We start from the raw sequence: 288,358 nt of genomic DNA, 5'->3' as shown, positions 1-288,358 counted from the left end.
ATCATAGCCAAGAGGATGGAAAGGACTTGAGGCAGTGCCTAGCTCTGCTACTTACCAGCGATGAGTGGAAAAGTTTGGGGAAAGTGATTATCCTTCTCTGTGCCTCAGTTTCCTTATATGAAAAATGAGAAAAATTAGGCTAGATGATTGCTAAGCTCCCTTTCAACTTGGATATATAAGTCTAGCAGGTTTTGTTAGAGAGTTGGAGAATCTTTGTGTCGTGGGGGACTGAGCACTGGATCTGAAGTCAAAAGTACAGAATCTGAGTGGAAAGGGGCCTCAGAAGCCATCCAGCCCAGCCCAGATCCAAATGCTTTGCCCAACAACTCACTTGAAGACTTCCTTCCAGTGAGAGGATACTCACTCCATCCTGAGAAAGATTGTTCCGCTTTGAGACAGCTCAAATATCTCACCTCTTTCTTGGTTTTCCTCCAATCATTTTGGGCTGCTTCATCTACTCCCAGCAGCCTTCTCACCCTGGACACCATCTCTGTCCTTATGGGCTCCTCCTCTTACTGAGGAATTCTTCCCTTGGAATCTCCTTTTGAGGAAATGTCCAAGCCAGCCATGCTCCCTCCTCTCTTGGCTCTGCTCCTGACTCTCTGAACTCCTTCACCTTTCCCCCCTCTTCTTTATCTTTTCTTCCCCCATTACAATGTAAACTCCTTGAAGCAGGGATGGTCTTTCCTTTTGCTTGTATTTGTATTATAACTACAATGCATACAGAATTATCTGGCACATAGTCAGCACTTAACAAATGCTCTATCTATCTATCTATCTATCTACCTACTATCTATCCATATCTATCCATTTCATCTTCCATCCATTTATCCATCTCCACCCATCTGTCTTTCATCTTCTATCTAGCCATCCATCCATCCATCCATCCATCCATCCATCCATCCATCCATCCATCTATCTCTAATGTTAGAAAGTTTTTCCTGATATGAACATAACATAACAACATAACATCTGGAAAGAAAGAGAAGAATTGATAGTGATGCTTTCAAAAATGGAAAAAGTATCAATAAAACTTTTTTTTTTTCAAAAAGAAAGACAAACCCAGAAGAAATAGGGAGCTGCTGGAGTTTCTTGAGGAGAGGAGTGACACCATCAGGCTTGGGCTTTTTAGGCATCTCTTTGGCAGCTATAAGACATCCACCTCCAAGACTCCTACTAGTGGGGAAGTGACCCTGGGTTCTTTAAGGCTTTAAAAAAAGGATATGATCTGCTGGAAGGGCTTCGAGTAAGGTCTTATAAGCAGACTGTCTGATTTCTGAGGATTTGCTTAGGGATACATAGAGAATCTCATTCCCATTAATTTTGGTGATGAATTCTTTGGCCACAGCAACCCATGAACCAAAAAATGCAGTCCTATGTGACCCCTTCTGCTTCTACAATAATGGGAAAGGGGTCAAAAAGTGCTAAGAATAAACAGCTTTTAGAGCATCTATAAATATTGCTTTAGACAGGAGACAGTGTAGCACAAGCGAGAGAGGACTGGCGCTGGAGTCAGAGGGCTTGGGTTCAAATCCTGCCTCTGCTCCTTAGTACCTATGTGACCTTAGACAAGTCATTTGACTTCCTGGAACCTCAGTTTCCCCATCTGGATATGAGGGAGTTGGCTTAGATGGCCTCTAAAGTCCTTTCCAATTCTATATCTATGATCCTAAATCATTTAATCTTTCAGGGACTCAGTTTCCTCATTTGTAAAACCATGGAGTTGGACTCTATAGCCTTGGAGAGCCCTCCCAATTCTCATTCTATGATTCGATGTGAAGTCTCTGTTCGATGACCAACAAGTAGACCTACTAATGGAGGAATCAAATTGGAATTGTTTTGACATTTTCACTATAAACCAAAGCAGGAGACGAAAGGAAGTGGTAGCTGAGTAGTTCAGTGCTTTGCCTCCTTGGACAGGCACAGCTGGTTTTATTGTCCATTGAAACAAGAACAAAAAAAGACAAAACCTGGCAACTTGGTCTTCTCTGTTGCGTTATTTGGCACAAAGTAGGTACTTGACAAGTGCTCTTTTATCCAGTCATTCATACTCATTTTAAGTATTTCCAAAAAAAGTCCTTTGAAAATAATTGCAGCTTTGTGCCAACTGGTTTCACAACTTATTCAGCTGTCCACCCAGCACCCATATTGATGCTGACTTTGCTGCTGCGTATTGACATTTTGTCACTAACTTTGCTGCTACTCACTTTCCATATCTTGCTCTCAGAAGCCCAATCACATCACTACTACCATTGCCTCTGGAAAGAGTGTGACAATGGACTGCTCTATGTCAATTCCAATCAATAAGCATTTATTGACCACTTACTATATGACAGGTACTGTGCTAAGCATCGGGGATACAAACAATGACAAAAGACAGTCCCTGCTCTCAAGGAGCTCAGAGTATAATGGGGGAGACAACATGAAAAAAAAACCTATGTATAAACTATGCACACACACATCTATACATATAATAAATTTAAGATAATCAACAGAGGGAAGGTACAAAGATTGAGGAGAATGGGAAGGGCTTCCTATAAAAGATGAGACTTTAGTTTAGACATGAAGGAAACTGGGGAAACCAGGATGTAGAGATGAGAAGGGAGACAGGTCTAGGCATGGGAAACAGCTGGTGAAAATGCCTGGAGCTGGGAGATGGGCCACCCGCCATTCCTGTGACTTCATCATCCCCTGACCATCACTCCCTTTTATGTGTTTTCTCCTTTTATGTGAATATAAGCTCTTCAAAGGCAGGGACTACTCATTTTTATATGTGTGCCCCACAATGGCTCACACAAAGTAAGAGCTAATGTATTCATTTAACGTCTATTACAGAGGATGAAGATGTAGAGAATCCTATAAAATAAAGATTCATCGTCTCATGTGTCATCCTCTCCTGATATACATATTGTTTGTCCTTCATTTTCAAAGAGAACCAATGAGGTGATGTCTTGACTTGAGAGTGAATTGAATTTAAGGGAGGCAGGATTAAGAGAGAGACTCACTCTCTTCCAGAGTCACCAAAGTCCAGTGGCAGGACAAAAGTCAGGACAACTGTGAAGGGCTTAGGACTCAATGGATGACCTTGGCATCTTTGATGCCTGACCAAGTTCTAAGCGCTTCACACCATCTACTTCATCTGCCCTCAGGACATTGGAACAAATTGTTTTCATTTGCCCATTCTTCGGGGAGAAGCCTTCACATGCTTGGGGTAGATACCCTCTAAATCACGGCCCTTGTTTTAAGGCCTTTAGGTTTCCCTCAGCATGGGTTAGGCCATCCGCTGGGACAGTTTTACTGGGGGTGGCTGCCATACATGCCACAGCTTCTTAGAGCCACAGGTAAGAGTTGAGTGCCAGGTAGAAACCAAAGGTGGATGAGCAGCCCTGAAAAAGGCTCAGCAAGTCTTTTTTGTCTAGTGTGTGATGAGTTCACAACAACAACAAAATAATAAAATGGACAAGAAAAAAGGCAAAAAAGAGAATTCTCTGGACAATTCCACGTAATACATCAGATTAACTCAACATGTACTTTGATACTCAGTATTTTCACTACAAAAATGAGCATAAATAAAGGTGGTGAAAAATATGTTGGAAATATGGTTCAGAACTAAGAACCCTGGAAGGCCAAAGACTCACGGACTCCACAAAAGCCTCATGCCTTAATATCACAGATACTTTGTCCAGAATTGGAAGATGTTAAGGAAAGCATCCAATAATATTACAAAAAATGAAGTTAACTGTATTTTAATAGCTAGGATGTGATTCGACTGGGGTGGAGCTGTTTTTGAATCCATGTTTGTGTCTAGTTATATCACTAACTTGTTAGAGCGTAGGGATAAATCAATAAGCAGGGGAAAGGAATAGAAATGAGAAAATAAATGCTACCTGAATTTAAAAAAAAACAATTTAATCAACTTGGTCAATCAATTAATCAACATGTCCCTAATAAGTCCCTATTTGGTGCCAGGTACTGTGCTGAGTGCTGAGGACAGAAAGAAATGAAATGCTTCTTGCCTTCAAAGAACTTACATTCTATTAGAGAAATATACACATATCCAAGTATGCACAAAATAAGTTACCATGCAACTTTACCAGTAGGAGGGTGAGACATTTGTACCTGGGGAGACAAGAAGAGGCTTCATTAGAAAGTAGAGCTCTGAAAGAAACTGGGGATTCTGGGAAGTAGAAGGGAGCAGAGAGTCCATTCTAGACATCTGGGGCAGCCTGTGCAGTGGAAGGCAAGGAGAGAGGGAGTGTCCCATTGGAGGAACAGTAAGGATGCCACCTCTTTTTACCCTTACAACCCTGGGTGGAAGGTGCTATATTAGTATGCCCATTTTACAGAGGAGGAAACTGAGGCAGACAGAGATTAAGTGACTTGACTAGTCATGTAGCTAGTATGTTTCTGAAGCTGGATTTGAATTTGGATCTTCCTGACTTCAGATTCAACACTATCCGCTGTGTGCCCCAGCTAGAGATGTGATGCATGTCAAGGAAGTAAAATCAATAAGGCTTGGCAACCAATTGCACATGTAGTGTGAGAGAGAATGAGGATTCAAGATTCAATTGGGAATCTTGGTGACTGGAAGAATGGGAGGAACATTTCGACAATAATAAGGAAGTTTGGAAGAGGGCTGGGTTTGTGGGGAAAGATAATGAGTTCTATTTTGGAAATGTTGAGTTTGAGATGCCAATGGGATGTCTGGTTTGAAGTGAACCATATGCAACTGGTGTTGTGGGACTGGATCTCAGGGGAGAGACTGAGGCTAGATAAATGGCTCTGATAGTCATTTGCATAGAGATGATAATAAAACCCATGGGAGCGAATACATTCACCCAGAAAAAGTGTAGAGAGAGAAAAATGGGGATACAGGACAGAGCCTTGGAGCACACCCTATCAGAAATATTTGATTCATAATCCCAAATGGGATATGGATGGAGAAAAGCCCATGTGCACTGACTATAACGATTTTATATCGAAGTTTAATTGATGTACATTAATTGCCATAAAGAGCTAAACAAAGGTAGGCATCTGAGTCTTTGTCAGAAAACACCTGATTGCTTTGCCAAGTGGAGAGATCTCAGTCAAAGGCAACACTGGTTTGAATTACAGATTTGTTTATAGAATCATATGGATACAGACAGTAGAAGATTTCAAACCAAGTCCTCTAATAAATTTGCAGGAAACAGTGAAAGGAAAAACCAATTTAAAGAGAGCTTGGTGAGAGAACCAACTAAGCAAAGTCATCCCAATAGCATTTAAGAGATGAACCTGGAAGGAGGAAAACAAACGGATGGAAGATGAAAAAGATATATAAAGAATTTAACAATGAACTCTTTTTGTCTTCAAGGACAGACTCTAGAATCTTGGATGTGCTTCTAGAGCAGTGGTCCGCAGACCCCTAGAGGTAAATTTTAGGCGGTCCATGAGTTTAGATGGAAAAAATTGACACCATCATTTCAATATAATCAGTTTCCTTTGTAATGTCTATTATTTTATTTTATGCACTTAATGTATGATTCTGAGAAAGGGTACCTACCTTCACCACATTGCCCAAGAGGTTCGCCACACAAAGACGGTTAAGAGCCCTTGTTCTAGAGGACACAAAAGTGGTACTAAGAAAATAAACATGGCTAATGTTCCTAGATAGAAGAGTTCCATGTTGGAAGCAACACAATGTTGAAGGTTCGGGGATCCATGCTAACGGTATCTTAAGGAAAGGAAACTACCAATGGCCCGAAAGAAATCTTAAACCTTATCTTACAAATAAAAGTAACTGAGGAAACGTTAATAACTAAAGATTCATATTTCTATTTTTGAGCATTATAAAATTTTTATAAGAATAATCAGCACCAACATTTATTAGGGCTTTAAAAAGTAATCAGTTCTCCTCAGTTTCCCTTGCCCGTGGGGCTTTTTTGTCGCTCTGATTGGAGAGAGTGGAAGGTGGGCAGTGAACAGTTCCTCCAAGATCCCCTAATTAAGAAGGGTGCCCAGGGAAGTCACCTCATTATTTCCCACCAAACTGCCCTCCTCTGAACTTCATCATGCACTCAAGCTGTGGACTCTTACCCTCCTGCCTCTTTTCAGCTTCCTTTTATGTGCTGGCCCCCTTGAGCTTGTCAATTAGACCAAACCAGCCTCTAGCCTGTGGGTGGCTAGAGCCAAGCAGAGCAAGCTACAGGAGAGTCAGGAATCAAAAGGCACTTTAATTTCAAAGTGAGGGAAATGGCTTGCAAGCCAGGAGGCAGATTCAGTAAGTGCTGGGGTCTGGCCGCTAGTGGGGGGACCTGAGGCAGTGTAGGGAGATCTCAAGACTGATACCAATGGTTGAACAGTGAGCTAGAGCCCTGACAATGAGCATAACAGGGCTTCATACCTGGAATGTGGGTACTTGTCCAAGCTTGATCAGTGCTTGTCCCAGCTCAGAGAACCTCTGGTGTTGGTCAAAGTAATACCATAATTGTGGGATTTTGCCAGAGGGTGAGATCATCCAGACGATGAGTACAAAGGATTGTTGTTATGCCAAGCTCAGGGAACAGCCTGCTTGCTAGGCCTTTGCTCTAGAAAACAGGGGGTCTCAATATCTTGACAAGCTCTTTGAGGGCAGGGAAGGTCTTTTGCCTTTTTATGTATCCCCAATACATGGCATATAGTAGGTGCTTAATAGCTGTTTATTGATTAACTGACCAGTGGAATTGGCGGGCCACATTCCATAGTAGCCACACCTTTACCTTCATACAACTTACTGAAAGGTACAGACAACACAAGATCTCGTTACACTTATTTGTTGACTAAAAAAAGCGTACGATTGAACGGAAGAAAACGAAACCTTAAATTTCTTCCCCTAACAAGGTTTCTCCCATTCAGATGTCAAAATGATGCTGCATTCTTTGAGATACATTGGTAGAGATAACTCTTTTTAACGACCTTCTGCTCATTAATGCCCAAAGATGCATAAGTGGGGGAGATGTCTACTTGCTGAAGGTGTTTGCCTCTGACAGGGAGGAGATCTAATGCCCACAGAGAGGATGGCCTCTGTGGGCCCCTTCCTGCTCTAAATCCATCATCCCATGAGGTCAAAGGAAGATTCTCCACTGATGAGGCTCCTGTGTGTAGATAATATTATGTGGATTACATTAAGCCCCAGGACATGGCAAGAGATTTTTAGAAGAGATCCAAGATGTAGGGCTGGACGGGATCACAGAGACCATCTAGTCTAACCCTCTCACTTTACAGAAGGGGAAACCAAGACCCAGTGAGGTTAAGTGACTTGCCTAAGGTCACACAGATAGTACTCATCAGAGGTGGGATTTGACCTGGAATCCAATTCAATCCAAGAAACATTTATTAAGCGCCTACTATCAGCCAGGCACTGTGCTAAATGCTGGTGATGCAATTAATTAAAAGTCAAGACAGCCTCTGCACTCAAGGAGCTTACAATATAAAGAGTTGTACTCTTTTTCTTGAACCATGAATTCTACCTAACTATCCACATGGGAGAAAGCAAGTGGATGAAGGACACCTTTTGTCCAAATTATGATCTGTGTTTGTATGAACAACCTATCGAACTCATCCATCTATACATACCTAGAGCAGTTGGGGGCAGATAAAGTGCCATTCTTGGAATCAGTTCAAATCTGGACTCAGACTCTTACTAGTTGTGTGACGCTAGGCAAATCACTTCACTCAGTTTGCCTCAGTTTCCTCATATGTAAAATGAGCTGGAGAAGGAAACACAAACCACTCCAATATTTTTGCCAAGAAAAACCCAAATGGGGTCACAAAGAGTTGGGCACCACTGAAACAACTGAACAACAAGATATCTTGGACTGATATAACAAATAACTAATGAGTTGGACCCAGAATTAAGCTGGAGAAGGACAGTGAGTTGGAATGCTTTTCTTTTCATGACCCCAAGTCTTTCCTTGAAACAATGACACATCATTTTTCATATCAATGTTTTTTATGGTGATATTGTATGGTTTTAAGTGGTAGAATTCTGCAGTCTCCAAAGAGTTGAAGTCACCCAAAGGGCATTTAGAGTAACACAGGAGACAAGGACAAGACTGCAAAACCCCTGAAACAAGGAATTACAAAGAAAAAGAAGTGTAAAGGATATCTGTCATCCAAGGAAATGGATAAAGATGCACTGGCTACATGGCACTAGGTTCTACTGGTATCTTCTCAATGTGATGAGAAAGCAGGGAAGGTCCCTAGCACATTCCTTCCTATATGAACTTATGGAAAGAGACAGACATGGATAAAGGTTGCAGATGATGGGCAGGCTGGGAAAGAAAGGTCAAGATATACATCATGGGAGGGAAGACTCACTTAGATGAGATAATGGATCCATTGGTTTAGATTGGACTGAAGAGGGGAAAGACCAGAAGCCAGGAGGAGTTCATTTAGGAAGCTATTGCAGTGGTCCAGGTAAGAGGGGAGGAGTGCCTGAAATAAAGAGGCAACTCTGGGAGTGGACTGGTAAAAAATAGATACGGTGCGAAGGTAGAATTGTCAAGACTTGATAACTGATTGGATAGGAATTGTGTGTGTGTGTGTGTGTGTGTGTGTGTGTGTGTGTGTGTGTGTGTGTGTGTGTGTGTGTGTGTGTGAGAGAGAGAGAGAGAGAGAGAGAGAGAGAGAATGAAGGGGAGACGAGAGTCAGGAATGATTCATAATGTAAACCTGGGTGACTGGAAAGGTAGCAGTGCCGCTAAAAAAAGCAGGAAAGTTTGGAGAAAGAGTAGGTTTAAGGGGAAAGAGTTCCATTTTGTGCTGAGGTGAAGATGCTTCTGGCATATCGGGCCCTTGAAAGACAAACGCATACCTTTCTTATTCTTATTTCCATCTCAGAACATAGGATCAGCAGTCCAAAGCTGGGAGGAATCACATAGTCCAACCCCCTCATTTTCAGATGAGGAAACTAAGGCCCAATGACAAGTAACTTGTCCCAGGTCCCCCAATACTAAGTCATAGAATTATAGGCAGCATCACGGATCTAGAATTAGAAGTTCATGAATCCATGAAGTTGTCCACTCATTCTACAAAGGAAAACACTGAGGCTAAGTGGGTCCAACCCTCTCATTTTTTTTTTGGCTGTTGCTGAGTCTTTTCAGTTGTGTCTGACTCTTCATGACCGTATTTGGGGTTTCTTTGGCAAAGATACCAGAGTGGTTTGCCTTTTCCTTCTCCAGCTCATTCTACAGATGAGAAACTGAAACAAACAGGGTGGAATGACTTGCCCAGAGTCACACAGCTAGTTAGTATCTGAGGCTGGATTTAGACTCATGAAGATGAGTTGTTCTGACTCCTGGTCTGGTGCACTATCCACTGAACCTCCTAGCTGGCTCTCATTTTATGAATGAGTTAACAAAGCCCAGGGAGAACTAGTTACTTGCCCAAGACCACACAGATACTAAGTGTCAAAAGTAGGATTTGAACTCACATTCTCTGACTCCAGAACCAATGCACTTTCCACTATATATAGTGGTTACTCAATAAACATTTGTTGAAAAAAAAAAAAAATGAAACTTAACCTGTTCTTACCTGTATAAGAAATATTGGGGGGGAAGACACAAGGGCAAACCTTGTGATTTTCTCCCTTCAAATTCTTTATTTACAAAGATAATAAAACATCCCATTTCTACAGTAATTCGCTGCCACATCTGTCATTTTCACAGTTAAGATCTCACTTCATCTTATCCGAGCACTGGCAGGGATTGAATAGCACGTATTTACATCCAGTGTTCAACACGGTGCCTGGCATATAGTGATTGTTGACTGACTGACCAACTGACTAGTGCACCCCTAAACTACCTGAGTTTTAGAGAGGTGAAATTATTTGCTCAAGATAGGGGATCCAGCTTCTAATTGGGCTCCATCCACGATGCCACCTCACCTCTCTGGGGTGGGTCTTAGCATTTTTTTGTTTCCTCTGCGGTTCAGATGACTTCTCTCTGTCTTCTGAGAATCCCACATGTGCCTGTCAGGTTAGTTGGCCCTGTGGGCAGGGATTTTGTGATCAGAAGGGCATGCGGGTACATAATAGCACTGCTATAGTGGGAGGGGGGAACACCTGATTTAGAGTCATAGGTACTGGGTTCAAATCCTGCCTCTACTACCTGGGTGACCTTGGGTAAATCGCTAACATTCTTTGAGCATCATAATGCCAACATTACCTAACTTACAGGGTTGCTGTAGGGATCAAGTGAGATTGTGTGTATGAAAATGGCACATAGGTGTGTGTGTGTGTGTGTGTATGTATATATGCCATAATGGGCAGCTAGGTGGCTCAGTGGATAGAGTGCAGGGCTTGGAGTCAGGAAAACCCTAGTTCAAATCTGACATGAGATACTTACCAGCTGTATAATTCAGGTCAAGTTACTTCATGCTGTCTGCCTCAGTTTCCTCATCTGTAAAAATGACCTAGAAGAACCCCTCCAGTATCTCTGCCAAGGAAACCCCAAAAGGAGTCAAGAAGAGTAAGACATGATTGAACAACAAAAACTATATGTATGTATACGTATGTATATATGTATATATATACGTATATATGTATGTATATATATACGTATATATATGTATATATATACGTATATATATGTGAAAATGGTGTGTGTACATACAAAATATATAATGTTTTCACGTACATGATCTCATTTTATAGATTTAAGTATGAAGCTATCAAGGCCACTATTATGAGAGCACCCAGGATAAAGAGAGCTGAAGGCACGAGAATGCTGCCCTCCAGCGACTGACTGGAATATTGTCAACCCAGACAATTCAGTGAATTTTTTTTCTTTTTCAGTTGCAACCAACTCTTGGTGACCTCATCTGGGGTTTTCTTGGTGGTGATACTGGAGTGGTTTGCCGTTTCCTTCTCCAGCTTATTTTACAGATATGGAAACTGAGGCAAATGGGATTAAGAGACTTGACCAGGAAGTGTCTGGGGTCAAATTTGAATTCATATCCTCCTGACTCCAGGTTGGCATGCTATCCACTGTGCCACCTAGCTGCCCCTATGAAAAGCATGGCTCTGGAAAGGGGTTCACCAGACTGCTAGTGGGGTCATGACACAAAAAAGTGAATAATTCTTGGTTTCATCCAACCTTATTTTACAGAGGAAGAAACTGAGGTCCAGAAAGGGTAGTCAGGTTGCCCAAGCCTTCACAGGTAGTCAGAAGCAATGCAGGGATTCAGGACCCAAACCTCTCGCTCTCAATCCATCACCTTGGACTCCAGGCACCATGCTTTACTTTTTACTTTCCCCATGTAACCTAAGATCTAGGGGATGCAGTCTACAGAGTACTGGACTTGGAGTCAGGAAGACCTAAGTCCAAATCCTGTCTCAGGAATTAACTACCTGTCTCATCCTGGGAAAGTCATTTAACTTCTCTCAACCTCAGTTTCCTCATCTGAAAAATGGGAATAATTATAGCACTTATCTCACAGAATTGTTGTGAGGATCACATGAGATGATGTTTGTAAAGTGCTTTGTAGACCTTAAAGTGCTATATAAATACGAGCTATTATTATTGGGGGTGAGGCGGTGCCATAGGGCATAGAGCATGGGTCTGGAATCAGGAAGACTCATTTTCATGAGTTCAAATTCAGCCTCAGACGCTCGCTGTGAGACCCTGGGCAAGTCACTTAACCTTGTTTGACACAGCTTTGCCATCTGTTAGTGAGCTAGAGAAGGAAATGGCAAACCACTCTAGTATCTCTGCCAAGAAAACCTCACAAGGGGTCATGAAGAGTCAGACATGACTAAATGACTAAAACTATTATTATTATTAATTATTTTGTGTCAGTTTTCTTTCCACTCCAAAATTCAAAGCCAACTTAATTTAATCCACATTTCTTAAGCACCTATAACATCCAAGGCACTGGGGACACAAATAAAAATGAAACAATTCTTCAAGAAACTTACATTCTATTGGGAGATGAAACAAGTAAATAAATATGAAATTATATATATTACATTTATATACAATTATATACAATATATAATTATATACAATGTTATGCAAAATATTTTCAAAAGAGAGAGAGTGTTTATAACTGAAAAGTCTTGGAGGAGCTTTGGAGGAAACCAAGGTGGTGAGCAAGAGAATTCTAGACATGATAAAGCACGTGTAGAAAATCAAGGAAGCTGGTGATAGAGGGGTGCTGATGGGGAAGAGGTAGCAGGCTTGCTTGACTGGAATAAAGAATATGAGAAGGGATTTAATTATGCTGGAAGGGCAAGTGGGAAAGCCATCGTGGTGGACAGCTTTAACTGTAAGGCTGAGGAGTTTTTCATCCTGGGGTAATAGGGAGCCATTGATGATTTTTGAGTTGGGGGGATGCCATGGTCAGATTCAAGTTTTAAGAATAGCAGCTTGGGTTCAGAAGCCAAGATGTCAGAGTAAGAAGTAAGTAGTTCTCACTCTTCTTTACCAACCTCTGAAAGCCCAGAAAATATTGCCCCAGGAAAAACCTTGGAACAGCTGAGCCAGCAGAAAAATGGAATGCAGAAATCTTGTAGCTCAGGGGGATTAACAGGAAAGGCCCCTCTTGCTCTGGGGGAGAGGGAGTAACACAAGATGGGAGGCATCCCAGCAAGCCCTACCTCAGCAAACCAGGGGGAGTTCCTGAGTTCCAGGGTGATGAAGCAGGCAGGCACCAATACTAGGACTCCTCCCCAGTGCCTTTGCACAGTCAGGGGAACCTGTAGACACCACCTCAGAAAAGCATCATACAAGATGGTGGGTAGATGTCCTCTAGCAGACAGACCTCCCAGTGCTTAAAAGAAGCCCTGGTGAGCAGGCATCCTCCAGGAGCCACGCTCCCTACCCGTACCTCAAGAGCTCCAGTATTGCTGACTCCAGTTCAGCACCAGGTAAGCTAATAGACCCCCTACAACCTCTAGCTCCCAGCACTTGTTTCTACCACAAGAAGCTTCAATCAGTGCCCCATGTACTCCAGGAGAGCTTAAAAGTCAGAAAACAGGCAAACACCATGAGGAAAAAGCAGAAAAGGACAATGACTCTAGATTCTTATTACGGGGAGAGGTAAGATTAAGGCACAAATTCAGAAGAGGACAACATTGTCAATATATCCACATCTGAAACCTCAAAGGGAAATATGAACTGGTCTCAAGGCCAAAAACCCTTCTTGGAAGACCTCAAAAAGGATTTTAAAAGTCAAATAAGAGAAGTAGAAGAAAAATTCAGAAAAGAAATGAGAGGTATGTAAGAGACAGCCAATAGCTTGGAAAAGGAAGGACAAAAATTGACTGTAGAAAACAAGTCCTTAAAAACTACAATTGGCCAAGTGGGGCAAAAATGTACACTGAAGAAAATGATTCCTTAAAAAATAGAATTGACCAAATGCAAAAGGAAGCACAAAATCTAACTGAAGAAAACAATATGTTAAAAATTAAAACTGGGCAAGTAGAAACTAATGAGATCCATGAGGAATCAAGAACCAGTCAAACAAAAACAAAAGAATGAAAAAATAGAAGAAACATAAAATACCTCTTTGGTAAAACAACTGACCTGGAAAATAGATCTAGGAGGGACAATTTAAAAATTACTGGTCTACATGAAAGCTATAGTGAAAAAAAAAAAAAGAACCTGAACTGCATCTTTCAAGAAATCATCAAAGAAAACTGCCCTGAGGTCCTAGAACCAGAGGTAGAAGGGTCATCAAAAGAATCTACCAATCACCTCCTGAAAGAGATCCCAACTGAAAGTGCCAAGGAATATTCCAAAATTATTAGATCAAAGAGAAAATACTGCAAGCAGCCAGAAAGAAACAATTCAAAAATCATGGAACCATAATTAGGATTATGCAGGACCTTGCAGCTTCTACATTAAAAGATTGGAAGGTATGGAATATGACATTCCACTAGGCAAAGGAGATTGGAGTACAACCAAGGATCAACTACCCAGCGAAACTGAGCATAATCTTTTGGGGAGGAGATGGAAATTCAATGAAGTATAAGACTTCCAAACCTTCCTGATGAAAAGACCAGAGCTCAACAGAAAATTTGATCTTCAAATACAAGACTCAAGAGAGGAATAAAAAGGTAAACAGGAAAAAAAGCAACATGTTATTAATAAGGGCAAACTGTTTACATCTCTACAAGGGAAGATGACACTTGTAACTCTTGAGAACTTTATTGTTATTATAATAATTTTAAAGAGATATACATAAACAGAGGGCATGGGTATAAGTTGACTCTGATGTGATGATAAAAAATCTAATTAAGTGGTGAAAAGGGATTGTACTAGTAGAAGAGGAAGGGAGGAGGCAAACAAGGGTAAATGAAAAGGCACAAAGACGTATTGTGGTAGAGGGAAAGAAGAGAGGGAGATGAGCATTGCTTGAACCTTACTCTCATCAGATTTGACTCAAAGAGGGAATACCATAATCAGATAGGTATAGAAATCTAACTTACCCTATAGGAAGTAGGAGGGGAAAGGGGAAAGAAAAAGGTAGGAGTGGATAGAAGGGAGGGAAGGAGTAGTAAGAGAAAAGGGGAAGAAAAGGGAAAGGGCTGATACAAGTGGGACCAGACTGAGGGAGGTGGTGGTGGTGGTCAGAAGGAAAACTCTAGTGAGGAGGGAAAGGGGAAAAGGAGAGAGAAAAGCATAAATGGGGGGAGGATTAGGATGGACAGAAAGACACAGATAATAATCATAACTGTGAATGTGACTGGGATGAACTCTCCCATAAAATGGAAACAGATAGCAGAGTGGATTAAAAACTTATAATCCTACAATATGTTGTTTACAAGAAACACATTGGATACACAAAGAGTAAAGGTGAAAGGCTGAAGCAGAATATAGTATGCTTCAGTTGAAGTAAAAAAAAAACAAAACAGGGGTAGCAACCTTGATCTCAGACAAAGAAAAAGCAAAAATAGATTTAATTAAAAGAGATAAGGAAAGAAACCATATCCTGGTAAAAGGAACCACAGACAATGAAGTAATATCATTACTAAATATATATGCACCAAGTGGTATACCATCCAAATTCTTAGAGAAGAAATTAAGGGAGTTACATGAAGAAATAGACAACAAAACTATACTAGTGGGGGACCTCAAATTTCCCTGCTCAGAACTTGATAAATCTAACCACAGGATAAACAAGAAAGAAGTTAAGAAGATTAATAGAATTTTAGAAAAGTTAGATATGGTTGACCTCTGGAGAAAATTGAATGGGGATAGAAAGGAATATGCCTTTTTCTCATTGGTACATGGCACTCACACAAAAATTAACCATATAGTAGAGTACAAAAACCTCACAATCCAACGCAAAAAGGCAAAAACATTAAGTGCATTCTTTTCAGATCATGATGCAATAAAAATGACATGTAATAAAGGGCCATGGAAAGACAGACTAAAAGATTAATTAGAAACTAAATTATCTAATCCTAAAGAATGAGTGGTGAAACAACAAATAGAAAGAATCAATAATTTCATCCAAGAGAATGACAATAACGAGACAACATGCCAAAACTTATGGGATGCAGCAAAAGCGGTTCTTAAGGGCAATTTCATGTCTTTTAGTGCTTACATTAATAAAATAGAGAAAGGGGAGATCAATGAATTGGGCATGCAACTAAAAATGCTAGAAAACAACAAATTAAAAATCCCCAATTAAATATCAAATTAGAAATTCTGAAAACTAAAGGAGAGATTAATAAAATTGAAATTAAGAAAACCATTGAACTAGTAAAGAATATTAGCTTGGTAGCTGTCTATAGGACATATGGGAGATAGAGAGAAGTTTGAGATGTAAGGTCAGTGAGGAGGATATTATAATATTCCAGGTAAGAATTTATGAGAACCTCAACTAGAGTGACAATCATATGAGCATAGAAGAATTAATTAGAGGCAAGAGATGTTGTGGAGCACTAACAAGGACCAACAAGATTGAACAATTCATTGAATTTGGGATTGAGGGAGAGGTCAGTCAAGGATGATTCTGAGCTTAAGAACCTGCATGACTAGAAGAAATAAAAAAAGTTTAGAGAATAGATGGGTTTTAAAGAAACTGCCATGAGTCCTATTTGGAGCAATATTTCAATGTTCAAGTACACAGAAATAGTTACTGAGGGAAAGAAGGAAGAATGAGACAGCCCACGCCCCCAGATGCTTGTGTATGGTCCAACTGGGGAGACAGGAAACCATTAATTCAACACTTCAAGGTCAGTGCTTTCTTGATTTGGACACTCACTCTACTGTTCCAGATTTCAGTGATGCACAGTTTAGTGCAGTTGTTTGTCCTTCATTTTCAGAGGACCAATGACATTACAGGGTGTCATCTTGGTTTGTGTGTGAATTGTATTTAAGTGAGGCAGAGTTTCACAAAGGGTCAGCTCCACTTTCTCTTCCAGAGTCAATGAAGTCCCATGGCAGGACAAAAGTTAGTATGACTGGTGATGGCCCAGGATGCAGTGGATGATCTTGGCATCTTTGATGTCTGACCAGCTTGGTAGATAGCTTTCAGAAGTGGTTGTGATTAAACTACTCATTGCCCTCCCATTTCCCTAGTGATGAGCCGCTTCACACTTAGTAAGGCTTGAGGGTAAAGCAAGGATGTCCACTATCATCATTTCTGTTCAGTATCATTCTAGAAATGCTAGGTATAGCGATAGATAACAAACTCAACAAGGCTGGGCCATCCATCACCAAACTTGTACTAGAAGCTGTTCTAGCTGAGAAGGATTGGACAGGGCTTGGGGTCTACTAGCCTGGCCTTTGAGGGCCACAGGGTCCTCTCCATTCCATGACAAAATACATGAAGAGGTCATGAGTGGAAGAAGACAAGTCCATATCATATGGGGATGGGTTTATGTAATTGGGTATTATTAGCCTGGCAAAGAGAAAACTCAGGGGGGACTTGATAGCATTTTTAAAGTATCTGAAAGTCTATTACATGGGAGCTTGGGTTTGTTACGTTTGTATCCAGAAGAAAGACCTGGGGCCATGGGCAGAAGTTACAGAGACAAATTGAGACTTGATTTCGGAAAAAACTTCCTAATACTTAAAGCTGTCCCAAAGTGAAATGAGCTGCTTGTGGGGTGGGGTGGTTGGGTGATGGGTTCCCCCTCCTTGGAGGTCTTCAAACAAAGACTAAATGCCACTAATCAAAGTAGGTGGGTCATACCTGGGATTCCTTCATGTATAGGTTAGTCTAGATCAGGCATCAGTCAAAGGGCCTCACCTGAGGACCTAGAGGGTCATATGTGGCTTCAAGGTCACAGGTTCCCCACCCTGGCCTAGATAATCACAGAGATCCCTCCCAAGTCTCAGATTCTATGATTCTGTGATTCCAAGGCAGGTACTATTAGTCCAATACCAGAAACAAAGAAAGCAAGTCTTCCAGAGAAGATCCTTAACGACCCAAGATGTGGGGGCTTTGGTTCAAAGCTTGACTATTAGAATTACACAACATCCAGTTTCCATTTTGTTGCTCTTGCTGGATCAGTAAGCACCCCAACAGATACAGGGGGACCTGCTAACACAGGTTCTTAGTTCTGTATTCATAAAAGGAAAGCAACTTTCAAGAGGTTAACAATTACTTTAATCAAGCACAGGTATCAGAGAAAATCAAAATCAAAATTGCAGAAAAATAAAAAATCAACAGACATGCTTCCAAAATGTCTGACCATTACATACATACAGTTACCAGAAAGAGAAGTATCAACTTCTGGGTTTTAGCCAAGGGACTCCTTAATGGCTTCCCAGAGTCTCTCTGGCCAAAGAAAAGCTTCCAGTCAGTAAGCCCCAAAGTAAAACCTCACCCTCAGACTATTTATACACTTTTTAAGAGTCAGAGGGCATGACCCTCTGACCCAGTGCCTCAATAGAAAAAAAACAAAAAGGTACTTAGGACCCTCCTATAAAACAACTCCCCTAATCAAGCTTCCCACGATGGGCAGGCCCATCAATGATTGGGAAAGATCTTCCTTAATCACATTATTCAGTCAGAGGCACTTTTAGTAAAACAAAAACAGCAAACATCCTAACTTGATTAACTTTACAATGGCTGTTCTTGTGCTTTCCATTTATGTTGCTGTGTTCCTCCTTCATTGCTGAAGACCATGCCATCAGAGAAATGATGACATGATTTGCACTTGACTTTGCTTTTCCATTTATGTTGCTATGGAACTGGAGAAGGAAGGAATGTGGCTACTTATAGTCAGAGCAAGGATTAATTCCCATGGTCTTGGATTTCAAGGCCAGCCCTCTTCATTCCACCATGTTCTGCTGACCTTCACGTGTGTGTCCATCACTGGACTGGGCCCTGTGGAAGGTATAAGGATAGTCTAAACATGGCTTAAACCCTCAACGAGCTTACCATTGATAATGTTTAATATAAAATTTTGGAATAATCTCTTTGTTCTCTCTGAAGTAAACTCAGAGAATGCCTCTTCCTACATCAGCAAAAGCCAGCCAAAGCTGACTTTGCATTCCTTGGAGACCTTTAACCTATGACATATCTTGAATAATGGGACTTTCCTTTGTATCTTATTATCTATAGACACATACTATGTTATGGCATATTAATGATAAAGAGAATATAGACATCTTGGGTCATAATTTCTATTGAACATTGTTTGCCCCTTCCTGTGTCAGTTATCTGTTTAGGGCAGGAAGCCTGCCACTCACTAGTGGTGGGATTTCCTTCTTTCCTTGTCACCGAGACATATGTTTACCCAGCTTGGAATCCCAACATTTGATTGACATTGCTTTGTTAATTGTCTTGTCTTACTGAATTTATGATTTGCTTAGTTAAGAGAGTTTCCTACTCATGGCAAAATGTATATAAGCCAGAAGATTTCTGCACTGGGTAGCCAGAACATTTCTGGCTCCATAATGCATTATGTTACCGTTTTCTTTAATAGGGAATTGATTAATTAATTAAATCATAAAATGTATGCATTCAGCCTGTTGCCTCTTCTCTAACCAAGTTTTCAAGTCAACACCATCTAGTGAAACAACACAAATAATGAATGACAGAGGAAAGGGAGAAGAAAACAGTCTGAAATGCAACCTTCATTTTGGGACAGCAAATTTCAGTGTTCCGAGAAGGGATAGCAGAATGATTTGGGCTAAAACTCTATAGAGGAAATCAGCTCATGAGGGATGGAAGACTTTCAGGAATGACCACCCCATGAATGAGGAGAAGGAACTGAGAGTGATTAGGGCTGTTCTCCTAAGTGCTAACCCAAGATGTGCTTTCCACCATCATCCAGCTCATGCAGAGCTTGGGCCTCACCACACTCTCTGCCTTCTTGTCAAACAGATGATCCACTGTATTAGCAAGCACCCTAGCACACCCAGGATGGCCTGCTAGCACAGGTTCTTTTACGTACTTTATAAAGGAAAGACAGCTGCAAAGGGGCTAACAAGCCTTCTTTAAATAAACATATACAAGTCATTCACTAGTTCAGGGGAAAGTTAACACCCTGAAGTGGAGAAAATACAACAAACAAACAAACAAAAGCAGAGAAATTAGTACAAAGATCAACAGACAGGGCTCCAACTGTCTGACAAACTAATACAACCACCTACGTACACCATCGGATTGGGAAGCACCAACAATGTCTGAGTAGGGGTGATGGGGCCCTTAACAAACAGCTGCTAGAGTCCCATCCAGGGAATCAAAGTTTCTTCTCATAAGCAAGCCCCCAAAGCAAAATACTAACTCCCTATAGTTTTCAACTAATAGACTCAGAGCCAGAAGACATTACAACCCATGTGACTCAGCGCGGCTGTGAATCATCCTTTAGATATTTTCAGTTTAGCCTGAGCCTAGGAAACTGAAGTCCAAAAAGAAAACAACAAAATCCTACTCTGCTTGCATCACCTGGTCCAGAGACCTGAGGTATGTGGAGACCAGGATCAGTGGAAGTGTGTGTGTGTGTGTGTGTGTGTGTGTGTGTGTAGGTGTGATCTGTATGCCAGTAGAGAGACATATAACCCAGGAAGGTCAAAAACGGAAAGAAATGTCCCACATACACTGAAATATTTGTAACTTTGATTTTTATAGTAGCAAAGGATTAGAAATAAGTAGATAAATAATGGATTTATTAAGTACTTTGTGTTAAGCACATAGAGGCAGCTAGGTGGTGCACTGGGTAGAGTGCTGGGCACTAGATTACAGTCAGGAAAATCTCCACTCAAATCCAGCCTCAGACACTTACTAGATGTGTGACCCTTGGCAAGTCACTTTACCTCTGTTCACCTTGATCCACTAGTGGAAGGAAATGGCAAACTATTCCAGTGTCTTTGCCAAGAAAATCCCATGGCTAAGTATGGTTCATGGGGTCATGGAGAGCTGGACATGGATGAATGACTAAACTACAACATGTGTGCCAGGTGCCCTGACAAGAGCTTGGGATAAAAATGCTAGAAGACAAGTTTATCCCTACCCTCAAAGGGCCAGTGTTCTAATAGGGGAAGGGGAAGCTGTCTAAAGAGATCCGCTGAGATTTGGAAAAGGCACATAGGTAACACAGATGGCAGGACAAACAAGAGAAGACGAACAGAATCTGAGCACAACTGTGTCAAGAGTGTTGAAGCTCAAAATAAGCTGAACCTAGTGAGAAAAACTAAGGGCAACAGAAAGGGGTGATTTGGTTTATATACACACACACATACACACATATATACACGTATATGTATATATACACGTATATTCATGTGTGTTAGTGTGTGCGTGTATATGTGTGTGTGTATATATATATATGTATGTATATATAAATGAAGACCGAAGAAAGATTGGGACCATTGCTCTGGGCGGATGGGACACTGTTGTTAGTCCTTCATTCTCTACGAGGACAAAGACAATGGACAACAGGGGGAAGGTAGAGGTGTGTAACTTTTATTTTGCTTCTCTTTTTTCTATCAAAGAAAATGACCTTTGGACTAGAGAAGGCAGAACAAACATGGCTAATTGGCAGTTGATGCCAAAGATAAGTAGGGAGATAATAAAAGAACAAGAAGCCTAAGTCATGAGGTTTAGATGAACCTCATCCCAGGGTACAAGATGAACTGGCAGATGCGGCTGTTGGTCTTTGAAAGATCTTTGACAGTCATGGGAGATAGACCACATAGGACACATGTGGCCATCATTTTTTTTAAAGAGAAAATAAAGGAGCCTGAAAACTATAGGTCAGTGAGTTTTGATTTTGATTTTTGACAAAATTCTATAATGTCTTGTTCAAGGGATATTTCATGGATGTCTAGAAAAGGAAACAAAGATTCTAACTGACTCTTCTGGTTCCTTCAAGAGCACATCATGGCAGACTATCTTGATTTCCTTTTTAGATAGGGTTACCAGAATCAGAGAGACAACATAGATATAGTTTACTTAGATTTTAGTAAGCATTTGCCAAAATATCTCATGCTATTCTTATGGACAAGATGGAGAAATGGAGGCAAGACAGTAGCTCAGATAGATGCATCAGTTGGAAAGAATAGTCATTGATGGTTTGCTGTCAGATTGAAAGGAGATCTCTGCTGGAGTGCCCCAAGGATCTATGCTCAGTCCGGTGATGTTTAACATTTTTTTATCAGGGACTTTGTTACTAGCATAGATGGTAATGGTATACTCAAATTTTTAGGTGACACAAAGCTGGGAGGGTTAGTTAGCATGTTGGATGTCTGATTTGAAAGGCTAGCACATCAGATTAAATCTAATAAGATGAAATGTAGTAGAGATATACACTACCAGATGTAAGGGCAGCTAGGTGGTGCAGTGGACAAATTACAGAGCTTGACAAGATTCATCTTCCCGAGTTCAATTTCAGCCTCAGACACTTACTGGCTGTGTGTGACCCTAGGCAAATCACTTCACCCTGTTTGCCTCAGTTTCCTCATCTGTAAAATGAGCTGGAGAAGGAAATGGCAAACCATTCCAGTATCTCTTCTAAGAAGACTCCAAATGAAGTCTTGTCCAAATGGACAAAGAGTCAGATACAAGTGAAAAGGACTGAACAACAACACTTCCAGATAGAGAGGGAGACTAGAGGAGCAGATTAGGATGGGCATTTTTGGATATGACAAATTTGTGGGTTTGTTTTCCTTAACTAGCTTTATTTGTTACAAGGGAGGGGTTTTTTTTGGAGGGAGGATTTGGGAGGAAGTGGGAGATAAGTTGTACTGCAGAATGTACTGCATTCTGCCTGTTTGCCCACCTTTGGACCCTCCCCAGCTTATCAATGTTTGTTTAAATTCTCTTGGTTAGAACTGAACACAATAGCCCAGATGTTGGACCCTCCCCAACTTATCAATGTTTGTTTAAATTCTCCTGGTTAGAACTGAACACAATAGCCCAGATGTGGCCTGAACCAAGCAAGGAACCTGCACACCCAGCCTTTCTTAAGGCAACCTAATATTCAGATAAAAGGAATACAGATAAAAAAGAAAAGAAAGTAATTGTAGCAGTTTGAAAAGATGCACTAAAGAGAACCAGAGACATAAACAGGACAGCTTTGAAACCAACATGTTGAATTTATTACATTCTTTAAAAAGAATGTTCTATGTAAGAGAGGTTTGGGGTTTCAGGCATAATTCTCTTTTTCTGTTTTATTTATATGTTTGTCAACTACAGAGCAACAAAGACATTTCAAAAAATAACAAGAATGTAGAGATTTTAATTCCTACTCATGCATTTAATAGGGATAAAACCTTACACCTGCATTCCAGAAATTAGCTTCGTAAGAACAAGACGGATTGGAGCCCTGATATCTGCAGGCTTTAGGCTAGATGCCCATTCTTTTTTTTTTTATTTATTTTTTATTATTATTATTTTTTTTTATTTTGTAATGTTTAACAACCACTGCCATACAATTGTGATTTTATCCCCTCCACCTACCCCCCACACCCCCCCTCCCTCCCCACGACTGCATACAATTCTGTATAGATTCTACATATACTTTCCTATTGAGTATATTTTCACTATAGTCATGCTACGTAGTCAGACTAAGATAAATGAAAGAAATCGTATAACAAATCAGAACATGATACACAAACACATACACATACACAAACATGATCTGCTACAATATGTGAGTGACTTCCATATTTCTCTCTCTGAGTGTGGCAGGCATTTTGCCTTGAGTAGATGCCCATTCTTTTGAGAGACATCTAGGGTTTTAGTGGTTTGCTGGTTCATTACCTGTCAATAGTTGGATGGGGTAGCCAAGCAAACTAATGAGATTTTAGGTTAAGAGGGGCTCAAGCATCTAGGTGGCAAAGTGGATGGAATCAGGGAGACTCATCTTCCTGAATTCAAATCCAGCATTAGACACTTATGAGCTGTGTGACCCTGAACAAGTCACTTAACCCTGTTTGCCTCAGTAGCCTCATCTGTAAAATAAGCTGGAGAAAGCAATGCCAAACCACTCCGGTATCTCTGCCAAGAAAACCCCAAATGGGGTCACAAAGAGTCAGACAGGACTGAAACAACTGAACAAAGTGGTGTACAAGCCCCTGCCCTATTCAGACCACAGCTAGGGAACTGTATGCAGTTCTAACCACGATAGTTTAAGAGGATATTGATAAGTTAGGGAGGGTCCAAAGGTAGCAAACAGGGGTGAAAGACCTTGAGATTACACAGTATGAGGATCAGTTTAAAAGATTGCCTTAGTAAGGCCAGAAGAGTTCCAAGGTTGGAGTCCAAGATTCCTTTGGTGAAGAAGTGGGAGTGATGGTTGACATGCGAGTGGCATGATTTGGAGCTGGTAACCAAGGAGTTTGTAAGAGTTACATCATCCCCTTTCTTGGGGAACCAGCTCTCTGAAATGACATTTAATGAGAATTTAGCATTGATTCAGGTGGGTGTAGCTTTCCTGGGTGTCACTGTTGGTCATACTGCAGGTTGTTCCTTAGAGCAGTGGGATAATAGGCCCAGTCTGTCACCATTGTCGTTGTCATCGTCATCATCATTTTCTCCTCCTCCTTCTCTCCTTTTCTTCTCCTCCCTCTTTCCCCCTTCTTCTCCTCCCTCTTTCCCCCTTCTCCTTCTTCTACCTTCCTCTATCCCAAACTCAACTGGGGATAAAATTCTTCAGATTCTTCATTAAGATGCCATCCTGATTTGCCTGTTATGTTCTAACCTGGATCTGTTAGGTTCATCCCTCCCCAGGTGCTCGGCAATTTTTTCTGACTTTTACTAAATGCCAGCTAGAAAAAGAGGCCCGGGGTAATTCTCCACAGATCTTCCTATTTACAACACAAACTTGTCATCATCAATTACCATCTCTTAGCTGTCCCCTGGGTGTGCACGTGGAACTATACCAACGTCCCCCATACCAAAGAGGAGCTGCTGTCTTGCTCCTATTGGCCTTGTAGCAGAGGAGAGCCCAGTTCAATGAAGAAGTGACGTGGGGACTGATGGTCAAGCCTGGGGGGATCTGTATCCCCCATATTCTCAAAGGGTGGATATTCTCTGGAGGGGAGTGGAGGTGAAAGAGAACTAACGAGTAGCACAATGGAACCCTGAGAACAAGGATGTGCATTTATGGAACAAAAGACTCCCCACATCAATCTTTATTCTGGTAATTTGTCAGGCTCAATCTCTTCCAAATCTAAGGCTCTGATAGCCCCTCCATCCTTCCCTAAAAAGTGACAAGACTGAGGAATGGAGGTTGGTTTTTTGTTACAACTCAACCATATAGACACCATGTTATAGTAGGAGAGGCATTGACCTTGGAATTAGATAGCCCTGGGTTCAAATACTGCTCTGATATTTAGTTTTATAAGTGGGGACAAGTCACAACCTCATTGAGCCTCTGCTTCTCCACCTATAAAATGAGAATAGTACCTACTAAAGTATGGATTAATACTCACACAATGAGACTTATTGCAAGGATCCCTAAAGGTCATATATATGCCAAGTAAATAGATTATCAAGCTTGGGGACAGGAAGACCTGAGTTCCAATCCTGCCTTAGATGCTAGATGTGTGATCCTGAGCAAGTCACTTGACCTTTCTCAGACTTAGTCTCCTTATCTGTAAAATGGGCACCTCCCAGGTTTATGGTGAGGATCAATTGAAAATAGGTATGTATTTTGTAACCCTTAACGTGGTCTATGAATATTGGCTACTATTATCAATATCATTATTACTTAAAGCATTATCATATCAAGGTCTCTTATTTGGAGGAAGTACAGCAAAATGTAAAGAATGATCTACTCTTTGACATTTGCCTATGTGACTGTGGGTCACTCACTGGAGATCCTTGGGTCTCACTTCCCTCCTCTGTAAAAAGAAGGGTGTATAGGTATCCAGGGAAGAGTAGTACCTCTGGGGTGAAGGCTGCTGAGTCTTTTTCAGGGCTGCTCATGAATCTTTGGTGTTCACCTGTCGCTCAATTCTCACCTGTGGCTCCAAGAAGCTGTAGCATGTGCAGCAGCCACACCCCAGCAAACCATCTTGGCAAACAGGCTCAACCAGGTAATCAACAATGCTGAAACCTGTTGGTGAGTTATGGAGAAATCTACCCCTAGCACACAAAAACTTCCCCTGGTAGAATGGGCAGATGAGAATGATTTGTTCCAATGGCCATGAAGGTGGCTGAAGCAGACACTGTGAAGTGCTTAGAACTTGGTTAGACATGGGAGACACCAAGACCATCCATTGAATCCTGGGTCATCACCAATTGTCTTAACTTTGGTCTTGCCACTAGACTTTGGTGACTCTAGAAGAGAGAGTGAGGCCAATGGCTTTGTGCAACTCTGTTTCACTTAAATCCAATATGTGCTCAAGTTCAAAGACATCACCCACACCATTTTATATACCTCAACGTCTTGTGGCAAATGGATGAAGCAACATGTATGGATACATTGAGAGCTGTAGACACATTCTGCCTAGGCCATAGGGTCATCTTCTCACTGAACTGAAGCAGCAGTGGGATTTGGCAGCCCCTTGGGTATCTGAGCAGTCTTTTTAAAGACACTAGAAAAGTTGCCCTAAAAATTGTCTGCTTCACCCAATCCTGTCCTGTTTGCTGCAGCAGGCAGGGGATTCCACCCTACAGGTGAAACAAAGAAATGTCCAAATGCTTGTGGTGTTCAGAGACAGAAAGGTCCCATCCTTTAGTGGACCATGGGTTAGACTCGATGGCTCTTGACATTCAACTCAAGACATATGATGACTCAGCATGATTCTGTAATATACACCAAATTATTCATAGCAGCACTTTTTGTGGGGGCAATAATAATCACAACAAAACAGGAAGAAAGTGGGAACTCAGAGATTGGGAGGTAGTTCCTCAAATATGTGGGATATGAAGGAATAGTGTTTTCACTTTCCCCTGCTCCTCCTTCAATTAGAGCTAGAGGCTCTCAGCCAGGCTCCATCCCTTGAGAACACAAGGGACTATGTGGTTCCATCCATTCCTCATCCCCATCCCACTCTAGTCTGCCAAAGGAGAGCACGTAGCCCAATTGGTAGGGTTGGTTTCCTGGTTACCTGACTCTTACTGATCTGCCGAAGAGATAACCCATTTATTTTCTTCTTTTCCTGATCAGTTTTTCCCTGGGATTAGGATAGCTACCACATAATATACCCAACAAATTCACTGCAAACTGTGGGTGTATGTGGTTGGTTGTTGTCCTTCATGCTCAAAGAAGACCAAAATGACATCACTGTGTCCAGGTCAAGGTACAGTGTGTCCACTTGTGGCTGATCAGACCAAGAGGAGCTCAGAAGGTCCTACTGCAGGTCAGGCACAAGTAGATCACATGAACATTTGGAATGGAGCTATGACTCTAAATTTGCATATCCATAAGCATGCTCACATTCCGTGTACCATTGGGAGGAGGGGACATGGAGATACAATAAACACCAGGCCTTGGGGTTGCCTGATCTCTTCATTAAAAAGGGTTGATCCAAGGAAACATGGGAGGGCCTTAGGTGATGTGGCAAAGGTCCTGACTTGGGAATCTGGAGCCCTAGTTGGCCTAGTCCTGGTCCCGTCCCAGCTGGCTGTTTCCCATGCCTGGTATACCCTTCTATATCTCCTTGGCTTCAGTTTCCCTCAAAGCTCATCTCAGAAACCACTTCCCAATCCCCAGAGATGTTGATTCTTTCTTCCCTCTCAAATTACCTTCATTTAGGTTTGGATGTAAGGGTGGTATTTCCCCAGTAGAAAGTTGACTCCCTCTTTGTGGGAGACCATTTCCAGTCCAAAGTCTTTCACTTTTTTTTTGGTGGGGGGAGCCACACTTAGGATTTCATTGGTGTGGGGAACTGCTGATGAGCAAACCCCTTCTTCCAATGGAGTCTGAGATGGTGTCACTTGGACTCTGTCTATATCTTCTATGTCCACAGCTATTTGCCTACCATCTCTCCCATTATGATGGCAGCTCCTGGAGGTCAGGAGTCCTACTTTTGCCTTTCTTTGTGATCCTGGCCTTAGCATAGTGCTTGGTACATAGTAAGAGCTTAATAAATGCTTGTTGACTATTTGAGTGACTGTGGTTCTCTGTCCACTGCACCCACTGCCTCCCTTCCTCCTGGCCCTACACATAATAGACACTTAACACATAACAGTTAAATTGATCTTGGGGGCAGTTAGGTTGCTCAGTGGTCAGTGCCTTGGGCCTGGAGTTGAGAAGACCTGAGTTTAAATCTGGCCACTGACACTTACTAGCTGTGTGACCTTGGGCAAGTCACTTTACCTGTTTGCCTCAGTTTCTTCATCTGTAAAATGAACTGGAGAAGGAAATGACATTCTAAAAATCTCTACCAAGAAAACCCCAAATGGGATCATGAAGAGTCAGACATGATTGAACAAAAAAGTTGAACTAGGTCTAGGCAATCAATCAGGCAACCAATGAGCATTTATTAAGCACCTATTCTATATGAGGCATTGTGCTATGGATCAGAGATACAAGGAAAATTTAAAAAAACCAATGGTCCCATCATCAAGGAGCTCCCATTCTGGGTGAGATAACGCATACATGCAAAATATATTCAGGGTAATACCTTTTCCTTTTGAGTTTCAGTTTCCTCATCTGTAAAATATATGTAAGTTAGACTACATGATTATTTAGAGTCCTCTGAATTCACTCCAGGCCAACGATCTTTTATTATGGTCTTACTATGTGCAAGGCCCCAGGAATTTAAAGACAAAAATGAACCAGTGCTTGCCCTCTTTTTTTTAGGGGGAACAACATGTTTCACAGAGAAGTAAAAATACTTGCATATATTATATATATACATATATACACATACACATATGTATATGTATATATGTGTGTTTATATACATACATGTGTATATACATACACATGATACATTGATTTTGGGCTGGAGGAGAGCTCTAACAAGGGATGGGAAAGGTGGAATTAGGACTGGCTTCATGAGGGCCCCAGAATGAGTTCTGAAGGGAGATAGAAATCCCCAGAGCCAGGGAAATCAAAGTAAGCACTGTAAGCACAGTTGGTCATTTTGTTTGAAACTTGGCATGGGAGAGAGGGAGCCAATGTGAAATCTAGAAAAATTCTGGAGTCAGATGGCAAAGAGCTTTAGATACCAAGCTGAGAAGTTGGTATTTTATTCTACTGGCAATAGGGAGACAAGGTAGACTTTTGAGCAGAGGAATGACTGTGGTAGAACATGTGGAGGAAGGAGACTGCGAGTTTAGGGAAAAAAAATCTCTGCTCTCCAGAAAAAAAAAATAAGCTTAGAGGTCAAAGAACTACAGAGGTTGTGTAAACAGAACTAGAACTTGGGCTGGTAGCGACAGGATGAGCCTCACTGATTCTGTCTAGAAGGAGACCTCCATTAGCTTAAGAGATTTCCTGCCAGTGTATCTGATAAGATTAACTGGGTGGTCGGGGGAGGGGGGAGGGAAGAGGAACAAAAATTGATCTTTAGCAACTTCAAGACCCCAAGGTTAACAATTCATTCCCAAAGCACCTGACTTCCGGTCCTTATCACCCAACTTTCCAAACCGAGAAAGCCTCCCTCTCTGGGCTCCTTCTGTTTTGGGTAATGTTGCCCTAAGGCTGTGTAAAACCCGTTAAAAGAACTTTGATGAAGCCTTACTTTCTACCTGGCATTTGCCCATCAGCTGTAGCTACTTAAAGCTTTTATTTCCTAGCCAGGCCTCTTTATTTACCGACCTCCAGTCAAAGGGAACAAGGTGGGAGGGAGGATCTTCTGACTTCCGAGTGTACAACAGGCGTATTTAACTTCAATTTTATTTTTTAGGACTACAAATTATAGGAATTGTTTAGGATTTTGAATTAGCAGCTGCTTGGAACGGAGAGGAGAGAGGCTGGAGGCACAGAGATCAGTTTGGAGAGTATTCAGGTGACGGTTAAGGACCTGAACCAAGGCGTGTGATGGACATGAACTTGACCAGATTTGGTAACTGAGTGGATGGGAGAGGTGACCGAGTGTAAAGCCCCCAGGAAGACTCCAGGGCTGTGAAGTTGGCTGTCAGAATCCTCAGTAGGAACAAGGAAGTTTGGGAGATGGGGTGGGTTTTGATGGGAGGCTGAGTTCCTTTTTGGATTGGAAAGTCCTGGCTGACCTTCTCCATTCTAAGGGCCCTTCCTGCTCTTATGGCCGAGGCCAGTTCTGACATTCTGTTGTTTATGACTCTGAAAAGGTTCCTGAGGCAGCTGGCAGGCGAGCAGGTCGGGGTGGAGGAGCAAACAAGGAGCGCATTTAGGAGGAGGAGGAGCCAGATTGGAAACTTCAAGGGCAGGTCTTCGGGGGGACCACGAATCCTCATTCCCCACTCTGGGGTGCCCCTCCCCCACTACTCCTACCCCAGCAGGGAGATGAAGACGATAACTGCTTTTGGTCACATGTAAGGCTTAGAGAGAACTTTCCTCTTAATTGTTCTGGGAACATTATCCGTATTTTATAAAAGAGGAAAGAAACTGATTCTCAGACTTGTCAAAGATCACTTATGACTGAGTAAGTGCCAATTAAGCATACCACGTACTATGGACTATTCTAAACAGTGGGACCAAAAATACAAAAGCAGACAGTTCCTGCCCTCCAGGAGATTATAAAAAAACAGTCCGTCTCTCTCTTCTATAGAAATACACGGGAATATATCTATACTGAGTGAATGTCTGTGTACAGAGATAGACAGGGTGCGATTCTCCTTCCCTCTTTCTTTCCCTCTGTTTCTCTCTCTCCGTCTCCCTCTCTCCTGTCTCTCCCTCTGTCTCTTTCTGTCCTTTCTTTTCTCTCTCTCCCTCCCACCCCCACCCCCCATCTCTCCAGGGTGTTGTACAAGTCTTAATACAGTTTTAAGCTATTAAAATCACTTAATGGGATCAGTGACACCTTAGCTTGGGGATTTCCTTCTATCCACTCGGATCTATGATTTAGCAGCTAAGTCCCAAGGAGCTGCTAAAAGTTTAAGAAGCCCAGGAGTTACAAAGATAGCAGGTGTCAGAGGTGGGATTCAAACCCGGTTTTTCCTAACCCCAAGTCTGATATTAGTCACCACTAAGCCAGGGGTTACTGTTCCATTGTGTCTAACTCTTCATGGCCCCATGGGCCACACTGTCAATGGAGTTTTCTTGACAGAGATACAGAAGTGATTTGCCATTTTCTTCTCTAGTGGATTAGGGCAAACAGAGGTCAAGTGACTTGTCCAAGGTCACATAGCTATTATTAAATGTCTCAGGCCGGATTTGAACTTAGGTTTTTCTGACTGCAGGCTCAGTGTTCTATTTGGTGAGTCATCTAGATGTACCTACAAAGACAGGAAGCCTGTCTTAACATCATAAAAATGTGAGAAGTTCCTGTTATCCCAGTGCATTTGAGGGTGAAGGATGAGTAGCAGTGGAGTGGGGGCTAGCCAAGTGAGGTGAGGAGAAGCGTGTGGAGTGTTGCTGGCCAGTATGGCTAGAACCAGATGGGGCCACAGAGGCAGAGGGAAACAATGAAGAGTCCAGAATTTGGAGCTAGAGGACTGGGTTTGAATCCCAACCACTTCCTTGCTGTGTGACCTTGGACAAGTAATTTCAACTTTCTCTGACTCAGTTTCCATATCTGTACAAGGGGTAATATGCATTGTAAAGGTTCCTCACAGCTCTAAACCTATGGTTCTGAGTTCTTCCAGCATTCTACAATAAAGTGAGAAGCACCACAGAATACTGGTGTGGAAAGAAAGAACCTTTAGGACTGGCTGTCAAGAACTGTTCTGTTGGCCAATGATTACCAGCATGACTGTTTCTGCCTCCCTGGGCAGCCTGATTCCGAACTACTCCCTCTCTGCAGCCAAATACACCTACTTGGGCTCCCCATTCAGGATGTTCCATCTCAAGAACTCAGGCCTTTAAAAAGAATGTTCTCCCTTCTTCCATTTACCTTGACTGGTTGAAGCCTCCCAGCTCCCTTCAAAGCAAGGCTCATTTAAGAAAAAATTTTTTTTGATAACTATTTCAACAAAATTGGCCTCCTCTGTAATCCTATGCATTTTGTCAGTCGGTTAGCTACCATATATTAAGCACCTACTGCATGCCAACTGGGGATACAAAGAAAGGCAAACAAGGAAAACCTTAGTCATTTAAAAAACATCAAGCTGAGAGAGGGTCCGTGGGCTTCACTAGAGTGCCAGAGGGGTCCAGGACACAGGCAAGGTAAAGAAGCTTCACCTTAAGACTTAGTTCAAATGCTGGCTCTTTCTGGAGGCCTTTCCTGGTGCCCCCCACTCCCCCGGGGCTAGTGAACTCCCCCTTCAAAAAAATCACTCTGCATTTATTTGAGATATTCCTGTGTTTCCTGATCTGTGAACACAGTGTATCCCTTGGGGACAGTCTTTCACGTAAGGAGGCACTGAACTCAACCATGAAAACCTGGCTTCTATTTTTGCTTCAGCGGATTACTAGCTTCGTCACCCTAGGCAAGTCACTTAACCACAACTTCTTCATCTTATAAAATGGGGATAATAGTAGTTTCTTCCTCACTGGATTGTTGTGAGAGCAAATGAGATAATTCACAAGTGCCCTGCAAACCATGGGTGTCCTGGTGGAGTCTGGTCTGACTCTTCTTGATCCCACTGGGGGTTTTCGTGGCAGAGATACTGGGGAGGTTTGTCATGTCCTTCTCCAGCTCATCTGACAGATGAGGAAACTGAGGCAAACACGGTTGTGTGACTTGCCCAGGGTCGCAGAGCTAGTGTCTGAAGGTAAACGGTAAGGTAAAATTTGAACTTGGGTCTCCCTGACTCCAGGCCCAGAATTCTATTTACTGCCTAGATGTTAATAACTCTGTGCATCCCTAGGGGCTAGTACAGCGTCTGGAAGGTAGCAGACACTTAGATTCTTAAGGACTGATTTAAAGTGTCTTTAGAACAAGAAATGTCAGAGTTAAGACTTCCAGGTGGAGACGAATCTTAGAATGTGGAATGTCAGAGCTGAGAGGGTAACCTAGAACAGGGAATGTCAGAGCTGGGAGGGGGCTGAGAACAAGGATCATCTGAGCTGGGAGGCGTCTTAAAAACAAGAGATTATTTGAGGCAGGAGGGAGCTTAGCACGTGGAATGTCTGAGCTAGAAGGTGACCTAGACAGAGAAGTCAGAACTGGGAGGTGACCTAGAACAGGGCATGCCAGGGCTGGGAGGTGACCTAGAACAGGACATGCCAGGGCACCACCTCCAGTCTCAGGCCTGCACACAGCTGCCAGGGCTGGGAGGTGACCTAGAACAGGGCCACCGGGTGACCTAGAACAGGACATGCCAGGGCACCACCTCCAGTCTCAGGCCTGCACACAGCTGCCAGGGCTGAGAGGTGACCTAGAACAGGGCCCCCAGGGCTGGGGGGAGGTGACCTAGAACACACAGCGGCCTGGGCGTTCTCTCCCCATCCGACCAGGAGCTGGACGTACTTATCCCCTCTTTGTAACCGCAGCGCACAAGGGCAGTGGCGCACACAGGCGGCGCTTAATAAATGCGCGCGGCCTTGACCTTGACCTCAGCCCGGAGCGTGCGCCCAGGCTGGGAGCCCCCACCTTCACTTGGCCCAGGGAGGTGCAGCCGCTTGCCCAAGGTCACACAAGCCCAGGGAGCTTCGCTCACGTGACTTCGGCCCCATCCGCGGCCTCCCGGGAGCAGGAGCGGCGAAGGGGGGGGAGGAGCGAGGTCGGCTCCGGAAGGCGCCCGGAGCCTCTGATCCTTCTACCCCCAGCAGCCTCCTTTGGGGAAACTGACTCCGCCCCGCCCCGCCCCTCGGGAGGAAGGAGGGGGGAGTGGCGCGGGGAGGTGGGACCTGTTACCAGGGCGACGAAGTGGCCGGGCCGCCCTCTCTCCCTCCTTCGCCCAGCCACGCGTTTCCGCCGCGCTGGACCTCTCTGATTGGGCGGCTGTCAGCCGGTACCAATCCACGCTCCCGCCCTCGAGAGGACCGGATGCTCCGAGCGCCCTCGTGCCCGCCCCCTTTCATTCATTCCCGCCACCTGCGCTTAATCGGCTCCCACTACGCGCCGGGCCGTGGGCGGGAACTGGGAGCCCCGGCTCCCCCTCCCCAGCCGGGCTCCTGGCCCTCAGGGGGTGCGGGGAAAGATGCCACCTGAGGTAGTTTCTTCGAGGAGAGGAACGGTGGCCCGTTTGGCCCATGCCGGGAAACTCCCGCGTCGGCCGGGCCCCCAGTCACGTCCCCTTGGGAGGCTGACGTCCCTGGAGGTGGGAGGCCCGGAGCGTTGTCGTCGGCATCCGGGGTGAGGGGGTTATGGAAGGGGGGGAAAAGGAAGGCAACCGGAAGTGCCGGCGACGTGTCCGCGTGCCCCCCCCCTCTCCCTTTCTTCCATTGGGCGGCGGGGCTCTCCGCGGAGGGCGCCCCGGCCGCCACTTCCGCATCCCCTCCCCAACCGCTCCAACCGAACTCCCCTCCCTGTGCGTTCCTTCTCGCGCCTCGCGGTTGGGCTGGCGCCCGGAGCCGGCCACGCCCCCTGCCCGCGCGGCGACCAATGGGACGGCCGCTCCCGCCGGGGGCCGTGGGTAATTAATGAGCGTCGGGCGCTGATTGGCTGCCGCCGGCGGCTGGGGCCGGGTTCGGTTGTGCCCGAGGTGGAGGTAGGAGCCCGAGCCCCAGACGGAGGCGGCGGCGGTGAGCTGGGGAGCGAGCGAGCGAGCGAGCGAGCGCGACATGTCCCGGGCGGCCGCGGCCCTGGCGGCGGGCGGAGCCGGGCGCTGCTGAGAGCCGAGCCCCTTGCGGCGGGAGGAGCCGGGCCGGGGCCGCCCGCGATGCCGCTGGGCGCCGGGGCCGGGGCGGGGGCGGCACTGCTGCTGCTGCGGCTGCTGACGACGGCGCTGCCCCCGCTGCCCCTGCTGCCCCTGCTGCTGCTGGGCCTCGGCGGCGCCGTCCCCGGGGCGTCCGCGGCCGCGGGGCTCGGGCTGCCCGAGAGCGTCATCTGGGCCATCAACGCGGGCGGCGAGGCGCATGTGGACGTGCACGGGATCCACTTCCGCAAGGACCCTCTGGAGGGCCGGGTGGGCCGAGGTGAGGCTGCCCGCCGGGCCCGCCACGTGCGCCCCGCCCCCGTGCCCGGCCCCGGCCGCCGGGGATCTCGGGCCGCCGGGCCTCAGTTTCTCCGTCTGTAAGAGGAGGGGGCCTCAAGATCCCTTCCTTGGGTGACATTGCCCCTTCCGGACCCGAGCCCGTTCCTGCTCCGGGGACCTGGGGGGGCGGGCCGCCAGGCTGGCGGTGCCAGGAGGGGAGCCCCAGGTCCCCATTTCACAGTTGGGAGAAACTGAGGCCGGCAGAGAAGAGGGCCGGGGGCCCGCGCGGGGCTCCACCGCAGGCAGCGCTTGCATTTCCGGCCCCTAATAACCGATGCCGGGGGTGGGGGCGGGGGCCCTCTCCCGCCTGCAGTCTGGGGTCCCAGCCGAGGGCTCGGGCCCCTTGGAGGTGAGGAGGTTGTTGGGTAAATGCAGAATAAAATGTGAGCGACCCTGAGCGGGACGGCAGCCTCCCTGGGGGCCCTTTGTGTGGGCTGGGGGCAAGTTGCATGAGAAGCGAGCCCCCCCTTGGGACCTCCGAGTGAGGGGCCCGCGGGGCCCGCAGCTCCTCGGTGCTGGCACCCGCCTGCCACCCGAAGTGGACTGCAGGGCCCAGGGCCACCTTCTTCCTCTCCTGGGGGTAGCGGGAAGCCATTGTAGACTCAGATCAGACCATGTTTGAGGTTGCATGGCTCTTCCTGCTAGCAGATGTTGAAGCTTGAGTGGTTTGGTTCGTTCAGCCTAGAGAAACTAAAGACATGGCCCATTAATGGAAAAGCTAATTGGCAGGGACCACACAGACCAGGCCCCCCAGGTGTCCCTCCACTTAATTGTTACTGGCTGTCCTGCCTCTGATTCGCAGGTGCTCCACCAGCTGGCCTTTTATTCAAGCTAGTAGCAGATGCACTTGGACTATCTGACACCCCCTACCCCCCAGTTCCAAGTTAGGAATCTGGAGTTCTCAATCCTTATCTTTTGGGAACCAGAATTGCTAATGGAAGAGGAAGCCTGGCACTGAGCTATTGGCTCATGTTGGAAGTCCCTTACAGGAAGTTGGTTATTGTGGATGCCATTAGACAAGGCCTGCTGAGGTCCATGTCGAATGAATTGCCACTCCAGACTTTGGTCCCACCATGGCAACTCCTGGCTGTGGGGCCACCCCTTTTGGCTGCTTTCCCAGCCTCCTCCATAAACTGTAGAGTCTTCAGTAGGAGAGAGTTTTGTTGGGAGCCACATTCCTTAACCTGTCTCTTCAGAGAAAGCATCTACCCACTGGATCAGGAAAACAGTATTTTTAGCTCTTTTCTTGGCCGCTGGGTTTGGAGCGGAGGCCAGTTCAGGCCTCCATGGGGGAGGATGTCCAGTCGGGCCATTGTTTACCCTTTGTTCCTTTTCTCCCTCCCAAATGTGTTGGCCCTTCTTGGAAGTAGAGGGAAGGGCCAGGTGCTGAGAGAGTTAGTGTGCTGAAGCAGAAAGAAAAGGGCCTGTGTACCGGAGATCTGGGCAAGTCCAAAGCTTCTCCTTGACCTTCCATCTATGCCGGCTGAATCAGAACGTGTCTGTTGTCTCCCCCACTAGACATGAGGGCAAGAACTAGGTTTGCCTTGCTTTGTATTCTCAGCCCTGGGCGCATTGTCTGACACATAGTAGGTGCTTCATAAATGGCTTGTTGATGGATGAGTTTCCCTATCTGTAAAATTTTTTTGGTCCTTTAGTCATGTCTGACTTTTGGTGACCCCAAGTATTTGGGGTTTTCTTGGCAAAGATGCTGAAGTGGTTCACCATTTCCTTCTCCTGCTCATTTTACTGATGAGGTAACTGAAGCAAACAGAGTTCAGTGCCTTGCCCAGGGTCACACAGCTACTAAAGTGTCTGAGGCTGGATTTGAATTCAGATCTTTCTGACCCCAGACGTAGTTGCCCCGTCTGTAAAATTAGCAAAATAAAGCCTTTGCCTTAGCTTCACTGAGAGACTCATTTGAAAGAAATTCTGTGTGAAAGAACTTTTTAAACAGTAAAAGGGAGACCCTTGCCTTACCCAGGTGTCACCCCAGATCATCAGGCTTTGGTAGAAGCTGTTGAATAAAAGCTGTGTTACTTCTTTCCCATTTGATATCATTTCTGACTCCCTCTAATGAAAATAGCAGCTCCCCTTTACATAAAACCTTGAGGTTTTTGAAGCGCTTTCTCCCCAACAGCCCTATGAGGTAGGTTGCGTGGCGATTATCGTCCCCAGTTTAGAGAAGAGGAAATCCGAGACTTGGATTTGGCCCACAGTCACACAGCTGGCAGTTGTCAGAGGTGGAATTCAGACCTGGGTATCTGACCTTCAGGTCTGTAGGGCACCATCCCTTCACCCAGGCTGCCTCTTTCTTCAATAGTTTGTTTCTGTAGCGGTCCAAGCAGCGTTTGGCTTCCACAGAACTAGCAGGATTTTATTAATTTTCTATAGTCCTAGTAAAATAGAAGTGTTCCTTCACTCCTTAACACTGGATCTTGCAAGTGTCCATATTTAATGACTATTTCATTGAGTTCCTAGTTCCTCATAGAGAGATCTGCATCCCCCGATGCTCCAAGCAGAAGTGTTTTTGGCTGTGACAGTGACTGATTGGCCCTAAGCACCATTGCTCTGGAAATTGCCCTGGAAAAGCATTCTTCCTGATCATTTGCCCTCTCCCTCTGGCAGCCCCTCCTTCGTATACCCCAGCAAACCCAACGTTCACCTTGGGATTCTATCTCAGGGCTCCTTGATTTTGACTGTGAGGTTTATTTAGGAAAGTGTTGGTTATTTAGACTGAGGGCCAAAGGTGGCTGCTCCTAATTAGCTGTATGACCCCGGACCAAGGCCCTTTCCCGTTCTGAGTCTCAGTTTCATCTGTTCTATTTTCATATGACAGCTTTTGATCACTTAAAGACATGCATCTTTTTCAGTAGACTGTCACCTTAATGATTGTAACTCCTAATTGATCTGAGCCTGCTACCAGCTAGTACTGGGTTACTCAGTGGTAACAGCAGATAGATGGTTAGGCCTTCCCAAGCTGCTAGTTTGTACATATTAGCCAAGTTAATAAAATAATCTTTCATTAAAATCTCCAGAGTGCTGCACCTCACTAGTGTGTTAGGAATCCTGGAGATTAGCTGGACTGTTCTAATTCTGAGGTTCTGTGAAGTTTGCTAAGAGGTTCCCTCTCTTCTACCCCTCCAGTCCAAAAGAGATGAAAACATATCTCTTTGCCTGGTGACCTTTTAACTTGAACTTCAGTGATGTGCCAGATGCCCATGGAGATGCCAGTTACTTAGCAGTCCAGGCCTGTGATAAGATCATGGCCCCTTGAGTCAATGAGCAGTCACTAAGTCTCTTCTATGTTCCAGGCATTGTGCTAAGCATTGGAGATACAAAGAAAGGAGAGAGACCCTGCCCCCAAGCCCATGGTCTAATGAGGGGAACATGCAGAGAACCAGGGCCTACAAGATGGAGGTGGAATAAAATGGAGGTAGTCCTGGAAAGATGGCACAAAGATGGGAAAGCCCCGGCATGGCTGGCCAAGGGATCCCTGGTACCTGGAAGGGAGGAACTGGTGACACTCTGGTTTGCTTAAACAGATTTGGTACCGAACGTTCACCTGTGGCTAACCCAAGGCAGAATCTGGGGTTCTGCATGTGACTTCACAGGATGACTTTGACCTCTATCTGTGCTGGGCACTGGGTGCTTATCCCCACTGATCTGGTCTGGTTGAGGAGATCCCCCACAAAGAGCTTTGCTTATCTGGCCTAGTCACTAGGTTTAAAAAGATTCCCTAACTATCTCCCTTTAGAAACTTCCTTCAGTGTTGATAGAGAAATGTGAGGAGTTTGATGGAAGGCAGTCTGAAGTTAGGTGGAGAAGAGGGAGGGGGTGTTTGGAGTCCCAGAAAGAGCTTCCAAGGATCCTGATTGGAGTCAGAGAATCTGCCTTTGAAGTCTAGCTCTGCTGCCATGCCACCAGCCCGAACCTTGGTTTCTGACTCTGTAAAGCGTTTTTTAAGGTCCCTTTTAACAGGGTTGTGTTCACCACTGATCCTGGCTGCCTTTGGTCTTTGGGTGTTTGACAGTACCTAAAGGGTGTGATCCCCTATAGTTATATATAGCACCCACTTTCTATAGGACCCATTCTCAGCCCTAAGAGTAAGAGAGAGACTTAAAATGTAACCTGGGAACCACTCGCCCCTGTCTAAGAACCCTAGAAGGTGTAGACCCATAAGTGGAGTCCTTCTGGCCCCCTTCTTTTCCCTTAGCTGTATTCTAGCCATATCAACAGCATGCTGACCACACCACTCACTGTACTTGGGGGTGGGGCGGCAGGGGAAGTTCTTCTTGCTGCTCTACCTTTCCGGGCTTTATACAGATTAAACCCTACATGTGGCCAATCCCTTGAGACAGTCACTTGGGTTATTTTTGGGGGGAAATGTTCTGAAAGGCAATTCCAGGATTGGGTTTGGGTGTGTGGGTGGGTGTGTATCTAAGTCTGACTGTTCTCTGTGGCCAGGCAGCTTTGCCACAGATTACATTTCTTTTTCCACTCTTAATATGAAAAAGATCACCAGCGACCAATCCTTTTCTGTACATGCTAATAAATGAAAGCTGGTTCAAACTCTGAATTTGGAGGGGCTGTTCTAGAGAGGGAGGAAGACAGCTGGCAGAATCTTGGTTTCTTCGTTTTATGCATCAGGGCATGGGGTCGCTCCCCTTGGACTCTTGGTATTGGAGCACATTAACTTAGCCATCTTTGTGGAGGTGGATTTTGTTTTTTTTGAGGAGAACTGGGGGAGAAGTAGGTAATGTTTACCGATTTGCCTGAATGCTCTTAACTTCCTGTTGCTGGTGCTTTGGGTGGGCTGTCTGGCAGGAACCATTAGTAATGACAAGTCCTGATTTCAGAGAACTTCCATTCTTTCCCCACTTGTCTTTCCTAACTCCCTCCTATTCTTATGTCCCCCATGAGGGAGTTGACTAGAAGGAAAATCCCAAGGAGCTGGATACCTTGAAGGGTCTGAATTCTTGTGTTTCCTGTCGAAACTTTGGAAGGCAGACACCAGATTTTACAGGGAGGCAGGGAATAAGAATGGTCCTCTGTATCTGAAGTAAAGTGTATGTGTGTGTGTGTGTGTGTGTGTGTATGTGTATGTGTTTGTCTGTGTCTTAAAAAGTGGGGTGGAGGCATCTAATCAAAGAAGTCAGCACTGTGTTCGGAGTTTGGGTCATTTATGAGGTTATAGGGTATGCCCAGAAACAGATATTGCTTAGATGTCCAGCACTGCTGCAGGTACGGAGGAGGTCCCATCCTCAGATGTGACTTGTGCTAGTCTGTGTTCTAGCTAATGTTCCCTTGGGGGTGGAGTGGGGGAATGTAACATTTTACAAACAAGTAAATAGGCAGTGATTTGGGTGCACTAATGTCCAGAGTAACCAGGAAAGACTTCCTGGGGGAGTGGGATTGGCATCTCAGAAAACTGGAGTAGCTGATTCTAGGAGATGACTGGAAGCCTCCTCTAGGGAAAGGGAATCTTGGAAGAAGGTTGACATTTTGGTGTCTGGGGTTGATGTGTAGACATACATTAGCCTCTAAATATGAGATAAGAAGGACAGATCACCCCCTGGGGCCTTGGCCATGGTGATGCCCCTTCCCCCTTGGTTGGTGAAACCATTGTGTGACTTGTTTTCTCTGTCTATTGCCAACTGATCCCTCTCTGTGTTTTGCCTAGGCCTTGGTTTTGGCTTTTTGACTGAGTCCAAGTTTTACAGAACGAATCCTTTTTTTGAAGGGATTAGTTCTGTGAAGTTTGGATTCAGGCAAAGGGCTGCACTTGAGGACTTAGAGGGCCATGTGTGGCTTCAAGGCTGCAGGTTCCCTCACTCCTGGCCTAGACCCTAGGCAATTCACAGGAAGTAGGTGAAGTGATCTGGGAGTACTTTATCAATTGAAGTATCTGAAATAGGTGTGTGTGTCTGTCTGTATGTCGATATGTCTGTATATGTCTGTCTTGAATTAAAGAGTTTAGTGACAGTTTTGGCCTCTCTTATAAACTTTTATAAAAAAGCAGTAATTACAACTATTTCTTAGGGCCCTAACTTAATTTACTCACATTGAAATCTTTTGATGGAAATTGAGGAAACCAGCTAGCATTTTATCTATATATCTAGCCTTCCAGCTGACTCTCCCAACCTGTTTGTTTTAGACTGGCCCTTTTTTGGGTGCTACAAAACATTCTCTTTTCAGTCATCTTTTTCTGTCTGCTGTAGAATTCCCTGCTGTCTCTCTTGTTTTGTGAGGTTTCTCTGAAGCTGGCCCTCCCAGGGAGATGGGCAGCTGCAGGCAGGGCAGCGCCCTCTTTTAATAATGAGTTTGTATTTGTTCAGAAACTTCTGTTTGTTGGCCTGGAGCAATGGGAAGAGGTGCTTTTGTGAACCTTCTTGTAATACCCGAATTTTTGCCCAGGCTCTGATGTGGCTGTAGGGCTTGGTGGAATGGATGGTGTCAGGTTTCCAGAATGCTGTTTTCCTGGTAGACGGAGAACTGGTAGCAGCTGCCTTCTTTCCAGCCTGAACCAGGTGTAGCTGGGGTGACCATCTCTACCACCACCACCATCATGAGGCTTCTTTGGCCCCCTGGCCCTGTTCTGGTCCTGTGGCTCTTGAAGAGCCTTATGTCTTTAGCCCTGGTTTAACAGAGCCCCGGTCCTGTGCTTCCTTCCTTAGCCTCAGACTATGGGATGAAGCTACCCATCCTTCGTGCCAACCCTGAAGACCAGATCCTCTATCAGACAGAGCGCTACAATGAGGAGACCTTTGGCTATGAGGTGCCCATCAAAGAGGAGGGAGACTATGTGCTGGTGTTGAAGTTTGCCGAGGTCTATTTTGCACAATCCCAGCAGAAGGTGAGGTGGAGCCAGGCTTTCTGAGCTATCCCTCTCACTTGGCCTGTGGGTCATGGGGTCTCAGGTCGAAAAGGCAAACTTTCTTGGGGGGCGGGTAGGGTAGATGAACATTGGAGAAGCAGGTCATTCTCATCCCCTGCCTCCTTAAGGTATGTCTCTGGGGTGCTGGGATGTAGGCACTTAATTATAAGACCTTCGCTGAAGAGCCAGTGGCCAAGACTCTCCTAACCCTTTGGCTGCCAACAAAATGGCATGTACTTCCTTTATGTGGGTTACGTTTCTAAATCTCATTTTTTCTGTCTCTGCTGGTATATTTTGCCTTCTCTGGTATTGATACTGTATTGGCTTAAATGGCCTGTCTCATGAGTGTGGTGGGACCTCTTGCCTGCCGTGTTGACGAGGCCTCCTCAATTTTTCTGAGCCCGAGCCTCGAGCCATCTGGAGGTTTTATTTGTCTCTTCGCTGAACTGGTTTTACAGCTGAAACTCTATCTGGTCTTCTCCAACCTGTGGTCTTCTACCAGGTTCCCCACCCCTGGCTTCTACTCTTTGGTTCCCATGAACCTTTATAAAAATTCCCCTACAAAATGCACCTACAATGTTCCTGCAACTCCTCTGTCTCCTGACTCACTGCAGGCTACTCCCCCATGCCTGAAATGGTCTTACTGCCCAATAACTTCTGCCTTTGAGAATCTGTAGCTTGGATGCTCCCTGTCAAGGGAAGCCCTTCCTCATCTTCTCAGCTGTTAGAGTTCCTCTTCTCCTCAAATTATCTTTATTTATACAGCTGCATTTGCATTGAATCTCCTTAGTAGGATATATGGTCCTTGAGGGCAGGAGCTCTTTTAAAAATAATTTTGCTTTTCTCTCCCAAACACCTAGTTGTGCCTTGTCCAGATTGGGAAGCTGACTGACGCTTACTGAATTGAATTTTCCCTTTCTGACCCTGAAGGTGTTTGATGTCCGCTTGAATGGTCATGTGGTTGTGAAAGATCTGGACATCTTTGACCGAGTTGGTCATAGCACAGCTCATGATGAAATCATCCCCATTAGTATCAAAAAGGGAAAGCTGAGTGTCCAGGGGGAAGTTTCTACCTTCACTGGGAAACTGCACATCGAGTTTGTCAAGGTAAGCCCTTCTGTCATCTGGCAGGGGTGGGGGCTGGGGAGTGCCTTGTTCCTGTGTGGGCTTGACAGGTTTTTTCCCATCTTGTAGGGGTACTATGACAATCCCAAAGTCTGTGCACTATATATCATGGCTGGGACCATAGATGGTGAGTAATATTTTTGTTGGCATTTAATGGCATTTTGGGCATGGGTACTAGCACTTGGTGATTGCTGGGGGTAAGGATGGGGCCAGTCACTTGGCACAGTCTGACAGGAAGCAAAATTCATAAAACCAGGACCTGAATTAGTTAGTGGGATTGTACACTTGGAATTGGAAGAGACTTTGAAGATAAGTGCAGACCCCTCCTTTTGTAGCTGAGGGAAGTAAGCTTCCTCCAGGAATGTAGAATCTGATGGCCACAGTCTCTGGAGGAGCTAGTGGCAGATTCCCAAGGTGCTGCTTTCCTCAACTGTACCAAACCCCAAGGCAAAGGATCCCCATGGTAGAGGATGGGCTGGGTCAGCCCCAGCCAGCTCAGACCTGTCCTTTGAGTTGCTTGGCCTTCTAAGTGGAAGGCAAAGTATTTCCTTCCCTTACCGTTCGTTAAGCTCATTGTCAGATCCCAGAAAATCTACTCTTGGGAAAACTATAGTGCTTCCTTCCTGACTATCTTATACACAACCCTCTTCCTTGGCTGATCTCCTCAGAGCCTGAGGTACCAACACATAAAAGGGCTCTGAATTGGAGAGTCACATGATATCACCCTCTGAGTATCATGCGCCATGGTGTTTCCTTCCCCATTTATTAGTCTTTTCCAGGGGACAATAGAGTGGGAGGCCTGCCGAACCAACTTGCATCTATCAGAACATCTATCAGAGCCTTCTGGTAGATAGAACTTGCTGACATGGCTAAGCTGAGCTGGGAAGGAAGGTCTTGGCACCTTTTAAACCTTCTCAGTGTCCTTGGCATCCGGCTGTGGGCATATTTTCCCTCTTGGGGCTCTGAGGTTATCACAGCTGCCAGTTTCCCAGGCTGCCTTCACAGAGCGGCTTGTGTCTCTATGGCTGGCACCAGTCAATCACTCTCCCCCTGTCCTTACCCCATTCTGCTTCAATACACCATCCAACGTGTTCCTGTCTTTTATGTTAATATTGAGGTGCCTGAAAGTTCAGAAAGGAATCTCTTCTGTTCCCCAAAGTCTTGGCATGACTATACCTCTTCTAAGAGAGTGAATTGAATTTCTTGCAAGGGGAAGAAGTCAGGCCTAATGCAGAGTTGTGTAGACACTGAACCTGTAAGGAGAGACGGTGCTCAGAATACAGGACTCAGCTGTTTGTTAAAGTCGTCCTGTGAAGGGCAGTAAGGCTGCTGCTGAGCCAGTGTGACCCACGTAAGGAGAAGGCCTTTGGATCCAGTCCTGGCCTTAAACCTGGCTCCTTGTTGCCTAGGCCTCAGTTTGTGTGTAAAATGAGGAGGTCTAGGTGCTCCTTAAAGGACTCTTCCAAGTGAAAAGGGATTTGGGACCATGGGAGGCAGGAAAGAACTGAGAACACTGAGGAATATATGTCAGGTTATTGTCCCTACCTCGGCTTATGAGCATTCTCAAGGCTTGGTGGGAGAAGTGAGGAGGGAAAGAGGATATTGGAGACTTCTGTGAAGGATGTTACCTTTATCACCTCCTTCCCTTACTCAGGATGGTCAGGAACCAGCCAAGATTTCTGTGCTTTGGGGTGTCCGACCAGCCAGCTTCAAAGAATCCTGACCCTGCTGGTCACAGAAGGTTGGGCCATAAGGAGTGGGGCTTCTGGTGCCCTGTGTTCCAGCTGGCGTTGGGGGCACATTCTTTACTGTGCATATCAGTCATACTTCTCTCTGTCCTCAGAGGTGCCAAAGCTGCAGCCTCACCCAGGCCTGGAGAAAAAGGAGGAGGAGGAAGAGGAGGAAGAATATGAAGACGGTTCCAACCCCAAAAGGCAGCCCAATAAGAACCGGGTCCAGTCGGGCCCCCGGACTCCCAACCCCTACGCCTCCGACAACAGCAGCCTCATGTTTCCCATCCTGGTGGCCTTTGGGGTCTTCATCCCGACCCTCTTCTGCCTCTGTCGGCTGTGAGGACACAGGGCCATCCTGAGGGTCAGGGAGGAGGGAGGAGGAACAAGACCAAACATGGTTGGTTTGGGTTTCTTCATGTTTTTCACAATTTATTAACAAAAAAATTTTTTAAAGAGGCAGAATGAGGAGAGAGTGGACTTGCCCAGCCCAGGCGTGGCCTCATTTCACTCCCCTCGCTTTCTTCATGGCTGGCATCCAGTGGCTGCCTTCCTCTCCAGGGTACTTGGGGTGAAATTGGACCCTTCCTGTCTAAGGATCTAGAGGCTGATCCCTGGGGACTCGGATCTGTGTCCCTTGGGGAAAGGGCTTGGGCCCAGAGCACAAATACTGTTCCCTTTTAAGATGGAATATTAGGAGAACCAGGGATAGGAAATGGATTACCTGAAAGAGATTATGGTTGGGAATGAGGTGTGGGGCTGAAGCCTCATTCAGAGGGCCAGGGCTCCAGCGGGGAGGGCTGGCCTCCAAAGGAAAGTTCTGTCTTAAAGTGTGTGAACAAGGTGGGACTCCTGGACCAGGGAGGGGAGCTGGTCTAGGAAGCTCCTGTCCTGAAACTGCCTTTGTCACCACAAAATACATTTTGCTTTTAGTGCCTGTTGGGGATTTGATTTTGCTTTTCCTTTTCTCCCCCCTTTATGCTACTCACTTGAAATTTTGTGCCCTGTTAACCTCCTTGGTGAGTGGGCTCCTTTAGGGGATGGGAGCCCAGGGACTTTTCTTTTGGTATTCAGTGAAATGAATGGCCGTTTTGAAGACTCTTAGCTTGTCTAAAAGCCCATCTGGACTTGGAATTGAAGAAGGTTGATGTTGTCCAGTAAAATGAGTGTTGAGGGTGAGACCTTGGCCCTGCCCAAGGACTCCTCCTTGGGTCCAGCCAGGTCTCCCTGGTTTTGGAGTCATACTCCTCTTCCCTAGGAGCAGTGGCCCCTTGGTCTCTCTGGGTTTTCCTCCCTAGATTATGAGGGCTATTTGGCACTCGCTACTGACTGCAGGGGTATGTGTCATGTGGTTTTGTACCCAAGGGCTAGGACTGTTCAACCAATTACTTCCTGATAATTGACCTAGAACTGCCCCCAAGATACTTAACTGCCTGCCTGTACCTTTGATCTGACCCGGTCTTGGCTTCTGACATCTGCTGGCTCTCCCCTCTGTACTCAGTCTCATCTGCTCCTGCCCTGCCTGACAGCAATAATTTGGCCATCCTAGGGGGCAGGGGCTGGAAGCGTTCCAATGCACCAGAGCCCTGGCAACCACCTAGTCCACCTTCTGTTCACGTTTGACTTCCTTTGCAGTGTTCCGATCTCTGGGAATTAAAATACCTTTGTTGGATTTCCCTCACTAACAATCGTCCTCACCCCCTTAGTGAAGGTAGCCTGAGACAGGGCTCGGCCAGGCTTGGGGGAGGGATACAGGATCTGTTGGCACCTTAGAGCACCAGGCCTTGTCCCTCAGCCTTATGGAAATCCCAGCTTGGCTTCTTCAGGCTTTTCATTCTCATTTTAGAGCTAAAGAGCAAGTTTGTGACCCATTCTCCCTTAGGACTCTTTGCCAGCCAGAGTCGCCTGCTGGGCTTCTGGAGCTCAGATGGTGTCCCTGGCTGATAGCATTCAGGAAGCAGAGCTGAGAGTGGTCAGAGCCTCTTCTGGCAAGACCCTTGTGGGCCTTTGTCTTCTAACAGAACCTTTGGCTCTGGTCACCTGAATTGCCCTTCAGAGCCCTCCAGGAGTGGACCAGACTCCAACTGCCCTGTGCTGTCAGCTCTTCCCCCTGGGTCTGAGCCACTGCCAACCTTGAGCTGTTTCTAATCAGGAGAGGAGACCTGTGGACTTGCACTTGGCTTTGTTTGGCTCATCAGTCAGCAAGATTTTCTTTCCTCCCCTCCAAGTGAGGGGAGCCCTGACTCTGCCTTTTTTGCCACGACCAGTCCCGGGTCCTGTGGCCCTTTTGTAACGGTACCCCCCGAAGAAGGTGTCCTCCAGTCGTGGTTCCCAGGCTGGTCCTTTCTCCTTGAGCTGGGCAGGAGGACATTTTCCTTTCTAGCTGTGCTCAGAGGAAGGAACACCTTTCCATGATCTAAAAAATCTGAAGGGGAAGGAAGGGAACAGGAAACAATGTGGGTGGGGGTGGGGGTAAGGAATCCCCTTGGGCCTAAGCTGTTCCACAGTCAGGAGTTCCCCCCTTTGCCCAGGCCTGGCTATAGCTGGTCTAGAAAGCTGTGTCCTCCTCCAAGGCCAGTGGCCTGCTATACCTTGCTAGACATAGGTACATGACATTTTTGCTTAGGGGATGGGGACTCTTTATTATTATTTTTTATTTTTGTATTGTGTATATTAGAAATTACTCTAGGCTCTTGCCTCTCACCCTTGATTCCCATCTTAAGCATGGAGCCAGTGTTGGAACTGAGAGACAGCTCCCAGCTGTCTTGAGGTGCCTGAGTCCAGCCATCTCTTGAGGCCACATTTTATCCCTAACCTCCCCCCTTCTGCTAACATTGCCTCAGCTCACCCAAGGCAGGAGAACCTCCAGCTAGGGTTTGGCTCCTTGGGGTGGGCACGTCTGCTTGCCCTCTCCTAGTCACCTGGCTCTAATGAGATGGGTGGGACATGGATGGATGGATGGCCCTGAGTGGGAGGGAGAGCAGGAGGAAGAGAAATCAGCTTCTGCTCTGGGCTTCAGGCAGGCTAAACTCCAGCCCCATGCCAGAGGAATGTACCTGGATGTTTCCTTGAGCCAGTCAGGACAGCTTCTTTTTTAAAAAAGTCTATGCTTTTTTTCATGGTCCTGATGTCAGGGGGAAAGCTGCATTGTGGGGGTCCTGATTTGACCTCCTGGTGGCTTGAAAGACAGTTGTCTGTTTGTTTTTCCCTAAATTGCTATTGGCTAGCGTCACTGGGATTGGTGTTGAACGTTCATAAGTAGTAAGTACCCCTCAGTTGAAGAGCTTCCATCTTGTTCTCTGGTCTCCATCACTTGTCCAAGGGGCTGCCAGGAGCTTGGCTTGGGTTTCAGTTCTGTGATGCCATGCCGAGCCTGCCCTGCATTACCTTGCGCATCCCCCTCCCTCTGGCGGCACCTGGAGCTCTTGTTACATCTGGATTTTTTTTCAGTTTCAGTTTGATAGCCAATGTTTTTGGAGAAGCTTCTGTTTTAAGGAATTTCTCCTTTCCTTCTCCCTTCATTCCATCGCCTGAGAAGTCCTGGTGTCTCAGAATCTCAGCCAGACTTCAGAAGCACTGGCAGTATTTTCGATTGCCCAGCTCTTATATACATTTTCCTCAAAACCTACTCACCTTGGGGAGTCCAGGGAAGGAATTAGCAGGTTTTCTGTCCGTCCTCCTTAGGAAAGAGGCAGAGGCAGTCCCTGGGGGACTGGGGAGGGCCCCAGTCAGCACAGTGCCTTTCTTACTCTCTTTTCTCTCTAACTGTCTCTCTTGGACCTTTTTTTGGTTTTGTTTTTAAACCAGTTTTGAGCCTTGGTATATGCTTTCTCTCTAGATTCAGGTCTGGGCCAGGGGCTGTCCCTTCCTGCATGCCCCTACCACACCCTATGCCCCTGCATAAGCCTGTTTGATGTAAAAAAGGTGCCCACTTGAGTCGTGGTGCCTTGGTGACTTAAGTAGCCATGCTCCATCCTCTGCTTTCCTTTGCCAAGACCCAGAAAGATGCAGGAAGGAAAACTTTAAAGTGTGAAAAGACACCCCAGTTCTTTGGTGAAAATCCAGTAGGAGTAGCTTTCCCCTTTTTGGAATGCCGGCTAAAGGGGAAGTGAGGCCCAGTTGGCCTACTGAGGCCACATTGACCCTGCCTGGGAGCCGGCTGGAATATGAAAAATGGAGGTGTTTCCATCCTCCCATGGAAGGATGTGAATAAGGATCAAAGATCCCAGGCCTTGGGAAGAGAGGAGTCATTTATCCTTCCTTGTCAACCCCAGGCAGGCATCTCCTTAGGTGGGTTTTTAGATCCAGTCAGTCTTCTCTGGGACGGAGGCTGCACAAGAAGGTCTCCTTTGTAATGGGCAGACAACAGCTAGAAAGTTTTTTCAATTGGGCCAAGGATGTGATTCTACCCCCTTCTGTGAGTTGGCTAACTTCCCATGGTCTCCCAGTTGCCCTTTAGCCAGGATTAATGGCCAAGCTGGATTGGAGCTAGGGAACCTGAGGGTAGTTGAGTTGGCAAAAACACAGCACTTGGTGTTGGGACAAGGAATTCTGGTCCTCCACTTGGCAGAGGTGATGGTGGTGGGGCTGTCTGTCCTCTGGGTCCATCTCCTCCTAAGCATCTTGTGAGAGAGGGAGGCGTTCCAGCGTCCTTAAAAGACAACACCATCTTTACAAGATGTAGGGGGGCTGGTTTCTCTTCTCTGGGGTTTCAAGCTCAAACATTTCCCTTCCAGGAAAGACAAGCTGCTCAGACATTAGCAGGCTGGAGTGGGGAGACCATGCATGTGAATAGACTGGGTTGGCTGGTGGGGGTCTGTGATCCCAAGGGGAAATCAGTGTGGAGGGAGCCTTGGGTCCCTCTTCCTGCCCACTCCTGCATTTCCTTGGTGTGCTTGTGATCTGGGGAATGAAAAGAGATTGGACCCTGGATCCATTGCTCCCTCCTTAGGCTTCGGGCTTTTGTCACTCTTGCCCCTTCCTGTGAGTTTGTCCTGAAGCTAGCCACGAGTGGCTTTTCCCCAGCTTGAGCTAAGGGCCAACTTCATCTGTAGTTCTTGGCCTGGCCTGTTTAGGAAATGGAGCTGGCTCTAGCTCCCCTATTCTGGACATACAAATTCCCATAGAATTGTCAAGGTCTTAGCGGCCTTTGTCGTTCCCTTTGGACCTCCAGGCCTACCCCAGCCCCCCAACTGGCCCCCGCCACCTCGGGGTTTGCAGCCCCAACTTGGGCATCGGTAGCGAGCAGCACAATGGGATGGGATAGAGGGTTCAAACCCTGCTGGTTTGACTGGGGGTAAGGGTTCTTTTCCTTCTGAGTTATTTCCATCTGTCCTAACTTTCTTTCCCCTGCCCCCAAATCAGGATGTTTTTCACTGTCCATTGCTTTGTGTTTTAATAAACAATTTGCAGTGATACTTTGTGTTGGGACTGAATTTGGGTCTGACCAGGGATGGGGGGAGGGTGGCTCAAAGGCTGACCTAGCTAGTGCTTTAGGTTGGCAAATCAGGCTTTTAGCTTTGGAGGCACTTAGGCGTTTGGAAGGGGCTAGGGATCTTCATGTAGCTGTCTCTCTCTCTCTCTCAAATTTATAATTCCAGGATGTTAGGTTGAGGAAATATTCTGTAATACTCTGGCAGTTTTAACCAGCAACGTGTTCAAGAAAAATAAAATTATATTGTCACCAGAGTCCAGCTTTACTTTTTAAGGTATATACAGTCTTGTGACAGCAACAGCTCATGAGGTGTAGGGCCTGCAAGTATGAATCCCATTTTACAGTGTCAGAGACAGACTTAAGTCCAGCGATCACACTTACAGGTCAACCCCAGATGGGAAGTTGGGCCTCCCCTGCCCTAATGGCCAGGGCTCTTCTCATCCCCAGTGAGCTTTGGAGTTTGAGCTGGGGGACTTTGTATCCCTGGTCTGTGGCAAGTAGTAGGTGCTTAGGTTTCTAAAACTGAGCCTCTGGCTCAGTATTTTGTCAACAGAATTAAAAGGTGGGGCTTGGACTATATGACTCTTCCACTTTAAATTTGATATTCCTGAGAAACCTCTGCTAGGCCATTTCTAACCTCTTCAGCTAGCACAGTTTTTCTGTTTCTGATGGGCTGGCAGTATTGGGACTCTACCTTTATGAGTCTCAAACCAGGCTCTGTCCATTTTGTCCCTCTGCAGGCCCACCTCTGACAGCAACTTCAGAAAGCTGAGTTTTTTCTCTGTGTAACTTGGAGGTTCAAAGGGGACAAAGTTTTTCTAGGGAAGGCAGACTGAGACTCCTCTCAGGTATGGGGAGCTTACCCTGCTCCTTTGTCCCAGGGATTGGGGGAGGAAGAAGAGTGCCCGGAGAGGAGCTTTCTCAGCTACGGGAATTGTCGCCTACCCTAGGATCAGATGGGACTGAAACCAGAACTGCAAAAAAGGAAAAATCTGAAGGCGTGTTCTGGTCGAAATGGCTAGAGAGAGCTTTTGGGCCAAGTGCCTGCCTAGGGCTGGGCCCACACAAGGCTGGATGTAGATCCTAATCTTGTTGCAAAGGAAATTGGGCTCCCGGTTTGGGTAAGACTGCTTATCTTGAGTGGGGACAGTTTTCAAAGCCGCATTACCTCACCCCACTTGGGCTGCATTGAAGGAAGCTGGCCAGCCTTTGCAATGTTAGGTCTCTGGGGATGGAGGAGGAAAAAACCAAGGCACTGTGGGGGGTGGGGGTGGGTTAGTGGGAAAAGCCATGGATTTATGTCGAAGGGCCTGGGTTCAAATCCTCAAAACATTTCATGTGGCCTATGGTAAGTCATTTCCCTTTTCGGGGCCTTCATTTCCTGTCTGTGAAATGAGGGGGTGGGTCTAGAGACTGGAACACAAAGGCGGGCTAGCCAAAGAAAAAGAAACAGGCCAGGCCAGAATTGGGCTAAGTCCTTGAGTGGGGATTAGAACTCAGCTCCTCTGACTTGAGAGCCAGCACAGGAAGGGGCTGGAGGCATCTTGTTACTTTATGTACTTACGACTAGACTCCTCTCTTGCTCTGTGTCCATCCAAGGTCATGAGAACCGGCATCAAGTTGCAGGGGCCTTGTTTTTTATTTTTGGCTTTTTGTGAAGTCACTTTTAAAAAGTTTCCAAACTGCCTTGCCTCCTCTCTATCCTGCTCAAGGCCTGGGCTAGCCAGCTCTCTCCTGGGACCCTTACTGATTCCACATGAGTGTAGCTGTTGCTTCCTCAGAGCTGGTGCAGAGACAGTCTGTATTTCCTGTTCACATCAACCTAGGTCCTTTCCCCTGTTTCCCTTTTCTATTCTCAAGGCACGAAAATGCCTGACTTCAGCTCACCCTTTCACCAGTCCTTGAGACCATTACCACCTCAGGGGAGTACCCAGGGAGGTCTAGACCCTCCTTACATGCAGGGCTGTTTTCTCTGGCTTCAAGTCAGTCTCAGCTAAGATTCAGCTTTCCCAGGCCTTCCTCTGAGAATAAGATCTCTAGTTCTTTGCACATTCCCCCTGTGAGTTCCTTGAGAGCAGGGGCTACCTTTTGCCTTTCTTTGATTCCCAGGACTTAGCACAGTGCTCAACACATAGGTAGATACTCACTAAATGCTTGTAGACTGCTTTGATTGGTGCTGGTGTTGATTCTGGAGCTGTGAGAATGACCAGCCCTTTGACCTACGCCTTTCCAAGGAAGTGAAACAGGCAAGTTTCTACTGGGCTGTGTTGGTGGCAGCCTGAACAAAGCTAGCCCCTGAGGGCAATCTCCTTCTGAACCTCTTCCCACTCTACACTCCTGGGACTTGGTCACTGTTCTTCCCTCTGCAAAAAGATCACAGAACTTAATAGCGTACGTTTATATAATGGTGGTGGTGGTGGTGGATGATGAAATTAGCAGTGTCCCCAAAACGAGGAAACTGAAATGTGGGGAGGGGAAATGCTTGCCCAGTTAATCAGAATACATGTGTTGTGTCTAATGTATGCCAGGCACTGTGCTGGGGATTCCCCAAAAGATGCAACTCTTAAGGGGCTTACATTCTATTAAGGGAGACAGTATGTACCTAATTACATCTATACAGAGTGTATGGAAGGTAATTTTAATCAATGGGTATTAAGCACCTACTGTGCACCAGCGGAGTGATGACTTGAGCCAGGATTCTGAGTGTTTTCAGGCCCAGCCCTTGGTCCACCTCACCATCGTTTCTCTCATGTTAAGAGCCTGACTAGACCTTAGAAACCATTTAGTTCAAAGAGAAGGCTGGCTTTCTGAGGTGACATCACAATTGAATGTGATTGGCAAAGTGATTTTAGCATGGGTAATTAAAAAGTTAAAATTGTTGGGAAGGGGAGAGAGGATCTTCTGCAACTGAGGACAACTGGAGAGTTCCCTTGGCTCTTGGGTCTTGTAGGATGATACCAGACCTAGGGATTACAAGTTATGAATTGCCTCTTGTGTGCTGGGCACCCTGGTAGGCACTGGGGGATGGGTGGTATTTTTTTTAAGTTAATTTATTTTCAGTTTTCAACATTCACTTCTGTAAGTTTAAAATTTTCTCCCCCTCCTTCCCCTCCTCTTTCCCCAAGACAGTGTGCAATCTGATGTAGACTCTACATATACATTCCTATTGAACATATTTTCACATTAGTCATGTTCTATAGAGGAATTAGAACAAAAGGGAGGAACCATGAGAAAGAAAAACAAAAACAGAAAACAGTCTCTGTATTCAGACTCCACAGTTCTTTTTCTGGATGTGGACAGCATTTTCCATCATGAGTCTTGGATTTGTTTTATAGGTCCTTGCATTGCTGAGAAGAGCTAAGTCTATCAAAGTCAATCATTACAATCTGTGGCTCTTACTGTGTACAAAGTTCTCCTGGTTCTGCTCCTTTCACTTAGCATCAGTTCAGATAGGTCCTTCCAGGCCTCTCTGAAGTCTTCCTGTTCCTCATTTCTTAGGGTATAGTATTCCATTACATTCATAGACCACAACTCTTTCAGCCATTCCCCAATTATGGGCTCTTCAAATTCCTCAATTTCCAGTTCTTGACCACCACAGAAAGGGCTGCTAGAAATATTTTTGTACATGTGGGTCCTTTTCCATTTCCATAATCTCTCAGAGGTACAGCCCAGAAATCAGTATTGCTGGGTCAAAGGGTAAGCACATTTTTATAGCCCTTGGGGCATAGTTCCAGATTGCTCTCCAGAAAGGTTGGATCAGCTCACCACTGGTGGGTGGTATTTTTAAAGGGCCATCTAGCAGGGCCGAGATTTGTACATCAATAACTGACAGGGAGAAGTCCACGAGTCCAGGTCATCGGGTCTCCTTGAACTCTACCTTGAATCATGGGACCCTCTATTCAACCCTGAAAGGGGTCTTTGGGACCATCTGGTCCAGCCAGTTCCATATGACAGATGAAGCAGAGGCCCAGGGGAGCTAAGCTACTTACCCAGTGTCACATAACATACTGAGTGAGAAGCAGAGCCCATATTTGAACCCAAGAACTGACCCCAATTTTCTTTGTGGTTGTTCAGTTATGTCAGTCATGCCTGGACCCATTTGGGGTTTCTTCACCAAAATACCGGGGTGGCTTGGCCATCTTGGTAGCTCATTTTACAGATGAGGAAACTGAGGTAAATAGGGTTCAGTGACTTGCCCAGGATCACAAGGGTAGCAAGTGTCTGAGGTCCCATCGGAGCCCTGCTCTTCATCCACTGTGCTCCCCATGATAGTAGCAGGAGCACAGGACTTGGAGGAAGAAAGAATTAAATTTGAATTGGACTTCAGACATGAGTTGAGTGACTCTGGACCAGAAGCTTTAACCTCTGCCTGCCTGTTTCCTCAACTGTAAAGAAACCTGCCCAGAAGTGTTGGGGTTTGGGGTGCTGGGAACCCCACAATGCAAGGGTCCAGGGAAACAGACTGGGAAGGTCTGCACAGGATTAAGGAGTGGCTCTAAGTAGGCTGGGGTGGTCCGGAGGTCACAGAGGGCGTCTTGTGGGACCACACGGAGAGGTCAGGGTCATGGAGCATCTGGGCAGGTTGGGACGGGCACTGCCTCTGGTGGACGCCGGGGGCTGGGTTTGAGGTCCGGGGCTCGTGGCCCCACCAGGAGCACACGCGCGTGTCGGCAGTGCCTGCCAGGCACGCCGCGGTGGCATCGATGCCCCTTGACCCAATTGTGTCACCTAAGCCTCAGGAGCACCTGGAGCTAGGGACCCCGATTCCGGTAAAATGGGGAATGTAAATTTTGTATGTAAACGTAAAAAATGTCAATCTGTAAGATGGGGAAAGGGAGGCTCGGAGGTGCAGACTTCGTGGTGCCTCCCACGGCTAAGGAGGCTCAGGACCCCCAGGGGGTCTGCTTCTCCCAGCCGCTGCCCGGTGCCTGACGTCCAGAGCCACTCCCGCGGGGCGGGGCGGGGCGGGGCCAGAGGCGGGGGCGGGGCAGGGGAGGGGCTGTGGTTGGGCAGCTCCAGGTCACGCCTCGGCCTCGGCCCTCCCCCTGAGAGCGCCGGGCTCCCTGGACCGGAGGCACGTGGGGCGGGCCGAGACCGAGCTCCTGGCTCCCTGGCTCCGCCCCCGAGCTAGGCCCCGCCCCGATCCAGGCCCCGCCCCACGCCGGCCCCGCCCCCTGGCGCTCTCCATAGTTACGGCGCTGTGGGGGCGGCGGCGGCGCGGCGGCCATCTTGGCGGCGGAGCGATGAGCGGTTCGAACCCTAAGGCGGCGGCGGCGGCGGCGGCGGGGCCGGGGCCCGGCGCTCTGGGGGGGACCAAGGACGAGAAGAAGAAGCCAGGCGGCGGCGTCCTGAACCGCCTCAAGGCCCGGCGCCAGCCGCCGTCCGCCGCCCATCACCACCCCGCGGACGGCGGCGGCGGCAGCGGCTCGGGGAGGCCCGAGGCCCGCCGGGTCCCGCCGGTCACCGAGCAGGAGCTGCTGGCCCTGGAGACCATCCGGCCGGAGCACGTCCTGCGCCTCAGCCGCGTCACGGAGAGTGAGTGCACGGCCCTGCCGGGGGGCGCCGCGGGGCTCGGACCCCTCCCCCGCCGAACGGCCGCCCCTCCCCCGCCGAACGGCCGCCCCTCCCCCACGGGCTCCGCCGCTGCCCCGCCCGGTGCCCCTTTGCCCCCCTGCCCCCCCAGAGCAGAATCCGCCCCGGACCTCTCGGACCGCCCCTCTCCCGGTCCGTCCCTTCCTCCGCCGCGGCCGAGGCCGAGGACGGAGACCTGGCCCCTCCCCCTCCCCGCGTGGGGCCGGGGGTCCCGGGGGTCCCAAGGCCAGGCCTTGCCTTTCCCTTTCCCACCGCCGCTCCCTTGGATTCTGCCCCCGACGGCGGAGTCGCCCCCCGTGCGCCCCCAGGACCGAGGCCTGGCCGGGGAGGCCCCCGGGAAGGCCGGCCGGGTGGGACGGGGCTCTGAGTGCACGTCCTGGTGACAGCTTCCCCTAGGGCTGGGCACGGCGGTGTCCGCGTGCCCGTGCCCCTTTCCACCGGGCTGGGAGCCGTGCTCACACTGGCAGTCTGCCCCTCCATTGTGCGAACGAGGGGGCCGGGGTGCCCCTCGGGGGTGCCGGCGCTCCTGCCTCCGGCCCTTTGCCCAGGGCAGGGGAGGGGCTGCCTTTCTTGGGTAGTTAAGGGGGTAGCGCTGGGGCAGGTGAGCGGGCTGCGCATCCTTTTGGGTAGTTCCGTCCCCAGAGGCCCGTCCTCCGGGTCAGGTGAGGGCACTGCCCGCTTTGAGGCACTGTGGTCTTGTTCTTAGCGCCCTTGCAAGGCCCCTCCTGGACATGTGCAGGGCTGCCCTTGGCTCTGGGGGGAGGTACAAAGGAGATTGTGAGCTCATGGACGCAGCCCGGATGAAGTGCTGAAGGAAGCCCAGGAGGAGGTCCCAGGACAAGTTGCCCAGGGGACCAGCCCCGGTGACCAGCCCAGGCTGTGGAACTTCTCCACGCGGGCGGAGAGGACTTCACCCTGGACCATTTCTGAGCCATTTGTAAGAGCCTTTACTTTAAAAGAGGAAAAGCGGCTCTTTAGGGAGTAAGTACTGCATTAATCCTGAAAATCAACGCAGACTTTTAAATGCCAGCATGGGTTTTTCAAATTGCCTCTGGTTGGTCAGGACATTCCAGTTGAGAGCTGCTGTTTGGAGCAAAGATTGTGAGAAGTCTGTGTTCCGGTGAGATCTTTACAGTAGCCAGTTTTGGTGAGACCGGCATTTATGGCCAGTCCAGGCTTTCTGGTCCTCTCTGTCTTTCAGTGCTACTTCTATTTCTGATTACATTTGATATGTGTCTTAGAGGCTGAATCAGAGCTTTAGGAGGCTGAGTGATGTAAGGAGAGCTCTGGGTTGGTAGTGCAGACACAGGCTCAGCTGAGGAAGTTTCTGTGTGACCTTGGGGCAAGTCACTTGACCTTAACCAGGGTTTCATTTCCTGCTCTATAAAATATGGGGGTTGGATTCCATGGTTTCGAATCCTACTCTGGAGCCTGTAAATGTTATCAATAGGATAGTTGGAAGGAGAAGGGAGGGGAGGATTTAGGAACCTAGAAATTCTCCTTTTCAGATTATCTTTGCAAACCTGAGGACAACATCTACAGTATTGATTTTACCCGATTTAAAATTCGTGATCTGGAAACAGGGACGGTGCTCTTTGAGATTGCCAAACCTTCTGCTTCAGGTAAGTCACTTCATCCTTGGAGGCAGTTGCTTCTCTGTCCTTTGGGGAAAGTTGGGCTGTTAGGGCCATGAATGCTGGTAGAATCTGCTGTTGTTGTCTCCTGTTTAATTCCTCACCATTTGGGAATATCTGGTGGTTCCTGATAAGGTGACCAGAGTCGCACAGTGTTGGGATGCTTGTCATATGCTGGACATGACAGCATCAAGTCCCCAGGCCCCTATTGTCACATGGTAGTCAGGGTAGTGTTTGAAATTAGGCTGTGCTTCTCAAAATGATATTTCTGGAAAGGCTTTCCTTTGCTCTCTTCCCCCAAGATGTTTGCAGGGTTTGTTTTTCACCCCAGGAATCCAAGTTTATATCCCAGCTCTCCAGCCTCCCAGTGAAGCCCCAGGAAGCTCCTGGGATCATCTTAGGGTACCCTTGGTTCTTCAGGATTAGCCCAACATGGGAACTCCCTAGGCTTAAGGACATAGCCTGGGTACCCCTCTTTTTCACGGTGTGCTTGGGTTAAGGCATTTGCAGGTTTCATCCCCCCTGCAGCTGTTAAGACTCCCCCAGCCTGGGGTCCTGCCAAGGTACTTCCTCACTTGTGTTGGTCCTCCCTGGGACCTTGTGAGGTAGGGTCTAGCTGTCTAGGAGCTTCATGTTTTTCAATGAGGCTTCTGTAATCTGATAGCTAATGGGGTGGGTGAAGGCCCCCTTAGAGCCCTGCTCCATGCCTTGTGTCAGCCTGGGCCTGGAGGAACTTTTCCTGGAAGTTGAGTGCCAGTTTACTCCTTGGTCTCTTACCTTTATGGCGGGTTTCCTGCTGGGTAGGTGCTTGCCCAGCACCTAACACTTTGCCTCACCGTTACTTCCTGGTGATGCTTTCTGGTCATGAGAGGACCAGCTATTCTCTGTGAAATTGATGCCACAGTGGAGCTTTGATTTGTCTCACCTGCTCTTCCTTTCCACTCGTGACTCTGGCTGCCAAATCATGGGTCACCAGTGGAGGGCAGTCTGTGGCCAAGGGACAAAATCAGACCTATGACTCACCTGAGAGTCAAGCCCGTGACCCTAGCCACTTTTGCGTTGTCCCTGACTGAGCTAACTTTGCCCCGGACACAGTCATCTTTTACCTTCACTTATCAACTGGTCCTCACTCATTTTGTCTCCTTTTTCTCTTGCCTTTTTGTGCTCTTTCAGACCAAGAGGAGGAGGAGGAGGAGGAAGGCGGAGAGATAGACACCAGTGCAGGACGTTTTGTTCGGTATCAGTTCACGCCCGCATTTCTCCGACTCCGAACGGTTGGTGCTACGTGAGTAACGGGTCCCTAGTGGGAGGGCCTCACTGCACTCTGCACCCTCTTTCCTGCAGTCTTAGGCTGGGGCTTGAGTAGAAAGGAGCCCTAAGGGAGGAGAGGGGGTTGCTTACAGAGGTTTCTCTTTCAGGGTGGAGTTCACTGTAGGAGACAAACCAGTGTCCAACTTCCGAATGATTGAACGGCACTATTTCCGGGAGCGTTTGCTGAAAAACTTTGACTTTGATTTTGGCTTCTGCATCCCCAGTAGCAGGAACACATGTGAACATATCTATGAGTTTCCTCAGCTCTCCGAGGATGTCAGTATGTATTTCCTTCCTTCTTGTAAATCCAAGTTCTTCATTTTACATGTGAGGGAAGTGAGGCCTGGAGTGAAGTCACTTGCTGTAATAAGCCCGAGTGGACATGCCCTTTCCTCTTTGCCATCCTCCTCCCAGTGCAGGTTTTTCTCGTCCCCACCTTTCCAAGGCTCAGCTTCCATGAAGTCTTCATTGACCTACCTCCCACCCTCTGCCATGCTCTTCTCCTGTATTCCTGGAGCACCTTCTCTTCTAACTTGTGTTCACCATATCTGCACGTATGCTGGGCTCCTTGGCGGTCAGGTCTCTTGTGGGTTTGTCTTGGTCTCCCAAGCACTTGACCCAATGCCTGGCGCCTGTTGTTGTTCAGTCATGTACAGCTCTTCCTGACCCCATGGACCATACTGTCCATGGGGTTTTCTTGGCCAAGGTATTGCAGTGGCTTGTTGCCATTTTCTTCTTGAGTGGATTAAGGCAGAGAGAGGCCAAGTGATTTGACCAAGCTCACCCAGCTAGTCAGCATCTGAGGCTGTCTTTGAATTTGGTCTTCCTGACTCCAGGCCCAACCCTGTACCCACCCAGCCATCTAGCTACCTCTGCCTTACACCTGGTAGGTGCTTAATTAATGTTGGCTGGATTAGATTGAATTGCCTCCAGCCACACAGCAGGTGCCTTGTCTGTCCTAAGGATCTTCCTTCTCTGTTGGGTCTGTTCCTTGTTTGTCATTGGACAAATGGGAGGAATGTTAGGGTTTGACCACAAAGATTCCCTTGGCTGTTCCCTGTGTTGAGGGGTAGAATGAAGATGAGGAAAAGCCACATTTCCAGAGTTCCTCTTTCTGTCTGACAGTTGCTCATAAGTAGCTATGACGGCACCTTCCCTGAGCTTACCTGCCCCTCCCCAGTTCCCTGCTTTGCTCTTCTCCCCTTGTTGGTCCTCAGCTCCATGTTCAGAACTCCAGGCAAAGATGAACCACTTAGGCCTGACCACCAATAAGGAAGGGAGGGGGGCCAGAGCATGGTCAACCAGGGGTTGTGGAGACTGGGCTGAGTAGGAGATAAGGAGCCATTGCGGGTCCTGGAGGATGCAGGGATGTGCAGAAGTGTTACGCTGGGCACCACACTGGGAAAGTGACCAAGAGTAGATGTCCTCATGGAGCTTCCAGTCTAGTAACAGAATTGTAACGCATAGTAATACCTGAGTGTGTTAGAGATGCAGGACAAAATGCTCAGGGTGGTGAAGGAGGTAAGGTTTTTGTGCGAGAATTCACACACTTCCAGGAAGACATAGTATCTGAATTGGGCTACATAGGATGACCAGGAGCTCAGAGGAAAAGGGAGGAGAGTTCAGGCAGAGGAAGGGCAATGAGTATGCTATGTGCAGTGTGAACTGTACAGTGTGCGCCGTATGAACGTGGATGGGGAGAGGTTGGATTAGGCTGGAGAGATGTGGCGGGCCCAGACTGTGGAGAGCTTGGGAGAGCAGCCAGGAGGTTGGGCCTTTGCCTGGCCGAGGGCCCTACAGCTCACTACAGGGCCTGACCGGGCCCTTTCAGCCACCTCTTCCTAGCAGACCCAAGTCTACTCTGAATACTTCATCTTTAGTAGCTGTAAAGTCACAAATATCCAAAATCAGAGTTGAGGCCTTGGTGTGGTCTCCCCCTAGAAGTTTGGCTCTTGAGGTGACATCCCAGGTTTTAGTCACAAGTATCTGACCCAGGTCCCCTTTGCCCCTGGGATGGGGCATTCTGTTGATAATCAGGGTCTGTCTTAGGCTCTTAGAAGTGGAACTGAGCTGGGCATTGAAGGCCCAGTCATGGCAGAGTGTGCAGAGGCATCTACTGATAAGATGGGCTTCGTTTTGTTAAATGTGCTCTAAACATAGTTGATTGTCATTTTGGAGAGAACAGGATATGGTATTGAGAGTCCTTGGAGTAAGGGAAGTTCTGTGTTCAAATCCTTCCAAATAATGCCTGAAAACTGGGCTGAATCTGGTTGTGAAAGGACCTTAGACCCAAACAAAGCAGTGTGTATTGTATCTGGGAACAATCAGTAGCTACTGATTCTTCCTGAGCAGGGGAGTAACTGGTCAGACCACTGTTATGGGAATGTCACCTTGGCATTATAGAGGACCAAAAGGGGAAAGAGAGAAACTGGAGTCAGGGAGATGGGGGGGGAGGGGGGTAGAGTGGGGGGAGGCTAACAATTATATAGCACTTTATATACATTATCCCCTTTGATCTTCACATCCTACCCTTGGTGTTGGTGTTATCCCCATTTTACAGATGAGGAAACTAAGGCTGAAATGCTAATGACTTCTGGGGTCACATAGCTCATAAGTGTCTGAGACAGGATTTAAACTGGGTTTCCCAGACTCCCAAGATGAGCGTTCCATTCACTGTATGTAGGAGGTTGAATAACTATAGATCCATCAGCCGCAGGCTCAGTAGTCTACAAGATTCCTCAGTTCTCAGCGATGACGTCCACGGCTCTGCATTCACTGCTCCCACGCTGATCGCCTTGGTTTTTCTTTGTAGATAGCAGAGTGTTCTGGAGATAGCTGGTTAATGGGGTGAGGACAGGAGGGAAAGTGAAGGCTTCGGGAGGATTCCTGGGATATGCAGCTGAGGGACTGGGAGGATCCTGGTGCCCTTGGGAAGACAGGAGTGGGTGGCTCTAGGGGGTAAGGTAATGAGCCTCAGTCCTCATTTCTGTAAAATGGGTGGTTGTATTCTGTACTTGTAACACCTCACAGAGTGGTTTTGAGAATCAAATGAGAAGATATAGGTGAGATAGTGTGCAGACCTCCTAAACCTAAGATCTGCTAATAAAAACAAGAGTTCACTGTCCTGAGTGTGTTCTAAGAACTTCTGCCTAGTGAGTTTTTATCTTTTAAAAATTAGCCCAAATTAGCCCAAACTATAGCATCTCTATGTGGGCCTCTCAAAATATCGGTAAACATTAACTCCCTGGTCACTGACGTGGTCACTCTTAATTCCCCTCATCCTCTGGCATGAGGAAGGAAGGGGCTTGTGAGCAGCCTGGTGGCTGAGGCTTCATGCTGAGCCAACAGATGACTTAGGCCAGACTCTCTGAGCAGACAAGCTCCCTGCAGGAGTAGGAGGCTGTGGCCTTGGAGGCTTCTGACCTTTGTCTTCTCCACTGCTTCACATCCCTGGGAGCTCTGAGCTGGCCAGGGCACTGGGCGGAGGGATGGCTTCCAATATTGGACCGAATACAGGGCCTTGGGTCAGCTTGAGAGCCCATGTTGGGAGAGGGTCCTAGACAGGCTACCCTCGTGAACAGGACCAGCTCAGAGAACACTGGGTAGAGTCAGAAGAGCCAGGCTCAGATCTTGCACCTAACTGCTGCTAACTCACTCCTGGGTTCTGAACAGACCTTTCTGAGCCCAAGTTTGCCTCTGTAAATTGTGCTGTTATGCTATCTCCCTCACAGGGCTACCACTGGTGCCTTGTAGACCTAATGCAGTGTTACTGAGACTTCCTACCATTATCTAACTCACTGAGGCTTTGTGGAGGTGCTTTGTCCATTGTGTGAGATGCTGTCATTCATTCATAAATGTTTAGGTGCCAGGCACCTATCTAAACATGGGGGTGCAAGAAGAGACCGCCCTGGCCACGGGCCCCCAGCAGTAGACTAATTGGTGAATGTCTGTGGCAGTGGGAATGAAGGAGTGTTTGCTGTGGCCTGTGGGCACCTCTCATGCTTCTGCCCCCTTTTCGTTCACAGTTCGCCTCATGGTGGAGCACCCTTACGAGACTCGATCGGACAGCTTCTATTTTGTGGACGACAAGCTGATCATGCACAACAAGGCCGACTATGCCTACAATGGGGGGCAGTAGCCACACTAGGTGTGCGGAAGGGACCAAGCGCCACGACCACGACCACAGCCCGGGGGAGTGGTGCAGGCCGGCGGCTTCCCCTCCACTGCGGGAAACGCCGAGCAGGCCGCTCTTTCCTTCCCCCAGCTTCCTTTCCTTCCTTTCTTCTTGCTGCCCCTTAGATCTCGAAGGTTCTCTTGTTGAATATCGGGTTAGGATAAGGCCTTTTTAAGCCACTTAAAGAAGAAAGTTTATTTCCACTTGGTTTTAGCTGTGTCCACTTGTTTCTGCTTTTCAGCTGAGCCCTCTCCTGGAGAGCTGTGGTCAAGTGGGAGGCCTGGGGGCTTCCCAGACATCCAGCAGCTGCCTTTCATTGAGCAGACGTCCCCTTGCTGTGGAAGTCGTCATGTGGGGCCTCTGCCTCCCTTATTCCTCCTCTCCCAGTCTCAGTGCTTTGACTGGCATAGGCTTTTCTGACTACTTGCCCTCATACCAGCCCAAAGGAGCTTGTGAGGACCAGGAGGACAGGGCAAGGCAAGGGCTTTTGCCTAGGGAAGGGAGGGTCATGAGGCCAGGTACTAGAGTTAGTTTCCTGGAGAAACCTGCTTTCTGTTTGGTTCCCAGGAGCCTTGGTTGGGCTTCGTGTCTTTTCGTGGAGTCAGATTGCGGTCTTAGCCTCTCCAAAGGGAAAATTCCCAGGCAGGACTCCTCTCTTCAAACTGGCAGTGCCTTCCTGTCCTCATTTTGGGGGAGCTTTAAAACCATGGCCAGTTTGGCTTCTGCCGCCTTATGTGCTCATTTCATCTCATCAGATAGAATATGTTGATTTTTTTTGTGGGGTAATAGTTTACTCTGAGGCTGGAGCAGCCTCTTGCTACTCAGTCTTTCCCCCACTGTATTATTTTGGAAAATTCTGACCACCTCAAAGAGGTTTTATACTTTGACAATGGTGTTTCCAGTTTATCTGATCTGAGTCTAGACTTAAAATAGTATTAATCCAGGTTCCCAGAACCCGTTGTGGTCAAGTGAACTATGCTTAGATGCCAGCACCATCTTAAAAGAAGGATTTAGTCTGTATAGTGTGACTTGGAACATTGGAGGAGAGAGAGTGGACATTCACTGTCCATATGGAGTGTCCTCTGAACTTAAGAAACTTCTCAACTTGATTTTCCAATGAAGTTATCGGAGCCTTTCCTAGCAGTCAGACCAAAGTAAAGGTTGTGGCCCTAACTGTTGGACAAGAGAGTGTGAGGTTTGGGGTTGGGGGGGAGGGGACAGGTCAGATCAGCCTCTCAGAGATTGCCTTAACATATCTCACTGGGAAAAACCCCTGTCTCACTCAGACTTTTTCCATTGATCAGTTCTTCTCTTTAGCTGCAAATAATTAGATGGTTGTTTGGGTAGTTTTATGGTGCTCGACCAAAACATCATGGATTTTTAACAAGCAGGTTGTCAGTGCTGGTCACCATTAGCACTAGTGTAAAGCTATCTGGTGGAAGTGCCCAGAGAAAGCCCTGAGAGAGCCACTCTAACTCTGGGGCCCCCTGATACTGGTCAGAGGTCCTTCCTGGAAAGGTAGGGTTGCTCTTTTGCTTGGATGTCCCTGCCTCTATTTACCAGAGCCCTAAAACTTGGGTGATGGGGATGGGTCAAGATTGTCTTTCCTGGGGTTGCCCATGCCCATTTCCTGTGCCTTGACTCTATCCCCTGCCACAAAGGCTCCCTTGCCTGGAGGCTGGGCTTTTGAGAGCTGATTGAGGGAAGTGGCCATCTGCCTGCTGGGGAGACAGATCCTGAGATGAAAGCTGAGCAGAAATCCTGGTGCCTTACCTGTGGCTTTGCCCCAGTGCTGCTGGGGCAGTATCCTTGCTGTGGTTTCCTCTCCTTTTCTCATGGGCAGATGTTACTTCTGCCTTACAAGCTTTGGTTTTCCATTTTAGCTGTGCCGATGGGCTGCAGACCCAGACTGGTCTCTTCTCCCTCCAGCAGAGTGCTCATAGGGGTGACTTTGGGAGCTATACATATCACTACTCGTGGCACTTGCTTTTAGCCATACAGTGTGTCCCTGGGACTGTGCTCCATCACACTTGCCTGGATAAATGGATCAGAACAGACTGGGTTTTTGTTTTAGAATGGACTTCCTTTCTCATTGATCTCTCCATTTGCAGTGTTCACTTTTCCCTGGGAACAGGAAGTGGGAGAGGACAGGTGTTTGAGGCTGTGGGCTGGTTTGACTGGTACTCTCCCCTGTCCCCAGAAACCTTCGTTTGACTTACTAGAGACTCTGGGAACCCCTGTAAGTGAAGTAGGAAGTCATGCCCCATTGATAAGGAGCCTGCTGTTGATGTCCACTCTCTGGCTTATGTCCTTAGGGAGTCCAGAGATGCTAGGAAACTTGGCCACTGTGAGATCTGATGTGAGAGTCAGTTTAGAATCTCTAGCTAGAGTGAGCTGAGATGAGGACATCCCAATTCTTTATTAAGTAGTAAAGCCAGACACCAAGTTCCTAAGGTTTTGAGACTAGCCCTTGGCTTGATGATAAGAATGGAAAAGCAGAGATGTGCCAGGGGAAGCCCATGGCCTGTGATGGCTAGTTCCTGAGATGTGTTGCCTTCCAGGAGACATGCTGGGACCACTTGGCATCATGTGGATTCTGTCATCTGAGTCTCTTGTTTGTCCTTTGCCTCCTTTCCATTGTATTTTGCCTTAGAGCATTCCACCAGCCAGTTCTTTCCCACAGAGCCTCAGGCCTAAGATACCCTTCTCCAAAGAAGATCCTCCTTTGTTAAGTGAAACATGCTGAAGGGTAAGTTGAGAACAGATGAAGACAGATTTGGGCCAAAGTTGGGTGACTTACCCTCACCTCATAGCTTGAAAAGGTAGCGATCTTTGTTATCAAATGACAGTGTTGGTGTTTTAGGACTTCTCAAGCAACCCCTGGTTGGGTCTTCATGTGCGGGAAGGGGGGCACATTTGTGTTTACTGCAGTGAGCATTTGAACAGTTTTCAGTTGCTGAAGAACACATACAAGATATGTTACTTTTTCATATAACTGTAACTGGCACACCGGGGAGGTTGGACACTTAAAAGCCTGGTAGGTGTTATCCACCCTCTTTGGGGGTCAGCCGGCCCAGGGATTGGGGCAGAGTGCTCAGAAGGCAGTCCAGCATCTGTTCTTATCTTATACTGGGCACCAATGTTCCCAAATGCAGAAATTACCTCCCAGGAGTGTGAGCCCAGTGACCTAAGGCACTCCATTGCTGCCATCTCCATGTAACTCATTTCTTTTGTACAAGAAGGATTTGGTGGTTAGTAGAGTTTCCCTCTTGTTTAACAAAGGATCATGTAAATTCATTGAAGTTGTAAAATTCTATTTTTTCCATGTAAATCTATTTTCACAGAATGTAAGATGCATCAGTGACCTGGTCTATACCTCTCCCTTTCTTCCCTGCTCTCTCCACCTGAGACCTTTCTTTCTTCCATTGTAATGTCTCTATGTCCAAAGTGAACTAGGTGACTTATTTGTATAAAATGTTATTTTGTCACAATTGATAGGAATAAAAGGACATTTTCACAGCATGTGTCCGGAGTACTGTTTCTCACCTTCCTGTGATCTCTTGACTAGTGATGATTTAACAGCACAGAGAGAAGCATGGTTTGTCATGGCTTTATTTGTGATGTTTCTGGAAAGAGGCTTCTGGAAAAAGTTGTACAAGTGAACATAATTACAATTTGATTCTGCATGACTCACAATTCTTATTCAAAATGGGTGGTAAAGCCGTCTTTGGAAGTTTCTCTGCCACTCTGTACATTCTCCATGGGGAAAACTCTGTTCTTAAGGTAAGAGTACTGGGGTTCCAGTCCTAGCTCTGCCTCTAATATTAGGGCGCTTCCTGGTCAGACCATGTTTGTGCTGGATCTGGTTTTTGTACCACGTCTGAAGGGAGAACATTGAACACTGCCCTAGGGGTCAGCAGGATGGCAGGCGTGCCAAATGCAGATCAGTTCAAGAAGAGTCTGGAGAAGAGAAGAAGGGGGGCCATGATTGCTGTTGTACCTGTCAGGAGGGCAGACCTAAGAGCAGTGCATGGAGACAGCTACATGGCAAGTTTTGGCTCAGCCTGAGGGAGAATTTGCTAATAGCCCCCTTGATGGAGATTTCCAAATAGGACGACTGCTTGTGTGCATGTAGTAGAAGCCATCCTGTTCAGGGCCTGGCAGAACCAGAGCTTCCAATCTTAAGATTCTCTGGGATTAATAACATCCACTGGTACCATGAGGCTCTAACAAGGCTAATGCCTGGGAGAGCATCTTCTGCCGATGCCCCAAGCCAAGAGTTGACATCTGGAAGCTTTGATCACAGGCTCTCCTACTATTGAGTCACTACCACCATCACACACTTAACCTCAATTCCAGTCCTGGGAGCCTCTTTTAAAATTCACAAATACTAGAAGTTACCCATTCAGTTATGAACACCTGGTTAATGGTGGAGGGAGACCTTTGCAATTCCAGATTCCAAGCTGTAGTACCATAAGTGGGCTCAGCACTGGCAAGGCTTTTGTATAGTGTGTAGCACTCAAGTGCCCTGGCTCACTGGCTGCTCAAAGAATCCTGCTGGGCCATCTCACCCAATCTGTCTCCTGCTCCACAACTGTCCTTCCCTTCACCAAGTCCCTATTCCACATAATCACTGGAGGGAAAATGAACTTAAAATGTACACCTGTTACAGAATTGGGGAGTTTGTAAAGGGCCTCGGAAGCCTCTGATCCATCCTCTATAACACAAAGGGTTCCCTTTAAATAACTCCAGGAAGGCAGAACCTACTACTTTGGGGGACTTCCCATTATGATTTGAGGTGGCTTGATTTATGCAGATTTTCTTTAGGATAGATGTAAATTTGCCTCTTTTTTTTACCCACTGCCCCCAGTTCTACCCACTTTGGTCACTAAGATTTAGCACTGGGGGTATAGAGAAAAAGAAATATAGATCTTGCTCTCCAAAAGTCTGACATACTGTGATCAATAACATAGAAGTATTTGAAGATCTCCATAGATATATCTAGATATAGATACATATGTATCTCAATATGTATGTACACATCTTTTGAGGGGGAGGGAAGTTTGAGAACACTGACAGGTCCATCTAGAAAGGCTTGAATTGTGTTTGTCTTGAAGGAAGCAGAGGTGGGGAAGAAGAGCGTTCTGGGCATTCCTTTGTCTAGACAGGAAGGCAGGAGATGGGCTGTGTACACGTACTGAGTCAGTTTGAGTCAGTTTGGCTAAATGTGGTGTGTATGGGGGAGAAGAATGTGAAATTAGTCCTAAAAGATTAGAGCCATATTTTCAAGGGCTTTTAAATGTCTATTTTTCCCTAGGAGCAATAGGAACCCTGAAGCTTCTTGGGCAGATGAGAGGCATGGTCACATCCGTGCTTCAGGAGATGTCAGCTTGAAAAGTGAAGGAAGAATTGGATAGGGGAGATAGGAAGCAATGAGAAGAGAAGTGAGTCCAAGTGAGGGGAGACGAGTGCCTGAGATGAGCCTCAAGAAGGAAACAGCTGCTAAAGGTGATGTCAATGGACACAACTTGGCAACACCCTGAATGTGGGGGATAAATGAGAGAGAGAAGGGCCAAGGATGACTGGGATTTTGAACATGGATGTGCTTGTCAGCATTTAGAAAGTTAGGAAAAGGAATTTTATTTGGGGAGAGGGGGAAAAGATGAGTTCTGTTCCGGACATAATGAATTTGAGATGTCTTCAGGGCATACAGGTGGAGACACCCATTATGCAGCTAACCATGTAGGACTGGAGTCGAGAGAGGTAAAGACTGGAAATTTAGGAGGCATCTAAATAATTAGTTGAAATGGTTTTTTGTAAAGTAGCAAGATATAAAATAAGCCCACATAAATCAGCATTCCTATATATCAAATAGATATATAGGATCTGCAAGAAGAGATAGTAACAGATACCCCATTCAAAATTAACCCTAGACAGTATAAAATACCTGGGAATACACCTGCCAAAACACAGGAATTATATGAACAAAATTATGAGAAACTTTTTATACAAATAAAATCAGATTTAAACAATTGGTGAATATTAATTGGTAATGGGTAGACCCAGCCAATACAGTAAAAATGACAATTTTACCTATATTAATCTATATATTCAATACCATTCCAATTACAAAAAAATTTTTTACTGAGTTGGAAAAAGTAATAGAATTCATTTGGAAGAACCAAAGACAATAATGAAAAAGAGTGTAAAGAAAGAATGTTTAGCAGTACCAAATCTTAAAACTATGTTATAAGATAGTAATTATAAAAACTATCTGGTACTGGCTAAGAAATAGAAAGGTAGTGGAATGGAGTAGACATACAATTTACAGCAGCAAATGACTGTAGTAACCTTGTGCTTGACAAGCATAAAGATTTAAGTTTTGGGAATAAGACTTATTTGGTAAAAACTGTTGAAAAAGCTGGAAAGCCTGTTTAGCAGAAATTGAATATCTTACACTTATTTACCAAAATGACATAAAAATTGATACATGATCTAGATATAAAGAGATATTACAAAGAAAATTTGAAGAAAGTGGACCATATTATTACATATTATAAGACTTAATTTGTGGATACACTAAAAAGCTTTGGGAGATTGAAAAATGGATAATTTAATTTACATTAAGATTTTGTATAAATAAAACCAATCTAGCTAAGATTAGAAGGAAAACAGAAAATGGGAGGGATTTATAGACAGTTTCTCGGATAAAAGTCTCATATCTTAAGTATATAAAGAACTTTGTCAGATCTGTAAGAATATGAGTCATTTCAACTGATAAATGGTCAAAGGATAGGAACAAGCAGTTTTCCAGTGAAGAAATCAAGACAATTTATAGTCATGGAAAAATAATGCTCTAAATCATTATTGGTTAGGGAAATGGCAAATTACAACAACTTTGGGATATCAGTTTACACCTATCAGATTGGCTAAAATCATAGAAGAGGAAAGTGACAAATACTGGAGGGGATGTGTAAAAATTGGAACACTAATTCAGGGACAGCAATTTGGAATTCTACCTAAAGAGTTATAAAACTGCCTATATATCCTTTGACTCAGAAACCACTTCCAGGCCAGTTTCCTAAGATGAATAGAGAAAAAGGAAAAGAACCTATATGTTCTTAAATATCTACAGCAGCTCAGTTTGTGGTTGCAAAGAACTGGAAAGTGAGGGGATGCCCAATCGGGGAATTGTGGGAATTGTTGCAAGCTGTGGTATGTGCTTGTGATGGAATATTACTGTGCTATAAGAAATTATGAGCTTGGTGATTTTAGAAAAACCTGGAAAGACTTGCATGAAATAATGAGCAAAATTAGCAGAACCAAGGGAATATTGTATACAGTAACAGCAATATTGTTTTAAGAACAACTTTAGTGACCAAATAATTTTGATTAATATAAATACCCAGATTAACTATGTGTGTTCATCCTTCATTGCTGAAGAAGACCATGGCATAAGAGAAATGATGACATGACTTGCACTTGACTTTGAGTGAGTGAGGGCTGTGCAGATCACCAGCCTCACGGATGAGGCAGTTGGGGTTAAGTGACTTGCCCAAGGTCACACAGCTAGTGAGTGTAAAGTTTCTGAGGTGAGATTTGGACTCAGGTCCTCCTGACTCCTGCACTAGTGCTCTATCCATTGCACCACCTAGCTGCCCCCCAGATTAACTATAAAGGACCTATGAAGGAAGATGCTATCTACATCCAGAGAAATAATGGAAAATAGAAATATGTGTAGTATGGTTTTACACATGTACATATTTGTGTATAATGGTACTCAAGATGTCTATGGAAGGGAATGGAAAGGGGGGAAAAGAAAGTTATAACTTTATTATAAATTTAAAAGTAAAGGCAAGTTGTATAGAAAAGAATTGCAGTTTCATGCGTAATGGGGGAAACCCTGTTGTACTTTGATATGGAAGTGCTTGTTTCATTAAGTTTAGAATAAAAAAAAATTTAAACTGGGGAAAAAAAAAATTTGGGAGGCATCTGGCATCCCACGGGAACTAAAATCTTTTCTATCAAGTTTGGGGGTTGGAATCTAGATTGCCCAGTTATGGTCTTGTTTCCAACATAAAGGTCCTCTTTGAAAACGAAAGGAGGAAAGGCGATATCTCCTAGGTAGCTTTCCACTCCTCATCTGAGACGTTTCAGGAGGAGACAGGGTTTGCTAGCCATGAGAGCAGACTCACCAGCCTCTGGAAGGATAACCTCTGCCCCTCCCTCTCACCCCGACTCTGGGTAGGATGTTGATTTCCCAAAAACCCTTTCAATTACTGACAGGTTATACTTTCCTCTAAGTAGTTGGGTTTCCCTCCAGGTTACACATTACCAGTCAAATCAACAAACATTTCTTAGGTGTATTGAAGGTGTCAGGCAGTGTGTTGAGCCCTTGGGGCTACAAGTAGAAAAAGAAAGTTCCTGCCCTTGTCTAGCGGGTGAAGACAGCACCAAAACCCAAAAGCGAACTTGGGGTTTGAGGAGGAACATTTGGGGGCGTGATGGAGAAGTCAAAGAAACCCTAAATGGGCGCTGCCAGGTGGAAGGTGAGACATCTGAATACACTTCTAGTTCCTTCAACCAATCCTCGTATCCAAGCAGAGGCTGGATGACATGAAGCAAGGGAGATGGGAGCAAGGCTTGGGTTTGAATCTCACCTCATACTGGTAGGGGGCAATTTAATTTCACGGAATAGTAGCTTTCAGTCGTGCGCAGACTCTGACCCTGTTTGGGGTTTTCTTGGCAAAGATACTGGAGGGTTTGCCATCTCCTTGTCCAGCTCTTTTTACAGCTGAGGGAACTGAGTCCGACAGGGTGAAGTGACTTGCCCAGGGTCACACAGCTAGGCAGCGTCTGAGCCAGATTGGGACTCAGGAACAGGAGTCTTCCTGGGGCCCGGTACTCACCCGCTGCCCAGGACTTGCCCAAGCCTTTAGTGAGTGCCTGCTGCGTAAGAGCTTCGACCGGAATCTCCGAACGAGCTCGGAACGTAAATATCCCCGTCTTGCTGTTGCCGAAACCGAGGCCGACCAGTTAAGGGAGTCCCGGGGTCCCAGAGCTAGCCAGTGCTGGAGGTGGACTGGGGAGGGGTGGCTGGAGATGGCCAGCTCCCCGGAGGCTCTCTGCACACAAGATGCTCCGCGGCCCTCGAAGCCCGTGGTGACCGCGGCTATCGCTTCGTTCAGGGAGGGCGCGCTGCTAATCCCGAGGCACCGGGAGAACAAGAAGGGGGCTGTGGTCTGGGGGCTCCCGGGCCCCGCTCCCCGCCTCCCGCTGCCGGAGCGCCGCCCAGCCTTCGCCACCTTTGGATTGGGTGTGGGAGAGCGCGGGTAAGGCTCGGCCTCCGGGGGAGCACCGCTCTCTGCTGCGGGGCGGGGCCTCCGCGAGGGGGCGGGGCAGGACTCTTGGAGGGCGTGGCCTGCCGCGTGGGGCGGGGCCTGTTACTTAGGCCTCGTCGTGTCCGGCGCGGGGGCGGGGCCTGGAGGTCACTACCATCTTCCCTGTGGCGGGGGAGAGCCACGCTGCTGACTGACCGACGGACGGACTGACGGACGGCCATGGCTGTCTCCCTGCTGGTCCGGGGCTGCGGCCCGGTCCGCCGAGGTGAGTGCGGGTCAGGCCGCGTCCGGGCGGGGGCGGCTCTGGGCGGGGTCCCTGTGGCGCGACCTTTGCCCCACTCCGGCCAGGCCGCGCCGCCGCCCCTCGTCTCCTCCTAGCCCCCCCGGCGCCCTCTGCCCTCCTGGGGGGCCCCCTGCAGCCGGACCCCAGGACCCCGGGCCCTCAGTGAGCCCCCGCTCCGGCCCCCCCAGCCCCCCCAGGGCCACGAGAATGGGGGGCTCCGGGGGGATGTCCCCACGGGGGCCTGGCGGGGGGCGGGAGCCGAGGGATGCAGCCCGGGGCGCGCCGAGCGGCAGGGAGCGAGCGGAGGTCAGGGCCGCCCCGTCTCCTTTTACAGGGGGGGAAACTGAGGCCCAGGGGTGTGTCTCCCGGGTGGTAGCGCGGACCCAGACTAGGCTGGGGGCCTGGCGGGGGCTGATCGCGCTGGTGCCAGAAGGAGAGGCCGTTGGCATTTGATCAAACAGTAAACATTCATTAAGCGCTGCCGTAGGTGCTGGGGTTACACATATCGATAAGCCCCGCCTGGAGCTTCGCGTCCTGTACGAGTGGGGGTGGGGGTCAGAGGAGGTCCATAGGCTCCCCAAGAGTGGGGCTGCGGACAGCCCTGCAGACAGAGGTCCAGTCCCAGGGACCCAGGGCACCGAGGAGTGAGGAGCCAGGCTTGTGGCACCACGAGATTCCTAAGCATTAGTTTCCTGGGGAAGAAGGAGCGCCTGGTGGAGGGTTCAGAGAAGTCATAAGCAAGGGAGCTGGTGGGAAATAGGGAGAAGGTTCAGAGCCAGAGTGGTGGCTGAGGGTGTCGAGGGAGGGCATGAGGATAGAGAAATAACTTTTGGGGAAACAAGTTTAATTATTTTATTATGGCAGAGGATAAGGAGGAAGAAACCAGAGCTGAGGATAGTTCCAGGTTTATCAATATGAGCGATCTAGGAGGGTGATCGTGCTCACAGCATTAACTGAGATTCATTAATTGAGGAACAGATGAGGTCACCAAGAGACGAGAGCCTAGGACAGAGCCTTGGAAATTTTTTGCCTTCGTTGTGTACTATATTGGAGAGACTTTGGAGACAGACGCCATCTCTTCAGATATCAGCTCCAGTATTTCCTGGGGCCTGGGTTACTCATCTGTAGGACAGGTCCCCCTTCCGGTCCCTGCCACATCCATATCTCTGCTCCTGTGACCTTGACCTCTGTCCTGGACAGCTCTCTGTTCCTGGGGCTGGAGGCAGCTGCACACCATCTACCAATCTGTAGAGCTGCCCGAGACGCACCAAATGCTCCGCCAGACGTGCCAGGATTTTGCCGAGAAGGAGCTGGCCCCTGTTGCTGGACAGCTGGATAAGGAGCACCTCTTCCCTGGTGATCAGGTAAGTGCCTCGATTCTGCCCCCCATGTTAGTGGGACCTGGACAGAGGCTAAAGGAGCATGGACGTTAGTGAAAACAGGTCAGCTGGAGACAGAAAAGTGGTGACGGGGTTTTGACCTCTGCTGCTCCTCGGGGGTCTTTAAGACCTTTAAGCCATGTCTAAGTTAACTCCTTTCTGGGGACTTGTTACAAAATGTCAGGGTTGGAAGGGATTTCAGAAGCCATGCCAGGTGATCTATACATGAATGGGGATGCCTGTTACTGTGTCTTTAAAATGCTCATCCAACCACTGCTGAAAAGCCAGGGAGAGGGAAGCACTAAGTGGAAACCTTCCAGTCTGACTTTGGGTTGGAAGGTTTTCCTTACATTGACCCTAAATGTGTCTCCCTGAAGCTTCTATCTCTGCCCTTTGGAGCCAAGCAGTACACACCAGACCTCTTACATGAAGGCCTTTTCGGTATTTTAAGAGACTTGCAATATTTTTTTGATCACTATCTTGTCAGGACTTTCCTTGTCCAGGTCAAATATCTCCAAGCTCTTTGTCCAGTCCTTGTACATCATGTTGTCTTGGTCATCATCAGTACCTTCTGGTTGCCCTCCCCAGAGGTATCTCCAGCTTATAATTGTCCTTTCTAAATGTGGTGCCCAGAACTGAACAATGACTCTTACCAAGAGACCAGCAATGTCATTAGGTTCTGTACTCTAGAAGGGAACAGTCAGGAACCCACACCTACATTGTACAGAAAGGTGGTTGTTACTGATTGCAGCAAAATGTGAGTTTTAATTCTGTGACTGCTGTAAACTGCTATTTATACATTTAAATGACAGGCAAATCCCAGTTTTGTTTTGTAACTTGGCTTTACCGTAACCAAACCAGCATGGTCTAATACATGAAGTTCTTGTTCAGTTATTTTCAGCTGTGTGTGACTCTGTGACCCCATTTGGGGTATTTTTGGCAAAAATACGAGAATGGTTTATTGTTTCCTTCTCCAGTTTCATTTTACAGTTGAGGAAACTGAGGCAAACAGGGGCAGGTAACTTGCTGTCTTCTTGACTCCAGGCACTCTACCCATTATGCCACCTAGCTGCACCAGTACAGCAAGAGTTGACCTCAAGGTCAAGAAGACCTGCGTTCAAGTCCCAACTCTGACATTTATGGGCTTTGGGACCCTGAGCAAATCTCTTAATCTCTCAGAACTGTAGAACCTTCACAGAATAAATCCCCTTAATGAAAGGATTTGTTCTGTGAAATTTGAACTCTATCCAAAGGCTGTGTGCAGGGACCTTGAGGCTGCAGGTTCCTCACCCCTGCTCTATGCAGTTCTCTCTGTGAATTGCAGCAAGCTTCCTCACCTGAGAGTTCCTACACTGATGGAATCATCAGCTCAGTACCCATCCCTGTCTGATTATAAGAGATCAGTCTCTGTTCAAAAACAAATGGTTCTTTTTGACCTTTCTTTTCCCAGATCCATTTCGCCCATAATCAGATGGACAGAAATGATTTCTGAATGACCTCTGAGGTCCTTTCTAAAGCACACATTCTTGCACCCCTTGCATCATAATTATTTTTACGCGCTATCATGTCTCCTCCCAGAATGTAAACTTTTTGTAGACTCTTTCATCTTTGTGTCTCTCTCTAGGCCTTACTGGTACCTACTAGGTAATAGATAAGCATTTAGTTTCAGTAAAGGTAATTTCATTGTTGTCTCTCTGAGAATGAGTAAACTTTGTACAAACAGGGATAGTAGTACGGGGGAAAGAGAGAGACAGACAGACATACAGACAGAGAGAGAGACAGCTACAGTCAGTCAAATGAAACTTCAGGCTGCACTTTTTGTTGTAGTTATAACTGGCTTGAATTATAATCTGAAATTGATTTTAGATATAATCCTAGTTATTAGTCACCATAATTATTCTTCTTTGTTTTTTTCTATATATTTTATTTGTTTCATTAAATATTTCCCAATTACATGTAAAAATTTTAACATTCATTTTAAAATATTTTGAGTTCCAAATTCCCTCTCTCCTATCCTCGCCCACTTCTTGAGAAGGTAAGCAATTTGATATCGATTATACATGTGGAGTCATGCAAAACATATTTTCATGTTAGCTATGTTGCAAAAGAAAACACAAATAAAATAAAACAAAAATCAAGTTTAAAAAGTGTGCTTCAATTTGTATTCAGAATTCATCAGTTTTCTCTCTGGAGATGGATAGCATTTTTCATCATGGATCCTTGGGAATTATCTTGGATCACTATCTTTACCAGAGCAGCTAAATCTTTCACAGTTGATTATGCTTACGATACTGCTTCTGTGTACCATATCTTCCTGGTTCTGCTAATTTCCCTTTGCATCCGTCCCTATAAGACTTCCCAGGTTTTCTGGAAAGACTTACATGAATTGATGCTGAATGAAGTGGACAGAGTCAGGAGAACATTGTACACAGTAACGGTAATGTTGTACAGTGATCAGCTTTAATAGACTTAGCTCTTCTCCGCAATACAGTGATCCAAGACAATTCCAAAAGACTCATGATGGAAAATGCTATCCACATCCAGAGAAAGAACTGATGGAGTCTGAGTGAAGATGGAAGTATACGGTTTTTACTTTCTGTTTTTCTTGTGTTTTTTTCCTTTTGTTTTGCTTCTTTCACAACATGACTATTGTGAAAGTGTGTTTTATATGACAGCACATGTATAACCTGTATTAGCTGTCTTGGGGAAGGTGTACCAAGGAGGAGAAAAAGGGAAATATGTAACTCAAAATCTTATAAAAAATGAACGTTGAAAATTGTAATTGGAAAAAATAAATACTGTTTACATAAAAAAGACTTCCCAGATTTTTCTGAAACCATCCCACCCATCATTTCTCATCATATACCACTACTTCTTCGGTCATTCCCCAGTTGAAAGCATCTTTTCAATTTCTGATTCTTTGCCACCACAAAAAGAGCTGCTGTAATGTTAAAAGAGTTACAAATATTGTCTTTCCATGTAGGAATGTAAACAGTTCAACTTTAGTAAGTCCCTTATGACTTCTCTTTGCTGTTCACCTTTTCATGGTTCTCTTCATTCTTGTGTTTGAAAGTCAAATTTTCTTTTCAGCTCTGGTCTTTTCATCAAGAATGCTTGAAAATCCTCTATTTCATTGAAAGACCATTTTTTCCCCTGAAGTATTATACTCAGTTTTGCTGGGTGGGTGATTCTTGGTTTTAGTCCTAGTTCCTTTGACTTCTGAAATATCCTATTCCATGCCCTTCGATCCCTTAATGTAGAGGCTGCTAGATCTTGTGTTATCCTGATTGTATTTCCACAATACTTGAATTGTTTCTTTCTAGCTGCTTGCAATATTTTCTCCTTGACCTGGGAACTCTGGAATTTGGCCACAATGTTCCTAGGAGTTTCTCTTTTTGGATCTCTTTCATGCGGTGTTCTGTGGATTCCTTGAATATTTATTTTGCCCTCTGGTTCTAGAATCTCAGGGCAGTTTTCCTTGATAATTTCATGGAAGATGATGTCTAGGCTCTTCTTTTGATCATGGTTTTCAGGTAGTCCCAAAATTTTTACATTGTCTCTCCTGAATCTATTTTCCAGGTCAGTTGATTTTCCAATAAGATATTTCACATTATCTTCCATTTTTCCAATCTTCTCGCTATGTTCTGTGATATCTGTCTTTCTCACAAAGTCCTTAGCGTCCATCTGTACCATTCTAGTTTTGAAAGAACTATTTTCTTCAGTGAGCTTTTGAATCTCCTTTTCCATTTGGCTAATTCTGCTTTTGAAAGCATTCTTCTCCTCATTGGCTTTTTGAACCTCTTTTGCCAATTGAGTTAGGCTAGTTTTCAAGGTGTTAACTTCTTCAACATTTTTTTGGTTCTCCTTTAGCAGGGAGCTGATCTGCTTTTCATGCTTTTCTTTCATCCCTCTCATTTCTCTTCCCAGTTTTTCCTCCACCTCTCTAACTTGATTTTCAAAATTCTTTTTGAGCTCTTCCATGGCCTGAGCCCATTGGGTGGGCTGGGACACAGAATCCTTGATTTCTGTGTCTTTGCCTGATGGTAAGCATTGTTCTTCCTCATCAGAAAGGAAGGGAGGAAATGTCTGGTCTCCAAGAAAGTAGCCTTCAATAGTTTTATTTCTTTTCCCTTTTCTGGGCATTCTCCCCAGCCAGTGACTTGTCCTCTGAATATTCTCCTCACTCCCACCTCGCCTCCTGGTCCTCCCAGCCAGAGTTTGGGGACTGAGATTCAAATGCTGCTTCCCACCTTAGGGCTTTTGGCAGGGGCAGGGCTGCTATTCAGTGTGAGAATTAAGTTCAGGTGGTCAGGTCGGGGCAGGGCCACCTCTCAGGCTCTGTTCCCTCAGGGGGTTTATGCACAGACCTTCCACAATGGATCCAGGCTCCCGCCCGCTTGGGGAGCCCCTGTCTGCAGCTGCCTCTCAGCTTCTACCTCCCGGGGGGGCCCGAGCCATGGGGGCACCCCACTCCCCTCTCGACCCGCCAAAGAGACTCTCTCACCAACCCCCATCACCTGTGGGTGGCGGGACTTGTGCCGCCGCTGGAGATCCCGTCCCTGAAGCCTGCTCGGATCTGTACCTCTCGGAGCCGCGGCCGCCGTAGGTCTGGGCTGGGCTCCGCGTCTGCAGCGCGACGGACCTTTTGTGAGAGGTTTGCAGGTCCCTCTGTGGGTGGAGGGACCCGCGTGGCCACTGGAGATCCCGTCCCTGTAGCCTGCTCGGATCTTTTCCTCTCGGTGTCACGGCCACTGCAGGGCTGCCCTCTGCTCCCGGTCCCGGCGCCCAGTCCGCAGCGCGAAGGACCCCCCGCGAGAGGTTTGCAGGTCTCTCTGAAACAGAAATCTCCCTCGCTCCAATATTCCGTGGCCTCTGGGTGCAGAATTCACTGTGAGTTTGTCCCCTCTAGCCATTCTGTGGGTTGTGGGTTCGGAGCTATGTGTATGTGCGTCTTTCTACTCCGCCATCTTGGCTCCGCCCCCCCAAAAAGAGCTGCTGTAGTGCATAGGTAAATCTTTTTCTCTTTTCTTTGATCTCTTTGTGATACAGGTCAGAGTTTTACAGCCCTTTGGGTATAGTTCTCAGTAGTTCAGAATTGTTCTCTGGAATGATTGGACTAGTTCACAGCTCCACCCCCAGTCCATTAGCGTCCCAGTTGTCCCACATTTCCTTCAGCATTTTCATCTTCCTTTTGCCTCTTCAGTTCTCTTTAGCCTCTCCCTGCCCAAATCTATTTCTATAAGAAAGTAGCTTAATTCATTGTCTCTGAACAGGGAGCGTTCTCATACTAGGATCAGGTGAGCCTCTGTGGAGAATGAGAGCAGTCCTGGAAGCTGAAATAGATAATTAGAGCCCCAGGAATTTAACAGTTCCAAGGGGATCAAAGAAGAAGAAAACATCTGAGACCTTTGAATGTTCTTCAGCTAGTTATTTTCTTGTTATGGACTCTGCTGCTTCTCCACCAAGTTTGCTCATTTAGGGCGTCATTCACTTCCTTTTCCATATTTTCTATTATTTTCTCTTCTCCTTTCCCCAGCCCCAAACTTCTCGCTTTTGCTGTATTTCCAGCAGAGCATTCAGAATTCAACATTCACTATATTTGAGAGTACTTAAATTGGACGTCACCAGAAATAACCCTGGCTTTTTTCTCTAAAATGTAAATTTCTCTGTGAAACGTATTAACTTTTAGCAACTTTCATATGGAAACACATCTGGGCAGGGCCAAAGAGTAGTTGTTGACTGCTGCTGGCCAAGCTGGATCTCAGTACAAAGTTCTGGATGTTGCCTGTTATGGTCTACTATCACGTAAGGCAGAAATTTTCTTTGGAGTTTCTGTTTTGATCTTCCTTGTCACCATAGTAGCTTTCTGTGTTCAGGTTCTTTTTTGGGGGGGTTGCTTATTTTTCCAGCCTATTTCCCCCCTAAAATTTATTAATTTATTTGTTTTCAGTTTTCATCCATCACTTCCATAAGTTCCAAATTTTCTCCCCCTCCTTTCCCCCTCCTTCCCCAATCCCATATGAGTTCTACACATGCATTTCTATTAGTCATGTTGCAGCCTATTTCTTGAGTTTTAACTTGATGTTGGGCTTTGCTCCTGAGTTGGGAAGGGCACTATCCTAAGCTTCAGGCTTTCAGAGCTAGTTCTGGGGGTCTGTAAGTTTTCAGTTCTTTCAAGGTGGTGTGATCTAAGGAGAAGTGTGTTTACTGCTCCCTTGGCCTGTGCTCTGGTCTGTGAGCAGTTGTAACCAGGGTCTTTGCCTCTCTTTTTCCATAAGCTTTGGTATACTAGAGAATGTGACCCACATCTGCATATGGGCAATGCAACAGAATTCTGAACCCATGTCAGCAAAGGGACCCCCATAATCTCCTTCTGACCATCTGTCTGGCCCCTTACCTTCTGTGAGCTGAGAGTTCCCAAAGCTACTGCTGATTCAGTTGCCCCCAAGGTCACAGCTTGTTTGCTGAGGTGAGGCCTGCTACAGTCTTGCCAGGATACTGCCTACTCTGGACTGAGCTCCACTCTCACCACAGTGCCACAGGCCTTTTCTGTTGACCTTTTAAGTTGTCTGAGACTGGAAAATTGTTTTGTCCTGTCCTTTCATGGTTCTGATGCTCCAGAATTTGTTTTAAGGAACAATTTAAAGTTGTTTGGAGGGGAATTTGGGAGAGTTCGGGTGAGTCCCTGCTTTTTTTCCACTATCTTGGCCCTGCTCTTCAGCTTTTATACTTTTAAAAGCATTTTTCAGTTCATTATTTGATCCTCATAACAACTCTATCAGTCAGGTGGGGTGAAGGCTCATGAAATTCTCATTTGATAGGTGGGGAACTGACACAGAGTAGGTGAGTTACTGACACATCAATTGGTACTGCTCCAAAACCGTTTGAATATTGGGCATTATTGGGAACCATGTTGACCAAGTCAGAGATTCATGCTATTTCACGTCAGCTGTGCATTCACTGCAGCCTGAAAATTATGTTCAATGAAGGTACTACCCATGTCAGTCATTCGACAAATATTTATCAAGCTCCAGCCAAGTGCCAGGAATTGGGCTGGGCACAAGTGACCCGGGGCTAAAAAGCAAAAGTTTGTGCCATTTGTATATTCTATCGGGGAAAGAACATGTACATATATAAATACTTAGGCAGTAAGTAATACATGAATATGAGATCATTTGAGGGGGAAGGCATGAAGCCTTCTGATCTGATAAGGCCTCACATACTTCTCGTGTGAGGAAAGTATCTTATATGCCATAAATGTTACCTAAAGGTGAATTATTAGTCTGGCTTTTTAAATTCATTTTTATAGACTCCCTTTCACTTATCACAGCAGTTATTTTAAATATTTTTCTTTCTGCCATAGTCCGACACCCAAACCTGCCTTTCTGTGCTGTGTTCTTGCTTAGATGAGAGCCTTGTTTCCGATTTTACTGTGAAGGCTGTGATGTTCTCACATGAACTCCTTCAGCTTCCCTCCTCCCAACCTCAAAAAAATTTTAATTTCTTTGCCACATTCTCCCCTTCTGTCTCAGAGCAAGAAGTGGATAATATAAGTAAAAGACTCAGCAAACCCTATAGCACCATAGAAATTTTAGCTTTTATTTTCTGTATCTATACCCATCCCATTCTATGTCCTTCTAGACTTTCCTCTATAAATCAAAATATTCTCTCTTTGTCTCTCTCTGTCTCTCTCTGTCTCCTTCCCTCCCTCCCTCTCCCCTTCTCCCCATCTTCCTCCCTCCCTCCCTCTCTGTCTGTCTGTCTGTCTGTCTCTCTCTCTCTGTCTCTCTGTCTCTCCCCCTCCTCTCCCCCTCTCCCTCACTCCCTCATCCTCCTCCCTCCTTCCATCTCTTTTACTGACTACATTCCCATCTGTCCATAAACATGTTCAGGTCTCTTATGTATTAGGGAAACTTCCCCTTAACGCTATAAGCTGTCATCCTGTATCTCTCCTACTCTTCACTTCCAAACCTTCTAGAAAGAAGAGGCCACTCGAGATACAAGGACGAAGGATGAAATAATCACACGTGGTTAACTCGCATACAGTGTTCAGGAGGATGCCTGTTATACTCTGCTAACTGTCACAAAGGGCAGAATTCTCTGTATTGGCCAATGGTATTTTCATTGCCAGCTCTGGTCTTTTCTTCATCTTCATCCTTCTCTGCCTGTCACTGCCTTTGACCCTGTTATCCAATCTCTCTGGATGTTCTTTTCATGCTGGGTTTTTATGATAAAACACACATATAGTGTATCTTTTGTGGTCAGTTTAATTTTGTTCTTTTTTCTCTGGGGAACTTTCTGATTTTCTCCAAATTTAGACTTCTTCTTGGTTCCTCTTTTTTTTTCCACTGATGAAATGGTTAGGTGTCTGAGTAGGCCTTATTCCTGGTTCCATAAGTCTGTGGGTTAACCCTGAACTGATGTCTATTACTGGTCTTGCCCAGATGTCCTCCTGATAGTGGTCTTCTCTGGGGTCTTGTAGGCCTTGTTTTAAAGTCAAGCTCAGCTCCAATCTGAAATACCACATAGTAGTTGGAGAATTTTGGATATATGACTATGCCTACTCTTTCTGCTGGCCTAGCAACTCTGCTCCAGTTGTAGTTAAGAGAAGAGTTGTCCCCAACCTATTCCAAGATTTCAGCTCAGCTGCTAAGAACGGGGCTTTTATCTATCACCCAAAGTCAGTAATCAACTCTGGGACCCCTGAATTTCTTCCAAGTAACTGTTCATCCAGAGTACAGATGAGTAGTGAGCATTCACAGAAATCCTAGGGACTCCTCAGAACTCCCCAACAAGGTTGAAGGGAGAAGGGACTGGTAGAGCCAGAAACCCCCAGAGTGACACTTGTAATTAAGAACTGGAAACTGGAAAGAAAGGAAATGCTCATCGATTGGGAAATGTCTGGAAAAACTGGACTAGGTGAATGTGGTGGAATATACTGTTCTGTGAGGTCTTGTGAGCATGATGGATTCAGAGAAACCTAGAAAAGTTTGTGCAGACTTCAGGGGAGCAGAAGGAAGGGAGCCCAGTCAGTGGATCTGGTTACACAGTGACCACAGTAATATCAAGGAAAAGGGCATTGGGAGACTTGGGAGCTCTGGTCAGTGCTGTGGGCTGTGGAAGGCCAACGAAGTGGCCTTCCCACCTGTTGGCAAAGGTGAAGAAGAAATGAGCGGCAGAATAAGATATGTATTTTCAGACAAAGCCAACATGTTCGTTTAATGTACTTGCCTGTATTTATTGGCAACAAGAGAAACCTTCTCTTTGTGGGGCAGGCTATGAGAACTAAAAAAGGAACATCAATGGAAAATTCACAGAAGGGAACAGACAGACATTCAGAAGGGAACCTTACTATTGTGTCAAATTTAATCATGTCAACTTAAAAAAAAACCTGTTTGTCATGGAAGTTCATAGTTTTGTATTCAGTCCTCTTTTTGGCTATTGAAATGTTCACATTTGTTAATGATTAAGTTTATAATAAAAAAGAAATGCCTGAAATGAACATTGCGCTAGGACAGACCCAAGCCTGTGTTGACCTTGGCCCAGGGCCCTCCTCAGCTTCCTGTCTCAGGGCATGGAGAGGGAGCATGGTGGCTTCATAAGGGGAGCAGAGTGGACCCAGGGGACTGTTTCATGGCATCCCTCCCCTCCCAGGATGGAATCATTCAGGGGACCTTTTAGCAACAATGCGAAGGACTGAGGCTTTTCCTTCTAGGAAGTCTGGAGAGTGGTACATTGTGTGGTACATTGGATGGTGTGACATTTGTAACTCTGCCACAATACTCAAAGAAGGTGCAGGCTTTGTTTGCACAAACAAAAGGCCCTTCCACTCTCAGGTTTTTTGGGAAAAAAAAGTGCTTCCCACAACAAATGAAAGAAGAGTTTTAATGTGAAAACAACAGGGGCTGAAAGATCCCAAAAGGCAGAGAGGAATTTTGACCTGTGGCAGGAGGTTGGAGGGTGGAAGAATGTTACAGGGAGAAGAGGGAGAAGGAACACTCTCATTTGAAACTTAAGAAACAGATGAAAGACTCTTCCCAAGGAGAAAGGAAAAGGTACACTCTGAAGGGGAATCTGAAGAGGAAGCAGCTGTTCATTCTTAAAGAAATGATTACTGAGGATGATTGTGGGAAGATGGTGGAATAAGGCAGGAAATGACTTGGCTCTCCCAGATTCCTCTCCAAGTAACTTAAAACCACACCTCAAATTGAATTCTGGAGCAGCAGGTATGATAAAAAGTTGGGGTAAAGTTCTCGTCCAGCCTAAGACAATTCAGGACAACATTAGGAAAGATTTGACCTATGGGTGGTGTTCAGACTGGAGCAAAGTGCAGATGCTGCCATGTCAGCAAGCAGCAAGCAGCAAGCCTAGGGACCAGTTGTGTCAGCATGGCTTCCAAAACTTTTGCCTCATCTGGGCAAATCAGGGGAAGATTGCATTACTGGAATTGGATGAGGGGCCCAGGCACTTTGACCCAACTCAGTCCCAGGATGTAGCTATAGGTGAGGAGGAAGGAGCACACCCTGGTGAGTCCAGGAGCAGAGGAGGTGAGGGCCCTGTTTGAGGTTCCAAGATAGAGAGGACTAATTGTGGTCACTCTTAGGGTGTGAAACTTCCAGGATGGAGGGGTGAATTGATGCTTCTTGCAGTGGTGCATTTTCAGGACCTCAGGGAGTGAGAGCATTTGCAGTGGTAGTGTTTCAGGGATCCTGATCATGGCTTGGTGGTGGAGAGGAATACCTGAGGTCATTCATAAACCAAGGCATCAGCCAGAAGAGCAGTGACCACACCTGGCCTTTGATCATAGTATATTGGAAGAACCAAAAACTCAGAGACCTCCAGATAGAGCTTGGAAAACAATAACAGGAGAAACCTGAAGCCTGAGACATTATTCCCCTACACTCAAAAGAACAGAGCCTAACTCATTAAAAGTGAATAAAAAACAGAAAAGGAACCAATGATGGATAGTTTCTATGGTCATAGAAAATATATCACATTTTAAACTCAGAAGAAAACAATGAAGTCAAAATAGCTACTTGTAAAGCTTCAAAGAAAATGTAAAATGGACAGAAAAATAAGTATTGGAAGAGCTTAAAAAGGACTTTAAAAATTAAATAAGAGACGAAGAAGAAAAATGGGAAAATATTGGAATAATACAAGAAAATTTTGAGCAGTTGGAAAAAGAGAACCAAAAAAAAGAAGAAAACTCTTTAAAAATTAGAATTGGACAGAGGAGAAAACTAACTTCATAAAATGTCAAGAAATAAAAAAAATTTAAAAAAGTAGAAGAGAATGTGAAATATCTCATTGGAAAAACAATTGATGTAGGAAATAGATCAAGGAGAGATAATATTGTTGAATTTATCTGAAAGTCATGATCAAAAAAAGAGTCTAGACATTATACTTCAAGAAATTATTAAGGAAAATTGCCCTGAAGTTTAGAACTAGAGAGTGAAATAGAAATTGAAAATATGTACTGGTCCCCACCTGAAGGAGATCCTAAAATGGAAAGCCACAGAAACATTATAGCTAAGTTTCAAAGCCCCCAAGTCAAGGAAAAAATATTACAAGTAATTAGAGAGAAATAGTTCAAATATTGTGGAGTTATAGTTATGATAACACAAGATTTAGCAGTTTCTGCTTTAAAAGACTGAAGCCATAGAATATGATATTCTGAAAAGCAAAGGAGCTGGATGTGCAACCAAGAATTGCTTGCTCAGCAAAGCTGAGTATAATCCTACACAGGAAAGATGAATATTTAATGAATTAAAGGACTTCCTGATATTCTTGAGGAAAAGGCCAAAACTGTACAGAAAATATGACATAAGTATGACAAGAAACATAAGAAGGTAAACATGAAAGACTAATCATGAGGGATTTAATAAGGTTAAACTATTTATTGTCTTATATGGGAAAATGATCATTGTAACTCTTAAGAATGCTAAAAAAGAGTAGACATGGATAGAGGGCTTGGATTTGATTTGGTTATGATGAGGTGACCCTAAAAAATAAAACTGGACAGGCAGAGGTAAAATGGAACAAATTATCTCATACAAAAGAGGTGTGAATAGAAGAACCTTTACAACGGAGGGGAGGATGGGCAATGTGGGAACCTTATTTTCATTGGAACTGGGTTAAAAAAGAAATAACGTATACATTTATTTGGATATAAAAAGTCTTCTTAAATTACAAAGAAATAGGAGGGCATGGGGATAGGCTAAGGGAGGTGTGTGCAGATTCAGGAGGCAGTGGTCAGAAGTCAACTAGATTTCTGAGAAGGGAGGGATAGGATAAAAAGAGAGGAGAAACAGTGGGGGGGATAGGGTAGAGGGAAACACATAACTAGTCATTATAATTTTGAATGTAAATGGGATGAACTCACTCATAAAAGGGAAATGGATGGCAGAATGGATCAAATACTAGGACCCAACAGCTTGTTGCTTACAAGAAAAATGAGATTCACACAAAGAGTAAAAATAAGAGTCCAGAATTTGTTATGCTTCAACTGATATAAAAAGTAGCAGGTGATCATGATTTGAAACAAAGTTAAAGCTAAAACAGATTTTAATTAAAAGAGATAAGCAGGAAAACTACCCTATGTTAAAGAAAGTACCTTAGAGAATGAAGTAGCATCAGCACTAGACATCTATGTACCAAATGCAATACTGTCCAGATTTATAAAGGAAAAGGTAAATGAACTGTAGGTGAAAACAGACAGCAAAGCCATAGTGGAGGGGAACCAACATCTCGCCTCTGGGAACTAGATAAATCTCACCAAAAACTACATAAGAAAGAAGGAAATGAAGAGTCTTAGATAAGCTAGATATGCTAGATGTCTGGAGAGAACTGAAGGCGAAAAGAAACCCAACGTACCATTTTCTCAGTAGTATGTGGAACCTTTACAAAAATTGACCTTATATTAGAACATACAAATCTTATAGTCATATATAGCAAAGCAGAAATAATAAATGTGTCCTTTTCAGATCATAATGCAATACAAATCATATTTAATAAAGGACCATGGAAAAAGAATAAATGTTAATTGGAAACTAATCTTAAAGAATGAGTGGGTCAAAGATCAAGTCATAGGAACAATAAATTTACTGAAGAGAACGGTAATGGGACAGCATACTAAAACTTATGGGATACAGCAAAAGCAGTAATCAGGAAAATGTATATTTTAAATATTTACTTCAGTAAAATAGAGAAAGCAGATCAATGAATTGGGTATGCCATTTAAAAAGATAAAAAAAAATCAAATTGAAAATCCCCCAATTAAACCCCAAATTGTAAATCCTGAAAATTAAAGATGAAATTAATGAAAATGAATGTTAGAAAACCATTGCCGTGGTAAATAAAACTAGGCGCTAGTTTTATGAAAAAAAAATCAGCCAATAAAACAGATAAACCATTGGTTAGTATGATTTTAAGAAAACCAAATCAATAGTCTCAAAAATGAAATAGGTGAATATACTACTAATGCAGATGATATTAAAGCAATTAGGAGTCTTTTTGCCCAATTATGTGCCAATAAATATAACAATCTTAAGTAAAATGGAAGAATACTTACAAAAATATAAACTGCCCTGTGTAGCAGTAGAGGAAATAGAATAAACCTATTTTAGAAGAAGAAATTGAGCCGGCCATAAATGAGCTTCCTAAGAAAAAGCCTCAGGACCAGATTTACAAGTGAATTCTACCAAACATTTAAAGATCAGCTCGTTCCAATGTCAAATAAATTATTTAGAATAACAGGCAAAGAAGGAGTCCTACCAAACTTCTTTTATGAAACAAATATGGTGTTGATACCCAAACCAGGAAGGGCAAAAATGGAGAAAGAAAATTGTAGATCAGTTTGACTAATGAAATTGATGCAAAAATCCTAAATAAAATACAAAGTTTGGAGACTACAGCGATATATCGCAAAGATGATACATTGTGACCAAGTGTGATTTATAAAAAGGATGCAGGGCTGGCTCAGTATTACAGAAACTATTAACATGATTATATCAGTAGCAAAGCAGCAAGAATCATATATTTGAGGAAAATAGCAGAATAGGAAAAAGGAAGTAGTGAAATCCAGAAATTCTCAGGAAGCAGAACTTCAGGAAAGGAGCCTGCAACCCACCCCGCCTCAGATGGTCTACTTTCGTGATTCATCTACATTGTCACCAGAAGTGAGTCACAGTCTTCTGCGGTCCACACACACATGCGCACAGTATGGGTTAGACATTTGGGAAGACAGATTTATCACAGGTAGCACTGAGATTTGGTGGAAGCAAACCCATGAATTGTATAGGGCTTTGGAAGGGTGTGCCTTCTTCCAGGGGAGGGGTAGGGGCAGGGTCAGATGAGCGTGGTTTTTTAGGAAGCTACACTGTGTGTGAAGGGGTCTTGGAAAGAGGAAGGGGAGAGGGAGCACAAGAGAGACCTTCAGAGTATATGGCCAGCCATTTCGGAAGAAGTAGTAGATGAATTCTGGAAGCAGTGTGTAGGGCTGGTACAGAGACCTGAGCACGCAGGACATCAGTGATAGGAAACTCAGGCCCAAGTGGTCTCTCTGCCCAAAGCAGATGCTGGATAATTTCTTGAGATACTGTACTGTACCATGTTATAGTATACTATACCATGCTATGGTATACTGTAATACAATGCCATTTTTTACGATGTGGAGGACCCAGTGAGAATCTCATCAGCCAAGAAGGAACTCGTTGCTGTGTGGTGATGACAGGTGTGATGGCGGGAAGTTAGCCCTCATCTATACTTTGTGATGAAAAGGAAAGACGGGCCAGAAATGCGGGTGATGGGGAAAGAGTGACAGGAATACAGAAGTGTAGACACTGTCTTCATTTCTCAGGAAGAGAAGAGAATGGTGTCCGTAAGCTCTGGGAATGGTAGCCTTGTCCTCAATCCTGCACCATCTAGGATGTGATGTTAAAGGGTTGGTTAGTGAATCTCACAGTGATCCAAAGAGCAAGTGTGGCTTTATTGTGAGTGGCTCATGCCCCACTCACCTTATTTCCTCTTTTGACAAAGTTTGAGGGTGGTAGACGCATGAATAAATGAGTGAAAATGCATGTATTAAGCCCTTACTGTTTGCCTTGCACTGTGAGAAGTAGAAAATGGAGATGGCTCCTGCTCCCAAGGAGCAGATTGTAATTTTGGGAGAGACAGGAAAATGAAGGGGGCTGGTGTGCATGCGGCAGGGTGATCCTTGGAGCACAGCGCCAAGCAGGGTGGCTGTGATGCCCAGCGGTTCCGATGGGGTGGTGGCAAGGAAGATGCCCATGCCAGCTTTGCCACTGCCCTTCACACGTTGGGTAGGCATGGACTGCTATGGTCACAGCTGTCACCAAGGCTGAGCTGAGGAGGAGGAGGCCTCCAAGCAGGCAACAGAGGTGGGGCCGGGCTGCAGCCTGGTGTCAGAGGACCTGGGTGTGAATCCTGACTGCTGCTCACAAGCTTGTGACATGTCACATGACTTCTGAAGATGGGACTTTCTTCATCTATAAAAGGAGGAAATTCCATATTGTCCTTGCAGGAAAGATGGGGAGGTGTGAGTTAATGAGAGTGAGGCTGCATTGTCCAGTTGGCTTACAGACAGGCCCCACATCTTGGTTATTACTGGTTCTGTGTCAGCTTCCAGGTCTCCAGTGGGATGCTGAAGGGATCCATGCTTGGCGCTCTGAGCACAGGATAATGTGACACAAATGGGAGGGGGGAAATAGCTCACAGACTGGTGACCAACTAGCATCCTAAGAGGTAGAAGCTGGACAGGGTCCAGTCAGATGAGATTTAGCAGGCCAACTGTGAAGTCATACTTTAGGGTCCAAAAGTAAACTTCACACTTAGAAAATGGGGAGGGAGGTGGCTTCCCTAGATGGCAGTTCATATGCAAATGATGGGCCAGTCAGAGTTGGCAGTGTGTGATGGAGCTAGTCTAGTGCTCCCCTCAGAGAGGCCTCATGTCCAGCCTGGCTGGCTTCAGTCCGGGGAGGATCACGATGAGCCCATGTCCAGAGGAGGGCAGTAAAGGACTGTGACTGGAAAGGTTAATGGTCACTTTTCACAACTTACCCAGGGAAGGCCCCTGAGGGTGCTGAGGATTCAGGGTTGGGCTGTGTCTGGTGGTCTAGGTTCCCCCTTGCTGGAGGTCATCCTGTTCAGGCTGGATGGTCTTTGAGACTCCTTCTAAGCCTGAGGCTGTAAGGTAGCTCCTTGTCCTCCATGTATCTGGGAGAGGACATTTTTGCTCAGGTTCAGGTTGGACCTAGTGACCCCTTAGGTTTCTGCCTCTCTGTGATTCCTCACAATTAGGTAAAGAAGATGGGGAAGCTGGGGCTCCTGGCTATGGATGTGCCTGAGGAATTCAGTGGTGCTGGGCTTGACTACTTGGCCTATGCCATTGCTTTGGAGGAGATCAGCCGGGGCTGCGCATCCACCGGAGTCATTATGAGCGTCAACAATGTGAGTGCTGGCCGCTTGGTGGCCTTGGGAGAGGAGGGCGAATTCCAGTTCTGCAGAGCTGGCTGGAGCCCGGGGAGGGGCAGGGGCCAAGGCCGGCAAGCTCACATCCTCACCGTCTTGTTCCATAGTCTCTCTATTTAGGGCCGATCCTTAAGTTTGGATCCAAGGAACAGAAGAAGCAGTGGATCTCCCCCTTTACCAGTGGTGACAAAATCGGCTGCTTTGCTCTCAGTGAGCCAGGTACTGGCCATGGGCCAGGAGCTTCTGCATGTAACTTCATACACCTGGCCTCAAGATGGGAAAGAAAAGGCTCCTCTGTGGCCGAGGGTGTCGTAGAAGCCAGTGGAAATTCTGGGGCAGCTTGCCACAGGGGTGAACTGAGCTGTGTGGCTTCTGAGGGGCAGAGACCCACCCTATGCTTCCCCTCTGATGAGGAGGCCAGGGTGCTTTGAGGGAGAAAGACTTGGTGACTGACCCTGGCAGGGGTGTCACATCCCAGCGCCTACAGGACCCTCTTTTCCCACCTGACTTTTCCCCAGCAAAGCTCTGAGGAGGTGATGCTGGTCAGGGCCTGAGGGTTACCACCTTCAGGGGGTGGGGGGGCTTGGGCGCTCAGAGATTTAGAGGCTGGCAGAGCCTTTGTCCATCCAGCTCTGAACCTCCCTGTGTGGCAGGGAATGGCAGTGATGCTGGGGCTGCTTCCACCACCGCAAGACTGGAGGGGGATTCTTGGGTCCTGAATGGCACCAAGGCCTGGATCACCAATGCCTGGGAAGCCTCAGCTGCTGTGGTCTTTGCCACCACTGACAAGCACCTGAAACACAAGGTGAGCACAGCAGGCCCCAGGCAAGAACTATCCCTTGGTCCCTTGCCCAGGGCTTCTCAGAACTCTCTTTGAACCTGCAAAGACATCCTGCTGGTCTTTGCCTTTTTTCTGGCAGAGCCAGGGTTCCTCTGGGCTCTTGCAGGATGTGCTCTTGGCTTAGACAAATGGGTGGAGGCTGAAAAGAGCTCTGAAGTGTCTTTTTGGCCATGTGGCTGTTCTTAGGGCATCACGGCCTTCCTGGTGCCCATGCCGACACCCGGGCTCTCCCTGGGGAAGAAGGAAGATAAGCTGGGCATCCGAGCCTCCTCCACGGCCAACCTCATCTTTGAGGACTGTCGCATTCCCAAGGACAACATGCTGGGCGAGATGGGCATGGGTTTCAAAATTGCCATGGTGAGCCTAGGGAGGGGGCTGTGGTTGGTCCTTCCTGGGCTGGGGTGGAGGCAGAGATGGGGAGACCAGTTGCACTGACTCCTGGGCCTCCTAACAGCAAACCCTGGACATGGGCCGGATTGGTATTGCTGCCCAGGCCCTTGGCATTGCCCAAGCTTCTTTGGACTGTGCCGTGGACTACGCTGAGAAGCGCATGGCCTTTGGCGCCCCTCTCACCAAGCTGCAGAACATCCAGGTATGGGCCTGGGTTTGGACAGAAGTCTACTGACCCTACACTTCTCTCCGGGGGGCACAGCTGGTTGGACTTCCCTGGGCTTTTGGAAAGGGAGAGGCCTCTCATGTGCTTGGCATCTGCTTGTGTTTCAGTTCAAGTTGGCAGACATGGCCCTGGCCCTGGAGAGTGCCCGACTGCTGACCTGGAGGGCTGCCATGCTCAAGGATAACCGAAAGCCTTTCACCAAGGTGCTACAGTTTGGAGAAGGGCTGGTTTTCTGGGAGGGAAGGCCCTGTTATTTTGGGTAAGATTGTGCCCAGGGTCTTCAGTAGAGGAGGTCAGTGAGAGGTCAGCAGTTTCAGCACAGACTCTGGTGGGGACTTGGCCATACTAAGCCAGGCTCACTTCACTCAGGGCTGTCTCCTCCTGGTTAGGAGTCTGCAATGGCCAAGCTGGCAGCGTCTGAGGCCGCCACGAGGATCTCCCACCAGGTGAGTGAGCTTCCCGGCAGGGAGAAGCCCATCTGCCAGGCCATCGTGCCTCAGTGGCTCCAGAGGCTCCTCTCTTCTCTTTCAGGCCATTCAGGTCCTGGGTGGGATGGGCTACGTGACTGAGATGCCTGCTGAGCGCCATTACCGGGATGCCCGGATCACCGAGATCTATGAGGGCACCAGTGAGATCCAACGACTGGTGATTGCCGGTCACCTGCTGAAGAGCTACCGGGCCTGAGGGGATGGGGAGGGGAGGGCAGGGGTGTGGACGTGGCTGCCAGTGGCCCTGCCCAGCTCCTGGCCGTTGCCTTGGGATGGGTGGTCTGAGGTCCTGCTGCTGAGTCTGGGCTGGCCCTTTGGTGAAGAGGACTGTTTGTGTGCTTGGGCCCAGCACGTTGACCCACTGCCTTGGTCTCCTTATCCCAGATTTGCCGGCTGCTGTGATCAGTCTTGGCAGATAGCAAACCTCAGGGAAGAATGTGGCTGCTTCAGGCCACTATGTCTACTCAAACCCATGGTGCCTCAGTTTCCCCATCTGTAAGAAATATTACATCCAGCTCATCCTTTTTTCTGGAAGGGCTGGGGAAGTTCTCATCACCTTGCTCTTGTCCTCTTGATCTCTGGGGCCCCACAGACCTTGCAGACACTGAGATGTAGCAGACTCCTTGGAGCTCCCAGCATGGGAGACAAGCCAAGAGGAAGATTTGTCCATTTGGTCATCCAGTCGATGCCATGGAGGACCTAGGGGAGGACCACGCAGCCCGACCAGAGGAAGGAAAAACTCTGGGGAGGAAGGTCCACCCCAGGAAGTCTGGCCATCCCTGGGAATTCCAGGTTCTTTGGAAATCATGGAGGGAGTGGGGCCTGTGCCTTTTCTTTGGAAGCAAATCATACGATAAACACGTCTCTCACCCAGCTCTAGCTTTTAAAAAAAAAATTAAATTTTATTTCAAACAAAGACCTGTCTTCTCTTTCTCGTGCCTTCCTCCCTTTCCTTTCCCTTCGAGCCGCTGCCGACAAGGAAAGAAAACCCAAACCCCGGTGCTAGTCCCAGTTAGGAAGCTTTCAGAGGCTTTGTCTTCACCATCTTGTCGGGACTGTATACGTGACGTGGGCTCAGCTCCCTTCTCTGGGCATCAGTGCACCATCTCCCCGGGCTTCTTGGCAGCCTCCATCACCCTTGTCACGTCCCCCATGGGGGCCTGCCCTGGCCTGGGGACCACTTTTGGCCCTAGCAGGTTGCAGAGAGAAGCCTGCAGATGAGAGTGAGGGAGGATGGGCCACACTTACAAAGCACTTTAATATCTCATTGAACCGAACCAGACAGGTGAAGTGACTAGCTCAAGGTCACACAACTGGTGAGCTGCAGGATTTGAGCTCAGGTCTTCCTGCCTCCAGGCCAGCTCTCAGTTCACTGTTGCAGGGATGAACAGGAAGGAAAGCCGGAGCTGTGCCTTGGAGGGAGGAATGCTTACGGGAGCAGGCAGGGGTGGGAAGGGGATTGGCAGGTCATGGCAGCAAAGTCGGCTTAAACTGGAGCGGGACCAGATTTTGGAAACTGATTTGGGGGCAGTTAGAAGGTGTCAGGGGGCTCTTAGGATAGGCCTGGCTGAGATACCTGATGGAGGAGGAGGTGATGACATTTCATTAAAGGGATGAATAGTTCTTTTGTGGAAATTAAATTAAAAGTAGGAGATCCTGAAGAAGTTATTTCCCCCTCCTATCCCCTCAGAGAACTGATTCCTTGGAGATGAGGCTGAGATGGCCTTGGGGAGGTGGGGAGAGGGTCAGGCCACACTTCCACACCCCAATAATGGTCACGATTATTCGTGAGTGACTTCAGCCAGCGGGCTTTGTCCAAATAAGGCCTGAGCCTCAACCTGGTGACACCCTGAACCCCAGCATGAATGACCGCCTGACTACACTTGAGCCTGTCTGACCAAGGAGAAGGCATCCAGAATCTCTTTTGCAAACCTTCAAGCACCATATGTCAGCCGCTAATATGAGGCTTGCCCTGGACCAATGCAGGTATTGTTAGTGCCCTGTCCCCTTCTGCTTGTCGATTCTCAGCCAGGTGGGGCAGGCAGGCTGCAAAGACCAAGGAATGAGGAGAGGGACCAGGCTGTCCTGGCCCAGCCCCCTACAATCTAGGAAAATTAAAGTGGGCAAGTTTCTGATCCGATGCCCACTGCCCTGGAGTATGGTGGGGCAGGTGCAAAAGAAGGAAGGGTTTGGTTCAGAGCCAGAGGAAAACTTCTCACATGTGGAGGAGATGGATGTCTGGGCCAGCTCTCCACTGAGCCCAGACCTAAAGGATGCTGGTCTCAGGAAAAGGAACAGGAGTTCTCAAAGTATCGGGGAGATGGGGGGGACCCCACATTTGGAAGCAGAAGCCTGTTAAATAGATTAAACATTAACCTGGACATGTATGGCATGTCATTCCCAGCAGCCTCTGTGCCCTTTGGAGAAGGCTGGATAAACTCAGTCCCCTTGGTTCCAGCCCCTGCCCCTTTCCCAAGCCTGGGAACCCTGATTTTCCAAAGGTGGAGTGACCAGGAACATGGGACTTGAGAGGCAGGGAGGTGGTAAGACAGTCACACACAAAATGCTTGGAAAACAACCCAGCAACCAGGAGAGTCCGGGAATCCTCAAGCAGTGAGATTCCATCTTTGTGAACTTGATGCAAGGGTGACTCTCAGGGTTGTCCTGGCTCCCATGATTACATTCCCAGATGGCCCATCCACTCTTCTCCCAGCATCCCACTGACTGGTCCCAAAGAAGACCCTGCTGAGGTCTGCTCACTGCCATAAACACCTTCCTACAGGACTTCCTAAGGGCAGATGTACACTGATATGGCAAGTGACCTAAACAGCAGTGAGGTGCCAAGACCCAAACCCAGCCCCAATTCTTCCATGTTCAAGACCGAACCCTTCTGAGACATATGGTTCCAGGGCTAGTTAGCAGGGCCAGGAATGGTCACATCCCTGCTTAAAGACCAATTAACAAGCTGACCAAAGTGTTGGCTTAGGCAATTGACCACATGGACAGCCTAGCAACAAGGTCCTCAAGGTCTATGGTTTCAGCCAACACTAGGGAGGGTTGTCTCCCTCTCCTTCCTCCAGAATGTGGCCTTTTAAAAATGTGCATCTAAATTTCCATCATTCATCTCCCTGGTTTTCTGTCCCTCAAATGCATAGGGCACCTCCTGGGCAAAAATCAGTCAATGTGGGAGGGAGCCAAGTGACGTGAGAATTTTAACAATCCTCTTGCCTGTAAGAGAGGAGCTGGGTGAATGAATACTTGGTGATTTTCATCTCTACCCTCCCTCTCTGTACACCAGACTGCTCTGGTGTGATTCTCACTTGCTGGAGAGAGTAAATGGAACATTCTTTCCATGATTTGTCCCATCCTGTCAGGTCATAGCTTCTCAGGCTATGAACAGCTTGGAAAAATCCCTGGTGTCAGAGAGAGGCCCATGTGGGTGAGTGGGTGGGGGAAACCAGCCTAGTCAAAGCTGAGAGGCTGCAAGTCCAGAGTCCCCAGCTCTCTGGTGTGATGATCTTAGAAACAAGGTCACTAGGGGATGGGATGCAGGACATGGCTCAGCTAGGTCTCCCGGGCGTCTGACATTCAGCCCATTTGCCAAAACTTCAGGAGGCCAGACACAAAGCCAAGGGAATTTTTGTGACTTGTTCAATTTCTTTTTTCTAAGACAGGGTTATTTCCTCTTCTGTTAATCTGGGCAACTTATATTTTTACAAATCTCCTATGAGCCAAGAAAGTGACCAGCAGCATTTTAGCAGTGGACCTATGAGGGCAGTGTTCTAAAGGGCCCCATTTCTCACTCCTTCATATGTTTCCTGAGGGTTCTCAGACCAGTCTTTATTTTAGAATTCAGTGACATGAACAAGAAACTTGGGGTAAGGTACTTGATCTAGCACCATGTGGACACTGGTAGCAATTGGTTCCAGAGGTATAAAGAACTTTGAACTGCTGCTCCTGTGAATGCCTTCCTGGCATGTCATATACACAGCATTCCCTGACATTGCTGGATATTTGGTGTTGACCTTGGAAGCCCAAACACAGGCGTCTTAGCTAAGGCTGTCCTCATTCTTGGCTGAAAGGATGTCAAATCCTGCCCAGAATGGAGAGTGGAATTTAGTAGCCAAGGGCCTGGGTTCTGACCTCTGATTCCACCCCGTGAACCTTTTTAAATGGCTCTTTACCAGCCACCACAGGCCCAAGAAGGCTTCTGCCTCTGGAAAGCAGAAAAAGCCTTTGTTCTGCTTTTCTGGAAAGTGACCCAGGAACACTCAGGAAGAACACAAAACTGAGGACCTAGGCTGGTTCCAGTTCCACAGGGTTGTCCAAAGGGGCTGCTCCTTGGGCAAAACCAACCTCAGCTTTGTGGGAGAAAAGCAGGGCCTTGGTGGGCAGGTCCATGTACTTGTCACAATCTTTGGATATTTCCAGGACTGGCTGGTCTTGACTGATACACAAGGGGAGTCAAGTGGGGGAGGACCTGAGTGGAAGACCCACTTCCCATGCCTGCTTCTGATGCTTAATGCCTGGGGGACCTTAGGCAAGTCACATAATGTTCTGCGACCTGAGTTTCCCCATCTATAACAGGAAGGGGCTTGTCCAGATTGTCTCTGGGGTCCTTTTTAAAAGGAATTTTTTTCTTTTGGCCCGTGCTGCTATCTTACCACAGCCCTCTTACCCAATCCCTATCTCCACATCCCTTTTGTGGTCATTTCTAGAAAATCCATCATCGTCACTGGAGGTCTCCCAGGAGGAGGCAAGTCTCTCCAACTATCCAGCCCCAGACCCCCTTGTTTCTAGCTTCATTGAAGTCTGTCGTCTCTCAATAGGTTCTATTTATTATAGCACTATAAAGATCACAGAGAACTTTACAATCCTAAGAGGTAGATGAGGAAAACTAAGACAGACAGGTTAAGTGCTTTGTCTGGTCACATGGCTAGGAGGTAGCCACAGCAGGATTTGAACTCAGGTCTTCTGGACTCCAGGCCCAAAATGGCCTATGGCAAGCTGCTTTTTATTAAGGAAAGTCTGTCTATGCATAGGCACAACCATCCATGATTTTTCTCCCCAGAGTCATTTTCCTTCTGTACTTCCCTATTTCCTCAAGGGCATCACCATCCTTTGGGTCACCCAGATTTACAACCTGGTAAACCAGTAAAGTATTGGATAAAGCCTTGCCTACTATTTTTATGGACAAGATGGAGAGATGTAAGCTTCAAGACTGTAGGTTGGATGGATTCAATAAACCAGTCCCGTTGAGAGACTAGGAAGACCAAGGAACAGGAAGGCCCAAGACCAATTTGGAAGGTTTCCACTGTGGTACCCAGGACCTGGGCTGTTTAACATTTTCACCAGTGATCTGGATATGGGAATAGAAAACATGCTCACCATATTTTTCAGATGGTACAAACCTGGGAAGGATAATTAGTATGTTGTTGAGTCATTTCAGTCATGTCCTACTCTTTATGACCTCATTTATTTTCTTGGCAAAGATACTGGAGTGGTTTGCCATTTCCTTCTCCAGCTCATTTTACATATGAGGAAACTGAGGCAAGCAGGATTAAGTGACTTGCCTAGGGTCACAGAGCTAGTCTGTGAATGGATTTGAAATCAAGATGAGTTTTCCTGATTCCAGGTCTACTGTACCACCTAGCTTTTCCAGTGTGTTTTTAGGATGCTTTATAAGAAAAATAGTGTCCAGGACTAGGGAGGTGCTAGCCTTGTTATTCTGGCTGTCTGGTCAAGCAAAGCTGTAGCAATATATTAAATTCTAAAATTAAGAAACAGCTGGAGAGGTGTCATCAGAGGCCAAGACAGATGGTGAAAGTCTCCAAGAAAAGAATGAAGGAATTGGAAATATCTAGTCTGGGGAAATGAAGACTTAGGTGGGGCACTTGTTTTCAAGTATTGGAAATACCTTATCCTGGAAAAAAGGATCAGACTTGGCCCCATTGACACATTTAAGTTGGTTATAATGAAAGGTCTCCTGGTGATGGAAGCTGTTCAAATTTGGGATGGCCTGCCTTAGAAGGGAGCAGGCTCTTCCTAACTGAAATTCTTCATGCAAAGCTAGATGGACCCAGGTATGGGATACAGGGTGTCCCAAAAGTCTTAATGCAATTTGAAGCTATTAAAACCACACTAAGACTTTTGGGACACCCTGTATTGTAGAGGAAGAGTCTTGTTTAGGGATGGCTTGGACAAGATTGTCTTGTGAGATTCTGTGATTCCCTTGGTTTATTTGCTTAAATAATGTACATGAGTCAGAAAGACCCAGTTTTGAGCCCCAGCTGTTCCATTAGCTGGGTGACTGTGGGCTTATGTCTCCACATCTGTGAAACAGGTATGATCGTGCCTGCCCTGCTCCTTCAAGGTGTGGTCATTGTGAGGAGCAGGTGAGAGAATGAGCAGGTACCAGGTGCTCTGTGAGCTCTAAGGCTCTGCACAAGAAAGATTCTCTGTGCCCATCATCACCTCTGAGAGACACCAGCAAGATGAGGAGGTTCGAGAAGTGAGTGAACCTGTAAAAGTGAAATAGGAAAGTGTCATCCCCAGCTCTCTGAGGCTGAGCTGGGGCTGACAGCTTCTTCCCATGCTGCCTCGGGGTTCCCATCAAGGAGGACAATTTTCTGATGTTCCTTGTGGTCAGAGTATGGTCAGCCTGGGAGCCACTGCCACTCACCTTCATGGACCTCAGGACCCTCATGGAGATAGGCAGGCCCCAAGCCTTTACAAAGGGCACATAGCTAAGTGATGCAAAGGGGACAGGCCAGGCCTGCTCTCAAGGAGCTCACAGTCTAATGGAGGAACTGAAAAACAGGGGAAGGGAGATGGAGGAGGTACCCCCAAAACCAGAAGCTGAGTGGGGAGGGGAAGGAAGGATGGATGGATGGCCTGTATCCCTCTCCAAAATAGAGGCCCTGGAAGGGCCCTTTTCCCCTTACAGATGAGGAAACTGAGGCAAGAGGGGTGAAGTGACTTACCTAGGGTCACATAGCTAGTAAGTGTCTGAGAATGGATTTGAATTCAAGAAGATGAGTCTTCCTGATTCCAGATCCACTGCACTGCCTGGCTGCCCTATTGTGATTTCAGGATGCTTTATAATAACCACAGACTAGGGGGGTGCTAGCCTTTTCCCAGTGGGAGAAAGGGGCCTGCATGGGTGATGGATGGTCCAAGGTATGAAGATTTCAGGGGAAAATGGATGGTCCAAGGATGTTCCAGAGTGAGAAGGCCTCCAGGAGGATGAATATTCTAGGGTGAGGACACCCTAAGAACAGAGAGGGGTTCCAGAGTGAGACTGGAGGTGAAGTCAGATTGAGGACACCAGGAGTCCCTCCCAATCCTTCCAAAGGTGGTTTTCAGGGTCAAAAGACAATAAATGTAAAAAAGCGTTGAAAAGAAGACAAATCTACACACCCACAGAGTCTTTATCCCTGAAACACAAGTCCTTAGAGAGTAGGACCCAATGTTTGCAACAAAAACATGTATTTTCCACACAGACAACAAGGTGCTTGCTTATTTAATAAGTGGGGCGTTTAAATAAATGTCACTTACTCTTTCTATGGATGGCTAAGCTCTTTGTAGGATTAACCCTAGGCATCCTGTACAGATCAAGCTGAGTACATTTAACATGAGATCTGATGCATTGGCCACTGTTGTCAGTGTGCCTAGGACACCCCGGGGGCACCACCAGTATCACAGGAGGGAACAAGCCACGTGGGAGGCCTCATCACTTTTTGAGGTCAGGAGCAGCGCTGAAAGGCACCTCATTCCCCAGGGTGAGTCTGCAGCAACACAGGGTTAGGGGCAGGAAAGTTCTTGGAAATAAGGGGCAGGGGTTGGGAGTGCTGCTGGGAGAAGCTGGTGTCTGGCAGTTCCTGCCTGGCTTGGCCATCCCTCATGAGTTCTGCTCACTAAGTGTATGAGCCCGGTCCTGAGTGCTGGGATGACCAGTGCACCTTCTAGCCATGCAGGGAAGGAGAGGGCCTGCTGTGTACTCTGGGATTCAATCCCCTACTTCTTCTTCTCCCATCCTTCCTCATAGACCATCCCAACCACTGCTACTCAGTCTACATGTCTACATTCCCCTCCCCAGGCCCTTCCCCCAAGGAAGGATGAAGGGTTTAGAATATCACCTGGAGACGTGTCCTGGCATCACGAAGTCTTCGTGGTCAAATCCTATCCGTTCCCCCAACACAACCTGGCCTTGTTCAGGTATTCATCACCTATCACCAGGCTTCCTAACTTGACCTCCCTACTTCTAGTTTCTCCCCTATCCAATCTGTCCTCTACACAGCTGCCCAAGTGATTTTCCTAATACACAGGTCCAACTGAGTCACTCAAACTGTGGTGGCTCCCTAGTTACTTATTACTTCTAGAATGAAACTCAAGGGGCGGAGCCAAGATGGCGGAGTAGAAAGATGCACATACACATAGCTCCGAACCCACAACCCACAGAACGGCTAGAGGGGACCAACTCACGGTGAATTCTGCACCCAGAGGCCACGGAATATTGGAGCGAGGGAGATTTCTGTTCCAGAGAGACCTGCAAACCTCTCGCGGGGGGTCCTTCGCGCTGCAGACTGGGCGCTGGGACCGGGAGCAGAGGGCAGCCCTGCAGTGGCCGCGACACCGAGAGGAAAAGATCCGAGCAGGCTACAGGGACGGGATCTCCAGCGGCCACGCGGGTCCCTCCACCCACAGAGGGACCTGCAAACCTCTCGCAAAAGGTCCGTCGCGCTGCAGACGTGGAGCCCAGCCCAGACCTACGGCAGCCGCGGCTCCGAGAGGTACAGATCCGAGCAGGCTTCAGGGACGGGATCTCCAGCGGCGGCACAAGTCCCGCCACCCACAGGTGACGGGGGTTGGTGAGAGAGTCTCTTTGGCGGGTCGAGAGGGGAGTGGGGTGCCCCCATGGCTCGGGCCCCCCCGGGAGGTAGAAGCTGAGAGGCAGCTGCAGACAGGGGCTCCCCAAGTGGGCGGGAGCCTGGATCCATTGTGGAAGGTGTGTGCATAAACCCCCTGAGGGAACAGAGCCTGAGAGGTGGCCCTGCCCCGACCTGACCACCTGAACTTAATTCTCACACTGAATAGCAGCCCTGCCCCTGCCAAAAGCCCTAAGGTGGGAAGCAGCATTTGAATCTCAGTCCCCAAACTCTGGCTGGGAGGACCAGGAGGCGAGGTGGGAGTGAGGAGAATATTCAGAGGACAAGTCACTGGCTGGGGAGAATGCCCAGAAAAGGGAAAAGAAATAAAACTATTGAAGGCTACTTTCTTGGAGACCAGACATTTCCTCCCTTCCTTTCTGATGAGGAAGAACAATGCTTACCATCAGGCAAAGACACAGAAATCAAGGATTCTGTGTCCCAGCCCACCCAATGGGCTCAGGCCATGGAAGAGTTCAAAAAGAATTTTGAAAATCAAGTTAGAGAGGTGGAGGAAAAACTGGGAAGAGAAATGAGAGGGATGAAAGAAAAGCATGAAAAGCAGATCAGCTCCCTGCTAAAGGAGAACCAAAAAAATGTTGAAGAAGTTAACACCTTGAAAACTAGCCTAACTCAATTGGCAAAAGAGGTTCAAAAAGCCAATGAGGAGAAGAATGCTTTCAAAAGCAGAATTAGCCAAATGGAAAAGGAGATTCAAAAGCTCACTGAAGAAAATAGTTCTTTCAAAACTAGAATGGTACAGATGGACGCTAAGGACTTTGTGAGAAAGACAGATATCACAGAACATAGCGAGAAGATTGGAAAAATGGAAGATAATGTGAAATATCTTATTGGAAAATCAACTGACCTGGAAAATAGATTCAGGAGAGACAATGTAAAAATTTTGGGACTACCTGAAAACCATGATCAAAAGAAGAGCCTAGACGTCATCTTCCATGAAATTATCAAGGAAAACTGCCCTGAGATTCTAGAACCAGAGGGCAAAATAAATATTCAAGGAATCCACAGAACACCGCATGAAAGAGATCCAAAAAGAGAAACTCCTAGGAACATTGTGGCCAAATTCCAGAGTTCCCAGGTCAAGGAGAAAATATTGCAAGCAGCTAGAAAGAAACAATTCAAGTATTGTGGAAATACAATCAGGATAACACAAGATCTAGCACCCTCTACATTAAGGGATCGAAGGGAATGGAATAGGATATTTCAGAAGTCAAAGGAACTAGGACTAAAACCAAGAATCACCTACCCAGCAAAACTGAGTATAATACTTCAGGAGAAAAAAATGGTCTTTCAATGAAATAGAGGATTTTCAAGCATTCTTGATGAAAAGACCAGAGCTGAAAAGAAAATTTGACTTTCAAACACAAGAATGAAGAGAACCATGAAAAGGTGAACAGCAAAGAGAAGTCATAAGGGACCTACTAAAGTTGAACTGTTTACATTCCTACATGGAAAGACAATATTTGTAACTCTTGAAACATTTCAGTATCTGGGCACTGGGTGGGAGTACACACACACACACATGCACACACGCACACATACATAGAGACAGAGTGCACAGAGTGAATTGAAGAGGATGGGATCATATCTTAAAAAAAAAATGAAATCAAGCAGTGAGAGAGAAATATTGCGAGGAGAAAGGGAGAAATTGAATGTGGCAAATTATCTCTCATAAAAGAGGGAAGCAAAAGACTTATTAGTGGAGGGATAAAGAGGGGAGGTGAGAGAAAAACATGAAGTCTACTCTCATCACATTCCACTAAAGGAAAGAATAAAATGCACACTCATTTTGATAGGAAAACCTATCTCACAATACAGGAGAGTGGGGGACAAGGGCACAAGCAGGGTGGGGGGGGAGGATAGAGGGGAGGGCATGGGGAGGAGAATGCAATCGACACTCATGGGGAGGGAAAGGATCATAAGAGAATAGAAGTAATGGGGGACAGGATAGGATGGAGGGAAATATAGTTAGTCCTATAGAATGAAACTGAAACTCCACTGGCAGCGGACATCCCTCAACCAGGGATCTCACCTACCTTTCCAGAGTTATTCTACATTAACTCCCTCCGGTCAAACTGGCTTTTCACACACATGACATCTATTTCCCCATCTCTGTACCTTTGCCCAGGCTATGGCCCCTACCTCACTTTTTCTTCCTGGAGTTCTTAGCCTTGTTCAGTGTTCAGTTAAAGTGCCTGATTCTTCCACCTGCTAGTGCACTGCTCCACCATGATCTCATATCCACTTTATATAGATTTCCATGTGTTTGTTTTGGCTTCTTCCTTAGGACAGAGGCTCCTTGAAGGCCGGGACTTTGTGTTCCCAGATCGACACTAGGCACTTAATAAATGACGTTAACAGACCTGCTTAGGCACTTGACATGTTTTAACCCATTTAAGCTCACAACCCTTAGAGGCAGGTGTTATTGTTATCCACATTTTATATCTGAAGAAACGGAGGCAGACAGATGTGAAGTGACTTGCCCAGGGTCACAGAGCTAGTAAAAATGTCTGGGGTTGGATCTGAACTCAGCTCTCCCTGACTACAAGCCCAACACTGCACCTCTTGGTATATTCTCTGGGCCTCAGTTTCTTCATCTGCAACACAGGTCCAGATGACCTTGAAAGTTCTTTCTGGCTTCATGCCATGTCCTTCTGGGCATCCCCAGTGCTGGGTGTTGCCTGGTCCTACCTTCATCAGTGCTTGTTGACTGGCTGGTGAATGGAAGGCACTCAGAAGCCACCTAACCTAATTCTTCATCATTTTACAACAAGGAGACCAAGTCCCAGCCAGCATCTTGTAGTTTATGTCTCTGGTACTTCAAGGTTCATGAAGTGTTTTCCCTATCACAGCTGTAGGATAGGAGGGCAACCATTAATGTCCCCATATGTACAGCTAGAAGGCATCACAGTGCACAGACCGCCATCTTCCTGAGTTCAAATCCTACCTCAGACACTAGCTGTGTGACCCTGAGCAAGTCACTTGATCATTTGCCTCAGTTCCCTCCCTTGTCAAATGAGCTGTATTAGGAAATGGTAAACCACTCCAGTATTTCTGCCAAGAAAACCCCAAATAGGGTCACAGAGAGTCAGATGCATCTGAAACACAACCTAATGACCCAATTACAGAGAAGACTACTGGCTGGGACATGGAGTTAAATCACTCTCAGAATTAGTTGGTTAGGATCAGAATGAGGAGTCATTGAGTAGGTTGCCCAGGTTAGGTGGAGATTCTGACAAGGACTCCTGGTTCATATGGCTTATTGCCAGAGCTAACTGAGCCTAGAAGGCAGAGAAAAGGTCACACTTTGACAAGGAAGGAGCTGTTTCTTTCCCTAGGAATCACATAGCATGAGGAAACAAGGTCTTGGGAAGTCGGAATTTCCCTACAATAGGAATTGTAGCTTCTGCCATGATGTAAAGAAGCAGTGTGTGGGGAGGATGACTGGGGCAAAGCAGCTGGGCACCACGTCAGTAAGGCTGGCGCCGGCTAGGACTGTGCTTTTGAAACGTACAGTACTGGATGGATTTGCCAAAGAGTGAGTGGGCATAGATTGTGCACTGTGCACTGGTCTTCCCTCCCAGGGATGGAGGAGAAATCCCGGTGGTGCCTACGTGGTGAGGATCAGATGTGGAGAATGGGACACAGATACGATGGACACAGATACGGCAGGGCTTCCAGAGAGGGAAACTGAGGCACAGACTTCTGACCTCAGATCCAACACTAGTATGGCCTAGATGAGCTGAGTGAGCTTGACTGTACTTTGGCTACTGGTCTGTAATGTGCTTTGAGATCTCATAGGCGAGCGCTGCCCTGTGAAATCTAGTCAGTAGTGGCCAGGGTCATTTTTATCACTCATGTAATGGTGTCCCTGGGGTTTCAGTCCAAGTCTCTCTGTATCATTCAGGGCTACATCACTCATGTAGATGGGAAGGTCAGTTTGAAGAAATTCATGGGTACCAAGAATCTAATTTGGAAATGCTAAGGCTTAGTACCAAAGGGCACCATTCTCTGGGGCTTCTGTCAGTGGCTACGGTAGAATGCTCCCTATTGAAAGGAGGGTAGAAATTGAAAGGAGGTACAATTTGGAGGTGATTCTAAGATACCTCCCTATGCAGTCTCCTGAGGCAACAAGAGCCGCCCACCATTGGCTTTCTCAGGGCGACACCAGAATAACGTCTGCCTACTCTGAGTTTCCAGTGAACCCTCCCATGGCCATCTTATTCCTGAGGAAAACCACCTTCCCACCTCCTGCTTTTCATGGCAAAAACCCACCTCTCAGCAGGTGATTCCCCCACTCCCAGTTGATGGAATCACATTTCCTATTGTTCAGGAATTTCATTGTGTCCAACTCCTCAAGACCCCATTTGGGGTTTTCTTGGTAAAGGTCCTGGAATGGCTTACCATTTCCTTCTTCAGCTCATTTTACAGAGGGGGAAACTGAGGCAAGCAGGGTGAAGTGACTTACCCAGGGTCACACAGTTTGGAAGTGTCTGAGGCTGGATTTGAACTCATGGAAATGAGTCTTCCTAACCCCAGGTCCAGGGCTCTATTCTCTGGGCCCCCTAGTTGCCTGTACTATACAGAAGAGGAAAAAAAATTCCAGAAATGAGATGGCCTCTATCAAATGAACAAGTCACCAAGTCATATTTGGATGTGGCGAGGGACCAGGAGCTCTTCTAGCAGTCCCCTTACAACTAAGGAAACAAACTCAGGGAAGTGAAGAGGCTTGTTCTGGTCACTCGGGTATGAAGAGGCAGGGCCAGAATTTGAGCCCATGCCCTCTGACTCAATCAAGTACACTCTCCTCTGTGTGAGTCATTTAGGGGAAAAGTTCAGCAAAGCAGACATGCAGTGGAGCCTGGAGGCCTTTGGACCCCACAGCAAGGTGGTGTTTTTTTTTTTTTTTTTTATGCCAAATATACAGCAAAGGCTGGAGGATGGGATGACGGGCTCTCGGAACAGAAAATTGGTCTTGTTTATAGTAGGTGGTTAATAATAAATGTTTATCAAATGAAAGCATGTAGAAAGTTCCCTAACTTTAAAGTTATAGAGATGTACCTGGAGTTACTTTCCAAGGAAGAAAAGGTACCAGGTTTGATGCCAAGAACAATCCCCGGGGCGTGGTGACTTGCACTTCAGAGCCATTGTAAACAGCTCTGTTGACAGAAGGGGGGTTAGCAGGTAGAGTTCTTAAGTAGAATTTAGTTGGTTCACCAGCCGTATCTGACATCTCCATATGAATTGGAAAGCTTCCTGATGGAGGCCCCTTAGCTTTAAATACTCTGCGGTGAAGCCTGGAAATCTGACATTTTTTATAGGTAGACCAAATTTATGGATGGCACTTAAGCTCAATCTGGCAGAACTTTACAGGAACAGTGATCTGTCCAAGCAACAACTCAGAGGACAGCATCTGAACAGTGTTACGTACTCTGTGATAATAAACAAATGGCAGGAAGAAAATCCAACCCAACCCTTGAAGGCTTGGGAAGACTCTGATGTGACAGCAAAGAGCTGACCCCACTGGCAGCCTCAGCATGGGGGCTTGGATGCTGCACAGAGGATTCTGGCTCAGGCCAGTGGGGGTCGCAGCAGATGGCCTCACGTTTCTTTTCCATCTCTGACAAGATGTATGAATCTTCTTCTTTTCTTCTGGTCAAACAGAGCTCACCAGTTTCACCTAGGGAAGGTGAACATTCCCCGTTCAGCTGGCAGGTTGGTAAGCCTGAGGATCTTTTAAATTTCAGACATTAGGAAACCAAACCTCTACAAATGAGGTCCCTGCTGAGAAATAGTCTAGTTGTGTGCAAACCTGTCTGTAGCAGATGCAGCACAAACATCTAGATATATAAGGTCTTAGTCTCCAGGCCCGAAAGGTGTGAGCATGCTCCCATACTTGGAAGGGTACTGCCCCTTTGGGAAGGAGCCGCAAAGCGGAGGGGTCCCCATGTCCCCTCCCGGTGGCCAACAGCTAAGCTACCAGACATCCAAAGGAAAAAAAGAAGGAGAGCTGAGACAGGTCAAAGTCCACAGTAGGGTGGTTTGTTGAATTGGGGATGAACTGTATCTGCTAAGGGCTTGTAAGAATAAGGCACACCTCCAAGTCTATCAGATGAAAAGGAAGGTGGAAGGAGACTCATTCAGCCAGACTAGCTCCCAGGGCAGAAGAATGAAAGAAGACACACCCAGGAGTTCACTGGAAACCCAAGAAAGAATCAATTGTAGGACTTGTGGCACAGAGTTAATCATTTCTTGACTTCTTTCTACAAACCTTAGAATTTTGGGCAGCAAGTTTCAAAAGGTTCAGAGAAGTAGGATATCAGGGTCTAACATCTTTCAAGGGAAAGTCAGTCTAGGAAGGATGGGGGTCTTCCAAGGTTAAAATTCTGAAATCATCAAAACAAAATTCTGAAGAGGGAAAATGGGAGTCTCTAAAGGAAGCAGAAAAGTCGTCAGGGCAGGTGATGCGCCAGCTAAGTGTGGGGTGATCTTGACCTCTGACCCTCACAGTGCTCCTCACTTCTCACCTGGCTGCCCTGCCTGGGGGACCTCTGGGTACTTTTTCCTCCCATTCCCCTTCCTTTGGTGTTTAGTCTTCCTCCATAGGCAGGAGCCAACTTCCTTTGTTTCCATGCATCTGTACCTCTGTCAGCACGGTGCCAAGGCCCACAGTAGGTGCTCAATAAACATTGACTCTTGACAGGCCTATAAGAAGTGTTTGGAATGCTAAAACTCAGAACTAGGGCTGACAGGGAAAGCTAGGGAGAACCCAATGGTTGGCTTAATTTCTTTAAAACTATATTGGAAGGAAAGATCAAAGAACAGAACAGGACTCTTGCTTCTTGAACGAGATAATACTTGGATAATGGCTTGGATGGTGATTGCCAAGTTGGGGAGGATAGCCAATGCAAGAAATGACAATATCTGGATTGGAAAAGATCTCAATGGGCCACATCATTGGTCTGAAATAAGAGATTTAAGGTCTTACACTAGGGTTGAAAAAAACAATTTCACAAAGATAATGGAGGCCAGGTTAAACCTGGGTGAGGGGAAGGGTAAGTCAGTCCAAGGAGTCAGGCAACCTTGGGATGCATAGCAGGGCCTCAGCAGCGCCTTAGCTTGAAAGACTTCTGGATGGAGACCTCGAGGCTGGCCCAGGGGCACCCTTAACCATCCCTGAGTCTTTGGTGGGCTGTGGAAGTGTCCTGACAATCAGAGCTCCCCCAATGGCACAGATTGCTTTGGGAAATAGTAAGTTGCCTCTCATTAGATGTGTCTGAATGAAGGCTGGGTGGTCACTTGCAGAAGATTCTTGGTCAGTATGGGCTGGACAGGATGTTCTCTGAGGGCATGAGCACAGCATGATGGATGGCTGAAGGCCTGATTCCTTCTGTTTCCATTAAATGCTGGGTTAATCTTTAGGATTAAGATAAAAAAATCATAGATTTCGGAACGAAAGATCTAATCCTGGGCTGTCATTTTACAGATGAGGATAGACAAAGCCCAGAGGGGTTCACTGACTTGTCCACAGACACATCAGAAGGAAAATGGCAGTCAGCTTCTGAACCCAGGTCCTTGAGACTCCAAATTCAGTCCTCTTTCCACTGTACCCACACCTACTATTCAAAGCCAATAGAAAAACTTGTTCTAGAGTCTAAATGGTTCTAATGATAGATACTAAGAACTGGAGGGTGAAACAGCAAAAGGCCTGAAGATGGATAATTTCATAGAATTGTAAAGCCAGGTGGACAACTCTTCCAAAGTCTTGGAAGGAAGGGGATTACTTTGAAAGACACCAAAGCCATCCCTCCTTTCCTCCCTAATGGCCAAATGGCAGAACATTTAAGGGACAAATGTTTCCATCTCCTTTGGGCCCCTAGAAACCACACAATCCCCTGGAATTCCTAACAGATGAGAAAGTTCTCTCTGTAGAAATCACTGGATTTCCTTGAATAAATTCAGTTTTATGTAGAAGAAGGGAACGAAGGTAAGTGGAGAGAAGGGAGTCCACATCAGGGGTGCTCTGCTTCAGTTTTGTGCACAAGAGCTGCGTCTGGAGACTTGTCAGGCCAAGATGACTACACAAAGGCAGAAGGAGACTGCCAGTGTAGACAGAGCTGAAACTAAGCTTAATGCCTACCAACCTTCTCTAACAAGCAAAAAAGGTAGGTGTCAGACCGCCAAGCTAAGCACAAGAGAAAAGTCAAGTAAGTTTTGTTTGTAAAATTCAGCAGGATTTGCAGAAAAAAGCATGGCCCCATGAGGCTCAAAATGGCTTGACCACAAAAACAAGCGAGTCCCTTCTCTCTGAGCTACATCAAAGGTTATTAGAGCAATGGAAAAATTCATGCCAAACACACAGCAGGATCGAAGAGTGAGTTGGGTCAAACAGCTGGGAGAAAAAACTGGGTCCCTCTGGGTCCTGCCCCCTACTCTCCTGCTGACCGATGGCATCCTGGTGAGCAGTTCCACAAATACTGGGCAACAGCTGCTGTCAGGACCCGCGTGGACGGGCTGGCCTGAGCCTGGAATTCAGAGCTTATCGGAGGCTTTGCTCACCCTGAACCCCCAGGCTACACGCAGTGTAAGGAGAAGACAGCAGCTCTGGCTTAGACATCAAGATGTCCTTTTCAGTTGTGAAAAATAACATACCCAGAACTGCTCGGTTAGAAAAGTCCACATTTTAAGAGTCCCAGGGACGAAGCCGTCACCAGGGTCACAACAGCCAAAGACAGGTTTTTGTTTCGGTTTCTTGTTTTGCCTTTTTTTCTTTTTCTTTTTTTAAAGGAGTGAAGGCATGGAAAATACAGACTGCTACTGAAACAAAATGCCAAAAATACAAAAAAATAGAAAATAGAAAAAAATGTATTTACACGCGGTACATCACTTGATCAGAAAGCACAAAGACTTCCGCGGCTGTGATACATGCACTGGTTTAGGGAGAGACGACTAAAAAACCGGAGAGGCCAGGGAGAGGCCTGTGAGGAGAACAAGAGGGCCCGGGGGGCCAGACGGCTGTTACGCTGAGGGCATCGTGGCCAGTGCCAGGCTGGAGGGGAGGAAGAGGCCGCCCCGTGCGCCAGCTCATGGCAAACATTCCTGTATGCTCGCGACTTGAGCACAGCACAGCTTCCTCTGGGTTCATATGTATGGATGTGTATGTATATATATATACATACACATACATACATACATCTGTGCATATATATATATGTATACACACACACACACATATATATAGAGCTGTGTGTGTGCGCACGCGCGTGTACATGTATAAAAACCGTGCCCTTGCTCATTGCCAACACAACACCTGGGTGGAAATGTAATTCATTACAACAAATTTTTATATGTATACTGTAAGAAGTCACTCTGCGTGTCTGTGGATTTAATAAGTCATTTTACACCACAGAAAGGGTTTAATCAATCCAAAAAAGATTCTTGTGACAGAAGTTCTGTCATCTCAGGTCTCTGAAAGGAAGTTCCCCCCCCGGGAGCCCTGTCCCAAGGGGGAAGAGTAGGCTTCCCTGAAGAAGGTCCGGTCCATGGCCCCTGGACGGCTTTCCTCGTCACCGTCCAAGTCCTGCCTCCCCCACCAAGAGGACAGTTGGGCAGGTCCATAAAAACAGAGAAGGGGAGGACGGAAGCTTCACCAGGTGGCTCCGATTCCATATGTGCATGAGAAAGGAACCAAAGGGGGTCTCTGGAATCTCAGGCCCCTTTTCAATGCAAAGTCAGGTCAGACTAGCACCCCAGGCCAGGACCTCTGAGGGTCAGGACCGCTCTGGGAGGAAACAAAACCACCAACGAGTCAAGGAAGAAGGACCACAGCAGGTCTGGTCACTTTCCGGCTGATCCATCATACTTCCAGGAACCGTGAGCTGCTGGTCTTGGAGTGGAAAGGTTCAGACCACATGCGGCGCAGGTCACCCTAGAGGAGGATGAGATTTGGTGTCATTATACAGCCCACTGTGAGCAGTACAAGCTAAATATATCACCATCTCTTTCTGTTTCTAGTCTCTAGAACATCAAATTACTTCTGCAAAGAATCCAGTGCCTGGAACCAAAATTTTACTCACTGTAATTTGTGATTGCAAAGACGCTTCATTTAAAGACACACTCTTACATTTTCCCAAACACAACCTGAAAGTTACCACCAGGTTGTTTTCAGTAACATCTCTGGTCAGGGCTCTCCCCCTCTGCCTATAAGCTACGTTCCAACAAGACACAGATTTCATCCTATTCCTGAAATTCAGAGTTTCAAACGAATATTTGCAAATTTTAGATACGAAACACTAAGAAGATGGTTAGAGCTTGAGAACCAGTTGCTTCTTTTAACATAAGCCTCAAAGTGTTGCCCTGGGATCCCCAGTTGGAGGCATGCACTGGTACAAGCAAGAAGGCAGGCACATTGTGTGGATGTCAGGCTGCCAGAAACAGAAAACCAGTGTTGAGGGTCTCACCTTTAAATAGGCCATCGTGAGAAGCGGCAACAAGGTAAACGGTACCAAATAGAGGAGGGCAGGCTGGGCTGCCCGATGGATGCGAGACGCCACCGTTGCAGTCAGCAGGCCTATGGGAGGAGACAGGCTATGAGGGCACCCACCCAGCAGCCCAAGCCTGGAGGAATTTTTTTACTGGACGTGGGTGTAATCCTAAATTGTTGGGGTTTGTCACCCATCTTCTTCAACCTAAGGAGGTGAGCGGACAGGTGAGGGGTGGCCCAGCTTTGGGACAGCCCCACCCCAGGCCATCTGCTCAACTTCTCACTGACATCCTCATCTCAAGCCTGGCCTTGGCCTTGGTCGCACTCTCACCTCCATCCCTGACTCAGGCTCACAAAATCTGGCTTCAAGTCCGATGCTCCATCACTTACTGACCATGTGACCTTGCTTAGGTTCACAGATATCTCCCTTCACTTTACAGACGGGGAAGCTGAGGCAGGGAACCAGGTACTGAGTGCTAGGGGGAAGGAGGGGGAAGTTTGGCCCAGGCCCTGACTCCTGGGGAGACTCTTTTCATGCCTCCAAAGTCTCAGTTTCCTCATCTGTAAAATGGGGACACAATCTCTGTCCTACCCTCCCTCACAGGAGAGAATGGCGGTGAAGGCTCCCTGGGTTCCCCTTCTGGCTGAAGTTAGTCCTTCACCTTTACTCTCAATCTTCTCTGTAAGGGCAGAGCTGCCAGGACTGTCACTTCCAGATACACCTCTCCTCCACTGGGCAGCACTTTGGGGAACACCAGTGTTGTGTGCACCAGGATGCTGCTGAAGTAAGGGCGGCCCTCTTTATTCCTCCCTTGGGGCTCCTGGGGAGCACTGAAGCCTGGACCAGGGCAGGTCCTTGGTATGAGGAGTCTATAAGACCGCACTAGGCCCTGGTACTGCTTTTCTCTGGGGGGTGGGGAGGTAAATGAACAGAACTTTATTGAAGAAATCTCACATGGACAAGCTGACTGTGATCACATCAAGCAAACTTCCTGAAGGACTTCAGAAGTCATCGACCACCCCCCAGCCCATCCCATGGCAAAGAGAAAGGAGACAGCAGCAGACTTTACAGATGTGGCTAAACGAGCGTATCTCTTTGGTTCAACTTTGCTACTGACTTGGGGGACATGATTGGGAAGACACAGAAGTGTTCTAAAATCAGCACCTTTTTTTCTTTTCTTTTTTTTTTAGCAGCCATCCATGGAATTCTCCTGAAGGAAGATTTCAGTCAATCTGTGCAATCCCTCCCTTCCAGGGACAATGACCACACCTCCCCATAAACGCATCCCTCCACGCCCCATTCCTCTCAGACACAGGACACTGGACCTCTGTGTCCTCTCAGCAGAGGCTATGCTGGTCCCTGGCTCGCTGCTCTGACAGGGGACCCTTGTCATGGCATGCACGTTCCCAGAGGACAGTTAAGGGAGAAAGCTGGGCCTAGACTGGCAGTGCGGGCACTGCTCAGGTCAGAAAGCACTGACGACGGTGGAGTCTAGCGGTTAGAGCTAGCTTAGGGCTGGGAGGTTCAGCCTGTCACCCTGGGCACAAGGAAAGTGCTAAAGAGAACTGCTAAGTAGAGGTTCCCTGGTCATGGAGGGCCCTGGACGTAAATGACCACCCAGGCCCACGTCCTTCTGGAGAGAATGTGAAGGACTCCACAGGTCTGAGCCCCAGTCTCTTACCTACAAAGTATCCAATGAGGGTACAGTGGAAGTAGGAGACCTTCTGCATGCGACCCGAGATGTTCCCTGGGCCCGGCGCCCCACATGAGTCACTGCTGGCCTGCTTCTTGTAGTTATCGTAGCGCAGCACAAAGCACAAGAGGAGGCCTGGCATGACGATATCGCCGATCCCCAGCATAGAGAAATGGCTGCCTGTGGAGCTAGAGAGCAACAGAGCCCCCCGGGGGCTGGAGCCCTGGCCCTCCCCAGACTGGATGTCCCCTCCACCTTCTCTCCTCTCCCCTCAGGAGCAGCACAACATGCGGGCTTCTGCTCATCTCTGAGGGAAGAGACAATTCTGATATTGTGCCCTTTGGGATGGGCCTAGAGACCTATTAGGCTGAAGACCAAAATTCCATGCCGGCCTAGGCCCTGCCCCAGGCCCTGGGGTGGGGGTTTGCTGATGGGAAAAAAGAGTCTGCAGGTGCTACTGCAGGAGAGAAGGAGATGGAGGAGGAAGAGGGGGAGGGGCAGGGAGGAGGCAGGGGCTAATCCCTTTCCAAACCTGCCCTTTAAAATCAAGCACCCAGTTCCCTACTTTGGGTACTTAAGGCAGGATCCTTATCTGTGAAATGGGAATGATGCCCTCAGTGTCCTGGAGGGGACAAGCAAGGGCCTGGACCTGAGACTTGATGGTTACGGGCAAGAGAAGAAAACCCAAGTGAGGAAACACTTCACTGAAGGCCAATATCTGCCTCCTCTGGCTTTGGGCGATTCTGTGCTGCCAGCATTAACCGCACACGTTTACAAGCCTTAACATGGCATTCCTACCTTGGAAAGACCAATTTTCCAGGAAGAGACAATCGAGGAACGTCTCGGCCCACGTTTGGTCCCAGGTGAAGCTTCCGGGATAGGACGTCCAGGGGATTGTCAGCCGGTTGGGTGGCCACCTTGACCATGACATTGCTATTGAAGATGTAGGCGGAGAAAAAGACCTGTGAACAGAGATGGAACTATGAGTGCGAGGAGGCGCAGCAGTTTTTCCCCATTCTCTTCCATCAAGAACAACTTCTTAGTGTTCTGAGGGATCTAGATCTTTACCACTAAAGGTGTGCCCCACCTAAGGCCACTAATTGGTTCCATGAAAGTATGGTTTTTGGTGAAACCCATTATAGGAAGCAATTTATTCTACAAGCATGAAGTGACCAAACAGGCCGTCACCCGCTGGTATTGTGATGAGGCATTCACAGCTTAGCAAATTACATGTCATTAAAGGAACCAATCTTATTCACTGAAATCCATGGCCTTAAGAGGGTGTCTGTGGAACGAAGTTCAGAATTATTAAGGACCCACAGCACACGGAACACGGGGCCTCACACCTGCCCTCAGACCCTTGGCAGCAAGCAGTGTAAGCTCTGCCTGCCTCAGTGCCCTCAAAAGTAAAATGGAGAGAATCACAGGACCTCCCTGTCAGAGCTGCTGGGAAGACCAGATGAGAAAGGCATTGTGAAGCGCTTCTCAGTGCTTGGCACACAGCAGGCACTTTCTCCTTCCTCCATCAAAAGGCAGATTCCAACCTTGCTTCTCTTTGGCCTCCACTTGCCAAGAGTCCATGAGAGCTGCTGTAATGAGGACTCTGCATATCTTCTGCCTAGGCAGCTCTCAAAGCTCAAAGAACCAGACTTCTGTCCTGGGGATGATTTCAGCTGGAGGGCACAGAGAAGGACTGCCCCATGTGCACACATAGGGGATGTTAGGTGCTTTCAAGAAAAGGGAGACTTACCCAGAAGACATCGTAGATCAGAAGTCCCGAGAGGAGCAAGCAGGAGACCTTGAGGCTTGGCAGGCGGACGAAGGCGATCATGGCCACGCAGAGGCCCATGGCCAGAGCTGAAAGGGAACCGAGGCAGTGAGAGTGTGGCAGTGGGGGTGAGGTGGGAAAAGGGGCCGAGGGAGCGCCTCCACACTGTGTCCCGGGCCCAAGGGCTTCCCAAGGATCACAAGTTCTCGGTGAATTAGCAGAGTTGGGCCTCATATCAAACCCTCTTTTTAATGTAAAACCCAACGTAAGCACGAACACCACAAGTTTTAAGGATTCACTTTGCTCGATCCTGCTCTCATGGATATTGGGAGAAATGAACATCCCCACCAGACATCGGCCATCCAGATGCACTGAGTACTTTAACAGAAACTTTTCAAGATATGGAATTTGAACATGTTAAGAACAATTTCTTACTCAATTTTATTCCTGTTCAGTTGTGTCTTACTCTTCATGACTCTATCTGGGGTTTTCCTGGCAGAGATACTAGAGTGGTTTGCCATTTCCTTCTCTGGCTCATTTTATAGATGAGGAAACTAAGGCAAACAGGGTTAAGTGACCTGCCTAGGGTCACATAGCTACGAAGTGTCTGAGACCAGATTTGAACTCAGGAAGATGAATTTTCCTGACTCCAGACCCAGCGATCTCTATACACTAGAGCACTCCCTAGCTGCCCCTTATCATTCAATATATCTAAGTATTTTCAATATGGTATCTCAAAGATTCTTTCCATTCACAATCATAAAGGGAAAATTTAGATTCAACTGATGCAGATCTGGTTAAGAACTTCCTCAGCTTGATTATAAACATATTAAGTTATTTTTAAAAAGGTTACCTGTCTAAAAGCCCAAGGTATAATTATCACCAACCCATCTATTCAAGGACAGGATTTCCCAGTTATTATTCACTTTTGAGAACAGAAATGTGTGGCTACACACACAGAACGTGCAAATAATTGTTTTGCATCAATACTGTTTAGGAAATACAGAAAAGGTAACATATGTACCAAGCATAGAAGTCAGCTGCCTTAAGCAGCAGGAACAGCCAAATGGGCAGATGCTGAATACAAGTGCTCAGTGGAGAGGGGGAAAGGAGGTCAGACGAAGGGTACAGGCACAAATTCTTCTGTGAAGGCCCTTTCCCCCTGGGCCTCATCTGCTTGCCTGCCCTCATCACCAGCCCAGAACAGAAGCTCCCTGAAGGGAGGAACCATCCCTTCTGACCATGCTAAGCACCCAGAGGCATAAGGAATAAATGGTGGGCAGTGGAACGGTTCCACTGTTAAATGCACACGTTATCACTGGCCTGGCTACCACTGGAGTTTCCCTGGCCATGAATGGCTGGCTTGCCATATGGAGCCATTGTGCTTCTCAGTGACTGTGACCCAACCAGTACTGACACTCGTCAACTTCACTAGACATTTTGCATCCCCTTTCAGCTTGGCGTCACGTTTCTGATGCCCTGATTCAGGGCATCTTGATCATTCCCGTGTCCTCACCAGGAGAAGCCCCATGTTTCTGCTCAAGTGGGCCATCACCGGGACCACATTGCCTCTCCTCCAAGATATACTGTTTAAATTAGGGACCCAGTGCAAAATAAAGAACCACAGAGCCTCAGAAGAAGGGGACCACAGATGAAAAACTCCCTTCTAAAACATCCCTGACAAATGATCATTCAAATTCTGTTTGGAGACTTTCATCAAACAGGAAAATGACCATGTCCTGAGGCAGCCTATTTCAATGCAAATTATTTCAACAGAAATTATTATACACCTATGAATAAGAAGCTGTACTGGGGCAGGGAAACAAAGATACAAGTGAAACCAGTGTATGTCTTGCTGGAGTGAGAAAAAACCTCCAGAGATCAGTGTCATACAAGGGACTGTGGAAAGGACAAGAGCGTTGGTGGCTGTGGGGAGGGGCAGCATCTAAGCTGGGCCTAGGCTTTGTCTCTGATCCTAGAAGAGGGAGCCCCTGAAGGCTGTGAGCAGAGGCTGACCTGCTCCTCAGATCATTTTTGGAAGCTGTGTGATGATGGTCACTTTTAGACAGCTTTATTAGAAATTTTTAAAAAGTTGAGCTTCAGCCTGCCTTTCTTCCATGGCCCCCATCTTTCCCAATGACCCTTCAGATCCCTGGATGCAGCTCCTATGTTTCACACAGATCTTGTCCTGGCTTGACACCTCTGCCCCTTAAAAGGAACTTCTATCCCACAGTTGTCTCTCCCCTCTAGCACTGACTTGGAATGTGCTTCATCCAGCCTGCCAAGCTTTCCATGCAGCCACTGTCACTGCGTGCCCCGTCCACAGCTCACATTCAACTGCTGCTTTCCTTCCTCACCATGACTGGTGATTATCACTATTTTGCAGATGAAGAAGCAGGTGCTGAAAAGCCATGGGATTTGCTTCGTTAACACTGCTGGCTTGAGGAAGAATGGGGGGGATCTAGTCTTCTGATCATAGTAGTTCATTCAGGAATGTTTTTCAAGTGCTTCCCATGTACTGGGATACAGGGGCAAAACAAGACAGTTCTGCCCTGAAGGAGCCTCTATGCTACTGGAGGGGAACGAGGGCAGGGCTTCCAGATAATTCCAAAAACACAGGCATAAAGTAATTCCAGGAGGATGATGGGCTTGGTTGATAGGAGCTTACCTGCAGGGGATAACTAGCAAGCTGCTCTTCTCAATTCACCAAGGAAAGACAACTTTCCTGAGCCTCTCTGATCCATGCAATTATTATCTTCCTCCTGAATGAGTCTTTAGGGGCTGTTTTTCAGGAAGGTGTCTAAGAGCTCTCTGATAGTAAGAAGTACAGTTTCTCTGGATTGCATTTACAATAGCACCAAAACATGTTATAAAGGCTACCTGATGAGGAAAATTAAGACATGGAATTTTAAGTATTCGCTAAAAGGGTCTCAATTACTATCCCACTTCATCTTTAACATGTTGTAGGATGCAAGAGGGCAGGAAATATCTTTTGCCTCTTTTGGTATCCCTGGTGCTTAGCAGAGTGCTTGGCATATAGTAGGCACTTAATAAATGTTTATAGATATATCCTGTATTTAATGACCACATGCCGAAATGTAATTTTTCAGAAATTGAGTTTCTGAAATCAATAGCAACATTTTCTGACAATAAACTCTGCCTTATTATCATAGGCTAAAAGCAGCTGCTATAAACAAGCTGTGTTGTAACTGGTTGGTCATTTTGGGGCTGGCAGAGAGGAGGTAAGGCCAGATAATCTCTGAAGCCCTTTTTCACTTCTGCTACTTTGTGAATGATGAACAAGTCAGAGCAAATCTAAGCAGATGCTTGATCAGCCTTTAGTTGACACCTTTCCCTAGCCAAGCTCACACAGGCCTCTCCCAGGACCAAAGGAGGCTCATCTGCTCAGGCAAGCCCCCGGCAGCTTGAGTGTGAGACCCCCATTACACACCAGGACAAAGAAAGGTCTGAGGTATCCTCTGCTCACTGTAACTTTAAGGAGACATTTAAAAGCCTTGCCCTTGTCTAGCACAAAAGCACTTGTCAAAGTGTCTAGGCTAGAACTAAAGCTCAAGCTTCCAATCTGGTTACGTGTGGAATTAAAAAGAAAACCCTCCTCCAACAATGATGCTTCCAAATAGGATGCACTTCTTGTCAGAGAAGTCTAGAGAGACACTTCCTAGGCCAAGGACATGAGTATTTCAGCACTTGCCTGTTTATGACCAGAAAACTACACTACTAGCATTCAGGAGAAAAGCAAGCCAAACTCACGTCAGTGTTGCTCCAATAAACAAGCAACAAATAACCCCTCAGGATTACATATCTAATACATCCCCGAGCAGGACACATCAAAATACATCTGATCCTGTGCCTAGGACAGGAAAATTCAGCAACCAAAATTTAAGGAAGGTAAAGAGACTCTGAACGTATCAGAATTTAGGAAACGTACTCAAGAAGCAGGCCCAAGGACTTCGGGCAATTTTACATCTTTTAAGGAACGGCTTTTCTCTTGCCAAGTCTGCTTCAAGTGGGCTTTTATCTTTTACTCCTGGGCCCAGACATACAACCTAGGGAATGAACAAAGGCTGACACCATTTACCTGAGTCACAAAGAAAAGTTGGGGATAAAGGAATTCCTTTATCTCACTGGGAACAGTCTGAATCCCACCTGGCCGTGGCTTGCTCCTATGAACTTCTAAAGAATTCACCATCATCAGGTTAATACCACCACAACCTTGGTGGATCGTGTCCTCCCTTCTGGGGGGGGGAAGCCACATTTCCTTTACCTGCCTCGGGCAAAGTACTTGCCACAAGATTTGTAGGTTTGTTCCAAGGAGTTAGGACCTTAAGGGGTCCTTAAACCTCAAAGAATGAGAACACCCCCTCATTCTAGAGGAGAAAGAGGAAGGGAGAGGGAAGGCAAGAGAATCCATACCCAGGACCTGCTACCTCTCAATGGAGTGTCCTTTCTGTTGTACCTATATTTTGTATGTTTAATGCTACAGTTAATAAGTTCTGTATTTTTTTAAACAAAGGTATATACGGTTCTTGTTATGAGTATATTAAGCATGTAGAATTTGGAATTTAGAGGACTAACAGAAGAAATTATTTCCTATCATTTGAAACTTAAAATGCCAGTACAGAACATGTCCTACACTGTGGCACCTATTGGCTAAGCGTGGCATTGCAGTCTCACCTTATCAAACACCAACTGTTAGCAGAGGCTCTGTCTGGTGCTTGAATTGAAGACATTTTCTCTTGAATTTTTGATAAGAATATGACGAAACTGAATTGCTTCTCTGTTTAAAAAGTGTCTGCTGTGCATTATGCTTCACACCGGATTATGTATTTAAAGGAAAACAAGTTCAAAGCTGTTCTCAATGCCAGCTCACCGGAGGGTCAACGTTCCTCAGCCAAAGAAAACTGTCATTAAAACACGTCATCATTTGCTTAAGGCACATTCGAGCTCCACAGGTGAGAGGAAGAGAGCGAAGCAGACAGAGCGCTGACTCTCAGGACAAGGATCAGTTAAGCTGCAACGGGCCGAGGGCCAGAGTCTTGCTGCACCAGCACCTGCCTTTGGAGGGATGAGCCGAGCATGGCAGCTGATGGAAGGACTTCAACCAGCTTCTAGACTTGATTTACCAAAATTGGCTGAGCCAGAAGGTGAAACCTCCTGGGGCTAAAGCTGAGGAGAAAGTCTGGCTTGGGGGTGGGAAGAGACTGATCAGGTTAAAAAGACTGAATTTGGTTAACTACGAGAACATAAAAAACAAATGTGTCCGAGTGAAAGGATTGGACCCAGGAGAACAACTTACACAATAAAACCACACTCCAACGCTGATGGATGACCAACCTGGACAAAACACCTGGCCCACCTCTGGATGGAGAGGGCAAGGACTCAAGAATGCACGTGGGGACAGTGTCTTTGGCATAACCATCTGTGTTTGTCACTGGGGTTCTGATTTCCTTCTTTTTCAATGGGGGGGCAAGTGGAAGAGGCCAGATTTTAATTGATTGAAAAAAAATTTAATTTGAGCTCCTTCCTGCTGAGGCCTGGCCACCTTTTCCAGCACTGGTTGCATAAATTCATTTGTTGAGGGAGGGGAATTAGAACACCGTGGACTCCCCATTTCTGCCTCTGAGTTCTCCCTGTACTACCACCACCCAGAACCCTCTTCTCTGAAGGTTAGCTCAATCCATCTTTATCACCCAATCAAGATTCTTGTAGCAGGGGTCTACAAACCTCTGGTAAACCTCTCTGGAGTTTCCTTCAGTAAATTCAGTTCTTGGCTCATTCTTTCCTCAACTCCCACCTTCATCCTAAGAGACTCTTAACATTTTTCTCAACACTCCCTCAAGCACTCAGCTTCACAGCTCCTCCATTCCCTCATTTCCCATCCCCCCACCCCTCCGCAATGCACCACCTTCCATGTTTCTGAGCTCTGGTTTGTTGTGGTTTCTCTTTTTTATTTCCTCTGCATCATCTTACCTGACCTCATCAGTGCCCATGGATTCAATTATTACCGATATGAGCCTAAGACTTACTTACCCAGCTCTAGCTTCTGTCCTAACCTTCAAGTTGGAAAGTTTAAATGAATGTCCTGTAGACATCTGAAGCTCAACATATTTCAAACTGAAATTCTATTTTTCTCCAGCCCTTTCTGACAGCATCGCCCTTCTCTACCTAACAAATGCCAGTGGCTCCTACCACCTCAGGATCAAACACAAGAGAATCTGTTTGGGGTTCCAAGTGCTACATCACCTGCCCCCTCTGACCTTTGCAGTCTCTTCACACTCCCCATCCATCCTCTGTTGTCCAGTGACCCCAGCCTCCAGACTGTTCCCATAAGATATTCCATTTACTGGCTTGGCTGCCCCCCAAGCCTAGTATTCTTTCCCTCTTCATCTCAGCCTTGTGGTTTCTTTCATCCCATTTTCTAGAAAGACTTTTTTTGGAGGCATCTTAATTCTAGGGCTTTTCCTCTGTTATCTCAAATTTATCCTAAATATATCTTGTTTGAACATAGCTGTTTTCCCATTATATCCTTAAGAGTAGGGCCATCTTTTGCCTTTCTTTGTATCTCTAGAGCCTAGCACGTTCTAGTGTGTAATAAATGCTTGCTGACTGGTTTATTCCATGACATTACATGGCTATGAATATCAGCAGTTTAATTTTTCAAGGCTGTGTCCTATAATACTATTTTACAAGATGTCAAAATTTTTCTTTACCCTTTTCAAATTTTACTTTACATCCCTTTTTGGGAGAAAGAGCTAAATGCATTAGAAAGGGACTTGCCTTTCACCTTCCCAAGGTCACACTGCTGGCCAAAGGCAGAGCTAGGGGCTGGAGCCTCACATAGGTTCTTTCTTGTTCATGCTGAAGAGCTATCCCAGCACTGCCTAAAACCAAAACCTGCACTTAAGCCTGGGTCTGCTCTCACTCCAAACGTGTTTCCCTGTTGTCTTTTAGAGCTTAATTAGCCATTAGAGCAAATACCCACTCTGGCCTAACTCAACCCCAAACACGTCTTGTAGGGATGGAGACTGCGGCCCATCCACGCCTACCCATCCTGTGAGACTCTGCTGTATGTCCTTTTATAAAGTTTACTGGAAAACAATGGGTTGGGTGCCTGTTCTGCTTCTTCAAGGTCTCAAACACTGACTTATAGCTCAGTCTTGCTATATGCGGCCTTCTCATGACATTCACCTATACCCATTCCCTAGCTACTGGGGACCCTTTCTGTTTCCAGTTCTTTGCCACCACAAGAAAGCGCTGCTCCAAAGATTTTGTACCTGTGGCTCCTCTGCCTCTCTGCAGGGCACACGGCTTAGCCACTTTTCAAGCCGGCTTCCAAACCATTCTGCAGAATGGCTGGACCAAATCATCTTGACTGCTGACTGCCAGGTGTGTCTTGGTCAACTTCTTCTAGTCTGATGGGGGTGAGGGGAACCACAGCGTTGTTTTAATGGGCATTCTTCCAATTACTAGTAACTTGGAGCAGTTATTCCTAGTTTTAACTCACCTTATTTTTCAGGCACACAATTCTGTGATCACATCCTTCACATCTTCCTAATTCACTATTCCCTATTTGTGACACATTATCCATCACCGTGTTTCTTTCCACTGCCCTCTGTGGGATACCAATATTCAATACATGAGAGCTCTGAACACAGTGCTAATGTCTTCGAGCCAAGCAAGGCCATAAGAATATTGGCCTCACAAGTTCAGGTACTACTGGAGAAACAGAATCACATTAACATTAACAACCAAAAGACAGGAGGAAGCAGCAGCTGGAAGAATAGCTGACAGATGTGCCTGGGAGAGACAAACACAGGGTGTTCCAAAAGTCTTAGTGCAGCCTTTTAAAAATGTTTAATCAAGATTCCCACCATCTTCCGCTCCACATGGCTCTACCTGATTTTTGAACTTTGTATAAACTTTCATCAGCTGCTGCTCAGCAAATGAGAGGACTGCATTTGTAATCCAAGCCTTATGATCTTCCATAGAATGAAGTTTTGATGCATCCATAGAGTGTGGATGAAACCCCATGAGAGAATGTCTGATGGAGAGAGACTGGGTGACTGAAGGGGTTGAGCAAGGGGTCTCTGAGAGTGTCATCCAGAAGGAAACTGTCACAAGCACCAGATGCCCAGTCCTGCTAAAGTAAAAAACTTACTATTGAAAATTCTCAAAACGAAACTGGCATTTATTTTAAAAATTAAAATAATCAAACTTTTTGCAAGTTTGCATTATTTTAAACTTCTGAAATTATTAAAGATTCATTAAAATGGTGGCAAGATCTTGGGGCATCCACGCAGCATTTGGTGGAGCTGACTGGGTGGGCCTTTGTTTTGGGAAAAATCTTCAAAGAGAATTCTGCGATTTCCCAAAGGTGACACAGACGGCTGATTCTCTCCTGCCCAATCCTGGGCCCAGCTCACTGTTCACTTACGTCGTCCAAGGCACACTTAATGACAGATGAGTTCCACAGGCTGTTCATTCTTGTACAGTTTTGACATCTGTATGGGAGACACCTTGTGGTAAGAGAGTTTCCGTAATGCTCCACTAAATTAAACGCTTTCTTTTAGAGCCAACAAAGCGGGATGTGGTATTTCTATATAGTTCAGCCAAGAATACAAAGATAAGAAATGGGGCGTACTGTAGAATAACGCCTGTGAAAACGGTCCTGTCCTCAGAGCCTCACCAAAGGATGCAACGTGCATCCAATGCACAGCTGATCCTCCTACACATTTTTATTTCCATCACTGGTAAGCAGACACAGAAGCCCGCAGTTATTGCTGTTTTCTTGGCTGACTTTCTGGGGTAATGAAGTCTAAGATCCTCTCCTTCCCCCACTCCAGCTCCTGTGGGATCTTTGGTTCCTTCGGTTACTTTGGGAAGTGATCTCTGTCACCTCCAGCACAGCTTCTGCCTAGAGCGGATCCGCTCCATGTGCTGCACTGCCACGGCTGCTCCAAGCATGCTTGGGTTGACCAACTGGGGGAGTGGGGGCTTGCTATCCTTGGTGATTACAAGCGTCTCTGCAGCGCTTCTCCTTCTGTCTTCCTCTCATCCTCCAAGTTTCACCCTCAGGAACACTTTGTTCACTTGGATAAACTTTCTTTTAGTTTAATGTTTCTCTACTTATGAAGCAATACTCCTTATAATTTTCCATCTTCAACAGAATATTCACAATTAGCCTACATTTAAAATTAATTATTCCCCTGACTGCCAGTACCTTTCATCTGGCAAGGAGCTCAGGTGTCTGATGATGACAAAGGTGGTTTTTAGTTTCTTTTAGTCTCACTTTGCCAACTGATTTACACTGATTTAATGCCTGGATATTACTATAATTGTTCCAGTATTTGGTATTTAGTAATATGTTTAGTATCAATAACTTAAACAGCTCAGGCTGGCTCTGGAAGATAACTGGAATTATGCTAAAGGGCAACCAAAATACCCAAACTCCTTGATCCAGAGATCCCACTGCTAGGCATTAACCTCATGGAGGTCAAAGAAGAAGAAAGGTTCCATTATACATCAAAATATTTGTATCAGAACTTTCTACAGTAGCAAAGAATTATAAATAAAATAAATGTGCACTGATCAGGAATAGATAACCTACGATGGTAGCTAAATGTGAAAGGATACTACTGTGTAACAGCAGTACTGTGTGATGACTTCGCTCTTCTCCACAATGCAATGATTCAAGACAATTCCAAAGGACTCAAGGTAAAAAGCACTATTCACTTCCAGAGCAAGGGCTGGAGTCTGAATGCAGATCGAAGCAGACTCTTTCACTTTCTGTATTTTTTTTTCATGTGCCCCCCCGCTTTGTCACAATGTGACTATGTGGTAATATGTTTTGTATGATTCAACATGTATAAGGTATATTCAACTGCTTACTATTTCAGGGAGGTTGGAGGTGAAGAAGGGAGAGAAAAATTTTGGAATGCAAAGATTAAAAAAAACAAATGTTAAAAATTATCTTTACATGTAACTGGAGAAAATATTTAAAAAATATTACTGTGCCGTAAGACTATGAAAAATTTGAAGAACCAAGATACTTATGTAAACTGATGAATGAAATAAACTGGATAAACAACATCCATGATGACAACAACGGAAAATGGAAAAAAAAATGACAAAAGAGAACCCTGTGTAATCATAATGATCACATCTGGCTCTAGAGAGGAGCTGCCAAAACGTGCCTTTCTTCTTCAGAGATGGGGGTGGGGGGCCCCTACCAGGAGACAGAACCCTGCTCAGACTGTCACAGCTCCTCTTAATGCGCTGGCTGGTTTGGCCATATTGCTGTTCCATCTTTCTTTGTCCTGAGGTGTGATGACCGACTGTGAGGAGGGGGTCTTCTTACAGCTCTTGTTTGGGGCCATTTGGAAACATTCATTAATGACTCTTTTGTGGTCATTATTCTTTCTCCGTATACTGTGCTGGTCAATGTGGACCTTGTTATTTCTCATCAGTTCACGTTGAGTCTTTCCAAGATTCTCCATATTCATCAAGCTCACTGCTTCTTCTAGCACAGGTATATATTCCACTCTGTTCATGTACCACAATCCTTTTCCTCTTTCCTCTATCAACAGGCACTGACACCCCTCCCATTCCTGGATATCACAAAAAGTGTACTATCAATATTGGTATACGTTGGGCCCATCTTTTTTTCCTCCTTGAGGTTATGTGCCCAGCAATAGAATCCATGGGACAAAGGGTACAGACATTCTGGGTACTTTACCTGCAGAACTCTTCAGTGCTTTAAGAAGAATTAAGTGGGTTCATAGCTCTCCCTACAAGAGCCCCTTCCATGCTGACCTCACCTATCTTTTCATCTGTTTGCTGAGTACAAAGAGAAAATGCAGGATTAGTTTAGATGTTCACTTCTCTTACTAATTTTCTGTCACCATCACTGTGGAAACAAAAGGCATCGACATATAAATGAAGGCCACGGTGTGTTATTTCTTGTTTCTTGGGTTACCATCACAAAAGAATACCTCATTAACTGACCAGTCCATTGGTGATGAGAAGCCTCTTCACACTTAAATTAGGCTCCTCCTTGAAGCCTTGTGAACATAACACAGCCCACCAGGGTTTGGGCTCTGCTAGCCTTTGAGAGCTTGGGTGAATCACCTCCACCCCCAAAAAAGTCATCAGGATTGGGCTTTGTGAACAATCATTATCTAGAGAACAGCTACAGGAATCTTCTTATGGCATGGATTTTAACTTCTTTCTAGACAAAGTACCAGATGTCAAAGAGAATTTCTAGGTATTAAAAGGATGTAGATAAGGTAACCTTAATGAAAAAACTTACCAAGGGTTTTCAACTATTACTGGGGATTTTTACTATTAGACTGCATTTTTGATTCTAGAGTAGAAGAATCTGCTTTACTGAAATTCGCTTCAGAATTAACGTTTTCTGCACTTTTTTTTTTGTGCAAATAGGATGCACAAGGTAAAAGTGCCCCTTGTACACATATTATTGAGAACTTCCACAGTCAGTCTCAGTGGTTCTGTTCTCTTTTGCATTAGAGGAAAGCAGAGAACAACAATATTGATGAATAAATTATGCTTCACAGTGTGCCTATATGGATAAGAGGAAGGAGAGGGAGAGAGAGAAGATGAGAAGGTAAAAGAAAGGGGAGAGAAGAAAAAGAAGAGGGAGGGGGAGAAGCAGACAGATGAGGGGGAAGGGGAGAGAGGGAAGGAACTGAAGGGAGAAGAGGGCGAGGGATGAAGTGGAGCTCTCTGTACTTCCAAAATAGTTTATGTGAAAGTGAAACAATGACTAAAAGCACAATTCACGGTAAATATTAATAATGGTGACAACAGCACTGCATATTTCCAAAGCACTCAAGTGACTTCAGGGTCAAGCAACCAGTAAGGGTCTGAGGCACAATTTGAATTCACGTCTGACTTCAAATCCCCTTCAGCTTCACTGTTGCTGGGCCAACAGAATGTAACAAGGTCAGAGGCTCAGCAAGGGCTTCAAATATCTGGCACATTACATGAAGAATATTGTGGTGGTTAAAAATACATCCCAAAGGAGGCTGAGAATGACCTCTGGTAGCTGGAAATCATCCAACACAATATGGACTCTGAGTCTCCTAACAAAACACCGACGATCAATTTTTCAGGTTTCCCGCAAAAGTCAACAAGTCTAGTTAACAACTCTTGTTTCATACCACCCACCTGAGGGGCTGAGCTAATTCTAATTATCCTGTTCTTTCAGGAAGAAAGGAAAGAATTTTATGAAGTGACCTGATCAATCCTGGTCTAATTTAAAAATAATAATCTACACAGTTAATCGTTCACAGGTTTCTTCAAACAGAAAACGAACGAATCACATAAACAGGCATTCCAAAATGCCTCTGCCAGTGAACACAGACTAAGCTTTTCTCTGCTGTCTGTCAAAAAGCCAAGTCACTAGATGAGAGTCAGGGGATGTAATCATAATGAGTAGTTAATCTGTGGTCTGAAGTAATATTTAATTTTTCTTTTCCAGTCATTCTGAAATAAGCAAATCTCTTTAAATTTTTTTTTTTTTTTACAAAATACAAGATGTTTCAAAAGAGATTAACTTATTTTCACTAGCCTTTTAACAATATATCTGATCAATACAATGCTCCTTTCCTCACTTTTTTCCATCTAAGATTACTCCCCTGCAAGATAGCCAAATGATTTCATGCACACACCTTCCACTCTCTCCCAAGAGATCATAATATCTTTCAAACAGACAACAGGGGTTCGTCTTTTCACTCTAATCTGTGTAAATGTGTAAATTTGTAAGTCATTTTCCTTCTCTGTATAACACTTAGGTTATTTTCCTTTATCAACCCCCACAAACAATCTAGGCATTAAAAGGAGAAATCCAGATGAGATAAAGGCATTGAAATGCTTATAACTACAAAATGAAAATTGTTTTTAAAAATTCTGCACATTTCATTTCACTATCTAAATACATGATGGACACTCAGGTCCTGAAACAAATGACAAAGCCTATTTTTTCTTAATGACAATGTAACAGAAGGACATGGTGATAAGAAGCCATACAACAATAATTTTACTTGCTATTAACTTTACATTTGGGGCCTTTAAATAAACGTAAGAGTAATTGCGAGCAAACCCCTAAAATACAGTGGAGTCCACAACCCTAAAGAACTGTTTCAAGGCTCAACCTTTTCTGGTTTGAAGAATCCAAAGCAGCGTCACATCCGCAGCACTTGGAGGTCAGCAAAGAATTTTATACACTATTTCCTCATTTGGTCTTCACAACAACCTTGAGAGGCAGGAGTTGTTACCGTCCCCATTTTACAAAAGAGGAAGTAGAGAGAAAGGGGGATCGAGTCAATTCAATTTATTAAGCATTTTCTATGTGCCACAGTCCCTCATTTCTCCTGCTTCCCTCATCAATCCTCCCACTAGCCAACCCACACTCTAAGTCACCCCAGGACGTGGCCCCAGCTTCTGCCGTCTCCATGCCAACGACCACCTTTCTGCCTGTGTCCTGGATTTCATTTCTCCTCTTCTCTAGGAAGCGGCCCCTCTGACAACCTCACCTACTGCACACACTCCTTATTCACTGGCTCCTCTTTTACTCCTCCTTACAAACAGGTCTAGATATCCCCTTTGATCCCCTTAGGCTTCCACCTCCTCTCTTCCCCCACTTTCATGAACTCTTAAGAGAACCACCTTTCTCAAAGCACACTCACTTCTCCATCTCTTGTGTGTTTCAGACAAATCCATCCCCTGTGCTCTGGCTTGGGCAGAACCCCTTTCCTGGAACAGACTTTCTTCTAATCTTGGCCCTTTGGAATCTGGAGCTTCCTTCGAGGCTCACTTCAAGGACCATTGCCTTCAGGTTGGTATGGCCACCTCCCTTCTTCCCCCATTGTTAGTGAAACTCTCTAAAGAAGTCAATCGGCATCTGTACGACACTATTTAATTCTCTATGCACACTCCATAATATTGGTGCTGTGAGGACAAGGGATGTTTCTTCTTTGTCTCTGTCCTCCCCCCCAACCCCCGGTATCAGGTGAAATGTCTGGCACGTATAGGGCATTCAACAGACACTGGCTGAATGAAGGCATTGACTGTGTCTGTAGTACAAGGTAATCAAGCAGCATCAGAACAGAAAAGGATTCTTGCGCTGGTGGCACAGACCTGTCATGTGAGGTCTTCTTAACACTGAAAAAGGAAGTAAGAGGAGAAGACTAGAATGGTGAAGAGTAACAGGCTTGTAGGTAAGAACAACTTCTATGAAAACCAAAGATGAGGCACAGCCCAGGAACACCCTTCAGGCTTACCAAGGTGTGCCATCACCAAAACCCTGGGGAAACTAGGGAGAGATGGAACTAGAAAAGCCTAGAGGAGGTAACAAACTGCCACTACTCACCATCCATGAGGAGCCAGTGACCGGTCAGAACCCAGATGAGGACAAGCATGACAGAGAGGGAGAAGGAGAGCAGCTCTGCAGCAGTGAAACGTCCACAGCAGCCAAAGGAAATCCTAGGAACAAGCCATTGACACCAGTGCTTCAGTGAGTGAACAGAACCGCTTTGGGTCTAGGGAGGACAGGCTCTGTGATACTGTAAGAACTGAGACAAGACTGTCTGCTGACTCAGATAACAACCTGCTTTAGAACGAGTCACACGAAGTTCAGAGGAATTTCTGGGCTCAGGATGATAACTGGCTCTTTAGCTCCAAGTATCAACATGAGTGCTAACAGATACTACACATATTATGTCAAAGGAAAGTAAACAATGAGATTCTTTTCATAAATGAACAAATAAAAAAAATTATTTACTAAGAAGTTACTAGGTGCAAAATAGTTACTTTAAGCCTAACAGGTTACATTGAAAATATATACTCTTATCCTATAATCAATTCCTAGAAATTCATTTGCTTTAGTAAGAGTCTACCAAATGAATGGTATAAAAATGGCAAATGGCAACTGCTAAAGGTGCTGTGGAAGAGCTGTGAGTCTGTGCGGCCACTCTGAAGTGAGGTTTGTAACTATGAAACAGTCTGACCAGTGACGCTACGATACATCTATACGCCCACTAAAGAAGTCAATGATCAGCCCCTTTTGTGGTGGCACACAACTAGAAACTGTGGGGATGTCCGACAACTGGGAGATGGCTGAACAAATTACTGTATATGAATGGTGAGGAACTCTACTGGGTTGTAAGGAAGTGGGTGGGTTACAGGGCAACTTGGGAGACTTACATGAATGGATGCAAAGTGAAATGAACACAACCAAGGAGACAATTTTAAAAAATAAGTTTTTATTGATATTTTGTTTCTCATGTCATTATAATTAATCCAATGACCTCTCTTCCTCCCATACAGTATTTTTTTAAGAGGAAAAAAAAGTCAGCACAACTGATGGTTATACTGAAAAAGTCAAAAAATGTGGGCAAAAACGTGTGCACAAACGTGTGCGTATCTGGGCCTCACACCCCCAGGAAAGGGCAGCTTGGGGCACTGTGAGTCCTGCTGGATAGTTATACTTAATGATTACTTGTGTCACTCCTTCCCTTTCTGTTGTTTTAGTGTGTATGTTGTATTGCTGGCTCTGCTTCTTTCACTGCATCAGTTCATGTAGATTTTTCCTGTATTTATCACACACATTTCTTACAGCACAATAATACTCCATTACAGTTATGTATTTCAATTTGTGTTAGGCATTCCCCAATCAACAGCATCTTCATGTTTCTAATTCTTAGCCATCACCAAAAATGCTGCTCTAAATCTTCTGAAGTATTGGGGGCTTTTTTTTTCTTTTGTCAATGGTTCCCTTAAGGTTCAAGCTCAGTCTCTGCTTCAAAGGACAGGGAAATTTTAATCACTTCATATCCACAAAATCAAACTGCTTTCCAAAATGTACCATTCCCCAGCTCTTCCAACAACGTATTCATGCGCCTATCTTTCTTCAAATTTCCCAACACCAACTGTTGTCATTTTTGTCAGTTGTGAGGTTGGACCTTAAGGCTGTTTTGATTTGTATTTCTCTTATTTTTGTTGCCTTGTTTTTATGTGGCTGTGAATGCTTTTAGCTCTTCTGAAAAATTTTTGTTCATGTCCTTTGACCATTTATCTACTGGGGAACGGCGATTACACTTTTACACACTCACACAGAGTTCTCAGCAAACCATCATTAGAGAAATTTGATAGACTTGTTTCCTATTTGACCATTTCCCTTCTTGTCCTACAAGTATTAATGTTGTCTGTGAAGACAACATCAGTTTTAGTTTCCAGTTCTCTCTTCCCCATATTACGTTCCCACAGTTAAGCGTGTAAAGGGGCCCTGTCACACTAGCACTCTTCCTCTCATCCCAACCCCCTCTCTTCTTGTTTGATGCCTTTGCCTTTAGGTTTTTGTTTCGTAGTTCCTTTTTCTCTCCTGCTTTCATCTGGTTATCTATTTTTCTTCCCCATCCCCTTTCTTCTTCCGGAGGGTCAAGCGTCCTAGAGTACCGGAGAGTTCAGAGTGACTGGAGAAAACGTCTAGTCTACCACCTTTGTGCTCATGTAACCCAGAAGTCCGAGGGAACAGTTTATACAGTAACCACATTTTAAAGACTTAGGACCACCAATCAAGCAACGACCAATCCCAAGTCCAGAGAATTCATGACAGATCCAGAATACAAATCAAGACTTTGTTTTTAAAAAGTCACAGCCAATGTAGGAATTTGATTTGCTTGACTCTACGTGTTTCTAGCAGGAATAGATAAGTAAATAAATGAATAAATAAAAATACATGTATACACACAAAAAGAATGGTAGGATTTAAGAGGCTGTGATCACACGACTCTTATTACTGCATACACTGTTCCAGCATTTTTAAGTGCTTCCTCTTGCTGAAGATATACTGTACCCTCTGGTGGAAGCTTTTCGGTACTAACTTGTTTAACCCTGGTTACTGTTTTTCTTAATGTTGAGCTATCCTTTCATTCATGGTGTTGAATCCAACAAATTCACATAATAAATTTAAAAAAAATGTGACTGTGGCCTCTGCTAATATTTTATTTAAAATACTTAAATCTCCACATGAAAAAAGACGGTAGAAATATTAGCTGGTAATTCAATTTGTGTGGAAAATTGTTCTTTGGATTTAAGTGTAAACATTAAATTAAATCAAAGTGGCCCAAAGTGCATCCTTAGAGTAGTATATAACAAAAGGCCTATTTGGTTTTTCCTGCTAGAAAGGAAAAGTGTCACCTCTACATAGTAAGTCCTGGAAAGGAGACTGTTCACATTCAAAAGTTATTATCTCGTGTTCTCCAAGACTGCAAATTTCAAAAAGGAAGCACATTATGATGACCCCAACTTCCTAAGATATATCTGTATTTCCACAGCTGCAATGCAGTTCATCAGGAAGCAATAATTTTCTACTTCAAAGGGAAAGAGAGAAAATTTTTTTGGATAATTCCAGCAAATACAGGCTCCTAACACTTCTGCGTTCAAATGAATAACTTGACCGACTCTTGGTTGATACTATCAAGGGTGAGAGAAAAACAAACAGAAGTGTAGTTTATAAACAATCTGTAAGCCCTTACTTGTTCTGCGGCGAACAGGGTCGTGTTAAATACTGGCACATCGGGAGGAGAAGGAAAGCAAAAGCTATCGTTGCAAGAACTGGAGAAAGAAAAGACTACATTAATAAATTTGTCTACTCGACAGGCTCCAAAGCTCTCCTTGGTAACTTCTCTGCACTGCCTCCCAACACTCACTGGAGAGAGATAAAGCCTTCCTCCAGAGCTGACCACTCACCTAACTACTGCAGTCCTTGAGGAGGTGTAAAGATCACAGCTTTCCCAGTGAAGGCCTCTGTAGAGCTTACATGGGCCCAGAGTCCCTGAGGTTTAGTGAGGTCACACAGGAGTGACTTCTGCACAGAACAGGGCCTAGACTGGAACACAAGGCCTCTGTCTCTAAATCTAGCAATCTTTTCATTACTTCACACTGCCTTGTCAAAACCAAGGTAATGGATTCTCTGTGGCTGCACCTTCTCATACTGCACCCTTCAAAACAAAAGTTGAAGGGCAGGAGACTGATAATCAACTACCTAATGGGAAACCTATGGGTATCTGGAGTTTGGGTAGGAGTGAAAACCACCTCCCACGACCACCTAGAGTGAAAACAGGTGGTTGAAGAGGTGAGGAGCGGGGCAATTTGACTGGTTGCCTCCTTAACACACCGATGCACATAGGAATTAGGGATTGCAAGGTTCGTTAACTGAATATACATTTACTAATAATCTTTCCAGAGCTAGGATAAAATACTTGTGTGCCTTACTCAACATCTGAAAATTGTATTCTTACCCACCAATATTATTGTATCATATACCACTTATCGTACAATAAGTATGCATACGCCCTGGAAAGTAGATGGCATTAAATATGTACACAAAGAAACACAGGGTGATGATAATGATGAAATATATGCTTCACAGCCCTCATCCAATGGGTTGGCCCCAAATATCTGTTTACTTTGCTTGATCCTAGCCCTGGCTCTAAAACTTCCTACTATGGGCCAGGACCGGAAAACGTCAAAGAGGGGTTGGTCAATTTTTTGCAATGGTGACTGGCACTTCGGGGTTATTATTTTGTTGTTTTTAGGCATGTCTGAATCATTAGAGAAGGAGCTAGAGTGTATTAATTAACTCAACTAAGGTCATGTACAACACCCTCATTAATGCTCACTTGCTTGAATTTTCTCCTTGTTCTTTCTGTCTTTTGGCAATTCTGGACAGATAAGCAAGGGCTTAAGTTATTATTATTATTAAAATGTTTTAATTCTGAAATTAAAAACTAACCAAAATGGTCATTTCTATAGACAAAGAACAGTAAGAAGAGGCCTATACATGAAACTGTAGATGTCTAGTAGGTACTATTTGCTTTCTTTTTAAATATATAATAAATTCATCATGTAACTTTCAAAACTGTCCTTTCTTCATACTCTTCCTTCGGTTCCTTTCTATACATTGTTTTAAAAAATGCTTAAACGATCCTACTTTTTCCCCTTTTTGGGGCTAGTCTATCCCTAACAACCTCACCACCCTCCTTTTATCCTCCCAAACTGAAAAGTCAAAGGCCTAAGTGATCATAAGTCCTCTCTATGCAACATTTGAGGAGTCAGATTTCATGGAAATAAAAACATGTACAGTATGTATACACACACATATATACATGCGTACATATATTATATATACATATGTATGTACACACACACACACACACACACACACACGTGCATCTTTATCCCTGGAGAGCCTAGAAAGCCGAGTTTTTTCCTTTCAATAATGTTACAATCGTAAGTAAACAGGAAGAACCATTTACCTGCTGTACATATTGTAAAGACTACTTGAACAGAATCAAAGAAGAAAAACATGACTAGAAGGGAGACAGAGGCTCCAATGGGAAGGAACAGTGCTTGGGTGGAGTCAATAGTTTGGATACCTGCAAAAGAAAAACAGGACAGATTTCATTAGGTTACTCCCAGAAACCTATAACATGTGAATTATTCAGACTCTTTGTTTCTCCTCTATTCCCTATTATTCACCATTTGTATAAAAGACAACTTCCCCCAGGGAGATTCAAGCTAGCTGTCTGAGGAGCATGTCCTTTAAAGGAATGTGTTGCGATGATCTGATGAAGAAAGTACTTACAGCTCCCTTTTAAAATGACTTCTGATTTTTGGTTTATTCATGTTCTCTTTTCCTGACTGCTACAGACAGACTGAGAATTGGCCATGGAAGACAACAGGCTTGGAAAGGTTTGGGTAGGCCTGTGCGCATCAACAGCTTCAAATGCAAACGTTAAGTGCCTACCATGTTCAAGGCTCTGCGATACAAAAGTAAGAACAGAAACTTACCTTCTAATAATGACTGGCCTATTTACATGGAACTTTACAGGGTTTATCTCACTGGAAGCTCACCAGGAGACTGAGACTGCAGGTTTTAGGGCTAAGGAAGCTGAGGCCCAGAGAAATGCAATGTCCTGTATGTGATCATGTGGTAGCACTACAGGTGGAACATGAGAGCTGGTCTTCCTGACTCCATGTACCACGTTCCCTCTACTAGGCCTGAATGGTCTATTACAGGATGCCACACGTACACAGGGCATTTTACATTTATGTGTCTATGTAAGTACAAGTAGAGTTTCAATGAAGGGGGCAAAGGGGAGAGCTGATGAAGCACCCCAGCAATACCAGAGGGAGAGCTGGCTGTGGATACCAGGAAAGGCTGGCAAGAGATGGCCCACAGGCAGCACTCTGAAGGAAGCAAAGGAATCTGAAAGATGAAAATGAGCACAGCACAGGGTTTCTAAAATGTCACAATCTCTGATCTCATGTTTTTCCAGGAATACTGCAGAGTGGTTCCAACCAAAGTCTTCTAGGTCTCTGGACATCCTGGGCTGCCCCCCTCTGTTACTTGTCCCTCCTACTCCATGACCAGCCTCCTCTTCCAGTCATCTACCTTGGTTTCTTCTCTATAGCTTTGGACACTGCTGACCACCTCACTCTTCAGGGATACCCTCTACTCTCCAGGCTTTTGGGGCTGCTCTCTTTGGCACTCTATCCATCTGTCTGATCAGGCCTTCTTAGCTGGGTCGCGCCCCTCCCCCCAACTGTGACTGTACTCTAAGGCTCTTTCCTGGGGCCCTTTCACCTCTCTTTCTACATCCACTCACTTGGTGACAGACCAAGACAGATGATCAGGTCCCACTAATCTGACCATCATTCTTGGCAGATGATTTCTAGATCTATGTATTCTTCCTGAGCTCCACTCCCTCATTTCCAACTCTGTGTCCCACAGGCACCTCAAACTTGACATGCCCCAAACAACTCATCTCTCATTATCTTCAAAACCTGCCCTTCTGCCAGCCTATTTTTGTCCAGGGCATGACCATTCTTTTGAATCACTAAAGTTTCCAACCTAAGAATTACCAATGACTTCATTACACACAATCAGGTGCCAAGTCCCGTCAATTCTACTTCTGTGATCTCTCTCTTATCCATCCCCTATTCTCCCCCTGACAGGGTTACCACCCTACTTCCAGGCTTTAGCCCTTTCGCCTGACCACTGACACAGCTCCTAATTGGTCTCTGCCTCCAATCTCATCTCTGTCACGAGGCTATCAAAGGGATGATTCTAAAGCATAGGTCTGGTGTACCATCCCCTGCTAAAGGAGCTCTAATGACTGTTGAGGTTCTCTGTTGGGCATGGAAAGACCTTGTTCTTGCTCTAGGCTTAATCTGCATTATGCTCCATCAAGCTCTCTGCAGTCTAGCCAGAGTTGCATTGCTAGCTTCCAATCCCTGGGGTATCCTTTTCTTCCCCTCTGCCTCACAGCACCCGTCTCCTTCACAGCTTATCTTAAGTATCTTAGAGGAATCTCTTTCCTGACCTTCCTTCCACTGCTAGTGCGTTCTGCCCTTAAGAAAAATCTTCTTGTACTTATTCTGTGCGTATTTCTTACAGATTTCTGTATGTATCTGTTTATTTTGACAGGGTATACGTTCCTTAAAAGAAAGGACTGTGGCTTTTTTTCCCTTTAAATTTCCAGCAACTAGCACACTCCCTGGTTTACAGTAGGTGTTTAATAAATGCTTGTAGACTGACTGGTCTTTTATGCCCCTTCATGGAAATCACGCTCAGTAACGTGCATCAGTTTACATAGGCTCGCTCTAGGTCTCTCAGTGGACCTTGGGGTGGCCTACAGGTCTGGGTCTTCTAAGACTGGTATTTATTCTGTTATTTATAGCCATGTGTATAACCAGCTGAATGTCAGTGTTAAAAGGATGGGTTTGCATTTGTTTCAAGAAGAGACTGGAGATCATTTATAGCACGTTTCCCAAATGCAACCTTGCCCACTGTTTTCTCATTTAGTTTGGGCCTGACCTTTGCTGTCCATCTGTGCTGTCTGGTCAAGAGACACTGTAACATTTTTATGCCAAAGTTTCTGAATGTACCTTCATTTTTACAATGGAGTCAATTCAATTCAGCAAACATATTAAACACTGGCTATGTGTAAGGCATGAATGCTTGGGGCTAGGGATACAAAGATAAAAATGCTGTGATTCTAAGTAGAAAGCAAGAATGATGATCTCATAGTTGGGGCCTTTTTAACATTATTGGGAAGTAAAGAAATGGGAAAACCAGCAAAGAGGTGGTGAACACAGCAGACAGGAAAGGCATATTGAGATGGAGAAGAATCTGCCTACTGGAGGAGTCTTATGTTTATAGGGCTTCCACGTTTATAAAGCATTTTTTCTTTCAACAACTTCTGCAAGGTGGGCAGTTTTAGTATTATTCTCCCCATTTTCTAGAACAAAAAAGACTGTGAAAGGCTTTAAATGCGAACCTGAGGCATTTGCATTCTACCTTAGAGCCAATGAGGACAGGAGTGACAAGATTGGACATGTGCTTGAGGAAGATTATCTCTACAGCTACGAAGAAGATTATGTTTGAAGTGGAGACCCCAGAGACAGGAAAAGCAATTAGGATGTTGGGCAGTTCAAGAGTGAGCTCACAGGGTCTGGACTAGGTTCTCTCCTAATCCTCCTTTTATACATGTGGGAACTGAGATCCAGAGAAGCTAAGTGACTTTATTAAAGTCACATAGGTAATAAACAGTAAAGTCAAACTCAGGTTACAGAATCACATAATTTGAGTTGAAATGGACGTTAACAGCCAAATTTTATAATTTATAACCGAGAAGGAATCCTCGCTATAACAGACCCAGCAGACAGTCATCTGGCCTCTTCCTGGAGACCTCCAGTGGGGGGGAACTAACGTCCTGAGGCAGCCTTTGGGGTAGGGGGAAGGAATAATAGTTTAAATAGAGCCTACTCTATTGACAGGCACTATGATAAGCATCATTGACAATCGTGACAACGACAATCAATATCTCCTTTGATCTTTACAACAACCCTGGAAAGTAGGTGCTCTTATGATCTTCATTTTACAATTGAAACTGAGGCAGTCAGAGGGTCAGTGGTGTGTCCAGTCACACAGCTAGTAAGTGTTTGAGGCTGGATTTGAACTGAGATCTTCCTGACCCAAGGCCTGGTGCTTTCTGCACAGCAGTACCACCAGCTGCCTCTAAATTGCTTAAGGCTTACTAAGCCTGTGTTGGAGTAGGAAGGCAGCCAGCTCAGGAAGCTTCCGCTGCAAGTCAGATGGAAAGGCTCAGTGACTGAGGGGGCAACAAGGGGGGATGGTTGTGTCTCTTCTTCATCATCACTTGCATTATTAAAGGAAATCTCCATCTGAAGCTGAACCACTTGAAGGTGCCAAGGACTTGGGTGTGGAGAATTTGCTTTTCAATATTTCAATAGCTGTGACTGATGATCACCCAGGGAAGCAGTGACCAGTTCATGCCGAGAATTGTATTCCCCACTGACAGCTATGGGGGTGGGCTGGAACAGAGTGGGGGATCTGCGAGGTGCTGCTGTCCTTGGAATTCTTTGGCATACATGCCTATCTGTGGCAATGGGTTAGCAGCTGGTGCTGGGTCCCTTCTCTACGGAGGCTGCTTCATGTCATAAAGGCTATCATGAGATGGGGTTGGAAGCAGAGATATTGGTCTCAGGGGTGGCAGGTCCCTCCTCCAGAGGCATTGCTCCCTCGGATGATAGCTACAGGGGGGTCAGGATGGAAGCCCTACAGGTTAGTCATATTGCTAAATGAGTACTATAAGCACAAGTGGTGTGCTCATGTATGTAAACACCCCCCACCCTCACCCTCACAATAAATGCTGTAGTACCTAGAGGGCCAGCCCTGGAAGAACAACTGGGTTAAAGTCCTCTCTCTAACATATACCATGTGATGATGAGGCAGACAACTCTAAGACTATGTAAGTCAGATATTATTAAAAACGGGGGACAATCAAGCATCTCGTTATCACCTGTATCTTGCATCAGTCAAGTATGGGACTCCGTAGCATGAAGCTCTTCCCAACTTTTGCCTTATCCTGCCTGGAAGAAGGCCATGTCACTCTAGGCCAGCCTTCTTCCCAGCCAGCAGCATCTCTTTCTGCCTATCACCAGAGCTCTGGATTCTGCCCCTGGGACACAAAGGGTCTCACACATGAGCTATGGCCTCCACACCACTTTCCAGCATCTTGGTACCTGGCTGCCTCCACTCTGTCTTCCCCCACTAGAATGTAAGATCCTTGAGGGCAGCTGTGGTCTTTCCTTTTGCACACATCCCTCCCTCCCAGCACATAGTAAAGGCTTACAAAATACTTAATCTCAAGATCTTTACCTTCTCTCTCTTTTTTTAAATTTATAAACTATTTTAAGTAGGTTATGCAAATTAGTATAGCTTTAAAATCAGTGCCTAAAAAACCAGAAAGTTAGATTTCTCTTTTAATTTTTTGGGTTGAATTTTCAGGGAAAATTGGATCAAGAAGTAGAAGGGACCCTCAAGGTCATCTAGTCCAAAATGAAGCCACAAATATCCATGTATACAATCCATGTACACACACCCATGCACATACATAAGATCAATATGTAAAAAGCTTATGAAAAAGATGACATTCTCAAATAACAAGAGGTTTAAGTTTGAAGACAAAACCCTAAATTTTAAGTTTGTTTTTTTCATTTTTAAAGCATCTAATGGACCACAAAGCAACATGAGAATGTGAAAGAATCACAATTTTTCATCTGAAAATACTCCAGAATTAAAATGAAGGAAATGTAACAAGCTAAAAGGATGAAGATAACTTTTAGTGCCTACTGGAGAAGTTGCCACGATGACTAAATACAACGTAGTACTAGCTGTATAATGCCAGTTGAACATACAAATACTGTTAGAATATTTTTAATGCTTTACTTTCATATTTAAATTTAATCATGAATAATTAAACTTAAACAGCAAATAAGTTGCTAATGCATTCCAGCAGAGAGGGGCAGACTTCTCCCTAATAGTAAGCACTCTGCCAGGCACTGTGCTGGATACAGAGAAGTTTAAGATTTAGTGCCCCCATCCCCGACCCTTACAATGTAGCTGAAGAAATGAATGCATGTACACATGCACGCGCGCGCGCACACACACACACACACACACACACACACATTCTCACGCACACATGCAGTACAATAAATACCAGTATGAAACCAGGATTTGTCTCAGTGATGCACTTTTCTATTACTGGATAAACACAAAGGGTTTGTGATATGCTCAGGACATGTCCCATACACTACTCCATGGCCTCACACACTGTTGGTATTTAATACATCTTCAGCTGAATTACTGTGCATGTAACAGTTGATATTCGACTTGAACAACGCAGGAATCTCATCTAAGCATTCCCACCCCTACTTACATGGTCAGGGTCTATCATGGGGATATTCACTCAGCTGACTGGCTGTCACTGCCTTAAAGAGCATATTGGACAGACAGGGTCTGATGCATGTCAACAAGCGGTTAAATCACGTTGTTAAAAAGGACCAACTGAAGGTGCCAGTGCTTTCCTAGATGCTAAGAACTTAGATCTGCAATCGTTCAGGGATGGTATTCAGCATCAATCACTTCCCTAAGTGACATGACATAAAGCACCTTGAGACCCAGGCAAGAACCTAGAATGGAGCAAAAAAAACATCCTAGCTAAAAGCCATGGAAGTGACCACTTTCACTTGGTGATTTCATTGGCTCCCAGGGATGTAATTACCAACCCCTAAATTCAAGTTTATATTCTATCAGAAGATGTGCATAAAAATAAGTTGATGCTTCTCAGATCTACCTTTACTGCCCCAATCTCTCTGCTGGATCCCCAGTGGTCTTTCAAACACCTTGAACTGGATGTCCAGCAGACATCTTAATATGTCCAAAACAGAACTCATTATCTTTCCCCTCAAACCCTTCCCCTCTCCCAATCCCTGAGGCTCAAACTCCAGGAGTCATCCCAGACTCCTCACTCTCTCTCATCTCTCAGATCCAAGTTGGTGCCAAGACCTGTCAATTTCACCTTTGCAACACCGTTTGAGTCCATCCCTCCTCTTCTCTGACACTGCCCCTCCCTGATGTAGGTCCTTATCATGGCACACTTGGACTACTGCAACAGCTGTTAGTGAGTCTGCCTGCCTCAGGTCTCTCCCCACTCCCACCCATTTTCCATTCAGTCACCCAAGGGATTTTTTTAAAGCATAGGTCAGACTCTTATCACTGCTCCCCACCTCCATCCCATTTGGTAAACTCCAGTGGCTCCCTACTGCCTCTAGTAGCAAAATCAAAATGCTGTTTGACATTCAAAGCCCTTCATAATTTCACTGCCCCCTCTTACTTTCCCACTCTCCTTACACCTTACCACCCTACCACAAATGTTGGATCTAGTGACACTGGCATGTGGGCTGTTCCATGAACAAGACGAGCCATCTTTTGGCTCTGGGCTTCTGTTCTGACTCTCCTCCATGCCTGGAATACTCTCTTTTCCCTGCTCTGACTTCTGACCCTGGTTCCCCTTTAAGTTCCCACCTTCTACAAGAAGCCTTCTGAAACCCTCCTTAATTCCAGGGCTTTCCTTCTGCTATTTCCTATTTATCCTGAACATAGTCTGCTTTGCTGTCTCCTCCACTGTAAGACTGTAAGCTCTTTAAGGGACCACCTTTTGCCTCTTTTTGCACCCTAGAGCTTAGCACAGAGAGTCTGGCATACAGTAGGATGTTCAGTGGTATGAACATTTAAGTGATGGTGTACACACACATCTTACTTTTGATACAAAGCTATGAATAAGTGCATGCACATATACGCACTGCTAACACTATGCCCAATTGTACGCATACACTTTTACATCCTATCATACATATACAAACATATAGCATGAGTGTATGAGAGTATATGACTGTGATTATGCTGGAGTGGTTTAAAGCTTTAATAGCTTAAAATCACTGTCACCCAGTAACACAGACACAGACACACACACCCCCCCCAACCCAACAGATATAGTCCAAACTTGTGAAACAATCCCCTTCTTTAAGGAGTTTGCATTCTATCAGAGGAGACTCTACATGTAAAAGAAACACACACATATAAATAAAAAAATAAAGATTCATGCAGAAAGTCTTATTTTAACAGAGTTTTAAAGGAACCAGGTGATTGTAAAAGGTAGAGTTGAGGCAGAAGTACATTCTTGGCACAGGAGACAGCCAGTGAACTGTAGGGTTAACACTACCAAGACCAGTTTAACTAGACTATAGAATGTGGGAAGAGAGCACTGTATAAGAAATTTTGAAAGGAAGACTTGGGCCTGGTTACGATGGGGTTTTTATAAGCTAAATAGAGGAGCTCATGTAACAGGAAGCTGCTCGCATTACTGAACTGAGAAGTGACACAGTCAGATTTGTGCTTTGGCCACAGCAGAGAAGGACTGGGGAGGAGAGGGACTTGAGGCAGGAGGTCCTATTAAAGGTGACTGTGACAGTCAGAGTTAGAAGTTATGACGGTCTGAATTAATGACCATCTGGGAAGAAATATGAGACAGAAACAACGAGGTTGAGCAATGGATTGGCTATGTGGGGTGAAGGAAAATATGGAGTCCAAATTATGCCGAGGTTTCAAACCTGGGCGACTTGTTGAAACAGGGCAATCTGGAAGGGGGAAGCAATCAGTTCAATTTTGTACATATCAGTCAATCAACATTTATTAAAGATCAGCTATGTGCTAGGCACTGTGCTAAGTGCTGAGGAAACAAAGAAAGGTAAAAGACAATCCCTGCCTTTAGGAAGCTCATGCTCGAGTCAGAAGACAACATGTAAGCGACTATATACAAATAAGTTAGAGAAAATCCACCGAGGAAAGAAAGGAGCATGAAGGAGGATGGGAAAGGCTTCTTGCAGAAGATGGGGCTTTAGAGGAGACTTGCAGGAAGCTCAGATGAAATGGAGAGGAGCATGCCAGGGGGTCGGAGCATTCCACAGGAGCCAGTCAGAGAGGGGAGGAGTATGTGGGAGGAAGCATGTTGAGTGCCTATGGGACATCCAGTTAGAAATATCCACCAGGCAGATGGTGATGTAAGACTGCTACTGAGGAGATAGACTGAGGCTGGTTTTTGAGGTCTGGAATGATCTGCACAGAGATGATGAAGCCCATGGGAGCTGATGAAGTCAGTCCCCAGGAGAGAGCATGGAGACAGACTAAAAGAACACAGTCCTGAGGACTGTACAGGGAGGAAGAGAAGAAGAGAGAGCAAGAGTCAGCAAGGGGCTTTCACAACTTTTTCTAGGAATTTGATTTTGAAGGGAAATGGAATCTGACAGCTTGAGACAAGAGGAGAATCTACTGATTGTTTTATTTGGCCAAGAAGTGGGGGTTCTGGGCAAGTCTGTGGGTAGGGAAGGAGATATTAAGAATGAGGGATGAGATAACTGCTGGGGAAAGGGGTAATCTGTTGGAAGAGAGAGGAGGAAATGGGATTAAAGGCACCTATGAAGGGTTGGTCTTGGTGACAAAGTTCTCACTGGAGACTGGGGCAAGTTGTCTTATTAATTTTGATACCCCAGAGCTACAAGAATCAACCAACTGAGAAGTAACAAGCTTCACATCAGAAGCAAAATGCAGGCAACAGCATTAGAACTCTTCTGTGATGTCAGAAGGTCCTTACTATTCACCCGGTGTGGATCCTAAGTTATCTTGCGCTATTATACAATTTTTAATATCAATGTCTTTTCTTCCCAATTAAACTACAAGCCTCGAGGTCATATATGTGCCTCTAACATATACTCATAGTGGTCGGTCAACAAACGAGGTTGGTGAAACTTGAAGAGGCAGCAGGGACTTGGAGAGTAAGAACACTCACATTCTCCTTGGAAGACTAAAATGACTAAGTGCACCGTGGGAGGGAAATAAGTGAACACAGGCCATTTTAAGAACACTCACTGCTCTAGCTACAGGGCAGGAATGTGCTGCTGGTGGCTCTGCGAGCTGGTCCAGACAGTCTGGAAAGCAATCTGGAACTGAGCTCCAATGTGAGACTGTGCCCATTCTCTGACCCAGCAATGCCGCTACCAGACTGATATCCTAAAGAGATCGAGTAAAGAGGAAAAGAAGCCATATGCACAAAAATACTGAAAGCAGCTCTTTCTGTGGCGGCAAAGCTGGAAACAGAGGGTGTTCACGGATTGTGAAATGGTGGAATTATGGTGTGTGAACATAATGTAATATCATCGCACTGTCAGAAATGACAAAATGGACGTTTCCAGAAAAATCAAGGAAGACATAAACTGACTGGGAGTCCAGCACAACCAGAGCGATTTGCATAATAACACCAATATTATAAAGAAGACTCTGAAAGACTCAAACGCTCAAAAGCAACCATGATTATAAAGTACCAAAGATGAAACCTGTCCTAGCCCTCCTGGCAGAGCTGACGGATGCAGAGGGCAGGCTGAGACATGGCTGTTTGTTTGTTTTAACACGGCCACTATAGGAGTTTGCTAAAGTTAGACATATTTGCTATGAGGCTTTTTCCTTTGATTTTTGTTTTAATTAGGAGGAAGGGGAGGTGAGAGGTAGGAAAAAAAAGTTCATTAATTGAAAACAAAATAAAATGGTTATAATACTCTTGAAAACAATTCATCACCTACACTAAGGAAGGTATGAATTACTTACATTTTTCACATGAGACTGTAAACTGACTGACTACACAAAAGTCCCTTCTCTCCACTCCAAGGACTTAAACCATAGATAGCCATTAAAGTCTCAAACTGCACTAAGACTTTTCAGATACCCTGATATATTATCTGAAGTTAGAAATTTTAGTTAGAGGGAAAAATCAGATTCTTAGGTTTATGAATTAGATGAAGTAATACATTTCATACCGGGTTTATAACATTTATATTGAGTAATTCTGTGCATTCTGGGCAACAAGGGGCTTCCAAGGCTTTTTCTGAGTACAAGTGATTTGGATTCTATCCTGGCAGACTGACCTCTCACAGTTTTGCCTCCAAAACAGGTTCTGACAGGGGGGTCAGAGCAAGCTTGATTCAAGCAGCTGACTGGGACACTCTGTTCCAAACTGATTTGTCCCTAAGCAGAGATCAGTGTCATATTATAAGCTTAAGAAAACAGTGGTTAAACTCGGATGGTTTTGGTGCTGCTTTTGTGCTTGGCACATCTACTTCCCACTCATTCAGGTGTGTTTAGAAGGGATGAAGCCCTGACTGCTTATGATTCGGAAGCCAAGACTCTTTAACAGATGGAGAAATTGAAGCAAAGAGATCATGTGACCTCCTAGTGTAGGGGAGACCTAGAACTAGAATGAAATAGCTTCTCGGTTGCTCTGCTTGCCCACATCTCTAACATTCTCCAGCTCAGAACCTCATGGAGGTACTCTCCTGCTAACCAGAACAAGTACCATCTCTTCACTTGGGATTTAAGGCCAGACCTCTTCCCTAATTCCTCATTACACTGGGCTCTACATTTCTTCAGCTATAAAACTAGAGATTTTTTGGCCCTTTCCAACTCTAGGTTTAAGACTCTATGGGGTCCCAGGGTCCCTTCCACACTAACCAGGCTTCTTTCCAAATGAAGAGAGGTTCTACGAGATGCCTTCTCAGGCCCCTTCTAGCTTGAAATCGATGATCCTATGGAACCCAACTCCTTGAGAGGAGCCATCTTTGTAATGGTATCCCTGGTGCCTCACGGAGAGCTTGGCACACAGCAGGCACTTAATAAATGCTTCAGTGGCTGGCTGTGCCTCTGTTCTTACTACTCATCTCCTCCTCTCTGCTGAAACCCACGTCAAGACTCGCCTTCTCTAGACAGGTTTCTCTGATTGACCTGATCCCTGCTGAGCTGTTACACTCTATCATGCAACTGCCTTTATTTGCAAGTTGTTTTAAGTATTCAGTCTGGCACAATGAAGAGAGATCATGCTGGATCTAAAATGAAGAAAAGCTGGATTCAAATCCTATTCCTGAAACTAGCTGCGTCACTTAACCTCTCTGAGCCTCAGTTTCCTCACCTGTAAAATGGGTCTAATCTCTATCTGTAGGCCCCATCTCCAGCTTACTATAAAACTCAAATGAACTGATATATGTGAGTGATTTTATCACTCCCTCTCTCAGTGCCTGAGCCCCATGGTGAGGAGGGCCTGGGGCAGTGCCCAGTGTGGTACTGAGTGGATGATCAGTTGTGTCCCTTGTACTCTGGGCAGGCCACATTTTGCTCCAGTCCTTTTAAATGGAGCATGTCTCTCCCCAAGCAGAAGTTTGCCAGCTCTTTCAGCTTAAAGCTACAGAACAGCAATAACCAGAACAGAAAATGCTGTGATGCCCTTTTAGGAACCCTGTAGGAGATGACCCTTGGAGGAACTCTTCCAGCAATCGCTGCGCTGCATGTCTAGGAAGCCCACCACCTATGACCTCTGCAAACTTCGAGCACTACTTGCGGCTGTGCAGATTAGCATTTAGGGGGCTTTAGTAGTTTAGCAAAACAATTTTTAGACATGTTAAAAATGAATAGAACTTTTGAAGTACATTGTAGCTTAGGTGAAAGCAAAGCAAAACAGACCACACTGATTTTTCAAACAATGTGTGTGAACCTGGGATACGACCAGCTTTGGGGCAGAAGGCCCACACACAGACAGGTGGAGGTCTGAGGGTTAAAGATCCAGACTGCTTACTGTTATTGGTGCTGTTGCCGCTGAAGGACCCGGAAGGACTGCTGCTGTCTTTCTCCTTATCCTGGTTCTCAAAGTCCATGTTGAGGGACCTGCAGGAAGCAAAGAAAACACTCATTTCAGAACGAGTGTAAGTGAGGAGATGTTCCTGCAGCAAAGAGGATCAGGAATCCCAGCGTGAAATGACTGGGCAGAGTGCTGAGGGAGCAGGAACAGGATGATCTCCGACAGCTTTGCCAAGCCCCTCTTGATAGGACAATGCCTGTTCTGGCGAGCTAGCTTGAGAATAGGCATCTGGAATTAGGATCCTGCACCTTACTGCCACGGTTCCAGTCTCCTTTCCCTCACCGGCCCCACTGCAGCTCCCTGGCTGCCCTTTGTAGCTTTGGAACCTCGTACCCCACTCACTTGTTGGTTGAAGTGGGGGAGCTGGCAGACTCCCTGCTCCCCAGTTAGTTCCAGGCTGTCCCATATCACTTAAACCTTTTGGTAGCCTTTTCTTCCGTGGAGGTTTGTCACCCAATCAAAATTCTGGAGGTTGTGGTCTACTGACCCCTAAGACACTCTCCTTCCCACTCTGACCAGGTCAGTCCCTGCTTTATGGTCTTTCTTTCCCAATGCTTCTCCTCATACTGGGAGTCTTCAGCATGTTGGCATTTCCTCAAACACTTTAACCTTCTCAATACTCACCACTCTCTCTTCTATCCTGCCACAGCTACACACAGAGGTGAACACAGCCTTGCTTTTGTCATCCATCCCCCACAAGTGTTCCACATCTGTTTCCATGAACTTGGAAATCCTTTTATTTGAGATCAACCCCCCTAGAGATTTGGCCTCTGGATGGAGCCACTCACGGCCTTAAGCAGCCCAGGCTAGGGGCCCAGTGAGAGGAGATGATGGAATGGAATACCACTGGATGACACAACACAAATGTATAATTAACTGATATCAGATGGGAATGAGTATCAGATTGGGATTCAGGTGACCTGAACATTCATTCTCTCTAACAAAGTTGGACTAGATGTATAAAGGTGATACCTAAGTGGTATCTTAAGGGAAGAGAGGGATTCTCTGAGGCAGAAAAAAAGAGGGCATGTAGTCTGTGTATGGGTGATGGCATATGCAAAGGCATGGAGAGAGGAAAGTCAATTTGGCTTGATCACAGAATTTGGGCTGGGTAGTAATATGCAACCACACTGGAAAGACAGCTCATGAGGGAGTGATTCTGAGAACTGACAATGAACTGTCACTGCCCATCTAGTTCTGCATCTTGCCTTTATCACCTCTCAGTCCTCAGAATCACGGCTGGTCAAAACGTTGGTCAGTTAGGAATTCTGGTAAAGGTTTTTTGTTTTTACTACGTTGCCACTATCATATATGCTGTTCTCCTGACTCTGCCCATTCTGTTCTACATCCATTCATTCAGATCTTCCCACGCTTCCCTGGAACCATTTCACTGATCATTTCTTAGGACAAAGCAGTATTCTGTTACCTCTATATACCAAGGTCTGTTCAGCTAGTCTCCAATTGAGGATTACCCATCCTCAGTTTCCAGTTCTTTGCTACCACAAAAAGAGATATTATAAATATCTTTGTATGTATGTCTCCTTTTCTTTCTTCTTTGATGTCTTGGGGGTGTAGATCAATTCACAGTTCCACTAACAGTGTACTTATGCGCCAGAAATTTGTTTTTAATAATGAAGTTGACAGAGGGCTACTACAGCTTATAAGTGGGGTTTATTAAGAGAGGGGTGAAAGAAAGATAGCAGACACACAAGGTGGTCATTGTGGTCGCTGTTTGGAGGATGGACTGAAGTAGGGAGATCGACCAGTAAATCAGTTCAATAGTAGAGGAGAGAGATGATGAGGTCTGATCCAGGCTTACAGCTGACTGAATGGAGAGAAAGGAAACCTATGAAAGATGGTGGAAGGAAAAATGATGAGATTTGGCAATGAAAAGTAGATACGCAGGGTGAGTGAGAGCGAGGAGTAAGGAAAAGCACAGGGATTATAAATCCAGGAATCTGGGGGGATGGAATGGTGGTACTCTTAAACCAGCGTTTCTTAAACTGTGGGTCTAGACAATAACAGGGAAGTGAGGAAGAAGGGAGAGTTTGGGGAGAAAAATAAAGAGCTTTATTTTAGACACGTTGTTGAAATGCCCACAGGACATTCAGTTCTAGATGTTCAAGAAGGAGTTAGAGACGCTAAGTCTATAACTCAGTAGAAAGTCAAGGGATGGATATGTAAGTCTGGAAACCATCTGCACAGAGACAATAACTAAATTCATGGGAGTTGATGACCAAGTGAGAAAGTATGGAAGAAGAAAACCAGGCCCAGGAAAGAACCTTGGGGGATACCCACAGGTAGTGTGTGACATGAGCTTGAACAGAGTGGGGGCGAATCAGGAGACACTCATGTCACAAAACCCTGGACAGGATGATCAGCAGCACCCTGTGCCTCACAGGGGTCTAGGAGGGTCAGGACTGAGAAAAGGCCACCAGATTTGGCAAGTAAGAGATGACAGCTAGCTCTAAGAGGGCAGTTACAGTTAAAGATGAGGTCAGAAAACAGACTGCCGGAGGAGGGTGGTGGCCCCTCCTCCTCTTTCTCCTTTTCATATTAATTCTGGTCGCAGAGGAGCCACTGCCAGGATATCTGGCTCTTTTCTCTTTGCTTTAAATTTGGGTGTCTTTTATGAATAATCAAAAGCGGCAAAAGTCAATGCTGCTATTCAGGCCAGCATTTTAAAACCAGAAAAAGAGATGAAAAGAGAGGTTTGACACAACTCCGTTTCTGGACTGTGTTATCCAAGGGTTTAACTGAAACTGCTTCTGATTGGGAAGCAGCAGCTAAACTTCTTGATGCTTCTGGGGCAGAACTTGACTATCACTGATATGTAGAAATCCTCCGTGATGTGCTGGCCCCAGGTGGTCCAGACGGGCAGATGACATCTGTGTGTCTGCAGCACGCAACACTTCCTTTGCTTAGGCAGTCAACAAGTTGATCAGGTGCTACAAATACCCTGAAAAGGGATTTAAGGCTGAAGGTGAGAAGCTGCTGCTGTTGGTCTTAAAGGGTTTTCCACAGTCTGAGAGGAACACACTGGTTGTGTTGTTCTGGCCAACAGGAACTTAATGCATCCACTCTTAACAGCCATTATAATGAGCATTTGGTTCAAGACTTTGTTTAAATCATGGATAAATGAAAATGGTATCAATGGAGTAGCTGCTGGTCTTTGAAAAGTCAGCATGGACATCAGCCTGAAGAACCATCTTCCTCCTGAGAAGCAAAGCGTAGAGCACTTCACAAAACAGTTTCTCACAGTAGGTCTAAAAGAACTCTTGAATATGTTTGGAACCAGCAAACCACAGGTGCTCATCAAAAAGAGCTTCAGGAAGAACTTCAAGAACAGATGCCACATGGTGATGCATTTAAGGATATAACTATATATGTCAAGGAGAAGAGGAGGACAACAGCATCCCGGAACAGACTGCCAGAGGCACGGTCTGGTCAAGTGGAGGGGTTGGCCGCAGAGCGAGCCACTGGGCATCTGGAGCAGGCTGCCTTTACCACTCCAGGCTGATCCTTTATGGAAAGGTCCAGAGGACCATGATGACAACATTCACTTCATGAAAGCCTTCCAGAAAATCGAGGTACTTTTTCAGAAAGCTGAAGTGTAAAGTGCAAAGGGAAAAGTGTCTTTCTTGAGCAAATAAAAAAACTTCTAAAGTGCCCCAAGAATGCAAAAGAACTGGAGCCTGAAGGTGAAGGAGGTGACTAGCAGGAGTCACAGATAAAATGGCATGTCTCCTGGCTTCTTCTGGGTCTTACATCTTCCTACCTGTCTATATCCAGCATGATATCAGGGCTTTCATGGCAAATTTACTTGAACTGTTTTCTATGGTTACTGACAAATGTTGGGTTTGGCTTTTAAAACCATGTTTTTAAATAGTTTCCAGGAGCAAGAGATTTGAATCTAAGATTGCATTTGCCACCGTAATAATGTAATTTAAGGCCTTCTACAATGAACAGTTCTTTTTATCCCTGGGTTTTCTATATACAGTTTGTGAGTTGGTTAAAACAATTTGTTATGGAAATTCTGTCTGCAAATTAAACTGTACAAGTATCCGAAGTTCATCCACCTCCACCCCCCGCAGCAGATTTCAAAGAATTCAGAAGAGGGTAAGGAGAGAAGAAGCAGACATACCATGTAGTAAAGGCTTGTTCAAGGAGTTACACTGAATAGAATGGAGGGAAACAGGGGCAGGCTCTTATGCACTAAGGAAGGAGCCAGCAGGCAGGATAAGAGTGAACAGAGCAGGGCTGCCAGTGAGAGCATGCAGCTGGAGAAGACAAGAGGCCTTAAAAGGGCCTCCTGCTATCCAAGACCACAGAGAAAGATGGGAGAAGAGGCTAAGATGTCTGAGTGATGTGGGACCAGAAGGAGGGAAAAGGGGGGAAGATCTTGGCAAATGGTCTCACATTTTTTAATTAAGTGTGAGATGAGAGTGATATAGCCAGGATGTGTCTGAAGGTGGATTTGAACCCAACACTTCCTGAGTCTGAACCTGGTGCTAACCATTATACCATATGCCCTCTCACTAATGAAACAAAAATTTTAAGAGATAATTTCACCAAGGAACAAAATTATACTTAATGTACTGTGCTCTTATACTTTTCTCCCCCTTTCACTTCTTACTGCTTTTTTCCCTTCAAAAAAACTTCAACCTAAAATAATTTGCTTATTTAACATCACAGGAATCAAACCGACAATGAGCTTGTTGATTCAGCATCGACTATGCAAGATTTGGACAACACAAACTGGCCTTTTCGTCCAAAGCCCTCTAGCCCCTCAGCATTCTCCTCAACAGCTCCCCAACCCCTTCAATCCACTTCATCACCAAGTGAGTCAATTACCCCTCCATAAGCATCTCCTGGATTCAATCCCTTCTCTCCACTCATACATGACTTAGTCTGGGCCCTTGTTATATCACAACTGTACTTTTACTTGGGATTGCCAGTTTTCACTTTCTCCTCCCTCAAGACATTCTTCCATACAGTTGCCTAAATTATTTTCCAAAAGTACAAATCCACTGATGTCATGCCTTTGCTCAAGAAGTTTCAGGTGTATACACCCTTCACAACCTCGTTTTCCAGCCTTTTTCATCATCATTCCCTTTCACACTCTTGCAGGTTAAGCCAAAGATCATTTTGGGTCCTGACTGCCATCCACCATGTCAGCTCCTCCTTTCCTGATTAGTGTCATCTACAAATGTGATAAGTTACCATCTAGGGCCTTATCCAGGTCATTGATAAAAATGGTAAATGGCACAAGGTCAAGAACGAATGCCTGGGATAGTCCACTGGAGATCTTCTGCCACATGACACTGAACCATTCTCAGGTCAGGTCCTCTAAGAATAAAGAATGAAGATTAGAGAAGTAAACAGAAAACTGTCTTCAAAATCACCTTCTCCTATCAGGAAAGACTGCTTTTTTTACATCTCTGTCCCAGTCCACATGAACTACAGGTGTCTCAGGGGAAATGGAGGCTGCTAGTGCGTAGGAGAGTTGGACATAGCGTAGTCAGAAGGACCTGGGCTCAGACACTACCTCAAATATTTACAAGCACTATGATCCAAAGCAAATTACTTAACTTCTGTGGTCCTCTGTCACCTCACCCATAAAACAGAGGTGTTGAGCTTGACGATTTCTAACGTCCACCCCAGTTTCAAACCCATGCTCTTAAGATGCTCTTTCCACTATTATTTCCTTGCCAGAATATAACGTCAGGTTATATATGAAAATGTCAGTGGACTGAACATTTCTCAATTTCCTTTGCTAGTTTTTAAAAATAAATCATACACTTTGCTTTAGATTCAAAATCTAAAAATCTAAAAGGAACTAGAGTAAACTAAAAAACATCATTTTGGTTAAAAGAAAAAGAAAGAAGAGAAAAGGAAGGGAAAGTGTGAGCCAAGGCCATACACCACATAACTAAGAAACAGAGAAAGGTCCACAGGTTAGCTAGCAAGTCAGCCCTGCAGACATCATTCATTACAGTATACGCTGCTTCCTCTGTCATTCAGAGCTGCAGTCTTCTCAATTAACCAACAAATACTTGTGAAGTCAAGTTTAGGAAAGCTACTGGCCAGTCTCCTTAAGAAGATCATTCCTGGGGGGGGGGGCAGAGCCAAGATGGCGGAGTAGGAAAGACGCACATACGCTACCTCCGAACCCACTGCCCATAAAATATCTGTAAAGAAAGAACCACCGGCGAATTCTGGAGCAGCAGAAGCCACAGAACAACGGAGCGGAGGAGATTTCTGCTCCAGAGAGGCTGAAAACCTCTCGCAAAAGGTCCCTTGCGCCCCGGACCCAGAGCACAGCCCAACCCTGCCTCGGTGGCGCGAAGGAGTGGATCCGAGCGGGCTTCAGGGACAGAATCTCCAGCAGCTGCGCGGGTCCCTCCACCCACAGGTGACAGGGGTTGGTGAGAGGGTCTCTTGGGGGGGGGGGGGTCGAGAGGGGAGTGGGGTGTCCCCATAACTCAGGCCCCCTCGGGAGGCAGCAGCAGACAGGGGCTCCCCAAGCAGGCAGGAGCCCAGATCCATTGTTGAAGGTCTCTGCATAAACCCCCCGAGGGAACTGAGCCTGAGAGGCAGCCCTGCCCCCACCAGAGCACCTGAACTTAATCTCACACTGAATAACAGCCCTGCCCCCACCCAAAGCCCTGAGGCTGGGAAGCAGCATTTGAATCTCAGACCCCAAGTGCTGGCTGGGCGGATCTGGAGGCAAAGTGGGTGTGAAGAGGAAGCTCAGAAGTCAAGTCACTGGCAGGGAAAATGCCCAGAAAAGGGAAAAGAATTAAGACTATAGAAGGTTACTTTCTTGGTGAACAGGCATTTCCTCCCTTCCTTTCTGATGAGGAAGAACAATGCTTACCATCAGGCAAAGACACAGAAGTCAAGGCTTCTGTATCCTAGCCCACTCAATGGGCTCAGGCCATGGAAGAGCTCAAAAAGGATTTTGAAAATCAAATTAGAGAGGTGGAGGAAAAGCTGGGAAGAGCAATGAGAGACATGCAAGAAAAGCATGAACAGCTGGTCAGCACCCTGCTAAAGGAGACCCCAAAAAATGCTGAAGAAAATAACACCTTGAAAAATAGGCTAACTCAATTGGCAAAAGAGGTTCAAAAAGCCAATGAGGAGAAGAATGCTTTCAAAAGCAGAATTAGCCAAATGGAAAAGGAGATTCAAAAGCTCACTGAAGAAAACAGTTCTTTCAAAATTAGAATGGAACAGATGGAGGCTAATGACTTTATGAGAAACCAAGAAATCACAGAACAAAGCCAGAAGAATGGAAAAATGGAAGATAATGTGAAATATCTCATTGGAAAAACAACTGACCTGGAGAAGAGATCCAGGAGAGACAATTTAAAAATTATGGGACTCCCTGAAAGCCAGGATCGAAAAAAGAGCCTAGACATCATCTTTCATGAAATTATCAAGGAAAACTGCCCTGACATTCTAGAACGAGGGGGCAAAATAAATATTGAAAGAATCCACTGATCACCTCCTGAAAGAGATACAAAAAGAGAAACTTCTAGGAACATTGTGGCCAAATTCCAGAGTTCCCAGGTCAAGGAGAAAATATTGCAAGCAGCTAGAAAGAAACAATTCAAGTATTGTGGAAATACAATCAAGATAACACAAGATCTAGCAGCTTCTACATTAAGGGACTGAAGGGCATGGAATAGGATATTCCAGAAGTCAAAGGAACTAGGACTAAAACCAAGAATCACCTACCCAGCAAAACTGAGTATAATACTTCAGGGGAACAAATGGTCTTTCAATGAAACAGAGGACTTTCAAGCATTCATGATGAAAAGACCAGAGCTGAAAAGAAAATTTGACTTTCAAACACAAGAATGAAGAGAAGCATGAAAAGGTAAACAGCAAAGAGAAGTCATAAGGGACTTACTAAAGTTGAACTGTTTACATTCCTACATGGAAAGATAATATTTGTAACTCTTGAAACTTTTCAGTATCTGGGTACTGGGTGGGATTACACACACACCCATGCACACACGCACACACACACAGAGACAGAGGGAACTGAAGAGGATGGGCTCATATCTTAAAAAAATGAAATCAAGCAGTGAGAAAGAAATATATTGGGAGGAGAAAGGGAGAAATGGAATGTGGCAAATTATCTCTCATAAAAGAGGGAAGCAAAAGACTTATTAGTGGAGGGATAAAGAGGGGAGGTGAGAGAAAAACATGAAGTCTACTCTCATCACATTCCACTGAAGGAAAGAATAAAATGCACACTCATTTTGGTATGAAAACCTATCTTACAATACAGGAAAGTGGGGGATAAGGGGATAAGCAGGGTGGGGGGGATGATGGAAGGGAAGGCATGGGGAGGAGGGAGCAATTTGAGGTCAACACTCATGGGGAGGGACAGGATCAAAAGAGAGAACAGAAGTAATGGGGGACAGGATAGGATGGAGGGAAATATAATTAGTTCTTACACAACACTACTATTATGGAAGTCATTTGCAAAACTACACAGATCTGGCCTATATTGAATTGCTTGCCTTCCAAAGGGAAGGGGTGGGGAGGGAGGGAGGAAGAGAAGTTGGAACTCAAAGTTTTAGGAACAACTGTCGAGTAATGTTCTTGCTACTAGGAAATAAGAAATACAGGTAAAGGGGTATAGGATGGAGACAAGGACAGAAAGGGATGATAGAAGAGAGGGCAGATTGGCAGACAGGGGCAATTAGAACGTTCGGTGTTTTGGGGTGGGGGGAGGGGACAAAAGGGGAGAAAATTTGGAACCCAAAATTTTGTGAAAATGAATGTTAAAAGTTAAATAAATAAAGAAAGAAAGAAAAAAAAATTTTACATATGTGGGACTGGAAAAAAATAGATCAATCCTGAAAAATATATTTTGATAAAAAAAAAATCATTTCTTAGGCCAAAACGAGGACCAAGGAACTAAATGACCCACAAACCACACTAAAATTTCACATCATTTTTCTCCAAATGAAGAAGCACATAAATCATTCTGGTATCACTGATGGTTTCAATAAAGTTCTATATTAAGATGTCCATAAAGTGAAAAAAGAGGGGAAAAGATGCAAGATTTATTGTGAAAGACATCTGACTTTCTGTCACTTTTAAACAATGCACTGATCTGCAATGGAAGATTAGGAAGAGGCAGACTACAGTGTAACACGACAGTCACAACTCATTGTTTTCACCAAAATTACCATTTTCTTCAAGTTAATGAGATAATACGTGTTGGGACTGGAAGCTCAATTCCGTGTGGACAGTCTCGGGCAGGTAAAAGTGGGACTTCTAAATCTTAGAGTCTTACGAGGCCCTCCATGAACAGCGGGGGTTCGAGAAGGTCAGACCGAGCTAGCTCGGCTAGCTCGGGTATTTCCGCCTCTCCCCCGGAGATACCTGATGGGTGGAGTCTCCCTGCCCTCGAGGTCGTCCCGGATTGGAGCACACCTAGTTACCTAACAGCACGGTATTGAGATGCAAACTGTGTGGCTGAAGATTAAGTAGGATTGAGGAAGCCTAAAAGCTCTCTTAGCACGTGTGGAGCCAAAGAGAAAAGTAGGGCTCCGCTTCTTTTCTTTCTCTCTCCCCTCCCCCTCTCTCCCCGCTTGTACTTCTACTTCCATTCCCTTAAGCTTAGCCTTCTTAGGAAATCTCCCCCTCTTCGTCCTAAGAAAGAAGACCCCCTGCACTTGTAACCGAAACCCTGTAGTAAAGCTCAACCCCTGTTTGACTCTGGAACGTCCTTTCTCTCATACGTGCATCCGGCGTGGCCAGCCGAAGACCTGGACAGGTAAGAAAGACTCGGGTAGCCCAATACAGGCCTCTAGGCTTGGCAAATACGAATAAACCTACACTGGCAGAAGGGCATCAAGTGGGTCAGGTTACTGGGACAAGGAACGAGGGGAGGCAGAAAAGAGGCGAGGAGGAGGTCGCCTCTGCTGCCTTGTTTAGTCGAGTGACCCTGCTTCCAGGGGCCGTGCGGGCCAACAGATGAGGAAACTGAAGCCCTGCAAGTTTCATGGTGGCACAGCTTTTCAATCCAGATGGGGACTAAGTGCTGAAGATCTGAACCCCAACTCCTGGAGAGCCACGGCTCATTCCACCTAATTCCCACCCAACACAGTGAAAACAAACAAGGTCATTTTCAGACCATTTTCAGAGCAGTCTCAATGTCTGAATTCTCTGTCAGACGGCTCCCAGGCTTCTGAAAGCAGGTTGGACCGAGATGTCCAGGAGTCTTTTACTTGTCGAAGTGGTCTGAAAAACAGGACCCGAAGGGCACCGGCCTTTTGGCTTCATCACATACATTTTCCCTCCCCCTTTACAGCTGTTATTCTTACAAAAGCTTTGTGTGGTCTATGGGCTGCTTTTTATGACCTTATCAATACGAATTTAAACCCTGGAGCACATCTATTTTCTTGGTCTAAATTGTATTTTAGTTTTTTCAAATTACATGGAAAAGCAATTTTTAACACTGATTTTTTACAAAATGGTGACTTGCAAGTTTTCTTCCCCCCCCTCCCCCACTGATAAGCAATTTGACATGAGGTTATATATGGAGTACAGCTTTTTTCTAAGGAATTTTTTCTCTACAGGAGGTATTTCTTACTTCCCAAAAATGTCAAGCTGTAAACCAAGCCACAAGAAGATCAAGTGCCAGGGAAGGGACAGAGAGACAGTCATTTGCTAAATACTGGACCTCCTTTTCTGATTTAATGCATACTTTAGTTGCTCAGAACCCCAGAGAGTTCTTTTTCACCTACCAGGAAGGTTTACATCTTTAGGAATAAGGATGTTTCCAGAGAAAGAACTAAGGAGTCTGAATGTAGATCGAAGCATGCTATTTTAATTTTTTGTTGTTTTTCCCTTTCTCGTGGTTTTTCCCTTTTGTTCTGATTCTTCTTTCATAACATTATGAATGTGGAAATATGTTTAATATCATTATACATGTATAGCCTATATCATACTGACTACCAACTTGGGGAGGGGCGAAGGGAGGGGAGAAAGGAAATTGGAACTCAAGATCTTATAAAAGTGAACAGTGAAAACCGGAAAAAATAAAATACTATTAAGTGGAAAAAAAGAAATAAGGCTATATTAAACGTCATATCACTATTAGCATGCTCAGAAAATGGTTACAGAGCATTCAGGGGATAATTTGAACACAGGACATGGGGACTGAGAAAGAAAAACTCACGTAAAATTTCTCTTTACTGACTTACTAAAACCCTTCTGTCTACAAAACGCAACGAGCTTTACCAACCAGGTGACAGGAGGAAGCTGTAGCCTTCCAGTTCATGTATAATTACAAATGTATTTAATTTTAGCATAGCAAAACAACTTAATAAATCTTCCCCAACGAGACAGGCATTCCCTTAAAACTGGAGTGAAAAACCTGTAAGACTTTTGATCTTAATTAAGTCTCCTCTTTAAACTCAAACTCAGCACTGTTTTTAACAGCAAAGAGGCAAAACCTTTTAGTATAATTACAAAACAAGCAACATTCTAACAAAATTTCAAAGAACTGGATAGTAATGTTATGGAATCTAATGAGTTACATTAAAGGAAGTGTTCAATTTTATTCAATTCAGAAAGTATACCATATCTTCCAATAAAAGTCTTAAATGAATTTTAAGTGGATCTATTCTACATGAAATTAAAAAAATAAATTTTGTTATCACAGACAGCCTCTTTCTTCAAAGTTCTCTGCCTGGTCAGCCACAGTGGGGCATGCCACTGCAGGTCTGCTACTGCAGCAGGAGGGCATTAGATGGCTGGATTTCAGGATTTGTAGATTGAATATCCCAGCAAGCCTGGCACCAACATGGCGGTTTGGGGGGGGTGGGCAAGCTCTCTGGAGGGAAGGGCCACCAGGTTGCCTAGGGAGTGAGAAAAGGTCAACTAGCTCACGTCAGAAAAATGGAGAAGATTAAAGCCTCTGTGCTGTCCAGCTGTAGCAAGAGTGGCCACTGCACTTTCAACCTGAGTGAAATATAGAAACTTGGTCTCAGAAAAAGAAAGTTCTGGGTCTTATAGACTAATATAAGGGTCAGCAAGTCTGTTTCTGCAGGCCCTCGAATTAAGAAGGGTTTTTACATTTTAAAATACAATAAAACTTTATTTAAAAATGTAAAAATCATTCTTAGCTTTCAAGCAACTAACTGGCAGGCTATACTTTGCCAGCCTCTGGCTTAAGGTATAAAACTAACTACCCAAAACAATTTAGCTTCTTGGGGATCTGTTTTTCCAAATAAGAATTATAGTAAAAACCCTGGAAGGCTGAAGTTATTTGTCTTCTTGTTCTGCGATCCCCTCATGTGGACCTCCTGAAGAGAACCTAAACTCTCTTCTCCAAGGAAGATTCACCGGCTGATGCCAGCACGCCAGAGCCACACACACCCACTGCCACCCCTAGATCTTGCTGCTAGGAGTGTTTCCCCCTCCCCCCTCCTCCCCCACACTCACTACCTGTTACAATTCTGAAAAGCAAGATCTGTGCTTGACCCCGGCCTAGTTAATCTCTATTAATGGTGGGGACAAAGGCCTTCATGGCGTGCTCATCCTATCTGTAGCTGACAAAAGTCGGGATCCAAAAGGACTTCCACAGGCTAGAGTGTTCAGCTCTCAGGATCAACATAAAGTCTTCTACTTGGGGAAAAAAAATAAAACACAACAAAAGAGGCCTGCACAGTGGCATGGTAGGTGTTCTGAAAAAGTTCTGGGGCCTTTAGTGGATCCTAAGCTTAGGGAAGTCAGGCTTCCCTCAGAGGCAGGGGCAGTGACAGGACCACTGCACTCTGCCCCCAATCAGGGAAGAACCAGGAGCTGGGGCTGGGGGAGATCAAAAGACGAAACGTACACTCGATGTTAGTAAACGCCTTGAGAGGCAATGGTCTCCTTTCCCCCTCCTTGAAGGTCTGTCTTCAAGGCTGGATGACCACTTGTTGCATATGTTATAGTGGGGTTCCTTGGGTTTATGTGTTTGACTCAATGGCCCTTGAAATTCCTTCTAACTCTCAAATTCTGTTACTTTGTATTTTTGCAGGAACGAAATCAATTCTAGTCACCCCTTTTCTTAAACATCCAATCTCCCCAATGGAGAGTGGCTTTGCTTTCCTCCGAACTCACAGTACTGGTCTACAGAACTCTTTGAACAACAACACAAACAGAAATGCTAGACCCGTGATTTCATCAGGAGGAAGCAACTTATGGTCTCAGGGAGTTTCCTGTGGCCTGCTAAGGCTGAAGACTCCAGAGGCCAGGGCCCTACTGGGGATGGAGGCACACGCTCTGGGAAGCTAGTGTCCCTTCTCTTTTACTACTGTTTCTTCTTGTCAGTCACTTAGTTAACTAGTTAGTGGCAACCTGAATGAAATGAGCTCTGGGATTTCTGACTGTCTCTAACAGGGAGGAAACCTCCAGCTCCCAGGCTAAATCCTGCTCTGCCTAACTTCATCTTACCAGCCGAAGAAGTACCAAGCAGTACACCTCCACCTGGTGTCTGTATTTGTCTCACTTGTTACTTCATTCACCAGGATTTAGTTACAAACACTACAGGATCAAAGTCTCTTTCTCCAGACTGATCTCTCACTACTTAACTTGCCACTCTACCATTCCTATCTTTTTAAAGAATTCATTAAAGAAAAACTAACAGCAGTTAACATGTATGAAACACTTAGGTTTTATGAAGTATTTTGCATAATTATCTTAAAAACTCAATGAAGTTGAAGCTGCAGTTCTTCTTGTTAGTTCACCGATGACAAAACCAAGTGTGAGAGGCTCCTAAGGGGCCCTGAATGAGTCATTGATAAATGCTGAGCGTGTGTGTGTGTGTGTGTGTGTGTGTGTGTGTGTGTGTGTATGTGTTCGTCCTTCATTGCCAAAGAAGATCATGCCATCAGAGAAATGATGACATGACTTGCACTTGACTTTGTTTTGAATGAGGGAGGGCTGTGCAGGTCACCAGCCTCACTTCTTCTCCAGAGCCTTCTGAATCCAGTGACCAGATATTCATCAGGATGACTGGAGATGACCCAGGATGAGGCAATTGGGGTTAAGTGACTTGCCCAAGGTCACACAGCTAGTGAGTGTCAAGTATCTGAGGTCACATTTCAACTCAGGTCCTCCTGACTCCTGCACTGGTGCTCTATCCACTGCACCACCTAGCTGCCCCTAAATGCTGAGAAGCCTAAGCTGAGCCTCCCTCTCTAATGATTACAAGTTCAGGGTCTCTGTCATTAGACCAGGAGGCTTCTCTATAATAAATATTTCTGTTTTGTTCACTGAATCTGGCTTTACTTTCCCTTTAATCATCAAAGGAGACTCCTATCATAGAACAACTAAGCACCTGCTAATTTAATTTTCTTAGGCAATGCTTCGAGTCCCATTTCCCCCCTTCCTCCCACAGTAAACTAGTTTTTTATTCTAAAATCTATACTAAGACTAATAATGAATAGCTGCCTGCTTTGTCTGGAGGAAAAAAATGAAGAGCCCACAACCACAATCTTTTCCTGTAGTTACGCCCCCTCCCATTAACAATGAAAAAAAAAACCTAAAAAGCAAATAACAGCAGAAACGGCTACATGGCCATTTCAATGGACATGATAAAAAAAATGTTCTCTACTTTTTGGCTAATCCCTGCCCGCATCCCCCACCCCTATGTTACTCATCCTTTATTAGATTATTCAACTTTAGAGAACATGTGGCTATCCTACTTCTGGAAGAACTAATGAATTTCACTGGTTTTTATCCTATGATCTTCTATATAGATTTCTCTTCCATAAAACTTTTCTCTGATGCCTCATCATAGCATGGAAGTGACCCTGAGCACTCGAAGGTTAAGCTGGCAGACCAGGCCTCAAACATGGCTCCAGGGCAGTCAAGGGTTCCAGAAGCAGACCAGCTTTGCACAGAGAGGCTCATTCACAGCAGGGGGGACCCTGGTAGTCAATGAAACCAAGAAAATACACGAAATGGCCCTTTGCTTCATTCCATGTTCACAACGACAGTGGCCAAGAGGCAGAAATGAGTCGGCATATATGAAGTGCACGGTCTGAAAGTCATTTTACACACACTAGTTTAACAGCTGGTCCCTGTGAGATCTGTACCTAGTGAACAACGTACTGACATATTTTGAGACACTAGGACTTCTGGGTCAAGATGGCTAAACAGGAGACATGCTGTCCCAGATCCCACATACCCACTCTAGCAAAACCCTGAAGTTCTTAAGAGATCAAACAGTGATCAGGAAATTCCGTGAGAAATTCTCCAAGTTACTTCTTCCATTCTAGAACTATGGAGGTCAGCCTGAAGCCTGTGGAAAACAGAAACGTACCGTTCCCCACCTCCCCCCTCAGCAAAATTGACTGCCTCAAGGTGTGAAAGGTAAGGGAGTAGTGTGGTGCTGCAGTACTTGGGTTCAGAGATTCCTGACACCGTCCTAAGTGTCAGATGAGGCCTTCAAGATCCATCTTCTATTTACAAGACCTAACATTGACTTGGTCCCCACATTTCCATAGAAAATATCTATTCTTTAAAAAACTGAAAGCAGAAAAGTTTTTAGAAAGTTCATTACCTGAAGCTGCCATAGACGATGAGGAGAATAGAAATCAGAAACGTTGACACCTGACTGGAATCCACCAGGGAATAGGCCCTAGAGAGACAAAAGGGAAACAATATAGCCATGCAGCTCTACAAGATTCTGGTTTTTAAGAATTACAAAACAGGTTATTTAACAACCAACAGGATAATTATCACTGAAATTTATGATCAAAATGCATTTAAAAAGTAGGGTTTTTGCCTTCAACCTGCAGAATAAATCTGTAAGTCCACAAATGATGATGTCATCTACTTGCTGAAATGAAGTTTAAAAAATTCACACTTAAAATCCAACCAAGTCTGTCACACAGACGCCAGCTACCTTGGTCCCTCTCATCCCTGCTGTGGGGTTTTAATGTATTTCAGCAGATGCTTAATAAAAGTCCATTGACTGAAATGATGAATGTCCCACCAGAAAGTCATCTCTCTGGGGGGCGGAGCAGAAAGACACAAAGGCAGGCTCCCCCACACAGTCCATAAAATACCTGTAGAGAGGGACTCTCAACAAATGTGGAGCACAAGTGGAGAACAGCAGAGTGGAGGAGACTTTCAGCCCAGGGTGACCTGAAAGGCCCACGGGAAACGTCTGTTGCACCAGACGCAGAGCAGAACCCAGCCCAGCCTTGGCTGCACGGTGCGGCGCAACTCTGGGAGGAGAACGCATCGGGGGCAGAATCTCTAGTCGCAGTGGCAGCAAATCCCCAGTCCAAGCAGCAGTGGTCCGCAGATCCCTCAACCCACAGGTGCCAAAGGCAGAGTTTTTTCAGCTGGCCCGGAAGGGAGAAGGGCCTTCCCATAGCTCCGGCCTCAGGCAGCGGTCCACAGAGGCCACATTGGGCGGGTGGCAGCAGTTCCCATCTCAGCCCCTACAGAAGCCCACATCCACTGTTGGATCATAAAACTCCTGGGGGCACTGAGGAGCTGAATATTACCTCAGCCCCCTGTAGAGGCCCTGAGTTGGTCTTTGTCTCGAACTGAATGGCAGCCCTGCCCCCACAGCTTGACTGAATCCCAGCCTCCCAGTGCTGGCTTGGCGAAACTGGAGGCCAGGTGGCTGTGGAGAGGTAACTGCTAAGATTCTGGGCACAAAAATCTCTTCCTACTCCCAGACCAGTGTACACACTTGACTGCGCCACCTTGGAGGAACTGAGATTTTACAGATTCCCAGAGCATAGCCTACTCTTGACAAAGGATCCAAAAGTCAACTAACTGGTTGGGAAAATGCCCAAAAAAGGGGACAAAAAATAAGACCACAGAAGGTTGCTTTCTTGGTGAACAGATATATCCTCCCATCCTTTCTGATGAGGAAGAACAATGCTTACCATCAGGGAAAGACATACAAGTCAAGGCTTCTGTATCCCAAACATCCAAAATAAATATCCAATGGTCTCAGGCCATGGAAAAGCTCAAAAAGGATTGTGAAAATCAAGTAAGAGAGGTGGAGAAAAACTGGGAAGAGAAATGAGAGAGATGCAAGAAAAGAATGAAAAGCAGGTCCACACTTTGCTAAAGAAGACCCAAAAAAATGCTGAAGAAAATAACACCTTGAAAAATAGGCTAACTCAACTGGCAAAAGAGGTTCAAAAAGCCAATGAGGAGAAGAATGCTTTCAAAAGCAGAATTAACCAAATGGAAAAGGAGATTCAAAAGCTCACTGAAGAAAACAGTTCTTTCAAAATTAGAATGGAACCCATGGAGGCTAATGACTTTATGAGAAACCAAGAAATCACAAAGCAAAACCAAAAGAATGAAAAAATGGAAGATAATGTGAAATATCTCATTGGAAAAACAACTGACCTGGAGAATAGATCCAGGAGAGACAATTTAAAAATTATGGGACTCCCTGAAAGCCATGATCAAAAAAAGAGCCTAGACATCATCTTTCATGAAATTATCAAGGAAAACTGCCCCGACATTCTAGAATGAGGGGGCAAAATAAATATTGAAAGAATCCACTGATCACCTCCTGAAAGAGATCCAAAAAGAGAAACTCCTAGGAACATTGTGGCCAAATTCCAGAGTTCCCAGGTCAAGGAGAAAATATTGCAAGCAGCTAGAAAGAAACAATTCAAGTATTGTGGAAATACAATCAAGATAACACAAGATCTAGCAGCTTCTACATTAAGGGACTGAAGGGCATGGAATAGGATATTCCAGAAGTCAAAGGAACTAGGACTAAAACCAAGAATCACCTACCCAGCAAAACTGAGTATAATACTTCAGGGGAACAAATGGTCTTTCAATGAAACAGAGGACTTTCAAGCATTCTTGATGAAAAGACCAGAGCTGAAAAGAAAATTTGACTTTCAAACACAAGAATGAAGAGAAGCATGAAAAAGTAAATAGCAAAGAGAAGTCATAAGGGACTTACTAAAGTTGAACTATTTACGCACACACACAGAGCACAGGGTGAATTGAATAGGATGGGATCATATCTTAAAAAAATGAAATTAAGCGGTGAGAGAGAAATATATTGGGAGGAGAAAGGGAGAAAAGGAATGTGGCAAATTATCTCTCATAAAAGAGGGAAGCAAAAGACTTCAGTGGAGGGAAAAACAGGGGAGGTGAGAGAAAAACATGAAGCTTACTCTCATCACATTTGACTAAAGGAAGAAATAAAAAAGCACACTCACTTTGGTATGAAAACCTATCTTACAATACAGGAAAGTGGGGGAGAAGGGGATCAGCAGGGTGCGGGGGATGATGGAAGGGAGGGCAGTGGGAGGAGGGAGCAATTTGAAGTCAACACTCTTGGGGAGGGACAGGGTCAAAAGAGAGAATAGAAGCAATGGGGGACAGGATAGGATGGAGGGAAATATAGTTAGTCTTACACAACACGACTATCATGGAAGTCATTTGCAAAACTACACATATGTAGCTTATATTGAATTGCTTGCCTTCCCAAAGGGAATGGGTGGGGAGGGAGGGATGAAGAGAAGTTGGAACTCAAAGTTTTAGGAACAACTGTCGAATACTGTTCTTGCAACTAGGAAATAAGAAATACAGGTAATGGAGTATATAAAGTTATCTGGCCCTACAGGACAAAAGAGAAGATGGGGATAAGGGAAGGGAGGGATGTTAGAAGGGAGGGCAGATTGGTGATAGGGGCAATTAGAATGCTTGGCGTTTTGGGGTGGGGGGAGGGAAATGGGGAGAAAATCCGGAACCCAAAATTTTGTGGAAATGAATGTTGAAAACTTAAATAAATTAAAATTAAAAAAAAGAAAAAGTCACCTCTCAAAAGAAATGAGCTCCATGACTTTGGGGGGTTTGAAACTGTGATTGAACTGTGTAGGCAACTTTCCTCCACCAAACTGCAAGTTAGCAACCATTCTCTAACTTCAAATGTTTCAGAAAGGTGCTCAGGATGTGCAGAAGTTAAGTAACTGATTCAGGGGCAGGCCTGGAATACAGGTGCTCCTGACTCAAAATCCACTAGAAAAAAACCACCTCTTTTCTAGAAGTACAAACAAAGGAAATTTTAAGTCCCTGGATTTTGCTATTGCTTCGTCTCTTGCTGGCTGCTATTTCTCTTCTCATCGATGATTTTTAGTCATTTTTACCTCTGAAGTCCACCATTTATCTAAGAACCTCGTAGCTGTTACTCCCTGGAAGGACAGACCTCCTCACTAACCCCCAAAGATGCCTTTGCTCAATCCCACCTGCTGAGGCTGTTTCCTAGATATCAGATGTTTTTCTTCTTTTCCATCTATCTAGACCTAACCCATCCACCAAGGGCCAGGTGCAGCGGCATCTTCTCCCAGAATTCTGTCCTGATGACTTTAACCAAGACTAAATGATCGCTTTTCTAACTCCATACAGTCGGGTCACCTGTTTTTAAAAGTATCACCACGTGAAGGTTTTACAGTTGTTTCATGTACTGTAATTTTATCTCTCCAACCAACCTAAGTTCCTCAAAGCAGAACTGAAATAGCTTAAAAGAAACTCAGGATGCGCACATCTGGAGAATCCACCCCAAGTGTTCACATAGGCTAACTGTGCCTGACCTGTGGTAGAACATTCCAAGCTTGTACTGGTCTGATCGGCCACAGCTGAATACCTTGTAATGTGACTCTAGCACAGTAACGTCATTCTGGTCCTCTTTGGGAACAAAAGACAACACCAACCAACCAGCCAGCCAAATTCCTTGAAGGCCAAGGGTTGTATCTTATATTTTTGTAGCCTCAAAAGTACCTAGCACATAGTGGCTATTCCATAAATACTGAGTCATCAAGTTCTCACATATGCCTCCATATAGTTATAAGAAAGGATGGCTGATCTCCAGCTGTCCTAGGGGTTTTTCTACCATTCATCCTCATCTATCATCACATGGCCATTATTCTGGCTCATATTTTTGGAAAATGCATGCAATGCTGCTGTGAAATCTCTGAACACACATCTCTCTGTTTTGGTAACACCTTCACTGTATATTACTAGTACTGGAATTATTGAGTCAAAGGGTGTGCCTATTTTTCTAACTTTTACTGTGTACTGATAGATTATCTCTAAAATGATTCTCCAAGTTTGCACAAAATAAGTTTGACTTAAATTAATCGAACTGAAGTCTTCTATCTGTGAATGGAGGCATTTGATACCATAATAGCAGGTAAATAAATATCATGGTATTGACTTGCTTACTTATTGACTCATGATATCATGACTTCATGATGCTGCACCCCATGACACCCAGCACAGAGATTTCAGTTTTCCAACCAGGGCAGAATATGCTGGGAAATTATTCCAATTATTCCTACCTCAGCCTCACCTCCTCACTTTCTGTCACCTTTCCCTGATCCCCCTAAGTGTCTAACCTGCTGCCAGGGTCTGTCGATTTTACGTTTGCAACACCGCTCACATATTCCCTTCTCTCTTCTGACACTGATCCCTGGCGCAGGCCCTCATCACCTCACACCTTGTTGACTACTGCAGTAGGCCACTGGCTGGTCTCCCCATTCCATTCCATCCTCTGGTCAGCTGTCAGAGATCTTCAAGCACAGGTCTGACCATATCACCTTCATAAGTGATAAATTCCAGTGGCTTCCTATTTCTAGGAACAAAGATAAAATCCTCTGTGTCTTTCAAAAGCCTTATTAACCTGGACCTCTCCCTGTTTCCTCAGTCTTTTTAAATCTTACACTGCCTCCATTCTCCCTGTTACTCTGTGATACAGGGATGCTGGCCTCCTCTTTGACATTTTGTGAACTCTATCACTACCCCTCAAGAACAAGAGTGATACCAAAGACCTATAAATTGGCAAAAGCTTCCATTTATAATAACATGAAAAGAATGGAACCTACAAATTACAGTCCACTAAGCTGAGGTGTCAATTGCAGGCAAAATTAGAGCAAGTATTATTAAAGAGACTGGTCTACAGAGTGTGTAACTATCTCATGATATTGAGCCAAAATACCTTCATCAAGAAAACTAATCTTTTTTCCCCTTTTTTGACAAGGTTACTACACTGGAAGACAAGGGAACTGTAGATATACTCCAGTTTACCTGGATTTTAACAAAGCATTTGCTGAAATATCTCACAATGTTCTTGTGGAACAGAAGGCAACATGGTGGCTGTAATTAGCTTGAGAGAAAACAGGTGAGTGGCTATCTCCAAAGGCACAGGACCTGTGACTGATTTCCAGAAGGGCTGGACTGCTTCTCAGTTCCACCTACAGCAAATACAACTGGAACGTCATGTCTGGTCTCCTTTACTGTCTCATGCAGTAATTTAATTCTGACTTGATTTTTCACATGTTCATGTCTTTTCTCTCTGCCAGAGTGTTGCTCCCTAAAGGCAGGAGGACTCTGTGCCCTAGGGATCTCTGCCAGGCCTTGTGATCTTCAGCATCTTTCTCAATGACTCGGATAAAAGCATGTTTTTTGTTTTGTTTTTTTTCAAATTTGCAGATGGCACAAAGCTGAGATGGAAAGATAACACACAGGAAGTCAAAGTTAGAATCCAAAAAAGTCTTGAGCTGAATCAAACAAGGTATTTTATAGGGATAAATGAAAAGTCTTACATTTAAGACCAAAAAGTTGACTTCATAAGAACAAGATGGGAGAAGTGATTAGCTAACAGTTTGAGGTGGGTGAGGGAGGGGGGAAGGAGGGGGAGGAGGAGGAGCGGGGGGGGGGGGGGGAGAGAGAGAGAGAGAGAGAGAGAGAGAGAGAGAGAGAGAAGCAGGGAAAGAGAAACCTCAACTCCAAACCTGGGAGTGCAAGGGGATGGCAGGCTCCATGAGTTAACAGTAAGGAAAGAATATAAAAAGAGGGCAATGTTTCCCCTGTCCTTTTCCTCGGTTACAATACTTTTGGGCCATCTAGGTAGCTAGGTAGCTGAAGTCAGGAAGACCTGAGCTCAAATACAGCCTCAGATCCTGGGCAAGTCACTTAACCTGTCTGCCTCAGCTTCCTCACTTGTAAAATGGGAACAATACTAGCATATACCTTGGTCGTTGAGAGGATCAAATGAAACATTTATGAAGCACTTGGTGTCTGGCACATAGTAGGCGCTATATAAATGCTTATTCCCTCACTAATTCCCCTCCTTACTATGCCTGCTACACAAAGGATGCTCTTTCTACATGTTTAAGAAGGCTGGAGAGTTTTCAAGGGAAGCAACCAGGTGATGAATGGCATTAAGTCTGCACCCTAGAAACATCAGCTGAATGACCTGGGATGGGGACCCCAGCACAAAAAGAAGCCACGGGACAGGAGAGTGTGGGATTGGATGTCACTGGAAGAGGAGTCCCTCTGCTTGATAAAAATGAGTGCTCCTAAAGGAGAGTGAGCCGCCATGAGACGCAGGGGGCTCCCCTGGTTGAGGTCTCTAAACAGGGTGGGTGGCTGCCTGGCACATATAATGCACAAGGAGTCTGGTTCGGGTAGAATGGTTCCATGCCCCAGCACAACCTTATTTCCTGAAGACTTTTACATTGCTGTTTGTCTCAATTTACAGCCTCAATTTACAGTACAGTCTCAATCTGAATCCGTACATTTATTTCTTTCTAGAATGATGTTTACCTTCTTTGAAAGACTGTTCACACATGTTCTTCACAGCCTTAAGAGAGCTCTTGCTGCCAGAAATCTGACCCATTTTCAAGCCGATCTCACATGTTTAGATGGGCTCCATTAGTTTTCTTCCAAGTTTCCTTGTGGCGAGTACTTCTCAAGAGGATGTTTTCTTCAAGGTTCCAAGGCTTTGCTTTTTTCCATTTCACAGTTAGTATTTTATAGGAGTGTCTACTTAGCAGCAGAGGAGCTTCACTGAGATTCTCAAAGATCTCTTCTGGGGTCCTCAGTCTTTAGAAATAATCCTTTGACTATTTCCAAAACTAGATCTTAAACCAAGACATTCCCACTGAAAATTTTTGATAACTTGGTAGAACATTCCATCCTTAAGTTCCCTTTCATTCTCTCAACTCTTTGCATTTGTTTTTGGGCTCTTTTCCCTGTTCAAAACTGATATTGTTCAATAATCTGTTTCATGAAAAACAGCCCTTTTAGAAATGGGCTGGCTGCATTTGAACTCAAGACAAGTCTTCTGACACTAGGTCTGGTGCTCTTTCAGGTTTCTGCGACTTATATCACCCACCCAGTCCCCTTCTACCTTTTCAGTCTTCATACTCTTTACTCTCAGGGACTCAGGGACAGTGGCCTTCTGGCTCTTCCATAAACAGGACACTCCATTCTTGGTTCTGGGCATTTTCTCTAGCTGACCTCCCTAGTCTCCTTGAAGTCCCAGCTAAAATCCCACCTTTTACAGGAAGCCTTCCCCAACCCCTCGTAATTCTAGTGCCTTCCCTCTGTTAATCATTTCCTATTTATCCTGTACAGAGCTTGCTTTGTATATATCTATTTGCACGCTGCCTCCCATATTTGATTATGAACTTCTTGCGGTCAGGAGTTGTCTACAGCACCCAACTATTAAAGTTGTTAATGGCAGCTCAGTGGCACAGTGGACAGAGCACCAGATGATAATGTCATCACAAAGAACTTGATTTCCATGAATATGTTATAGACATGTCAGGCAGAATGGCAGAGCAGAAATGAGACAGGAATGTTTCAACCCTAGCTCGGCTACTTCTAAACTGGGACACTGAACAAGTCATTTAACCTTCCAGAACCGAAACACCAAAAACTTGAGAATGGATGAGTGAAGTGCTTACAGCGTATCTGCAGAGAGAAGACAGTCTTTACCCTCAAGCTCACATTCTGATGCTCATGGTGCTCCAGAGCTCAGCAGAGCACCGTATAAACAACAAGCACTTCATGAAGACTTTTTCCTTCATTCCTCCTGGCTTCTTCTCCTCAGCCTACAAATACAACTGATCTGATCTCTGGTCTAAAAAAATTACAAACACTCCACTGTTCCACTTTCTCTGCTCTCTTTCACATCTCTGCTTGGACAAAGAATAGTCTGCATGCATTTCCTCAGCAGACACTCCACAATTCTTTGCTGGCTTCTCTCTCCACCCCTCATCCTGCAAGGTCACCAGCGACTTCATTTCCAAATCGAATGGCTTTTGCTCAGCCTTCAGAAAACCTTGTTCTTTGGGGCATCCGACAACACTGTCTCCTCTCAAAGATGCTGCTGCCCTCTCCTCACTTCTCTGACCCATCACCTCTTCTGCTAGGCTTTCTTCCTCCTGCTCCCTAGCGTGACGATTCTCCAACGCTCCAATGCCGGCTCCACCTCTCTCTACACCACCGTATTTATTTTTATTTATTTCGTTTACTATTTCCCAATTGCATGGCAATCTGGTTCCCCCGCACTCAGGCCTCTAAGGGGGCTGCAAACTTGATACCCCTGCACTACAGCATGCTTCAAAGAATTATTTCTAACCTATATCATTCTAAAATACCTACAGTGAACAGATAGCGAAGCTGCATCTCATTTTATGTTCTGCCTTTCAGTGCCATGACACAGTATCTGGGCAAAAGACTCTTGACGGAGACAAGGAAGGTTTTGAAAACTTCAAGCCAGAATTGGGATTCCAAAAACCAAAACCAACCAAAAACCAACCCAAACCAACCCCGCCCCCCAACTTATATTGTTTTTTATAATTCACACATTTTCATGAGCTTTCTTAACAAAAAATGGTAAAGTGTTTAAAAAAGAATATAATTAGGGGTGTAGATTTCTCAAATGGTAAATATTTATAGGAAATCTATCCCTAGAAGAATGCAGAAAGGAACAGCAAGAGTTAGGATTCAGAGACTATCTAATTTAATCATCACGTGAAAGAATAGCACTGGATACTAGAGCGCTAAGTGTGTGTGTCATGGAACCCTTGGGAATGTGGTGAAGCCCACGGGCCCCTTCTCAGAATAAAGTTTGTGAATGTATACGATAAAATGCAGGATTACAAAGGAAGGCAATATTAATAAGGTATGGTCATCAGAATATTTTTCTAAAATGCAGCTAGTGTGTGGACCCTTGATTTACAACTCTTTCTAAGGTGCTTTCCAGCTCTAAATCCAACCCTGTGTAAGAGTAGGGGCCCAGAGAGGGGGTGATATCTATGAATGACTTTAAGCTGTAATTCAGAGATTTGGAATTTGAACCTAGATATTCTGACACCAAATGCACTACGACACCACACGCTATAATGGTCAAAAGAAAGCCATGATGTCAGCACTGCTTTTGACGCTATAAAAACAAACATATTTCAAGTATAAAAAATAGTATGGCATTCAGGTGCCATGACTTTTATAAGGATTTCTCTAAAAAATGATACACTCACAGGCCTGTTTAGGAAACCCTGTTGAGAGCAAAGAAGATCCAGAAGAACAATTTCACACCAGCTGCCTGGCTGGCTAAGTTAAACATGACAGAATGGGTGGTGCAAGCCTGTACCCTTGAGTTTCTGAACAACTCTTGTCTATTACAAGACTCCCGGGTTCTTTTGCTTAACAGACCTTTTAGGTGGGTCCTTTGTGGTTTATTTATGTTCATCATCTGTGTTAAAACCAAACTATTTTTATATGCTATGTATTTAGAGAATTAAAAAGTTTGGTGGAATTTCTAGAGTTTAGTGCTCATTATTCATGATTTTATATATATATATATATATATATATATATATATATATATATATATATATATATATATATATATATATATGTAGCTTCCGACTTACAAAGCCCTTTCCTTGCTACAAACCTCTATATCAGATAGTGTAAGTACTAGTAATTTCATGTTATAGATAAGGAATGCCTCATGACAAGAGGGCAGTAAGAGGAAGCTGTCAGCAAGGGCTCTGTCCTCACTGACTTGGCCAAGAGGTCATCTGCTCAGCTGAAATAGTTTATACAATCACAGGCAAACCGCAAATTCTTTACTACATCTCCCACCATCCCCAATACCTTCCCTTTGCCCTTATAAGACAAAGAGTTACCACAAAGGCCTCTCACACCCAAGTTTACATTGTACACTCCCCAAGATTTTTAGAACTATGCTTGGTTTTTAATAACTATTTTGCTGTCAAATACCTATTTCTGGCAGCTTTATGGGCAAGTGCTAATAACATATATCCTGTTAAAAGTAAGCCAAAGAGAGACACAGAGATGACTGTTCTTTAACATGACTCTGTCGGCCTTCCAACTACACAACAAGAACATTCTTGTCTACCCTCCAGACCAGGCAAGGAGGACTTGAACTCAACACAGATTGTGCCTTAGGCAGGCATTTTCTCATAGGCAACAGCCATACAAATTGCTACCACACTTTTCAAGTAGGATTCAAATTTGCTCTGAGGGAAGAACTTATAGACGCTACTCAGTTCTTTTGCTGTAATGAATTTTTTGTTCGTTTTAATCCTCATTTTGGGCGCTATACTTATATATTAGTGGAACCTAAGATTACACTCACTTTTTCACAACACTGTTGACATACTGAGCTTGGAGGCAATTCAGTCCAGCTGTACTTTCCTTGTTCAAAACTGCACAACTGTACCTTCTACATTTTACCTTTTTTGGTTTGGCCTAACATTCTGGCCTGTTCCTATCTTTTTTTGCCCGGGTAATTAACGATCAATTTTATTAATTATAGCTAGCAAATAATTAATAAAATGATGGTCATTTGGCTTTCTCTCATAAAATAAAGACCAATCATGGAGGGCACCAAATATTTAAATACCCTTGGAGAGTGGGTGTTCCCAACAGACAGAAATCAACTATTATTGGTTAGCAATGACAGAATTAATATTATAATGAGAGGAGAGCTTATTCTAATGAGGGGCTAGGGGTTCCCCAATCCACTATCCAAGGTAATGATCTCTACCAGCTTTGTGTCATCCATGTATATGCTAAACGTGCAACCTCTGTTTTCACCACTCTGATAAAGACAGTGAATAAAACACACTCAAGGACAAGAACCTAGTTCAAGATGTCTCAAAGGGAGGTGGAGATGCGAGACTGGGGGTCAGCAAGGAGACTGGGGCAGGATAGAGAGATTTGAGAATCACCAGTAAAGGGATGGTAATTAAATTCACGGGAGCTCACGAGATCACCAAGTGAATCAACACAGAGGGAGAAGAGAAGAGGGCCCAGGACAGAAAAAAACCTATGGTTAGAAGGTGTGATCTGGAGGAGGATCCAGCCAAGGAGACTGAGGAGTAACAACTACTTTATTACTTCTTCCCCTTCTTCTTGGAGGGGTGCAGAGGTGGGGGAAGTAAGGTGGTGGTGGTGGTTAGACCAATGATTTCACTGGCATAGGCAGCTCCTGATGAAGAAACTCCCTCCCTCGACTAATGTAACGTTCTATGACACATCTTCAGGAGTTGTCTATAGGGCATCGAGAGTGCTTTTGTCCAGAGTCAATCTGCAAGCATGATGGGCCGGGGGGAGGAGACACCACAGGAGCCCATGTCTTCCTGACTCTATGGTTGGCTTTCTACCCACTATTTGTGCTGCTTTCTTATGTATTTCTCATGTACTTCTGCTACCATCTGTCACTGTTTTATGACTAATGTTCTGGTGCTGTGTTTCTCAAATTGTGTCACAAGGAACTTTAAAACACAAAGTTTGGTGTTTTTTAAAAATGAACTTTTATTTTAGTTTATTATTAGACACTAAAACAATTTTTTTTAAGATTTAGATTTTACTACAAGGATTACGCCAAAGTTTTGTTTGAACTGAAGAATTCTACCACTGTGAACAGCCTGAGAACCATTACCTTGGTGTGATGGCAAACCAACGACTTCCATCACAGAGGTAAAATCTTACTGAACTAGATCATACATATATAAAAAAGTTCAGTCCCTAAAGTATGAAGAAGCTCTGGAATAAAGCCTGCTCTTCCACTTTCCAATCGTCCCACTCTCTGGTCAGAGGCTCTGCTCAGATTTCCAGCGCAATATCCATCAGTCCTTGCTATGAACTGCCAACACAAAACACTATTGTGGGAGAGAAATAAACTAACTTGATAGAGTTGTGTGTATACTGGGCTAAGGCCAACTGTGGTTCCCTTTAACACAAAATATGTATTTATTTAGTGTTTAACTAGACAAAACTGACAGGTGCTAGTTGGTTTGTGCATCATATGTATGATTATGAGACTCACTTACAGGTGGAAAGTATTTTTTAAGCAGTTCTACTAAGACAGCTTTGTATTAAAGCCTCATATTAATACCAATTATCAGCAAAGACATATGTTTGGATTTACAACAGGTTGGTGTTATATTTTTATGGAACTTAAACAAAATGAAATGCTTTAAAATGTGTGAAAAGGAGTGTTAACGTGGTTACCAGAAACAATATTTTGACAGGGAAATTCTCATGAATGTCCAACAAATTATTTTAGGATTTGTAATAATAAAACCTGTTATGGGGGTTCTAAAGAAAAAAAACCTCATTCTTCAAAACCAAAAATATTGATTTTAACCATCAGTCTTTGACACAAGCCTATTTCATGCAGTACTGAGGATAAAAACTGTTTAAAAAAATAACTGTGGAAACAAACCTCTTAAGAGCACTGACATGACTACCAATTTTAAAACTTGAAGGGGAAAAGTTTCCAAAGATTTATAAAAATAGAAACCTTAGGTTGTCACTCAGCTATTTTCTGGCAGCTAACCTCTCCCACTGACAAATCTATTTCTTGATCATGCAAAGAAATGCCTAACCAGGAAGGGCTGCCTGGTGTCTGCAGCTCCTGACAAAGTAAACTGGATGAGGTGTGGAGGAAAGCTATGGTTTCCTGGGCCAGATAATGAGAAGGGCCCAAGAAAAGGCAAAAGACTAAGTTTTTCCAAGACAGTACCATAAGGATCAGGAGAATCCCCAAACACTCTGCCTAGGTTCAGGCTTGCTTTTTAAAAGCCTTGCTATTTTGGGGGCAGGGGAGGGAGGGGGAATCTAGCTTTCCCCCATTTGGCTAAGTTATCAGAGAGAATATTTAACTGAAATAAAGTTATTCATTTTAAGCTAAACAGTTCACTTATTTTCTTTTCATCATGAGTAACACAATAAAATAAATCTCCTCTAACTATGCAGTACCAAAGGCCACTCAATAATCACATTTCTGAAGTAGTAAAATGATAAACTATCTTCTTTCACCCTAAATGAAAACTGAAAGTGAAAATAACTCAACATATGCTAGAAACTGACTTGAAAATGAAGAAAATTGATGACTACTGTCTTAAAAAAACAAAACCGAACCAGACCTGTAATTTCAATGGCAGAGAGAACTCCTAATGAGGAAACTTTCTCTACCAATGCAAACTGGCACCTGCTCTGAAGCTTCTGATGTTAGCTCCTCATGACTCTAAGACATAAGTGACTTGTCCAGGATCACAAAGCCAGTACGTTATCAGGGGTAGAACTTGAACCTTGGCTGAGGCTGGGTTTGGTATATGGAAGCGATTTAGAAGAAGGTTACTGGACAAATTGCTCCCCATGACCTCAGAAGATTAAGTAAGATAAAGCCAGGGAATAAGTGAAAAGAACATTCATTAAGCATTTACCATGTGCTTCTTTTTCTGTAAGGTCAATACAACAGTATGTCCTAGAATCCCCAGATGAGAGACAGATTACACTTTGTTCATTGACAAAGGTCAACAGAACCAGAAAGAAAAGTGGCAGATTGCAAAGAAGCAGATTTAAGCTCGTGGAGAAAAGCTTCCTGACAACTTCTGCCAAAAGTGAATGGGATGGGCTCACAACGTCTGGACCACTATTCACTGACCAGGTCATGGGGGGATTCTTGTCAGGTGTGGGTTGGACTAGATCACTGCTACCTTCCAAAGCTCCCATTTTGTGTTCAGAGAAGGAAACACTAAAGTTCTAAAACCCATCAAACATTTATTCACATTTTAGTCTTTTATGTCAAAGATAAATTACATTAGGAGAATGTGATCCAATCCAACCCAATGAGCATGGAAGGGCCCACTAACCACTTAGAGAAACAAAAACTGAAAAATCACTTGGGACCTTGAGAAGGGACAAAACCAAGACACCTCTAAGGATATCTAAGATTAGTTCAGAGGAACAAAGCACCAGCTAGTGGGGCATCAGAAAAGAAGTGGGGGCAAATGAGCTCAGAAAACACTAGGGATTTTAAAAAGTGGGCATGAAAATGGAACATAAGGGGAACAATGTGTCCAAAGGCATGCAAGTGAGAGATGGAATGTGCTACATTTGGGGAACAGAAAGTGGGCCTATTTGGTTGAAATGTTTGGAGGAGAATAATTTAACAGGAACCTAGAAAATCATGCTAAAGAGAGACTGTTAAAGCATAGGAATAAACAGAGTGTGCCTTAAAATAAGTATTATCTATTCAAAACCAAAAGTCAACATTATCTGTAATGGGGGTAAGTTAAAGGCCTTCCTAATAAGATAAAAAGGAAAGCAAGGATGTTAGTTATCACCATTCTTATTGAACGTAGAGCAGAAATGCTAACTATAGCAGTAAGACAAGAAAAAGAAATTGAAGGAATGTATTAATAAAGAGGAAATGCAATTACCAGTTTTTGCAGGTGATATGGCAGTTTACTGAGAGAAATCTAAGAGTCAATTTAAAAATTAATTGAAACAATGAACAACTTCAGCAAAGTTGCAGGAAGTGAAATAAATTTACACAAATCACCAGCACTTGTATTACCACAAAATCCAGAAGGAAGGGATAAAGAGAAATCCCATTTAAACAATGATAAGAAAAATATAAAATCCTTGGCAGTCTACCTGCCAAGACACAGACAGGAACTAAACAAACACAATTTCAAAACACACTTTACACAGAGATCTACCTGGAAAATAGTAATTGCTCATGGGTAGGCCAAATGACAATGTCACCTAAATTTCTTCTTTAGTGCCACACCAACTGAGCTGCCAAAGGACTGCTTTATAGAGCTAGAAAAAAACAGATTCATCTAAGGAAGAAAAAATTAAGAACATCATGGGAATAAATGGAAAAAAAAGGAGGAAGAGGACCTAGGTAGGAGCAGATCTCAGCCTATACCATAAAGTAGGAATCACTGAAACAATCAGGTATTGGGCAAGAAACAGAGAGGAAAGAAGGAAGAGAGAAGGAGGGAAAGAATGAAGGAAAAAGCCTGTAGGTAGGCACCTAGGTGCCAGGGGCCTGTCCAGCACTTTACAGATATTATCTCACAACAACCCTGGGATGCAGATGCTTTATTTACTGAGGATTATAGATGTTTGGGGGTTTTCTGAGTTTGTCCCTGAACACCATTTATGATGGAATTCTTTTTATATATGTTTTTGTTGAGTAGTGAGTTCTGGCAGCAGTAACTGGGTATTATTAGGCAGTTACCGTATGCTGTGTGCCTCACACACTCCACCACTAGATGGCGACATAGTGCGGAGAGCGCTGGGCCTGGAGTCCAGGATCTCCGAGTTCAAATGTCAGGGTGCTGCTGGCTGTGTGACCCTTAAATCCCTGTTTGCCTCAGTTTCCTCAGCTGCAAAATGGGCCACATATACTATGGTCTGTGAGGCTCATACCCTTCCTTTCTCTCTCTGGAGGCAGGGACTGACCCAGGGTCACACTGAGGCCACATTGGACCCCAGGACCTCTGGACTCCAGGGCTGGGGCTCCATTTTTCACGCTCTTCTAAACTTTCTGCAGTCTGACTTTTGACCTCATCATCCAGTTGCCACAGTGCTCCCCAAAGGGACCAGATTCTTGTTAATTCTTTTTGACCTCTCTGCAGCCTCTGACAGTGTCAGAACCCCTTTTCCTGGGCACTGTCTCCTCCCTCGGTTTCTGTGAGACTGTTCTCCATGGGCTCTCCAGCCTGTCTGAACGCTGTCCTCATTCTCTTCTGTTCTCCCTCCACGTCATCTTGCTTGGTGATCCCAACAGCTCCCAGAGGTTCCATGATCGTCTCTATACAGATGATTCTCCTATCTATTTATCCAGCCCTGACCTCAGTCCTAAATCACATCTCCAAATGCAAACCCCATAAACTCATTAAGTGTGACATGTCACAAACCAAATCCCATTTTGCCTCCAATCCTCCTCTCTTCCCAACTACCCTATTGCTGGGAAGGACACCTCCATCTTCCTCACCTGCCACTTCTCCACCTCAGTCATCCTCCACTCTCACTTGCACTAGCCACACACAACCAACCTTATCCCAAGTCTTCTGCTTTCTCCCTTGTTTTCCTCACACAGATGACCTGCCCTAGACAACACTGCACCAGGCTGCTGGCTGCTCTCTGGAGCTCAGTCTAACCTTCCACTCAGCTGCCAAGGGGATTTTCCTGAAGTACAGGTCTGAGCAAGTCACTCTATTCGATAAACTCCAGTGGTGGCTAATACCTCTAGGATCAGATGTAAAATCCTGTTTAGCTTTTAAAATTCTCCACAACCTATTTTTCCAGTCCCCTCACAATTTACTCCTTTTTGTTGACACTGGCCTTCTCGATTTTCCATCCCCTAACTGCAATGTTCTCTCTCCTCATCTCCACTTATTGCCTTCCCTCAGGATTCAAGCTCAAGTCAGTCTCATCCTCCTTCCCCCCTAACTCCCCCATGCCAGTGCCTTCCCTTACGGATTCCTACCCATTCACACCAAATACAATGTCTATGAACCGGTATGTGTCCCTCATTAGACCATGAACTCTAATGTCAGGAGCCATGTTTTGACCTTTCTCTGTATCCACCACACTTATCCCAGTGTCTGGCACACATGAATGTTTGCCACTGACCTGACCAGTTAAGCATTAACTTATTAAGTTATTAAACATAGTCCAGCATGTGAAATCAATGCAACTGCAGAAATTTATATACAAAAGGGTTTAATCAGGGTTTCTTTTTAGGAGAAAAAATTCTGCAAAGAGCAGTTTGCATACTAAGAGAACCCTGAGGCAAGGAAGATAATGACATGAACACTAAGGTGACTACCTAAACAATGACCCACAGGATAAGCCAGCACAAAACTGTCTTTCCTTAAGAAAGTGCAGGGAGGAAAAAGAGAATGAAAAAGAAAAGAGGGAAGCCAGGACAGCAACAGAAGAGAAACTGGGGGGGGGGGCGGAGATTGACTTCTGTATTCTCAGCACTGGATACAATGCTTGGCATGTGGCAGGGCCCAGCTCAATCCCTCCTGGTTTACTTCGGGTTCCCGTTGGTCACATAGGAAGCTCCCACCCTACCTCACCATGCCACAGTGTAGTCAAGGGAAAGGAAAAATTCAGAAGAGAAACCTGCTTTTGATGAAAACAAAACATCTGGACAGACCAGAAATCCCAAATTTTAAAGCTAGAAGGTAAACCAGTAGTCACTGCTTCCAAAGGAATCCCTGCTTCAGCTGTCTGACACACAGTCAACCAGCCTTTCCCTAAAGACCTTCCAGGATGAGCATTCTGACACCTTCATCCCAGCAGAGGTGTTAATCAAACGGATATTTTGGATTATTTACCATTTCACTCCCTTCTATCGAGAACCAATCACAACACAGAAAAAAATGCACACAAACAAAAATATCTGAAACTCGAAGTTTCTCAACAGTCTTCAAGTCACAACATAACGAAGGGGATGAAGTAACTGTTACTACATTCAGACTCAGGGCAAAGTGAGGCCAACAATGCTTTTTTCTGAATTAAACATTCTCAATTCCAACCAGAATACAAAAGTTAATTTGAATGAAACACTGAAGAAGGTGGAAACTTTACCAGACGATCTAGGAGGAAGGGCACAGCAAGTACTCCTCGGAGAACAGAGGTCTGGGGATAATCTGCTTGTCTTCTGTAACATGACATTCTAAACTTACAGCACAAGCAGCCTGGGTTAACTCAAACAATTTAAACCGTCCTGTTATTCCACTCCCCTCCCAGAATTCCTCTCAATCCTAATTCACCGGTCTCAGGGTGTCACCATTTTGCTCAGGTCAGACAAGAGAGCCTCTGGGGGGCACCATTTCTGTGTTCCTCATGAAGAAAGGGGGTTCACTTTTTCTCTATTCCAAGTGTAGGAGCAGTGAGAAGTGGTACACACAAGTTGATGGTTAAAAATGAGCATGATGCTTGTCAGTGCATGTGACACATTTTCAAGCTCCTTTCTCTTAAAAAAGGTTGAGAGTTCACTCTCCCTCTCTCAAGTTAGAAACAAAGGTTTAAGCTTTCCCACAATCACTGTTAATTAAAGAAAAACTCTGAGCTGAGTTTAAGTGGTTCAATACTCCCATAAAACACTAACTCTAAGGAAATTGTTATCTCAGCACCACCTACAAATCACTGTGTGCCAAGAAAACTTGTCATCCTTCACCACTTTAGCTCCTCAATAACTCCAAGGACATCTGTATGTTGTCCCTGAGAGCATACAGGCTGACCCAATTGCATCTTAGCCCCCTCACTGCCCAGGTGTCCACAATCCATGACCTCAGGATGCAGAGGGGTTCCAGAAAGTGTTCCTCTAAGACAGAGGGGGGTGGTTCTAGAGTAAATCCCTTCCCTTCACAACTAATCATGGTCCCTCACCCCGTAATCATGGTATGACTCCCTTGCCTATTCCGTGCTGTTCTTTATTCTATGCTTATAAAAATGAGTTGCACCTTCAAGTCTTTGTCTTTAGTTAGAAAACAAAGGAAGCCATCAACCCCTTTATGAATAGGTTTAGCACTCTACTAAAAAACTGTTATTTTGCTCAGAGAGAATGTGCCTCAGTCTACCTCTTCATTGAATTTCACTTGTCACAAAATCTCATTTACAGTGTAGTGTTTCAACTAGCATTAGCTGCCTTGGTTAAATGCCACATTTTCTGGGTCACTGGTGCTTGACTGTCAAATAAAGAAGAGCAGTACATTCCAATGTTCTGTCATCGTGAAATAGCACAAACTTTTCATCATCATTCAAAAGGCTCTATATGCTTAATTACCCATAGTCCCATTTAAAGACTGCTGCCCTCTCATCCCCACCAACTGTGCTCTACCCTGAGAGAAGGTACAGTGGTCAGAGAGAGATCCAGCAGTGTGGCCAGTGATCTCCATACAGCAGCGCAGGAAAAATGGGGACTGTCCATTTATTCAGACCAGCAGCCATGTGCTTATAATTTAATGTATGCTGAACTGGGTGCTCCTTGCAACAAGGATGTCCTCAATCTCCGGTGTCCTCGCACAAAATTTTCTTTGGCATGATGCTGCCTCTAGCTCAGGGCTTCTTAACCCTTTTTATATCATGAACTCCTGTGGCAATCTGGTGAAGCCTATGGATCCCCTATGGATCATGCTACTAAATGCATAAAATTATTATATAAATAGGATTACAATGGAAACCAATTCTGTTGAAATAGTTACACAAATATATTTTTTAAGATGTATGGAGCCCAGGTTAAGAATCCCTGCTAGGTTGTTATTCTCCATCAGTGTGCAACTGGACTATTCACCTGTCGGTCTTCATTCTTGTCACATGTTTTTTGCACTGACCCTGTTTCAAATGATACTCACAGGAATTCTTGAGGGCCCTGCATCAAGGTCTTCTCTAAGAACTTCCTTATGGCACTGTAGCTCCAGCGCCACCATCTGGTAATCCAATCAAAACTGCTGCTACCCTTGTGTTCAGTGCCCCAACATCCATCCACCTACAGGCCCTTCCCTGTTTTCAGCATGCCACTTCAGGTATCCCAGGGTGTATCTACATATCTTTGAACATGATTAATGTGCAACAGATCTGCCAACACAACTCTGAAATGCAACTAGCCTAGATCCACACTTGTTCTTTTTTTCTTTCTGGGTAATGGAGCATCTCTCTGGCTCCTCTGGAAGGCAGATTTGAAATAACTGAGTGGACTAAGTGGTTGCTTCTGCAGCCTGTGCTGGCCCAGTTGACTTATTCATGATCCTGGGAGTGAGCCCTCTGGGAAAATGGGGCAGAAGGGCCAGCCTACAGACCCTGTTTTAGAGCAAAGTTTGCATATGACAAAATCTAGTGGCTTGAACTTGGAAGACTGAATCAAAAGGAGGTTGACTGAATTCCCTAAGTCAATACAAATTAGAAAGAAATGCAAGTAGAACAAATTCAAGTCATAGCAGTGTTGATTTTAGAAAAAAGGATGTAAAAATGCATAGCAATAAAATTTCATCAAAACTGTACTACTGAAAACATCCTTTTAAAGGGGAGTCACTTTTATTCAATAGCATAAAGAAATTAAGCAACCAGATGAAACTTGTAACTTTAAATCCAGACATTTTAAAAAGCAGAGGAAAGTAAAATCAGTTTCCTGAGAGAACTCTCCTCTGCCTGCTGTTTCAATGAAATAATGTGAAATGATTAATACTTTAATTTTCAGGAGTGGTATAAAATATGTATCAATTTATCCAATTTTTACCTGGCAAGATGTTCTTCTAGCTCAATGGTATCGAACTCAAATAGAAATTGGGGGGCTCTACATTGTATATAAGGATCCCTGCACGCCCCATGCTGACTTGGAAAACCACATTATTCATGTTGTATTTTTATTTATTCCATTTTAATTTGGTTTAGGCTGTCCTCAGGTAACTGTGGGGCTGCTTTAATCTAGCTAGTTAACCTCTGGAAGAATTCATTGCCTGTCACTAATGAGATTTACATTGGAGAACACCCCCCTACATTGGTCTGTCTGGCAGCTGGATCATTCAACATTGAGAAATAAAATGCTGCTGAGATCTACAAACAGACTCTTAGGATCTAACAAGAACGGGAAATTCCAGACCATTAAACTTCTTTTGAAACATTTTCCAATTTACTATTATCTGACCATTAAAACATTCTACCACAGCCTGACTTATGAACTGCATCGACAGTGGATAGTTTTCTTGGTATAATATTAACAAATTCAATATTAAACTTCAAAAGTTTTACACAGACTTGGGTACGACAATAGCTTTTCTCAGCTATTTTCTCCTTGGTTAAAGATATTCTGGGCATTCTTGGAAGAGGGCCTAAGAGCTGCTTTTTTGAGGAAGCTGCTGGTGTGGAAAAGAGTCAGTCAAATTCTTGGTTAGTGTTTAAATTATAGTACTTGTCCAAGTTTGTGTTACATATGCTTCTTGAAGCATTGTAATTTTCTACAATTAATAGGTAGTAGCCACAAACACTCAAATAATCTGTATTTTGCCTGTTGGGAAGACAAGACACAGGAGAATAAGTAACCTTTAAAAAAAAAGGAATTCTTAAAAGATGATGAATCCAAATACAATCAGGCAGCTTGATCCAGTAGGTCTACTTGCAGCCAATTTTTAAGTCTTTCTCTTACTCTAAAACCCATGTTAACTCTGGAGAATAAATCCTATCATTACACTTTTAAAAACTATATTTTAGCTGTCCTCATATGCCTTTCTATGGTTGAGTACTTAAAAACATCAACAACTAAGCATGAGTATAGTGGAATTTTATTCTAACCCCTTTATTTTAAAGAGGAAAATGACGTTCAAGAAGAAAAATAACTGTGGTGAGTTCAGGGTGGGGCAAAGTCTAAGGGCACAGGGAGAGAAGAAAGTGGGGAAAGGGTCGGACTTGGCAGTGAGAAATGTTTCTGGGAGCACAACACTGTATGTAATGATCTGGTAAAAGGATTTACTGATAATCTTTCATCTATGACATCATGACATACACAGGGATGTTACGCAATACTGACTTTCTATTCTCTTCTTTTAACAGCTCTAATCTTCTCTTACATATCACATTAAATGCTGGGGGTGGGGGTGTGATAGTCAAGTCAATAAATATTTATTAAATACCTATTATATATGCTATAAATACCTATACCTTATTAAGTACTTACTATGTGTCAGGCACTATGACAAACTCTGGGGAAAGAAAGGTAAACCACAGTCCTTTAACTCCAAACAAACAAATAGGTCCAAACAAGCTGGGCACAGAATAATGAGGAAGATGCTATAACTGAGGGCTTAGGAAAGGCTTCATACAGAAGGCGGGATTTTAGGAATCAGAGAGGTGAAAATGTAGGAGAGAATTCCAGGCCTGGAGGATGTCCAGAGATGGGAGCATCATGTGTAAGGTACAAGGAGGCCAGCATCACTGATCAGAGTATGGGGCTTCGAGTAAGGTGTCAGAAGACTGGAAAGCGTCTGATCCTAGAGGTAACAGGAAATAAATGGAGTTTACTGAGTAGCAAGCAACACGTTAGGCAGCTGAATGAGGGAGTGACTGGAATGGGGAGAGACTTGAAACAGGCAGACTCACCTGTAACTAGATGAGTGTGTGTGTGTGTGTGTGTGTGTGTGTGTGTGTGTGTGTGTGTGAGAGGCAGACTCACCTGTAACTAGATAGGGGGGTGTGTGTGTGTGTCTGTGTGTGTGTGAGGCAGACTCACCTGTAACTAGATGGGTGTGTGTGTGTGTGTGTGTGGCAGACTCATCTGTAACTAGATAGGGCTGTGTGTGTGTGTGTGTGTGTGTGTGTGTGTGTGTGTGTGTGAGGCAGACTCACCTGTAACTAGATAGGTGTGTGCGTGTGTGTCAGACTCACCTGTAACTAGATAGGGGTGTGTGTGCGCGCGCGCGCGCATGCTCGATAGTGAGGAACTGAGGATGACAATTAGGTTGTAAGTTTGGAAGGCAGGAGAAATTTGGATATGTTGACTTTAAGATCTCTACTGGACATCCAGTTCAAGATGTGACACTGGAGCCACCATACAGGTTAAGGCTAGATAGGTAGGTTTGACAACAATCAGTACAGGGATAGGACCTGCTGAGATCACCAAATGAAGTATTATGGAGAGAGAAGGTGGCCTAGGCCAGAACCCTGTGGGATGCCTATTAGAAGGTATGACCTAAAGGAGGATCTAGCAAAAGAGAGAGAAGGTCAGAGAGGTAGGAAGAGAACCTGGAGAGAGGGGTGTCCTGAAAACCTAGAGAGAAGAGAGGATCAAGGAGAAGAAAATGAGTAACAGTGTCAAAGGCTGTAGAAGTGAAGAAGGATGAGGACTGGGGAAAGACCATTGGTTCGGCAATTCTATCACTGGTAATTATGCAACGAAGAGTTTGGAAGTGGAGGCAGCTGTCTGACACAGCCTTTTCAAGGTTAGCCTCAAATGGCAGAAGAGATAGAAGACAAGAGTTAGTGGAGATGGAAGGATTAAGGAAGGGTTTTTTTTAGGAGGGGAGAGACACAGGCTTATTTGTAGGTAGGAAAGCAGACAGCAGAGAGACTGAAAATAAGTGAGGGGGCAATCTGTTAGAGGGGCTGGCCTTGGGAAGGTCATGTAAGACATGGTCTAGGAGAAGAGAGTGGCAGATGGCAGCAGCATGCGAGTCCAGAGGACCAGCAAGGATTGGGGTTGGAACTTTGGGGTAGGAGGACTGAGGCAGACAGGAATAAGGAGTAGAGTGGTAGTGGATGAAGGGGGTATGCGATTTGGATGATGACCTCAGGGCTCAGAATCACAATGATGTGAAGGGTACAACCCAGTACGATTATGTTAACCAATAAAAAGAAGGTGACTCCCACATGCATAAGAGGCTGGAGAAAAAGATGGAAGGTGCATGATCAGACAGAAAGTTTCCATGTTTTCTGTTCCTCTTCCCTCCAAACGCTAGAGATAAGGCAGGAGACACACAAAGCTGGAGATGGAAGTCCTTCTCCCCACAAACTTTCCTCTTCCTCTTTCATCAGAAGACACAAAGCAGGAGGGCAGGACAGGCATTGCACAGGGGTGGTTGGAGACTGTACCCCAGAGCACTGCTCATCTTCCTCTGGGCAGCAAGAGACAGAAGGCTTGGGATCCAATGGGAGGTGCCACATTCTTGGAGGCTGGAGACCAGGCAGGTGTATGTTAGAAGACAGAAGTCATACTGGTGCAGATGGAGGTCAAGCCCAGGCCTCTGCCACCTTTCCTTTCTTCAGCACAGCAGGAGACAGAAAACACTTCACTTAGTCAGAGGAAAGGGTCATACTTGACCTCTTTGGAGATCACATGGCAAGGGCAGGAGGTTTGCAGGGGGGTGGGCTGGGAAAGGCTCTTTGCTGAAGGTAATGGAGAAAGGAGGGAAGGAAAGAAAAGAAACTGATGACAGCAAGAGCTGTTTTTGATTCCCATGGGAATCCTCCCCCGATGGGAATTCTTTTCCTGTTTCCTTCTGTAGCACTCACCTAGAAACCACAATTCTCAGCTGAAATGACAATACCATGCAATTACTTGTGTCCTGCCCCATCAGCAGGAAACTGGCACAGACCAGAACATCGGAGTCCACAACAGCCTCTGCCTTTTGGCAGTACTGGAACCCAGGGCTTTCTAATCTGAGCTTCCAATATCCACAGTCTCAATCAAGTGCAGTGCCAAAGAGTGCCCAACAAATATCTGCTGAGTGAACAGACCAGGGGCACTTCTTTTTAGCTGGGTCTAAACAGTCCTAGGACCAAAGGAGGGCATTCTCCATAATGCTACAGCCTCCAGTGTTCTTTCAAAGTTGTCAGTGGGGATGCTGGTGGGACTGTGTTTTATTCTTTCTGTGGAGTGCCCCAGTCCAAGATACTCCAGGACAGCTCCGAAAAGGTGCCAACAATATGGCCTCAGATTCTAGCAAACAAGGACCAGTTATGTTTCTTTTCACAAATTATACCTCAAAACACTTCAGCTATTTCTCTCATCTATCTGATGAGGACACTAATAGATAACGTATGTCTTCCAGGATTCTGGGCAGAGGAGGAAAGGAAATAAAAAAGACATTCTTGTCTATGCTTTAGACAGGGAAAGGATCAATCGTATGTTGTGAGTAGGTAAAAACAATCTATGGTGATCTTCCCCTTCTATTTCCCCTGGCCCTCCATGTTACAATGTTGCTTTATGCAGAGGAGCATCTGATGTAACAACACAGGAGCACGGTAAATGTCCTACTGGATTAGGCAAACTGTCTGTGCAGCACAATACTCTCTGATACTCACTCACAGAGATAATATTTATTCCTGACAGAAAGACGTTATATCATTCTTAGAAATAAGCAGTTATCCACATGCTTCAGGCATTTACAAAGTAGGACTTGATGATAAATATCTGAAGACTGGCTGATAAATATGACATTTAATTTACCCCCATCAGATTCTGCTGTGATTGTCACTTGTCCTATAACAATATTTTCTGGCATTTATGTAAAAAGGAGCACATAGGTGGCATCTTCACGTCATATCTGAAAATGTTCACTTGGGGAATTAAAAAATTCAGGAAGTGATTCTTTTATTATTTGAAATTTCACTATACAAAAGAAGCTGGCTCCAGGTGGCTCCCATTGGAGGGTCTAGACACCCACTGACTCTTTTAATTGGGGTGGGCTTCTAGAAGAGTTACCTTTAACAACTCTTACTGTTCTGGAGCTCACAGGGAGAGCTTTGAGCTTTAGAAAGATACTAGTCTACTGTCCCTTCTTTAAAAGATTCAGAATAGATCTTATCACTCCACAGAGACACAAAAACATACTCTCTAATAAATTCCTCTAACTTAAGCATAATCCTTCTCATTCTACCAGTTGCTTATACTTGTCCCACCACCATCATTAGAAAGTAGTTCACTGTTCAATATCTCAAAAAAGGCAGACTTTCATTTTTCCTTTCCTTAATTTGGGGTTTCACTATCGAAATAAGGAGTCAGGTGGGTTCTCAGCATGCATACACATAATAGACCAGTTCTGCCAGAGTATTAATGCAGTAAGAATCTTTTAAAAATCAAACAGTATCTATAATATATATGTATATATATGTATGTATGTATATTATATATGTATATATAGTATAAAACTAAAAATAACTTTTTTTTTATTAAATTTATTTATTTAACTTTTAACATTCATTTTCACAAAATTTTGGGTTACAAATTTTCTCCCCTTTTATCCCCTCCCCCCCAAACACCAAGCATTCTAATTGCCCCTATGACCAATCTGCTCTCTCTTCTATCATCCCTCTCTGCCCTTGTCTCCATCTTCTCTTTTGTCCTGTAGGGGCAGATAGCTTTCTATACCCCTTTACCTGTTTTTCTTATTTCCTAGTGGCAAGAACATTACTCGACAGTTGATCCTAACACTTTGAGTTCCAACTCCTCTTCCTCCCTCCCTCCCCACCCCTTCCCTTCGGAAGGCAAGCAATTCAATATAGGCCATATCTGTGTAGTTTTGCAAATGACTTCCATAATAGTTGTGTTGTATAGGACTAACTATATTTCCCTCCATCCTATCCTGTCCCCCATTACTTCTATTCTCTTTTGATCCTATCCCTCCCCATGAGTGTCGACCTCGAATTGCACTCTCCTCCTCATGCCCTCCCTTCTATCATCCCCCCCACCCTGCTTGTCCCCTTATCCCCCACTTTCCTGTAACTAAAAATAACTTTTAAGGGAAATATGTATTTTTACCTTGGCATGATGTCCTCAGGTGGGAAAAGTCAGGAAGGAAGCTCAGTCAAAACAATATATTATTCTAAATGTCTGAGTGAAAAAGCTCCTCTTGCATCTAAAAGCATCTTCATCATTTACTAAGGGCTTGCTGAGTATACAGTCCTCTACTAAGCAACGAGAGACCCCAAGAGGATTATCTGCCACTCCAGAAATGCTAGGAAAGCTTATTCCTCATACTGTAGAAGATCAAGATTCCTACTGACAAAGCAGGCTCAGGACCTAACCTTTGCCTCGCCCAGCTCTCCAACTAACAATGTCACAACGATTTTTAAGAAAATGGCTTGAAGTTTCTTAACTAACATAATCATCACTTCTCCCCCTCTACAATGTTACTGCTCCTAACCCTCCTTTTTTCTGTTTTTGTGGAGTTTTTTTTTTGCAGATATTCTAAACAGCCTACAAAAACGTTTAATCCAAAAGTGAGAAGTTTACAAAGAACTCCACCACAGGCACATTCCAGGAATCTAAGATTGTATATGAAATTTTCTTTATTTTTAGATCAGAAGAAATGGCTAGCTTGGGAAACTAAAACAAAGGTGAACTATTCCTAAAATCCTCCAGCAATCTTAACAATCACTTTAAAGTTAACAACTTGTTCTGAAAACACCACAGGTCCTTTGGGAACCCTGAGATTACATGGCAGAAAATTTATATTTCTGCCAACTTTCCCTGCTAAGGAACAAACTATTTTCCGTGTTAACAACAAACAAAATCTATGACCTTCTCACCAAATTCTACTTCAGACTCTATGGAATTCATTTTCACCCAAATGCCAAAAACCCCAAATTATGCTTATTTTATCACATTAGACTCAACGAGATAAATAAACCTAACATTATGTGGATTAGCTGGGATTATTAATTTCAATATGATTTGTTTGCTAAGCAGCATAAAGAAGCAACTAACCTAACTCACAAGCAGTACATATACCACATGAATAATAAAATTTTAATGTTATTTTACCAGTAAATTACCATTTTCTGATTTTTCACTTTATTAGATGGAACTGCAGAATCTCAGAGTTGGAATGGACACAGTGGAAAGATTCCTGTAACTCCTAACCTTTGTCAATTTTGTGGGGAAGGTAAAGTGTAAGTGTTGCTTTAACTTGTCTTTCTCTTATGATTAATGATTTGGAACTCTGTTTCATGATTCCACTACACTTTGAGATGGTTTTATTTTTAACCAAGTTGAATGATTTGATTGAAAACCGAATTGATCTCTGCAATTTCCAGCATTTCTAGTTCTGCCTTCTGGGCCAAGCAGAACAAATTAAATCGCTCTCTCCCAAAGGACAGCTCCAAATGCTGGTATCAAGTGGGCCTGTGTCCTCACTCCACTTCTCACAACTAAGTGTGACATTAGCGGTGTGATTTCAAGACCCTCCACCACCCTCATGCTTCCTCTGGCTATTCTCTAGCTGCTGACACGATTTCCTAACCTATGGTACTCAGAACTGAGCACAATGCTTTGTGGCGGTCCAAGTGGGGCAGAGTGCAGGGGAAATGACCTATGGCATTGCATATGGGGAATGTCCAAAGTGACTGAGAACCAATGTCTTTAGCAGTTCTGGTCCACACTGCCTCTCCAAAAAGAACTGCAGTGAGTTTGGGTACTTAAGGGAAAAAATTTCTAATACATATGCTTAGCCAAAAAAAAGGGCAGGGGCTAAGGGAAACTTGGAAGAGGGCAAAAATAGAATTTAAAGGGTGGCCTGACTTTATTCTCCACTTTTCTATGTGCGTGAGGGGGCAAAGGGGTTGAAGGCTCCTCCCACTGCCCAGTCAAGTGTTCCTTCCTTCCCCCACTTTGGTCTACCCCTTAATTATTTTCACCTTACCACTGACCTGTGAACCTGACCCCCATGAAGAATGAACACGATACCTTACTCTACAGAGCATAAGCATAACCAAGACCAGTGGTTTAAAAGCAGGGAGTCAGATTTCTGTTCAATAAGAAACATTTCACAACTATAACCAATCACATCCACCTGCACTCTGAAGGAAATGCCCATACCCCTTCCTGGAGGAGCTTTACATAAGGGATCTCTCTACCTGTCAGAGTGCTGCTCCAGCTGGATAGTTCTTTTTCCCTAGTCACAATTCTTCCTGCCACATTACATCTACAGGGTGATTTTTATTTTACAAACTACAAAGTACTTTCACATAGAGGATCTTATTGGATTTAATTCCCTCGGACTGGTGAAGCACCTAGCCCCAGATCCTCAATGGGATCGAGTTTCATGCAAACTATCAATTTCTGACTTCTGAAAGAGAAAGAAGGCAAACACTCCTGAGAGGGCTCTGAAATCACAATCCAATGCCATTCATTCCATTTTACTTTCAGGGGGGTGATGGCGGGACTCCCTTATACCCGTACAAAGGCTTCTACAAAAGGCTTTCTCCTCCCCAGTTTACCCTGCTTTTGATTACTAAAAAGGGGTTTGGCAAAGCAAGCAAGGCCAGGGTTTTTTTCATTCTGCAAGGACATGGTTCACTATTCACTACTTCTTTTAGCACTTAGAAGTAAGGAACAGGGAAAACTTCACATTCAATCAAATATCTGAAAAGCAAAAAGACCTAGTGAGCAAAAAGACCGAACAGGAAACCAGGAAGACAATATTTATGGAACAAAGTGGTATTTTTGCATTAAAATAAAATGCCAATGCAAAACCACACCTAATGAATGAAGTCCAAGCCCCCAACTTCCTCAGACAATCCAAATCAAACTTGTTTGGAGGCCCGTGTGATGCCTTCTTACTGTCTGGAGTCTGGCATGCTACATCACAGAAAATTTCTTTCATATTTGTGTTTAAAAGTCAGGAGCGTCATCAACTGTTTTTTGAGCCCAGAGGAAAATTTTAGCCAAGTCCATGGAGACTTAGGTTATAAACAAAGTACTCAATTATCTCACAAACTTAACTCTACTGTTTGCTGTCACAATATCAATACCCAGATGATGATCTTCAAGGAGTTGCCAGGTCTCCACTGTATGAAGTCTCCTGGGTTTTCTATTCCTACATTCTCTCTGGAAAACATAAAAATACAGAAAATTCCCAGACCATCTTGGAAACTGGTTATTATTATTTGAGGAGGAGTTCATAAATGGTCCAGTTGGAGGAGTCAGAAAACCTGCCTCATCCTCTTTATCATTTCATCCTGCCAAGATCATATTCATGCTTTAAAAACTATGAACAATAATTTTATTGCCAAAAATGTTAACATTACAAAGAAATTCAAATGGAAATTTATCTCATCTGATAATTCATATTGTGATTATTTTGTGTTTTAATCTCCCTATTTTCTCTTCAAATGTAGGAAATCTGTATAACCTCTCCCCACTTCTCTTTTACTTAAATAACATGTACAAATTAAAAGAAAGAAAACATAATCATTAATAGTCGATGGGCATATTTTAGCATCTGGTGCATGTACTAATAGACTTCAGAACTGGATATACCTTAGGGATCACCTTATAAATGGAGCATTTGAATTCCAAAGAAATGTAATAGACTTGTTTGCATCCTGAAAATTCAGAAGTATGTGGGATGGTCAAATTGCACTTGGGGTCAAAAGAACGATGCACACTCTGCCAAACAGAACAAGTCAAATCCCTTTTCCACAAGACAGACCTTCAAATACCTGAAAATGGCTATCATGGCCCCTGGAGTCTTTTCCCACCTAACCATGGCCACTTTCTTCAACTTTTTCTTATGTGGCATGGATTCCAGACCTTTCACTGCCCCGGATGTCTTCCTATGGACACTCTCCAGCTTAACACTGTCTTTCTTCTTAAACCAGAGTCGGGACACAGTACTGCAGAAGAACTCTGATGATAACAGAGTACGATGGGCCCAACGACTCTCTATTCCTGGAAATAATGCCCCTTCCTACCATAGCTCAAGGTAACGTTAGCCTTTTGGGGGTCTTACATCACACTGCTGACTCACACTACACTTGCAGTGAAGTTAATCATTTACCAAGGCTATAATCAAAACAAAAACTGCAGAAAAAACCCTTCTACTTCCAAGGCTAAGAAGACTCCTCACTTGATACATCTGTCTATACTGTTCTTCCATCAATACTGAAAAGAAATAGTGGCTTTGGTCATTAAGACATCTCTATGGGGTTTATCCACATGTTATCATGAATCATTTAATACCAGAGAACTTGGCACTGCAAACTATAGGCATTACCATTCTTCAAGTCATGCAAGTTAAAAAACCCTGAGAACCAGCCCATGCTTCTCATTACCCTCATTATTCATCCAATCAAATGCCCCATATCTTGGTCATTCTCCCCCCAGAACACCTCTCCCCTCCATGACTCACCTCTACAGAGCTTAGATATAAGGCGACTAGCTACATGCATCACTGCCCTTTCAATTAACTCTAGTGTCTCCCACCGTTTAACATCCTGTACAACCTGGCTCCACCCCACCTCTGTAGGACAATCTTTAATAAACGGATTTAAAACGGTGAAAAGAGGCATATCTAAAATTCTGTAATACCCTACTTTCAAAAATACTTTTTATAGGTTCCTTTCCTAAAACAATCCATTTTTTTCATAGAAAACTTTTAGAGAATCCTCCAGTATGAAGATAAAGAATTTTTTTGGGGAGGGAAGGGTAGAGACTATTTTCTCAGATAAAAGCAGAGTTATGGTTTGAAGTATAAGGAAAATGCTGTAAACACATTTCTGTTTAATGGGTGTATTCTACTTTCAACTTGTACTTTCATATCCAGCTGCTAGGTGGTGCTACAGTACACAGTGCACTGCACTTGGAATCAGAAAGACTCATCTTCATGAGTTCAAATCTAGCCTGAGACATTTCCTAGCTGTGCGACCCTGGGCAAGTCACTGAACCCTTTTTACCTTAGCTTGCTCATCTATAAAATGAGTTGGAGAAAGAAATGGTAAACCACTCCAGTATCTTTGCCAAGAAAACCCCACGGACTTCCATGGGACCACGTAGAGTTGGATACAATTAAATGACTGAACAACAACTTCTGTGTCTATGCCAACATTGTCTCTGGTGGATTGAAAGCTTCTAGAGGGCAGAGAACGTATCTGGGCATGCTTTTTCCCCCTATGCTTACCACAGTTCTACAAAAAATGGGAAATACCCATAAATATTTTTGATGATGATAATGAAGAAAACCCATGACCTTCAGAATCCTGGAGGCTATAGTTTTCGCTGTCAGTGATGTAGCATGGAATAGTTGGGATAGTGGTGATCTTGGCAGCCAAGCCAACAGCTCAAATACTACTCCAGAGACCACTATCTATGTGACCATGGGCAAGTTGTGAAAACTCAGCTTTTCAATCTAAAAAATAGAGATTAAAATACATATAGTACTTCCTTATGAGTTTATTATGGGGCTCAAATGAGACAAATGTATGTAAAGTGTTTGGCAAATCTTAAAGCACTACAGAAATGTTTATTATTCGTCTTTTAAAAAATCAAAAGACCCTTCCAAAGTTTATTTTCTGTAGAATCTACAGACATCTGTAAAAGTTCTTCTTTAAATTTACCATCATCTGAAGTTATTTTTCCTGGAAAAACATAGGTCCTATCTTCAAATGCCTCAAAATCTGAAATATTCTGAATTGTGATGTTTCCATACTTAAAAATTTCAGACCTTTGCTTGCAGGTCACATCCTGTGTTAACTATGAGGTGTGGAGTCAGGATGCCCTGAGTTTGAATTCTACCTCAAACAGGAGCTGGGCAATCCCTTGACTTCTCTATGGATAAGAATAGCACCTACCTTGCAGGGTTATGGGGAGCCAGATGAGACCCTATTTGGAAAGGGATAGATGAATTTTAGCTACTATTACAAAACAGTCAGTTTTGAAAAAGAAAATAGGAATTTGAAGCTTGTGATGGAAATCATGGAGCTAGTAAACCAAGAGCTGGCCTGAGCAGTGGGAAGGCTCTGGATCAAACATTTCTTCTCACCCATATTTCACAGCCTTGGAGCTGCTGAGTGGGGAGAGGGAGTATATCTCACTAACAATTACCTAAACAGGTGAAATCACTGTTCTGGTGGATAGATAGCAGAAAGCCCACCAAACAAACCCACGGACAGGAAGCCAGCAGCATGCATGACTGACCCTTCATGGAGGGTGAGGGGAGCACATGAAGAAGAGTGTCCCAGGATAACTGGGACAAGGCGACGAGGGGCCAGCTCACACACATCATCCAGCGGGACTGAGCGCTAACTATCAACATGCCTGGTTCTTTGGTAGCAGAGACATGTTTTTGCGAGCTCTTTTTGCTCCTCCCTCTTGGGCTCACAATGCTATGTTTTAAAGCTGCCTTGCATAATTATTATTCTTTAAAAGGAGAATTCTCTGGGTTGTTTTGGTCAATGTACAATCATATCTGATCTTGTTCCAGACACATGAAGCAAAAAAGTTATTCAAATGAAGTCAGTCAGTAAACATTAACTGAATGTCCATTATGTTCCAGGCACTGTGCTAAGTACTGGGGATATAAATACCCCCAAATGGGGGGGGGAGGGGGGGGCGTCCCTGCCTTCAAGGAGTTTACAAAACTTTCTAATGGGGGAAGGAAGCTTTAAAGGCAAAGACTGCCCCCAAATGGGGGAATCGTGGAAAAATCAGAGAAGTCCCAAAATAGTGCAGCCAGGTGAGAAATGAAAGTCTGAGCCAAAATCCCTCCTTAAGGGAGGGTTTGTGACTTGTGGCACCTCCCACCAATCAGAGGGATAGAGGGTGGTGATGAAACAATCCCAAGGAGGATGGGATCTCACAGGATGATGAGGCTTTCTCAAAAATGAACAATTAATACAGAAGACATTTGCAAATTCCTTAGAAAGATGCTTCCACAGATGGATACTTTTTTTTTTTTTACTACCTTCTAACAGTACAAAGTACACACCACTCATATTCATCCTATAGAATTGTCATTACAAATAATCCGAGGATCACAGATTTAGAATTGGATGGACAATCCTGGAGGTAGATTCTCTTCCTACTTTCCTATCTTCCCATAAATCCTCCATAGTTGCAGAGAATCCATCCAATGAATTAAATGCCTTTCCCTAGGGCCTCTAATCTTCAAAACCAAACCTGTCACTAACCTGTGTGATCTTGGCAAGTTATTTTACTTGCTGAGTCTCTGTTCCTTCATTTGGAGGATGAGGGAATGCAATCGATAATCATCCAGTCATTAAAACCTAAGCTTCTTGAGAAGGATTTTTTTTCTTTCATTGTATGAAAGCATCAAGCACAGTGCTTGACACAGAGAAGGCACTTAAATAAATGCTTGTTGAACGACTGATAAATCTTTAATCCTATGGCCTCTGTTCCAGTCAGGTATTTCCTGGATTATCGTGTACACCACCTGTACCAAATGCGGCCATGGGTCTAATTAAAACAGGTCAAAATGTAACGGAAATATTTAATCAAATAAAAATACAACAAAACATACATAATATTAATATGTGGTTTTCTAAGTCAATATGCAGACCCTTCAGTTATACTAATGTATGGCTTAGCGACCATCATTTCTATTTCAGTCTGATCCCACTGTTTTATGCTCTTTCTTGTATGCATACTCTATCTGAAAAACAGATCTGGCTTGGTCCCTAATCTCTCTGGGCCTCAGTTTCTTTATCTGTAAAACAAGAGGAATGGACGAATGTCCCCCTCAGTTAAGCCTGTAATCCTATAAGGACTTGTCTAAGGCAATCAGTGGATGAAGTATCCACAGTGATTAACTTAGATTTTTTTTAATATAATAGAAATTAAAGAATTAACTCCACATTTGGTTATAACAAAATTCACACTTACACAGCACTTCAAGGTTTACAAAATATTTTACTGCAAAACAAAACCAAAAGTCGGCAGTAAAAGTACCAAATTTACAAATGAAACAAACTGGGAGAGGTTAATTAACCCTTTCCAGGATCATACAACTCTTACATGTCTGAAGGTGGAATTGAACCCAGATCTCTTAACTCCAAGCTCAGCACCACGATGCCATCTCCAGAGAAGTATAAAGGTGATCAACAATGAGGCCTGAATAACAAAATACTGCAACGGGTTTCCAAAGTGGAGTCTTCTGTTTTTGGTAAAATCAGAATTGTTCTGCTTAGGTAAAGGTACTGAGAAATAAAATCGACTGAAATGTCTAAACAATCTACCAAGTAAATTTGTTGTTTGGTTATTTTCAATCACATCTGACTTTTTGTGATTCCATTTGGGGTTTTCTTGGCAGAGATACTGGCGTGGTTGGCCATTTCCTTCTCCAGTTCATTTTACTGCTGAGGAAATCGAGGCAGACAGAGGTTAAGGTATTTGCTCAGGGTCACATGACTAGGAAGTGTCTCATTTGCCTCCCCAACTCCAGGCTGGTAATCTTAGCCACTTAGCTGCCCCAACAAGTAAGTCAGAGAAGACAAAAATAATCTATTTCATTTTTAGTTATTATCTTTGTTATTTACCAAATCTCACTTTTTCTGCCCTGAATCTATTGGAAAAACAAACACTTAACATCTATCTCGATGATGGGCAAATCGTGTGTGTGTGTGCACTGTATTTTTCATATTTCTGGGCTGCACAGAATTTTCTACCTGTTGTACAATTGCTAAGAAGGCCAAATCTGGGTTAGGGTTTGGACAAGCTCGTCAGGAAGATTACATCCAAGAATACAGAAAGAGAAGGATGCAATCCCCAACCTACTGTCCCTGAAGGGAGCAGAGACAACAATCAAAGACTGCCCTATTACCCCCTCCCAGAATTCATTCTCTTACAGAGCAGCAAACGGTGAACAAAGTGTCAGGCCCACAAGCTGCTCACATAACTTCTACATTCAAAATAACAATTGCTTACTCCAGCAAATACCTGGCACCAAAACTAGCATGTCAACCATTTCAGCCCCTTCACTTTGCTTCCCCTCCTGATATATGCTGTGTTGTGCTCCCATAACCCACCTCCATAGGGCTATTTCACTTTATTACTCAAGTAGCAGTGAAGACAAATACTGGACATCCCTCAAATTTCAGAGACTCGTAAGACTTAAAAGCATGCAGGGGCCTTAGAGATGGACTGTTCCATCTGAAGATGAGTCTTCAGCTCCCAGACTGAAAACTCAAAGGACCAAAGCCTTGAAGATCATTGAGGGCCTCACATGGAGCCAACTGCATACTCTTCTGAAATGGGTTAGCTTCAGTTTGCCTCATTCCCCGCTCATGCTGCATGCTGACTACTGAGCTGGGGCCCAATCCCTTGAGACCAAGACCTCAAGCCAGAACCAGAGCTAGTTCTAGACTAGTATGACTAAAGAATCCCATAAAACAGTTGCAATATTAGAATTTGCACTATTTGAAGTTATAATTATATGTAAAATATGCTGATTGGTTCCAGTTCAATGGAAATATGCAATGACATTTTTAAAAAATAAATTTATCTTTGTTAACATGACATATCAGCAAAGGATTAAGAAATTTGTTCATTTCAAATAGAGTAGACAAGAAAATAAAATTCAAAAATTAAAAAAAAAATTAGTGAACATCACACCCAAAGGTAAGCAAACACTGATGGTATGACTAAAATGTCATTTAAAATATTTTAGCAGTGTAGACTGAACTGTCTTCTCTCTAAATCTTCATATATGTGCTGGTAGGTATAAAAAGCTTTGTATCCCTAAAATAATGCAAGTTCACATTCTCACATAAGGAATCCAGTAAAACCAGATGGATTGGGGCACTATCTAAAATCATTAAGACTTTAAACTCAGTATTGTTGTTCTGCAATAATTTTCAATAGTTGGCTTAAAATAACATGAAAGCCAGTTTTCAGAAAAAGCTTTTAGTCACTCAGGGTTTCTCACAACCAAAGAACTTGAAATGATGGGCTGCTGCAGCCCCTCAAAGCACAAGGAGACTGAGACAGAGAAACAAGCACTGTCTGCCTCTCCGTCCAACTCCTGAAAACTCCAATTACACATTGATTTTTGGTCACTTCATCAAGTGTAAGGACTAAAACTGTGATGGTTTAGGCTCCAGTCTGTACAGTGACAAAGGTACTGGACCTGGAAGCAGAGTCCAAATCCAGCCTGGCATTCAACTAGCTGTGTGACTCTGGGCAAGTCATTTGAACAACTCTAAGACAGGGCGTCTACGATGTCCCAGACACTGTGCCAGGGAACACAGAGAAGGCCTGCTCACAAGGACTCCACGATCTAATGGGAGAGAAAACATGCAAACAGCTACATACCAACAAGACATAGGATAAGATGGAGATAATCATCCACATGTTGTTGCATCTCAGCTTCAGAGGCTGCATTGAGGGAAGGCACTAGTGTTCCAGGACTATAGTGAGGAAGAACAAAATGAGATCATCTCTGTAAAGCCCTCTTCCTCAAGATAACTTAGGAATCGTAAACACAGAGAAGCTGACAATCAGCGAACATTCCATCCCATTGCTCCTGGACCATTTCCTTGAGGAATCAATCAATGGAGCTCCTCTCAGAGCGCTAGACTGAGAATCTAACTAAAAGATTGTCTAGACAAATAAGAGTCTCCCTTTCAAATGAAAGAGAGATTCTGGTACCTCGGATGCTTCAGGATGGTTAGAGTGCATTTAGGATTAAGGTTACAGTTAGTTTTCACCTTTGGGCACCACAGTTTGAGAAGCTCACTGATCATGTGGAACATACCGAGTTATTATACTTATCAGGATGCTGAAGGCCCCTGAGGCCATACAATATTCTATAAAGATAGGGTGAAGGAGCTAAGAAAGTTTGGCTGGAGAAGGCTAGGGGTGGGGGGAAGGAGAGAGACATGCTAGCTATGTTTAACTAACTAAAGACCTGGCCTGTAGAGCCTTAGCCACATTCTGTCTGTCACCAGAGTGCAGAACCAGGGTGATTTGGACTTGATGTGAGGAACAACTCCCTAGCAATTAGGGCTGTACAACAGCGGAATGCCCTGCCTGAGGAAGGAGTAGATTCCCTTCACTAAAGGTTTTCAGCAGAGGCCACTCATCAGCTATACTGTGGTAATGACTCTTTTTCAAAACTTATTTATGATTAGCGATTTCTTTTTCCAAATGTTGGCCTAGGATGGCTGCTAAGGTCCTTTTAAAGATTCTGTCACAAAGGACTTGACCAGTAAAGGAAAAGACTCACAGAGAATAAGAAGGCAGTGAGCCCAGGTAAGTAAAAAAAGGTAAAATAAATTAGGAAGACAAAGATAGGAGACTCCAGGAAGAAGTTGGGTGTGGCTATTCTAAAGAGGTTTACTGGGTATTAATGGAATTACCCAGGAGTAGCTGAGAGAGAAGGGGGAGTGGGAGGTGGGGAGAAAGGGACCTGGGCTCAGACTGCTGGTAAAGCTGGAGATCCACAGAAGTATGCAGTGAGTAGCAGGAAGCCGGTGTACACTATTTTTATTCCTGTTACCTCTCAATGCAACCTGAATAAGGGAGTGTCCGTGCATGATTTTCTGTTTGCAGATGATGGTGCACTCAATGCAGCCTCTGAAGCTGAGATGCAACAAAGTATGGATCGATTCTCTGCTGCCTGTGCTAATTTTGGCCTAGTAATTAACACCAAGAAAACACAGGTGCTCCATCAGCCACCACCACACCATCCATACATGGAACCATCGGTTACAACAAATGGAGAAGTTTTGAATGCTGTGGATAAGTTCAATTACCCTGGCAGTAGACTTTCTAGGGATGTCCACATAGATGATGACATTGACATGCACTGTCAGGGCTAGCTCAGAATCTGGGAGGCTATAAAGGAAAGCCTGGGAGAGAAGAGGTATTAGACTGACCACCAAACTGAAGGTCTGCAGAGCCACTGTGCTGATATCATTGCTGTGTGAAAACCTGGACAGTCTACCAGGACCAGACCCTGAGGTCCTTTCTCAATCTAAACTGCCAAACTTCAAATTCTACTACAGGGAGTGCAACTCCAATGGGCTGGCCACACTGTTCAAATGCAAAATGTACACTTGCCTAAAAGACTATTTTACAGTGAACTCACACAAGGCGAATACTCACATGGTGATCAGAAAAGGTGAGACAAGGACACTTTCAAGGTCTTTCTTTAACAATTGTGGAACTGATTGCATGACATGGGAGACACTGGCCCAGGATCGTCCAGCAAGGCATGCCCTCTTCAGGGGAGGTGCTGTGCCCGATGGGCAAAGCAAATTAAAGTAGCTCAAAAGAAATTTGAGATGTGCAAATTTAGATAATCCACCCCAAATGTCCACATGGACTATTTGTGGCCAACCTGTGGCAGAACATTCCACGCTCATATTGGTCAGATCAGTCATGGTCGGACACAGTGAGACTTGAACCCAGCAAGAGTGATGTCATTTTGGTCCTCTTCAAGAACAAAAGATAATCACTGCCACATCATGTCTATTCTTATCATAGCCAGGGGATTGCTATCTCTCAGTGCAAGTTGATCTCGCCCGTCTCCCAGCCCCCCAGCCCCAAGAAGAGGTTAAAGGAGCTCAAGGATTTCCCTTTCACATTCCAGCTCATGTGAGCTGATGAAATGCTCCCTAAAAAGGATCTCAAAAGGCAGAAGAGAATCCTGGTACATCAGGAGCCTGAAGAATGAGTGGAAGAAATGTCACAGAGTTAGAAGAAAAAAGGACCACTAACCATCTGAAGCTAAAAAACCAATCTGACACTTTTAAGAGGCTGAATCTGGCTGCACTAAGAAGGAAGTCGTTGCCAGTCCTCCAAGGAATGATGAAATCGATCCACTGGTGATTTCAAGTGCGATATCCAGCAAAGTTCAGAGGAAGAGTATTTACTGGTGGTTGGCTTCTCCCTAATCAGCAATACTAGGGAACGATCTGCCAAGCTGACAAGAATAGAGAGGCCTGTTTTACTCCCAAGGTATGTATCCAAGAGGAGAGAGAAAACCAGAAAGATACTGTCAAGAGATGACTGCTACCAATTTTTCGTGATTCAGAACCTAGAAAGGACAGTCAAAGTTTACAAAAGCTTGGGCAAGAAATGGAAGACATAGGGATGAAGAAGATAAAGGTGAACTTGAAGTGAAAGACTGGTTAATTGGAGAATATTTAAGACTGGCGATTGGACTTGTGGACCACAGCTACAATTCAGGAATGACAGGTTCCTGGTCAAGGATGGAGGATATACTGGCCAAGGGCTCCTAAGAATATATTGACCATCTGCATCACAAATATAATCTGAAGGATCTCATGGGAAGGAGAAAGGAGAAAGCTGCCTACATTATCTCCACCAAACTAGATAACTTATAGAGAACGGCTACAAGGCAAAAAGAAAGAAATAGTTGGAAAGACTCTGAGGTTCACAGGAGACACAAATGAGAGAAAGAAGTCAGTAGTAAAACAGAAGACCTCATAGGTCCATATACAACTGTACAAACTTTAGGCAACAATAGGACGAACTAGAAGGCCTAATTCAAAGAGATAAATTTGACTTTAAAGGTATGGATGAGAGTTGGTAGAATGAGACTGATGACTGGAACTTGTCCTTGGAAGGGATACCATATTCAAAAGAAACAGGAGCAGCTACACGGCCAAGTGCACAGGCCTAGAGTTGGGGAGACCTGAATTAAAGAATTACTAGCTGTGTGGCCCTGTTTGCCTCAGTTTGCTCATCTGTAAAATGAGGATAATAACACTTGTCTCCCAAGGTTGTTGATAGCATCAGCACAGTGCCAGGCACATATTCGGTGTTATATTAATGTTAGCTATCATTGTGATTATTATAACCAGGGATGAGGAAGCAGTCTGCTAATCAGTGAACATTAAGATGAATAACATCAAAGTGTAGCGTATAGGGCACTGAACTGGAGACAAACCCTGGGTTCAAATCCACCTCAGACACACCTGTGATCCTGGGCAAGCCACTTAAATTTCTCTGGGTCTCAGTTTCTTGACCTGTCAAGTGAGGGGCAGGCACTGAAGGCCTCTAAGGTCCTGCCGAGCTGTAGAGCTGTCATCCTATATTCCTACGATAATGTATTAATATGAAGAATTCCAGGAACAAGAAATGAGAAGAATGACAGGCAAGTATTTGGATAAACATCCATGAAGGCATAAGGAGAAGTCAGACTGCCACTGAAATATACATTATAATCCACCTGGACAAAAATACAGGAGACAAGGAGACTGAAGATAGATCACAAGGCTGATGCCAAGGTGTGCTATTGCAAGGAGAAGAGACTTCCACCATGCTGAGGTCACATGGAGCTCTCTCTGCTCAAACCAGCAAAAACAGGTCATGATTTTTTCACTGGCCTTAATGAAAATTTCAGTGTAGAGACAGGGACTAGATATACTGGGCATTCCCAACGAGGAGCTTCTAGGAAAGCAGACCCACATATTTTCTGCAAGGTTAACAAGGAGAGGTTGGGTGACTTACTCAAGTTCACACCTAATAGTCAATGGGGGTGGAAGGACATGAACCCCCATCTTCCTGGGTCTGAAGCTAGCTCTATATCCACTCTACCACACTGCCCTGAAGTCTGACATACACTCTAGATTGTGGGTTAGCAAATCTGAAGGAGTTCAGATGAAGGAAAAGTTGGATCTCACAACCTAAAATTTTACAGGAGAGATGTAAAGCTCTCAAGAATGAAATAACTGTCTGAAGAGACCGATGCACAAGGAACTCAAAAAACAATGTAACTTTTAAAAAGACAACGTGACTGTAACAGAGAAGGTGCCATATAAATGCTACAACAGAAAATTACATTAGAAATGATGACTATGAAGAATTCAGGGAAGCATGAGAAGACACAAAGAAACTGATGTAAAATGAGGAAGACTAGGAAAACAACCTACATAATGACCACAACACAAATAGAAAGAACAAAACCAATATTACGAATGGGGTAGAGTTATAATGACCAAGCTTGTTTCCTCCTTCACTCTTTGTGACAGGGGTTGTATCTGGAAATGAAGATGTGAAAAAAATAGATGGAAATTCGATCTCTTCTCCCTCTGCAGCAGTGGGAGACTGGCGAGTGGAGTGAAGTATCCCATACGCTATTAGTCTCGACTGATGTGTAGTTTGGCTGAGCTACTTTTATTATGAACTTCATGAACATCAACAGATCTGAACATTTCCATACATACAAAAAGAGGACTGTAACTAGGATGGTTGCTTTTTCCTTCTTTTTAATATATCTTTACTTCTAAGTAGGGGAGGGTGATTGTAAATAAAAAAGCAATCAATTTTTTTAAAGAATGGCAAAGAGATAAGTTCAGAGAAAAAAACAGCAAGTAACAGAATGAAGGAATAAATAAAAAAAAATTCTTAAGTATTTGCTATGTGTCAGGCACTGTGCTAAGAGCTGGAAATACAAATGAAAAACGAGACAGTTCCTGCCCCCCAAAAGCTTACATTTTAATAGAGAGAGACAACACCTATATGAGAACGCTGACCAGGGAAGAAAACGCATGGTGAGCTGATCTAAAGGGCAATCAGCTGACCTAACTGTTGAGGGGGCGATGGAGGGCAGATGTTCATGGTAGTATTTATTGTCTGGTCAGGCAGAGATATTGACCTGGTTGAATTGGCACACACTAATCAAGACAGCTTGGTCCTATGGCAAATATTTCAGCTCAGAAAATTATTTCCTTCAGCAGGAATCTGAATCCCCTCCAAACTGATCACAGAATAAAGGCTTAATAAATTTGCCTGCTGACTGATTAATGGATAATGAATGTCAAAGCAGCATATTAGAAAACACAAAATTTAAAAAATACTACATACATTTGTTTAACAAAATTCTAAACAAACCCACTGAAAGTAATTTCCCCTTCTCTATCAATATTGTATACCTGAGACTTGGCCTATACTAAAAGCAATTACCAAAACACTCATGTCATATGTGCAGAAAATATGACAACCATGCCCCAAATGACCTTGAATGTACTGTGTATGCACTTATATGTGTATGTTGCCTACCTACACAGGCTGTAAGCTCCTTGATGGTTGGGTCCGTCTCTCTCTTTCCCTAGTGCTTAGCATAATGCTTAGTGCGGGGTGGGGACCCTGCGCCCTCGAGGCTACATGTAGCCCTCTAGGTCCTCAGGTGCAACCCTCTGACTGAATCCAAACTTCCCAGAACAAATGCCTCTATTAAGGGCTTATTATACACATATGCATACATGTAATGCTATTGTATGTTCACATGTAATAAACCCATATATTCATATATTTATTATAATTTATTGTTAACTATGAAGTCTGAATTCAGTCAAAGGGCCACACATGGTCTCGAGGGCGCAGCTTCCTCACCCCCTAGCCTAGCACAAGGGGGTGTTTAACGATCATTCTCTCTATTAATTAGAGGCTATGTTACAATCACATACTATAAAAGAACCTGACCAATCACTGGTAAGGAACAAACCAAGTCATTCAGCTAGCTTACTGTTTTATTTCTGTAGATTATCTTCTAGATGATTTAATACCTTCAATGAACTCTGCCTACAGTCAAGTTACTTCTGCCTGTATAAAAAAAATATTTATAGAAGAAAGGGTCAATTGTTGCAGCCTGTGTTGGACTAGGTGGTATTTAAAAACCTTTCAAGTCATATTTCAATGCCTCATTGTGGCATGAAGTCACTCTGGGGTCCTGCAAACTAGAAACTTGAGTTAGCACTATGCTAAGCTAGAGAGCTTAGCTGAGCATGGACTTAGTTTGATTGTTAAAGATCAGCCTGGTTAAATTCAGAAGAACTCAGACCAAAGGCTGGTTACCAGAATCAGAGTAGCAGAATCAATTTTTAGGTAATCCAATTTCTTTTGGCCCCAGCAACTTGTAAAGAGGCCAATTAACCAAGTCACAAAGGTTGACGATGTACATACACGGAAGCCCAAGTTCAATCCAAGGCAAACATGTATTAAACGCTACAACCAACCTAGCCAATAGTGACAAACATAAAAAACAAATAATCCCTAACTTTAAGGAGTTCTCATTCTACGTGGGGGATACATTATGCCTATACAAATAAAGCAAACTAAGAGAACACTGTGGGTCAGGAGCAGGTGGTGCCTGCCTGCAAGGCCCGGGTTCTGATCTGCTATAGAACTAAAGGTGAGCAAGTGTTCACTGTAAATCTAACAGTATCACAATGAGCCCCTAGGAGAGGACCCACCAGGCTGCCTGAAGGACAAATTGGCCCAGATTCAGAAAAACAAGCAGGTTAAATGTTCCTTCTAGAGCAGCAGTTGGATGTGGTGGGGATTTCACAAGGCACTAAGGAGGAGAGAGGGGGTTCCAGGCCTGGAGGACAGAGGAGCTGATTTCACGGAGATTTTCTCCTTTAAGAAAGAGGAGTAAAATGAAATGACTTAGGAAGGTGGATGGGAACCTGGCTGGAGGGCATTAACTGCCAGGATACAAGACTTAAAAACTTTTTTGGTCTTTTTATTTATTTTTTGATTTTTGTTAGTGTCTTTTTTTTCTTTTTTATACAGTATTTACTTCCTGACATCCCCCACACGGAATGAGTCTCTTGTAACAAAGAAAAACAATGAAAGAAAACTGAGCAGGAGTGAATTGAGCAGCTTGAGACTCCCAAAGCCTCCTGTCCTTCTACCACGAGGAAAGTTCTGTCCTCCCATTGCCTTGCACACGATACTCACGTGATAAATTCAATGGTCTGTCCTCTGGAACTATCACTGTCATTAGTCTGAATGTGGCCCCTTCAGCACTGCTTTTATTTCCATTTCTAGAACCCTTGGGATAGTCTAGCTCTGTTTATTTCCCTCTGCATCAACTCATCCCAAGTGCCCATTTTTCTCTGAATGTGTAACATCCATTGTTTCTTAGGACACAGTGGAATTCCATTCCATGTTATTTCTGGCCCATAGCTGGTTCAGTCATTCTCTAATCAATGGGCATCTACTTTGTTTACAATTTTTCTGATGTCAGAAAATGAAAATGTTTGCCTATACAGGCCCTTTCTATCTATGACACTCTTAAGGACACATACACACTGATCCATTCCAGGTCCTCTGCTCTTCTCCTTTTCTACTGTTTCACTTGGAAATGCTCAGCCTCCATGGATTTAATAGTCATCTCTATGCTGATGACTCTCAACCCTAACCTCTCTCCAGGTTCTCATCTCCAACTGGATACTCTATATACATCTTAAGTTCAACTTGTGTAAAACTGAATACATCTCTCTCCCCCCAAACGCTTCCCTCTTGCTAACAATTGAGGGTCACAATCTTCCCAGTCAGGCTTGCAATCTCATTCCATATATCTAATCTTCGCCAGGCCCTAGTATTACTCCCACACATCCCCTTCTCTCCTCTCAAACTGCTACCAGATTGGTCTCCTTTCCCCATTCAACTGTCAAAGTGATTTTTCTAAATTAAAAGCCTCTCTACAGCATGTGCGCACATGCATATACAAGCACAAGCACACACTACACACACCTTCCCTCAACACTCAAATTCCAGAAGCCTCCTATAGTCTCCTAATTTAAAATCCTCTGGGTTATATAAATATGAAATCCACAAGACGTACCACTTCTAGACTTTGGTCATTTTCATCCACTATCTTCTACATGTGGAATGTTCTCCTCTACTTCTTCATCATAGAGTCTTTTTTCTATGTATTTTCAATTCATTCTACATATAACTTGCTTGTACATAGCTGGTGTCTATCCCATTAGACTGTGAGATCCTTGAAAGCAGGGACTGTCTTTTCCCTTTCTTTGTATCTCAGCCCTTTGCACAATGTCTGGCACAAAGCAGGCATTTAATAAGTGTTTACTGACTGCCTAGCTTCAAGAATTTTAATAGCTAGTACAATAAGTAGGCGCTTTCTTTTTGCCATCAAGATATATCCTGGCCATTTTCATGCTCAAGTCAACAATGAGAGTGAGGGTTCTTCACCTTCTTTATGTCATCCTTTGGCAGTCTGGAAAAGCCTATGGGCTCCTTCTTAGCATCATATTTTTAAATATTTGAAGGAATTTTTTTTTTAATTTGAAGGAAATCTCATTTAGAGATTAGTGGAAATGAAGATGGAATTTCTTTCCCATCTATTCATAGATACCATGGGGGACTAGCCTGTGGACCTCAGCTGAAGAATCCCTGCGCTTGAGGCACTTAGAAAATCCAAGTAAACAATCAAGTGAGATAGAACAGAAAATTCAAAAAGAAGAGGGAACTTGAAGAGTCATCATAGTAACACGGATGAGGAACAGGAAGAAGGCAGCTTCTGACCCTGGAGAGAATAAGGCCAACACTAACCGGGTATCACCACTCTATTTCAAGAATCACAGTAGCAGACTCCTTCCTATTTTACTATCCCACATTACTACAGATCTAAGTCACCTGTGTTCTAGAGACATATGGCAGGCTAGATGGCATTTTTATTTACATAAGTGATAGTTCAAAACGAAAAGCTGCTATCTCTGGGAAGGCCAAGTATTTTGTCTACTACAAGGCATGGAATTACTTTAGATCTTCCACAGATCCATCCTGCACCACAAACACAGCTATGTATAACTCAACTGACCATAATGTGCCAGTCTTATGACGCAATACCAGTATTACAAGGAGGCTCATCAGTAGATATGGATATGTATGTACATTTATTTTTTAAAACCCTCATTTGTGCTGCATCTTAAACTTGCCTCTCTAGTTCATCCTCATCACTGCTTCAAAACAATCTTCTTCCAGAGCAATCTAACCATGTTACTTCTGTGTTGAGTGGCTTCCCATGGCTCTCTACTGCCTCCAAACTGAAATACAAACTCTTCTGTCACAAGTCCTTCAGCTGGGTGACACAGCAGATAGAGTACTGAGCCTGGAGTCATTAGACTCACTAGCTTTAGATTTAGACACTTACTAGCTACGTGATCCCAGGAAAGTCAATGGGCCTCTCTGCCTCAGTTTCCTCAGCTGTAAATAGGGGCAGTAACAGCACCTACCTCTCAGGGTTGCTGTGAGGATGAAATAAGATAAACATTCATAAAGTGCTGAGCACGTAATAGGCATAATAAATAAACGCATATTCCCTACTCCCTCCCCTTCATGATCTCACTTCAATCTTTTTTAAAATAGTATTTTATTGCTACTTTATTTGTTTTCAGTTTTCTACAATCATTTACATATATCTTAGATTTTCTCCCCTCCCTCCCCGAGAAGGCGTGCAATCTTATATAGGTTCTACACATATGTTCTTATTAAATACATTTCACCTTAGTCATGTTGCACAGAAGAATTAAAATGAATGGGAGAAACCATAGAACAAAACAAAGTATAACACAAGAGAAAATACTCTGCTTCGTTTTGTGATCCAATTCCATAGTTTTCTCTGGATGTGGAAGGCATTTTGCCTCAAGAGTCCATTAGGAATTTTTCAGGTCCTTGCATTGCTGTGAAGGGCTAAGTCTACCAGAAAAATTCCTTGCACACTGTGGTTGTTACTGTGTACAATGATCTCCTGGTTCTGCTCCTTTCACTCACCATCAGTTCATATACGTCCTTCCAGACCTCCCTGAAGTCTTCCTGTTCATCATTTCTTATAGCGCAATAGGATTCCATTACATTCACATACCACAACTTGGTCAGCCATTTCTCAATTGATTTGATCGCTATGTTAAAAAAACCAAACACTTATCACTTCTAATACCTTTCCCCCTACAAAGAAATAGTCAGTTCTGTTATGATGCCTCTTTTGAAAATGTTTGTACGAAAGCAAATGTTATAGAACTATGTTACAATAACATGAATTGTCTATACTTATGCATGATTTCATCAGCAAGAAATAGAAAACACCTACATACATCCATTTCCAACATTTACCAGCTACCACAGTAACTCTCCCCACAGTCACTTTCACATCACACTTCAGGTCTTTATAAAGGTGAAGTGACATCTTTGGAGGTAGGAACTATGAGCTGCAGAGGGCTGGTCTCTCCCTTTCCCCCTACACCATCCCATCTTCCACTATGGTGGAACCTTACCTCTAGGGATGCCCTCTCACCCATACAGACTGAGCAGCAACCCAACAACTCATTTGCCATACCTCAATTTCATACCTATTTCCAAAAAGAGGAAGTATTTCAATCCTCTAGAGCAGTGATGCTAAACTCAAACAGAACCATGGCAACTAAAATCATACATAACGATCCCTTCAGGCACATGCTGACTTAGAAAAATACATATTAACATTTTCTGTGCTTGATTCCACTTTATTTATTTTGCTAAATATATCTCAATTACTTTTAATCTGGTTTAGCCTACAATTCTGACTGCTGTGGGCTAAAGGGCTGTGTGTTGAACACACTCTGCTCTGGAGCAGAGGTCTCTGACCAAGGAGTGTGTGGTCACAGAATGGGACATATCCTAAAAGATTTCCCATTAGTCTTCATCAGATAATTATGAGGCTTATCTTTAACACAACCACACTTACCCCTTCACAATTACAGCCTCACACTCCCACACTCCAGCTCTTCTTGCTGCTGAGGTTCCCAACCTTCCCCTTTTAGTGGGGTACAGGGTGGTTATAACTTAACTCTGAATCAGGCAGGCACCCAAATCAGCAGCTGTGTCACTGGGAAAATTATTCCCTTCTTCAAACATACCTACCTCTTGCCTTCCAGATCACCTTGAGACTAAAACAGACACTCTTTAACAGGCTGGTTCAGTTTTCCAGGGCAATGACCAGTAAGAGCCTCACTCTTGCATAGGATGAGTAGCATGGATATACTGTAATCTGTGTCACCCCCTACTCCCAATCTACTCTTGTTCTGAACTTCTCCATTTGTCAAGGGCACCACAATCCTTCTGGCCAAGCAGGTTCCAACTTTTCACAGCACCCCCACATCCCAGGCATCAGTGCAGATATGTATACATGTATGGTCTCCACACAACTGTCAGAATATTGCTGTCACTCCTCTAGTCATGCCTCTGTGGTCACAACACGAATTCTCTCTTGGTTCTGCTTTCTTCACTCTATCAGTTTATATACCCATGCATGCTTGGGGTGATAGAGGAAAGTAAGGTGAAGGCCATATCAAGTTTAGTGATGTTGGGGTATAATTCTAAATTTGTCCTCAAGGAAAGTTTGACCAGTTCATAGCTCCACCAACAACGTAAGTGCGTCTTTCCAATGCCCTTTCATCTTTTACCATCTTTGCCAATCTAACGTGGGTGAGGGCAACCTCAGAGTTGTTCACATGTGTACTTCTCTATCACTGGTGATTTGGAGTGTTTTTTCTTATGGTTGTTAACAGTTTATTTTGTCTTTTTATATTGCCTATTTAAAGAAACAGAAACTGAAAGTAGAGCCCAACATGGGAAATGGTGAAACAAATTAAGGTCTATGGATGTGATGTAATATGTGCCATAAAAAGTGATGAAAGGGATTGTTTTCATAAAAAATCTGGTTAGATCTGTATGATCTAATAATGCAGAGACAAATGAGAAGAACCAAGGAGAACACTTTATAACAACTTTGAAAGCCTTAAGAACTCTGAATAATGCAATTACCAAGTATGATTCCAGAGTACTGGTGATGAACTCAAGTTGTTGAATGAGATATACATTTTCCCACATGGCTAACATTTCCTCTTCCTTTTTTTAATGGAGGACAGAGTTGAGGAGAGGACAACAAGGGATACAATTGCCCCCACCAAAAAGAAATGAGGGGAAAAAATTACTGAAGCATTTCTTTTTAATGAACAGAAAGAAAAGAAAGAAGGCCAGAAGGAACCAAAGGGAAGCAGAACAGCTGTGAAAATTTCATCCTCTGCTCCTGAAAGAACAGACAGATGTTTCTGCCAATGCACTGTGACATTCTGATAGATCATGGAAAACAGGAAAGGTAATACTGGAGAGGGATAAAGTACTGTAATTAAAAAAAAAAGTCTGCAAACTATAGAACAGCAACTTCCACTTAATTTACAGGAAAATTCTAGAACAGATATTTAAAGAGACAGTTGGTAAGGCTCTTTATCTTATTGATACAGCTAGCACATCTAGCACTATATTGAATAATGATGATGACAATGGATATCCTTGCTTTACCCCTGATCTTACTGGAAAGACCTCTAAATTTATCCCTATTACAGATAATATTGACTCTTGGTTTTAGATAGATAATACTTACATTAAAGAAAGAGGCATTTATTCCTACGCATTCTACTGATATAATCATCTATTGATATAATCATATTTTTGTGGTCTTGCCATTAATTGTCAATTATGTTTATACTTAGTTCCTAATATAGCCCTGAATTCCTGATATAAACCTAACTTAGTCATAAATGTATAAGCTGATGTGTTCTCTTGGCTAATGTTGCATTCAGATTTTTTATATCAATATTCACTAGGGATATTAAGTCTATAGTTTTCTTTTTTTGTTTTGATTCTCCCTGGTTTAGGTATGAAGACCATCTTTATTTCACAGAAGAAAGTTGGTAGGACTCTCTTTCCCTATTTTTTTCAAACAGCCTATATACTACTGAAATGGTTCTTCAATGACCGATTTTGCTCTTAAGTCCATCTTGTTCTGGAATGTATTTCCTTTGAGAGTTCATTTATGGCTTGTTCAAGTCATTCTTTTAAGAATGATTTAAATCCTTAATTTCTTTTAAATGTGGAGATTTTGCATTTTTGTGAATATTTTTCAATCCCATTTAATTCTCAGTTTAATTAGCATATAACTGGGCAAAATAATTTCTGGTGGCTTCTTGTTTCTTCTTCACTGGGTGTAAATTCACCTTTTTCCACTTTTTTCACTTCAGATACAATTTAGCTTTTTTTATTTTTAAAAAATCAGAAGCTAACTGCTTATCTTTTTAAAGAAAAAAATCATCCTAGTTTTATCAATTCAGTGGTTTTTTTCTTTTGTTTTCCTTTCAATTTTGTCAATCTCTTTTTTGATTTTCAGGATTTCTATCCTGATGTCTGATTGGAGCTTTTTGATTTGTTGCCTTTTTTTTTTAAGTTGCATGCCAAATTAATTCATGGTTTTTTAAAAGAAGTTTTCTAAACTTCAGAATTGCTTTTCTTAATGCTTTTGTTAGTTTGTATAGGTTTCAAAGAAGAAGAACACTGAGGTCCTCCACAATTAGTTTTATTCACAATTTCTTCCGGCAATTTGATTAACTTTTCCTTTAAGTATTTAGCTATTTAACCATTTAAATATAGCATTCAGTGCATGCTATTACTAATACTGGTTTATCATTCATGGTGCCTTTAAGCATAATACAATTTCTCCACTTTTTATTTTTTGCCCTTACCGTGTCTTATGACTTAGAACATATTTTGCTCCAGCCTCTCATCTTTACTGATTGAATATTTCAGGGTGTTTTTTGTAAACAACATTCTGTTGGATTCAGCTTCCTGATCCTCTATCTCATCCATGATTGCTACCGGTGTCTTGTCCTCTTTCTGCCCTTTGTTGAACTCTTTACAAAGAAGGTGGTGAAAGAATCTTCTTAGCCATGGTAATGTATGTATTTGGAGGAATCAACTTCTGTTCCTTGTCCTTCTCTTCTCCCTCGTAAATCTCCTTTCATCCTCTTTCCCATTTCCTTGTGAGTCTTAATGTATCTCTATGACAAAAATGAAACTCAGACATGTACTCCGCCTCCTCCTCATTACCTATGCTCTTCATCTCATTCATCCTTATTATGGGAGATCCTGAGCTCTCCCTTGGTCTTTCCTTTCTCTCCCAGTACATCCATCCCTTTTCTAATTTCACCATTAAAACACAACAAGACCACTCCCAAGGTCTCTGCCAGTTTTATCTAATTTTTTTCTATGATTCGTGAATACCTTTCTCCCTTACTGGAATGCAAACAATCATACTACATAGCTTGTTCCAACTGATCAAATGCATTTATTTACCTTTCTATATTTCTCTTGACATTTACTTTTGCATTTCAAAGTTTCTAACCTGTTTTTGACCTTTTCAATAAGAAATGTTCAGAAGTCCTCTATTTCATTACAGATTTTTTCAATTAAAAAAAAAAAACCAAAACAACCTGTAGGATTATACTCAGCTTTTGTGGGTATCAAGCCCTATCTTTTGTCCTCTGGCACATCAAACTCCAAGCTCTCGTCTCTGTTAATGTGGCAGCTTTCAAGTCTTATGTGATCTTAACTTGAGTGTCTTCTTGATACGTACACTTTATTTTTTGTTGCTCTTTTTTCTTTAACCTAATAAACCCCTAGATTCTTGCTTTGACAGAGTGGTGGAAGTGGTCTATCATATCCACTTCTATTTAAGTCACTCTCTTCTTGTTTAATTTTTGTTACCTAACTTATCTAGACCTGACAGGGCTAAGCTAAAGTGCTCCACCGTGAGAAAATCTTTGTAAAGTGCTTAGTATGGGGCCTAGCACACAGGGAGTGATCAATAAATATTTGGTCCACCTCTCCCTCTACTATTAGAGTTTTATTGTCCATTTTCCCCTGGAATTTATTTTAACTTTTTCTTTATTTAGATTCCATGCCATGTGGTACATCTTTAGTATTGACATTAACTCACTGTCTCTGGTACTTTTCAGCAAAATGAAGTTCTCCTGTTTTATCTCTTTTAATTAAGTCTATTTTCGCTGTTGCTTTATCTGAGATCATGATTGTTACTGCTGCTGTTTTTACTTCAGCTGATGCATAAAGGATTTTCCTCTGGCTTTTTATTTTTAACTAAGTGTGCATCTTTCTGTTTCAAGTGTGCTTCTTTGAAGCAACATAGGATTGGAATTCTGCTTTCTAATCCATTCTGCGCTTCTTTCATTTTATTTAGCAAAGCTTTTGATAAAGCATCTCAAATTATTTTTGTGGAAAAGATGAAGAGCTATGGATTATACAATGACATGACCAGATGGATTTAGAACTGTATTCAAATAACTGCTATGGAGGCTTTAATGTTAATGTGGTGGAGGTCTCTAGTAACTTAGGGATCTGTGCTTGGCCCTGAGCTGTTTAAACATTTTTATCAATGACTTAGAATAAAAGCATAGATGGCAAGTTTGTCAAATTTGCATACGATACAAAGCTGGGAAAGATAGCCAACACACTGGAAAGCTGACAGAACCAAGATCCAAAAAGATCTCATACAGCCAAGAGTAGAGTTGTGACCTGGCAGGCAAAATCCAATCCACCACATGATTTTGTATGGCAGAGCCATAAGCTAAGATTGGCTTTTATGTTTGTAAATAAAGTTTTATTGCATTTAAAAGTGCAAAACTCCTTCTTATCTTGAAGACTATACAAAAACAGGTGGCCAGTAATGGGTAGTGTGCTGACCCTCTGGTCTAGAGAATGGGCTCAATCTAGTAAGATGAAATTCAATATGAATAAAATGTAAAGTATTATACTCATGTGCAAAAACCCCAACTTCACAAGTACGAAGGGGAAGACACACCAGGGAACAACTGTTTTGGAAAGGACGTGAGGGTTTATAAGGATTGGAAACTCAAGATGAGCTGGCAGTGTTGAGTTGGTGAAAAAGCTAATGCAATCTTGGGAGAAATTAAGAATACAGTTTTCAGGAACAGAGAGGCAATAGTCCCACCATGTTCTGCCCTCCTCAGACTTCATTTGGAGCATTCTGCTTTGTTCTGGGCACCAAGTTAAAAAGGATCCTGATACACTACAGTGTTCACAAGAGGAGAACCAGGATAGCGAGTGCCCCGGAGTCCATGACAAATACAACATTGGTCGAAAAGATGGAGCAAGACAAACTTACAGAAAAGCAGAGGACTGTGGGGGTGATGGCGTGACATGTGGAAGGATCTGACTTGTCCTATTTGGCCCCAGGAGGAAGAATCAACAACCATAATTGGAAAGGATGAACAGATAATTTAAGCTTACTGTCAGAAAAATTGAGAGTTCTCCCAAGATGAAATGGGCTTCCTCCAAGATGGCGTGTTCCTCCTCCTTGGAGGTCTTCAAGCATAGGGCAGTCAAGCATAGTCAGGCAGCAGTTATAGTTGTATGGCCTGAATGAGACAGTCATTAAGGTCACTTCCAACTCTCAAAATTCTATGGTTCTCTGATATGCAGTGATTTAGGCCTATAAAGCTAGTTAAGTATAAACAACAGAGCCGGAATTTGAATCCTGGTCTTCCAAATTGAAACCTAGGGTTCTTTTCATGCCATCATGCTACCTCTTGAGGACTAGCTACATGAAGACCATGAAATTCCTTTTCACCTTCAGCCTGAATTATCCTCAACCCATCATGCTATTTGATCTTGCCTTTTTCAGAACAGTAAACAATTCTGAACAAATAACACCAACTCCCATTTCTATAGGGTTTTTTGTTTTGCAAATCAAATTCTTCACAGCAACCAGTAATGTAGATATTGCTATCCATATTTTCAGATAAGGAAATTAAGGCCAGGATCTGAACTCTTAAATTTTCAAGTGGTGTATTCTTTCCACTATTATCTAGTTCTCTAGTAAAAGCTGTTCCATACTACTAAATTTCCAAACCAATCAATTGATCTGGTCATTGTGAAAGATCTGCTCTGAAAGAAAACAGTAAAAATGATCATTTTTCAAAGAGGGATACAAAAATGATGAAAATTTCCTCAAATAAAACAATTTCACAAATGTTCCTGAATCACAAAAACTGAATAGTCAGACATTAGCTCAAGTTTAACCTGGATCTGACCTAAAACACTCTCTAAAATATCCCCATCAAGTAATCAACTAGGTTTCACTCAATGTGAGGATGGCTTTCCTCAATATAAAATGGGTATCTATCTCAAAGGATCATAAGAGAATTAGTATGGAGTGCTTCGTATTTAAAGAATATCAGTTACCAATACTATGGTAACGTCAAGCACACTGCTATATGAATAACAGCAATTCACCTCTGTACAGTGCTTCACTCACAAAAATGCGGAGGCAGACGCTGCAAGTGGTAGCCCTCTCATAGAACAAATGGAACCATGAAGAAGCAGACATCAACCATTTACTATGTGTCAAGCACACACCAATCTGTGTTGAGTGTACACACAGAAAAAGCAAGATGGGAAGACAGAACACATAAGACGACAATTCAACAGCAAGAGTGGTGGAATGACCTTGAAGACTGAAGGGAGCAACTGCAGGAAATATAGAAAAGGTAGCAAAGTACAAGGATCCTTCAGTTTCATTAGCAGGTCAGATGACAGGGACCTGCCCAAGGTCACATACCACTTAAGTCAAAGAACCAGGATTCTAACTCCCCCATGTTGCCCCTCGGAACGTACAATCAAGCAAAAAAGGTTTTTGAAAAATGCTTTCTCAAACTTTTTAAAAAAGTTGTGACCATAAAAATGATAAGTGCTAGAGAAGATGTGGGGGAGTTGAAACGCTAATTCATTGTTGGTGGAGCTATGAGCTGATCCAGCCGTTTTGGAGAGCAATCTGGAACTATGCCCAAAGGGCCATAAAAATGTGCATCCCCTTTGAACCAGCAATACAGCTTCGAGGGTTATACTGCAGAGAGATCATGGAAATGGGAAAGGTTAGGACCCACGTGTACAAGAATATTTACAGCAGCTCTTTTGGTGGTGGCCGCGAACTGAAAATCAAGGGGATGTCCATCAACTGGGAAATGGCTGAACAAGTTGTGGTGTATGAATGTAATGGAATACTACTGTGCTACAAGAAATGACTAACAGCCGGACTTCAGAAAAACCTGAAAAGATTTATATGAACTAATGAGTGACGTAAGCAGAGCTAGGACAACATTATACACAGTAAGAACCACAGTGTGTGAAGACTGTTTTTGATAGAGTTAGCCCTTGATAGCAAAGCAAAGCTCTAAAACATTTCCAAAGGACTCATGATACAAAATGCCGTCCACGTACAGAGAAAGAACTACAGAGTCACAACACAGAATGAAGCAGATTATTTTTTCCTTTGTTATGCTTTGCTTTTCTCATGGTTTCTCCCATTTGTTCTAATTCTTCTATGCCACACAACTAATATGAAAATGTGTTTAATAGGAATGCATGCGTACAACTCATATAAGATTGCAAGTCATCTTGGAGGGAACTAATGATGGAAGTGATTATTGAAAAATGAAAGCAAGCTCTTCACTTGAGCTGTCCTTAAAATGGTGAGGTACTCTCTTGATCCAGAAAACCCTACAAAATCATGCAAGTCAAGAGGTTCAAATCTCTGGGCCCACTTCAAGAACATCCATGAAACAATCCAAGCTATCAAGGGCATGCATATCCAAAAAGTTACCAAGTATCTGAAAGATGTCACACTGAAGAAACAATGTGTTCCCTTCTGTCAGTATAATGGTGGAATTGGCAGGTGTGCCCAAGCTAAGCAATGGGGTTGGACACAGGTCGTTGGTCCAAAAAGAGTGCTGAGTTCTTGCTGCATATGCTTAAAAATGCAGAGAGTAACGCAGAACTAAAGGGTTTGGATGTGGATTCTCTTGTCACTGAGTATATCCAGGTTAACAAGGCTCCCAAAATGCAACAGTGTACTTAGAGGGCTCATAGTCAAATCAACCTATACATGAGTTCTCCTTGCCATATTGAGATGATACTTACTGAAAAGGAAAAAATTGTTCCTAAACCAGAAGAGGAGGATGCTCAAAAGAAAAAGATATCCCTGAAGAAAGAAAAGTTTATGGCACGGGAGTAAATAAAACATTAAAATGCAAATAATAGTGAAATGAAAACATGTTACAGTAAAAAAAAAAGTGAAAACAAATAAATTAATAAATTTGAGGGAAAAAATGTGACCACATAACCATATTGCATAAAAAAAATTCAGACTGCATGTACATTTTATGTAGTTCAACCAGCATTTATTTACTATGTACTAGATGATGCTGAGCCACAGAGCTAAATAAGAACTTCATTTAAGAAGCTTTTATTACACAAATTATGATACTGTACATGAAGAAAGAAATGTGTCATAAGAAAGGTATAGAATGCTGAGAGTATTAGCAAAGGTTCAGGTTTAGAATTAACTAAATAAAATTTACAAAAAGTTAATCTAGCACATTTGACAATATTTATAATTATTGTGCTATATGGAAAACAATTTATAGAAATGACTATAATCAGTATTACATTCACACTAAGTTTTTGTCAATCTCCCCAGTTTTTTACAATAAACATTTCTAAGCATCTAGTATGTGTGAACCATTAAGATACAAAGACAAAAATAAAAAATTTCTGCCTTTAAGGGCTAAGGATTTGATATTTTAACCTAGAAGTAATAGGGAGCCACTACAGATTTTTCAATAGTGGAGTGACATGCTAAGCCTTTCTGTTTTAGGAATATCAATTTGGTAGCTGCATGGAGGGTGTATTGGCAAAGAAGACCAGAAGCAAGGAGATCAATCATAAAGATTCTGCCTTTATCTAGATGAGAGATGATGAGGTCCTAGAGTAAAAGTCCACCACTAGATGAGTGGAAAGGGGCAGCTAGGTGGTGCAATGGATAAAGCACCAGTGCAGGAGTCAAGAGGACCCGAGTTCAAATCTCACCTCAGACACTTGATACTCACCAGCTGTGTGATGTTGGGCAAGTCACTTAGCCCCAATTGTCTCATCCTGGGTCACCTCCAGTCATCCTGATGAATATCTGGTCACTGGATTCAGATGGTTCTAGAGGAGAAGTGAGGCTGGTGACCTGCATAGCCCTCCCTCACTCAAAACAAATTCAAGTGCAAGTCATGTCATCATTTCTCTGATGGCATGGTCTTCTTTGGCAACAAAGGATGAACACGCACACACAAACACAGATGAGTGGAAAGAAGAAAGGTGAGAGATGTTGAGGATCAACAAGACTTACTAACTGACTGAACCCTGGGAGTAAGGGACAGAGGCACCAAGGCTGCAGACCTGGGTGACTGGTGTTCTGAATAGAAAAAAAAAATTGGAGGATGACAAAATTTTGGATGGAAAATGAATTCCATTTCGGATGTGTTAAGATTTGAGATGTCCACAGACCAATCCAAATGATAGTGTCCAGCAGGCAACTGGTAATGCAGGAGTAAACTTCAAGCAAGAAATGAAGGCAGATTGAGAGCCTGTGATCCATGTGCAATAAGATGATAATAGAACACACACGAGAGTATCGAGAATTGAGAGAAGAGGGCTCAGGACGGAACTTTGGGGATGACCACATTTATTCGCCATGAGAGGTAGAAGAATGACAATACAGCAGAGAAGATCCAGGAGTGATTAGATAAGTGGGGCATGAAGACAATCTCATTTTAGACAGCAGGAAGGAATGAAGGAAAAAAAAAGTAAAGACAAAAAAGAGGAAATAATGTTCAAGAGGATGGGATCAAGAAGAGGACTGAGCCTTAGCAAAGAGAAGGATTAGTTACCACAACAGAGATTGGATCAGAAAAGAAAATAATGGGGGATTCTTAAAAAAAGAGTTTTGGTGTGTAGAACAAAGAGAAAGGAAGCTCATAAGTACCTTTATTTTCTCAGTAAACTATGTGAGATTCTCTGCTAAGAGGGCCTGGGAAGAAGTGGTATAGGTGGTTTGACTGAGTCAGCCACTATGGACAAAGGAAGAGCCAATCAATCCAGGAAAGATAAAAGAGCTGCCCTGCTGCAGTGAATCAAGGACACGCCTACTTCTTTGTGTAGCCAATAGTGCAGGTCATAGGTGCCAGGGAGGCTGATAAACGGTAAGGTCAGTATGTTTTATTGTTGTTGTTCAGTCATGTCCAGGTTCTTTGGGACTCTTTGGATCACACTGTCCATAGTATCATGCTCTACCCATCTAAGCTAACCAGCCAGTAATAACACAAGTACCATAGAGCTGCTGAAAATGAGTCTCTGCTTAGACAAATCTAAATGACCGCTTACTCATCTACACAGTCACTATTTATCTATCTGTCCAAATGAAGATCCTTTGATCAAATTCACCCTAAATAAACCTAAAGACACAGACAAGGATGCCAAAAATGCTGGTTCTTTTAACTAAACTGGATGAACTACAAACTAATGGAAATACTAGATCCCCTGAAAATAAAAAAGTTCTAGAACATTAGTTGTCCTTCATCTTTGAAGAGGATCAAAATGGCATCACCACGATAAAGTGAAATTTCAGTGTGTCTGACTAGCTGATAAGACCAATACGAGATCAGAATACTCTACCACAGGTTGGGCACAGATAGCCCATATGAATATTTGGGGTGGATATCCCAAATTTGTGCATCCTGAATTTACTTTGTGCTGTCTCAATTCTGCTTTGCTCAAAGACCACAACACCCTTCTGATATGGGCATGCCATGTGCCAGTGTCTCCCATGCTGCACAGCCAAATCCAAAGTTCTTGAGAGAGACCTTGAGAGTGTTCTTGTATCGTTTCTTCTGGCCACCATGTGATCGCCTGCCCCATGCGAGTTCTTCATAAAATAGTCTTTCTGGCAAGTGTACATTTTGCATTTGGACAACGTGGCCAGCCCATCAGAGTTGTGCTATTTGAAGCATAGTTTGAATACTTGGTAGTTCAGCTTGAGCAAGGACTTCAGTGTCTGGTATCTTATCATGACAGGTGATCCTCAGAATCTTCCTAAGACAGTTCAAATGGAAGTGGTTCAGTTTCCTGGCATAGCGCTGGTAGACTGTCCATGTTTCACAAGCATATAACAATGAGGTCAGCACAACAACTCCGCAGACCTTCAGTATGGTAGTCAGTCTAATACCTCTTCTCTCCCAAACTTTTCTTCAGAGCCTCCCAAACACTGAGCTAGCTCTGGCAATGCGTGCATCAACCTCATTGTCCATGTGTACATCCTTGGAAAGTACATTACCAAGGTAAATGAACTTATTTACAGCATCCAACATTTCTCCATTCGTTGTAACAGATGATTCCATGTATGGATGGTGTGGTGGTGGCTGATGGAGCACCTGTGTTTTCTTGGTGTTAATTATTAGGCCAAAATGAGCACAGGCAGCAGAGAATTGATCCATATTTTTGTTGCATCTCAGCTTCAGAGGCTGCACTGAGTGCACAGTCATCTGCAAACAGAAAATCATGCACCAGCACTCCCTCCACTTTGGTCTTGGCTTGTAGCCTTTACAAATTGAAGAACTTGCCATCAGCATACTAATTGATCTTGATGCTGTGTTCATCCTCATTGAAAGCGTTTGTCAACATGGCTGAAAACATCATGCTAAAAAGCATGGGAGCAAGCACACAGCTCTGTTTCACTCCACTGGTGACTGGGAAGACATGAGAGCATTGTCCATTATCCAGAACTCGGGCAAACGTGCCCAGAACATAGAGCATCCCTCACAACCACTTTATAAGGTAGGTTAGTATAAGCATTATTATGCCTATTTTATAGACAGGAAAGTGGAAAGAGGCTAGGGGGGAGTTAGGAGTGTGGAAAGCCAAGGAAATTGTTTCTGTGTATCTTTCTAATAGGAGTCTTGATTACTGGAAGTGTAAAATTCCCCTAAAATTCTTACATTCTCTCTTGCAGAAGATATAATTATTAGTTACTTGAGACAACACCAAAAGGAACATCGTTTGCAATAGAGCAGACAGTCCAGCTATCATTCCATGCATTAAGGTGGGTAAGTCCTGGTTGCTGAGCAAATGGTAGACTAAATTTTAAGTGTGACAAACTGGTAAGTACTGTGCTCACATTGTACTCAAAGTCACCATACAACTATATACGCAGCAAGTCTTACAAAGAGAATCTAACCATCTATCATAACCAAAGTTTTAGTCACAAAAACTGAAAGAACAAAGTAACTCACTTCAATTTTTAGTTCAGTTCCAAATTTTCTCCCTCTCATTTGCTTTTCCCTACCCATTGAGAAGGCAAGAAATGATACCATTATGTAGATGAAGTAAAGAAAAACATATTTCTGTATTAACCATACTGCAGGGGGGAAAAAAAGAGAGAAAAACCTGCTTCAATCTACACAGAGTATATCACCATTATGTGTCCTGTGGAGTTGTTCTGGATCACTATTAATCAGAATAGCTAAGTCTTTCACAGTTTTATCAATGTTACAATAATCCTGTTCTCAGGATTTTGCTCATTTCACTTTAAATCAGTTCATCTTCCCAGGTTTTTCTGAAACTCTCTCTCTTCATTTCTTTTTTTAAAAATTAATTCTTAATAAATCTTTTAAATTAATTTATTTTTAGTTTTCAACATTCACTTCCACATGATTTTGAGGTCCAAGTTTTCTCCCAATCTCTGCCCTCAGTCCACCCCAAGACAGTGTGCATTCTGATTACCCCTTCCCCCAGTCTGCCCCTCCCTTCCATTACCCCTCGCCCCTATATTTTCTTGTAGGGCAAGACAGATGTCTAGACTCAATAGGCTGTCATTTTTAAAACTTTGATTTCTAACTTCTCTCCTCTCCTCCCTCCCCACCCGTCCCCACTGAGAAGGCAAGCAATTCCATATAGGTTATATATGTGTAGTCATACAAAACGCTTTCATAACAGTCATGTTGTGAAGGACTAATTATATTTCCCTCCAGCCTATCCTGCCCCTCATTTATTCTATTCTCTTTGACCCTGTCCCTTTTTCAAAGTCTTTACTTCTAATTACCCCCTCCTCCCATTTGCCTCCCTTCTATCACCCCCACCCCGCTTATCCTCTTCCTATTTTGCTGTAAGATGGATTTTCATAACAAATTGAGTATGCATGTTACTCCCTTTAAGCCAAATGCAATGAGAATAAGGTTCACTCTTTCTCACTCCCCCATCTTCTCCTCCATTCAAAAAGCTGTGCTTGACCTCTTTTATGTAAGAGAGAATTTACCCCATTCTATTTCTCCCTTTCTCCTCCCAATATAATCCTCTCTCATCCCCTTAATTTTATTTTTTTAGATATCATTCCTTCATATTCAACTCACCCTGTGCTCTCTGTCTATATGTATATAATCCCTCCAACTACCCTAATACTGAGAAAAGTTTCAAAAGTTACAAATAGGATCTTTCCATGTAGGAATATAAACAGCTGAAATTTAGTTAAGTCTCTTTATGATTTCTCTTTCCTTTTTACCTTTCCATGCTTCTCTTGATTCTTGTGTTTGAAAGTCAAATTTTCTATTCGGTTCTGATCTTTCCATGAAAAATGCTTGAAAGTCCTTTATTTCATTGAATGACCACTTCCCCCCCCCGAAGTATAATACTCAGTTTAGCTGGGTAGGTGATTCTTGGTTGTAATCCTAGCTCCTTTGACCTCTGGAATATCATATTCCAAGCCCTTCAATTCCTTAATGCAGAAGCTCCTAGATCTTATGTTATCTTGATTGTGTTTCCACAATACTTTCCACAAAACTGTTTCTTTCTGGCTACGTGCAATATTTTCTCCTTGACCTGGGAGCTTCGGAAGTTGGCTACAATATTTCTAGGAGTTTTCCTTTTGGGATCTCTTTCAGGAGGCAATTCTTTCACTATCTATTTTACCCTCTGGTTCTAGAATATCAGGACAGTTTTCTTTGATAATTTATTGAAAGATGCAGTCTAGGCTCTTTTTCTGATCATGGCTTTTAGGTAGCTTAATAATTTTTAAATTGTCTCTCCTACATCTATTTTCTAGGTCAATGGTTTTTTCAATGAGATATTTCACATTGTTTACTATTTTTTCATTCCTTTGGCTTTGTTTTATAATTTTTGATTTTTCATAAAGTCATTAGCTTTCATTTGCTCCATTCTAACCTTTAAGGAATTATTTTCTTCAGTGAGCTTTTGGACCTCCTTTTCCATCTGGCCAGTTCTGCTTTTTAAGGCATTCTTCTCCTCACTGGTTTTTTGGATTTCTTTTGTCATTTGGGTTAGTTTATTTTTTAAGGTGTTGTTTTCCTCAGCCATTTTTGGGGTCTCCTTTGGCAAGCTGTTGACTTTTCATGGTTTTCTTGTATCACTCTCATTTTTCTTTCCAATTTTTCCTCTGCTTCTCTTACTAGGGCTAGAGATCTGCTTCACTCCATCATTCTGTGGGTTCTGCAGTTTCAGAATTTGTTTAGAGTAATTTTGTACAGGTATTTGGCTGAGTTGGGGGTAGATCTCTAGAAAGCCCCTGCTTTTACTCCATCATCTTGGGTCTACTCTGCCCTTTCATCATTTCTCACGTCACAATGGCATTATATCACATTCACACACCTTCACTTGTTCAGTCATTTCCCAAGTGATGGTATTCATCCTCTCAGGTTTCAATTCTTTGCCATCACAAAAAGAGCTGCTATATACAATTTTGTACACATGGGTGCATTTTTCTTGGCTCTTCTTGAGCTAGGTCAAAGGGTATGCACAGCTTAACAGACCTTTGGGCATAGTTACAAATTATTTTCCAGAATGGGTGGACTAGTTTACAGTTCTACCTATTTTCCCACATCTCCTCCAGCATTTATCATTTTCTTTTTCCATCATCTTAATTTGATGGGTGTGAAGTGGCACCTGAGAAGCAACTTACTTTCTAAACGTAAGCTCCCCCAAAAGGCAACTTTAAAGAGAACTAATGTCTTCCTCGGTTGTCTCATATTTTTCCCTTATCCCTCAGATTCTATTAAGTGCCTCAGTTAGCGCACTGCATATCGGCTCCAAGCGTCTCACCGTAAGATCTGTGAATATCTTCTGGGAATGACTCAAACAATGACAAGGATTTCTTGAACCAAGTTAGAAGCTTCCAGAAAACATCAGAGTAATGGAGAAGCTCCTAGATCACTCCTTGCTGCATTTTCATAAAGCTGGACTCCTGATTCTCCTCCTACCTGTCTGACCCAGAGCATTCCCCCTAAATATGTGTGTATCCCAAGACTCTGGGTCCACCTCTCTGTACATTTTCTCACTTGGTGATCTCATTATAGTTTCTGTAGTTTCAGTGATCTCTATGAAGATTTCCATATCCAGTCCAAGTATTTCTCCTAAGCTACAGACCCAAATTACCAACTACTTATTAGACATTTCAGACTGGATGATGGTAGTCAACTTGAATTCAATATGTCCAAATCAGAACTCATTATCTCTCCACCAATCCACCCTTTTTTCAAATTTCTCTATTACGGTCAAGGTACCACTATCTTTCTAGTCACCCAGATTTGAAACCTTAGCACTGTCCCTGACTTCTCACTCTCATACCCCCCACACATCCCATCAGTTGTCAAATCTTGTGATTTCTCTATCTACAATATTTCTTGAATATGATCTCTCCTCATCGTGCATATAGCCACCACCCTAGTTCAGAGTCTCATCACTTTCTACCTGGACTACTGAACTCTTTGAGGGCAGGTCTGGTTTTGCCTTTTTTTGTATGACCAGGCATTAGCCCAGGTCCTGGAACATGGCATGCACTTAATAACTAGCTGCTGATTGATTACTAAGGCACAGAGAACTCATCTGTGTCGATGAAGAGGAGATAAACAGTGACTGAACCAAAGACCGGCTGCCTTCCATACCATCTTTTGTATGAAAGACAACATGTAAATATTAAGGGACAGTGAAGACACAAGACAGCCTTAGAGGGAAAGGTGCTAGCAGGTAGAGATATCAGAAAGGTCCTCCTCTACAAAAGATGGTATTTGTGTGTGTTCACCCTTTGTTGCCAAAGAAGACTATGCCATCAGAGAAATGATGACATGACTTACCCTTAACTTTGTTTTGAGTGAGAGAGGGCTGTGCAGGTCACCAGCTTCACTTCTTCTCCAGAGCCATCTGAATCCAGTGACCAGATATTCATCAGGATGACCGGAGATGATCCTGGATGAGGCAATTGGGGTTAAGTGACTTGCCCAAGGTCACACAGCTGGTGAGTGTCAAGCATCTAACGTGATATTTGAACTGAATCTTGAAGGAAGTCAAAGAAACTAAGAGGCTGAAATGAAGACACGAAAAATTCGAGGCATAGAACATGGCTGGGGAGAGGCAGAAAGATGGGAGTTGGGAGAACAGCAAGTCGGCCTGTATGGCTGTTTCATAGAATGAGTAGGAAAAGGTAGGTAGGGCCCAGGCTGTGAAGGGCTTTAAGTGACAGAGAACTTTATATGTGATCCTGCAGGTAATATGGAGCCTCTAGAGCTCACTGAGTAGGGGAGTAACCTAGGTATAATTGTGTTATAGTCAGAGTTACTTTGGCAGGTGTTTGGAGGATAGATTAGTAGGACAAAGAAATCATCTAGGAAGTTAAAACACCAGTCCATGCAAGAGGTAATGTAAGCCTATGTTTGGGAGATGGCTGTGTGAGTAAAGAGGCTCACACACAAAACACTCAAGGGGAGTCAAGATGAGACCCAGCCTGGGGATCTGGATGAATGGGAGGATGACAATGCCCTCCAGAGTGATGAAGAATTTCAGAAGAGGAAAGACAAGACAATTTTAATGCCTCATATCCAATCTGGTGCTGAATGTTTCCAAACTTATCTAACTGGCTTAACATGAAGGAAGTGGTGACTCCAAATGGCACAGGGAGCTGTGAAAGTGTTTAAATAGCAACTAAAGGTTCAAAGCAACTCAGTGTTCAAACATGAGCCAAATAATTAGTTCAAATCTCAAAATAAAAAGAACTTACCAAAAGAAAGAAAATGAGCAGCAGAAAACTAAAGAACAAAGGCTGACCAACTGCCCATATAATTTTCTAAAAGTATATAGAATCCCCCGCATATGATGCAGCAGAAATTAAGGTCATGAGGCATGGAAACAAACAGACAGACATATGGATGTTACGTTCACAAGACAGTGCTAGGCCAGTTTGGCCAGATTAGAGGGTATGAGGCAAGCAAGTCAAAATTTCTTAAGAGGTCGGAATGACTGCTTTATGTAAATGTCTGACAACTGAAAGTAGTCTTTATTTGTATTTAATCTATTTCAAAAAGCTAAGAGCTTTCTCATTATCCTACGATGGCATTGTACTTTGCCCTGACAGTTCTTGGCAGAGTAGAAATAGAAACACAAAAGCCAGACCCTATCTTCTAGGAGCTCTTTCAATTTAACTCTATCCCAAGATAAACACTATCATCAGAACTATAATTATTCTTTCAAACAAAAACCTCCCTCATTTCTAACTGCCTATAATGAACTTCACCTCAGTCTCTAGTTCTAACAAACGCAAAAATGTATTTTTATATGTTTTGTGCAGAGGAAAACCAAAATCCCACTTCTAGTAAAAATCAAATATTTCCCCCAAACATTTCAACTAGAGTAAGAATCAGAAGTTACCACTTCTAAGCTAAAATATCCCATCTTATAAAATGTACCGATGCCTTTTAATACTGTTAACAGTCTCACTGGACATTTTTCTAATGCTATGCCCCCCTCAGCTTCCTAACTTGAGTACCCTTTAGTTTTGCTCTTCTACAAAGATCCAGTTGGGCAATGTATATTGTCAGTATTAAAAAGAACTTTCAAGAGAAAATTGTTGTGCCTAAGGAGAGAGCCTCACATGAAGGAGCACTTGTACATGGCCCCAACACCTTGGTGACAGTCCCAACTCTATCCCTAACTAGCTATGTGATCTTAGTAGATGCATCTCAAACATCCTTCCAGCTCTGGGATTCTAGGAAAGGAGGATGAAGCTGTTTACTTCACAAAACTTGATCTTTCTACATAGAATACAGGTCTAACTTGGGAGGGGGAGATGTGATCCTTTTAAAGCACTGATGAAAGCAGAGTCTACAGAAAATTTGCAAGACAGACTAAACCACTGAATAGAAATTATGAAAAATCCAAACACACAATTTTTATTTCTGTCAAAGCTGGTGCAGTTATCTCTCTGTTGATGCTGTATATTTTAGTGTCCAGAAATCAGAGTCATGTCAGGTTGATAAGCATTTAATAATCACCTACTATGTTCCAAGTAGGGCTGACGACTCAAAGAATGGCATAAGACAGTTCCTGTTCTCAAGGCACTCCCAGTCTAATGCAGAGAACATGCAAACAATTATGTGCATACAAAGTACATATAGGACAAACTGGAGGTAACCAACACATGGAAGACACTAGCCTAAAGAGTGATCAGGAAAGGCTTTCTGTAAAAGATGGGAAGCGAGGAGGTGGAGATGAGGAGGGAGAACATTCTATTCAATGAAAATCCAGAGTCAGGAGATAGGAGTGTCTCGTGCCAAAATAGCAGAGGCCAATATCGTTTGATCAAAGGGTGCAAGAAGACTGGCATGGTAGAAAGGGCTTCGACACAAACAGCCTGTGTCCCAGTGAATAAAGTTCATTTTCAAACAACAATGGTACTCTCATCAACTGTTTCTGAAGAACAAAAGAGGCATCCTCATTGCTAGGCAGCCTGATTTTTATTCTCTCGGATCTGCTTCACACATGCTGCATCACCTTTTGCTTTCTCCATCTTTCAAAGTATCTTGGCTACTGTGTTGTTGGGAAGCAATCAGGGTCAACCACAATTTGATGTTTGCAGTGAGAGATGATTATTTCTCTCCTATATTAATAACCAATTATTAAATTAAGATGAATTCCTCTCATTGTTAACCAATCAAAGTCCACTGCCAACTGTGGAGAACATCCACTCTTCCAAGGGCACATACACATCAACAGGCCACCATGTTCTATCTTTGGGTCAAGAGAGATGACCAAATGACCATCTTTTTATTAGCAGCCATAATTAATAAAATGATTAATTACCCAGAAATGACATCTCTCAAACTTTTTATACATCACAGAAGCATGGAAAGGCATGGAAAACCATCCTAACGGTCAGAATCACAAACATAACTTCTACATAAAAAATGAGTTCCTTCCAGATTTGGTAGAAGAGCAATACAAGTTAAAGACAACATGACTGGGGAGGCAAAAGCAGGAGGAGGAAAGATAAAGTGGTTGCTAAGGATACTACTAGAAACATTTATGGTGACACAGTCTCTTTCCTCCTGAACTCTTCATAAATGACAATCACTAATAGTATAAAACAGCTTAGGTACATTCAGGAACTAAAACTCCAAGTGCTCTCAATATAAATATGGGACAATCAGAGTTAATATAGTGCTTACCATGTGGCAGGCACTGTGCCAAGAGTTTTGCAAATACAATCTCATTTTATCCTTACAGCAATCCTGGTAGTGACTTGCCCAGGGGTCCCACAGCCAGAGAAGCATCTGAGGGTGGATGTGAACTCAGGTCTTCCTAACGCCAGGCCTTGAGCCCTATTTAGCCACTGCCCAAGCAAGCTGGGCCTCTTAAAATACAGAAAAGCTGTAACTAGGGTGGGAGTCACCAGAGCTTTGCTCTAGGTGCCAAAACTGAAAAGAACCCTGACCCTACTCTCAGATCTTCATCAGAACAGCAACCACTGCACCTATAAACTAGTTAACAATACGAATTCAAACACCAAGTGGAAGCTTCCTCTCCCTAGAAGCTACACCAAAGGTGAGCTACTTTCTGCTTCTGTACCTCCTGCTCCTCCCCACCTCAGAATAGGCCTCCTGAGCAGCTGCTTCCCCTTGCCCAACGCACAAGGGAATGTTTTGTGACATTTGCCCCAGGTGCAAAAAATTTCAGCTATGACTCTGGAAAGAAGTGAAGGATATAAGCATATATAAACAATAACCACCTTTATCCTCTTCACTATACCTTCAATGGGGGCAGCTAGGTGGTGCAGTGGATAGAACACCAGTGCAGGAGTCAGGAGGACTTGAGTTCAAATCTCACCTCAGACACTTGACACTCACTAGCTGTATGACCTTGGGCAAGTCACTTAACCCCAATTGCCTCATCCTGGGTCCTCTCCAGTCATCCTGACGAATATCTGGTCACTGGATTCAGATGGCTCTGGAGAAGTGAGGCTGGTGACCTGCGCAGCGCTCACTCACTCAAAACAAAGTCAAGTGAAAGTCGTGTCATCATTTCTTTGATGGCGTGGTCTTCTTTGGCAACAAAGGACAAACACACATACTTTCAAAGGATTAATTTTCTGTTTCATGATCAAAAAGTGGCACAGGATTGCACAACTCTATAAAGTAGATCAGTTTCACTCCTTGTGAGAGTATTTTCTGCTTAAAATCATGTAAGAGTAAAATCTGTCTTCTCTAAGGGTTCCTTCCTTTAATTCACCCATCTCTCTCTTCCACCTTAGAAAAACCTTCTACTGACTTGATTCCTCTAAATATCATCCTATTTTCTTTGTTGCTGACCTTCCCAAAGGAGTGGTCCATACCTGATTCACATGTTTGTTACCTTATGCGAATGTCTCCTGGACCCTCTGGAGCATATGGCTGTTTCCCTTATTCTGACATTTGAGTGCTATTTCAATAATGATCTTGTGTGACCTTGTATCAAATAAATTTACTTTCCTGGGCTTCAGTTTTCTCATCAGCAAAATGAGATTAAAAAGCCTCGAAGGTCCCTTTTGGCTCCAACATTCTGTGATCACAATGTATCTGCTTTGGTTTGCCTAATATTCCTAACAAAACACTCTTCTAGCCAAGTCAATCTCCTCACCATCCCCACAAACAGCAGGGCTGCTCCTGACTCCGTTTTTCCCCAACTCCTACTCATTCTTGGGGCAGTTGAGGTTCTCCCCCCCTTCATAAATCTCTTCCAGACCAAAGGAGCCCAGCCCCAACACCTTTCTATGAACTGCTAACACATACTATCATCACTATCATTCATAATTGGGGCTTAGGCTGCTACATGCTCATGAGATGTATACATGGCTTGTGTTCCCAACTCCACAGGACCCCTCAGAAGGCTGGGCCCATGCCTCACAGCTCCTGGACTTCTCAGCACACAGAGACATAACCATGACATGCAGACCAGGTTCTTAAATACTTGTTGACAGAAGAAATGACTACACATTACTCAAATGACTGGATGCACATTAAACTAATCACTAGGCTTTTATTAAAATAAAATTTATCCTACTCTATAGATTTTTAAAAACAGCACACATGTGCCTGCTTCAATTCACTCAATGAGTCCATTGATGACTGGTCCATGGCAGATAGCAGATGTTTAACCCTGAAGGAGGTGGAAGTGTCTTCTCCTCTCTGGCCTGTGATCAAAGGCATACACGTGCTCAGCAGATACAAACTCATTTAAAAACAATGACTTATCTACAGTAAATTGAGTTACAAAATGAAAACCCTTTAACACCTTAAAGATGCAACAGGTCTCAACTTAGGATGCAGCAGAGTTGAGGGCTGCCAGAAAGAGCTTTAGGATGAGAGATCAGCATAGGAAGGGACTGGGCCTGAATAAGAGCCCAGCAGCCAATGGACAAGACAGAAGCCCAAGAAGCCAACTGGAGCAAAGTTTGTAGAAACACAGTACTGGATCCAAAATGCAGTCAGGAAAAGTTAAAGGCAAGCAAGAAACGTAAAAAAAGACAGTTCTAGAATCAGGAGAGATGATTTAAGCAGCAGGAATCTGGATCAGAGGCTAAGGCACTGTGCCTTCAAGTAAACAAGTAGAGACCCTGATACTGGACCTATCCTTTGCTTGAGTCAGACAGCTTTAATGGATTCTCTTAAGAATCATTAAGATGCATTAGCTGGGTACCTTCAGATATTAGTTAAGTACCTGGCTCCCACTTAACTAATACCTAGAGGTCTCTGGCAAGTAAGAGTGTTGAGACTAGCAAACTGACAAGTTCAGGTCAATAAGATGCTTCATTATAATATAGCCCCAAATTACATAGACAGTTCTCACTTTACATAAATTTGCGTAATACAAATCTGACTTTTCATATAGAATTACGAAAGAAATCTGCATTCCAAAAAAACCCACCTATATCAACTTTACTGTACAGTCCTGTGCTTGCCTGTCTCCACTCCAGCCCCTCAGCTTGGCAGAAAAAAAAACACCCTCCAAGTGCAAGGAAAAGGAATGGACAAACAGAGAGACAAGATTGCTACAGCCACTGTCAGACTGGATGGTTGGCTTGAGGCTTCTGGGGTAGAGACTGGAGACCTTTGTCCCGCTCTGCCCACCCACCTCTGGCCCCCACATGTCTGCCCCATAATGTGTTCTTCCTCTCAGTTCCAGCAAGGCCTCCACATGGCTGGCTCCAGCTCCCCCATGTTCTTTCTCCTGCTCTCAATTCTGTCGTTGGCCCCCATGTATCTTTGAACCATATATCACTCCCCTCCCTCCACCAGCATACAGGCCCCCTTCCTGCCTCCTTCTTTTCCCCACATCTGTTGGCAAATTCACATTACATAAGGTTTTCAGACCAGTCCATTTATGTAAAGTGAGAACTGTCTGTACAAACAATCTTTAAGTTATCCACAGCAATGTTCCCTTCCCTTAGTATGACTATTTCAGAAGAGAATGATGAGAACTGCTTTCAAAATATCAGCCTTATATAGCAAAATAGTAGACTTCCTAAAATTCCCTATTTTTAACTTGTTCTGTGAACAATTTAAAAATCTAGTTGTGGATCACCTATGATCTGTGGACTTCTAGTTGAACCACCTCATTAAACTGAATTATTTTACTATTTGAATTTCTAATGTGATTTTAAAAAGTTTTCTTTTATTAGTCACAAGCAATGATAATTGAAGTCATTTTAATATGACAATACTCAGAGTACTGTTATTAAACATGGGCCTCTGTTCCATGAAAAGCTGGGGTCATCCACTTTAATTTTAGGCCTACCTCACTTTCTATTTGTGCTATCCCAAGACATACACACTGCAGAAGAACAAGCTCTGTAAGCTGTCCACCCAACTGCATGCTCTAGTATGGACGACAGATGTTCTTCATCCACTTGGTCTTTCCTGTGTGGCTGGGCAGGCCAAAGTCTTGAGTGGTTACAAATCTCTTCCTTGAACCTCCGCAATGCTTTTGGACTTCAGCAATCAGCACAATGTCATCCACAGATTTCTTACATGGCAACACGAATCACAACAGTTTCTGAAGACCTGAAGTATCACATAAAAGGCAATAAGAGAGAGGCCCGAGGTGGGTGTGAAAAGAACACAACTTATAAGTAACGCAGAACTTCGAGCAGAAGCAAGAGATGTAGTCAGGAAAACGGATGAGAGGAATGGAAGACGGGCTGGTGAAATGGTCAGGGCAATCAGCAACAAGAGAACAATCTGAGCACTCTGCTGATTTCCTTACAATGTCAGAAGAAAATAAGAAAGCTCCCCAACAAGCTGAGTGACCTCCATGTGGGGCACTTATGGGAGAACATCGACAGAAACCCCACAGGCGAGATGGCTTGCACTCCACCACTGGAGTGAACATCCAAACCAAGCCCACAGACCGCACTTACTGATATTCTCTTCTAAGGTCAAAGACTGGTAAATTCATTTTAAAAACAGGCTTTAAAATATGTTTTTCTATCTAGATTTTCTCATTCATCTCTCTTACCCCTCCCTTATAATATAGGATTTCTTTTAAAAGGAGAAAAAAAAGAGGAAGAGAAAAATGCAGCAAAACCAATCAATACATCAAAAAACTCATGAAATGATATGCAACGTCCAATACCTGTGGACACTCTGTTCTTGTAAAGCAGTATGGGGAAGGGTGTCCTCTAGTCTTTGTTCTTTATAATTTCACAACATTCACTTTTTGTTGTTTTGTGATGGGATTCTGCGCACTTATAATGTTATAGTCTTTTGTGTAGATTGGTAAATAATGAAGCAATAATTTCTGAAATAGGATAACATCCACCTATAGATCAAGGACATGTGGAACACAGACTATCTTAAAGTTTCCATTGAAAATTCACAGCCAATGACATACATGACAAACAATACTTCTCTGGTTACCATTTAAATCCAATGTAATTCATAAACATGACAAACACAGACCCTTCTGTACATTTGAGCATTTTACTCTACACTTCTCTATGCTCACAGGTAGATCCACATGACCAGGCCCAATAAAATAATCTTCTGAGCCTTGGAAAACTGTAATTTTCTGCCAAGTTTTAGATTATTCAGGCCATATCCATTAGTCAGTCAACATGCATTTAAGTGCCTACTATGTGCCAGGTATGCCACTAAGGGCTGTGATACAAAGAAAGGCAAAAGACCTGCTCTCAAGAAACTCCAGAGTCTAATCAGAGTGAAAGTTTAAAATATTTGGGTTCTATTCTACAGAAATATCTCAATCTGCTCCTACTAGGGCATCTAAACAGGGTTACTCTACTTTAAGTTATGACCCCAATGAACAAAACGTGATGGAATAACAGACTGAATCAGAGGGCAACAATTCATTTCCAATTCCATGAGAATTAATGTTGGACTTTTTCTCTGCGGTTAGGTTGGATCACTCTAAGCCTAGTTATCCCTCTCATTTTTGGTGGAAAGGTAGGGGCAGTACTACAAAAAGAGGTGTGTGTGTGAATAGGCGAATGGACTTCTGAAGCTGCTAAAGAAATACATCACCCATGTTTTGTGTCCAAAATTGCAGGTCTCAAGAACTATTCTATTCTAATTCTATTTGTCATAGTAAAAGTAAATTTTTGTTCTTCAGTTTAACCATTAAAGTCAATTTATTCAGGCACTACAGAAGTTCAGTATGTAGAAATCACAGTTCACAATTTCAACCTGTCCTCCTCTTCCCCTGTCCCCATCTCTTACTTCCAGATCATTTTCATTCCATAATTTTAAAATTCCAGTAAAGAATTTTATTTCCAAATATTAAAAAAATTGATTAAAAAAATCTGCTCTAGAAATTGAGCAGGAATATGTTCTTTACGTACATAAGGATAAAGAATTACTCAGACACAAAATGAAGATTTTTTTGAACTCTGAATAAGAATTCTTTAAACTCTAAGAACAATTAAAACTATAGACATTTTAAATCTCCATGTAGTAGGTACTTCAAAATGCTGAACTGTTGCCACATTGGGCAGTAATTTCATCAAGATTTGGACACCAAGACCAGTTAGATCAGTAGTTGTATAGAAGATGTCCTTTTAGGATAACTCTGGGTTTCTGCAAGAACTGCATGAAATGAATAAAAATTATCAGAGTGAAATAAAGCCCATTAATCTTTAAACAAGAAGAAATTATACAACTTTATATAACAGTTTAAGACATTTTATACCACCTCTAACACAAGTATGTTACCGACGTGGAAATCAATTTGGGGAATTACATGAACATTAGACATGCAGTTTAATTCATGGTATTACTTGACAAATTATGTACTGATATGCTGCAAACAAGTATTTTTCACAAAGCATTTACAATAAACATTGAGGGAAGTGATTTCAATACAAATTTACGGTGCACGGCTTTGGTTAATTTTAGCTTAAATCCATCCGTCACTAGAAATATTACCACAACACTGTAAATTAACTGCAAACAAAATACACTTTTAAAAAGTGCTGCTAGAGTCTTAGCGTGTCAATCCAACCTGCACAAACGCTGCCAATTACACTAGAGTCTTCCCTTCACAGAGACACTAAGTTGGCTACAATGACCGTTTCCATACACTATAGGGAACTGAAAGGCTGAGACTCCATCACAGCCTTTACTTTACTCTGGAAATCTGAAGATATCACAGTTAAGGCCAAGTATTACAGAACTTAAGAGTTGGAGCAGACCTCCTAGATCTTCTGAGCCCATGCCCTTTATTTTACAAATGAGCAATTTTAAGCAGAGAAAGGTGAAGCGCCTGGCTCCATATCCCTGAGCTAGAAGGAGCCCAAGCTAGCCCAGGCCCACGGCTTCCCATCTAGGCTCCCTTCAGTAGCTGACTCCTCCTTCTGCTACAGATCAGGAATGAAGACTTTGGTGGTATTCTCAACAGTTACCTACTATTGTTTAATTTTTAAACTTTTTGAGAAATGGCATTCCCCATTCTTAGGGACACTAACCGTAAATACATCACAGCGCTGAGACATTGTAAGTAAATTCCTGTTCTGATCCAATCCTCTACTACCTACTTCTCTTTAATATAAAAAAAAAAATTATTATCCATGAGAGTATCTTCTCAAATTTTATATTTATTTCTTCATCAAAGATAAGACAACCTGAAAAATCCAGCAACATACCAAGTGACCATTATTTATTACTCACTATACATACCCTTTTGGTAGGCACCATGGGATATACATAGAAAGTATAAAACCTAATTCCTGCCCTAAAGAACTTTACATTTTGATTGAGGAGGCAAGGCATAAACATGTGCCAAAAGGGAAAAAAGTGACGATCCAGTATAAGCAAGGAATATGCTAAGTGGTGCATATGGTGGAACTGCAGTGGGATTTCGGGGAGAGAGAAATCTTTTACAGCTTGAACTCTGTCTAGATCCCCACTGAACCACAACTGAGTGCCTGCCTCTCCTTGCCTCAGTTTCCTCATCTGTAACTCTCATGACAGGGTGGATTGAATTCAGAGATTTCTAAGGTTTTTCCGAGCTCAAAGGAGCCCCAGCAGCTTGAAAATCTTACAGGCAGCCAGGAGAGGAAAAGCATAATAACCGGGGGTTCAGCAGAGCCTTCCTGTAGAATCCAGCCGTGTAAGCGACACTGCACAGACCACAGGGTCAATCAAGCACAAACACTGTATGTCAGAGAGCGTGAAACAAACGCTGGGGAAACAAAGAAAGGCAGACAGAGTCTGCCTCCAAAAACATGTTCTAATAGGAGATACCTGTCATTAGTCAACAAATACTTATGAAAAATAGCTCACATTTATACAGCACTTTAAAGTTTGCCAAAAGCTTTATAAATATTATCTTATTTTAGCCTAACAGCCCTGGGAAGTGGGTGTTTTATTATCCCCATTTTACAGATGAGAAAACTGAGAAAAATAGAGGTTAAGTGACTTGCCCAGGGTCACACAACCATTAAGTGTCTGAGGTCTAAGGACTCCATCCATTGTGACATCTGGATAACTTTATTAAGCACTTCTGTACCGTGTGCCAAGGACTGTGTTAAGGAATGGGCATACAAAGACAAGTTCCTCAAGAAGCTTGTATTCTAATGAGGCAGACAACTTATAAGATAAATATGGGCAGAGATAGGTGACCCGGTGACGGGTGACCTTAACAGGAAGGTGTCAGCAGGGAGGAGGAGTAAATCCCCTGCCTGAGCCTCAGGAGGCAGAAGGGAGTAGGGGAAGCATTCCATGCATGGGGGACAGTCAGTAAAAAGACATGAGTCAAGGAGATGAGCACGGAGGGGAAGAAAGGCAGAGTACAGCTACCAAACCTGGTCCCAGGCTCAGCAATGAAAAATTCCTTTGAGGTTATCAACCCCAACACCCTTATTTTTTTTATTTTTTTAAATTTATTTTCAGTGTTCCACAATCACTACCACACAACCTAGATTTTTCTTTCCCTGCCTCCCCCCTCCGCCTCCTCCCTTCCTCCCCAACACAGCTTACAATTTTATATAGGTTCTACACATACATTCTTATTAAATACATTTTCACCATAGTCAAGTTGTACAGAAGAATTAAAATGAATGGGAGAAATCATATACCAAACTAAAATATAATACAAAAGAAAATGATCTGCTACATTCTATGACCAATGTGGAAGTCATTTTGCCTTAAAAAAACCATTGGGAATTTTTTAAGTCCTTGCATTGCAATGAAGTTCTAAGTCTACCAGAAAAAATCCTCGCACACTCTGGTCGTTGCTGTGTACAAAGTTCTTCTGGTTCTGCTCCTTTCACTCAGCATCAGTTCGTAGAAGTCTTTCCAGGCCTCTCTGAAGTCTTGTTCATCATTTCTTATGGCACAATAGTATTCCATTGCATTCATATACCATAATATATTCAGTCATTTCCCAATTGATGGGCATCCCCTTGATTTCCAGTTTTTGGCCACCACAAAGAGAGCTGCTAGAAATATTTTTGTACATGTCGGACTCTTTCCCATTTTTATGACCTCTTTGGGATAGAGTCCCAGAAGTGATATTGCTGGGTCAAAGGGTATGCACATTTTTGTAGCCCTTTAGGCATAGTTCCAAATTGCTCTCCAGAATGGTTAGATTAGCTCACAGCTCCACCAACAATGTATTAGTGTTCCAACTCTCCCACATCCTCTCCAACATTTATTATCTTCCTGTTTTGTCATGTTAGCCAATCTGATAGGTGTGATGTGGTACCTCAGAGTTGTTTTGATTTGCATCTCTCTAATCAAAAGTGATTTAGAGCATTTTTTCATATGGTTATAGATATCTTTAATTTCTTCCTCTGAAAATTGCCTGTTCATATCCTTTGACCATTTATCAATTGTTGAATGACTTGTATTCTTGTATATCAACACCCTTATTTTACAGAAAAGAGAACAAGGAAACAAAAATTCAGTCAATCATCCAGTGAACGCTAATTCAGAGCCTACTATATGACTTTGTATAACAGGCATCATAATGCTTGCCTTCTTAATGAGTGGGAAAGGGAGAATTTTGCAACTTGAATTTTAAAATGAATATAGAAAAGGAAGAAAAAAACAATTAAAAACCAATCTAGAGGATAAGGAAATACACTTCTCATGTCAGAGAGGAGGGAGAGTGCTAACAAAAATGTGTATGTGGTCACCATACTGGATGCTGTGACCTAATTATCTTTCTTTGTCACAAGGTAGAGTTTAAAGAGAAAGGTTTTGTTTTGGGAGTGGGAAAAGGTTTCCCCCCCCCAAATAACTATGGATATAAAGACAAAGGCATCAATAAAACATATTGCAGACAACCCACCCCTCAAAAAAAAAATTGAGCCTACTATGTACTAAGCATTGTGCTAAGCCCCAGAGATACAAAAAGGGGCAAAAGTCAGTCTCTCTGCCTTCACAGAGTTCACAATTGAGAGGGAGATGACAAGCAAACAAATATTTAAAAACAACCTATATGAATGATAAATCAGAAAAATTAACAGAAGACAGGCACTAGAATTAAGAGGGGTTGGGGAAGACTTCCTGTAGAAGATGGGATTTTAGTTGGGATTTGAAGAAAGTCAGTAGGTAGAGAGGACAAGAGAGTACATCACGGGTATGGTGAATAGACAGAGAAAATGACTAGAGCCAAGAAATAGAGTGTCTTGTGCATGGAAGAGCCATGATCATTAGAACCAAGAGTGCACAGCAGGGAGTAAAGTTTTCTAAGACTGGAAAGGCAGGCATGGGCTAGGCGATCAAGGGCTTTGAATGACAAAGAATTGTGTATTGGGGGGGAAGGGGTTAAGAATAGCTGGACCTGGGGAGGCAAGGTGTGTGTGGAAAGGGCACTCAGAAGTCAAGTCACTGGCTGGGAAAATGCCCAGAAAAGGGGGAAAAAAATAAGACCACAGAAGGTTACTTTCTTGGTGAACAGGCATTTCCCCCCTTCCTTTCTGATGAGGAAGAACAATGCTTACCATCAGGGAAAGATGTAGAAATCAAGGCTTATGTATCCCAAACATCCAAAAGAAATATTCTATGGGCTCAGGCCAATGGAAGAGCTCAAAAAGGAGTTTGAAAATCAAGTAAGAGAGGTGGAGGAAAAACTGGGAAGAGAAATGAGAGACATGCAAGAAAAGCATGAAAAGCAGGTCAACACCTTGCTAAAGGACACCCAAAAAAATGCTGAGGAAAATAACACCTTGAAAAATAGGCTAACTCAATTGGCAAAAGAGGGTCAAAAAGCCAATGAGGAGAAGAATGTTTTCAAAAGCAGAATTAGCCAAATGGAAAAGTAGGTTCAAAAGCTCACTGAAGAAAACAGTTCTTTCAAAATTAGAATGGAACCCATGGAGGCTAATGACTTTATGAGAAACCAAGAAATCACAAAGCAAAACCAAAAGAATGAAAAAATGGAAGATAATGTGAAATATCTCATTGGAAAAACAACTGACCTGGAAAATAGATTCAGGAGAGACAATTTAAAAATTATGGGACTCTCTAAAAGTCATGATCAAAAAAAGAGCCTAGACATCATCTTTCATGAAATTATCAAGGAAAACTGCCCTGAGATTCTAGAACCAGAGGGCAAAATAAGCATTCAAGGAATCCACCAATCACCACCTGAAAGAGATCCAAAAAGAGAAACTCCTAGGAACATTGTGGCCAAATTCCAGAGTTCCCTGGTCAAGGAGAAAATATTGCAAGCAGCTAGAAAGAAAGAATTCAAGTATTGTGGAAATACAATCAGGATAACACAAGATCTAGGAGCTTCTACATTAAGGGATCGCAGGGTGTGGCATATCATATTCCAGAAGTCAAAGGAACTAGGACTAAAACCAAGAATCACCTACCCAGCAAAACTGAGTATAATACTTCAGGGGAAAAAATGGTCTTTCAATGAAATAGAGGACTTTCAAGCATTCTTGATGAAAAGACCAGAGCTGAAAAGAAAATTTGACTTTCAAACACAAGAATGAAGAGAAGCATGAAAAGGTAAACAGCAAAGAGAAGTCATAAGGGACTTATAAAAGTTGAACTGTTTGCATTCCTACATGGAAAGACAATATTTGTAACTCTTGAAACTTTTCAGTATCTGGGTAGTTGGGGGGATTACACACACACACACACACACACACACACAGAGACAGAGAGCACAGAGTGAATGGAATAGGATGGGATCATATCTTTAAAAAATGAAATGAAGCAGTGAGAGAGAAATATATTGGGAGGAGAAAGGGAGAAATGGAATGGGGCAAATCATCTCTCATAAAAGAGGCAAGCAAAAGACTTTTTAGTGGAGGGAAAAGAGGGGAGGTGAGAGAAAAACATGAAGTTTACTCTCATCACATTCGACTAAAGGAAGGAACAAAATGCACACTCATTTTGGTATGAAAACCTATCTTACAATACAGGGAAGTGGGGGATAAGGGGATAAGCAGGGTGGGGGGGAGGATGGAAGGGAGGGCATGGGGAGGAAGGAGCAATTTGAAGTCAGCACTCTTGGAGAGGGACAGCATCAAAAGAGAGAACAGAAGCAATGGGGGACAGGATAGGATGGAGGGAAATATAGTTAGTCATACACAACATGACTATTATGGAAGTCATTTGCAAAACTACACAGATATGGCCTATATTGAATTGCTTGCCTTCCAAAGGGAATGGGTGGGGAGGGAGGGATGAAGAGAAGTTGGAACTCAAAGTTTTAGGAACAACTCTCGAGTACTGTTCTTGCCAGTAGGAAATAAGAAATGCAGGTAATGGGGTATAGAAAGTTATCTGGCCCTACAGGACAAAAGAGAAGATGGGGACAAGGGAAGGGAGGGATGATAGAAGAGAGGGCAGATTGGTGATAGGGGCAATCAGAATGCTCGGTGGTTTGGGGTGGGGAGAGGGGACAAAGGGGGAGAAAATTTGGAACCCAAAATTTTGTGAAAATCAATGTTAAAAGTTAAATTAATAAATTAAAAAAAACAGAATAGTTGGATCTGGATCTCAGAAAAATCACTTCGATGGTTAAATGGAAGGCTGGTCGAATGGAGGAAGGATTGGAGTGGGGAGGAAAGTTTAGAGGGAAAGATACTAAGTCATGTTTTGGACATACTGAGTTTAAAATGCCTGAGCTATCTAGTTCAAGATGTTTGAAAGGCAGTTGGAGATGTGAGAGTGGTGGTCAGCAGCGGAATTAGGACAGGATAGGTAGATTTAAAAATCATCAGCACAGAGCTGGCAATTAAATTCACAGGAGCTGATGAGATCATCAAGTAGTATATAGGAAGAAAAGGGTCCAGGACAGAACCCTATGAGAACATCATCTGGATGAGGATCCAGAAAAGGAGGTAGAGAAGAAGTAGACAGGGAGGAGGAGAATCAGGACAGAGTAAAGTCCCCAAAACCTAGAGAGAAGACAGTATCAAGGAGAAAATGGTGATAAACAGCACCAGAGGCTGCAGCGAGTTTGAGTAGAGTGAGAATTGTTAACAAGCCACTGGATTTGACAATGAAGAGATCACTGGTAACTTCAGAGAGCAATGTCTGGTGGAACAGATGAGATTGGAAGCCAGGCTGATCATAAGGGGCTGAGGGGAGAGAGAGTAGAGACAGCTATTATTGATGGTCTTTTAGGAATTTAGCCAAATAGGGCAGAAAAGGTGTAAGATTCTGAGAATGAGGGAGAGCCAGAAAGATTTAAGTCATAGGTAGATCAACAGGCTATAGGTAATAAGTAGCGTAAGTGGGGTTACAACCTCTTGCCTCAATTTCCTGATAAAAATGCGGATAATAATACGTGTGCTACCTACTAAACAGGACTATTTTAAGAATCAAATGAAATGTGTGTAAAGCACTTCGCAAACTTTGTGCATGCTGTGTCAGCCATTTTCTTTGAGGTTTAGACCAATGATTATATTAGCATAGGGAACCAGCTCCTGAATGAGAAGAGGCCCTCTACCAAGGAGGGTCAGCATGTTCTAGGCAGTTTATAGTCTTAGAGAGTTGCCTGGGGGCACTGTCCAGGGCACTAGAATTATCAGTATTATGAAACTATGGTTAGGGAAGGCTTCAAAAAGGAGGTGAGCAGTGAACTGGTAATCTGGAAGGACAGGTAGGATTCTGAAAGTGGGAAGAGACGGGAAGTGTGTTCCAAACCAAGGGAACAAGCCACAGGATTAAAGCAGTGTTTCTGGAATTAGGGAGCAACATTCATAATTAACTGAAGGAGGTTAATTGGGAGAAGATATAGGTAACTGTTCCATGAGTTAAGGCATGAGGTTAACAAAGGCCTGGAATAAGATGCTGGTGACAAAGAATAAAAAGAAAAGATCTGAGAAACAGAAAGGAAGAATTGGAAGACTGATTCCACATGATTATTAAGGAAAAGTAATAATCAAACCAAGCTTGGATCTAGGATGACTACTTAAACTTACTCTGCTTTTTTCTAAATTCTGGTCTAATCAGTAAGTAGCCTAACAATGGTTTCTGTTGACCTTCGGCAACTGCCTGGCTCAATTTGCTTTTCTTCACTGGGTTATATATTTCTAATACAGGGAACCCAAGTAAGTTTTGAGCACGTGATTGAGAAAGAAGGGTTTAAAAAAAGACCAACATACTTTATGGCATCAATAATAAAATTTTGGCTTAAGAACTATCCTGCCATCTCTGTTCACATTATGTGCAGATATTTCAGTCATATTTTGCACACTGGAATATGACTCTTGTAAAAATCCTACATAAATGCATGTACTGATGTATTCCTTCGTTGATTTATTTAAATAATAATAATAGTGTCTCCATTAGGATTTTTGTATGGACCCCATACGAGCATCCTCTACTTCATTCCAGAGGTAATTCATTCCAATCTGGAATAGCTCTCACTGTTGTTAAAAGTTTTTTATGTCACTTCAGTCTAAACGAAATAATGAACAGTACCAAGACCTGTCTGGAGAAGCTGTCTTACTTCCCCTTCAATCTACTCTACGCCTAAATGGACCACCTTGTTCCAGAAGAAAGTAACTTCCCCCTACTCAAACCCTCCCTAAAGCAAGGAAAGGTGGTTCACCTGGCTTCCCTGAATGCAAAGTAAACAGGAGGATCTGAGATGCCAACAAAATCCTGGAGCAGGTGTCCTCAAACTGCAATGCATGCTTTAAAGAATCTTTAATGTGTAAAGACACTCTCTCAAATAACAGAAAGGCAGCTTAATTTACAAAGGAACTATGAGATCACTTGGACAACTCATAGAACCTTTGGGCCTCAGTTTCCTCATCTGTAAAATGAAGGAGTTGATCAAATGACCTCTCTAAGGTCCTTCTAATTCTAAATCTATGATTTTTAAAATAATTTACCAAGTTGAAATTGTCATTTTCCCAACTTCCTGCACATGACATTCTCTGAATTTTTTTCTCCTCTTTATTATTGATCCAGAATCTCTGTACAGAAGAACCAAAAGGCAATAAAAAGCCGTTCAGAAATTTCTGCTGGGTCAAGCAGTTCACAAACAATGGTCCATCTACCTCTCTGTGCTAGAGACTCCCAACAATCACAATGCTTATCACATCACTCTTTATTACCCCTTTTCAATAGAGAAAACCAGAGTCTTTTTTTCCCTCTGTCTGTACCCCACACATCATCTTGGACTCAATAAAGCCAAAGTGATGCCTAGATTACCAAATTTCTTCAAACCAATTCAAAATGTTCATCTCCCCCAAAGCCACACCAGTTCACCAAAAATGAGATTTTCCCCTTCAGGCAAAACAAAAACATTCACTCTCAACCCTACAAAATTATTCTCTACTACATTTCAAACATCCTTACCATCATGACTTCCCCCTTGAATTACTGACTTCAATTCCTAGACCCCTTCCAGCATGATGAGATTCACAGCCCTTACAATAACCAAAAACCATTAAAAACAAAACAGCCCTTTCATTCAGCTCTGGTCCTGTCTCAAAATCCACTTTTCCACATACAAGAATAACTCTACCTTGCAATATTTAAAAGCTTTCAGATATGTTTTCATTTGATTCTTACAACAACTGTAGGTTAAGTAGAACAAATGTTATTACCTTGGCTTGACAACTGAGGAAAACTAAGGCTCAGAGGAGGCTAAGTAACTTGGTGGAGGTCACATGGCTACTAAGTGGCAATTCCAAGTAGAAGCCTGGCTTCCTAGGCCCCTGCTCTTTTCTAAAACCCTTGTCACCCATAATGGGGCAGGCAAGATCGCTGCAAGGTCTGGGAATCAGAAAATCTGTATTTGTGGTTCTGGCGTCCATTCATGTATTTACTTACTTACTGAGTGAACCTGGGTGGGTCATTTGGTTTCTTCCAGACTAGGTTTCCTCTTTTGTTAAATGGGGATAATACTTGCACCCACTTCACAGGGTTATTAGAAAACCTTAAAGTGCTATAAAAGTATGAGCTCTTCTTATCATTCCCCCAGAATTTCTTAAGAAAATAACTGTTACAACATGACGAATGTGGAAATATGTTTACAAGATTGCACATGTATAACATATTAGATTGCTTGCTGTCTTGGGGAGAGGGATAGAAGGGAGAAAAAATTTCTAAGTTTTATTTAAAAATGAACATTGAAAACTAACTTTACATGTAACTGGAAAAAATAAAATACTATTTTTAAAAATAAAAAAGAATATAGCTGTTACCAAGTAACATTTTTCTCAAAAAATTTACGACCACTTTTTCTATTCTTTCCAAGACTCTTAACAAAATCCCATTTCTGGATTCGTTTTGTTCTTCCCCCAAAGCCTAATTTTGACTACCACCATAGTAACAGCTCTCCAAATCCCAACAGACAACCCTGTTCCTAAAAGGAGACTTCTCATGCTTATTTCCAAAATACTGTCTTGAGGACTCAGTAAACTGTTGATTCAGAAATTCTAAAAGTGGGGTTTGGATTCTTTCTAGTTTCACAAATCAGATGACCCATATTAAGGGAACAGTTAATATGACAAATCCATGGTCTTGAGGCATTAATCTGGGTCTGGCTTCAATGTCCCCATAACTTCTTTTCTATAAGTTTCCTAAACAATTCTCTCCTCATAAGTTGCTAGATAATCCAGTAGAAAGATCCCTGGGTGTTAAAGCCTAAGGACCTATATATTCAAATCCCATCTGTAATCTATTAATGAATGAATTTAAAAAAGCATATGTTTTACTGTGCTGAACACTCTGGCTACAAATACACTAAAAAAAAAAAAAAGTCTCAGCTCTCAAGGGGACAACAAACACATCAAAAGAGCCCAGAAGTCCTCCGGGGCTGTGGAGGGGCAGATGGCAAAACCTAGGAGTCCTCAGAGTATACTAGCAGGCTAGACAGCAGTGACCCAGGTATAGTGGCAGGGTCGATGTTAAGGCCTTGCTGTTCAGTTATGTCTCAGTGACCGTCTGGGGTTTTCTTGGCAAAGACACCGGTGTGTCATTTTTTTCTCCAGTTCATTTTATAGGTGAGGAAACTGAGGCAAACAGAATCAAGTGACTTGCCCCACTAAGTAAGTGTCTGAGGCAAGATCTGAACTCAGATCCTCCTGACTCCAACCCCAATGCTCTATCCACAGTGCTCTGCCTCCAATTCTCTTGAGGGCTGTAGTTGGTGACTCCCAGACACACTGACAAGTTAGAGACTGCACAGCCTGAGGTCATGGAAGAGGGAGTTGCATCTCTTAAAAGATCTTTGCATCTGTAAGCTTGGGCAAGTCATTTACCTAACCAACCAGTCATACAAGCATTTATTTCCCAAGCACTGCGCTGGGTCCTACGGATGAACATAACATAACAAGGAGTTCACATCTCTAAAGTGAGGGGATTGGATTCGCTGCTTTCTAAGGTCTCTTCCATCCAAGACCCCATAATCTAGGATCTCACAGCCCCACACTTACAACTACAGCCTTGAATCTCAGGCTCCTGCCTGCTTGGCCAACTCCCTCCTAGTCCCCTCCAGAACTCTGTATCCCCAACACAACTTCTCAATTCTGACTGCGGCCCCCTCTTTTATCTCTCGCTTCTGCTTCCCTGCATCCTACCACACTCTTCTGCCCAGCAGCCTTCCCGGGGCCACAAGCCAGCCTGACCACCAACTCTGAGGTCGTGTGGGACAATCACTGAGCCAGGGCGCTCCAAGGCACCCGGGCCAACCAGTCACTTCCCTCCTCTGGACAGTGCTGGGGATGTTGCTTGCACTACCCATCTGGCAGGGCCCCATTCTCCATCCCCTCTCCCGCCCTCCCCTTCATTTCCTTACTCTCTTTTGGGAAGCTGGGACCACTGACCAGTTTTGTTTGGGGGAGAGGTCATTCCTGCCACACTGGTCTCCAATGTCTCTTCCTCCCCCCACTCTGTGTATATGTGTAGCCTGTGCTCGACGGTTCCCCAGCCCCTGTTCCTCTCCTCCCCCCCAAGTCAAGGACTATTGGCTCCAACACTCCCATCCTCATCCCTAGCATCTGCTCCTGTACCCCGAGTCTAGGGGACTCATTTACCCCAACACAGCCACACAACTCTGGGGCTGCCCCCTTCTAGCGTCGGGGGGGTGTGCCTGCCCGCCCCGCTCCCAAACTGTTGAACACGGGGGGCCCCGTCACCCCTCCCTCCTCACAACAGCGTTCCCCAAACCCCACGGGAGAAGTCACCCCCGTAACGCCGGGTGGTCTCGGACGCTGGCAGCCCCCGGGCCCGCACAATCACCGCCCCGAGCACTCGGGCCCCCGGCCCCATCCTCCCTGACCCCCGAGCTCTCCTGGCCGTGCCCGGCCGCCCCGGCCCACCCCCCGGGCGCCTCACCACGAGTAGGTCTGCTCCGCCATGGCGCTCGGGGCTGCGGGCCTCGTCCTCCGGCTCGGGCTCGTGTGCGGCGCTGCTCGGGCGGGGCTGCGGGGCCGGGCAGGCCGCGGCGGGGCCGGGCCGGGCCTCGTCCTCCTCCGCGGGCCTCGCTCCTCCGCGGGCCGCGGGCGGCGCCGGCCTCGGGCGCACTCTCACCGGCCTCCTCCGCGGCGGCGGCGGCTCCGCGGCGGCTCCGATCCCAACATGGCGGCTCCGCGGCGGCGGGGCCTGGGCCTCCCTCGGGCTCTCCCGGCGGCGGCGGCGGCAGCGGCGGCGGGCGGGGAAGGGAGGCGGGCGGGCGGGGAGGGGCAGGCCCGCGGCGGCGGCGGCGGCGGCGGCGCTACAGGCTCCCTCACTGGCCCCGGGGCGCCGCGCTCGGGCGGCGGCGGCGGCGGCGGCGGCCGGGGCTCATGGCCGGCTGAGGCTCGCGGCAGCAGCGGCGGCGCTCGCTCGTCCGCTCGTCCCCTCGTCCGCTGGCTCGCTCCCTCTCTGGGTCTCGGCTCCGCTCCGCTCCCCGCCCGCCCGCGAGCCTGCGAGCCTCGAGCCAGCCAGGGGCGGCGCGAGGGGGAGAGCGCGAGCCTGCGGCCTCCGCGCGCTCACGTGCCCAAACACGCTCACGTGACGCGCGACGCCGGCCCCGCCCCCGGGCGCCCGGCCGGCCTCCCCGCCGCGGCCGTTTGTCTCTCCTGCCCCGCCTGCGGCGCGCGGGGCTCGGAAAGAGCCGGAAAGAGCGCCCGGCGCCCGCTGCCCCAGCCCCCACCATCCCCGTGGGCTCCCCCGGGGCTCTGCCCGCACCTCTCGGAGTGTCTCCTCCGTTCTTTCCTGTCTGTCTCTATGTCTGTGTGTCTGTCTGTCTGTCTCCCCATCTCTGTCTCTGTCCCCCTCTTGCTGAAACCCAGCAGACACCATAGGAGGCTGCGGGGGCAGCTCCCTGAGAAGAGAAGGAAATGCACGATCTTCGGAGCTTCGGTCCTCCCGGAGTCCGCAGACCGGACTAAAAGCTGGAGATCCGAGAGGCCCCGAGACACAACTGGGAGTGCCCTGGTAACGGGGCACCCCGGATAATGAGAGAGAGAAATCAGGGGGTCTTCCGAGGTCCGACTAGAGCGCAACAAGCCACCCACAGACAGACAAACACAAAGCAGACTCGAAAGAAATCCGGTCCTCAGGGGTGGCTTTCAATTGTATCTTCCCAGAAATAGGTTGGATACTTTGTATCTACTTTCTCTCTTTTCAGGGAGCCGGCGTTGCTGAGGGAAAAGGGTTTCAACTGGAAAGTCTCAGACATACTTTCTGTGGGATTCGGGGCTTCCCTTCACCTCTCCCAGCCCCCAGGCAACTCCCTAAGACTTATCAGTTACAGACACCTAGTGCCTGATCTGCAAAATGAAATCCCAAGTCTTGGACCCAAAATATCCTGTTTGGACTTATCTGTGTGTATGTTGTTTTCAAACAGTGTGTTGCAAGCTTGTGCCCGATTCTCCCTTTCCCTCCTTCCTTACGCCTCCTGGCTTCCCCTGGCTTCTTTCAAGTCCTTGTTAAAATCGCACCTTCTGCAAGAAACCTTTGCTATTACCCGATAATCAATCAATCAACAAACATTTATGAAACACGTGCTGAGCACTGAGTATAAACCTAGGGCCTTTTCTGATTAGTTCCAATTTATCCAGTCTCTAGCTTGTTTCTGTTGCTTCTCTGTAGATTCTAAGTTCTTTTGTCTTTCTTTGTACCCCGGGCACTTAGCACACTGCCTGGTGCATAGTAGACATTTAAAGGCTTCTTGGATCAGACTGAATCGAATGTGTGATACAGAGAGCACAGTGCTTGGAGCTATAATAAACCCCAGCCCTGCCACTGGGTAGCTGTGACTCCCCTCCAGATATGTGGGAGCCTCATTCTGCTCAGAGCCGAGGGAGCTTCTTCCGACAGACTCTTGGAGAGCTGACAAGGAACCAATGTAAAACTGTCCCATTACTGTCTTTAAGCCTCCCACTGAAGGGTTATGTGGTAGAAGGGCAGCTAGGTGGTGCAGTGGATAGAGCACCAGTGCAGGAGTCAGGAGGACCTGAGTTCAAATCTCACGTCAGACACTTGACACTCACTAGTTGTGTGACCTTGGGCAAGTCACTTAACCCCAATTGCCTCATCCTGGGTCATCTCCAGTCATCCTGATGAATATCTGGTCATTGGATTCAGATGGTTCTGGAGGAGAAGTGAGGCTGGTGACCTGCATGGCCCTCGCTCAAAACAAAGTCTAGTGCGAGTCATGTCATATTTCTCTGATGGCATGGTCTTCTTCAGCAATGGAGGATGAACGCAAACATGTGGTAGAAAGGAAGGAGTGCTGGCTTCAGAAGGCTCCAGAAGGCTGGAGTCTGCCATTTATGATTTGTGCCAGTTTTTTAAGGGAAATTTATAGCAAGTTTTAAGGTTTGCAAAGTGCTCACCTGTGTTATCTCATTTAACGTTCACCACCCTGTGAGGTAGATGCTATCAATCTCCCCATTTTACAGGTGAGGAAACAGGTTGAAAGAGATTAAGTGACTTGCCCAAGGTCACATTTGTTGTGTTAAATCATATCCCACTGTGTTACCCTCTGTACCATTGTCTATGAAGTTTTCTTGGCAAAGATACTGGAGTGGTTTGCCATTTCTCCACTAGATGAAGTCAAACAGGGTTATGTGACTTACCCAGGGTTACCCAGCTAGTAAGGGTCTGAGGCTGGATTTGAACTCAGGTCTTCCTGACTCTAGGCCCAGCACTAGCTGCCTTGCCAAGGTCACATAGATGAGAATTATCAGAGACAAGATTCGAATGGGGGTCTTCCAAATCTAACACTGTGCCACTTAAACTTTAAAGTTTACAAAGTACTTTATATATTTTGTCTCATTGGATGCTCAGGTCAACCATACGAAGTAGGTATACAAGGTATTCTTTCCATTTTACAAAATAAGAAACAAAATAATCAACAGAGACTAAATGACCGACCCATGTTCATATAACTGATGTCAGAGGTAGAATTAGAATTTATGTCTTTTAAATTTATGATTCCTAAAGTCCATTACGGCTATAAACCTGTGATTCAATTGGATTCAGTAGGGAATTATTGAATACCTACTATGTATAAGACTCTGTCTAATCACTTTAATTCTATGGCAACCCTCCTGGAGGATAGGACAGAGTACAAGGCTATAAATTGACAGAGGATGATACAGGCTTTATAGCTGGAAGAGATTTGGTAGTCATTAGGTCAAACTCAATTTATAAATGGAAAAACTGTGACACCCAAAGTCACTCAGGAAGTAGAAAAGCAAGGAAAATAGGAACCACAGCAACACAACTTAAAGGTATGTAACCCTTTAAGGTTTACAAGTCATCTTCCCTACAACCACCCTGCTTCAAAGGTAAACTCTGCAAGGATTATTAAACTCCTTTTACTTATGGGGAAACTAAGTCACGGAGAAGTGATATGACCTGACCAAGGCCATATAAGTAAGGGTTGGGGCTGAGATTCAAATCCTATCTCCTGATCTTTACTCAATAATGCAGAAAATCACTAACTTTAGAACCAGAAGAGATCTTAGTGGTCATCTGGTCCAATCCCCTTTTACAGACAAGGAAACGGAAGCCCGAAATGTATCAAATACCCAAGGCACAGGTAGTAAGTAGTAGAGATAAGAACATAAGATTTAGAGCTGAATGGGACCTTAGAGTTTATTTGATCCCATCCCTTTTATTTTATATTTCCCTACCTCTGTGCCTGAAATGCGCTCTCTCCTCACCTCTGCCACTGGGAATCTCTAGGTTCCTTCAAGACTCTGATCCCATGGGGAGCCTTTCCTAATTCCTTTAGTTAGGAATGTGCTGCCTCCTTTTCATCTTCCCCTTCTTCCTCCTCTACTTTTCTAATTGTGTATCTACTTACTGTATCCTCTCTCACCTGGCAGAATGTAAAGGCCTTGAAGGTAGGCACCATCTCTCATTCTTTGTATGTCTACCACCTAACATATAGGGACAGCTAGGTGGTGCAGTGGATAAAGCACCAGTGCAGGAGTGAGGAGGACATGAGTTCAAATCTCACCTCAGATACTTGACACTCACTAGCTGTATGACCTTGGGAAGTCACTTAACCCCAATTGCCTCATCCTGGGTCCTCTCCAGTCATTCTGATCTGGTCACTGGATTCAGATGGCTCTGGAGGAGAAGTGAAGCTGGTGACCTGCACAGCCCTCCCTCACTCAAAACAAAGTCAAGTGCAAGTCACGTCTCTGATGGTATGGTCTTCTTTGGCAACGAAAGATGAACACACACACATCTAACATATGGACTTGGATAGTATGTACTTAGGCTCATAAGATCATAGTTCCAAAGGTGGAAAGCACATAACAGGTTATATACTCCAACCCCTTCATCTTACAGCCAGTCATCCAATACACCTTTGTTAAACAGCTACTACTCTAGGCACTACGCTAAGCTCTAGGGATTCAAAGAAACCAAAGAGCAGTCCCTACTCCCTAGGATGTGAAAGTTAATAGGGAAGAGGACATGCAAACAACTATGTATAGGCAGGCTCTGTACAGAAGAGACTGGAGATTAACCATTGAGGGAAGGGATTAGCTTTAAGGGGATTTAGGAAAGACTTCTTGGAAGAGGTAGGATTTTGACTGGGACTTGAAGGAAGCCAAGGAAATCAGGAAGGCAGAGATGAGAACAGAGAACATTTCAGGCATGAAGGACAACTAGTGAAAATGCCCAGAGCTGAGAGACAGAATGTCTTGTACAAGAACCAGCAAGTCCAGTGTCGCTGGATGACAGAAGACATGGTGAGGGAAGGAGAAGGTAGGAAGAGTGTGTGTGTGTGTGTGTGTGTGTGTGTGTGTGTGTGTGTGTAGAATGAAAGAAGACTGGAAAGGGAGGGAGGCACTAGGTTACAAAGGACTTTAAATGCCACACAGATGATTTTACATTTGATCCTGGAGGTAATAGGGAACCAGCAGAGTTTGTTGAATTAAGGGGTGATATGGTCAGACTTTCCCTTTGAGAAAATCACTTTGACAGTTGAATGAAGAATGGAATGCAGTGAAGAGAAGCTTGTGAGATGAGACCAACTAGCGGATTATTGCAATAGTGATGAGGTATGAGGTGTTGAGAGCCTGAGTCAGTTGGTGGCAGGTGTGTATACAAGAGAGGTTATGAAGGTAAAATCAACCACTCCTGGCAACAAATTGGATATATGGAGAGATAAGAGTGAGGAGTTGAAGACGCCACCTAGATGGTGAGCCTGAGGACTGGGAGGATGGTGATTCAACAATAAAAAGGAAATTCAGAATAGGGTAGTGTTTGGGAGAAAATGAGTTCAGTTTTGGACATATAGACTTTTAAGATCTCTACCAGACATCCAGATCAAGATGTATAGTAGGCAGTTAGAATTGCAAGACTGTCAGCAGACAGGTTAGAGCTGGCCAGATTTGAGAATCATCAGATGGAGATGATAATTAAATTTATGGGAGTTGATGAGATCCCCAAGTGGAATAGTATGGAGGGAGAAGTCATAGCCTTGGGGACACCTACTGTTAGTGAGTATGATCTGGATGAAGAACCAGCAAAAGTGACTGAGAAGTAGTCAGAGAGGTAGGAGAGAACCAGGAGAGAAAGGTGTCCTGGAAACCTAGGGAGAAGAGAGCACCAAGAATAAAGGGTGATAATGTGTCAAAGCCTACAGAGAAGTCAAGAAGAGAGAGAACTGAGAAAAGGCCGCTAGGTTTGACAAGTAAGAGATCATTAGTAACTTGGGATAGAGCAGTTTCAATGGAATGATGAGATCAGAAGCTAGTTAAGGAGACAGTGAAAGGAAAGGAAGTGGAGGCACCTATTTTAGATAGCCTTCTAAAAGGACTTTAGACAAATAAGGAAGGAAAGATAGGGGATGGTAGCTAGTGGGGATGGACGGATCAAAGGAGGGTTTTTCTAAAGTGGGTGAGTTTTAGGCATGTTGTTAGGCAGTAAGAAAGCTGTAGACAGGGAGAGATTGAAGATAAGTGAGAGAGTTAGGGTGATGAAGATAGCAAGGGGCTGGGGAAGATGGAATGGGATCACTTGTGCATGTAGAGGGGTTAGCTTTGGTGAGAAAAGCCACCTCTTCGTGTGAGACGGGGTAAAAGACAATATGGGTAGAAAGCATCTGGGTGACATGAGATAGCGGGGAGAAAAGAGGAAGCTCTATGTGACTAGCCTTAGTTTTTCAGAAAAATATGAGGTAAGATTCTCAGCTAAGAGGGTGGGGGAGGAAGAACCATGGGAGGCTGGAAGAGAGATGAAAAGGTTTGGCTTTCCAAACCAATGCCACTGTGGTGAGTGGGACAGTGAGTCACTCAGACAGTTGTATAAGAATTGTCTTGCAGCAGTGAGGGCCCACTTAAGATTATACAACGTAAATTTGTAGTAGATCCAGTCAGCATGGTTTCATAATTTTCTCTGGCTTTGTTTAGCTGCTTGTGAGTTATAGGAACAGATGAGGGAAGTAATCCAGCCCTGAGGCTTGCCAGGGCAAGATCTTTCATAGGGTAAGGGAGGATAGTGTAGAATTGAACCATTTCACCAAATGTCAGGATAGAGAAGAAAGGAGAAGGTAGTTAGTGTAGGGGTGATGGCGTGGGAAAGAAATGAGGGGTAAAGGGATTGAAGGCTGCCATGAGGATGAAGAAAAGGAAAGGAAGAGAGAGAGAGGGAGAGGGGAGGAATGACAAAGGGTTGTGATGAGATAAGGAAATTTTAGACTTCACGAATATGGAGATGGTACATTTAGGATCCAGGGCAAGATCAAAGGTGTGACAGGTCTCTGTGTAAACATGGTGGGATGGAGGAGGAGGTCTTGGGAAATGAGTGAGTTGCGGAAATGTGAAGTTAAAGTGATTGATGGAGCATCAATATGTATGTTAAAGTCTCCTAGTGTGAGGTCAGGAAGTGGGTAGGAAAGACAGCCTGTAAGCCAGGCACTGACCTCATTGAGGAAAGAAGGGGGAGTGTCCTGGAGGTCTGGAAACAACAACTTCCAGGCTTTTGATCCTTCTGTAGATATGGATTGAATGAACTTCAAAGGAAGAGAGTTTACTGGTGATACTGGTGGAAAGTAAACTTGGAAATAGAAAAGGGAAGCAAGGAGGATTCCAACTTCCCTACCTAGACCAGGGATCTGAGAGGAAGGCAGCCAGTCCTGGAAGGGGCAGCCAGGCAGGCTGTCACAAGAAGGGTGCATAAATCTCAGTGAGAGTGAGAAGGAAGGAGTGAGAAAGGAAAAAATTTAAGTGGAAAACAAGTTTGTTATGTAGCATTCCAGAGAACACACTGGAAGTGGGGTGGGTAGCTTTAGAGTGGGGCATTGAAGGAAGGGGGTTGGGCAGTGGAGGATAGAGAATGGGTTTTGAATAATAATAGCCCGGGGTTCAGAATCGCTGGGATACAGATAATATTATTGAGTAGGAGTTTGCTAACCATTGATAAAAGAGTTTGGGTGGTTAGGAACCTCCTTAGGAGTTCAGCCTCAGGGTGTCATGCACAATTCTACTTCAGGCTAGGGCTCCAGTACTGGGAGGTGATGAAATAGCATTTCCTATCCCTGAAGGCAAGCTTGCTGGGGAGATGGGCTGAAAGAAAAGTGTGCAATGGGATCTCTCTGTCCCCTGCAGGCTTGACTGGTCTGCTTTGAACAGGAAGACCAGAGCAGACACAGCATAATAAAAGCTAACATTTACATAGCACTTTAAGGTTTACAAAGTGCTTTACAAATGTCTCATTTAATCCTCTCAACAATGCTGAGAGGTAATTGAGGCTTAGAGGTTTTGCCACTTGCCAAAGGTCACACAGCTAAGTGTCTGAAGTGGGATTTGAACTCAGAGCTTTTCATATCTAACAAGGGCTCTTATCCAAGCACAGTCTAGGTAGAGGAGGAAACTAAAAGGCTAAATGATGTTTTTGAAGTCCCACAGATAAGATTTCTTGATTGGGTTGAATTTAATTGCTTAGATTACAGAGGAAACTGAGGCCCAGGTAGATAAAATCACTTCTTCAAGATTGCACAACAGAGCTAGGATTCGAACCTAGGGCTTCTGATTCTGAATAAGTCTTCTAGTTCCAACTCCACAGTTCTTTCAGATAATGTTATTGTTGTTAAGTCATATTTTTCAGTTGTGTCTGACTCTTTGTGACCCCATTTTGGAGTTTTCTTGGCAGAGATACTGGAGTGGTTTGCCATTTCCTTCTTCAGTTCATTTTACAGGTGAGGAAACTAAGGCAAACAGGGTGAAGTGACTTGCCCAGGGTCACACAGTATTTAAGTGTCTGTGGTTAGATTTGCTCCTCCTGACTCCAGCCCAGGCACTCTAACCACTGTGTCACCTAGCTGCTCTGTATACATGTGTATGTGTGTCAATATACATGCTATTTACTCTCTCTTTCTTCTTGCATTTTCTTCCACAGTAAGAGAAAACCATTAGATTAGAGAGACTTCTAAAGATCCTTCCCAGCCTTTAATCTATGATCTGCTTATTTATAAAATAGGAATAATACTCACACTATTAACCTTATGAGATTGTTGTGGCTCTAAAACAACAACACATATTTACTCTGTAAATCTGGATGTGCTTTAAAAATGAGTTTTAGGTGGTTGGTTTTTCTTTAAAGTTCAGACCTGTAATTTCATAAGTGTGGACATTTACCAGTATGTAATCCTCTCCATCAATGCAGTTTGACTGTAATTTAAGAGTCTTAGAGAGGTTCCTGAGGCCTCCGAGCAGTTAAGTAACTTACTTGCCCGTCCAGGGTTACAGGAGGTATCAAAAGTGGGTCTTAAATTAGATCTCTCTAATTCCAAGTCTAGTTCTCTCTCCATTATAACTTGCTGTCTCTTGCGTGATCAGAACACACACAGTGCCTGGCACATAGTAAGTGCTTAATAAACATTTGTTGATTGATTGAATACCAGTGATTGATTAATGCTACTAATTCCTATTAGTCATACTTAAAATCAGACAACTATTTTTTTCTGTACCTGCTAAAGTACAAAGTATTGCATTGGGTACAATATTGCCTAGGAACCTCGAATGTAAGATCTATGAACCAAGGTAAGCTGGATGTGGTCAGATAAGAGATCGAAAGATTAAGCACTGATATCTTGAGGAGCAGTGAACTTAAAGGGATAGGAATGTGTGAACTTAATTCAGGTGGTCACTACATAGTCTACTATAGGCAAGAATCCCTTAGAACTGCAGTAGCCCTCATGGTCCATAGAAGGGCGAGAAAAGCAGTACTGGGATAGAATCTCAAAAAAGATGGAATGTTATCTGTCCAAATTCAGGGCAAACTGTTCCACATCACAGTAACACAAATCTGTGTTCCAATAACTGATGCTGAACTGAGGCTGTTTGATGAGGCTTTACAAATAGCCGAGGAAGGAAAGTGAAAGGAGAAGGAAAAAGGGAAATATATACTCAACTGAATGCAGAATTCCAGAGAAGAGAGATAAGGTTTTCTTAAATGAACAATGCAAAGAAATAGAAGAAAACAATAGAATGGGAGAGACAAAAGATCTTTTCGAGAAAATTAGAGCTATCAAGGGAAAGTTTCATGCAAAATTGGGCAATAAAAGACTTAACCTGATAAAAGACTTAATGAATCAAAAGCTGTAGTGGAGGTTGCTGGGAAAAATATCCACCATTTCAGATATGCAAATGATACCTTTCTGATGGCAGAAAGAGAGCAGGAATTAAGAAGCTTCTTCATGAGAGTGAAAGAGGAGAGTATAAAAGCTGACTTGAAGCTTAACATTAAAAAAGAGAGAGAGAGAAGATTTTGGCAACTGGTCCCATCACTTCCTGGCAAACAGAAGCGGAAGAAATGGAAGTGGTGTAAGATTTTATATTCTTGGACTCAAAAATCACTGCAGATGGTGACTATAGCCATGAAATTAAAAGACACTCCTTGGAAGCAAAGCTCTGGCAAGTCTGAATAGCATACTGAAAAGCATAGACATCACCTTATTGACAAAGGTCCACATAGTCGGAGCTTTGGTTTTTCCAGTAACAATGTATGCCATGAAAGTTGGACTATGAGGAAAACTGAGTGCTGCAGCGTTGATACTTTCAAATTGTGGGCTGGAGAAGACTTCTGAGAGTCCTTTGGACAGCAAGGAGGTCAAATCAGTCAACACTGAAAGAAATTAAGTCATACTGGAAGGTCAAACACTGAAGGTGAAGCTTAAATACTCTGGCCACATAATGAGAAGATAGGACCCTGAGAAAACTGATGTTGGGAAAGATTGAAGGCAAAAAGAAAAGGGGATGGCAGAGGATGAGATGGATAGATAGGATCATGGAAACAACAAACATGAGCTTGGACAGACTTCGGGAGATAGTGAAGGAGAGAAGAGTCTGGTCCGTGGGGTCATGAAAAGTTGGACACAACTGAGAGACTGAACAACACTGCTCTGAGCACTTCCTGACATTGGAATCCTGGCTCTGTTCCTTACCACCTTTGACCTTGGACAAGTCATTTCTATTCCCCAAATGTCACTTTCTTCATCTGTAAAATGAGGTCAGACTAGCAGATCTCTACAGTGTCTTTCAGTTCTGTATCCCATGATCCAATATTTTAGCCAAAGATGAATGAGATTAAAGTAGTATCAAGCATTCCATTTAGAGGTTTTGGAGCTTGAGGAACAGTATAGGAATTAGGCTGAATATGGAAGAGCAAAAAGCCTGGACTTTGCAGGATTGGGGGGGGGGGCACTACTTTGAACTATTTAGATGGTGGAGGAAAGGGGTTTGCCTTTCTATTAACCTCAAGTTTGTTTAGCTTTCTGAGTAGTCTGAGCCCTTACAGTAGAATCATAAAAAGGCTTCTGTAGAATGTAAGTTGTTTGACACAAGGATTGTTCCATTTTTTTCTTTGTATCCCTGTCTTCTATCATAGTGTCTTGATAAATGTTTATTGAATTTGAAGTGAAGTGAATTGACATGGTCCATGTCCTCAAGCAGTTTTCAAAGCATTGGAGAACCGGTATTTACACAAACATCAAATAACTATAGTGCTGGCTTACTTGCAATTCTCCGAGTGAGACGTTCAATTTCCTACCTCCTTTGCCTTTGGCCCAAGCTGTCCTCAATAACTGGAAGACATCCTTGTGGGTCCTCAAGGCTCTGCACAAATGTCACCTTCTTTCTTCAGTTGTTGGTGTCTTCCTCTCCAGTTACGTGCATGTACTTTGTATATATCTTATATTTTCTTATATTATCTTCTCTAATACAGTACAAACTCCTCCAGGGCAAGGATTGTCATCTTTGTCTTTGCATAGGCATTAACATTTATTTAATAAACAAATGAAAATAGAATATAAGTGCTTCTGTCTCGTAAGGACCATAGGACCTCTCCATCAGACTTGCAGCTAAAACTTTCATATAAATTGTGTCTCCCATTAGAATGGGAGTTTCTAGAATGCAGAGACTGCCTTTTTTATTTGTATCCCTAGTGACTAGCAAAGGGTTTTGTCTACAGCAAGCACTTAATAAATGCTTGATTCCTTTATTCATAAGAAAAGCAGAAATTATTTCCTACTGAAGAAGGGAAAACTTCACAGAGAAAGTGACAGGAGAGCCTGATCTTGATGAATTTTGAGGGACAAAATGAAGGTGGGACAGAAAGTCAAGAAGAAGAGGAAATTAGGGCATTCCAGGTGAGTTGACTCTAAGATCCATCAGAAAATATTCAGGAACTATACACAGCAAATCTGTGCAAATCAGTGACATCAGTGATGGTGGGAAGCTTTGGGGAACAGTCCTAAGAAAACTAAAGCCCCCAAAGAAGACCTCAGTCTTGTTTCTTACATCTTCTGCCAGTGACACTGGCCCCCTTGCAACTCTTTAACCAGATACTACATCTCTCGACTCTGTACATTTTTGGGGGGTGGGAGTGGGGAGGTAATTGGGGTTAAATGACTTGCTCAAGGTCACACAACTGAGGCTGGATTTGAATTCAGGTCCTCATCCCTCCAGGGCTAATGTTCTATCCGCTGCTCCAGTTCTGTACATTTTCAATGGTTGTCCTCAATGCCTAGAATTCTCTCATTTCTCATCTCTGCTTCTTGGTTTTCCTGGCTTCCTTCAGATCCAAGAAAGAAGCTTTTCTTGGTTTTGATGCCACTTGGGTTTGCTTGGAACCCTGAAATATCAGGGTATAGGGCGATATCTGCCTGGAATGACACTCAAGCCATCTTCTTGTCAAAGTGGCAAGGTTTATTGTAAGGCAAACAGTGACTTAATGGGTGTGAGACTGATGCTTATATACAGATAGGTCAGTGAAAGGATTTGTATGGGTTTAAGGAATAGTAAGTAGTCTGGGTAGGACTGTCGAGCAAACTAATTAAGTGATCTAGGTGGGCTGAGGTGGCCCAGATGCCTCCCCTGGAGGTGCCAGTGATATGGGCTACTGAAATGTATGGGAAAATTCAGGGACTGGATTGCTTTCAAAGACATAGTCTTTTCCTTTTAGGTGTCCAGGTCCCATCACCCTATCAGTTCCTATTAATGCCAATGCCTTTTCACTTAGATTATCTATAATTTGTTCAGAACATTTACTATATATCTGACTGGGGAGTGTGGGGGTTAAGGAAAGTACGCATTCAATGTAAAGTCTAACACTTGGGTTCAAGAAATCAATTATGACAAGAAAGAGATATGGTTAGACAATAATGTTGTAAGAAAAGATCTAGGGGTTCGAGTGGATAGCAAGTTCAATTTGGCACAACAATATAACATGACAGTCAATAATTCAATGCAATTTGAAGATGAGTCTCTCTTTTGTGTGTGTGTTTGGTACTAAGGAGATGATAGTCCCATGATACTCTGTCCTGGACAGATAACATGGAGAGTATTGTTCTCTCATCTAGGTAATTGGGTCTTTGGAAGAATGTTGATATCCTGGAGAGCTCCAAAAATGGGAGGGGAACTAGGATGGTAAAGGACTTGGAATTCACACTAGATTAGTCATGGAATAAATTATAGTTAGCCTGAAAAAATTAGCAGGAATCCTTAACTTGAGTTCTGGGGAGAGATTTCAGAGGATCAGTGAACCTGCATGGGAAAAAATTACATCTTTATTTTCACTAACTTCTAGATGAAATTGAGTGTTTCCTTTAATCATGATTTAAAAAGGAAAAGACATTAGTCTGAGAAGGAGTCCATAGACTTCACCAGACCCAAGGCAATCCATGATACAATGAAAATATCTCATAAAGTCATTAGCTTCCATTTGCTCCATTCTAATTTTTAGGGCATTATTTTCTTCAGTGAGCTTTTGAACCTCTTTTACCATTTGGCCAATTCTGCTTTTTGAGGCATTCTTCTCCTCATTGACTTTTTGGGTCAGTACATTTTTTAAAGCATTATTTTCTTCAGTATTTTTTGGGTCTCCTTTAGTAAACTGTTGACTTATTTTTCATGATTTTTTTTTTTTGCATCACTCTCATTTCTCTTCCCAATTTTTCCTCTACTACTCTTACTTGATTTTCAAAATCCTTTTTGAGCTCTTCCATTGCCTGAAACCAATTCATATTTTTCTTGGAGGCTTTTGATGTAGGAACTTTGACTTTGTTACTTTCTTCTTGATCTCCTTTGTCACCAAAGTAAGATTCTATAGTCTGAGTTTTTTTTTACACTGTCTACTCATTTTCCCGGCCAAATACTCGACTTTTAAATTCTTTGTCAAGATAGGACTCTGCCTCCAGTGGGTGAGGGTGTAATATCCCGGGCTTCAGGGACTTTGTATTAGCCATTCAATCCCCCACAGTCTGTGGACCCAGAGCTCCAGAAACAGCCACTGCTGCTTCTGCTGCTATTGCTGCCACCACCTCCCCCATGGGACTTGCCCCCAGCCAGATTAGACTCCTCTTTCACCCACATCTCACAGAGTATTCCCACTGACCTTATATGCTGTCTTTGGTATTTGTGGGTTGAGAAGTCTGGAAATTGCCACAGCTGCCAGTGATTCAGTCCCTTGAGGCCTGCCCCAGCCCTGTCTATGCCAGTAAGGCCCATGCCTCACTGTGCTCTGCTCCAAGCCTGCTGCGATATACCCTTCCTATCTACTTTCTAGGTTTTCTTGGGCTGAAGATTTGCTTCACTTCATTGCTCTATGAGTTCTGCAGCTCTAAAATTTGTCTAGAGTAGTTTTCTACAGGTATTTGGAGGGGTTTAGGGGGAGAGCTCAAGCAAGTCCCTGCTTTTACTCTTCCATCTTGGCTCCACCTGAAAATGTCTTCAGGTATTGAAAAGATGGTTGTATAGACTTGCTATGCTTAGCCCAGAGGATTGAAGGGGATAGGTTGGGGGTGCAATGGGTGGAGGTTGTTAAGAGTTTTAGGTTTTATATCAGGATGAAAGCTGCCCCAAATTGGAATGGTCTATCTCTATAGGTGATGGTTTCTCCTCCTTGGAGATCTTCAAGCAGAAGCTAGGTGACCCCATGTGAGCTATTTGCTCTAGAAGCGATTCTTGGCTGCATTCTACAGGTTCCAGAGTCTTTTCACAGCTTGAAATTCTGTGACACTTTATATGTAGTCCATGTTTAATGATCTGTGAACATGATAAATAGGATTTCTAAAGCTCTGTAAGATTTGAAAAGCACCTTAAGCATGTAAACTGAGCCACTCTGTGATGTAGGTTACTTTCCCCTTTGTACCCTCTACCATCCAATTAGAATGTAAGCCCCTTGAGGGTAAATTTTTTTTGTATTAATAGTATTTTATTTCCCCCTCTCATTACATGTAAAATAATTTTCAACATTTAAAAAAAATTTGAGTTCCAAATTCTCTCCCTTCCTCCCTTCACCCTTTCCTGAAACAGTAAGAAATCTGATATAGGTTATACTTGTGCAATCATGTAAAACTATTTCCATATTAGTTCATTTGTGGAAGAAAACTTGAGCCAAAAGAAAGAAAAAAAGGAACAGAGAAAGAGAAACAGTATGCTTCAGTATTCATTCAGACAACATCAGATCTTTCCCTGGAGGTGGATAGCATTTTTCATCATGAGTCTTTGGGATTGTCTTAAATCATTGTATTGCTGAGAAGAGCTAAGTCATTCCCAATTGATCATCATCACACCATGTTGCTGTTACATGTACAGCATGTGTACAATGATCTCCTGGTTCTGCCCATTTCACTCTGCATCAGTTCTTAAAACTCTTTCCAGGTTTTTCTGAGAGTTTCCTGGTCATCATTTCTTATAGCACAATAGCATTTTATCACTTTCCTATACCACAGCTTCTTCCATTCCAATTGATGGGCATCCTCCTTAAGGGTAAATATCAATGTATTTTTGTTTTTCTATCTCCAGCACCTAGTACACAGTGGTGCTTCATAGATGCTTGTTGAATTGAATTTTCCTTCATTCTTTTGCACTCAGTTTCTTCATCATTGTCCTCTTCTCTTAGAAGAGCTCCAAGGGCCCCTCCCAGACAGTTCTGAGGCCCCTCCCAGTCCTGACTTTGTCTGTTCTAAGGCCCTTCCCAGCCTGTTCTCAGGCCCCTCCTAGCCATGACACTCCCTGTTCTGAGGCCCCTTCTAGCTCTGACTCTTCCTGCTCTGAGGTCCTGCCCAGCTCTGATAATGCATCTCTGACAGCCCTACAGCCTCAATCTTTTGCCTTAGTACTTCCACAGGAGTGAGATATTTTGGAACTATACCCACTGACCTACAGGGACTCATAAGGAAGTAAGGCACTAGGCCAGTTGGAAAGAATTAAAAGTTGAATGCACAAGCCACTCTGGGTACTGTGAAATCTCCTTCCTTAGAGATGGGAAAATAATAGACCAATGCTCCATTAACAAAGGGAAAAAACGTAGGGTGCGTTCTGGGTGATTCATCTGACCTCCTATTCCCAATGAATCATAACAGGTGGAGCCAAAGAGGTGGTTGAGTGGAGGAGAATAAGCTGGGTCTGCTCAAGGAAAATGAATTCGTGAAGAGAGCAAGCTTCTCCAAGTCAAGTCAACAAACATTTATCAGTCACCTGCTATGTGCCAGGCCCTGTGCCAAGTGCTTCAGTTACAAAGAAAGGCAAAAAGAAAAAGTCCTTGCTCTCAAGCAGCTCACAGTCCAATAGAAAAAAAGCATGCAAACAGCTAAGCAAACATGTGATAAAAGCAGGTGATCTCAAAGGAAGGAAGGGGCTAGCATGCTGGGAGACCTGGAAAGGGTTTTGCAGAAGATATTTTTATTGGGATATGAAGGAAGTCAGGGAAGTTAGGAGGTGGGAGTGAAGATGGTATGAATTCCAGGGTTGGGGGAACAGCCAGTAAAAATGCACAGAGTTGAGAGTTGCAAAGGCTTTTTCAAGGAACAGAAAGGAGGTCCATGTCACTGAATAATAGAGCACATAGGTGAGAGTAACAGACAGGAGGACTGGACAAGTAGGAAGGGGTCTAAAAGGGCTTTAAAGGCTTTAAAAGCCAAACAGAATAAAAACATGGGGCCTGGAGAGGAGAGAAGTATCCTTTTCTCCCTTTGAGAGAGGTGGTGGTAGAAACCTTCTAAGAGAGACTATGACCAAAAGTCACCAGTGCAAAAGCTCAAGAAAGTGGGCAGAATTGGGAATCTGTTTCTCACAGCAGAGGCCATGTAGTCCTAGCTGTCCCTGAACAAAACCCCTATCCATTATACCTCCAGGAAATGGTCATTCAGCCACCTCCTGGAGATGGTTGGTACCTCTGACCTCCTACCTCCCAAGGCAGCCCATCCCACTTTGGACAGTTCTTGCTAGGATGTTTTACTTAAAACTGCTTTTAGGCAGTTTCTTCCCAATGCATTTAGTCTAGGGCCAAGTAGAAGAAATTGGATCCCTCTTCTAGGTAACAGCTTATTAAACGCATGAAGATGATGACCATGTCCACCCAAGTGCTTTCTTCAGGCATTAACAAGTCCTTTAGCCCAGTGATTCTCAAACTGTGGACCCTACATCCTTGGGGGGCCCCTTTGGGGGAAGAAAGGCAAGGCCAAATTTATTTTCATAATACTATTAAGATGTTATTTGCCTGTTAAAATGCCCTTTTCCAATGATGTATCTGTATAAGCTAGGATTTTCTTTGTGTTCAATCAAAATTATATATTGATATGGTTGTTGTCCTTTGTCTTTGAAGAGGACCCAAATGACGTCACCAATTGAATGCAGAAGCAGGTATAAGAATCCAGTTGTCTTTTATTAATAGCAATAGCTAACATTTATATAGTGCTTACTATGTGCCAGGACTGTGCTAAGCTCTTTACAATTACCACATTTTGATTCTCATAACAACCCTGAGAGGTGCTGCTGTTTATTCATATCTGACTCTTCATGACCCCCATTTGGGATTTTCTTGGCAAAGACACTGGAGTGGTTTGGCATTTCCTTCTCCAGCTCATTTTATAGATGAGGAAACTGAGGCAATCAGGGTTAAGTGACTTGTCCAGGGTCACCCAGCTAGAAAGTGTCTGAGATCAGATTTGAACTTAGGAACATGAGTCTTCCTGACTCTAAGGTCAGTGCTGTGAGCACTATGGCACCCCCAGTGTCCCCACAGTGAGCTCTTAATAAATGCTCTCTCATTTATTCATCTTTATGCACCATGTTCAATAGTGTAGTATCATCAATAAGATGAAGAAAATCTGTGAATCTGGAGACCTGTGATTGTAATGGGAGTCAACTGTATGACATTTTCTCGACAGCCAAAGAAACTAAAACAGTCTTAGCCCACATCAAGAGACGTGGAGTATCTACACTAAAGGAGGTCATGGTCTCTTTGTATTCTTTCTTAAACTGAGCTTGTCTTATAGAGTCAGAGAAGATCAGAGCTTTAGAGAGGAAGGACTCTCAGTTGCTGAGCCAACTTCCTCATTTTACAGTTTGAGAAACTGAGGCCTAGAGGAGTTAAATGACTTGCCCAAGGTCCCATAAGTAGTCATTAATCATCTTTGATATAGCCTCCCCCATAATGGGAATCCATGGACCAACCATGAGCCTCTGCTATCACAAGTCCATAGTGAGGGGCCAGAAGTAAAGTTGGGATTTAGACCCAAGTTCTGACTCCAAATCCGCCACTCATTCAATTGTACCATTTTGTTCTGGGCTCCACATTTTAATGCAGTGGTGGTAGACAGTTAGATGGGCCATTTCCTTTGGAGCTGGACTCAGACCTGTTCTCTGACCCCTTACATCTTCCTTACACTTGGTTGGGGTCTTATATAGTGATAAATGGGATCATGGTCAAGAAGAGGGGGAGTAAAATGGTAGAGGGATAGATGAATAAAAGGGCATGTTGTATGAGGATCAATTTCTTAGTGGTTGGAGGAGTTAAAACTTGTGAGAGTGGTGTGTGTGTGTGTGTGTGTGTGTGTGTGTGTGTGTGTGTGTGTGTGTGTGACATACGAGCTATCTTCAAGGCAGCTGGGTAGCTCAGTGGAGAGTGGATAAAGTTCTGGGTGTTTTGGAGACAGGAAATCCTGAATTCAATTCTGACCTCAGATGATTTCTAGCTGCGTGATCCTGGACAAGTCATGGGCCATCTCTGAGTCTCAGTTTCCTCAACTGTTAAATGGGGATAATAAGAGCACCTACCTCTATGGACTGTTATAAGGATCAAATGAGATAGCATTTGTCAAGTGCTCAGCAGAGTGTCTAGCACATAGTAGGTGCTTAATAAATACTTGTTTCTAAGTATTTGAAGGCCTTCTGTATAGAAAAGAAACTTGGCTCCAGATGGCAGAACCAGGAGCAGTGCCTGGTAGAGAAGCAGATTTAGACTTAATATATCAAAAAATGTCTCTTAATAGGCAGAGTTATTCCCACAAGACTTCCCTGGAGGATAGTTGGTTCTCTGACCCTGGATGTCTAAGGGGAAGAGTTTAGATAATCACTTGATCGGTAGAGAGGATACCTAGTGGGGGAGCAGGTGAAGGAATAAGCATTTATTAAATGCCTACTATGTGCCAAGCACTGTATAAAAACTTAAAAAAAACTCAAAAATTTTATCTCATTTGATCCTCAGAATAATGAAGGATTGTAGATGTCATCATTATTATATCCCCATTTTAGTTTAGAAAACTGAGGTTAAATGACTTACCCAGAGTCCCACAGCTAGGAAGTGTCTGAAGTTGAATTTGAACTCAGGTCTTTTTGACTCCAGGCCCAGAAGCTCTATCCACTGACCTGCCAGCTGCTTTTAATTCAAGTATAGGTTAGACTGGATGAGACCTAAGATCTCTTCTGATCCCCAAATCCTAGGAGTCTGTGAGAATTTGTGAGTGACGTGTACATAATACATAAAAAATGCATCTTTGTTGAAAAGAATTAAATGGAAGGATCTCTAAAGTTCCTCTGATCCACTGACTTGCATCTCTCTCACCAGGTAAAGGACACATAGAATTTTGAAACAGAGATCTTGAATTCAAATCCTGCTTTTGTCTCTTGCTGCTTGTGTGACTTTGAGCAGGTTGCTTTCCTCATCCATAAAATGAGATTGGACGAGACTGCCTCTAAAGTCTCTTCTTGCTGCATGCAGATCAACCATCCCCTGTGCCCTTGGTGTCTCTCTGCTGCTTTCTGGGATGTCAGGTGGACTTGGCAAGAGGCCTGTTAACTGAGAGCTTGGCACCCCATCAGGGTGAGACAGCTACTCCAGACAGTGTTTGTCGGAAGAAACCATGGCAAAGTTTCTCTAATTATCATTGTGGTTAATTATAGGACTGTTCCTCGCCCTGAGTATACTCCCAAGAGACTTCAAATGCTGGTCCCCCAGCCCCAGGCACAGGATCCCCAAAGCATTACCCAGTGAGAGCTGGCTCAAGGCCCTTTTAGTGAAGTTTTTTCTGGGAGAGAGTTGGAGATGGAGGAGGGTTAGGTATGGTGGAGTCCAAGAGGCTGAACACCCAGGATTCTCTTCCTCGCTCAGGCTTGTAGCCTCATGGAACTAGTGACTGACCCTTCCATTACCCCAGCACCTTTTGCTTTCTCTTTCTCTCTGCAATCAGAGGATTAGACCATTTCCATGGTGGGAGGGAACTCTCTGCTCTGAAACTGGTTGGAAGGCTGAACTTTAAGATAGATATTTAGAGCACTTCACCTCCCTTCTCCTCTCTTTCCATAGATAGGTTTAGTACCACAGGGGACATCAGAGGCCAGATAGTAGAATTGTCTTATTCCTCGGAGAGGGGAAGCAGAAGCCTTTCCCCACTCATAAGAATCAGAGGGTGGATTCAAACTAATCATCCTTCATGCCTGGAATGCTCTGTCCTTTCAATCAATCGATAAACATTTATTAAGTACCTACTATGTGCTAGATGCCTTACCTCCTTTCCTAACTTTCTTCAATTCAGCTGAAATCTCTCCTTTTAGAACAAGACTTTTCCAGTCTCTTTTAATGCTAGTGCCTTCCCTTGGTTAATTATCTCCAATTTATCTTGTACATATCTTGTTTATACCCAGGTGTTACATGTTGTTTTTTCCAGGTAGCTAGGCGACACAGCGAATAGAGTGGATAGATCTGGAGTCAGGAAGACTTGAGTTAAAATCTGCTCTCGGATGCTTACTTAGCTGTGTGACCGTGGCAAGTCACTTAGCCTCTGTCTGCTTCAGTTTCTTCAACTGTAAAATGGGGATAATAATAGCACTTTCCTACTGTGCACTAACAGTGCAAAATAGCACTGTTACTGTGAGAATAAAATGTGATGATATTTGTAAAGTGCTTAGCATAGTTCCTGGCACATAGTAGGCATTTAATAAATGCATGTTCCTTTCCTCTCCTTTCCTTCTCCCTCCTTTTTTATTAGTCTGTGACTTCCTTGAAGACAAGGACTGTTTTTGCTTTTTATGTGTGTGTGTGTGTGTGTGTGTGTGTGTGTGTGTGTTCTCAGTTCCTAGCACTGTGCTCGGCACATAGTGGGACCTTAATCAACATTTGTTGATTGAACATAGGATCACATGAACATAGATTTAAAGCAAGAGGAATCTTAAAGGTCCTATAGTCCAACCCCTTCATTTTACAGATGAAGAAACTGGGGACCATGGCCCCCAACTTTAGCATCTGAGAAATCTAGACAAGAGTTGGGAGGGTTTTAAACAAATAGAAAAAAAAAATCTAGAAAGTCCTTTTCTTATGAGCCTAACTTGATTTGTACTGAGTAGGGTATTGGCGGCTAGAAGACAGCTCAAGAGAGAGACCGATCAATTATTAAACTAGCACTTTATTAAGCTCCTACTGTGAGCCAAGGACTGTGCTAGGTGTCTGAATGACAAAAGTGCAAGTCCCTGTTCACTAAGATCTTAGAATCTAGTCTGGGGGGACAACATGTATACACACATACATACACACATGTATATATAAATATATATTCATATATGCACACCAATATGTGTGTATATATGTATGCATGTATATATGTACATATATATTGAGTGTCTACACAAAATATCCCCTATCAATATGTGTATGTGTATATATATCTATATATGTAGAGAGAGAGAGAGAGAGAATGTCTACACAAAATATTCCCTATTAATAGTTTGCAAGTAGAGGGCTGCATAGTCCCCAGGAAGGTCCTAGAATTCCATCTCTGGTTCTATTTCTTAATTCCTACCTAACAGTCCCTCAATCACTTTTACCTTCCCATCCTTTTAGGTTCTTTTCTGAAACTTTTACTCCCAGGAGTTTTCCCAAGGCACACCCTAGAGATGAATGATTACTACCTGAAACATTCCTAGGGACTTTCTGCATTCCTTGCCCCTTCCCTGAGGACTCATGGGGCTTGGGAGATTGGGGAGGCCAGATCTGGCTGCTCTTCTCTGGCTTTCAGTGGATGCTGAGGTTCAACTGGAAGTTCTCAGGACCAGGAGATGCCTCTGGAGAGGGAAAGGCTGGATCTAGGTTAATGAGAAGTGGGGAGATAAGGGATGATGACTCAAGGGGGAGATCCCCTTGGGAAATGAGGCCAGGTACTCTTTCAGTATTGGTAACCCTAGTGCCTATCATTGAGCCTTGTCTAAAGGCAAGGGACAGAGATGGGAACTGGACCTGTGATTTCATTGGTACAGGGAATTCACAGATAAAGAAATTCTATCTTTCAGTTCTATCTATCCAGCCAGAAGTTTCTTTGCATCTAGTCTTATAGAACTGCCTACAAATGTGAGAAGTCATCATTCAGTTGGTCGGTTGTCAAGCACTTACTATGTGGGAGGCAAGGGTAACTAACTAGGTGGTACAATGGATAGAGTGCCAGGCCTGAAGTCAGGAAGACCTGAGTTCAAATTCAGCCTCAGATACTTACTAGCTGTGTGACTCTGGGCAAGTCACTTACTTCTGTTTGTCTTAGTTTCCTCATTTGTAAAATGAGCTGGAGAAGGAAATGGCAAAATACTCCAGTATCTTCCTCAAGAAAACCCCAAAAGGGCTCATGAAGGGTCAGATATGATGATAGACTTTGCCCCAGGTCACATAGCCAGTATGAATCAGGACTGGAATCTAGGTCTCCCTGGCTCCAAGGCTAGTTCTAGGCAACACTGCCTCTCTTTTGCATATTGTAGCTAATTAATAAATGCTCCTTGTTTGCTGGTGGGTTAAGAGGTGGTGGTATGATATGTGTTTATGTGGGAGGCAAGGCATCATAACTTGCAGATACCCTAGATGTGAGGATTCTAGAACTCTGTACAAGGGTGCTCAAGTGCTAAGTGCATCTGCCACTTACTGCATGATCTTGAGCCAGTCTCTGGGCTTCAGTTTCCTGATTTGTAAAATGGCTGGACTAGATGCCCTCCGAGGTGTCTCCCAGCTCTAAATCTCTAAAACCTATGATTGTGCCCAGGGATACACATCTCTGGGATGTGTTGTTACCAGGCCCCTGTTAATCTGCTCCTTCCACATAGTAGGAGGTCACTAACTTGGCATATCATTACTGCCATCATTGAGGGATATAGGATATCCAATAGTTCCTGTCATGTGATGGTGAAGGAATATAGGTTATGCCATCTATGGACATGAAACTCCTTGTCCCTGTCCTGGGATCTCCCTCCTTAGCTGTGGAAAAGTGAAAAATATGCCAGCAGACCACTGATTGCTTCCTGGAACCCAGGCTAAGCACCCCAGAGACAGCAAGCAGAAATTACAAGTCACTGGTTGGTATGAGTCATGGGCCGAGCGTCCTTACCCAGGTCCCAGCTCACCTGGGCATGATGGAGCTTGTTTTGTCTTCTTTCCCAGAAATTAGAGGACAGTCTCCATCACTGCTGCTCTGGGCTGGCTGAAAGTCTGGAAAAATAAATGCCAAAGAGGCAAAGACTCACATCGCAGCTATCTTCTTGACCTTACCAGCTCATTTTCAAGGAGCATGCTCGGTGAGTCATTATATGGGCTTGGCATCTCAGCCATGCCAAACCTTTCCCCAGGGCAAGGGAGGAACCTCAGTAGGATAAAGCTGCACAGAGCGATACTCAACCCAAGTGAAAGTTCTGGGAACTGTGGATTGTAGATTTTGCCCAACCCCTATGTGGCAAGGATGGGAGTCTTGTTCTCTGTCTACTCCTGAGATTCAGGGCTGCAGAGTCATTAACTTGCCTGTGACCTCTGGCTCTCCCTACCTCCCAGAAGGCTTATTTCTAATGCAAGACTGTTAAAGGTTGATGAAATCATGGGGACTCACCCCTTGTTTGATTAAGCCTCTGGGAAGTACTAATGTGGCTGGGGCTGGAATAGGTTGACCTATGGCATTGAAGAGCAGGAAGGATGGAGGCATAGTGGATGGAAGGCTTGATCTAGAGTCCCAGGAGTTGACAGAGAATAGATTTTTCCTATCTGTGCCAAATGGTGTGAGGCAAAGGCTAGCACTCTTGGTTCCCAGAGAGACATCATTACTATTCTCATTTTATAGATGTGGAGATTGAGCCTAACTCCTGCCTTTGATATTAATTAGCTGGGTGACTGTAGCCAGGTCACCTAATTTCTCTGAGCCTCTTCTGTGAAGTGCAAATGATAATGGCACTTATTTCCTAGGGTTGCTGTGAAGATCAATTTGGATAATGCATGTAAAATGTTTTACAAACCTGTTGGTGGAGTTGTGAACTGATCCGACCACCTGGAGAACAATTTGGAACCATGACTAAAAGGCTATAAAACTATGCATAGCCTTTGATCAAGCAATACCATTACTAGGTCTGTATCCCAAAGAGATCAAAGGAAAAGGACCCATATGTACATAAATATTTATGGCAGCTCTTTTTGTGGTGGTAAAGAATTGGAAACTGAGGAGATAGATACTCTTATGATGAGGGCATCGTCATGCCTCAATGACCAAACAAATGACATCGTATAATTGTGATGGAATTCTATTTTGCTATAAGAAACGATGAGCAGGATGGTTTCAGAAAAGCCTGGGAAAATATGAACTGATGCAAAGTGAAGTGAGTAGAACTAGGAAATCGTTGTATACAGTAATAACGATACTGTAGCAATGAGCAAATATGAAAGACTTGGCTACTTTGATCCAAGATGATCCAATGATCCAAGACAATTTCAAAGGACACACAGTAAAAAATGCTACCTACCTCCAGAGAGGGATCTGATGAATTCTGAGGGCAAATTGAACCACATATTTTTCCACTTTCTTTATTTTCCTTGCCTTTTTTTTTTTTTGCAGCAGGACTAATATGGAAACATGTTTTGCATGATTTCATATGTATTATTGATATCATCTTACCTAGCTTCTCTATGGGTGGAGAAAGGGTTAGAAAAAGGGAGAGAATTTGGAACTCAAAATTTAAAAAAAGAATGTAAAAAATAAATTTTTACAAAAAGAAAAAAAAGAGAAGAAAGGATTGAAAAAAGTCTATTTCTTCTGTTAATTTTTTTTGCAAGCCTTAAATTAGCTACAGTAATTATTATAGCTACTAACAATTTAATGATGATAATAATAGCTAGTATTTATATGACACTTCAAGGTTTGTAAAGCATTTTTACAAATATTTTCCAATTTTATCCTCACAACATGCTGGGAAGTAGGTGCTTTTATTACCCCTATTTTACAGATGAAGGAACTGAAGGAGACAGAAGTTAACTGACGCCCAGAGTAAGTGTCTGAGGTGGGATTTGAACTCAGGTTTTCCTGACTCCAGTGACTGGAGCAAGGCACCTGGCTTCAAGTCAGTATCCATTCGTCCTGGCTGCAAGTCCAGCTCTTTAGCCAGGGAACCACCTAGCTGTTTCTATTATTACTCATAGTTAGATAAAGGTACCGAATCTGGTCTTAGAGATAACAGAATCACAGGTTTTGAGTTAGAAGACACCATTAGTGGTTAATTACTGTAATTCTATCATTTTACAATGAGAAAATTGAGAAGCAGAACAATTCAGTAACTTCTCCAAGAATGAACAGGTCATAATTTGAACTCGGGTCCTCTGATTCCCAAACCAGCCCCATTCCCAATGTGGACTTGACCGAGTGTCAGTTTATTCATCTGCAAAATGGGAAACTGTAGCAAGAAAAGGTATATAAAGTCTTCTGAAAACTTTTAAGTACTTTTTCATGTCAGTTATTTTTAATGCGTCACCTTTATAGCACAGAAAGTACCTAGCTGGGAAGGAAATTCATTTCAAGACAATGGTTATAATTAGCTTTGCTTCCTCCTTAACAGGAACCTGCTGAGAGTTTGGATGTGGGACTGGGAACTTTAAAAATATGTATGAAGGTTTCTCGTGTTTTATTTGTTCCCTGTCTCACAGTTCAGAGATTAGTAATGATAAATGATATTTATACAGTGCTCTACATATATTTTTTAATTTGAGTTTCTCAGCAACTCTATGGGGTAGGTTTTCCTATTTATTTACTTATCTATCATCTCTCTCTCTCTCTCTCTCTCTATCTTTCTATCTGTCTGTCTGTCTATCCACTTGTTTGTTTGCTTATGGCTTGTATTTGTGACTTGATTGGCTAGGTTGGAGAATACCAACTCCAAATATCATAACTGCCCTCTCTGGAGTGACCTTGTACTAGGAACTTCCAGGGGAAAAAATTCCCTCTACTAATATAAATCAACAACTGTTTTGCAACTTGTGATCTTCAGGAATTATTCAGGAGACTGAGAGATTCAGTGTCTTGCACTGGATCGCTGTTGTGAGTCAGTCAGCTAATACTCAGAAGTCTTCCGGACTGGGACCTGCTCTCCCTGAACTACAGAAGTTAACTGAGAACACAGACTCCCATTTGTGCCAGATGGAAGCTGGGCAAAGGCTACCTACCACCAATGGTTCTTGGAGAGGCATCATTATTATTCACATCTTATAGATGCAGAGACTGACGCTCGGAGAGATTGAATGACTTGTCAGGATCCCTAGACTTTTAGTCCAAGATCTTTCTGATTCTCTCATGTAGTATAGTGGCAAAAATTCTTGACTTGATGGATTCAAAGGAAGGAGATGTAGTTCAAATTCTATTTCTGTTCCTTAGGACCTGTGTGACCTTGGGCACTTTGTTTCTGTGGGTCTCAGTTTCCTCAACTGTAAAATAAGGAGACTGGATTAGAAGGTTTCTAAGGTGCATTCTAGATTGAAATCTGTGATTGCTGATCCTACCTGTGTGGTGTTGGGCAAGTTGCTTCATCTCTGGGCTTTCATTTTCTCATCTGTAAGGTGAGAGGAGTTGAACTACATGATTTCTAAGGTCTGGATTCTGTGACATGATCATATCCTCTGCACTATAGTAGAATATTCGCAAGTTAGGTACTGTGGCATGGTGAAATTGTGGCTCTTCTGCCTGCCCAGCAGTGTGCCCCATCTACAGGTAGCTTCCTATGACTGCCCCCAGTCAGGACCCCTGGGTTTAGCTCCCAGTTCTGGTAGTGACTAGCTGTGGGATGCTGGCACAGATTACTTCCTCTCTCTAAAGGTCAGGTTCTCAGATCACAAAGCAGGCACTGACTACCTCACAAGGCTGTTGGGAAACAATTTTCAAAAGAAAACACTTCTGAACATTGATTTTGATCAATTTCCTTTTACAGTACCTTTATTTCCTAACATGTTCCTCCCTCTCCCTTCCACAATGATCCCTCCCTCCCTTGTGAATATGAAATTAAAAAAACAGAAAAAAAAGCAATTCAGCAAAATCTAACCAACACACCAGACAGGTCCAACAGTTTGAGCAAAGTTCCTCCTTTGTAATCCCCAACCTCTGCAAAAAATAGAAGGGTGGTGCATTTTTACAACTCTTCTCTGGGCCCAAACTTGATTATTGTAATCACACAGCTTTCAGTTTCATTTTCTTTCTTTTTTTTAATGGTTGATCTTTAATTTTACATTATGGAATTACAGAAGAGAAGGAGATCTCTTTCACAGCGATGGATGAGGGACAGTTCTGGATCAAACAAGAATCAGAAATGGTCCTAAAAGATAAAAATGAATTTTTTTTGATTACATAAAATTGAAAAGTCATACGCCAAAAAATTAGAATTAGAAGAGAAATGATTACCTGGGTGGGGTGGGAGAGTGGGGGTGTGGAGGAAGAGGAAGGGGAATTCTTTGCAGCAAATTTCTCATTAGAAACATCTGCTAGTCAGGATGCATAAGGAATTGAAACAAATACATTAAGCATAAGAAAAACTCCCTGAAACAGAAGTGGTCAAAGGATATGGATAAGCAGTTTACAAAAGAAGAAATCTAGGCTACCATTCAAATTAAGAAATGTAGGCTACTAGTAAACATATGGGAAAAAACAACACCCAAACCACTAGTAATAAAAGAAATGCAAATTAAAACAGCCCTGTCTTACAGTCTATCTGATGGGCAAAGATGAACAAAAACGGGAAAGTGACAGTTGTTGGAGGGGCTGTGGACAGACAGGCATACTAATGCAGTGCTGCATATAAATTAGTCTAACCATTCTGGGAAGTTATTTGGAATAATACTCCCTCAAATCACTACACTTCTATCGTTTGACTTAGTGATACCACTACTAGACAGATACCTCATGTATATAAAAAACCGACGAAAAGGAGCCATGTGTATGAAAATATTTGTAGCAATGCTTTTTGCTGTCAAAGAATTAGAAACAAAAAGATGCCCATCAATTGGGGAATGATACATTTTTGTAGGGATATGGTATTGAGGGGTGGGGTACAACTAGATAGCACAACGGATAAAACATTGGGTCTGGCATCAGGAAGACTCATCTCCCTGAGTTCAAATTCAGCCTCAGACGCTTACTAGCTGTGTGACCCTGAGTAGGTCATTTAACCTTGTGTGCCTCAGTTACTCAACTGTAAAATGAACTGGAGAAGGAAATGGCAAACTGCTCCAGTATCTTTGCCAAGAAAATCCCAAATGGGGTCGTGGACAGTCAGACATAACTGAAAACAACTGAACCACAAAACCCAAGATGTGTTTGGTTATTCTTTAGCTATTGGCTCTTTATTTTGTTGACAGTCTTTCTAACTTTTAAGTGCTCTGTAAATGTGAGTTCTTGTTACCATCTGTCCTAGAGTATTTTTACTCCTTTGGGGAAATGGGAGTGATGACCAGAAGTGACAAAGAGGTAGATTTTGGCTCAACATAAAGAAAAATTTCCTAACAGTAAGAACAATCCCAGAATGAAAAGGGGTGCTTCAGGAGATAGTGGGTTCCCTATAACCAGGAGCATTTAAGTAACAGTTGGATGACCACTTGTAGATATTGTAGAGGGGGTTCAGGCATGGGTGGGGGTAGATGGCCTCTATGGTCTTTTCTGACTTTAAGGTTCTGTGATTCTATGATGAGGGTGTATTGGGAAGGAAGAATTCAGTAGTCTGGTTTTTAGGGAAATTGTAAACACACCATAGCTTCTCCTTCCTCTCCCTGGCCACTCCACCAGGTTTAGGTGCAAAGAGATGAGGGGTGCATTTTCCAGAGTCTCCAAGGTCCTTCATGTCCATGGCCACTTTTGAAGGCTTAGTGATCACTGCTTCATTCTGGACATTCTGGACGTTATCAACTCACACCCTGGCGTTGCCTCAGCACCAAGCCTGTGAGCTTGTTTTTATTTTTGTCTTTTTTTGCAATCATAGTGTTTGGCTAGGGAGAGGACAATTGAGTAATTGTTAGGAGCCTAGGTAGTAGTTTGTTCTCATAATGCAGACAAACCACCTCCTCTTAACCCAGTCAAACAAGTTGAGCATTAGCCAAGCACATAATCATCAAATGTGATTATAGCTTATACTTATATAGGCTTTACCAAGCTCCTTTTTACAACAATCCTCTGAAGTAGATGGTGCCAATGTTGTTACTTTCATGTAAGAGATGAGGAACCTGAGACTTGGGGAAGGGAAAGGACTTGTCCTGTCTAAGGACGTTAGGGTTAGTGTCTTTTAACACTGAAGGTCTGTGCTTCCTTAACTTCCATTTTTTTCTATTGAAAGGTTGTCTTTTGGTTGAGGGACTAGATTTGGCCCTAGAGGACAGAACCAGAAGCATTGGGTGCCATGGAAACTTTATAGAAGGAAAACATTCCTAATGGGCAGCTAGGTGGTGCAGTGGATAGAGTGACGTGCCTAGAGTCAGAAAGAGCTCAAATCTGGTCTCAGACACTTACTATCTGGGTGACCTTGGGCAAGTCACTTCACTCTGTTTGCCTCAGCTGGATCTGGAGAAGGAAATGGCAAACCACTCCAATATCTTCGCCAAGAAATCCCCAAATGGGGTCACAAAGAATTAGACATGATAGATATTTTGTGATGGTAAATTAGGTCATTTTTTATCTCAATCCTGACCTAGTCCTGAGTCTTTGAATGATTTTAATTTAATTTAATTTAGAAAGGCCAAGGTCATCCACAGCATCCTGGGTCTTCACCAGTCATCTTGACTTTCATCTTGCCACTGGACTTCAATCACTCTGGGAGAGAAAGTGAGACTGATGACTTTGGGCAGCTCTGTCTTTTCTTAATTGAATTTACCTGTAAATCAAGACCTCAAAAATAAGCCCAGACAATAACAACAGTCTCACCATGAATTCACATACTGGAAGTACTCTTCACGCCTACTGCCTTTCCTTTCAACTTTTCTTTTAATGCCTTGTTTTCCCCATTGGAATGTAAGGAATACTTTCTTTTTTCTGATTGTATTTATATTCTTAGCACTTAGCCCCAGCCTGAAGAACAGTAAGTACATAATAAATGTTCGTTGATTTTAGGTCCAGAGCTTTATTCACTTTGATACCTACCTGGGAAACCTGGAATGATTTATTGGAAGCCACGCAGTATGAAGTAGAAGCAGAAGAAGAATTTACACAATAAAATCAACATTGCAAAGACATGCAACTTTGAACAACTTAAGAATTTTGATCAACTCAATGACAAATTACAATTTCTGAGGGCTCATAATGAAACGGGCTATCTACTCTAGAGGTAGCAAGGTGGTACAGTGGATTGAGATCAGGAAGGCCTGAGTGCGAATCTAGCTACGTGACCCTGGACTAGTCCATGTTACCTTTGTCTGCTTCAGTTCCATCAACTGTAAAATGAGAATAGGTCATGGTTGCTGTGACGATCAAGTGAGCTAATGTTTGTAAAATGTTTAGCACATAGTAGGCACTTAACAAATGATTTATTTCCTTCCCCTGTCTTGATGGAGAGGAAATAGACACAAAGGGAAGGAAGACATTTTTGGACAAGGCCAATGTGGGGATTTGTTTGGTTTGACTACACATATTTGTAATAAAGGTTTTCTATTTCTTTTTCTCCCACTTAAATTTATTTTGAGAAGAGAGATGGAATGAAAAGAGGGGCAAAAGATGAGGCTCCCAAGAAGCAAAAAAAAAAAAAAAGAAGAAGAAGAAAAGAAAATGGTCATCTTAGCATTAAAAAAAAAAAAAGAACAGAAGAGAACGTATGGAAGAAGGAAACTGACAAGCAGGATAGCTTTGAAAGTTACATATTGAATTTATTCTGTCCTTAAAAGGAAAAAACAAGCTCTATATAATAGAGATTTGTGGCTTCCTGTTGGTATTGGAAGCTCAATTCCGTGTGGACAGTCTCGGGCGGGTAAAGGTGGGAGCTTCTAAATCTTAGAGCTCTCACGAGACCCCCCCAGGAAACGGCAGGGAATCGAGGTGAACCGAGCTATCTCGAGTAATTCCGCCTCTTCCCATGAGAAACGTGATGGGAGAGAGATCTCCCCGCCCTCGAGATTGTCCCGGATTGGAGCACACCTAGTTACCTAACAGCACGGTATTCAGATGCAAACTTTGCTGCTGGAGAGTCTAAGTAGGATCAGAAAATCCTGAAAGCTCTCTTAGCACGTGAGGAGCCAAGAGGACAGTAGGCTCCGCTTCTCTTCTTTCCTCTCTCCCCTCCCCCTCTCTCCCCGCTTGTACTTCTACTTCCAATCCCTTAAGATCTTAGCCTCCTTAGGAAATCTCCCCCTCTTCCTCCTAAGGAAGACCTCCCTGCACTTGTAACCGAGACCCTGTAATAAAGCTCGACCCTTATTTGACTCTGGAACGTCCTTTCTCTCATATGAGCATCCGGTTTTGGCCAACCGAAGACCTCGGAGGTGAGGTAAGAAGACTCGGGTAGCCCACACAGGCCTCTAGGTCTGGCAGCTTCCCATACAATCCTTTTTTTCTGTTCTACTTTGCATATGGAAATACTCATTTTATTTAATTTTTTGGTGGCCCAGAATATCTACTGGAGAATTTTTTTTACATAAAATTGAAAAGTTTTTAAACAAATAAAATCAATGCCATGAAAACTGACAGGGAAATAGTTCACTAAGAAAAAAAATCTTGCAGCAAATTTCTCTGAGAAAGTTTGATGTTCAAGATGTGTAGGGAATTGATATGAATATATAAGAAGGAGAGCTATTCCCAAAAGAGAAATGAAATAGCAGCAATAATCCCTATGGGGCAGCTAGGTGGCACAGTGGATAGAGTGACCAGCCTAAAGTTGGAAAGGCTCTTCTTTCTAAGTTCAAATCTGGCCTCAGACACCTCCTAGCTGTGTGACCCTGGGCAAGTCACTTCACCCTGTTTGCCTCAGTTTCTACATATGTAAAATGAGCTGGAGAAGGAAATGACAAACCACTCCAGTATCTCTGCCAAGAAAACCCCAAATGGGGTCATGGAGAGCTGGACACGATTGAAAACAAATCAAAACATCTTGAGGTTATACCTCACATTCATCAGACTGGCAAAGATAGCAAAAAAGGAAAATTACAGTTGTTGCAGAGAAGGTAGGAGGATGTTAAATAATGCTACATTGGTAGAGTTGGTGGACTGGTACAGCCATTCTTTGGAAAGCATATTGGAATTATGCCCAAAAGGTTATAAAACTGTGCGTACCCTTTGATCAGGCAACACCACTACTAAATCTATACCTCAAGAAGATCAAAGAAAGACGAAAAGGAGCTATATCTATAAAACTATATAGTAGCTCTTTTCATGGTGGAGAAAAAGAAAACTGAGGAGGATGCCCATTAATTGCGGAATGGATGAAACAAATTATGGTATATGAAGGGGATGGAATGTTATTATGCCATAAGAAATGATGAATGGGATTTGTTTTTCAAAAAAACCTGGAAAGATTTGTTAGAACTGTTGTAGAGTGAAGTGAGTAGAAACAGGAAAATAGTTCATGTGACAAAAATATTGCAAAGACAAACAACTCTAAAAAACTTAGTTCCTCCGATCAACACAATGACCCACCACAATTCCAAAGGATTTATGATGAAACTTGCTATCAACCTCCAGAGAGACAGAGAGAGAGCGGGTGGGGGTGGGGAGAGAGAGACAGAGACAGAGACACACAGAGAGAGAGACAAAGACAGAGAGAGAGACAGAGAGAGAGGGAGAGAGAGATAGACAGAGAAAGGGAGGGAGAGAGACAGAGAGATAGAAAGAGAGAGAGAGAGAGATATGATGATGGTGAACTCAGAGTACAGACTGAGTTATATTTCTTTTGGATATGGTGAATGTGAGTATTTAGTTTGCTTGATGAGGCATGTTTTTAATAGGGTTTTTATTTTAATTCCTTTCTCAATGAGAAGAGGGAGGGAGTCTAGAGGAACAGAAAGAGAATTTTTGTTTAAAAATAAATTGAAAATTATTTAACAAAATAAAAAAGTAGAGGGGAAGGACAATGATATCACACAAAATATATACAAAAATATTTCTAGTAGCACTTTGCATCATAGCAAAGAACTGGAAATACAGTAGATGTCCATCAACTGCTGCACATATTATGGCATATATATACCATAATATTTTTTATAAATTCATAAATTGATGAAGTCATTTTAACATTGAAGTTCTGTGCTTTCTTAACTGCTATTTTTTTCTACTGAAAGTTTATCCTTTGGTGAAGGGATTAGATTTGACCAGCTTGGCCCTAGAGGGCAGAACTAGAAGCATTGGTGCCAGGTTCCAAGACAAAAATGGAAACTTTATAGAAGGAAAACCTGGCTAATGGGCAGCTAGGTGGTGACCAGCCTGGAGACAGGAAGAACTCAATTCTGACCTCAGTAATATTGTGGATTAAGAAATGACAAAACCGGGGCAGCCAGGTGGATAGAGCACTAGCCCTGGAGTCATGAGGACCTGAGTTCAAACCCAGCCTCAGACACTTACTAACTGTGTAACCCTGGGCAAGTCACTTCACCCCAATTGCCTTCTCCTCTTGAAAAAAGAAATGGTATGGATTCAGAGAAACCATGCTAGCCATATTTCATCTTCCAGGCTGTGCTTCTGACTTCTTGGTACCTCCTTCCCCCTTCAGTTATTTTTTATGTTTCTAAGATATTAGATTGTAGCTCCTTGAGGACAGGGAATATCTTTATTTTCGCTTGTATTCATATCCCTCACACTTGGCACAATGCCTGGCATAGAGCAAGTGTTTAATCAATGATAGTTGTCTATTGCCTGTTGCTTTCCCTGTGAGAACAGGAGCTCCTTGAGGATAGGGATTATCTTTTTAAACTTGTGTTTCTATTTCCAGTACTGGGCACACAGTAACCACTTAATAAATCCAAGCTTTACCTCTCTCTTTCTTGGAAGACAGGTGATGAACCAGAGTGGAGATTGGTGAACTACAGCTACTGGCTACAGGCTGCTGCCACCTCTGTTTGTTTGTTTTGGTATGAACTGTGAACTAAGAATGGTTTTTACATTTTAAAATAACTTTAAAAATAGTCCCCTGGTTATACAAGAACAAACAGTGGATCAGATCTGTCCTGGAGGCTGTGACTCCTGGACCCGAGGCATAGAATGAGGTATATATTTTTAGGCATGTCTACTGTGTAAAATTGTTTTGCTCGACATTTCCTATTTGTTACAAGGGAGGGATTTTATTTGAGGAAGGCAGAATGGGTGGTTAGGGACCAAGTAATGAGAGAGGTACCAAATAAAAAAAAAAAAGGGAAAACATTGAATACATTGAAGAGTGAAGAAAGAGACTGACAGGTGAGGCAATTCTGGGACTACCATGTTAAATGGAATATATTCTTTAAAAAGAAATCCTCCATATGCAATGTTTAAGATTTCATATACAATCCTCTATTTATTTATTTGTGTATAGAAATGTTCACTTTGTTGATGTTTGTCAAGTGGATCAGAATGTAAGGGAGAGTGTTCCTGCCACCTCCATCCGCACAGTTGATATATTCACAGAAAGCCTAGAATGTAATTAAACCTTATTAATGAGGTGTTAAACTGATTGTAGGGATGCTTTCATTTTGTTGCTTCCTTTGTGAGGTGTGAACACCTCTATGAATGAGCCAAGAAAGAGAAACGAATAATTCAATTAGTTGGAGCAAACAAATTAGCCAAAATCTAAAGGTTGTAGTTGCAAATTTCAAGTTCAAGTTTGAGAGGAGGAGCTGCTTTGGGGTGGGGGTGAGGTAGAGAAGATTTCTTTCTTTTGTTTCCTGGAGGTGATGGTTAGCTAGCAAGAGTTTAGGAAGACCCAACTAGTTTTGTTACTGGTTAAGTCACTTGACCTCTATATATCTCAGTTTCCTCATCTGTAAAATGAAGGTGCTAGACTTTATGGCTTCTAAGGTCTTTTCTAGCTCTAAATCTATCACTCCATTATTTTATGATTTTTTTTTTTTTACTTTGAGGGAGACATCTCATCCAGCAGTTTGAAAGTTCCTTAGTTGGAGAAGATTTAAACTACATGTACAAGATTAGAGAACTCGCTCCAAGTAGACACAATTACACAGAGATGAAAGAATGAAACAACCTCAAGGAACAGGATCCCAGGTGACAGAGAAATTGTCCCCTGTAAGGAAAAAGCCAGATGAGTGGTCAGCTCAGCAGGTAAATCATGAGAAGACAGAAAGGACAATTCCCTGTTGCACCAAGGCTTGTGACTTACCTATGCTACATATTCACACTACACATGAGCTTTGATACCACTGTACTCTCAGTTTGAACCCACTCTTTCCATGGATACTATGCATTTTTGTGGCCAACTGGGGCTCAGGTTTGTGTCAGGGAATGTTTGTGTCGGGGAATGTTTTGTCACTAATTTTCCCAATCTTTTTCAACTCAGCATCTTGTCATGGGCAAGGAGGAGACAGAGAGGAAACAAGGGATCTATAAAGAATTTATTTCATCATCTTAAAGTGTGAGACTGAAGTTTGAATCCCACACTAGCTGTGTGACCCTGGGCAAATAATTTAGTCTCTCTGGGTCTCAGTTTCCTCATCTGTAAAATGGGGATGAAAAGAAAAGATAGTACCTATTTCATAGTTTTCTTATGAGGATCACAAGGATCATGTTTCTAGAGTGCTTAATAAACAAAATTCATCTCATTTTGGACTGAAGAAATTAGGGAAAGCTTTTTGGAGGCAGTTGACTTTCAAGATGGTCCATTTTGGGATAGAAAGAATAAAGGAGAAGGGCAAGAGGTGGTAAGAAGTATGACTAAAAAATCCAGATGATTCTGGCTTTTTCTAGGGATCAGGAGAAACCAGTAGCCAACAGCTCATTTGAGAGAGTCAGAGTAAAATGAGGTGACAGTGTGGAGATGCTATACAAGAGTCAGGCATTGTTAAATAAATCTGGGGTGGGGGGCTCTCAAAAGCCAGGAAGGTGATTTTGGATTTAAAGGCATTTCAGGTGCTACTTCTTCTGATGATTTTCCAAATCTAGTTGGTTGTTAATATGCTTTTCTTCCTCAAGTTTCTTTGCATTTCTTTCTTTGTGCACATGCTTCTTCTTCTCTTTCTTCTTTAAATTACTTAATTTATTTTTATTTCAACATTTACTTGTATAAGTTTAAAATTTTCTCCACCTTATTTCCCCCCCCCCCAAGGCAATGTAATCCTATGTGGGCTCTAGGTATACATTCATATTAAACATATTTTCACATTATAGACCATATACTTCTTGAGGTCAGGGACTGATTTCAGCTCTCTTCCCCATGTTATTTATTTATTTTTTTGTCTTTACATTGCTAGTGCCCAGATCATAGTAGGTGTTAAATAAATCTGTGTCAGCAAATCAATTAGATATTGGGAGTGACAGATGAATGAAAGATAGTTCTGTTTCATCATATTTCGCTAGCAGTTATGTAGTTACTCCCTCTACCTCTACATATCTAAACACCCCCAGGCTTTAGGAAGATCATACGATCAGAAAATTTAGAGCTGGGAAATACTTTAGGGATCATCTCCTCCAGCTCTCTTATTTGATGGGGGTGGAGTGGGGGGAAAGGGGGGATTGAGGTTCAGAGATAAGACAATTTTTGTGGTTGGTGTAGTCCTCCAAATTAAGCAGCCAGTGGCCAACCCTTGGAGGATGAGCCTTGTGAAACTTGGCTAAACTAGTCCTCAGACAGACACAGAGTCCATATGTGACTTGGACTCAATGTCTTTCCTCTGTGTTTGGATTTATCAAAGATTCTCCTCCTCTGGCAGAGTCTTGGAAAATAGGGGGCCAGAAAAGAAAGAAAAGAGAATGAAGACTTAAATGGAACATTAAAAGCAATGAAGCCTTAAAAAAGGAAAATACACATAAGAGGTCAGAAGGTAATTAATGAGTGGGTGCAGATACTTTTTTCTCTTTTTTTCCAGTAACAAGCATTATTTTCTCATTCCCCTGCTCTCCCTGTTGTAATCATCCCTATTTCCCCCACCCCACCCCCCGTTGCTAAAAGCAAAATGAAACAAGCAAACAAAAAAAAACCCTCTCGTTACAATATACATGATTAACACAAATTCCAGCATTGGCCATGTCTAAAAATATGTCTCAATCTGTGCTCTGAATTCATCATCTCTCTGTCAGGAGGTGGGAAGCACGTTTCATCATGTCTTCTTTGGATTCATGGTTGGTTGTTGCATTGATGAGAGTTCTTAAGTTGTCTTTACAATGGTGAGTCCATCTGCATAAAACTGGAGAATTATTACTCAATGCTCTTTGCCTATGTGAGGGTAGAGGTGGTAAGAACTGGAGAGGAGAGACCTTGATCTTTTGGCTTCTAGTTTCTAGAGACAAGACATGGTTCCAGAACCTCTTCAGGTCCCTGAAGGGAAAAGAAAAACTCTGGGAAGAAACGACACTATGAACATTCTGGACCTGCTTGCCTTCTCTCTCCAAGCCGGAAGCCAGAAGACCAAGATCTCTCTTCTTTCCAGCTCTCACCAGCTTCCCTCTTCACACAAGCTAGGAGCCTTGAGTAATCAATCTCTGCCAATGAGCAAAGTGTCTACAAAAGACTCTTTGAACCAAGGGTTACCCCATATAATACACACTTTACAAACTAACAAGCTGTACATAGCAGAAACTTAAAGTTTCCTGTACAATCTTTGTATTCTCTCTATATTGATTTTTATGTTTGTTGATATTTAAGGTTATAATTTTAAAAAAAGAGAAGAAAATTCAGGTCCATCTCCTTGCCATAGTGGGACATTAGTAGAAGATAATGGCAATGAATCATGTAGCATAGAAGACAGAGGGTCATAAAGTCCTAGATTTAAGCCTCATTTCTGTCTGACATACTGGCTGTGGGACCCTGGACAAATCTCAGTGTCCTAAGAGGTTTAAGTGGCCAAACAGTTGCCGAACTTCTTTAGTAGAGGGATTTTTCCTCACTCGCTATTAGCGAGTTCCCTAATACCTGTGAAATCACAAGTCAGTCAGTTAACATGCATTTTACTCTGAGCTAGAGGGGAGGAAGGGATATAATGGAACAGCTGAAAAAAATTAAAATAGCTGACATTTTAAGGTTTGCAAAGTGATTTACATACATCCTCTCATTTGGAACTCTGTGCTTAATTCTGGGAAGATGGAAAAAAGGCAAAACATAGTACCAGTCCTCAAATGACATGTAGTCTAATTGGAGAGATAGTGTGTAAATATAAAATGTATACAGAGTAAAAGAAAGTAGTCTGGAAAGGAAAGTGTTTGGAGCCGGGGAGGACTGGGAAAGGCCACATACAGAAGGTAGGATTTGAATTGCATCTTGAAGGAAACCAGGGGAAGAAAGGAAAGATGAAGGGGAGGAGGGTTCCAGATAAGATGAAGAACCATTGCAAAGTCATGGGGTTGGGTAATGGAGAGTTGAATTCAAGGAGCTGGAACTTAGAGTACGTGGAATTTAAGGTGTAAAGAGATTGGAAAAGTAGAAAGTAACCAAACTAGGAAAAGCCTGAGGACTTTATATTTGATCCTGGAGGTAATCAGGAACCACCAGAGGAAAACCAGGAGACAGCAGAATTATGCCTAGGGAAGACAGAGTATCCAAGGTGAAAAAGTAATTTAAAAAATCGACGAGTGTTAAAGATTGCAGAGATATGACTGAGCAAAAACCAATAGAGTTGATATTTGAGACCATTTATAACTTTGGAGGGGACAGTTATGAAGTTGGAAGCCAAATTGTAGAGAGCTGAGGAGTGAGCGAAGATAAGAGTGTATGAAAGCTAGCGAATATAGTCAGATCAGGTAAGAATTTTTTTTAAGGGTTGAGGAGACATGGAAATGTTTGTAGATATCAGAGAAGGAGCCATTAGACTGGGAGAGATTTAAGATAAAGGGAGAGAAAGGAGGTGATAGTGGGGGCGATTGATTGGAGAAGCTGGGAGGAGATGGGGTCACAGGAACATATAGAGGAGTCTGTCTTGACAAGTACAAAATCCTCTTCTTCGTTAGAGACCAGAGTGAAGGAAGGAGATAGCAGAGGAAGGCATTTAAAAATATATAATAAAAATAGTTGATACTTACATGTCATTTTAAGACTTGCAAAGAGATTCACACACATTCTCTCCTTTGAGTCTCATAAAAACCTTTCAAAGTAAGCACTCCAGGCATGGTTGCTTCCATTTTACAAATGAGAAGACTGAGTTTCAGAATGGGAAAGTGACTTGCCCAGGGTCCCACAGCTAATATGTGTCAGAGGCACAATTCAAATCCAGTTCATTTGTGTCTCCCAGTCTAGTCCTTTACCTACCACCTCATGACATCCATCATAAAATAATATAATAATAAAGAATTCTAGCTCACATTTAGTAAAATGTTCTACAGTTTTAAAAACTCTCATAAAAACCCTTTGAGGTGGATAGAAAGTGTTGCAGAACTTGATGTAATCTGAAGAGACTCTTGGAGTCCTGAAAGCTGAGAACATGAAAGGAGACCTTATCAGTCTGTCTTTGGAGCTGGCAAGCGGAGAAGGTGTCCAGATTGGAGCATCTGGTCAGCTCCACCACTTTAATTTGACAAGCTTTTCCTGCTTCTGATTCTACAGGATCATTGATCAGCCTTTAGGTCAACTTAATTCAATAAAGATTTAATTAACTGTCTACTCTAAAAATAGATAGACAAAGCATTTATTAAGTGCTTGCTGAGTACTTGACAATGTGCGAAGCATTGAAGAGATGGAGGCAGGCAAAGCAAGACAGTCCCTGTCTTCCAGGAACTTATATTGTAATGGGTAAAGGCAATACAGAAAGGGGAGCTGAAAAGAGAGGAAAGAAATACATATTGATTAAGTCCCTACTATATGCCAATCACTATGTTAATTGCTTTACAAATATTTATGTCATGATTCTTATAACAACAATGGAAGGTGGGTGCTGTTATTATCCCCATTTTACAGTAGAGGAAACTGAGGCAGAGAGAGATTTGAGTGACTTGCACAAGGCTAGTACACTTCCTGAGTATCTGAGGTCAGGACTTCCTAACTCCAGGTCCAGCACTTTATCCACTGTGCCATTTTTAAGAGGAGATGGATAGGTTTGGATGTGGAGTCCTGGTTCCTGGCAAGATGAGACACTTACTATCTGAACTGGGTCACCCAGGGTAGAGTTCAAGCTTGCAGTGAGGGAAGGAATGATGAGGATGATGGTCCCATTGCAGGCA

At 43.7% G+C, this 288,358-nt stretch overlaps 5 protein-coding genes, 2 long non-coding RNA genes and 1 pseudogene across 12 annotated transcripts; 4 read left to right on the top strand and 4 right to left on the bottom strand.

The window, feature by feature from the left end:
• The first annotated feature begins 34,002 nt into the window (after positions 1-34,002).
• Positions 34,003-49,691, top strand: MLEC (malectin). 2 transcript variants are annotated; one of them, XM_072600253.1, is made up of 5 exons: positions 34,007-34,486; positions 41,220-41,398; positions 42,350-42,526; positions 42,614-42,671; positions 44,388-49,691. In XM_072600253.1, exons 1-5 carry the CDS (start codon positions 34,231-34,233, stop codon positions 44,615-44,617), a joined length of 900 nt encoding a protein of 299 aa, XP_072456354.1. In that variant the 5' UTR covers positions 34,007-34,230; the 3' UTR covers positions 44,618-49,691. The 2 variants fall into 2 exon arrangements, with proteins under 2 accessions (XP_072456355.1, XP_072456354.1); XM_072600254.1 differs by lacking the exons at positions 42,350-42,526; positions 42,614-42,671 and having other exon boundaries at positions 34,003-34,486.
• Positions 49,692-54,768: 5,077 nt separating this feature from the next.
• On the top strand, positions 54,769-65,938 carry UNC119B (unc-119 lipid binding chaperone B). Its single transcript, XM_072600255.1, has 5 exons — positions 54,769-55,243; positions 56,809-56,922; positions 58,108-58,219; positions 58,353-58,525; positions 62,271-65,938. The coding sequence occupies exons 1-5, from the start codon at positions 54,952-54,954 to the stop codon at positions 62,381-62,383; spliced, it is 804 nt and encodes a 267-aa protein (XP_072456356.1). The 5' UTR covers positions 54,769-54,951; the 3' UTR covers positions 62,384-65,938.
• Positions 65,939-66,013: 75 nt separating this feature from the next.
• On the bottom strand, positions 66,014-71,846 carry LOC140499172 (uncharacterized). Its single transcript, XR_011965295.1, has 2 exons — positions 71,080-71,846; positions 66,014-66,379 (listed from the first exon to the last, which is right to left on the bottom strand). It is a non-coding gene; the product is annotated as an uncharacterized lncRNA (long non-coding RNA).
• A 24-nt stretch (positions 71,847-71,870) lies between these two features.
• ACADS (acyl-CoA dehydrogenase short chain) lies at positions 71,871-92,771 on the top strand. 2 transcript variants are annotated; one of them, XM_072600246.1, is made up of 10 exons: positions 71,871-72,025; positions 73,244-73,407; positions 89,740-89,889; positions 90,018-90,129; positions 90,564-90,715; positions 90,938-91,108; positions 91,206-91,343; positions 91,475-91,570; positions 91,757-91,813; positions 91,899-92,771. In XM_072600246.1, the coding sequence occupies exons 1-10, from the start codon at positions 71,980-71,982 to the stop codon at positions 92,049-92,051; spliced, it is 1,239 nt and encodes a 412-aa protein (XP_072456347.1). In that variant the 5' UTR covers positions 71,871-71,979; the 3' UTR covers positions 92,052-92,771. The 2 variants fall into 2 exon arrangements, with proteins under 2 accessions (XP_072456347.1, XP_072456348.1); XM_072600247.1 differs by having other exon boundaries at positions 91,737-91,813.
• On the bottom strand, positions 92,392-106,421 carry LOC140502166 (uncharacterized). The gene is made up of 3 exons (XM_072606496.1): positions 106,328-106,421; positions 100,340-100,930; positions 92,392-98,376 (listed from the first exon to the last, which is right to left on the bottom strand). Exons 1-3 carry the CDS (start codon positions 106,419-106,421, stop codon positions 98,288-98,290), a joined length of 774 nt encoding a protein of 257 aa, XP_072462597.1. The 3' UTR covers positions 92,392-98,287.
• A 3,229-nt stretch (positions 106,422-109,650) lies between these two features.
• SPPL3 (signal peptide peptidase like 3) lies at positions 109,651-249,085 on the bottom strand. Of its 4 annotated transcripts, none has more exons than XM_072600248.1 (11): positions 248,776-249,085; positions 162,044-162,121; positions 146,395-146,483; positions 134,107-134,226; positions 132,325-132,403; positions 129,159-129,271; positions 114,731-114,837; positions 113,779-113,942; positions 112,969-113,168; positions 111,264-111,373; positions 109,651-110,731 (listed from the first exon to the last, which is right to left on the bottom strand). In XM_072600248.1, exons 1-11 carry the CDS (start codon positions 248,844-248,846, stop codon positions 110,660-110,662), a joined length of 1,203 nt encoding a protein of 400 aa, XP_072456349.1. In that variant the 5' UTR covers positions 248,847-249,085; the 3' UTR covers positions 109,651-110,659. The 4 variants fall into 4 exon arrangements, with proteins under 4 accessions (XP_072456349.1, XP_072456350.1, XP_072456352.1 ...); XM_072600249.1 differs by lacking the exon at positions 248,776-249,085 and adding an exon at positions 247,942-248,098; XM_072600251.1 differs by lacking the exon at positions 248,776-249,085 and adding an exon at positions 247,945-248,098.
• LOC140499171 (eIF5-mimic protein 2 pseudogene) lies at positions 149,080-150,261 on the top strand (annotated as a pseudogene).
• On the bottom strand, positions 175,488-188,813 carry LOC140499166 (uncharacterized). The gene is made up of 2 exons (XR_011965294.1): positions 184,787-188,813; positions 175,488-184,713 (listed from the first exon to the last, which is right to left on the bottom strand). It is a non-coding gene; the product is annotated as an uncharacterized lncRNA (long non-coding RNA).
• Positions 249,086-288,358: the final 39,273 nt, after the last annotated feature.

Source organism: Notamacropus eugenii, chromosome 4, assembly GCF_028372415.1.
Source record: "Notamacropus eugenii isolate mMacEug1 chromosome 4, mMacEug1.pri_v2, whole genome shotgun sequence".
Taxonomy (NCBI): Eukaryota; Metazoa; Chordata; class Mammalia; order Diprotodontia; family Macropodidae; genus Notamacropus; species Notamacropus eugenii.
The sequence above is the reverse complement of the archived record's forward strand: the minus strand, read 5'-3'. Positions and strand labels throughout refer to the sequence as shown.

Excerpts from the sequence above, each read along its gene's own strand:
- SPPL3 (XM_072600248.1), bottom strand. The coding sequence starts at position 248,846 with ATGGGGAGACAGACAGACAGACACACAGACATAGAGACAGACAGGAAA. Across the intron at positions 162,122-248,775 it reads CGGAGGAGACACTCCGAGAG|GGCCTATTCCCTGGTGGATT; the intron begins GTGCGGGCAGAG and ends TTGTCTCTCTAG. Across the intron at positions 134,227-146,394 it reads CGGCAACAGCACCAATAACA|GTATCCAAACTATTGACTCC; the intron begins GTAAGCAGTCTG and ends TTTCTTTTGCAG.
- ACADS (XM_072600246.1), top strand. The coding sequence starts at position 71,980 with ATGGCTGTCTCCCTGCTGGTCCGGGGCTGCGGCCCGGTCCGCCGAG. Across the intron at positions 90,716-90,937 it reads ACAAGCACCTGAAACACAAG|GGCATCACGGCCTTCCTGGT; the intron begins GTGAGCACAGCA and ends GGCTGTTCTTAG. Across the intron at positions 91,814-91,898 it reads CCACGAGGATCTCCCACCAG|GCCATTCAGGTCCTGGGTGG; the intron begins GTGAGTGAGCTT and ends CTTCTCTTTCAG.
- LOC140502166 (XM_072606496.1), bottom strand. The coding sequence starts at position 106,421 with ATGGAAAAGAAACGTGAGGCCATCTGCTGCGACCCCCACTGGCCTGAG. Across the intron at positions 100,931-106,327 it reads CCCCCATGCTGAGGCTGCCA|TTCAGGTGGTCAGGTCGGGG; the intron begins GTGGGGTCAGCT and ends GTGAGAATTAAG. Across the intron at positions 98,377-100,339 it reads CTCTGGGTGCAGAATTCACC|GTTCACTCACTTCTCGAACC; the intron begins GTGAGTTGGTCC and ends TCACTTTTACAG.
- UNC119B (XM_072600255.1), top strand. The coding sequence starts at position 54,952 with ATGAGCGGTTCGAACCCTAAGGCGGCGGCGGCGGCGGCGGCGGGGCCG. Across the intron at positions 58,220-58,352 it reads CTCCGAACGGTTGGTGCTAC|GGTGGAGTTCACTGTAGGAG; the intron begins GTGAGTAACGGG and ends TTTCTCTTTCAG. Across the intron at positions 58,526-62,270 it reads TCAGCTCTCCGAGGATGTCA|TTCGCCTCATGGTGGAGCAC; the intron begins GTATGTATTTCC and ends TTTCGTTCACAG.
- MLEC (XM_072600253.1), top strand. The coding sequence starts at position 34,231 with ATGCCGCTGGGCGCCGGGGCCGGGGCGGGGGCGGCACTGCTGCTGCTG. Across the intron at positions 42,527-42,613 it reads TGCACATCGAGTTTGTCAAG|GGGTACTATGACAATCCCAA; the intron begins GTAAGCCCTTCT and ends CCCATCTTGTAG. Across the intron at positions 42,672-44,387 it reads CATGGCTGGGACCATAGATG|AGGTGCCAAAGCTGCAGCCT; the intron begins GTGAGTAATATT and ends CTCTGTCCTCAG.